This window comes from Esox lucius, chromosome 21 (assembly GCF_011004845.1).
Source record: "Esox lucius isolate fEsoLuc1 chromosome 21, fEsoLuc1.pri, whole genome shotgun sequence".
Classification (NCBI taxonomy): domain Eukaryota; kingdom Metazoa; phylum Chordata; class Actinopteri; order Esociformes; family Esocidae; genus Esox; species Esox lucius.
In genome coordinates this window covers 2,296,814-2,585,171 of record NC_047589.1, presented here as the reverse complement: position 1 = coordinate 2,585,171, position 288,358 = coordinate 2,296,814, and the positions used below count along the sequence as shown (strand labels likewise).

The following is a 288,358-nucleotide window of genomic DNA, read 5'->3' as shown; positions in this document are numbered from 1 at the left end:
GGGAGGGGTAATAGATTTGTCCAAAAGGAGAGATTGTCCAGTTGGCAGATGTGCAGGGAACAAAACTAATGATATCTGCCAAACAAGACCATCTGCCAAACATACACCATGCTAAAGAGATGAGTATTTAGTAGACACTTGAAAGTTTGCACTGAGTCTGCATTTCTAATTTTAATTGGCAAATCATTCAGTAGTGGAGCTCTGTGAGAGAAGGCCCTGCCTTGTTTAGAAATTCTAGGTACAATCAGAAAGCCTACATCTTGCAATCTAATGTTATGTGTAGGTATGTATGGCTGGATCATTTTAGCGAGATAAGTAGGAGCACGTCCATGTATTGATTTATAGGTTAACAATAAAACCTTAAAATCAGCCCTAACCCTAACAGGCAGCGAGTGTAAAGAGGCTAGTACTGAAGTCATGTGTTTTTTTGTTCTAGTTAGGATTCTAGCAGCCGTGTGCAACACTAATTGAAGTGTATTTATTGATTTACCAGGGTAACCGGAAAAAGAGCATTGCAGTAATCTAATCTAGAGGTAACAAAAGCATCCGTTCGTTTTTCTGCATCCGTTTTTGATAGAAAGTTTTTTGCAATGTTCCGAAGATGAAAATAAACAATCAATCAATCAATCCAATTTATTTACGAGGTAAACAGTTTGTACGCTAACTTCGACAGGGACAACAAAGAGCCAGTCATTAAAGCTGAACTCCCCCCAGATGTCCCCCCAATCAGCCTATCCACCACAGATCAATCAATACATTTTATTTATAAAGCCCTTTTTACAACAGCAGTTGCTTTTACAGAGACACCCGGCCTTAAACCCCAAGGAGCAAACAACAGTAGTGTTGAATTTCAGTGGCTAGGAAAAACTCCCTAAGAAGGCCGAATTTTAGGAAGAAACCTAAAGAGGACCCAGGCTCAGAGGGGTGACCAGTCCTCTTCTGGCTGTGCCGGGTGAGATATTAAGAGTCCAATTGGAATAATTAATACATTTATCTGGGCTAAATCCAGAGTCTATTTAAAATTAGACTAGATCAGAAGTATGACCAGATGGACAAGGACAGGGACAGCAACGGGCCACCCAAACCAGGTACTCCGCAGGTGTGGACCAGGACCATGTCCTCCTAAAGTTTAAAACGGGAGAAGACTGGGAAAATTCAGAAAATGCATTCAGCATATCAACAACGATTTAAAGTGGAGAAGGAGAACTTTGTGGGGAAGGAGAACTGACCCAATCCCCCAGCACAATAGTATAGCAGCGTAAGACCTAGAAACTGAGACGGGGGGGTCCGGCGACACTGTGGCCCTACCCGGGGAAGGCCCCGGACAGGGCCCAACAGGCAGGAAATCAATCCACATTGCCAGGCATCAACCAAATGGACACCCACCAACCGCAACCACCCTGAATGAGGGCAGAGTATTGCCAGCAGAGTACAGCCCAATTGCACAAGTGCGCAACAGAGAGTCAACAACAAGCCAGTGACTCTTCCCCCGAAAGGCATTGGAGGGAGGGCATCCCAGTGGCGACGAGAGCCCACCTGGCTGTCTTCAGCAAGGGTGGACAGTATCAAGCCTACTGGTCACCTTCACGCTCCAGGGCCGGGCTACACCTAATTATTAACCGTGCTGTAGAGATGAGTTTTTAGTAGACACTTGAAAGTTTGCACTGAGTTTGCCTTTCTTACCTTAATTGGCAGATCATTCCACAGTAGTGGAGCTCTATGAGAAAAGGCCCTGCCTCCGGCTGTTTGTTTAGAAATTCTGGCAGCCAGTGTAAGGACAATAGGACAGGAGTAATGTGTTCAAATTTTTTTTTTCTAGTTAGGATTCTAGCAGCCGTGTGCAGCACTAATAGAAGTTTATTTATTGATTTGTCAGGGTAGCCGGAAAGAAGAGCATTGCAGTAATCTAGTCTAGAAGTAACAAAAGCATGGATACATTTTTCTGCATCAGTTTTTGATAGAAAGTTTAGAAGATTAAAATAATCAACTCTTGAGACATATTTTATATGTTCTTCAAAGGAGAGGTCAGGGTCAAGGGTAACGCCAAGGTTTTCTACAGTTTTTTGGGATACGACCATGCAGCCGTCGAGGTTCACAGTGAGATCTGCTAACAACGCTCTTTGTTTCTTGGGTCCTAAAATGAGCATTTCTGTTTTTCTTGAGTTTAAGAGCAAGAAGTTCTCTGTCATCCACTTCCTAATATCTGAAACGCATGCTTCCAAAGTAGCTAATTTTGGGGTTTCTCCATGCTTCATTTAAATATATAACTGTGAAAATGTACATTATGATTTCGGATTACATCGCCCAGAGGGAGCATATATAGTGAGAACAATAATGGGCCCAGAACCGAGCCTTGAGGAACACCAAAGCATACTTTGACTTGTCAGAGGATATGCCATCGACACTAACAAACTGATATCTTTCAGATAAATAGGATTTAAACCAGGCTAGAACATGTCCACGTAGCCCCATATGGGTTTTCAGTCTCTCTAAGAGAAGGGAGTGATCAATAGTGTCAAAAGCAGCACTAAGATCAAGAAGCAACAGGACGGATGCGGAACCTTTGTGTGAGGCCATTAGAAGGTCATTTGTTACCTTCACGAGTGCAGTCTCAGTACTATGATGGGATCTGAAACCGTACTGGAGTATTTCATAAATGTTATTTGTCTTTAGGAAGGCATTCAGTTGTTGGGAAACACATTTGTATGAGATTTTTGAGAGGAACGGGAGGTTCGATATTGGCCTATAATTGTTTAATGTCAGGATCCAGATTAGATTTTTTTAGAAGAGGCTTAATTTCCACTATTTTTAGTGAGTTTGGTACACATCCGGAGGAAAGGGAGCAATTTATTATGTTCTGCATTTGCTGACCTAGCACAGGAAATAGCTCCTTAAGTAATTGTGTTGGAATCGGGTCTAGCTGGAATCAAGTTTAGAACTCATTACAAATTTAGTAAATGTGTCGAGCGATACAGTATCAAAAAATTCAAGTGTCCCCATTGACACCTGGTCAGGGAGGTTCAGAACATTTTTAGGACAACTGAGATTTTGAGGACCATAACTATTTAAGGAGGAGTCGGTTATTTGTTTTCTAATGGTGATGATCTTTTCATCAAAGTAGTTCATGTATTCTCTTGAGATATATTTTATGTGTTCATCAAAGGAGAGGTCAGGGTCAAGGGTAATGCCGAGGTTACTTACAGTTTTTTAGGATACGACCATACAGCCGTCGAGGTTTACTGTGAGATCTGCCAACAAATATCTTTGTTTCTTGGGTCCTAAAACGAGATTTTCTGTTTTTCTTGAGTTTAAAAGCAATAAGCATTCACTTCCTAATATCTGAAACGCATGCTTCCAAAGTAGCAAATTTTGTGACTTCTCCATGCTTCATCGAAATATATAACTGTGTCATCAGCATAACAGTGAAAATTGACATTTTGATTCCGGATGATATCACCCAGAGGCAGCATATACAGCTCAGGAAAAAATTAAGAAACCACTGCACCTTTTTCTTTCCTTTCCAAAAAAAATCGAAAAGGAAGGTTTTGAGTAACAGAAGGGTTAAAATTAAGAGACCACTGCAACTTCTTTGGTCCTGTATCGCAACTGAGATTTTGGATACTATTTTGTGGATTATAACTATAACTATTTCACTTATTAGGCCATATTGCCCGCAGCATCACCCCCCTGCTCTAGTCAGACTTACCTGATTGAGGGGGATGGGCGAGTTCAGTTATCTTAAGCAGTGAGTGTCACTGAACGTGAAACATGATAAATTGCCTTCAAACAATGTTAAAAGACCAAAGCCCTCTGGTGCCCTGGGAAGAAGAAGACGAGAACAGGAATAACAGGATAAGGACAGAGGTAATGTGATTAATTAATCTAATTGCATGGTAGTTATCGTTGGAGAAGTGTTATTACTACTGTAGCTAGCTTACTTTGGACGATACCAGTTACTTTTGCTCATTTGAATAGCTAGCTAGCAAGAGTAAATATCAGTTACTTTTACCTTAAATTCATTACAGAATGTTGGAAAGACTATTCAGGTGTTTGGGGAATAACTTAACCTATAACATAATTTTGAGAAATACACTTTCTTTCAAATGTTCTGCACCAACCAGTCACCAGACATAGACCTACATTTTTATTAACATCTTAGCTAGTCTTGTTAGTCAATGTTAGCCACACTTGTAAAAGTGAATTGAAATGCTTTTCCTTTCCCATCACCTTTTGTAATGGATAGTTGTAAGCCTTTGCATTTTCATTACTGATTAGTCTTATATGTATTATAACAGCATGCTAGAGAAGTGCTCATTGAATGCATGTTTTGTGTATGAATGCTAGGTGTAATTTCTTCTGCCCTCGGTTGAGTGTGTGGCTACTCAGCCTATGCAGCGAGCTAAACATACAATAAGAGAAGGTGGTTCCAGGAATGACAGAACAGTTTTCTTCTTAGTGCATTTACTGAAGACCTCTCTTTTTTGATTGATCTGTAAATCTGTGAACATATAAACAAATGTATTAAAAATACATTTAACAAACCAAGACACATTGCTGTGAATTTAAATGCTGGAAATGATCAAAATTCAAGATGTAAGGATCACAAGATTACATTTTAAATAATTTAGTTTGTGTCAGCTTGCTACCATGTGGTTGCAGAATATGTTACAGTTAATTGCAGTTTCAGCACACAGATTCACAGGAAGATCAAAATACTGTTCAACATATCTGTAATCCCAACATTTATTGCTGTTACTGTAAAAGTCCATCCATCCATCCATCTTCTTCCGCTTATCCGGGGCCGGGTCGCGGGGGCAGCAGTCTAAGCAGGGATGCCCAGACTTCCCTCTCCCCAGACACTTCCTCTAGCTCTTCCGGGGGGACACCGAGGCGTTCCCAGGCCAGCCGGGAGACATAGTCCCTCCAGCGTGTCCTAGGTCTTCCTAGGGTTCTCCTCCCGGTGGGACGGGACCGGAACACCTTCCCAGGAAGGCGTTCCGGAGGCATCCGAAACAGATGCCCAAGCCACCTCAGCTGACCCCTCTCGATGTGGAGGAGCAGCGGCTCTACTCTGAGCTCCTCCCGGGTGACCGAGCTTCTCACCCTATCTCTAAGGGATCGCCCAGCCACCCTGCGGAGAAAGCTCATTTCAGCCGCCTGTATCCGGGATCTTGTCCTTTCGGTCATGATCCAGAGCTCATGACCATAGGTGAGAGTAGGAACGTAGATTGACTGGTAAATCGAGAGCTTCGCCTTGCGGCTCAGCTCTTTCTTCACCACGACAGACCGATACATCGACTGCATTACTGCAGAAGCTGCACCGATCCGTCTGTCAATCTCCCGTTCCATCCTTCCCTCACTCGTGAACAAGACCCCTAGATACTTAAACTCCTCCACTTGAGGCAGGCACTCTCCACCAACCTGAAGTGGGCAAGCCACCCTTTTCCGACTGAGGACCATGGCCTCGGATTTGGAGGTGCTGATTCTCATCCCCACCGCTTCACACTCGGCTGTAAACCGTCCCAGTAAAAGTATAACAGGAATTTACTTTTTAGTTAGATTTAGTAGAACTTGAATTCGGCAACCCTTTGTGAAAGCTACATATAAAAACAAAGCTACTTGTTTTACTTTTGACAACCTGAATGTACAACAGAAAAGTAACAAAATATTTTGAAAAAAAGATTAGCCACTAATTACTTACAGATTATGGCATGTCAAGCTTCCCAAAGATATAAGAGGTATGAGAGGAGTGAAGCATGTCAGCACCTCCGGACATTTTCTCACACTGCGTGTAACAAACCTTTAGCCTGCTGCCTCAGCACATCACCACAGAGCTCCGTGTAGCACACGCAATATACAGGTGCTGGTCATTAAATTAGAATATCATTAAAAATGTATATTTATTTTAATTGTGATAATTATAACTGACAACTAAAGAAAATCCCAAATTCTGTATTTCCGAAAATTAGAATATTACTTAAGACCAATACAAAAGAAATGTTTTTAGAAATGTTAGCCAACTGAAAAGTATGAACATGAAAAGTATGAGCATGTACAGCACTCAATACTTAGTTGGGGCTCCTTTTGCCTGAATTACTGCAGCAATACGGCGTGGCATGGAATTGATCAGTCTGTGGCACTGCTCAGGTGTTATGAGAGCCCAGGTTGCTCTGATAGTGGCCTTCAGCTCTTCTGCATTGTTGGGTCTGGCGTATTGCATCTTCCTCTTCACAATACCCTATAGATTTTCTATAGGGTTAAGGTCAGGCGAGTTTGCTGGCCAATTAAGAACAGGGATACCAGGGTCCTTAAACCAGGTACTGGTAGCTTTGGCACTGTGTGCAGGTGCCAAGTCCTGTTGGAAAATGAAATCTGCATCGCCATAAAGTTGGTCAGCAGCAGGAAGCATGAAGTGCTAGACAGCTGCGTTGACCTTGGACCTCCGAAAACACAGTGGACCAACACCAGCAGATGACATGGCACCCCAAACCATCACTGACTGTGGAAACTTTACACTGGACTTCAAGCAACATGGATTCTGTGCCTCTCCTCTCTTCCTCCAGACTCTGGGACCTTGATTTCCAAAGGAAATGCAAAATGTACTTTCATCAGAGAACATAACTCAGCAGCAGTCCCGTCCTTTTTTTCTTTAGCCCAGGCAAGACGCTTCTGACGCTGTGTCTTGTTCAACAGTGGCTTGACACAAGGAATGCGACAGCTGAAACCCATGTCTTGCATACGTCTGTGCGTGGTGGTTCTTGAAGCACTGACTCCAGCTGCTGTCCACTCTTTGTGAATCTCCCCCACATTTTTTAATGGGTTTTGTTTCACAATGCTCTCCAGGGTGCGGTTATCCCTATTGCTTGTACACTTTTTTCTACCACATCTTTTCCTTCCCTTCGACTCTCTATTAATGTGCTTGGACACAGAGCTCTGTGAACAGCCAGCCTCTTTAGCTATGACCTTTTGTGTGTCTTGCCTTCCTTGTGCAAGGTGTCAATGGTCGTCTTTTAGACATGTCAAGTCAGCAGTCTTCCCCATGATTGTGTAGCCTTTAGAATTAGACAGAGACCATTTGCAGGTGTTTTGGGTTAATTAACTGATTAGAGTGTGGTACCAGGTGTCTTCAATATTGAACCTTTTCACAATATTCAAATTTTCTGAGATACATCAGGTGCTCATGTCCCCTCTAATTTGTCACAGCCCAGCGATGCAGCAATAGACCCTACTGACTGGACATTTGTTTTATAAGTTGCTGACATGCTTCACTGATAAGAAGAGAGTTTGTTCTCAGAGGACCGTTTCAAATATAAAACAGTTTAAGGTGGTAGAACCAATCAATCAATCAATCAAAATTTATTTATAAAGCGCTTTTTACAACAGCAGTTGTCACAAAGTGCTTTACAGAGACACCCGGCCTTAAACCCCAAGGAGCAAACAACAGTAGTGTTGAATTTCAGTGGCTAGGAAAAACTCCCTAAGAAGGTCGAATTTTAGGAAGAAACCTAGAGAGGACCCAGGCTCAGAGGGGTGACCAGTCCTCTTCTGGCTGTGCCGGGTGAGATATTAAGAGTCCAATTGGAGTAATAAATAAATTTCTCTTGGCTAAATCCAGAGTATATTTGATTTTAGACTAGGTCAGAAGTATGACCAGGTGGACAAGGACAGGAACAGCAACGGTCCCCCCAAACCAGGTAATCCGCAGGTGTGGACCAGGACCTCATCTCCTTCTAAAATTTAAAATTGGAGGAAACTGAGAAAAGTTAGTAGTACATCCCTCATGTCCCCCAGCACAATAATATAGCAGCGTAACACCTTGGAAACTGAGACGGGGGGGTCCGGTGACACTGTGGCCCTACCCGGGGGAGGCCCCGGACAGGGCCCAACAGGCAGGAAATCAATCCAACCACATTGCCAGGCATCAACCAAAGGGACACCCACCAACCGCAACCCCCCTGAATGAGGGCCGAGTATTGCTAGTAGCGTACAGCCCAACTGCACAAGTGCGCAATAGAGAGTCAACAACAAGCCAGTGACTCTTCCCCCGAAGGGCATTGGAGGGAGGGCATCCCCGTGGCGACGAGAGCCCACCTGGCAAGACAGCAAGGGTGGACAGTATCAAGCCTACTGGTCACCTTCACGCCCCCGGGCCAGGCTACACCTAATTATAAACCGTGCTGTAGAGATGAGTTTTTAGTAGACACTTGAAAGTTTGCACTGAGTTTGCATTTCTAACCTTAATTGGCAGATCATTCCACAGGAGTGGAGCTCTATGAGAAAAGGCCCTGCCGCCAATTGTTTGTTTAGAAATTCTAGGTACAATTAAAAGGCCTGCGTCTTGCGATCTAAGGTTACGTGTAGGTATATATGGCTGGATCATTTCAGCAAGGTAAGTAGGAGCAAGTCCATGTATTGATTTATAGGTTAAGAGTAAAACCTTAAAATCAGCCCTAACCCTAACAGGCAGCCAATGTAAGGATGCCAGGACAGGAGTAATGTGTTCAAATTTTTTTGTTCTAGTTAGGATTCTAGCAGCTGTGTGCAGCACTAATTGAAGTTTATTTATTAATTTGTCTGGATAACCAGAGATAAGAGCATTGCAGTAATCTAATCTAGAAGTAACGAAAGCATGGATTAATTTTTCTGCATCAGTTTTTGATAGGAAGTTTCTAATTTTTGCGATGTTTCGAAGATGAAAATAAGCAACTCTTGAGACATATTTTATATGTTCTTCAAAGGAGAGGTCAGGGTCAAGGGTAACGCCAAGGTTTTTTACAGTTTTTTGGGATACGACCATGCAGCCGTCGAGGTTCACAGTGAGATCTGCTAACAACGCTATTTGTTTTTTGGGTCCTAAAAGGAGCATTTCTGTTTTATTTGAGTTTAAGAGCAAGAAATTCTCTGTCATCCACTTCCTAATGTCTGAAACGCATGCTTCCAAAATAGCTAATTTAGGGGCTTCTCCATGCTTCATTGAAATATATAACTGTGTGTCATCAGCATAACAGTGAAAGTTAATATTGTGATTTCGGATTACATCGCCCAGAGGGAGCATGTATAGTGAGAAAAGTAATGGGCCCAGAACCGAGCCTTGAGGAACTCCAAAGCATACCTTTGACTTGTCAGAGGATATGCCATCCACACTAACGAACTGATATCTTTCAGATAAATAAGATTTAAACCAGGCTAGAACATGTCCACGTAGCCCAATATTGGTTTCCAGTCTCTCTAAGAGAAGGGAGTGATCAATAGTGTCAAAAGCAGCACTAAGATCAAGAAGCAACAGGACGGATGCGGAACCTTTGTCTGAGGCCATTAGAAGATCATTTGTTACCTTCACGAGTGCAGTCTCAGTACTATGATGGGATCTAAAACCAGACTGGAATATTTCATAAATGTTTTTTGTCTTTAGGAAGGCATTCAGTTGTTGGGAAACACATTTTTCTAAGATTTTTGAGAGGAACGGGAGGTTCGATATTGGCCTATAATTGTTTAATATGTCGGGATCTAGATTAGATTTTTTTAGAAGAGGCTTAATTTCCGCAATTTTTAGTGAGTTTGGTACGCATCCGGAGGAAAGGGAGCAATTTATTATGTTCAGCATTGGCTGACCTAGCACAGGAAATTACTCCTTAAGTAATTTTGTAGGAATCGGGTCTAGCTGAGAGTTTGTGGGTTTAGAACTCATTACAAATTTTGTAAATGTGTCGAGCGATACGGTATCAAAAAACTCAAGTGTCCCCATTGACACCTGATCAGGGAGGCTCCGGAAATTTTCCGGACAACCGAGATTTTTAGGACCATAACTATTTAGGGATTCAGTTATTTGTTTTCTAATGGTGACGATCTTTTCATCAAAGTAGTTCATGTATTCATTACAACTAAAGTGAAGACCCACTTCACATGCTAAGCTTTGCTTTTTTGTTAACTTTGCAACTGTATCAAAGAGAAATTTTGGATTGTTTTTGTTCGCCTCAATCAGGTTGGAGAAATAAGCTGATCGAGCAGACGTGAGTGATTTTCGGTATTGTACTGTACTGTCTATCCAGGCTAGTCTAAATACTTCCAACTTGGTGGAGCGCCACTTTCGCTCCAATTTTCTGGAGGCTTGCTTAAGTGCTCTAGTATTGTCGGTGTACCAAGGAGCAAGTTTCTTGTTGCGTATTTCTTTTGTTTTTAGTGGTGCAACTATGTCTAATGTATTTCGCAGTATTGAGTTTAGATCCTCGATTTGATCGTTTACAGATTTATTTACTCTGTCATTTAAGAGCGAACTAGTAAGAATATCAAGGAATTTATTTGTAATCCGAGAATTTATAGTACGGCTTTTGAAACTCATTGTTTGGGGGGCAAGTGAATTTCTTGTTTTAACGGTAAATGTAATAAGACAGTGATCCGATAATCCAGGATTTTGGGGGTAAATTATTAGATCTACAATATCTATTTCTCGTGACAGGACTAAATCTAAGGTATGATTGTGGCAATGTGTTGGACCTGAGACATGTTGGATGAAACCCATTGAGTCGATTATGGCTTGAAAGGCTTTTTGAAGAGGATCATGGGGGTTTTCCATATGGATATTGAAATCGCCAAAAATTAGAATACTATCTGCCATGACTACAAGGTTAGACAAGAATTCTGGAAACTCATTGAGGAACAATGTGTATGGCCCGGGGGGCCTATAAATAGTAGCTATGTAAAATGATTTATCGGCCTGGTTAACTTTCATGAGTAAAACTTCGAAAGAATGAAACTCTGTGATATGTTTGAGAGTAAGTTTATATTTACTGTCATAAATATTAGCGACACCCCCTCCTTTTCGGGATGCACGAGGGATATGATCACTAGTATAGCCAGGAGGAGAGGCCTCATTTAAGGCAGTGAATTCTTTAGGCTTTAGCCACGTTTCACATAAACCAATAGCATCTAGTTTATGATCAGAGATTAATTCATTTACCGCAACTGCCTTTGGAGCAAGAGATCTAATATTTAGGAGTCCCATTTTGAGATGCGAAGTGATACAATTATTTTTATTTTTGACCGAGGTGGAGGAAGGCTTTATCTTAATAAGGTTGTTTTTGTTAGCACTACCTTGTTTAACTTTTCTCAGCCTGGAACGAGTCACAGTGGCAATAGGTAAAGCTGTACTAACTACTCTGGCTATGCTATTGACAGACTCCACTATGCTAGCAGGCTGGCTAACAGCCTGCAGCCTGACCTGCACCCTATCTCATGTTAAAGCTATAGGAGTGAGACTCCTGTCAATGTTCCTAGACAAAAGAAGAGCACCACTCCAGCTAAGATGGAGTCCGTCGCTCCTCAGCAGATCAGGCCTGGCCCTATTTCTGGGAGAGTCCCAAAAAGAAGGCCAGTTATCTACAAACTCTACCTCCTGCAACGGGCAGAACTCCGTTTTCAGCCAGCAATTGAGTTGCGCAAGTCTGCTGTAGAGCTCGTCACCACCCCTAGCTGGGAGGGGGCCAGAGACAATTACTCGATGCCGACACATCTTTCTAGCTAATTTACACGCTGATGCTATGTTCTGCTTCGTAACCTCTGACTGTTTCATCCTAACATCGTTGGTGCCAACGTGGATAACAATATCTCTGTACTCTCTATACTTGCCAGTTTTAGACTTCGCTAGCACCAACCCCAGATTTGCGGCTACGTCGGTGGCTCTGCCCCCCGGTAAACAATGTACGATCGCCGGCTGATTCTTTAGTCTAATACTGCGTGTGATGGAATCTCCAATGACTAAAGTTTTCAGTTTTTCAAGTCCACCGGTAGAACATGCCTGCCGACCATTCCCCTCCGAAGACGGCTCGGGTCTTGACTCCGACTCCAGTGGGGAAAACCTGTTCAAAGTCTCAGTTGGTTTTAGCAACGATTCAGGTTTAACTGGTCGACGGCATTTCTTCCCAGTGACCAAGAGAAAGTTATTGCCCGGCTGCAGGAGCTGTGCCGGGGGGCTAACAAAACTATCGTTTCTACCTGGTGGCACTGACGCAGATTTTTCTATTTCTACACTAGCATAATCCTTGCCTGGCATTTGCGTCAGAAGCCGAGCCTCTAACTCTGCTATCTTTAACTTAAGACGAACATTCTCCTCCGTGTTGTTGCTACAACAATTACAGTGAAAAGGCATTGTAATGATACTTAGCCTCGGGTGTTCAGGGGTGAGTAGTTCTGTTAATTATGTCCAAAAAGAGTCCCGGTGTAGAAAAGTTGGGTAAGAGGTCAACAGATAAATATTGCGTTTGTAAAACTCTAAAATAGAATTTTGACCAATTAGTTTATATCGAGTAAATTCGAAAAAGTTTGGCAGGTAGCCAGGTAGGTAACAGCAGGCAGGGTACAGCACGTCAACAATCCCACAATGCAGTTCGTCTCAGGAAAAAGCCAGAATCGAAAAGCTCCGGAAAACGATGCTACATTATGCATATTGCACTGAGGTTTCTGTAATATAGTTATTTTTGTGTGTAAATCTCTTCACAGTCAAAACTAGGGTTAGGCTTTATTCCGGATAGACAAAACCTTTGCTGGCTACAACATTCAGAAGCTACGTTATAGTGAGCCTAAACTAAAATGTTTACAGTTATAATGTGACTGTTTCTGGTGGATTTTTGAAGTATGCAGCTATTGGGGGTAGTCAAAGAGTAGGGGTTTCCACGATTCTCTTGTGTTATCACTTGGAGAGAGAGTCAGTCACATATTGATCGTTATTGTATCAATGTAATTCACAAATGAAAGAAAAACAAATGTTTGTGCTATGAATTTAAAAAGCTTTGGTAGGGAAAAGTTAATCTTCAGTCTCACTAGCAATAGCTCAATTCTTTTAACTATTCCTGGTAAGTTAGTAGATATTAAGCATATTAGCGGCTCATAAGCTGTTAAAACGGCCAGTGGCAAAAGCCATACAGTTCATAGACACTATTTGTGGTGGAGGTTAACTTAAGAAACTTAGTTTAACAAAATACTTTATGGGGTCTAGTGACAGGACAAACATGTCGTGCAGTGGTGTAGTGGTTAAAGACAGTACCTTTCACGTGGGAGATAAGGGTTTTAATCCCATTGGGGCCAGCTGAACGAAGCTTGCCTGGTTCCTCTTCTGATTCAATACTGTTTTTATTTCTGTTTCTAAAATAAAGAAAATCTCAAAGACATAAAGCTATGCAGTTTCTGTATGGATGTATGAACACAATGATCGGTATTGGGATTGGCTGCATTGCAAGGGGCACCAGCTAAAGTCTTGCCTAGGGCACCAAATTGGTCCATTGCTCCTGGCCCATTGACCAAGATTGTTGTTTTTTATTCTGTAAATAAAGATACACTTGTTAAGTGTAAATCCTTACAAATTGAAGTAAACAAGGAAGTTGGCCTCACTGGATTTGAACCAGGGTCTCTGATATGACAGACAGTATCTTTAACCACTACACCACTAAACTATTCATGCACCATGTATCAACATAGCATCTCGAGATAAGATAGTTTTGTCACACATTAACATCACACCAAGTTTGAATATTTTGCTAGATACCATTAAACATTGTGTTAAACTGACTAACGTTTCTTATTAGGTTTACTTCCACCACAAGTAGCATGTATGAACTGTATCGCTTTTGCCACTGGCCATTTTAACAGCTTATTAGCCAGTAATAGGCTTACTAGTGTCTACTAACTTACTACTTGGAATTGTCATAAGTAGTGAGCAATTGCTAGCGGAACTGAAGATGAACTTTGCACGGCCAAAGCTATTTAATTTCATGGCACAACAACATTTGTTTTTTAGTGAATGATATTTATACAACAATTATCAATATAGGTGATGATAACTGACTTTTTCAGAGAATTGTGGAAACCCCTCCTATTTGACTGTACAGGGGGTTGTGAAGAGGTAACCTCTTTCTTGCTCTCTTTGGCTCAGAGTAGAAAGTTTGATTGGCTCTGAGTAGAAAGTTTGCTAATGCTTAGCAATTAAGCAAGATGAAACTCTATATGCTTGGTGCTAGCCTCTGGTGGTCACCAAAACACAGCATCAGGTAAGTTAGCGACTGAAAGTAAGTTGAATGTCACGTGATCTCAAGGTATACAATCACTGTAGTATGCAATGCCATTCTACAGACATCTGCTATGGTGTGGCTTTTGGTAGTGAAATTACAACCTACGAAGATGCAGTGAAACTTTATTGCTTTATTTATGGGTTGAGAATCATGGCAGCCTCCCGCAAATATATGTTATGTACTCCTACCATTAATTATATCCAGTACACTGGTGCCTTGATGATTAAATTTGATTACTCGGAGTGGCTGTTGATTTATTCTCTCAGGGGATGGCAACAGATGTCTAATAATTGTGGTTACATTGGTCCCCAAGTTATAGTAATGCATGCACGCTTGCAAGCACGCATGCAATAACACACACACACACTCTCTCTCTCTCTTGTCCGCCCGCTGTCCTGAGCCATTTCTGCAATTTACATCAGGTTTATTGCACATGGTAGATCAAAGGTTTTATTATCTTGGTGGAGGGATTTCTGTAGTGATTTTATGTATTTATTTAATATAAAAAGTATGCATGGATCAAAGTGGAGGTAAAGTCTAGGGTACATAGGTGTACAGTGGCACAGTGCTATTTAAGTGTGGGAGTGCAAAATATATATAAACAATGGAACCAACCTGCATCTGGATGGATTTACATATACTTAATATATTGTACATTTCTTTGTGAGCAACTTCTAGCAATTATTTTAAATTATTGTTGGTACCCTTTCCTTTACCAGATAAGTTGACTGAAAACACATTCTTATTTACAGCAACATCATGAAAGCAAATAGGTTTAATTGCCCTGCTCTCAGGGACAGTACAACATATTTTTAACATTGCCAGCTAAGGAATTCAATCCAACAACTTTTCAGTTACTGGTCAGATGCTTTAAAATATAAACAAGGTGTAATAGTTTGCCTCGTGGTGCAATGTGACGAGTAGGACAAAATAGGCAACAGATGAATGGGCCTATGCAACAGCTCCACACACACATAGCCTGCAGATACTAATACAATAATAATGAATATATATGTTTGATTTGTCACTGAAAATATATCTTAACATTTTACAGCAGAATACATTTTCTACATAATTTTTACCACCTCTGTGTATTCTGAAATTGCATAACATACGAAAGATCCACTCCCCTGTGCAGCACTACACAACTCAAGGTATATCCCAACAGTAACTCATTGTACACACAAAATGTTACCTAAAACAGGGTAGGTATGCTGGACATTTTGAACTCACAAGCAATCTAACATCATTGTGCAGCAGTAACTTTTCGAGTGATTCCCTTTTCTTTTAATCACTTTCTAAATTAGGCTGATTTATAATCAGGTGCTAAGAGGCACACAGTGCAGAATCTACGTTTCTGCACTCGCTATTCTTTGATGTTGTTGTTTTTGTGTGCTGCACCTCCCCATCATTTGAATATTCCACGAAGAGGGGGCTCCTGCCTGGCCACTCGCAGCGCCTTTGTTGCTGTGATTAAAGCAGGTGTCGCGCAGGGTTGTGTTTGTTAATGACAGTTTGCATTTAAGTAGCTGTCACTTGCCTGTCAAAGGGGAGGAGAGAGGGGAAGTGTTTGTTTCTGGGCTTCCAGAGCACTCATAATGCATCTCCTTTACATAAGCTTAACCTAGCTACACAAATGAGCCCAAGGAAAGTTTGTTTGTTTGTTTTGGGTTTCTCTTTGAGGCTGTTTTGGGGTAAAACCTTGACTTCCTGAGAGATTTGAGATCAAGTTACTGTAGAAAATAACGTTTGGTGGCCATCTTTTCAAACACAAGAAGTTCTTGACATTTAATAGGTCTCATTTGTACGTGGAGATGTACAAGTAGCCAGAAATAGTATTCTTGATCACACACCCTCATTACACTGATTTAGATCTCATTCAGAAATGCACAATTGCACACAACTGTCTGTCCAAAAACTCAGAAATTAGACCAAGGAGCCATTTCACAAAACTTCAAAATTGGACTGTGGTGCAGCTGTCTTTGCTATGCCAGCTTTTCTTCTTGGGAGGCTAATATAGCTCACAGCAGTTCATTGAGAGAGCAGTTTCTTGTCACAACCAAGTTTCCTGCAGGAAAATAAATAACAGTTACCAGAGAACTGCCTTTAGTAGGTAATTAGTGAAACTCACACTGTTCTGTGACCATTAATGGCATTTGAAAACCATTTACATTATGAAACCCCCATGGAACAAGTGCTAGAATTAGGAGTAACTGTTAGCACCATTAGTCTGAGTGAAGCGCTGAGGTTTCTTGTGACTTCACTGTAGGTATCGTCAAGGCCAAGCTTACTGACTGTAAGCTGGTGGTTGTGACTAGTTCTTATCTGACCTGAACATTCATGCCCAGTCACACCCAAGCCCAATTTACTGAAGCCAGTACCAATGCCCTGTCCAAAATCACAGAACTATAGAGCCGGAGCATAAAAAAGCCACATTTACAGTTTTGCTAACATGGCAGAGACTGGAGAAAGTGAACTGAGGAGAGAAAGGGAACACTGCCTTTTATATAAACTGAATGGAGTTAACAACTGTTGTGGAATATGGGATTATAAAGCATCCATAGAATGTACACCATTGTTCAAAGTTTGGGGTCACTTACAAATTTCCTATGAACTGGAATAGGAAATATAGCAAAATGAACAAGAAATATAGTCATTGACAAGGTTAGAAATAATATTTAATTAAAATAATAATTGTGCCCTTCAAACTCTCCTATTGTCAAATAAACCTCCATTTGCAACAATTACAGCCTTGCAGACCTTTGGCATTCTAGTTGTCAATTTGTTGGGGTAATCTGATAAGATTTCACCCCATGCTTCCTGAAGAGCTCTCACAAGTTGGACTGGCATATGTACATACGGTCAAGCAGCTCCATAGTGTTGAGATCCGGTGACTGTGCTGGCCACTCCATTACAGACAGAATACCAGTAGACTGCTTCTTCCCTAAATAGTTATTGCATAGTTTGGTCCACAGGGTATGGCATGGCATTGCAAAATAGAGTAATAGCCTTCCTTCTCCAAGATTCCTTTTATCCTGTACAAATCTCCCACTTTACCACCACCAAAGCACCCCCAGACCATCACATTCCCTCCACCATTGTTGTCAGATGGCATCAAGCACTCTTCCAGCATCTTTTCATTTGTTCTCATAAATGTCTCTCATAAATGTTCATCATTGGGATCCGGCCATAACATTTTATTCTCAATATTCCTCTGTTCAGTGTCTGTGTTCTTTGGCCCATTTTAATATTTTATTTTTATTGGATATTTTTATATGGATTTTTCTCTACCTAGAAGGCCAGCACTGTATAATGTATAATAGTAGCACATATCATATGAGTAGCTTAAAGGTGACTTCATTCATCTGTCACATATAAAGAGTGGGGAAGGCACATTTAGCTAAATATTTAATGCTTTTGCAGTCAAAAAAAAAAAAAGGTGAGTCAGATACAAAAAAGAAAGTAGTTAATTAATGTTATAATGTAACAATATTAACAGCCATTTCAGCACCAAACATGCTCCTGCATCAGAATGTGGTTTGGTTCCGGGTCTGCCTGATGCAAAGTTTGAGCGAATGGCACTGTACAGTCTACAAACAGGCACCTGCCCTCCACCTGCCCTCCCACATGACTCATGGAATGGAAACTGTAAGATCATTGTTTAATTCTACCACATGGTTACCCACTGTTCCAAATACAACCCCATTTTGGGACACTGTGTATAATTTAAAGAAAAACATTGCAATGATGTGCAAATAATTTAAACCCTACATTTAATGGAAAATAATTCAAAGAAAACATATCAAATGTTGAAACTAAGAAATGTTATTGTTTCTTGAAAAAGATATGCCCACTTTGAATTTGATACCAGCAACACGTCAAAAAAGCTTGTACAGGGGCAACAAATGACTGGAAAAGTTGTGTAATGCAAAAACAATGCTGGTGGAATATCTCACAACTAATTAGGTTAATTGGCAACAGGTCAGTAACATGATTGGGTATAAAAAGGGTTTAAGGCCGGGTGTCTCTGTAAAGCACTTTGTGACAACTGCTGTTGTAAAAAGGGCTTTATAAATACATTTGATTGATTGATTGATTGATTGAAAAAGGGCATCCCAGAGAAGATGAGTCTTTCAGAAGTAAAGATGGGCAGGGGTTCACCACTGTGAAAGACTTTGCAGGTAAATAGTTCAACAATTTAAGAATAACTTTTCTCTATGTAAAATTGCAAAGAGTTTTGGGGATCTCATCATATACGCAACATAATATCATTATAAGATTCAGAGAATCTGAAGAAATTTCTGTACACAAGGGACAAGACCAAACACCAATATTGGATGGCCATGATCGTCAGGCCCCCAGATCGTCAGGCCCCACGGCATTAAAAACAGACACGATTCTGTAGTGGCAATCACTGCATGGGCTCAGGAACACTTATGATAACCATTGTCTGTGAATACAATATGTTGCTGTATTTACAAATGCAACTTAAAACTCTACAATGCGAAGAAGAGACCATATATAAACAAGATCCAGAAATGCTAGTGCCTTCTCTGGGCCAGAGGTCATAAAAGATGGACTGAGGCAAAGTGGAAAATTGTCCTGGGGTCTGACAAATCAAAATTCAAAATTATTTTTGGGAATAATGGACGCCGCGTCCTCCAGGCAAAAGAGGAGAGGGACCATCCGGCTTCTTATCAGCGCATAGTTCAAACGCCAGCATCTGTGATGGTATGGGTGTGCATTAGTGCACATGGCATGGGTGACCTGGACATATGTAAAGGCACCATGAAAAATATATATAGGTTCTGAAGAAACATATGCTGCCATCTAGACAACATATTTTTCAAGGAAAGCCTTGCTTATTTCAGCAAGACAATGCCAAACCACATTCTGCACGTATTAAAACAGCATGACTCCATAGTAAAAGAGTCTGGGTGCCTGCAGTCCAGACCTGTCACCCATTGAAAACATTTGGCACATTATGAAATGAAAAATACAACAAAGGAAACCTCAAACTGTTGATCAGCTGAAATCCTATTTCAAGCAAGGATGGGAAAACATTTCACTTTCAAAACTACAGCAATTGGTCTCAGTTGCCATTATTGTTAAAAGAAGAGGTGTCCCTACTTTCTTGAAACATGTTGCTGGCATCAAATTCAAAATGTGCTTGTATTTTTTCCCCCAAAAAAATTATCTGGTTGAACATTTGATATGTTGTCTTTGTACTATTTTCAATAAAAAATAAGTATTACATGATTTACACTTCATTTGGGAAACAGGGTTGTATTATCTCTCCACAAACATTACTAGAGGACCAAATAGATATACTATAATAGCTTGGTTCAGAGATAAGAACAGCCTATTAACTCCATGGAACCCCCGAAGAAATAGATGCACACAGCACAGACTGGTGGTAACTTTTGCCAGGGGGCTCTCATCATACTATACCTCATTTCATTGAAACACAGGCACCAGTGCACATTACAAGCATTACTCCCATAACTCTGACCAGATGGTACTGCAAATCTGTAAATGTTTATGTCTCAAGGTGAAAAAGCAAAGTGCTTCTTTACAGATACAGGTTGGGTAGGCAAAGTGAAGAAGGGACCAATACACAACAACAACTAATTCTGTAATTAATTTAAATAAGAAATTGGTCTTCCATTTTTGTATTCCAGATTCAATTAACACATTTTTATTTCTTCAGAGATTACATCAGCTCCTAAACATCTTGTTAATAAATGTTTTGTCATCACGAAATAATCTTGCTATTTAAAATCCAGGACAATAAACACATACAAACCCAAAAGATTGGGTACAGGAAATAATGCAAGAGGCAAGCATTAAACATATTTGTCTTTCCATGTCCCGACTACCTCATGTGCTCTTACCAAACATTTATATAAACTGGAACAAGGATCTTTCCTCCAGACCCTTTGTGTGGGTGGCTACCTCAAACACAAAAACACAATTACTCACATCTGTGACATGTGCACCAACTGTAAATGAATGTACTGCCCATATCCCTTGATCGCATATGCGGACGATGTAATGACTTATTTAGAATGGCAAATGTCATGTTACTTATCTTTAAATTTAACAATGTATATTCTACATGCAATAGGGTGTAATAACTGTGTATTAACACAGATTTAAAACTCCTTTTTGTTCATAGACACCTGAAAAGAACTCAGTGAAGAAGTCCCATTTCTGTCTTTTTCTCTGTTTTTAGAGAGGTGTTTGTGTCCTTAAACATATTGTTGTATACACTTTATATCCCCCAACTATAATTCTATTGCATTATCTGTAAACAAGCTGGATTGCTCATTACAGTCACCTATTGATCGAGCCAATCCTGAGAGGGGGGAGATTAGCGGTCAACTTTCAACACTACAATCAATAATCATCTCCCTAATTGGGTATTAGCAACAGGGATGTTTACTCAGCCACCACACAAACAAACAAGTGAGATCCAAAAGTATTAACTTGACGAGGCTGCCAATGTTTGGTCCATTACCAGCCAAATAATTTTTTGGTACGGTGAGGAGAACAAGTATTTGATACACTGCCGATTTTGCAGGTTTTCCCACTTACAAAGCATGTAGAAGTCTGTAATTTTTATCATAGGTACTCTTCAACTGTGAGTGACGGAATCTAAAACAGCATGACATCCACCCGAAACACACAGCCAGGGCAACTAAGGAGTGGCTCCGTAAGAAGCATCTCAAGGTCCTGGAGTGGCCTAGCCAGTCTCCAGACCTGAACCCAATAGAAAATATTTGGAGGGAGCTGAAAGTCTGTATTGCCCAGCGACAGACCCGAAACCTGAAGGATCTGGAGAAGGTCTGTATGGAGGAGTGGGCCAAAATCCCTGCTGCAGTGTGTGCACACCTGGTCAAGAACTACAGGAAACGTATGATCTCGGTAATTGCAAACAAAGATTTCTGTACCAAATATTAAGTTCTGCTTTTCTGATGTATCAAATACTTATGTCATGCAATAAAATGTAAATTAATGTATTAAAAAATTATACAATGTGATTTTCTGGATTTATGTTTTAGATTCCATCACTCACAGTTGATGAGTACCTATGATAAAAATGATAGAATTCTACATGCTTTGTAAGTGGGAAAACCTGCAAAATCGGCAGTGTATCAAATACTTGTTCTCCCCACTGTAAGTTACCTTGTTTACTGAGCAAGGACACCAATAAGCCACAGTAAAGGAATGGAACTCTAACTTAAAGTAGCCAGACTTATCGAAATAAGCCTGGATTTTCCTTTATCAGCCTTGATGGAATATCCCTAAGGTCATTCTCTGGGCAAGCTAAAATCTCTTCAACAGATAAACAGAGAACCCTATGGTCTGTTAATTACTTATTTACTTATGTCACAGCATACTAAATGAAACCACTTTAGAAATGAATATAAACACATAACTATAATAATAATATAAAATTAGAATAACATCGAAACATCTATCACACTGTGTTTACAGTTTTGATCCCTGTGTTTCACAAAAAATGACATTCACATTTTGTTGGTTCAAAATGTATCTGTTATGGAACAGGAGTCACATTTGATTTCTCAAAGCCAAACTTCATTTGTTTGTCAAAGCTCCTGAATGAAACATACTAACATTTGAAATAATTCTTAAACATGATGTTTTCTTCCCTCCTTTTCAAAAAGTGTAGAGAGAAGAGGGGATAGGAAGAAGGGAGAGAAAGAAGGGAAGAAAGAGGAGCAATGAGATTGGTATTTACAGACGACTTTAAATTCGGTCAGTATTTATTTGATATGCAAATGTACTTTAAACATTTGTGGCATGTCTGGTGGTCTTGCAATCCTTCTTGGAGGGGCAGTTCTGGAACCTCATTCTTACTCCCTGTGATGGATTCTTCAAGCTCTACACTGATTTCCTGTTGAATCTCGAATCTGCTTATTATTATTGATGCATGTTTTTTTGTATGGTGTTATTATTGATAGTTTGTGTTATCTTGTAATTTATATATAATAATTACTGTTACTTTTTTTTACTTTTAACTGCACTGTTGGGAGTTGGAAAACCAAGTATTTAATTGCCATAACTTACTGCAAATGATAAATAAACCTTTTGAACTTGAACAAGGCTGTGGTTCTTGCCTACAGAGCAATAACAGGAGCCTTTCCTCCCTACATTGAGCAATGCTCAAACCTTACATCCCTCCTTGGACCTTTGTTTTGCAACCTTTGGGCTCTCGGCCGTCCCCTTCGGGTCAATCCCTGATCCACTGGGATTGATTCTGGGACACTGTTTAGAAAGCATGTGTTGGAATGGCAAAAGACAATTCTATGCAGAATTTTTTTTGGGTATGGTATGATAAAAAGAATTCAACCATAAAGAAGTTGTGTTTTAATGACTTATTTTGCCATATGCCTTCAGTGAAATATAACTGTGTTTTAGGGTCAAACCAATGAATAAAAATAATAAAACAATGTAAATGTAATGAATACAAAAGCAGGAGGTTGGACCCAAGGGCAGAATTACCGTTTAATCAACAAAGGTACCGAACACAGGGTCTGGAGTCAAGGTTAAGAAGGCAGGCAGTAGTAATCCAAAAACACAGGTAGACAGTCCACGGAGAGCAACGGTACAAAAGGAGCAGGCAGGAGACAAGGTCGTAAGACAGATAAACAACAATTCGTAACCAGGAGACTCAAATACAGAAAATCACTATCTGCGTTCTGAACGTTCATAAACTGACAATACCTCGCAAACAATGGGAAATGGACTGACATATATAGGACCGGAATGAGGGGCAAGAGCGCGTGCACATTCTGGTGATTGTGCTCTAAGGAGTGTGCAGCATTCAAGTGATGTAGAAAGTGGGTTGCCTTTGGGTGAGGTAGGGCAGGGCCGAGGGCGTAGGGCAGGGCCGAGGGCGCAGGACAGACCTCACAGTAAATGTCTTGGGTTCCCTGAAAAAACAATATTTCAAAAGGTTAATAGCTGCTATCTTCCATTTATTACGTTGTATTTACACCCAGCCACCAGATGGCAGCAGAGGTCTGCTAGTGAATTTCTAGTTACATCTCGTTATAAAAACAGTAAGATACCTTTTTCCAAAAACCCATGAACATCCCTGTAGTATGTTGAGAGAAGAACACTTTTACAGCATAATCATAATGCAAACAACATAATAACGGTGCTAAACATCATAACTAGCGATCTACTGTTATCCAGATGGGGCACTTCCCCAGTTGCCTGTCTGAGCCGAATTGTTATTCTCATGCCTGGTGAAAAGTGGTCCTGGAAAGAATTCACTTCCTCAGCCTCCTCATTACTTTCAAATATATGTTTCAAATAAATATAAAACTCAAATGAAAACAAAGCAAATGAATACATCATCATAATAATAAAAATACAATAAGAAAACATAAAGATTAAAAATGGGATAAAAACGTAGGAATCTATAAGGCTAAACAGTCTGGTTAAGCTTAGGTGCTCAGTCATAGGCATGTGAGAAGAGAATGTTTTTAACCTAAACCAGGACAGTCAACCAGGACAGTCTAAGGACTCTTCAAAACTTAGAGTGTGTCCTTCTGACCGGGGAGTTAAGTGACACAATAAATGAGTACCCTGAGTTGCATAGAGGTTCTCTCTCAGTACAGTTGCCCCTCTTTCTCCAGAAATACCCCTGCAGCAGTGAAGAGGCAGCAGAGGCCCTAAGGGGAATGCCAGTGGAAGTGCAGGGGTTGTTTGATCAAGTTGAGGTCCTCGTCAGAATTCTGATGGTGGTGCCAGCGTCCTCATGTGAGCTGAGAGGAGCTTCAGTGCATTGCGGAGACTGAAGACATGGCTAAGGGCGACAATGACCCAAGACAGACTTAACAGTCTGTTAGTCTGCCATGTGCACAAAGAAAGGCTCGACAGCCTTAACATAAACAACATATGCCAAGAGTTTGTGGGGCCCAGTGATACCAGGAAAAATACATTTGGTACTTTCGTTTAGTGAATATGTTGTCTTGTAAGTGTGCTTTAAGTTACAGCTATTTGTTGGGCTGGGCAATTTATCAATATTATATCGATATCGTGATATGAGGCTAGATATCGTCTTAGATTTTGGATATCGTAATATCGTGACATGACATAAGTGTTGTCTTTTCCTGGTTTTAAAGGCTGCATTACAGTAAAGTGATGTACTTTTCTGAACTTCCCTTTCTGACTGTTCTAGCTGTTCTATTATTTGCCTTTTCCCCACTTAGATATTATGTCCACATTACTGATTATTATTCATCTAAAATATAAGTGTGAATATATTTTGTTAAAGCACCAATTGTCCACCCTAGAATATTGCTGCAATATCGATATCGAGGTATTTGGTCAAGAATCTGATTTTCTCCATATCGCCCAACCCTAGTTAATTTGTACTTTTGTTTAGTGCATGTCCCATCATGTAAGTTTGCTTTAAATTAAAGTTTTGTATTTCTTATTTCTACTTCTAAAGCAGTGACTATAACCTAATAAATGTATTTGTTACAAAAGCATTGTATTTCTTTTATATGGGGACACTTTTTCAAAATAAGGCATTATGTTTTAAAGTTATATTTGTGGCTTTTTTGTGAACAACTTAAAAATAAATGGTTTTAAAGAAGAATATTTTGGTCAATTTAGTCAGCTTTTTCCATTGAATCAAGAGAAACACTGAAAAGAAGGATAATGGTACAGTATCCATGCTAGCCTACACTAAAGTATAATTGTGGCTGTATTATTTGTGTCCCCTTCAAAAATTGCTCTTCAGAAATATTATGTTTATTTTCCTGTTAGATCAGATTTACGCCCTTGGACGTGGCCAATGTGCTCCGTCAGGATCTTAGAATAGACGAGGATGTCATCTATGTACACTATCACAAACCGGTCAAGCATATCCCTAAAGATGTCATTCATAAAGGCCTGGAAGACGGCGGGGGCGTTGGTGAGGGCGAAAGGCATGACACGATACTCGTAGTGGCCGCGTTGTGTGATGAAGGCGGTTTTCCACTCATCCCCTTTTTGTATGCGCAATAGATAAGTGCTCCGCAGGTCCAGTTTGGTGAAGATGGTGGCCTGTCCGACTTGTTCCAGTGTAGCAGAGATCAGTGGCAGGGGGTAAAAGTTATTGACAGTTATCGCGTTTAGTCCCCGGTAATCTATACAGGGGCGTAAGCCGCCGTCCTTCTTACCAATAAAGAAAAAACTGGAAGCAGGAGGGGACGTTGACGGGCGGATGGCTCCTTGATGCAGGGACTCATCTATGTATGTGTACATAGCCTCGGTTTCAGTGACGGACAATGGATACACACAACCTCTGGGAAGCAGAGCTCCTTTAATCAGGTCTATGGCGCAGTCCCACGGGCGGTGTGGTGGCAACTCAGACGCTTTCTCTTCACTGAAGACCTGTTTATACTGGAGGTAAACGGACGGGAGCTCCTGAGTGGGTGCTGACGCAGAACTTTCCACCGAGGTGGCCCTGCAGGGCACACTCAGACATCGAGACAGACAGGTCGCGCTCCAGGCCATCAATTCCCCCTTACTCCAGGAAATGTCTGGGTCGTGTAGGCAGAGCCAGGGGTGTCCCAGCACCACCGGCTCATGGGGAGAGGATACCGCTAGTAGTTGAATACGCTCGGAGTGCAAAGCACCCACTTGCATGTTCAGCTGTTCGGGCTGATGGTGGACGTAGCTGGACCAGAGAGGTCCCCCGTCCAGGGACTTAACACGCAACGGTGGGTCAATGGGGTACAGTTTAATCCCCAATTGTTCTGCCACATCCAGGTCCATGAGTCGACCAGACCCTCCAGGCAGACCGGACTCCCCCTAATAGAGAAACTCACAGGTAGATGCAACTGCTAATGGGTTACATTTAGGAAGTGAGAACATCCTACCTGGTGGTACGCAGAGGTCCCGGTCTCTCTGGGGCGAGGAGGCCTGATAGGGTACTGGTAGGCCATGTGTCCCCTTATGCCGCAGTACAGACAAAGGCCTTCCATACGGTGACGATGCTCAGCGGCAGACAAACGGGAACGGCCTAACTGCATAGGTTCTGACTCCGCTGGTGCAGCTGGGGACATTGAAACCGAGGGCGTGGAAGGAACCGTTCGCTGTCGCGGGGTGGTTGTTCTCCTTCGGTCTAAAAGCAGGTTGTCAATGGCGATTGACACAATGTACTCATTGAGGGAGGTTAGATCGCCCCTACAGGCCTGCTCAGCCTGTAGCTCCCGATTCAGCCCCCTCCGGTATACCGTAAGAAGTGCAGCCTCGCTCCACCCACTTCCTGCAGCCAAGGTGCAAAATTCCCGGGAGTATGCCACAGCGGTGCGCGTTCCCTGCCTAATCTCGTCCCGAGACGGGGTGGTCGAACACCACCCTGAACAGTGCCAGGAACTGAGCCTCCGAGCCCAGTTCGGGGCTGTTGGCGGGCCTCAAGGCTGTGGCCCAGTCCAGGGCTTTGTCCATCAGCAGGGAGATGACGAAATTCACCTTGTTCTTGTCACAGGTGAACTGGCTTGGGTGATGAGCGACATACAGCGAAAACTTCATAAGGAACCCCTTGCACTTTCCTGGAGACCCGTCATACTTGTTCGGCAGGAACACAAAAGGAGCAGAGGCGGAGGCAGTAACCACACTGGACGGAGGAGGCGTTGGCACGGATTGCCGAAGCAACTGCATCATCTCCTCAATCCTCTCCTCTTGTTGTGACAGTCGCGCATGTAGTTCCACTGGATCCATCTGTGAAAAGGTGAGGTATTCTGTAATGAACACAGAGACCAGGGGTGTGTGGTTTCAATCGCAGAAACGCAACTGTCGATTTATTTTTGTGCAGGCAAGAGCAAAAACGATAGAGACGGGCAGGTAGGTCAGGAAACCGGGTGATCAGTCCGCGATGGCAACAGCACAGTAGGGGTAGACGGCAGGATAATCCAGGGGCAGGCAAACAGGTCAGGAGGCAGGTTTCTAGATAACAAGATAGGACGGGACGGGAAGGGAAGGGAGAGGAGAGAACAGGCTGGGAGTCAAAAGGCAAATGCAACAAGCTATTTAACGGCTTGGCAGGTCCACTACGAACAATACCTCACACTGGAGTGGAGGCAGATCACAGGCTAAATAGAGAGGCAAACAGGGCACAGGTGTTCAGTATTCTGGTGATTGGGATCTGGATTGCTGGGTGCGTTCATGCGTATCGGGAAGTGAAAGCGTATCGGTGGCAGGTCAGGAGCGTGACGAGGAGGAGCTGGATCCGGAACGACGCGAGAACCTCACAAAAGTGAGTCATTGCACGGCTGAAGTAGTTTGCTGACAGTGGAGAAGAGGGTCCGGGAGTTCATACAGGAGCTGTTGATTTTGTTTGAGATGTAGGAGGACCTAGCCGCACTGAGGGCATCTCTGTAAGCTGAAAGGTGGTGTTTGTATGCTTCAATGTGAATAGTGAGCTCTGATTTTCTCACCCGGTGTTCAAGGGGACAACCAACTTGCTTCATGGTTCGGAGCTCAGATGTAAACCAGGGCGATGAGGAGGTGAAAGAAACATCTAGTTTTTAGTGGTGCCAGAAAGTTGAGGGAGACAGACATAACAGTGTTGAGATGGTTAGCTTGTTCTTCAGGTGATTTGAGGGTGTACTAAAATCAGAAGAGCAGAGCAGATGGCGTCTGATAGTTGGAACAACTGGGATGGGATGATAGACGATTTTAGTACTAATCGGGATGGAAAATACTCAAGATTATGAAATCGTGGAGAAATTCCATAATTGGGATAATCGTAAATCGGGATTGTTAAGGTTTCATTTCTCTCCGCCATGTCCATGTGCAATATGTTGTTGTCATCCATCCACCAAAGATCACTCCAAATATAACTATTAATACTGTTTTATTTTCAGTTTACATCTCAATGCACTGGCATAACATCAGTGCACGAGGGAACAGCAGCAGGGATTGAGTATACGGCTACACATTTTTACTTGAGACAGGTTAAAATAAAAGTCCCGTCTCTTCACACATGCGCACAATTAACTCTTGCACAATTTTGGGTATACAACAGTCAGTATCATAATCAAACAGCATAATATAACATAAATTATGAGAACATATAACTCAACAGGGATAATCCTCAAATGAATTACTTGAAAAAGTTCTGCCAGTCGCTGAAGTTTCCCCTGACTGCTTGTTTTATTTTACAAGTGGAGCGCACATCTCATCTCACATTGTGCTACACCACTAAACATCCTCTGCAATGTATGGGCAATGAAGGCTCTGCTAGCATAAATAGAAGAATATTGTCAATTACAATAAAAATCTAAATTAAATGTCATTATGAGCTGGGATTGTATTGTAATGATAAAAAGAATAAATTATCAGCGGCAAAAGCCAATGATAATTATCCTAAAAGACAAGAGATGCATGCAAACATTTTTTTAACAAACTGCATGTTTTAGAAAATTTGAAAAGGATATACATTGTTATACATATCTCTAAATATATTTTTTATTGTTGTAGGCCAATTTTGTAATGCTTTCCTACTGAAAATGACAAGAGAAGACAATTAGAATATAATTTTCCTGGGCCAAAATAACATTGTCGATCTGCATGATCTGCACAATACATGATGCGCACAACATAACAGGGAGCTATTATAGTAAATCATAAAGTTATTATAACGAATTGACACATCAAATAGGCCTATCCTTAACTAATAAGGCACATAAAATGCGCACGAAAGTGCATGCACACACAAGTCAGTACCGGTAACAATTGAAATTTATTTTCACCCTGATCCTCAGATTAGTGACTTAAAAAATATCTTGCCAGTCACCAAAGTGTTTTTGACTACTTGTTTTATTTAACTGGTGGAGCGCATATCTCAATAAATATTTTTAGATTAGATTCAACGTTATTGTCATTGAACAAGTACAAGTACAGAACAACAGAATGCAGTTAGCATCTAACAAGAAGTGGGATTAGAAGAGGGCAGAAAATGTACTTGTATTAAGTGTATAGATGTACAGTGAAGGCAAATGCAGTACAAATGGCAATTCTAAATGCCACATAACATCCTCTGCAATGTATTATAATATTAGTTAATTATTAAAAACTCTAGATCGAAAAGAGCTGGTGATAACCTTAGGCACGACCTAAACAACCACGTGAGGGTAGAAACTAACCAATTAGTGACCTAATTAATCATTCAAGTACAAGATGAGATTGAAAAAAAAACCCAGCTATTTTGGTTTATGAATGTGTTTACTGTACATGTCTACATAAATGTCCTTTACACAAGCAATAGTGCATAAGTCAAAGCCTATTTTATTTCTACCAATGTAGACCAAAATTCTGACAACTACCAATGTTGTCCAAAATTCTGTACACTAATATTTAACAATATTAAAATAAAGTTAATACAAATAAAGTCAGTACAAGAATAAAAGGGGTAATAGCAACTCTGCTGGAAGAAAATGGCTAGGCACATCACAGTGCATGCCCTCACTTCGGAGGCTAGCCACCAGCGCAAGAAATGCAAATTAGCTGATGCAAATTGAGATCAGGATAAAAGCGTCAAAAGATGGTGGCCCGCTGGCTGTAGGACATTATAGCCTTGGGCGGCCTGCCAGCAGCAAAATGCAGGCACGCCGCCATCGATTGCTCACTGGTTTGATATTGACTTCAATTAGATTAGCATTTTGGAAAGATAGTAGAATCAACCCTCTCCAGGAGCCATCACCTTATCGTGGTGGAGAGGTTTGTGTGTTCCTATGAACCTGAGGGCTGTGTTGTCTGGGCCTTAGTGCTACTGGTAGGGTTTCCCATGGCATAGTGGTCTCAGGGGAGGAGCCAGACTAAGAATGGTTCAAAAACACTCCATGAATAAACGAGGAAGAGGAGGATTTACCCTGCCCAGAGGAAGCCCTGGGCCCCCTTCTGGAGCCAGGCACAGAGGGAGGGCTCGCCGGCGAGCGCCTGGTGGCCGGGTTTGCCATGGAGCCCGGTCGGGCATAGCCTGAAAAAGCAACGTGGCACCCCCCTCTCCATCCTATGGGCCCACCACTCAGGGGAGGAACCACTGGGGTTGGGTGCACTGCCATATGGGTGGCAGTGAAGGCCAGGTGGCAGGGGCTGGCTCTGGGGACGTGGAACGTCACCTCTCTGTGGGGGAAGGAGCCAGAACTTGTGAGGGAGGTGGAGCGCTATCAGTTAGATCTGGTAGGGCTTACATCCACTCACAGTCTCAGTTCTGGAACCGTACTCCTGGATAGGGGATGGACTTTATTCTTCTCTGGAGTTGCCCAGGGTGTGAGGCGCCGGGCGGGGGTTGGGATACCCACAAGCCCCCGGCTGAGTGCCGCTATGTTGGAGTTTACCCCAGTGGATGAGAGGGTTGCCTCCCTACGCCTACAGGTTGTGGGGGGGGGGGGGTCTCTGACTGTTGTTTGTGCATATGCCCCGAACAGCAGTTCTGAGTATTTGGCCTTCTTGGAGACCCTGAATGGAGTCCTGTATGGGGCTCCAGTAAGGGACTCCATAATTCTGCTGGGGGACTTCAACACACACGTGGGCAATGATGGAGACACCTGGAGAGGTGAGTGGTCGTTTGTTGTTAGAGTTCTGTGCTAGTCATGGATTATCTATAACGAACACCATGTTCGAACATAAGGATGCTCATAAGTGTACGTGGTACCAGAGCACCCTAGGTGTTGTGGTGGGAGAAGGACACAGGCGCAGAGTAGAGGTAACTTAAGAAATCCATGTTTTAATAAAGAAAGATTCAAACAAACAAAAAGCAGCAACCAGTGACCTGGGTCATCTAAAACAGGACAAAACCAAAATGAACCACGTTGGCTTGGCCAACACCATGAACTTAAATAGGGTCCCCAATTGGAGGCAATGATCAACACCTGCCTCCAATTGGGGAGACCAAAGAGGATTAGAGGTGGCTAGATGCCACCTCCTGTCCTGTCCTGGCTATGCCCCGAGTCCAGCGCAGAGATGGCTAGGGGCACAGCCAGGACGTGACACTAGGCCGAAGGTCGATGATTGATTTTGTGATCGTGTCATCGGATCTGAGACTGCATGTTTTGGACACTCGGGTAAAGAGAGGGGTGGAGCTGTCAACCGATCACCATCTGGTGGTGAGTTGGATCAGGGGGTGGGGGAAGACTCTGGACAGACCGGGAAAACCCAAACGGGTAGTGTGGGTGAACTGGGAACGTCTGGAGGAGGCCCCTGTCCGACAGATCTTCAACTCACACCTCTGGCTGAGCTTTTCTGGCATCCCTGTGGAGGTTGGGGGCATTGAACCTGAGTGGTCGATGTCCAAAACCTCCATTGCCGAAGCTGCGGCGGGGAGCTGTGGTCTAAAGGTCTTAGGTGCATCAAGGGGCGGTAACCCTCGAACACTCTGGTGGACACCGGTGGTCAGGGAAGCCGTCAGACTGAAGAAGGAGGCCTTCCGGGATATGTTATCACAGAGGACTCCGGAGACGGTTGCAGTGTACCGACAGACCCGAAAGGCTGCAACCTCTGCTGTGAAAGAGGCAAAACAGCGGGTGTGGGAGGAGTTTGGGGAAGCCATGGAGAAGGACTTTTGGTCAGCACCAAGGTGTTTCTGGAAAACCGTCCGCCACCTCAGGAGGGGAAAACGGGGAACTATCCATGCTGTGTACAGTAAGGATGGGACACTGTTGACCTCAACTGAGGAGGTAATTGGGCGATGGAAGGAAGACTTTGAGGAACTCCTAAATCCCACTAACACGCCCTCTATAGTGGAGGCTGAGCTGGAGGCTGATGGGGAAGCATCGTCATTCTCCATGGCAGAAGTCACTGAGGTAGTCAAACAACTTCACAGTGGCAAAGCTCCGGGGATTGACGAGATCCGTCCCGAAATGTTGAAAGCTTTGGGTGTGGAGGGGATGTTTTGGATGACACACCTCTTCAACATTGCGTGGAAGTCGGGGAAAGTGCCTAAGGAGTGGCGGACCGGGGTGGTGGTTCCCCTGTTCAAAAAGGGGGACCAGAGGGTGTGTGCCAATTACAGGGGTATCACACTTCTCAGCCTCCCTGGGAAAGTCTACTCAAAGGTACTGGAAAGGAGGGTTCGGCAGATAGTCAAACCTCAGATTGAAGAGGAACAATGCGGATTCCGTCCTGGTCGCCCATCCTGTCTACATGTGTTTTGTGGATCTGGAGAAGTCGTATGACCGGGTCCCCCGGGAGATACTGTGGGAGGTGCTGCGGGAGTATGGGGTGAGGAGGTCCCTTTTGAGGACTATCCAATCCCTGTACGTCCAAAGTGAAAGCTGTGTTCGGGTTCTTGGTAGTAAGTCGGACTCGTTCCAGGAGGGGGTTGGCCTCCGCCAGGGCTGCGCTTTGTCACCAATCCTGTTTGTAACTTTTATGGACAGGATATCGAGGCGTAGTCGGGGTGGGGAGGGGTTGCATTTCGGTGTCTTGGGGATCTCATTGCTGCTTTTTGCGGATGATGTGGTCCTGATGGTATCAACGCTCTGTGACCTTCAGCACTCACTGGACCGGTTCGCAGCCGAGTGCGAAGTGGTTGGGATGAGGATTAGCACCTCTAAATCTGAGGCCATGATTCTCAACAGGAAACCGATGGAGTGCCTTCTCCGGGTAGGGAATGAGGCTTTACCCCAAGTAAAGGAGTTCAAGTATCTCGGGGTCTTGTTCGCGAGTGAGGGGACAATGGAGCAGGAGATTGGCCGGAGAATCGGAGCAGCAGGGGCGGTATTGCATTCGCTTTACCGCACCGTTGTGACAAAAAGAGAGCTGAGCCGGAAGGCAAAGCTCTCGATATACCAGTCAATTTTCTTTCCTACCCTCACCTATGGTCACGAAGGCTGGGTCATGACTGAAAGAACAAGATCTGAAATGGGTACAAGCGGCTGAAATGGGTTTTCTCAGAAGGGTGGCTGAGCTTCTCCCTCAGGGATAGGGTGAGAAGCTCAGCCATCCGTGAGGAACTCTGAGTAGAGCCGCTGCTCTTTTGCGTCGAAAGGAGCCAGTTGAGGTGGTTCGGGCATCTGGTAAGGATGCCCCCAGGACGTCTCCCAAGGGAGGTGTTCCAGGCACGTCCAGCTGGGAGGAGACCTTGGGGTAGGCCCAGGACTAGGTGGAGAGATTATATTTCGACACTGGCCTGGGAACGCCTTGGGATCCCCCAGTCAGAGCTGGCAAATGTGGCTCGGGAAAGGGAGGTTTGGGGTCCCCTGCTGGAGCTGCTGCTTCCGCGACCCGATACGGATAAGCCGATGAAGATGAGAGAGGGTAGAATCAACCAAACACAAATTGACTTGTAGTAGGTGGGACAATTTTATAATGCCTCAAGGCCATCTAGAAGTCCTAAGATACATCACTAATTCAGAGCCAATAGCGAGCCTCATCTTGTTTTCTCACCCATGAGCTCGCTTGAGCCTAGCTAGTAAGGCTTTGATCTCAATCGAAGAATTACTTATTTCGGATTTAAAATCAAAAGACAAGCTACATGAACCTGCCATTATTCATTTCATAAAAAATGACAGGAGAATGTACTTCGTTTTTAAATGATAATCATAATGGTCATATCATAGGTTCTGTGTTCGAATCTCGTCACAGCAAATTATGGATAGACAAGAACTTTGCTGTCTGCAAACTTCAGTAGCTGGCCATCTGTCTTGTCACATAGGTTTTACCTAAAGTGCGGGATCTTCCCCCACCTTATCCTTCCTGTCATAATGTTTCCTGTTGTGTTTACCTAAAGGGACCAATTGACCTTACTTCCCCCCAAGGACCACATTCCTAAGAAACAAAGGTCTGGCACCCTTCTTGGTCTTAGCAGGAGAACAAGGTCAAAGTACCTAATAATCCTCTGATATTATACAGACATGTGTGTCACAATCAAAATAAAGATTTACATACCAGCCAATAGAAAGACAGACATTTCCCAAATGTAACTTAGTTCAAAATGTCCATAACACACCACCCATAAACTAAAAAAGATCTTCTCCTACCAAAAGCCTTGGATGAATAGTGAGGTCCGACAACTACTAAAGGCATGCGATGGTGCGTTTAGATCAGGCGACGTGAAAATGAGCGAAAAACGAACTTTATTATAACCACTGAAAACTATGTGACATTTATTGATTTTTGGGAACTAAAACTGAATGTTTGCTGTAAGTTATATTTCATGAATCTTTCCCAAAGGTTTCCTCAGTTATAGTGAATAACCTTCTCCTAATTTTCGAGACACCTACTCAGCAAGCATGTAAACTTTCTCAGAATGTTTGGGGACGGTTTTTCTTTGTTGGCCTCCATGTACGTTAGGAGAAGGTAACATTTTGGTTCTCTTCAATTAAAGTAGAATGTTTCCCTTACTTTCCAGGAACATTAAGTGGAGGTTGTAGTAAGGTTCACAGATAATGTTTTGGCAATGTTCTAACAATTACATTTGGAATGTTTTTTTGAAAGTTCCATGAATAAAGTTCTCCTGCAGGTTAAGTAGATTGTTTTCCCTACGTTCCTTGAACGTTAATTGGTTGCATTAAGGTTTGCGAACATTCTACTAATGTTTTTTGGTGATTACAAAAGGCACATAATATCATGTGGCATAACACAGGTTAAACAGTTTTTGGATTTAGTTAGAATAAAATGGAGCCCATTCAATAAAAAATCAGACACATTTCTTTGAATCATCTTACTAGTGCTACATTTAAAATAGAAAAATGTACAATAAATATATATTTCCATGTACTAAGAACAATGGCTCTGAGTATGACAGTGTGACAATTTACTGACTAATGTCAGTGAAATTCACAAAAGTCAACTACATCTTGATAGTTTTCAGACTGGTGTCTCCCTACAGGGCTTCAGTCTGCCTCATCTGTAATGCAATATAATTGCATTAGCGCTTGATCATGAAGCGCGCAAAATCTTCGTACCTGACGCCTACGCTTGGACAATGCTCTTGAATGTGAGGCACATTCAAAGTACGCACATGAAGCCAACAGGATATGCGTTCACTGTTTGAACTGTGAATTTAACCCTTCATCAATTGCTCTCAGACTATCTCCTATATGAGTTAAACATTTTTAATGTAGCAGCTAGGTGAACTCATAACACGGTAAACAATAGCAAATAACTGCACTTAAAACGTTTTTTAAGGGTGCACTTAAAAAGTATCAAATAGAAGGGCAAGCGAAACATAGCATAGTGACTATGGTATAGGTGTTGTTGTTTTGGATAACGTTCGTCATTAATGTGACATTAAAGTATTAAATTATTTGAACAAAAAATAAATCTGTTCGTAATTGTATCCTATGAAGTATTTTTTTTCCATTTTGGTATGACTGGTTGAAGAACATTGTATGATTTTTTTTTATAAATGGCCTCCATATACAGGTGCTGGTCATAAAATTAAAAAGTTGATTTATTTAAGTAATTCCATTCAAAAAGTGAAACTTGTATATTATATTCATTCATCACACACAGACTGATATATTTCAAATGTTTATTTCTTTTAATTGTTATAATTATAACTGACAACTAATGAAAATCCCCAATTCAGTATCTCTGAAAATGTGAATATTACTTAAGACCAATACAATGAAATGTTGGCCAACTGAAAAATATGAACATGAAAAGTATGAGCATGTACAGCACTCAATACTTAGTTGGGGCTCCTTTTTGCCTGAATTACTGCAGCAATGCGGTGTGGCTTGGAGTCGATCAGTCTCTGGCACTGCTCAGGTGTTATGAGAGCCCAGGTTGCTCTGATAGTGGCCTTCAGCTCTTCTGCATTGTTGGGTCTGGCGTATCGCATCTTCCTCTTCACAATATCCTATAGATTTTCTATAGGGTTAAGGTCAGGCGAGTTTGCTGGCCAAATAAGAACAAGGATACCAGGGTCCTTAAACCAGGTACTGGTAGTTTTGGCACTGTGTGCAGGTGCCAAGTCCTGTTGGAAAAGGAAATCTGTATCTCCATAATGTTGGTCAGAAGCAGGAAGCATGAAATGCTCTAAAACTTCCTGGTAGACGGCTGCGTTGACCTTGGATCTCAGAAAACACAGTGGACCAACACCAGCAGATGACATGGCACCCCAAACCATTACTGACTGTGGAAACTTTACACTGGACTTCAAGCAATGTGGATTATGTGCCTCTCCTCTCTTCCTCCAGACTCTGGAACCTTGATTTCTAAAGGAAATGCAAAATGTACTTTCATCAGAGAACATAACTCAGCAGCAGTCCAGTCCTTTTGTCTTTAGCCCAGGCGAGACGCTTCTGACGCTGTGTCTTGTTCAAGAGTGGCTTGACACTGCGACAGCTGAAACCCATGTCTTGCATACATCTGTGCCTGGTGGTTCTTGAAGCGCTGGTGTTATGTCAGTTCACTCTTAAAGCCACACCCATTATCTGTGCACTTTATTCTGGTCATCTAAAAAAAATCTCCATCCGACCAGGTGAGTTGACATACAGTTATTTAAATTATATACAAAAATGTATTAAAATAAATGTATCTGATCATAAATACGGAAAGTTGAGAATAGCCAGTTAGTAGTGTAAACTCGCCCTGGTAATGTTTTCCGATTACAGTACTACTAGCTGGGCTAGTAAACAAAGCAAACGGCAGCATAGCTCTTTATACACAGAAAGTTAGCTAGTTGGCCAATAGTTTTTGCCAGGTAATTAGTTATAGCCAATTACTGGCAAGCTGACATTATTCGAAGCTGGTAGTAGTAGCAAAAACAATGTCTGCTGGACACAGTCAGTAACTATAACCATGTCTGCTCTGTCTGTATAGCTAGCAACGTTAACACCAATAGGGCAATTACTAAAAACAGTGTGAGGTTAGCTAGGCAGGTATGGAGTTAGATATATTGTTAGGATTGTAAGAAAATACATTTGTAAATTGGAACGATCGTAAAAAAGGTCAGACGTAAAACATGAAATGTAAGCGTTAAATTAAATCTGTGAACGTGAACACCCTTTTACGACTTTCCACACGTTCAGTTCTTACTTTACGTCGCCATTTATTTGTTTACAAATAATATTTCTACGTACAAACTTTTGTCAGTAATCTTGCATCTGCAAAGATAAGACCGGAACGTGAGTTGGACCGCTAGTGTTCAACCATAGCATGGACATTCCGGACATCATAGCAGTCCATAGCAGTTTTTTTAAGGCTGCTTAACAACATTACACCAATACGCTATCAAACATTTAGGCGTTAGGTAAAAATACAAGGACACAGTATTCCATTGCATAGAATATCCTTCTGAGCTGCAAAATATAACGAAGTGATTTAGGGTCAAGATATTCTTAAATATTAATCTGGCATGTGCTATTTAATTGCTGTGTTCTGTCCATACTATTTATGATGGCTGTATGTGGCCTGGAACATCTTTAGTAATTGCTTAAAATTTCGTTTTAGTTATTCAGTATTTTAACAAATTCTCATTTTGCAGCAACAATCCAGGGGGAAAACATGAAGACCCATAAAGCAACGCTGTTTGAGTATTTTGGACCACAACAAGTGTGTTGGCCTACACAATGATAACATTTCTATAAGTTTAAGTGATTTTGAAACCTATGCACAGAGCAGTTACGCACATGAAAATCAGCATTCACTATGCATGCATTAAGAAAGCAGAGACTTTTAAATTGAAATCTTGCAGGATACCTATTTCCAGTTTCCCTGATTTCCTGTTGATCACACTGCCTCTGCTTGTTATTTTAGCACTCATCTCGGAAGGTTACGTTTTTTTGGGAGGATGAGATGAAACTGCCAAAACTCCTGATTGTGAAGTTTTAGAATTGTAAAACTTACAATTGTAAAACTTACAATTGTGAAGTTTTAGAATGTATTTTCTTACAATCCCAACAATACGTACGCTTAACCTTTTGGCAGATATCTAACTCCATAGATAGCTAGCGTTTTAGCTTACTTTACTTATTTAACAGAAGAATTGCCACATCAGTGTTGAATGCATTTTGCTCCATGAGTTCCATCCATCGTGGATAGGCAGCTGCAATGTTCACCTTGAACGGTGTCAATCTGCCTCTATTTTACCAGATTTGCTTTCTTTTGATCTAAACCATATTTTCTTAGGTACCATTATATTCTGAACTTCTTCTGTTTTTTGTTATAAAATTGGCTAGCGTCTCTCGCTGCTTGATCCACAAAATGAGAGTAGGTACTTCCTTATTTGTCCAGCCTCAGCTCTTTATTTGATATGTCAAACGCATCACTTTCTGTGCGCAGGATAACATTTCCCACCACTGCGAAAGTCGACCACTGTTTTCCTTAGGAGCAGTACACCATATTTCAGATGCGGACCTGGGACCATCTGATATGATAGGAATTCGTCCACCAACTAAATTAATAGAATGGCGATGTGTTAATGCAAAACATTTACGTACTTCATCTTTAACATACAACATACATAATACATTTTCTCTGGCTCTGACACTGCCTTGCAAAGTCTGTTAAGGACATTTTCATTTGCTACATGTACACATCTACCTTGGGAACCTCATTGCACATGCACCTTCATTTTGCTCTAATTGCACATTTACAATTTACATTGCCTTCATTGTACATATATGCATCCCACTTGTAACATACAAAATTCACACTTTTTCTCAGTCGCTTTGGATGGATTGTTTCAAGAAATGCACTTACTGGTTTGCAAACATTAAGGATGATTCCAGAAATGTACCAAACAACACTACACAATGGATTACCTGCAAAAACCTAGAACTTGCACAACATTTAAATATTTATGTTAGTGAACATATCTGTGCCATCAGAATGATAAGTCCTTGTGTCATTGTTCACAAACAAGATAGTCAAAATGCTTAGCCATGTTGTCAATATAACAGTGTACTCTGTATTCTCTGATGTAAACTATGCCTACGGTATTGATGACAATGATTGGAAATGCACAAGACTGCACAATGTCAACAGTACAAGGTTACACATTACTGTATGTGGGATATTGATTGCAACAGAATGGACTGGATTCACATGTATGCTTTTTCTGTTGGTCTGTCAACAAATTACAGTACAATGTCATTGCAATACAGAAAAGGACTATTTTACAGCAAAAAAATAAAAAATTTCCTCAACATAGTTCAACATAGGAAACAATCCTTAGGCTGAACTGTACATGCAGCGCTGTATGGGGAATTACAGTGCAGTCTTTCTACACATCCTGATGTCCTGGTCTGTCAGGCAACAGATACTCATCCACTTCACAATGGATATATTCCATTGCAATGCAGCACAGAAATAATCTCTTGCAGTGTTTTATCCAGCATCTACAGGCATCTGCTGTGATGTCCTAATGGCAACTAGGTGGGTCATCTGACTATGTGGCTGAGTATAGAAAATATGCTTCACAGATTATGACAACTGGTTCCCCCATTCTGTGTTTAATGATTTATACAATGAACTAATGCCTCAATATTTTGGGAGGGAAAACTATTCAACAGAGAACCAGTATAATGGACTTCTAGTCTAATCTAATATTTACATATAAATGTATGTACACTGGTCAAAATAATTAAGGGAACACTCAAATCACACATCGGTTTCCGACTATGTCATGCTCCTGATGATGGCGGATGGTGTCCTGGGGGATCGTCTCCCAGACCTGGACCTACTTGGCAGCTTTGGATACACTGACACACAACGTCCCAGAGGTTCTCAATTGGATCCATGTCTATGGAAAGTGAGGGCCAGTCAATGTCATCAATGCCACATGAGTCCGGGCATTGTCCTGCACCAGAAGGAACACAGGGCCCAATGCTCCAACGTAAGGTCTGACGATGGGTCTGAGGATTTCATCCCAGTACCTAACAGCAGTCATGGTAATGTTGGCTAGCACGTGGAAGTATATTCCTCTCCAGACCATCACTGACCCACCGCCAAACCGGTCATGCTGGATGATGTTGCAGGCAGCATAACATTCACCACGGCATCTCCAGTCTGTCACACATGCTCAGTGTGAACCTGCTCTCATCAAGAGAATGGGGCGTCAATGAAGGACCTGCCAATTCTGTTGTTCTCTGGCGAATGCCAATCAAGCTGCATGGTGCTGGCCTGTGAGCACAGGTCCCACTAGAGGACTTCTGGCCCTCATGCCACCCTCATGGAGTCTGTTTCTGACAGTTTGGTCAGAAACATGCTCACCAGTGGCCGGCTGGATGTCATTTTGTAGGGCTCTGGCAGTGCTCCTCCTGCCCTTCTATGGCCCTGTCCAGCTCTCCTCTCGTATAACGGTCCGTCTCTTGATATCTCCTCCATGCTCAAGAGACAGTACTGGGAGACACAGCAAAACCTCTTGTGATGGCACGTATGGATGTGCCATCCTGGAGGAGCTGGACTACCTGTGCAACCTGAATGGGCTGCATGTACCGCCTCATGCTACCAATAGTGAAAGGACACTAGCCAAATGCAAAACTAGGGAAGAATGAGTCAAAAAGGATAAGGAGAGAGCAATTATTTCTTGCCAGTACCGTTAAAACCATTCCCTTTTTGGGGGTTGTCTTGCTGTTGCCTCTCCAGTGCACCTGTTGTCACCTTAATTTGCACCAAAACAGGTGACAGTGATTCACAATCGCTTATGCTTCCTAACTGGACAGATTGATATCCCTGAAGATTAATCTATTTGGTGTTATACTGTGGTGAACTGGAATTTACATTTTGAAAGACACCCCTGCATCAACTCTTAGTCATGCTGAGCAATTTTAAATGAATGCTCTGCCAAGCAAAGTATGCCACATCATTGGTCACCTTTGATGCTGTCACTTGATCTGCAATGGAAGATGCCTGATATTTAATATTGAAGCTGTTGCCACATTCTTTGTTGGCTATTCAGTTGGCCCCTGTTAAAATGTAGCCGATATTGAATATAGACTAAGGATTACTAGGTCAGAAAGGCTTTAAGCCTCACCGAATTAGGCTAATTAACAGTAAATGCATTGTAGTTATGTCAGTCCACGTGTTACTCTACAACATAGTTCTGACTGATATTATCTAGCCTGATGATAATATAGCCAGACTTATATAGAGATCTGAATGCTAATTTCTTTAAAAATGAAACAATAAGTAGGCTAGTATGACTTACGCAGTTAATCTGTCAGCAATGTTTTGCCAAGCTATCTCCCTCGCCCTGTCAATTGTGGCAGTATTGCCCATTTTGGTGAATATGGGCAATACTGACAAAGATCCATGAGCAGGGTTTGTTCCGCTGTTGAGAACAACACCCCTCTAGTTTTCACTTCTTTTCGCAACATTTTATCTTCTTTTTTGACAATCACTTGTTCTGGGTTTAGGGTCACATAGATATTTCTTTGTTTTCGAAAGAAAACCTGTCATTTAAAATAATATCAAAATAATCTGAATTACAGTGTAGACATTGTCAGTGTTGTAAATTACTATTGTAGTTGGAAATGGCTGATTTTCAATAGACCACATAAGTGTGCCAAGGCCCATTATCAGCGACCTGCTGAGACCATCATTCACAGGAGTGAAATTTGCTGATAATGTTTTTGTTTTTGCCCTAGCACTCGCACACCAGATTCAAATTAACGAATGCATGAAAGGTTGAGTGAGGAAGTGTTATTTGAATCAGGTGTGTGAGTGGTAAAAAACAAAAACGTTCACCCCTTGGTGTGCCCAGGACCCGGATTGGTAAACACTGCTCTACATGTGTTTTTTTTTTTGCTTAAAAGGTGTTTGCATCCTTTAAATGTGCCGTGCACTGCATGCTGCTACTTACTTGCCACCAGTCAAACTTTTTACTTTCATAAACTATCAAATTATTGCAGGTTTTCCTATTTACAAAGCATGTAGAGGTCTGTCATTTTTATCATAGGTACACTTCAACTGTGAGAGACGGAATCTAAAACAAAAATCCAGAAAATCGCATTGTATGATTTCTTAAATAATAAATTAATTAGCATTCTTTTGCATGACATAAGTATTTGATCATCTACCAACCAGTAAGAATTCTGGCTCTCACAGACCTGTTAGTTTTTCTTTAAGAAGCCCTCCTGTTCTCCACTCATTACCTGTATTAACTGCACCTGTTTGAACTTGTTAACTGTATAAAAGACACCTGTCCACACAATCAATCAAACAGACTCCACTCTTTCCACAATGGCTAAGCTGTGTAAGGAGATCAGGGATAAAATTGTAGACCTGCACAAGGATGGGCTACAGGACAATAGGCAAGCAGCTTGGTGAGAAGGCAACAACTGTTGGCGCAATTATTAGAAAATGGAAGAAGTTCAAGATGACGGTCAGTCTCCCTCGGTCTGGGGCTCCATGCAAGATTTCACCTCGTGGGGGATCAATGTTCATGAGGAATGTCAGCCCAGAACTACAAGGCAGGACCTGGTCGATGACCTGAAGAGAGCTGGGACCACAGTCTCAAAGAAAACCATTAGTAACACACTACGCTGTCATGGATTAAAATCCTGCAGCGCACGCAAGGTCCCCCTGCTCAAGCCAGCGCATGTCCAGGCCCATCTGAAGTTTACCAATGACCATCTGGATGATCCAGAGGAGGAATGGGAGAAGGTCATGTGGTCTGATGAGACAAAAATAAAGCTCTTTGGTCTACACTCCACTCGTGTTTGGAAGAAGAAGAAGGATGAGTGCAACCCCAAGATCACCATCCCAACCTTGAAGCATGGAGGTGGAATATCATTCTTTGGGGATGCTTTTCTGCAAAGGGGATAGGACTGCACCGTATTGAGGGGAGGATGGATGGGGCCATGTATCGCAAGATCTTGGCCAACAACTTCCTTCCCTCAGTAAGAGCATGGCTGGGTCTTCCAGCATGACAACGACCCGAAACACACAGGGCAACTAAGGAGTGGTTCCGTAAGAAGCATCTCAAGGTCCTGGAGTGGCCTAGCCAGTCTCCAGACATGAACCCAATAGAAAAATCTTTGGAGGGAGCTGAAAGTCTGTATTGCCCAGCGACAGCCCTGAAACCTGAAGGATCTGGAGATGGTCTGTATGGAGGAGTGGGCCAAAATCCCTGCTGCAGTGTGTGCAAACCTGGTCAAGAACTACAGGAAACATATGATCTCGGTAATTGCAAACAAAGGTTTATGTACCAAATATGAAGTTCTGCTTTTTTGACGTATCAAATACTTATGTCATGCAATAAAATGCTAATTAATTAAAAATCATACAATGTGATTTTATGGATATTTGTTTTAGATTCCGTCACTCAGTTGAAGAGTAACTATGATAAAAATGACAGACCTCTACATGTTTTGTAAGTGGGAAAACCTGTAAAATCGGCAGTGTATCAAATACTTGTTCTCCCCACTGTATGTGTTTGAGTAAAATTAACATTTCGGTTTTATTCTATAAACTACTAACAACATTACCCCCAAATTCAAATATTGTCATTTAGAGTATTTATTTGTAGAAAAAAACAACTGGTCAAAATAACCAAAACAAGATGAATTGTTTGCAGACCTCAAATAATGTAAAGAAAACAAATTCATTTTCATTTTTCAACAACAAAATACTAATGATTTAACTTAGTAAGAGAAATCTATATTTTTTGGAATAACCGGTTAGCCAGTAAGCTCGCGACACTGATGAAACATACAACATGACAACATGCATGACAACATGCATGACAACAGCCCGTCAGCCCCTGATGACAAGTTAACGACGAAGAAGATTTATATTCTTCTTCGTTAGTTTTTATTGGCAGTTGGCAAACAAGCTGAGTGTTGCGCGATGCATTACCGTCTGCCACCACGCACGGTAATAGAGCTTTTGTTTCATTTTTTGCCGCTCCAGTCAGAAGACTGAGAGGAAATGAAACAAAGATATTTTAAAAAACCTAAAAGATTCGGGGCTTTTGACAAAACATTCGGGGCTTAAGCCCAATTAGCCACCCCCCTGCTCCGCCGCTGGTCAGAGCTCTACAAAATGACCTCCAGCGGTCTACTGGTGTGAATGTTTCTGACCAGACTCTCTGAAATAGACTACAACAGTGTAGAATGGCTCAAAAACAGTAAAGTGAGTGTTATTGAATGGTAAAGTGAAAGCCATGCATACACGCCCCCATACATGACACAGTTTAAGCAATTCCTGTAATTAAGAGCAGGCAGAGCGGGCAGAAATGAATGGAAGAAATCCATCGATTGAAGCTAAGTGTTTACTTTTTACACACCATGAATTTGCATTTCTGTTGTAAATAAAAATATGATTTGCTATATTGGTGACATTTATCAATGAATGCGTTTGAAATTTGTTTGGCAACTTGGGATCTAAAGAAACGTATACGTGATGAAACAGTTTTGAAGAATATTATGTCTTTTTGTTTGGTGGTTCTTGTGTAGTTACTATTTTAGTATATTTTCCTTTGAAATATCAATTAAATGACCAACTAATGCTGCAGAAAAAAATTAAGAGACCACTGCACCTTTTTCTTTCCTTTCCAAAAAAGTTGAAAAGGAAGGGTTAAAATTAAGAGACCACTGCAAAATGAATGCTTCTGTTCCTCACTCAAAACTTTGCTTTTCAACTTTTTGGAAAGGAAAGAAAAAGGTGCTGTGGTCTCTAAATTTCTTCCGAAGCTGTATATTCTTATCTTTTTTATTTGTCCCAGAAATCAATCTGTTGGACCAGAACACAGGTTTTCATAGGTACAAATGAAATTCAGTCGTAGGCTGCAGTAGCCTGGATAGAGATTAACCAGTTGGTAATGCCTTTGTTTTGTACAACCACCCTGATTTTGACTTTATCCAAACAACTGCAGTGGAAGGGAACTCTGAAAGATTTTAGTTGAGTCATCATGCATATTCATCCCCACTTCCATTATTGAAACTATTGCGCCATTTCCAAGCAACGCTGTCTGGTTAATGTACAGTAGAGGTGGACCCAATTCATTTGTCAAAAAAAGCAAATTTTCTCCACAACTGATGTCCATTTCATAACATCCCCTAATCACATTCACCCAACAAAGTTTCACAATAAATTATATCATGAATAAGATATCATACACAAATACCAACACACTTGCCTCAGGTAAGATTACCCCTTAATAAAACTGATGTGCTGTGGAGAGCATAAAAGTTTGATCTTCAAGTACCAGTTTGGATGGATACATTTCACTTCTACTCAAAGTTAAGTTGACGTTGGACTTCAGTGTCTTGATTAGGAGTTGGAATAAGAGTATAGGCAAGGTCTTTAAAGGGAAGTGAAAGAGTTAAATGGGAGTTTAGTCTGCAGGGGAGCTTCCACAACACCCTCCTCTTCCCCTCACTGGTTCATCTGACTCTCAGAGGAACACTGGTAAACACTGCTTACTCAACCCAGGGGCCAATTAGCCTCCAGATCAGCCCAGCAGGCTGTATTTAAGAAAGGGAGGGGGACTTTATTCATAGAGCACACTCCTTGAGGGTTCAGCTATCCTAATCACTGGAAGCACAGTCCCAGGGGTGCGATAAAAGCTTTCAAAAGAGCTAGCAAGTTGCATTTTCTTTGGAAAAGGTTGTCTAGTATACCAATGCTAAAGAATTATTTCTATAATTAAGTGCTTATATAAAATGAAACACTGCAAGCAATGACCTTTTAACACTGATCCACCATCAAACTGCATGAGCGCAGATTCACAAGTGACTCCAAACATATTTCCTGGTTAAGAGTGGGGTAAAATATAACTTCAGTTATTTTAGTAATTGGTATGGCAACTTTGAGGAATCTTTTAAACAGAAAAGCATGTAAATCACAAAATTGCTCAGGGCTTTGGTGAGGCTTCTGGCTGCTTTTGTTGACTTTGGTGTGGTCCTTTGGTCAGACCTACTCCTCAATCTTTACACCTGTTGGGTTATTTGCTAGTTCAACAAAAAGCTCCATCAGGAACATTTTTGTTTTAACCTTTCCGAACTTTCGAACTTGGACAGAGTTCCTGTTCCATTTCCCAAATAACTGCCTAACAAGACCTTCTTTCATGATCTGCTCTGAAACAGCATGCCGTTTGCTCCACTTCATCTGCCTCAGAGAATGAGCATACATTTTTAGAGATGTGACTCTGAAACCACCACCACCCAGTAAATTCTCCAAGGACCAGAAGCTAGCATGCTCTGCCAGTTTATCACACTGGAGCATGCTGCTTTTGTGACAGACTGGCAGACGAAACATCCTTCATGGCTGTTGCTCTTCTTCTGTGCCTGTTCTCTTGGAGCAGCCCTAACAATATAAATGGAAAAGGCAAGGGTTTACTTCCAATGTGTTTCCTCTTTGTGGTGATTTAAATTGTGCATTGTTGGACATCGTTATGCTCAAGCAAACCACATTCATTAAAACGTGTTACCCATTGATTGAACAGTGATAGTTGACTGACACCGTAACTGTTGACTCATTGTGACCCAGGAATGTTTGAAGCGGTTGAAATAGAGACCTAATTACCTTGAACACATTACATGTAAAAAATAAAAACACACTCAAAGAGGGACACATTAAAAAAAAACACTCCACTGACAGTAGTATGGCCATGCATTATCAAACACTGACTGGTAGAGGATGGATGAGATTGCCCTATTTAACAGATGAGAAAACCACCTATCCTTAAATCCTATCCATTACCACATCTATGGGGGCAAGCAAGAGGGTCATTCTTGAGTTGCAGTGACATTTTGGGAATGGTATTATGAAAAGCAATTGAAAAACATTCTACATGTATTTTAATGTATTTTTGCATCTTTCCATTCTAAATCTATTAATATTTATGTTTTAGTACTACGACAAGATTATGCCACTTGAAAGAGTAGGTAAACCAATTATGTTAACAAAGAAGAGAAGTGTATGGTTGTTGAGGATTTTCCTAAATAAAAGGCACTGATAAAATAACATGAAAATAACATATTTAGATAATATGATTAAACTTTTTGCTGGTAGTGTTATTTCTCCTCCTTTACTTTTAGTTATACATGTTGACACTTTTGAGACTGTCATTACAGACTAATGACAGTAATACAGTAGTCTCTCCCTAGGCCTGGAGACATTAAACACAAACGCAGACAGAGAACCGGGAGACAAGTTCCGAGGCTGACATCTCGAGCTGTCCAAAACAGCACAGACAGTTTTTACATTGTTTTATCTTTTTACCATAGGGCATCCTTACATTTTTTATTACATTTTATAATTTAAAATAATCTATTGTTTTATTTGTTGCTGAATTGTTTTTATATTTATTTATTGTCCTACTGATTTGTTGGACTCCATACCAGGACGCCATGACTTGAAAATCTGAGCCAGAGTGGCTGAGCTAGAGGGCAGGGTGTCTGTGCTGCACCAGATCAGCTCTCTTTCCCCGGTGGGGCCGAGGGGTGTGTCAGCTAGTCAACCAAATGGCTCTCCGGAGGCTGCTGGCACGATGTGGACGAGTGGCTCAAGCTCCAGGAAAGCCCACTGTTCTTTTTCTGGGCTCATCAATAGTCCACAGTGTCATTGGTATCCGGGTACTCAGATTTTGGACCTAGATGCCATGCTACTGCTGCAACTCGTTAGCAAGCACTCCAACCCTGAAATGCTAGAGCTGGTTATTTACTTTTCATGTTGAGGCTCCGACTGACAATTTATTCTATTTAGATGCTAACACAGAGGTTGACCATGTAGTGTTCATCAATTTGGATGAAGGGTCATTGCCTTAATTTTTCAATCCACAATTCAGATGACGCGGAGCAGTTAGAATGCTGACAATAAACTATATTGGGCTTAACCGGCTTTTGATAGCAATTTCAAATGTTTTTAAGTAATCTGTACTTCCCCAGTTTAGTAATGTTAGATTACATTTAGCTTGATGTTTTATACAGATGCCTAAATTATTTAGTTTGATGTCGAAATTTATAGCATAATTAGTGTAAAATCTCTGGCTTCCAATATTGTAATAGGCAATGTCATCTCAGCCTAAGACAAGCTAAGCGTAATGAAAAGGTATTATGTTTGCAAGAGCTCTTATCATGTATAGAAAAAGATGAAGGCATTCCTCTATAAACTGACATGGTCACATTCATGATTAAAAACTTGATGAAACCTAATTCTCAAGATAAATGCAGATTGCGTCTTAGTAGACAGATGCATAGATATTATATAGTATTTAGAATTCAATTATTAAATCAAAATAATCCCAGATAGTAATGAGTAATTGGTTTACTGGCAGACCTCCGTAGGCATTGCGGACTGAGCGCTATATGGTGATTGTAAATCGTTCTATTGACAGTGCGCCAGTGGAAGACACTTTTACAAAACGGCAGCGGAGCTCTTACCAATTACATGCCACTGTCTTCCCACAGTACAAATTAATGTAATGTTTTAGAAACGGCACTCATATTGATTTAATTCTCTGGACATTTACATTTAGTATAATTGTCCCCACACGTGGACAATTATGGAGTTTTTTATTTTCCTACGGGATGGATTGCACCCAAACAGGTAGGGTGCAAGCATTCTTTCTTATGACTTTTTCCCTAAACTCGTGTACAGCCTTTGATTCTTGATGCTAGTGACACATTTATATCTAAGAGACTAAGTCAGCCAGTGACAACATTTTATATGAGGGCTTGTGAGGTAGTTAAGAGTAACTTAAGAGTAAGTTAAGAATAACTTAACTACAGTAGAATTTCCTGTAGGCCAATCAGACAAGGTTTTTATTGAAAATAAATGTAAGGAGAAAACACTTAAATGTAAGGAGCTTATTCACTTTTATTAAGATTCTGGTATCCTAGTCGAACCCAGACATTCCAATTTTATCGGAAACATGGTTAACTAACAGGATTAATTATGTAGATGTACAGTAGCGCTGGATGGATACAACTTTTTCAGAGCAGATAGATTGAGTAAAGCTGGTGGTATAGCAATTTATATTAAAAATCACCTCTCAATTTCTATGTTAAAGTCTATCTCTGTTTCAAAACAATTTGAACTGTTTGCCCTGAGACGTACATTAGGAAACAATTGTAATGTTACCATTGTAGGTGTATACCGGCCACCCTCTGCAATGAAATATCTGATATCTCCCTTCATATCTTCTGAGATTATTATTCTTGGAGATTTTCATTTGGATTGGGAAACACAAGATTCAGATTGCATGAAAGAGTTCTGTACTGAGCTAAATCTTACACAGCTAATCACAAAGCCTACCAAGCCTAACGGTGAATTCAAAGTCTGTTGTGATTATATTTTAACAAATGTACCTGACAAATATTGTGCTAGTGGTGTTTTTCCTTTAGATGTTACTGACCATTGTTCAATAGCATTTATCAGAGATTATAGAATTCCGAGGGCCTTACCATGCATATTATCATTAAAAGAAATTACAAACATTTAATGAACAATTATTTTTTAAGATCTTGAAGATATTAACATGGATTACATTTGTGACTTTACTAACACAGACTGCCCTAGACCATTTTACTAGTTTTTAATTATATTGCTGATATGCATGCCCCATTCAAAAGAGCAAGAGTATGGAATTGAAGAACAGCTCACACACCTCCTTCACAAAGTAATTCGTCTTGGAGACTGACAAGAACACTATTGTTGATGCTTTTAATGGCCACTTTATTAGAGCAGGCAACTTCCTTAAAAAAATATTCTACTACTGCCTCCTATGATAATTGGATATTTATGCAGAAAACTTTTGATGACAGTCAAGCTGTTTCCCTAAGACCATTCTAGATAATAACTGTAAATGCAAGGAAATTGACAGGTCCTATTGAATTAAGTCAATTTCTGCTGGTCAGGGCAGCACCTTTTATCTCAGGGACACTAAAGTATATTTTTTATATTACTTGGTCAACTGGGATCATTCCATTCATTGATTTGGAAAACTGCATATATGGTTCCTCTAAATAAAGGTGGAGACACTATTGTAATTGATAATTATTGACCTATTTCTAAACTTGTCTTGCTAAGATATTGGAGTTACTAGTAAAGAGCTGCATTCTTTTTTTAACTAATTGAACACATTTCAGTCTGGTTTTAGACCAGGGCACAGTACTATTACTGAGACAATGTTGGTTGCAGATGATATTGCCAAGGCCTTGGATGCAAAACTAAGTTGTGTTGCTTAATATATTGATCTGTCCAAGGCATTCAGCACTGTTGACCACGGTCTTGTTGGAAAAACTGTTGTCATTGGGCATAAAAATGAATACTTGTTTATGGTTTCAAAACTACCTTAGTGACAGGACTCAAGCAGTTGTTACGGATGGGTATGAATCAAAATGTATTGATTCATACCCATGTTTACAATATATATAAATTACATTTGTAATCTTGTGAGAAAATTAAATTTTCACGTCTATACTGATGACACATTATTGTATATGGCAGCTTCTTCTCTTGCACAAGCATTTTTGCACTTGCAGTTTAACGTCCAAACTTTACAAAATTCCCTTATCGATCTTTGCTTAGATTTAAATGCAAATAAAACTAAGTATACTGTGTTTCCTAGGTCCAGGAACATTAAGTGTGTGTACTTTTAAAATTACCACACTGGGCAATTCAGTTTTAGAATGTGTTACTTCATACAAATGTCTTGGCATTTAGTTAGATAATAAACTCTTTTAAAACCCACATTACTGAGTTGGTAAAAAAAGTTTTGATGTTTGATGTTTGATCTGTGTTAGATTACAGTGATATACTATACAAACAAGCCTCAGCTTCTGTTTTACAAAGCCTGGACTCTGTTTATCATGCAGCTTTACGTTTTATTACTAGGGCAAGCTTTTATACACACTGCTGTCTTTTATATACTTCTGTTGGTTGGGATTACTTGTTTTCCGGAAGGGCAAGACACTTTATTGTTTGTTCATAAAGCCATCCTAAAGAATCTTCCAAAATATCTTACCTCCAAAATTATATTTAACAAGAAACCAAGCAAGCCTAGTTCAGCCAGCCCGCAATAAACTGTTAATCGTAGCTGCCCTCTCGGGAATCAAACTTGGGTCACCCATGTGAAAGGCATTGTTATTAACCACTACGCCACCAAAGCACACACATGCCAGGGATTAGTAAAGCCTCTTCACATTATATTATTTTCACTCATTAACATCACGCCAAGTTTAAATATTTTGTTAGACACCATTAACTAGCATTAAACTGAGTAACGTTTCTTATTAAGTTTACCGCAAATAGTATCTATGGCTTTTGCCACTGGTCATTTTAACAGCTTATTAGCCATTCGTGAATTACATTGATACAATAACTACATACATACATACATACATCTTCTTCCGCTTCATCCGGGGCTGGGTCACAGGGACAGCAGTCTAAGCAGAGATGCCCAGACTTCCCTCTCCCCAGACACTTCCTCCAGCTCTTCCGGGGGGACACTGAGGCGTTCCCAGGCCAGCTGGGAGACATAGTCCTTCCAGCATGTCCTAGGTCTTCCCCGGGGTCTCCTCCAACTGTATCAATATAAGTGACGGTAACTGACTTTTTCGTCAAGTGAAAAGATAATAGAATCATGTAGCCAGCGAAGTGTTTGTCTATCCTGAATGTACAGACCAGATTGTTAACTATATTAACGTATACAACAAATCCTAATATCCACCAGAACTGTTTTATTTTAGGCTTCCTATTACATAGCTATGTAAAGTTGCATTCAGCAAAGGCATAATGCATTTTGACTGTTACAGGAGGCGAACGCAGGACCTGTTGTTCTAGAGCCCACCTCTCTAACCACAACACTATTTAACAGGGGTTGGTCGGTTACTCACTCACTCAGTATGAGACATTCACTCTTCTTAGCAGGCTCCACTTACGCGGTCCTGCAAAAACAGCCCTTTTTTCCAATTGCAAAATTCAATAGTTCTCAAGGTTCCCCGGGCTCAGTCTAAGAGATGTATATTGTTCACTTTTTGTGCCCCTCAAACTTGGAATGATCTACAGGGTGAAGAATACTGCGTCCATAGCACTTTAAAAAGTGTCTGACTGAATATTTTATAGTGAATTGTACTTTTTAATTTTTTATTTTTTTTTTAAATGTTGTCTTATTCATGTTTTTATTGTTTGTTGTTGTAATACAGGGCACCACTGTAAATGAGACGTCGGTCTCAGCTGGTTTTCCCTCTATAAATAAGATATGAAGGGACATTAAACTGTCAATGGAATCTTCAAATGTATGACATTTAAAGAAGGGTGATTAGCTAATTATTGTATTTCATACAGTTTCTATTCCTAATAATAACAATTGTTTGGATATCATTTTCATTGAAATAACATTTAGATAATATTTACTAAATGTTATTTTCTATATACATGTAAATATCAGGGTATCTAAGCTTTGTGATAGTAGTATACTCCATCATTTGATGTTAGACTTTCTTTTATACAACAATACATATATGATTGAAAAAAAACAAAATGGTATTTAGCAAGTAGAGTTCATGAAAGCCAATGTTAATGAGTGTATTTGGAAAGTGGCTGTAAGACCACTGGGTAAAATGTTTTGCCTATAAACGTCTAGCATGCCTTTATCCAACATATATGCTTATATTTAGAATTCATTTTCTGTCTGAAAGGGACCCACCCTAATGCCAATATATTCCATATGTAAACCAGATCTTGGTCATTTTGCTGTTTGCTGGCGAGTTTATGGATTATTAGATGTTAGAAAAAGCTACATAATAGCACTATACAGAGTAGCCTTATTTAATGACTGTTGAGAATTGGCATTTAAACGTATAATAAAATGTGCTTGGACTATCACTGTCTATTTTGTTGACTTCTATGTCTGATATATCTAAAACAATAAGCTATTATCTGGTTATTGGATGTTTTTGGATCTACATTTAGAGAGCTGGAGACAGGCTGGTAATTAATAAAATACATTTTCACTAAAGGATTATCAACCCAAAATTATTTTTATGGTCAGGTCATCATAAGAATAATGTACCAATGGGGAAAAGCAAAAGAAACATGAATTTGGTTTCCACAGCAAAAACACGTCCTGGACATGGAAACCTAGCGTATTCAAATGAGGGGATGCTTTGCCTCTGGGGACGCCATGTTTGAGGTTTTGGTCACTCCCCAGATGTAGTGTCTCTTCTCCTGGATGGTGAGTCATGGCTGTTCTCACTGAGTTTTCTCTAAAACAAGGTGACATGGTAGCCAAAGGGCATAAAGGCCACCCACACAAGGGCTGAATTGATGGTGACTACTTTAACAGGAGCACTCTAACTGACCACTGGCAAATCTTAGGACAAATAATTGTAGGCAAGACTCAGAGATATATTTTATTTGCATTCACTCAACAGTACAGCAAACAGTTCATGCCAGCTTAGCTATTTCACAAGGTGCAGCTACTCTTCCTGGGGCCCACTAAAATTAAAACATCAAACATATGACAGTGATACTGAGCGTTAACAGACAAGACAACATACAATTGGTTATATTACATTCAAGTAAAGTGCAAAAGGTAAAGCAAATATGTGACTAAAAGAGCAGAAATAGGAGAAAACAAATCCAGCATGGTTTCATGGTTTCATTAAATGAGGAAATAGCTCGTTTACATACTGTAAACCAATGTAAAGTCTTTCTTCTGCTGGAGAACATTATCCCAATAACAACGTTTCAAAGGAATTTGGAGAACACTGGGACAGTGACAGGAGTTTTGCTTCACTCAGTTATTAGTGAAGCAGGTTTTTGACACAGGAAGCATTCAATTTCAGCAGGTTATTTGTTTGATCTGTCTCCCATCACCAGCCAAAGAGACACAACATCTCCAAAACCTCTAATTGCTACAGCTAGTGCCTGGTTGATCCTATTGATTCCTAATCCTCATGTTTCAAACAACATGAATGACCAATGAAAATCGATGAAGAAAAGGAGTGGACTAGATGGAAACAAATACTTATACATAGCTAACCATAGTCGTGTGCCTCTTTTAATCTCATGTTGTACATTTTCAGAGATGGGATGACTCTTCTGAAGTCATTGTTTGTTTAGTGAGGTGGTGATGGAGAGGGAAATGGATGGTTGATTATAAGGGGAGCAGAAGTTCAACCATGCCAAAAGTGAGTTTACTTAGAAGAAGAAAAAAGGTCCAATAAATGTAATTACATCTCAGGTTTAAAAGGCCGAGACATCATTTGTTTAAAAGAGTCAATAATGGTGGATTGACAAGACAAAGGAGACTGATTCATCAACATGGAGGCAAAATGGACCACTTAAGAAAACATACCATGCATTAACACGTCAAAGAAATTGTACAAAATTCACAAAAGGCATTTTTTAGAGTTGTGACGACTGCACCCTCTGCTGCCTCACCTCCCCCTGCAGCAGGCAGGCCCCGGCAGTCGACGTCACCGGTCTTCTAACACCACCGCCCATCTCATTCATTCATTTCACCTGTTGTCTTGTTTAGCGCACCTGGCCCTCATTCTCATCATTCCCCCCAGTATATATGTTTCCTCTGCTTCCCCTGTCTTTGTGTTTTATTGTCTCGCCTGCTAAAGAGCATTGTTAGGCTACGCCAGTTTTCTAACTATTAAATAACAGTGAACAAGTACAACTTTGTTTTCCTGCTCCTCATTTCCACTCGAGCCTGACAATATTTTATATATGCTGTGTCTTCTGAAAGTATTCAGACCTTACACATTTTGTTGTGTAATTGACTTTACACATAATACCCAATAATGATGAAGTGAAAGCATAGTTTTTGAAAGTTCTCCTGTATAGAAATATTCACACACTCAATACTTTATAGAACCGCCTTGGGGGTACCAGCTTAGCAAACCTAGATTCGGGCAGTGGAATTCTGCTGGGTGGAATAAGCGAGGTCTCATCGACCACTACCGGTGCAGCCTTCGCGAGGACGTCCGGATGGAGTTAGCATGTCGGGATGCGACCCTCTCCTTCGACCAGCTGGCGGACCTGTCTATCCGTCTCGACAATCTGCTGGCTACCTGAGGACGTCCCGGGAGTGGCCCGCCCGTTCCACCCCAACAACTGGATGCCATCATCTCCATGGACCTGGGGGCAGCTGCAATCCCGGGCAGAGGTCGGGGAGGACAGGTGTGGAGTGCCTCCAAAAGGAGACAAGGCTGTTCCGCCGCACCACACAACTCCTCCTTCCCCGAGTCAAGAGGCACGGCACTTCCGCATCACCCCAGGTAGCATATGCCCATTCATCTCTTGCCTCTGCCTGGCCTTCCCACTGCCCTACAGACCACAGAGGCCCTGTTTACACACGTCTTCTGGCACTATGGGGTGCCCGAGGACCTTGTGTCTGACCAGAGTCTCCAGTTCACGTCCAGGGTGTGGAATGCGTTCATGCAGCACCTGGGGGTCTCGGTCAGCCTGACCTCGGGCTACCATCCCCAATCGAACGGTGGAGCGTGTTAATCAAGAGGTGGGCAGGTTCCTTCGGTCCTACTGCCAGGACCGGCCGGGGGAGTGGGCGCAGTTCCTGCCCTGGGCGGAACATGCATTGAACTCCCTTCACCACTCCTCCAAGCGGATGTCACCATACCAGTGCGTGCTAGGATACCAGCCGGACCTGGCACCCTGGACGCCAAGCCAGACCGGTACCAGTGCGGTGGACGATTGGTTCCGGCGGGCGGCGGGCACGTAGGGAGGCTGTGCAGGCTCGCTGTCAGCTGCCAGAAAACCTTCACTGACCGCCGCCGCAGGGAGGCCCCGGTGTATCGTCCGGGCGACCGGGTCTGGCTCTCAACCAATGACCTGCCCAGTTTGTGGGGCCTTTTCAAGTCCTGAGGAGAGTCAAAAAGGTGACATATCGTTTACGCCTTCCCTTCCCGCCTTCCCTTCTCGCCTTCCCTTCTCGTATTAATCCCTTGTTTCATGTGTCTCTCCTCAGGCTGGTTGTGGCTGGTCCCCTTCAGGGGTGTGAGGTGCGGACATCGAGGGGGCTCCGGCGTACTCCATCCGCTCCATCATCGTCTCGAGGCGCCGGGCGGGGGCCTCCAGTACCTTGTGGTGTGGGAGGGGTACGGCCCGGAGGAGCGGAGCTGGGTTCCGGTGAAGGACGTCCTGGCTCCTGCCCTCTTGCGCAAATTCCATCACCCTGCTCCGAACCCCCTGGGTCAGCCCTGGGGCCGGTGTCGTCGCGGGGCCGGGGCCCCATGTCAGAGGGGGGGGGTACTGTGACGACTGCGCCCTCTGCTGCCTCTCCTCCCCCTGCAGCAGGCAGGCCCCTGCAGCAGGCAGGCCCCGGCAGTCGACGTCACCAGTCTTCTAACACCACCGCCCATCTCATTCATACATTTCACCTGTTGTCTTGTATAGCGCACCTGGCCCTCATTCTCATCATTCCCCCCAGTATATATGTTCCCTCTGCTTCCCCTGTCTTTGTGTGTTATAGTCTAGCCTGCTAAAGAGCATTGTTAGGCTACGCCAGTTTTCTAACTATTAAATAACAGTGATCAAGTACGACTTCATCTTCCTGCTCCTCATTTCCACTCGAGCCTGACAATATTTTATATATGCTGTGTCTTCTGAAAGTATTCAGACCTTACACATTTTGTTGTGTAATTGACTTTACACATAATACCCAATAATGATGAAGTGAAAGCATAGTTTTTGAAAGTTCTCCTGTATAGAAATATTCACACACTCAATACTTTATAGAACCGCCTTGGGGGTACCAGCTTAGCAAACCTAGATTCGGGCAGTGTCTCTAATTCCTCCATGCAGATCTTCTCAAGCTCTATCAGATTGGATGGGGAGTGTCGGTGAACTGCAACCTTTAGGTTAGGGTTAGACCCTCCCAAGACCCTTCTTGAGCGGTTATTTAGTTTTGCCTGATGGCCAGCTAGAAAGTGTCTTGGTGGTTCAAAACTTCCATTTCACAACAGTAGAGTCCACTGTGCTCCCGGAAACTTTCAATGATATAGAATCAGAAAGAGTTTTATTGCCAAGTAATTGGTTCTGATCCGTTGGTGCCGCAATTTATACAAAAGGAATAAGGGAAATAAAAACAAATAAGAACAATGGACTGAGCATAAAAATAGCAGACTGTGCATTTATAAATTATTAAAATATAACTAAGAAGTATATTAGGTGCAATATTTTGTTCAGTTGAGGGTTGTGTCTGTATGTGGGGGGTATAGTCAATTTGGTTCTGGGGGCATTCTCTTGAGGCCTACTGCTGTAGGAAAGGAACTGTAATTGTGGTGAGAGGTTTTGGTCCTGATAAACCCCAGCCTTCTGCCAGAGGGAAGAGCTCTGAATAGTCAATTTCCAGGGTGAAAGGGATCAGCCCCAATCATTGCAGCGTACCAGACTGTGATGGAGGAGGTCAAGATGGACGTTAGGATGGACTCTATGATGGCAGTGGACCTCATAGAGTTGACTGGGGAGCCACCCAGGGCGATGGGGGGGAGGGCAGCTGGGCTTCTCCTGAAGTTCACTATCATCTCTACTGGCTTTAGCGCGTTGAGCTCTAAGTTGTTCTGACTGCACCAGAACACCAGATGGTCAATCTTCCATCTGTAGGCGGACTCGTCAGAAATAAGTAAAGTTTGCGAATGACACCAACCTCATCAGACTTATTTCTGACGAGTCCGCCTACTGGTGGGAGATTGACAGAGTAGTGACTTTAGGGGAGCCAGTGTTGATGGTCAAGGGTTGAGACAGGTGCTTCCCCAGCCTCACTGTTGGACAGGAAGGCTATGATTTACCTGCATGTGGACTCGGGCACTCCCAGTTGGGAGAGCTTGTCTTGGAAAAAAGCAGGAATTATGATATAGAATGCGGAACTGAAGTCCACAAATAGGATTCTGACATAGGTTCCAAGAGAGTCCAGATGCTGGAGGAGGAAGTGAAGAGCCATGTTAACTGTGTCATCCACAGACCTGTTGACTTTGTAGGAAAACTGCAGTGGGTCTAGTAGAGGGTTTCCTAACCACAGAGGTCAGGGTGATGGGTCTACAGTCGTTTTGTCCTGTGATCCTTGGCTTCTTGGGGACTGGAATGATGATGGAGGACTTGAAACAGGATAAAAGGAACACAGCATGTCTCCAGTGAGGTGTTGAAGATGTCAGTAAACACAGCAGAAATATGATCTGCACAGTGCTTTAGGGTTGATGGGGAGACACCATCAGGCCCTGCTGCTCTGTCCCTTGAATAGTCTGTTAATGTCCCTGTCCAGGATAAAAGGTTTCATTGTAGTGGCAGAGGTGGGGATGATTGGTATGGGTGAATGTGAATGGGCCCTGATGGTGGGAGTTGATGTTGATGGCTGGACTCCCCTTCTGTCTTTCAAATCTGCAGTAGAACTAATTCAGGTTGTTGGTAAGTTGCCGGTCATTAATGGAGTGGGGGGATTTAGGCTTGTCACAGAAGCAGTCCTTGGTCGAGAACTGTTGTTTTATTTTCTCTCCATACAGGCGCTTGTCTTCCTTCACTGCCTTACCAAAGTTGTATTTAGCCTCCCTGTACCTGTCTCTGTCTCGCTCGTAAATGCCTCTTCCTTTTCCAAATGCAGCCGTTTGTGTTTGGCTGTGAACCAGGGTATGTCATTGTTGTAACTCACCCTGGTCCGTGTTGGTACGCAGCTGTCCTCACAGAAGCTGGTGTGTGATGTCTCAGCATCAGTGTAGTCATCCAGACTATTAGTGGCAGACCTAAAAATGTGGATTCAGTGCTTTCCAGACATGCACGCAGATCCTCTGTTGCTTCACTGCTCCACATCTTTGACTTTCACACAACAGGCTTAGAAAGTTATAGTTTCTGGCTGTATGCAAATATTAGATGGACCATGATGTGGTCTGAGAGTCCTTGAGTGATCCAAAGTTTGCCTCTGGTCGGGATTTTAATACACTATTTGTGGCTTAGGTTACCTTTGTTGAAGTCACCAAGATTTTTTTTTAATAACCTTTCCCAAATGTATGTCTCTTGTGGTTTCTTGGACTTCATTGTTTGGTTTTTGCTCTGACATGCACACAGGTGTATGCCTTTCTAAATCATGTCCACTCATTTTAATTTAGCACACATGGAATTCAATCTGGTTCTAGAAACATCCCAAAGATTTTGGAGTGTCATGGCAAACTTTCTGAGTATACAGTGGGGAGTACAAGTATTTGATAACCTGCAAAATCGGCAGTGCTTCCTACTTACAAAGCATGTAGAGGTCTGTAATTTTTATCATAGGTACACTTCAACTGTGAGAGAAAAATCCAAAAATCCAGAAAATCACATTGTATGATTTTTAAATAATTAATTTGCATTTTATTGCATTACATAAGTATTTGATCACCTACCAACCAGTAAGAATTCCGGCTCTCACAGACCTGTTAATTCTTCTTTAAGAAGCCCTCCTGTTCTCCACTCGTTACCTGTATGAAAGACACCTGTCCACACACTCAATCAAACAGACTCCAACCTCTCCACAATGGCCCAGACCAGAGAGCTGTGTAAGGACATCAGGGATAAAATTAGCATAGAGGTGGAAACATAATTCTTTGGGGATGCTTTTCTGCAAAGGGGACAGGACGACTGCACCGTATTGAAGGAAGGATGGATGGGGCCATGTATCGCGAGATCTTGGCCAACAACCTCCTTTCCTCAGTAAGAGCATTGAAGATGGGTTGTGGCTGGGTCTTCCAGCATGACAATGACCCAAAACACACAGCCAGGGCAACTAAGGAGTGGGTCCGTAAGAAGCATCTCAAGGTCCTGGAGTGGCCTAGCCAGTCTCCAGACCTGAACCCAATAGAAAATCTTTGGAGGGAGCTGAGAGTCTGTATTGCCCAGCGACAGCCCCGAAACCTGAAGAATCTGGAGAAAGTCTGTATGGAGGAGTTGGCCAAAATCCCTGCTGCAGTGTGTGCAAACCTGGTCAAGAACTACAGGAAATGTATGATCTCTGTAATTGCAAACAAAGGTTGCTGTACCAAATATTAAATTCTGCTTTTCTGATGTATCAAATACTTATGTCATGCAATAAAATGCAAATGAATTAAAAATCATACAATGAGATTTTCTGGATTTTTGTTTTAGATGCTGTCACTCACAGTTGAAGAGTACCTATGATATATATTAGAAACTTATACATGCTTTGTAAGTGGGAAAAACTGCAAAATCAGCAGTGTATCAAATACTTGTTTTCCCCACTATAAATAAGAGACCACAGCAAATTGAACTCCTCACTCAAAACATTCCTTTTCAATGTTTTTGGAAAAGAAAAAGGTGCAGTGGTCTCTTATTTTTTTTTGGAGCTGTATATATATATATATATATATATATATATATATATATATATATATATATATATATATATATATATATATATATATATATATATATATAATATGCATATGCATATTTTTTTGAAGGAGTTTTTATATCAATGACTAAAACTATTGCATCTTGAGGGTTAGTCTACAACAATGTTTTTTTTTTTTCTTATCTAAATCATAGATTATAGGCCTATTATCTTTATTCATGAAGAAATCTATTTCTAATGTGGGCCTAGGCCACATTGGTATAAACACAACCAGTCTGGAAGTTTTCATTGCTAAACAATCAGTCAGATGTTTTTTTAGTTGACCCCCCATGCACATTTGTACTTTTTCCAAAATAATTCCAGACATTCAGCAACTATCATAAGGACCCTTACACTTGTTGCCTGAATAAATGCATTCACTGCTGTTCACAATGATCTCAGGGCCACTCTTCTCCCGGGTTGGCAAAATGTTAGTGTTATAGGAGTATATAGGCCATCTAAAAGACCATGGTATTGTATAATCTCAAAGACACCTTGAAGAGATATTTCAGTTTTTAGCATGTCCAACCAAATTTTCTGCATATTTTTTTTGTAAATACACTATCCAGTTTTTCTGGTTCAATTTGGTTCAAAGTAAAAAAATAAAATAAAAGATGTATTTGTCTGTCTAGTTGTGTATGGGCCATGCACATCAGTTTCCAGACTCCCCCAAAAACATGTTTTAAACATTTCCACATAATATTTTTGGGGGGCCTTTTGAAAGATTTGATAGCATTTATTTTCTGCAAACAGTACTAGTTCTTCAAACATTACTAATTACTTCAGCCATGGTACGTTGCCAGTGTTTTGCTCACTGACAAAATGGAGTAAGCATGTCCTCTCTTGGTTGGCTACACAGGCAGCCTGTATACCCATACTGAAAATTTTTTTCAGTGGCGTAGTGATAGAACACTGTACTAGCCTTGACAACCAGACTTCTTAGAATTTTGGAGGTGTGTGTAGTGGGCAGATTTAGAAGTTCCAAGACAAGGACAAAGCAGGGAGAAAACACAGTTTGAGTGATACACATTTTATGATCATAATAGTAGAAAAAGCTAAGTGTTTTTACAGGGACCTGTAAACCAAATCAATTTGACCAAAACAACTGTCTGGATGACACATCAACACAAAAAAATTAGGTTTAACATGCTAAAAAACGAAATCCCCATAATAGACTCAATTGGGCTCATCACAGACAATTATAGGTAAATAACATCTTAATTCCCTTTCTCTTCTCCCTTGATTAGCTGTGAATCGGTGCTAACACAGTTTTTATACTGCATGCCCACTAGGAACAAATCAGCCTCAGCCAGCTTGCTTTGTTTCTGGGGTCCTCTGAAACAGAAAGTTGGGCTCTTTAAGCACATTTCCACCATGGGACATTGCTAGCAGTTTTCAACTTTTTCTTTGACTGACCCATAATTTTTTTCAGTAAGTGTTGATGCCTTCTTAAACATCCTTGATTGGGATCAAATAATAATAATAACCTCCTTAACTGCTTTGAACTTTTATTTACTCTCCTGTTGAATTTGTGTGCACAACCTGAATATAATGGGCACAGTGGTAATGTGTAGTTTTACCCTATCCACCAATACATAGGAGCTCAATAAGATATTTCACAGAACATGATTGCCTCAATCAAAAATATATTGTGCTTACTAAAACACAATTTCCATTTTCTTGTTGTAAACACAACAGAAAGCATGTGCTTCGCATCAAGAATTGATTACTTACAGTAGTCATTGGAGTCTCTTGATAAACCACTGCCCGGTTTTTGAATGGGGAGGTGGATTTCTCTGATCAAGAAAACAGAATTTATCTTTTAAAAGACATGCAACATCCTATACATTTCATCTGCACTGCAGGAAAACATCAACAAGTGGTAGTCAAGCTCTAACTATAGACAGTTGTTAATTTGAGTTTCATGACCAGTGGTGGTCTGTTTTGTATATTTTGGTTAATGTTTCTATAAGTTTGCTTTACTTTATGTTGGTGGTCATTTTAGATTTTCAACATAATGTCACTAGTTTGGTAGCACTCCTGTATTTCATTATGCCATACTGTTGTTTTATTTAAGAGCTCTCTATTTCATCCTAAAGGCATAAAACAAGTTGACTCAGCAGCTCTGAAGAGCTTCCAAAGATGCATTGTCATTTAGACCTAATGGTTATGACTGAAACTAATGATAACTCCATAATGAAAATGAATATTAATGACATTGGTTTCAAAAGTTAAATGACTAATGTAACATTGCCAGCTTATTGTTACTATTTAAATTGGCTAATATTCTACTGTCCTCTAGTGGTTGGAAGCTCATTGTGCAAGTTAAGAAAGAAAATACTAGAGAGTTGGAGGACTAAAGAATGAGTTGCTGTGCCGAAGATGAGAGCAATCAAAGAAAGAGCAGAGTTCCGAATGCAATGCTGACTTCAGATTTGTAAACAATTTTAATCTTAATGATCTCTGCAGACCAAAATTATTTACAAGGCACTACCAGCTCTACAGAGGGCATTCTGTATATAAACATTTAATTAAACTTTGTGGAAACAAATTGCCTTGTGTTTGTTGAGGTACTCACACTCGTGAGGATTTTACGGAAATCAAATAATACAATTAAAAATAAATTGAGCAAACAAATGAATTGATTGAAGTATTAATCATAATAACCACTGATGCTACTTCATCAAAATAAAAGGACACATAACATATGCTGTTAGTTTCATCCATGTCTCATAATGCACAGCATTATATCTTTCTGCTGTTCCAATGATGTATTGTTTTGCTAAAAATGCATCATTAAAATACATCACATATTTTTATGGTCAGTGTAAAAATACTAAATTGGTGAATGGTGTAAAAGGAAAAGTCATTTCCTGAGGATGGCAGCTTACTCATCAAAATGTAACATAAGTCTGAATAACTTTTTAAAACTTTTAATTACACAGTACATTGCCCTTAACTTGGACATGTTAAATAATTAGAAAAATAAAATATTTTGCTTCAATGAATTACAATACTTCTGAAATTTTAGTGATAATAAAATAGGCCTTACACATAGATATGAAAATTTTCAACCGAAAAAAAAGGAGCCCCAATGTAATTTGATGCCACGGAAGTATTGGCCAAGCACACAAATTAACTTGATAATATATTAAATATACTGAACCAGTAAAATGTTTAGAACACCGCAGAGTTTTTATTGAAATTGAAATCTGTGCAAGTACAATGAATAACCTGAAATTGTAACCAACTGCCAGGGTTTAAAGCAAATGTTTAGGTTAGCAGAAAATGAAAAGAAATTAACATTTCAGGATTATAAAAAATGCAACTACAAAACAGCTGTTTTGAAGCAATGGAAGTAAATTAACCCTTGAAATCCCTGCAGGTGTCCCATCTTTTGTTGACTATGTTTCAGATTCTGTCAATGTTTTATCCATGAACATAATAAATGCAACCGGTTGTCAGGGGGAACCTTCTTTATTTAGCATGAGTCCAAGATGTTGATCTTCCATAGTTCTCCAATAATTACAAAGTTAATTATGTGTATGCCAATACACATAGGAGGCAGTCAGTCATGGCAAACCATTAGCTCAGTCCAATATCCCCCTATAAGAAAGGTTTATCATACAAAAGACCCTTGTACGATATGTTCCAACCTATGGTCCATGGGCCTATTCATATAGCCTATGACAGTCACATGGACAACTCCTATCAGGAGGTATGGACAGGATGTGTGGGGCCCATCAGTAACGGGCATCACGTCCTATCAGAGTTACTTAGCACTTATGTGTTGGGTAAAGTTTCTCATGCCCGTATCCAATCAACTACTTACAAATTATCTTTCTGTGTTGGAACAGCAGTGTTGGAACAGGCTGTGTTACTACACCATGTTAAGCATTATATGCAGGAAGTAGTATATTGCTATCATAATGACAAGAAAAAGACAATTCATAAAAGACAGACAGTGGGACTTAAAACTAAGACTTAAAAGTGTAGTTCTTTTCTTTTAGAGACACAGTAAAGAAAGCCAGAAGTCAGAGAGTACATTTTAATACACCATCAAAAGGCACTTGGAAACTAGAGGAAACCCTGACAGGAAGAGGTCTGGCAGACTGTTACAGAAATGTGTTGAAATAATGTATTAGTGACTTCTACAGGTGGGTAAGGGAGTAGAGAATTACTGGTTTAGTATTGGGCTAATTAGAAAGATACCAAATCTGTGTTTAGCCAAGCAGGAAGAATGCAAGATATGTCAGTGTTGTCATTAGTTAGAGGGGGACAAGAAACGGGTGGACAATAGAAGTCAAGAGGTATTTGTAAAATGCAGGTGGGCAACCTGCATTTGGGTGAAACCTTGGGCGGGGAGAGAAATTGATAAGAGGAAGAAACCTAACTGGTTTAGACCAGATTGATATGTATTAATAAAATGTCTTTTTGTGAGATGTTGTAACACTTTGTTACCTATACAAAAAGGAGGTTTTCTGAACTGTTCTTCTGAAAGACACTCACTGATCTTGTGTTAGTGTCTTTCTGTATCTATTTGCAAATAAATAATAAACTGTAATTGTGTTTAAGAGCATTTTGATCTTTGTCTTACCTTCCATAAGAAGAGTTCTATTCGATGGAATTGCCATCACAAGACCCAAGCCACAACAGAATCAGAAGACAAGTCTCTCAGAGTCAACAGCTTGCATGATAGATGGCTCACAGGACAACATCTTCAAGCATAGCTTTACACTAGTCAGAGTAAGCAAGTCTCAATTTCAACTGTGAAGAGACTTCAAGCTGCAGGTTGGATAGGACGAGAGGCAGTAAGATAGCCATGACTACTATGGCAAAATAAGAAAGAGAGGTTTGCCTACTTGATTACTGAAGACTGGAAAAAGATGGAAAATGGAAATCTGTGGTTCATCACGCAGGGTTTTTATAAGTGGTTGAGTATGCTAATAAATGGTTCCTCAGTATGTGAGACGAACTATCAAAAATGGAAAAGGAAGGGAGATGTTCTCGGGCTCTTTTACAGGATCCAGAGCAGGTGACTTGTACAGAGTGGCACCCTGAACCAAAAAAGCTACCACAGCATTTTACAGCGCCATGCAATCCCTTCTGGTGTACACCTAGTTGTTCAGGGGTTCATCCTACCACAGGGTAATTACCCAAAACATACATGCCAACACAATATCACAAAAATGTGTTATTAGAAATCTTTGACATGCAAACGTAAAAGAGCTTTTTTTCGTGTGTAGGGCACGATTTTCTTCCTATGGCGAACCTTATACTGTAGACTCCACTTTTCGTGTACACGACACGTAGCCTATACGGAGACCATTGATACGCAGACTGGAATGTATCCCATCTATTCGCAAACTGGCGACCGTAAATGCATGATGAATAGCCAATATATTGTATTAAATGCATTATAAATATGATTGTGTAATGCATGTGATGCCAATTTCATCAATCAGAACTCTTAAAGGAGGAAGTACAGAGACAAAATTCTCTTGGCACAATTTAACCATTTATTTGCAAATAGAGAGACGCGTCAAACGCTTGCAAACATAATCATCCGAGGAGTCTCTAACTTAATACATGAACAGTTCGTATTTATAGTAGAAAAAGGGGTGTGGTAAGTTGCCAGCCATCTGTCTTGTGTCACATAGGTTTTACCCAAAGGGAGGGCTGTCCCCCCACCTTATCTTTCCTGCCATAATGTTTACTGTTGTGTTTACCTAAAGGGGCCAACTGACCTTACTTCCCCCCAAGGACCACATTCCTAAGGAACAAAAGGACTGTGTAGCAAACCCCCAGCCAGACATTGGTGAAGTGTACTGATGTTTCCCAAAGCCTTTATTTGTGTTCAGCCGTCAGCCTTATTATGAACACAAATCTACTTTCTCTTTCCTTATATTTCTTCTTCATGAAACACCGTAAGAGCTACAGGACAGATAAATAACATAAAATTAGCTCTTACAAAGATAAACATTACCTGAAGGCCATAGTAACCGTAACATTTATAAAAAATTTCTGTGACGTTACCTCTATAAGTATTCACACTGCTGAAAGGCTAACGTTAGCATGACTCCGTATAACAGAGATAACACATTTCACGGAAGAATAGATTAAACTTCATATTACTGCACACAAACATTTAACAAATAAAACACATAATACCTTGTTCCCGTTCTAGCTAGGTGCTTAATTATCCCCTTTTAGAACTTTATAATTTCAGAGCAACATGTGTTCTTCTTACTTCCGTGTGTGCGTCTAACCAACTAGTCCCCCCTTTTAGGTGCTAGATTAACGTTCCGCTAGGGGGCACTAAAATAAAGGACTCATAATACTAAAAGAGGAAACTAATAAAATAAAGTGTTTTCTTTTTATTGAAAAGTGGTTACCTTATTAATACACTTTCCTTAGAGTCAGTTACAGACTGACACCCTTCTTTTTCTAGGCAGGAGAACATGGTCAAAGTACCTAATAATCCTCTGATATTATACAGACGTGTCACAATCAAAGTAAATATTTACATACCAGCCAATAGAAATACAAGACATTTCTCAAATGTACCTTAGTTAAAAATTTCCATAACATACACACGAAAAACTGAAGCTGTTGTTGAAAGAAATTATGAAGAAAGTCATGTAATATACATAAAAAATAGATCTGTATATGGCATGAATCATTAAGAAAACTGTGCCCTGAACACGAAATAAACTGCCTTTCACGTTCACTAGAAAATCGTGTCATGTACATAAAAAAAATGCCTTTTGTGTGTGCATGTCACAATTTTGTAATACGGAATTTGTGTAGATGTCACGAAATCCTGTGGTGCTGTGTTGTACATCCAGGCTATGTGAGAACTTGCCTACCTTAGAAGAAAAGAAGACGGTAGGCCTTAAATCATGGAATGGCCTGCACAGTCTCCAGACTTAAACTCCATCAAGCTAGTTTGGGATGAACTGGGCAGAAGGGTAAAAGCAAAGAGATACATTTGTGGAAACTTCTGCAACTTTGTTGGGAAGACCTTTCCAAACAATATCTGATATCCATTGTAGAAAGAATGCCACAAGTGTGTTTGACAAAGATGTAGATGACATGTTGTTAAACAAAATGATTTATTTTTTGTCTCCAATTTTTCATTTGTTCAGTGCTTTAAGTTCAGAGTACATTTAGACATTAAAATGTGTATTTGAATAAAAACTGGAAAAATAGTTTTTACCAACATTGTATGTATTGTGGGACAATACCGCACTGGAGAACGTTAGAAGGTTCAAGGTTTAACATTCGGGGGAAACCAGCAAGGCAAGCCATGCCCCTGCACAGCTGCCACCTATAGGTACCTCATTAGGGGATGTATAAAGAGGCCCCAGTTGATCAGGCTGGAGGAGAACCTCAATGTAATGAAAAGAAGACATAGGAGGCCAAATGCAATGCCCAGCCATGCTACCCTCCATGCTGCTCTGCCACAAAGACAAAGGAGCTGGGAATGTAGGATAATGACTGCCAGAAGAAGTAGAGTGAAGAGCCTCCTTGATATAATATAAACACTAATGTTCAAAAGTTTGGCGTCACTTAGAAACGTCATTGTTTATTTTTTAATTTTTTAAATGTGTCCATTAAAATATCAAATTGATCAGGAATACAGTGTAGACATTGCTTATGTTGTAAATGACTACTGAAGCTGGCAACGGCTGGTTTTAGTGGAATATCTACATAGGCATACAGAGTTCTATTTTCACCAACCATCACTCCTGTGTTCCAAGGGCACGTAACATTTGCTAATCCAAGTTTATCATTTTAAAAGGTTAATTGATCATTAAAAAACCCTTTTGCGATTATGTTAGCACTGCTGAAAACTGTTGTGCTTATTAAATAAGCAATAAAACTGGCCTTCTTTAGACTAGTTCAGTGTCTTCAGCATTAGCATTTGTGGGTCTGATTACAGGCTCAAAATAATCAGAAACAAAGAACTTTCTCTTCTTCTGAAACTCATCATCCTATTCAAGTTCTGAAAAATTAAGGATTTTTTATGTAAGAAATTGCCAAGAAACTGAAGATTTCATACAATGATGCACAACACATTAGAATGTCTAGTTTGAAAAACAGACACCTCATATCCTCAACTAGCTGCTTCATTAAATAATACCCGCAAAACACCAAACTCAGCGTCAACTGTCAAAGGCCGACTCTGGGATGCTGAGTTGCAAAGAAAAAGACAAACCAGACAGACCAATAAAACAAAAATATTATGGTGGGCAAAAGAACACAGACACTGAACAGAGGAAGAACTCTGGATAAGGAGGGGAAGTTCCCCTTACTGCTATGTAGACAAGCACATGATTTTGTAGATGATGCAAGCTTCAACTGAGAATTTGGGTTAACACCAAGCAGGCTGCCACAATCTGGATAATTAGAAGGGGTTTGATGGTGTGAAAATGTATTTTTCTAATTAACATTTATTTCAGTACTTTGATTGGACCCTTAGAGTTCCCATTATTCTGTTTACCTAATGCGCTATGAATTACAAAAGCTGTCTTCCGTTGTCAATGTCTTTCCCTTCTCTGTATCCAGGCACATTATAATGAGGAAATGTTGATTTTACTTAATAAATTGCAAACACCTTTCCATTTTCTAGTATCGAAAGCAGGGAGCCATACCAACAGTGAGTTGCACAATTCAAGATGTGAGATAACAAGTAACTTTCTTAGCCCCTATGCTAGAAAGCATGAACCTGTAGGGGCACATCACTGCCTTGATGGTTGGGGAGAAGAACAGGGTTTTGTCTAGGGTGACTATAGTAAAAAATTGCATATTACCCGGAGTAGTGTCAGGTCTAAAATTATTGAAATAAGTGCATTTGAAATAAGTGCACCAAAACAAGTGCAAATGATTAGAAAATCATTAGAGATTAACTTGGAAGGTTCATAACCTCCATAAAGATTAGGAAAATGGTTTGTTTTTTCCTTAACTATATGGGCATGTGGTAACACAACGCCAAGATCAAAAGACCGATCCAAAGAAAGATTATTCATATGCATAACAAGTTTTTAGATTAGATTCAGCTTTGTCATTGAACAGTACATATACGGTACAAAGAAATGCATTTGGGTCATTCCTACAGTCCGGTGCCTTTATTGTCCCCATGATTTAGTGTTACATATCTTGTGCAGAATTTGGGGGAATAAAATATTTTTAAATTGCTTTTTATGCACTGTTAAACTCCATCTGCTATACAAAGTAAATCAAATAACCTGACTTTCATGAAGTGAACCTAACCCTATTTTGAAGGAAGTCAACCATGAAAAGCAAGTGGTTATCACTTCTTAATTTTACCTCTTTTTCAATGTTTTAGAACATTTAACATATGGTGTCAAGAATGACACATCCACTCTGTTATGCTCATTTAAAAAGGAGTACAATTTTAACATGTTAAGTTAATTTATTTCTCTAGTGAGCATCATGTGTTAGAATGTTCTGGGGCAAAGGACAATTTTTTGCTAAATATTTCCACCCTCTTATCATCCACCCTGTTACGCCTTGCATTGTAACAGGATGGACATTTAGACACAGGGTGGACATGAAGGGTTAGAGAACTGAGTTGAGTTAATTACTGCAATCAGTATTTGTTAGAATTCCTCATTATACATTTTACATAGTTGTTAAAACAGAATGCATACATTTTACAGAGAGTTGCAGCATTAAGTGCTGAAGAAAGGCAAAGGGGGTACGGGGCATGCCGAGATACTGACATTAACTGGTATGCTGTGATCAGGTTCTACGCCTTATCCCAGAGACACAAGAATTTAAAATAAATTGTCTGTCCAGGTCAGATCATCAGTCTGGAGGTTTACAGAGGAGCGCAGCTAAAGAGTAAAGCCAGAAAAAGGACCTCAGAAAACTATACTTACTATACGCACTATGCAACTATTGGAATAGAAAATATTAATTGAATTAAATATAATTAAAAAGATGATATAAAGAAGTCCTTATGATCACTACAGTTGAAGTCGGAAGTGTACATACATTTAAGTCATTATAACTAATTTTTCAACGACTCCACAGATGTCATGTTAGCAAACTAGTTGTTAGCAAGTCTTGGAAAGTCGGTTAGGATATCTACTTTGTGCATGACAAGTTATTTTTCCAACAGTTGTTTACAGACAGATTATTTCACTTATAATTCACTACATCACAATTCCAGTGGTTCAGACGTTTAAATACTGATTGCATACAGTGCCGTTAAACAGCTTGGAAAATTCTGATAGAAGCTTCTGAAAGGCTAATTGACGTCATTTGAGTCAATTGGAGATGTACCTGTGGATGTATTTCAAGGCCTACCTCAAAACTCAGTGACTCTTTGCTTGACATCATGGGAAAATCAAAAGAAATCAGCCAAGACCTTAGAAAAGAAAATGGTAGACCTCCACAAGTCTGGTTCATCATAGTGAGCAATTTCCAACCGCCTGAAGGTACCATGTTCATCTGTAAAAACAATAGTACAAGCAAATAGTACAAGCAACACCATGGGACCACGCAGCTGTCATAACACTCAGGAAGGAGGCACATTCTGTCTCCTAGAGATGAACATACTTTGGTGTGAAAAGTGCAAATCAATCTCAGAACAGCAAAGGACCTCGTGAAGATGCTGGAGGGAAATGTCCTATATCGACATAACCTGAATGGCCACTCAGAAAGCCAATACTCCAACACCGTCAAAAAAGCCAGGGGACAAAGAGCATACTTTTTGGAGAAATGTCCTCTGGTTTGCTGGAATAAAAATTTAACTGTTTGGCTGTAATGACTATCGTTGTTATGTTTGGAGAAGAAACGGGGAGGCTTGCAAGCCAAAGAACACCATCCTAACTGTGTAGCAAGGGGGTGGCATCATAATGTTGTGGGGGAGCTTTGCTGTAGGAGGGAGTAGTGCACTTCACAATATAGATGGCATCATGAGGAAGGAAATGTATGTGGATATATTGAAGCAACATCTCAAGAGATCAGTCAGAAAGTTAAAGCTTGGTCGCAGATAGTTCTTTCAAATGGACAATGATCCCAAGCATGCTTGGACCCAAAGCAATCTAAATTGTGGCAAAATGGCTTAGGGAAAACAAAGTCAGGATATTGGAGTGACCATCACAAAGGCCTGACCTCAGTCCTATAGAATGTTTCTGGGTAGAACTAAAAAAGTGTGTTAGAGCAAGGAAGCTTACAAACCTGACTCGTTACATCAGTTCTGTTAAGGAGGAATTGGCCAAAATTCCCCCAACGTATTGTGGGAAGCTTGTGGAAAGCTACCCAAAATGTTTGACCCAAGTTTAACAATTTAAAGGCAATGCTACCAAATACTAACTGAGTGAATGTAAACTTCTGACCCATGAATTTGATGAAAGAAATGAAAGCTAATAAAATCAATCAATAATTATCTATACAATTATTTACATTTTATATGTTATCGTTAATTGAATTAAGACAGGGAATTTTTAATGGGATTAAATGTCAGAAATTGTTAACAACTGAGTTAAAATGTATTTGGTTAAGGTGTATGTAAACTTCGGACTTCCAACTGTATGTTTTAAGGTTTATAGATGATTTAATTAGTTAAATGGAATGATACTATTAATATTAAATGTATTAAATCAAATTTATAGGGGGCCTCTATATTTTCATGTTTGATCCATGATCCGGTCCTATATTTTATATTATATATATATATATATATATATATATATATATATTATATATAAAATGCCTTTCTTTGATAAAATTCCACCCTGTTACCCTTCAGTGCACCCTGTTACACAATTGTATTTATTATAATTTAACAATATCACTGAATATACTTTCTCTGCACATTAACATAAACCTACAAAGAATCAGTCAACAATGCATTCTAAACATTTTAAATATTCTAAATATATATATATATGGTGATTATAGAAAAAGCGGATGCAAAAGACTTGAAATTATCATGCAGAACCTGTTTTCCTACCTATTTAATGTTTAAAATAATTTTGATGGGTTTAGTAGGGGGACACTTGATTTAATAGAAAATGTGAACATTGTCATAAGCATGCATAAAAACATCTCAAATAGTTATATGTCCCATAACAGGGCGGACATTTGCGATACTTCATTTGCAAAAGATTTGCCCATAACTATTAAAGTTTAATGGCCTGAGCTGGACCACTACGTAATTCTGATTGTTAAACATCAGGGAAAAAATCTGGGAAATTCTTACCTTTTTTTAGGACCAAGTTACAAGGTCAAAAGGTCAAAAGATTGTAGGAATGACTCATTTCAGCCCAAGAACTGACTGAAAGAGGTTCAAAGAAATATTTAACAACCCGAGGGTAACATCAAAGAATCTACAGGCATCTCTTGCCACAATCATTGTCAAAATGCATGAGTCAACGGTCAGAAAGAGACTGCACAAACCTGTCCTACCTGGAAGGTCAGGGAGCAAGACACTTCTGTTCTCAAAAAATAATATCAACACATGACTGACGTTCGCCAGAAAACACCTGCGTAAAGACCAGAAGTACAGGAACAATGTGCTCTGGACAAATGAGTCAAAGGTGGAGTTGGTGGAATACATTGCCCGACACCTTGTTTGGTGAAAAGGAAACACTGTCTTTGAACAGAAGAACCTTGTACTAACTGTAGAAAAATCTTATATTAACTATACAGCATGGAGGCGGTGGATTGGGGCTGCTTTGCTGCCTCTGGGCCTATCCAACTTGCCATCACTGAGTCAATCATGAATTCCATATTGTACCAGAGAATTCTTGTGGTATAGTTCACGCCCTCTTAGGCCTTAACCCCACCCAGCTATTTAAGTATTTAAATGGGGACACTCTGGCCTTGTGCTAAACTGGTCTGGTTGGTCTCTAACAAACACATACTACATCAATCCAAATCCAAATTCACTTGATCATCAGGTACATCAGGTATAAACAGTACAGTGAAAGGTAAGGTGGTTTAGCAGCAAGTTGTAAGTGCAGTTAGTTTGCCATGTAAGTGCAGTTAGTTTGATTGCAGGTGGACTTCCACCGTGCCGTTTAGCAGTCTTACTGTACCAAATGGACTAGGTTGTCCACATTGTTAGAAATCGGCCGTTTCGTATAGTGGTTGTAATAATTAGCATACCCGTTTGTCAAGGGAGAGAGAAAGTATATTATTTATTGCAGCATTAGAAAGTCTTGTTCATGAGGTTACGGACCTGGTCTTCCTTACACAACCTCAATCTCATCTCAGTCAATCTCTTCTCACTGTAATGTTGGTTACCAGCTAGCCTATACATTAAGGGCGTTTCTAACTTTTTAGAAGTCAACCCCCATGCCATATGGCCATCGTAAACATTCCTGTCATTAGAGCGCTACCTACTGAGAGATAATCTAAACAGAGAGGTTTCTGTTGTTCTCATTATCTAGGCACATTCACTTCCAATGAAACGTACATTCATATTGTAATTGTTAATGCTCAGATTCTACAGTCCCCCCTATCAAACATTTAAAGAAAAACATTACATGTTTGATAAAACATTACAATTCAATTCCTAATGAAAAGAAGAGGCCCATACGTATATGTTACAAATGACTAAAATGAGTATCTGACCAATCAGGTCTTATTGTTCCTCAAATGAAAATGAATGTAAACAAGACAATTGACACATCACACTCCGACACATAACACAATGTATGACAGTCATCAATCCAGTCCCCACCTCAGATTATAAAGGTCAAGAAACATTGACATCAACAGGTTATTATCAGTGTTAACGGTGTTCAGCAGAAAACCAGACTCAACATGACATCATGATTAAAACATTTCCCCCAAAGTCCATTGAACAATCAAAACCCCCCTTGTCCGTATCATGATCCATGCGACAAAATCATACAAAAGACTTATGCATATCCTGTTGTACCTGTGACAGATTTCTACCTATAAAATAGGGAAAACATCTACCTTTGACAGGGACTACCTATAATAGGGGACACTTCCCTGTCCAAACATACCATGATAGCCATCATAATGTAGATCATTAAGCATCATCAAAAATACGCTGAAGTCCAATACTGGGATTGTCATCGTACAGAGTTTCCCACCTGTCTTGCGAGAAACAAACCTTCATACATATGAAATCACCATATCAGTTTATTTAGGAAAATCTTAGATTGTAAGGAAAGAAGTTAGTTTCCAATCAAGTGTCCTTCAGTTCTTGTCTTCAGTTTTCTTTGTCTTGCATCAGTGATGAAAGTTCCAAAATCAGTTATTGCAGTCAGTGTGATGTGGACCCAGCAAATTGCCTGGTTGTCCTAACAAGTCAGTGTAGGTGTATAATGGAACAGTGAGTTTCCAACACTTCACTATTTCAAGATTAACACCACAACACTGTGTTGGGACCATGTGACCTTTCCAGTCAACTGGCCCGTGGTACTCTGACCTGTAGTATTTGGAGTCCTTCAGGACTCAGGTGGATTCTCCTCTATTTCTCGCTGTCAACGATTCATCTATAAATGGAGTGTGAAGCCAAGTGATCTGACCCTGGCATCGTTCTGCCATGTGAGTGGTCAGGAAAATATGAAACAGATTCAACCAATGTGGTTGTAGAAATCCTTCTTGAACATGTTGCTGGTGCTCACACACTCAGTTGTCTGTGTCCAGTCAGTGACGTGATGTATCATCAGAAAAGGGGTTGTGATGTCCTGATCTGTTGAAAGTATAACTGCAAAACAACGATTAGTGTGGTTCAACAGTCCATCGGACTTTCATCCATTGGGTATGGTTCCGTCAACTCCCAACAATGAAGACAATAGATCAGTCCTGAAAACTTGTGGATCTCAGAAGTTCCATCATAAGAGTGAAGTGTACACTCTATTCAGACAAGTTTCCATAAGTCTATGTCAAAGTTCCTTTTCCATCCAAAACTGGCTTGGTTGTTGTTTGACTCCTTGTGCTATATTATTGCCCAATAGCAACCAGCAGTGGAATAATATTGTCAGACTTGACTTTGCTTAGCCAAATCAGAAATGGTTAGATATATACTATTCAACCATTAAAATGTTAGACCTTACATCAAACAAAACAATTTCCAAATAAACCAATTAAAAACATCCTGTAAATGGAAAATGTAAAACATAACCGATGCCAATGCTCCGTTATAACTATGCAAACAGGAAAAACTAATTTTTTCACAAAACTCCTTATAAATACCAATTTGATTTGCCTTGAGCCCTAAGCTCAACTCTTTCCAATCATAATCAATTATCATATCATACATCCCCCCTGCCTTCACTTCATTAAGTCAATGGAAAATGACACCATGAGTGAATGCAGAACAATGACAAATAAGGCTACAGGAGGCGCCATCCTGAACCCACACTGGCCATCTTTTCAGGACAGACATGAAAAATAGAGAATTGGTAGTAGGGATGGATCTATAATCCAATCGATAAGGAGTTGCATCCTGTATATTCATCAAAACAAAGTGAACAAGTTAAAAAAACACGAACATTCACTAATACAAAGACATCAATGTGCAACACGGTCGCTTGTGCGAAGGAATTATAAACCATATAACCCATTAACAAATTTTACCACATAGCTAAACAGCTCTCAAACTTGTCTTTGCCACAGTACCGTCACACAGGTCTGTGAAATTGGCTATCATGCATTTATAATATCCTGTAGTTTCTTGGCACATGCTTAACTAAATTGTTTGGCCCCCAGGGGATAAACTGTGCAACTAAATTGTAGGAGTGAAAAACTCCAGCCCATGTGCAGTGGTTTACCTGTTGCAACCACCAGGGCAATTGTATTAGCATAGCGACAGCATACAACTTTAGAATTTTTACAGGCAATGGCCAAACTACCTCGTGAAAAACAGTGTCTTGAGTAACCTCCTACATTTTTGGGAATTCGCAAAGTTAGATTCATTTTTATTCCAAATATTGGCGGTCAGCTAAACCTTAAATCACAACTTCATGCTTTTTCTTTGTTCTATCATCAACAATGGGGGATGACTTTTGGTCTCTATCCTCACTTCAGTTGGTTTCAAAATCATACATTTCAACATTAAAGCTAATGAGAGGAAAATATATTTAGCTTTCACTTAATGTTTGTTTATCCCAAAACTGTATATGCTTTTGTTGATAAAATTACCATAGATGAGACCAGACTGAACACTCGAATTTAACCCTTAGTAATAGGCTACTCTGATGTAATGGGAAAGGTTGCTACTATGAGCTCCACCCATTTATGGTAATCCATTAAAAAGGCCAAATGTTAGTTTATGGTCCTCAGACTATCCTATCAATTTAGCCAACATCCTTTGTTAACTGGAGATTTTGATTTAGTGTCCAACCCATCTAATATTTTCGCAGTTTGTAAAAATGTTATCTATACAACAACTCAACATTAGGGTGGAAATTAAACTCTTAAGAATGGCAATCCAGACAGAAAACAGATGTATGATGTCACTAAAATCAAGGTACAATAAGTGATCCAGAGGAAACTCAATGTAGGCCTTAAACACGGTTACATCAATACTCTATTTGTTCATTAGTCAATTTACCATTTTAGAATTTGAACTCCATTAACGAGTATCCGGTGTTGGTTTTGAAAACAAGCATTATCCCAGTTATCGTTGGTAAATACAAATAAGAGAAACTATATTATTTAACCAAACTCAATTCAGCATTTAAAATACATCTAATTGTTATGTTGGGGAATAAACTCGCTTCAGCTGTATTACCCTTTTTTTTTTTAAGGCTGTGACTATATTGGATTCAAATTCAGTCCTCATGGGACACTGCATGTCTCCTTAACTTACAAGTCTATCACCATGTGGATTCTTCATCCCACAACTTTTACAATATATAAGGAGAGCGAAAACACAATACGTTAACCTTTTTGTAAGACAACCTTGAGACTATTTTACCAGATTAGAAAATCATTGTACCAAATTCTAATTCATCATAGGTTTCAGACGTACCCACTTGTGCTAGCGAACAGCTCAGCAAGCAACAGACAAGTACCACGTGGTGGGCCTTGATTAAGGCCTACCTACATTGTCGTGAGACCCCCCTTGAGGCCTTACGGTTTTAAACATTATCATCAACGCAGTAAATACGTTTGACTAAAAATTACATAAGTACACATGACAAAGCACAACAAAACAGGTTATTTCTTGAATACCTATTAAAACATGTTCAAGCATGACAGAACAAAACAGGCTATTTCGAATGCCTATTAAAACATGCTATACAACATTCAATTGCTTCTCAAACTACATGTAATATTTAATTAAATAAGCTTGGCTATTACCGAGGAAGGTGATCAGGTTTCCTTGATAAGTTCCAGCTTCATTTAATGATTAAGTACGATAAATTTTTAGGAAATAAACATAAGAACTCTGAATCAATGATTATGAAAGCTCACGTCAGTTCCTAGTATTGTCCATGATTCCAGGATCCCATAAGAGAGACTCCATCTTGAGACTACTCTCGGTCAGCCAGGTGGTCAAACAGAATGAATCTTCGTCCATTTCGATTGTTTCCTTTTGCGCCTTTCGACTTTTGTCCTTTCTCGGCCATCTTAACTTTCCTCTGTCTTCTCTCTTCGTCTGTACCACACTCTCCATCTGTCCATATACAACTTCCTCGGAATCCATCTTGTTTAGCCGTCCATTTCTGTCCATTTCGAGTCCAGGCATCGTTGTTAATGATCCTTTTCGTTCTTGATGGTATCCTATTCGCGCCTTGCTTTTTAAACATGAACGCATCATGCGCGTCAGAGGCTGCAGTCCTCTTGTTGTATTTGTACAACTGGACGGCATTATATTTTTACTTGTACAAGTCACTGTATAATTGCCGAAAAATACAATATCACACACTAATCCCGAAAAGGAAAATGGAGTGTCATCATACTATGGCGACATGGAATACAGTTCAGCACTGAAGCACACCGGTCAACGCCCCAACAAATTGAGACGGACTGTCCGCACCCGCAGACAGATTCCACGCAATAAAAATCACGGCCTAGTCGGGTCGTCATAGGGCTTCTTTGGGCAAACTAACGCTTTTTTTGCAATCTTGACAGTTCGTTCTATGGCGTAGTTTTACGACTCACTGTTCAGTGTTCTTCAGCAACCAGTAACCGGGAAAACAACTTCTTCCTCATGATTGCAGAATCGTTAAAACATATCCATTCGGGTCACGGCACCATCATGTTAGAAATTGGCCGTTTCGTATAGTGGTTGTAATAATTAGCATACCCGTTTGTCAAGGGAGAGAGAAAGTATATTATTTATTGCAGCATTAGAAAGTCTTGTTCATGAGGTTACGGACCTGGTCTTCCTTACACAACCTCAATCTCATCTCAGTCAATCTCTTCTCACTGTAATGTTGGTTACCAGCTAGCCTATACATTAAGGGCGTTTCTAACTTTTTAGAAGTCAACCCCCATGCCATATGGCCATCGTAAACATTCCTGTCATTAGAGCGCTACCTACTGAGAGATAATCTAAACAGAGAGGTTTCTGTTGTTCTCATTATCTAGGCACATTCACTTCCAATGAAACGTACATTCATATTGTAATTGTTAATGCTCAGATTCTACAACATCAAGGGTGCAGTGGTCTCCTAATATTTTCTGAAGCTGTAGATTATAACAATAAGCTAAAACAATGCAAAGACAATGATAATTACTTAAAGTGCTGGTACTGCTTGATCTGTGGCAGTGGTCTGAAGTATGGAGTCAGGTGTTGTTGCCAGTCATAACTTTCCACCAGCACAGTACCATCCTCCAGTCCAACCAGCTGTGGAATGCTCAACCCTGTCATGATGCAGTCCTTCACCACACTGGCAATCACTGACAAAGAGTTTACTCTGGTCTTTTGGAAACGCTGCTTGATGAGTCCAAAATACCCGTCAGGGACAAACTTGGTGTGGCCTGCAATCAAAAGGTGAAGATCCAGACTGAGGAGCTTGTGCATTGTCCACCAGGCACACTGGCCACTGCAGTTGTCACAATGCATGTCCACATGTGTTTCCCCAACTCCATAGTTGGGGAAGAAATAATGTACCATTCTCCCTGTAGGACTGGTGGAGAAAAGTCAGATGTTTCCTGCTGATGCTGAAAGACATTCAAGAGAAAAATACAGTTTAGGAAAAGAGGTTAGACTTACCCAGGTAACTGTTAACATAAGTGAGTGGTTCACTTTAAGTATACCCATAATAGCTGGCCATAATCACACACACACACACACACACACACACGACCGCTCAAGTCAGGTAACTTATACAGCAACTTAGCGACTCGCTCACTTTTTTTGAAGACAATGTAAACATTATAGCTGGGCAAGTTCACACACACCAGGATGAAAGACCAGTCAGCCATTTAGTAAAAACTAAAAACTTTCCAGTTGGTGTATTTATTCAAATGACTGTATGGTGTCCTAAGAGTTGCACTTGGTTGGTCATTTTACTAAACATAATTCCCCAAAACAATAGATATGGTGCCCTAAAAGTTGTGCAAGATAGTAAATTATTTTAATTAAGATTCTATCTGACTTAAAGGAAGCACATAATACAGTGTCACGTTCACAGGCAGGACACAAAGCGCAGAGATTTTGTGAAACATTCCTTTATGCATTCTGCACACAGAAACAAAAGCATGAGAACCCACCCAAGAATTGTAGCGCAGCATCACACAACAAACACAAAACAATCATCTACAGCGGGTGAGGAAACTGCTGAAGTTAAATAGGGTCCCCAATTTGCACAGTACAGCTGCCTCTAATTGTGGATAACCAAAACTCAGGCGTATTTGCCTGCATCCTGCCTCCGAACCCCTGGTTATTGCACATTGCCCCCCTTAGCACTTCCCTTTGTAATCTCCATGTGGAAGAGGTAGGCATTTTTTATATTTTCCCATTAAAAATCCATATCAATCAATTTACATTTTTATTAAGTTTATATGGCTACTAACTAGGGCTGTCACAACAAGAACAAAACATACAAGCATGTGTATATTTATTAGTATTGTAAATTGAATTTAGTAATTTCCATCCATATTTTCTAATTAGATTATGCGCATTAAAATACATCGGCCTATACATAAATATCTGTTGTCCCTTTATATTGCTTATGTTTGAAAATAAAATAAATCATTAATGTACATGTTTAACTGAATTAAACAACAGAGCATTGAAACGTTTTGCTACTTAGGAGCTTTTTAAAATAACTAACCCATAATAATATGGTGATATTTTATGATGGGCAGGAAAATTTTATTGTCATTGCTTTACGGTTGCATTTTGTGGATATAGTGGTAGTTCCAAAGTTGAACATAACTGCACCACTCTGTGCGCATTTAGTTTTCAAGCCAAATTAAGCAATTATTTGAAGGAGCCAAATTGTCGGATTTGCTCCAAAAAGGTGGGGGTCAAAAGCGCAAACAGCACATATCCAAAGAATCCACCAGATCCACCATGTGTACTCTTACAATATTATTAGACTTACAATATAATAGTGGCATAAAATTAACAATATAGACAATGAAATCATTATTAACTACTAAAATGTCATAATTGTGACAGCCGTACTACTAACAATGCAAAAGCATTGTTTCAGATTTATAGTCACAAATTTATGAACTGAATATTTCTTGATTTGTTAATACTGTAAATTCTAGCAATTGACTACACAACCTACTGTACATGTCATCATTAGGTTAGCATGATTATTCACATTAATTTAGTTTTTTGTTGTAAATTTATATTTTACAGAAGAGTTGGCATTATTTGGAAAGGACGCCATTTCATGTTGTGGTTTCTTTTATCAGGTATGTGATGCATTTTTGTTAAAGTGATGTTGAAGTTCATTATGACCAGTGTACATCACATTAAGTGATGCCTGGCTGTGTGTCGGAGCGTTGGCTAGCCTAGGCCTATAGGCTATATTTTGTGTTGGCGTTGATTATTTCGATTTCACAAGATTATATTTGTTCATTGCCCTTTTCTAATCTCCACGTAGAAGAAAAGTGTTTGCATAATTTGGAAAGGACAGCATTTCATTTATGGAGGTTGTTTCTTTTATCCGAGAGAATAAAACCCAATTTGGCCAACCTTGATCCTTGGGTCATCTGTACGCTGTAAAAACAAGGCAGAGGCAATCTATACATTTGCAAGGCAAGAATCTAATGTAAACCCAGTCATCTTTAAGGTATCACAATTCAGCCTAACCCTTAGGGGTGTATAGGCATTTACAAGCAACTGTACCTGACCTTTTAAAGGAGATTTCTGTGCAGAGTATGTACTTTGTTGTATCCTGAAAATCTATAAAAAACATAGGATGTGCACTGCAAAAGAATAGGTCCTTTCCACACCAAGTAGAAGAGTGTTTCTCTATTTGTCTCAAAACTGTTGGATCAGTGCATGAGTCGACACAGCCAGACATGTAAGTTGTATTTCCAGAAGTTCTCTTATATGGTACTGCTGCTGCTGTCAGACTACAAGTATGTTAAGTTGTCCAAAAATGTCCTCACAAACACCTATTCGTTAAAGAGGAAAATATTGGTAACATTCGTGCATGTTATTTTACACACACTTTCAATTTTCTCTTTTTCCACACAACTGATTTGAAGTAAAACAGTTATTGAAATAGAACTCTCCCTCCAAATGTGCGCACATTAAATCGCTGGTGACTAACAAACGTATTAATCATTATTGACTGCCTGTCCGTATTGTTTGTTTTCTATATTTTGTACTAAAGATGTCTCTGAATGCAAGTGAACTCCACTTTTGAGGAAAAAAAGGATATAAAATCAGTAGACTGCCTGTTGTGTCTGGCTTATTTTTGCACTTGAATACTGTTTTCACAAACAAAGAACAGCAGCAGCAGTCACAGAGTGAATTAACACTGAGTAACAGCTAGCAGTTCAGAGACAGGGAAAGCTGCCGCTAGTGTATCCTGCACGGCACATATTTAAAAAACACTGTATAAATAGAGGAAACATAGAGCAAGAATATCTGGAACATTAACAATCTGCACAGACTAATAAAAATAAAAGTTGGGACTGGAACTGACTATATGGACACAAGACATTATCATTTGAGTTAATAATTTCACTCCTTAAAAGCCTCATTACTGTGGGCAAGAATGACTGCCTAAACCACTTTGCAATGCTTCTTGATAGAAAAAAAACAATCTGCATTTGTGCTGTGGAGTCTGTCTGTTTGTCATGGCCCATGATCATATGTTGGTCTTAGCTTGAAGCCTTTTGTGAACATCTCCTACATTGGTTCCAGACTGCAGTAGATTGTAACACTGGCTTTTTAAATAATTTTGTCAAGCTTGTTCTTCTTGGCTGAGCTCCTTTTCTAGCAAAGGTTGGGATTCTAGCAAATGTAGTAAGTACAGTTATATTCAGATTCTCTTAAAATGGTTTTCAATGACTGGAAATTAAATTGTCTTTAACTTTAAATTGTCTTTAACTTTCTAGCACAGAGTAAAATGTATTTTCACACTAGAAACAATATTTTAGAAAACATTAATAGATCGTAGCTTTTTTTAAATCTTTGCCTGGATCGGGTGTTTCTGAGAAACATGTAAGTCCACTATAACTCCCACATACCAGTAAGGGTTAGGGTTATGTACAGACAGACCTTTACTATTATAAAGAATGGGATTAATGTCATGCCAATCCTAAGATATAAGGGTAACCTATCCTTACCAAGTATTTCTGTGGTACCACCCAGGGGTGGAGCCAGACGATCTAAACATTCAGGGCTTAGCCCAAACCTAGAGGGTCCGGGGGCATGCTCCCCCTTTGGAGAATTTTTTTCCCCAATTACGTCAGTTAAATGCACTATTTTTCAGGCTGTTTGAGATAATATAATGCCTAAAATTCTATACACTATCTGGGGAAAATTATGATAGTTACTCAGTAATATTTATTATTTTTAAATCACCCAGTAGAGCTATTCTGTATTTAATTGTTCTTCAGCTGTAATGAATCCAAAACAACAAAAATGTTAAGGATGACTCATTTTCACCCCTGGTAACTAAAAAGAGGCAACCATTATCTGACTACTTTTAAGTTAGCCTACATATGTAAAATTGGAATTTGGTGTGTCTTATTATTAAATATGTATACTTTTTGTTCAGCATATCTGCATTAAATATAGATGATTGAGTAATATTTTACAGTAAAATAATGATGCGTTGTCCAAAAAGCTTACATATAGAATTGCGGACAGTGATATTCATTTAATTAGCAATAATCTGCTGCTACTATTTATTAATTATTACTGTTCACCATAACAATTCCTTTAATTATGTAAATACTAATACGTTTATTACAGGCGTATCTCAAATATTGTGGAAAAGGTCATTGTGCTGCACCACCAGAACAAGAATGACAGATTAAATAATTTTTTTAGTTTTGAATTGATTAGCTGATTAGAGATCTTGTCAGGTCATATAAAAAATTATTTGTTCTAAAATTCTAATACATTTGTACTGGAGTTTTGATTTACATGAGCTGTAAGCCCTTATCATCAAGATTAAAACAATAAAAGGCTTGAACTATTTTACTTTTTATGTAATGAATGTAGAATATATTAAAGATTTACTTTTTTAATTAAAGTGTGTGGTGGGGGGGAACACTTTTCCAGTGATTTTGTACTTGGAATTGTCATCAGGAGGAGGAATTAAACTCTCATGTCTTTCTGATCTTCAATCACTATATTTCTCAATTAGTCTCTCTTCTTAACCCACTAATGTGCCGAGATTAGCCCTGATATAATTTAGCATTCGGTTTTACGAGTGCCCTACCCCCCTGTGTACATGACAAATCATCCGCCCATCTCTATTAGCAACTAATTTCTCTTAATAACAACTAATATTGTTAATTCGCTAGCTAGCCAGCAATACAGTCACTTAACTCACGTGTTACAACAGCGGATTCACAAACCTGCAACACTTGTCCTCGGTTCGTCTGACGCTGCTTCTGAATCACTCTCTGGTCGGTGAGGTCTGTTACTAGTGTTCCTGATCCGTATAAAAAACGTTGTTATATCCATAACTTCAGCCGGTTAGCCAGTAAGCTCGCGACACCGATGAAACATACAACATGCATGACAACAGCCCGTCAGCCCCCTGATGACAAGTTAATGACGAAGAAGATTTATATTCTTCTTCCTTAGTTTTTATTGGCAGTTGGCAAACAAGCTGAGTGATGCGAGATCCATTACCGTCCGCCACCACGCACGGTAATAGAGCTTTTGTTTAATTTTTTGCCGCTCCAGTCAGAAAGACTGAGAGGAAATGAAACAAAGTTGAAGTTATTTTAAAAAACCTAAAAGATTCGGGGCTTTTGACAAAACATTCGGGGCTTAAGCCCAATTAGCCACCCCCCTGCTCCGCTGCTGGTACCACCTGCACCTAAACAATTCCAGAGAACTAGTCCCATTTAAGTGAAAGATAGTCAGTTTCAGGAAGCAGTCTGGTTGAACCTTTTACACTGGTGGGAACTGGGATATATCGATGAGGCTAAATTGAAAATGTATCAAACAAAAAGCAGATATTTTATGCTTTTGTGGATTTTGTATGCAGCCTTTGACTTGCAACCATTGCATCCTTAATAATAGACTCAGCAACCTACAGTTCTCAAATAACTTGGTTTGAAACTGATTTCTCAGGACATGCACCATGAGTCAAATTAAAGACCTGATGATCTACGGGTGTTCCTCAAAGTCTGATTATTTGGCCTACCCTATTCACTTTGTATGTTTCACTTTGCTGCCTGTAACTCCCTCAACACCTTCATGCAGAAAATATCTTGTATACAACTTCTCACTGAATACTGTGCGGTCCACCCTACAATATAGTTTTAATATCATCCAACATGACAAATCCTAACCCGAAAAACTGAATGTATTCTCTCATTTAACCTACCTCATGTGTCTTGCTGTATTTATTTTAATATTTTTTAGTCTTGTATATATTAGTTATTTGTATTTACTTTGTATGTTATCTGTGGTTCTGTTCTTAGTCTTGTAATTGAATGGCCAATACTTCATTGAAAATGGTGGTCAATTCACACCATCATACAATCCAGAAATGGCCCATTATGTTGCACAGTCTGGTTTAGATGTGCACATTTTGAAAGCGTCTTCTAATGCCAACATCGCTATAAAATTATAATCTTGCATGTTAGATATTTCCAATGCCAATTCCAATTTTTTTTCTTAAATTTGTTCTTGAGAAAGGTCCTAAGAAATGTTTACCTCATTTTCATGACGTGTTCTTAAACCGCAAAATTGTTCACAACTATCCTCTTATAATGATGAATCTCATTGTCCTCGGTAATTGAAAGGGTGTGCAAGTTGTTACCTATGATAATTAGCAACAACTGGCCCACCCCTTCAATTAACGAGGACAATGAGATTCATCATTATAAGAACATATCCCAATAAAAGGGCATGAGACTGTAGTGCCATGTGCACCCACAGAAATTCCATAGAAAAGTTGACAGAGAGGTCAAGAATGCCCATGCGCCGGACTCCAAACCTTAAAAAAAACGACAGTAGTTCTTAATGGACGTACAAATGCAGGAAGTGAACAGAAAACGAGCTGTCACATTCAGTAGTGGATATAAAATGACAACAAAAAAAGATGCATGGGATGCTATTACTTGTTCAGTGAAGGACGCACAACTGAGGATGTAAAAATAAATATTACAAAAAAATAACATTCTCAAATCTGAGGCCCAAAAAATAACATTCTCAAATCTGAGGCCCAAAAAATAACAGAAGAAATGTAAATTATTAGAAAATAATATTAAAATATTATAAACATATTATAATTTTAAACCTTTATATTATAAACTGCAGAATTGAAGAAAATGTAATAACTAATTATTTGGCACAAATGTCAGCACTCAAATGTGCATAAGTGTGCTCTTGAGTGGGTGTAGATTCTGTTCTTACCTAAGAACAAATCCCAAATAAGAGAACATTGGTGGATGTCAGAATCTTAATAGAAACTGTGTAAGTGGGTTTTAAGAAGGAATTTCTTCACATTGTTATTCATAGGCGCATTCTGTTCAGAACAAGCTACATTGGGGCAAAAAAGTGTTTAGTATGCCACCAATTGTGCAAGTTCTCCCACTTAAAAAGATGAGAGAGGCCTGTAATTTTCATCATAGGTACACTTCAACTACGAAAGACAAAATAAGAAACAGAATATCCAGAAAATCACATTTTAGGATTTTATATGAATTTATTGGTGGAAAATAAGTATTTGGTCAACAACAAAAGTTAATCTCAATACTTTGTTATATACCCTTTGTTGGCAATGACAGAGGTCAAATGTTTTCTGTAAGTCTTCACAAGGTTTTCACACACTGTTGCTTGTATTTTGGCCCATTCCTCCATGCAGATCTCCTCTAGAGCAGTGATGTTTTGGGGCTGTCGCTGGGCAACACAGACTTTCAACTCCCTCCAAAGATTTTCTATGGGGTTGAGATCTGCTGACTGGCTAGGCCACTCCAGGACCTTGAAATGCTTCTTACGAAGCCACTCCTTCGTTGCCCGGGCGGTGTGTTTGGGATCATTGTCATGCTGAAAGACCCAGCCACGTTTCATCTTCAATGCCCTTGCTGATGGAAGGAGGTTTTCACTCAAAATCTCACGATACATGGCCCCATTCATTCTTTCCTTTACACGGATCAGTCGTCCTGGTCCCTTTGCAGAAAAACAGCCCCAAAGCATGATGTTTCCACCCCCATGCTTCACAGTAGGTATGGTGTTCTTTGAATGCAACTACGCATTCTTTCTCCTCCAAACACGACAAGTTTTTACCAAAAAGTTCTATTTTGGTTTCATCTGACCATATGACATTCTCCCAATCCTCTTCTGGACCATCCAAATGCTCTCTAGCAAACCTCCGACGGGCCTGGACATGTACTGGCACTTCAGGATTTGAGTCCCTGGCGGTGTAGTGTGTTACCGATGGTAGCGTTTGTTACTTTGGTCCCAGCTCTCTGCAGGTCATTCACTAGGTCCCCCCGTGTGGGTGTGGTTCTGGAAATTTTGCTCACCATTCTTGTGATAATTTTGACCACACAGGGTGAGATCTTGCATGGAGCCCCAGATCGAGGAAGATTATCAGTGGTCTTGTATGTCTTCCATTTTCTTATAATTGCTCCCACAGTTGATTTCTTCACACCAAGCTGCTTACCTATAGCAGATTCAGTCTTCCCAGCCTGGTGCAGGTCTACAATTTAGTTTCTGGTGTCCATTGACAGCTCTTTGGTCTTGGCCATAGTGGAGTTTGGAGTGTGACTGTTTGAGGTTGTGAACAGGTGCCATTAATACAGGTAACGAGTGGAGGACAGAGGAGCCTCTTAAAGAAGTTGTTACAGGTCTGAGAGACGGAAATCTTTTTTTTTCTAATTTTCTCTCTCATAGTTGAAGTGTACCTATGATGACAATTACAGGCCTCTCTCATCTTTTTAAGTGGGAAAACTTGCACAATTGGTGGCTTACTAAATATTTTTTTGCCCCACTGTTTATATGAAACCATGTAATCTAACTCTACATCAAACAGAAATAAAAAATGTTGACATTGTGTATGACATTAGTTTTATGATATGAAAACATGACATTCACATTTTGGAATCACAGGTGTTTGCCTTGCTTGTATGTTAATGTAATATTATAATCCTCAACATATCTTAAAAAATACATCATCTTCAAGATGCAGTCCTTTTTAAAAAAAAAAACTATTTGCAATCAATAAGATAATACCTCACTTAGCTATGAAATTTCAAGATAGAATGCAAGCGGTTTTGATAAATCAGGGATTATAAATGACATTGTAGACCATTTTTGGGGAATGGTTTTGGCTTGACAGAACTGTTAGTGGTTAGAAAACCTAAAATGCATGTTCAGACCACCAAATGTTGGCCATTTAACAGCAGGTAACAGGGCAACGTCCTGGCATAGGGCTTAAGTTCAGAATGACTTTCAGACAAAACCCATACAGTACTGTGAAGAGCAAATCCTGTACAGCAACTATTGTCCAATATAAGATCTTAAGTGCCCCAATCAGAAATTCCTCCCAAGACTGTTTAAAGGACTACAGTAATATTAAAGCCAAATACAGTGTTTGTTACTGTTAAGGTTCAAAACATTATGCACAGAAACATTCTAGACTTACTGATTCTGGCCTAAATAAAATCTAACAAGACAGTACATGTTTTCATGGAAAAACCCTTTAAAATGTACCATGAAGAACCACCACTCCCTGGAAGCACCCCAGTTTTTCTCCAGTGGATAGGTGCAGATTATTTTCTTTAAAACTTGAAGTCGACTGCAAACATTTTAACAGCCAAGTCAAGCAATCATGGATGGTGACCAAAAAGCCTCACAACATCTTAATGGCTGTGAATAATGATTGAAAGACTACAGCCACACACTATGACTGTTTGGCAGGGTGAGGACCGACAATGACTACAGTACATGTACAGTGGATATAAAAATTCTACACACCCCTGTTAAAATGACAGGTTTTTGTGACGTAAAAGAATGAGACAAAGATAAATCATGTCAGAACTTTTTCCACTTTTAATGTGACCTATAATGTGAACAATTCAATTGAAAAACAAACTGAAATCTTCGAGGTGGAAAAATGAAAAATAAAACCTTACAATAACCTGGTTGCATAAGTGTGCAAACCCTCTTTTAACTGGGGATGTGGCTGTGTTCAGAATCCAATCACATTCAAATTCATGTTAAATAGAAGTCATTACACACACCTGCCATTATTTAAAGTGACTGATTAATCACAAATAAAGTTCAGCTATTCTAGTAAAATTTTCCTGACATTTTCTTAGTTGCATCTCAGAGCCAAAGCCATGGTCCGCAACAATCTTCCGTATTCTTCATATGAATGGGCTATGGGGTAGTATGGCAAGACGGAAGCCTTTTCTTACAAAGAAAAATGTCCAAGCCCAGCTGAAGTTTGCAAAAACAAACATAATTGCCATACTTCCAAAAGGTATTTTTGGTACAAAAACAACACTGCACATTACCCAAAGAACACCATACCCACAGTGAAGCATGGTGGTGGCAGCATCATGCTTTGGGGCTGTTTTTCTTCAGCTGGAACCGGGGCCTTAATCAGGGTGGAGGGAATTATGAACAGTTCCAAATACCAGGTAAATTTGGCACAAAATCTTCAGGCGTCCGTTAGAAAGCTGAAGAGGAAATTCACATTTCAGCACGACAACGATCCAAAGCACACATCCAAATTCCACAAAAGCATGGCTTCACCAGAAGAAAATTTATGTTTTGGAATAGCCCAGCCAGAACCCAGACCTGAATCCAATTGAACATCTGTGGGGTGATCTGAAGAGGGCTGTGCACAGGAGATGTCCTCGCAATCTGACCAATTTTGAGCACTTTTGCAAAGAAGACTGGGCAAATATTGCCACGTCAAGATGTGCCATGCTAATAGACTCCTACCCAAAAAGACAGAGCTGTAATAAAATCAAAAGATGCTTCAACAAAGTATTAGTTTAAGGGTGTGCACACTTACGCAGGTTTTCTTCCAGGAGATGAGAGGACTACTTGAGACTAGTAACTTCTAGTAACTTACACTGCCCTGTTTGTTTTGACAGGTGTAACATTTCTGTCATGCAGGCTTGAAAGCAGGAGTTGAATTGGGATTTGGGAAGTGGGGGAGCCCTACTTTCCAGTTGTATCTAAAATGTTAAACTGCCTTCACGGGAACAGGATGTCAGAGTATCATCTATATAACTTTCACCCACATGGTGTTTGCTGTGTAAACAGGAGATGAGAGGACTACTTGAGACTAGTAACTTCTAGTAACTTACACTGCCCTGTTTGTTTTGACAGATGTAACATTTCTGTCATGCAGGCTATGTTGAAAGCAGGAGTTGAATTGGGATTTGGGAAGTGGGGGAGCCCTACTTTCCAGTTGTATCTAAAATGTTAAACTGCCTTCACGGGAACAGGATGTCAGAGTATCATCTATATAACTTTCACCCACATGGTGTTTGCTGTGTAAACTCAATACATTTGTAAACCACTGTCGGACCCCAGAAAGCAACTTAGCGTCCAGCATCCAGACACTATACATTCAATACACGACCGCAACACACTGCCAAAGCATATGAACACAAACTAGCATATACAATAAAACATAAACAATATTCTACAACCAGATACCTGCCACCTGACAAGCGGCTCACCGCAACGCCATCAGCTGGCTTGATTAAATAGGTCTTGTTATGAACTTTAAGTCTTAGAAAAAATGTAAATCATTCATCTTTAATAAGTCTATGAATAAAATAAAATGTGAAAACATGGAACATAATTTTTTTAAATGTTGTCTAGAATGGCACAAAATGTCAATCCATTCAAAAATCATAATGTCAAATAAGTTACACTGCCTTATGTGGCCCGATGACAGTCTCCACATTTTACATCGACCACATGAAGATGGTTAAGGCTGACCTGGATATCCGCTTCAGGGACCTCCTGGACTTCGAAGTTCCCATCTGGGTGGTTCAGCCCTTTCAGGCAGACAAGGTTGACTGCGAGCTTGCCATCCAACAGCATCTTGTAGAAATCCAGTGCGACATTGAGGCCCAAGCTACTTTTTGCACCTCGAAGCAGCATGTGGACAAAATATCCCATGCTTTACCCGGCTTTCTGGGAGAAGACCAGGCTGCTTCTTCTTACTTTCCCAACCACTTATTTAGTTAAGCAGGGATTCAGCCAGGTCCTCCACATGCAGTCCAAGTATCGCAATCGCTTGGACTTGATGGCTTCAGGCGCGCTACGGCTGAAACGTACCTATGCAGCCCGCAGTGAAGAAACAGGCAGAGAAACACAGGCGCAGGGCTCTCATTAGGTTTCAAAAGGTTTTAACGTATTTCCTTTGAAAGTTAATCCTTCTGCTTTTACCAGCTAGTTTTCCATTGGAACAATTCATAAAAATTATTGTTTGGCATTTCTGATTGGCTGTTGTTTATTTAAGATCTGAATGTAAAATGTCTAGCTGTTTCTGATTTGCTGCTGTTTGTTCCCCTAGGAAACTAATACATATTTAGTTTGTCATTCAGTTATGAGCTTTTTTTATGATAACAATAGTAAGAACAATAATATGAATCATAACAATCATAATGATCATTCATATTCAGGCAAATTTGCTTACATTTTATTTGATGGGGGTGGTAACGGACCTGGATAATGGATAGGGGGGCGCTGGCCCAAAATAGGTTGAGATCCACTGACTATATTGATCACAGCTAGGTGTCATCTTCCGTGTCCAACGAGATGAGGATTTCAATCCACAACACACAGGATATCATAACTATATACCATTGGCTGGTGGGAACTTCAGCACAGAGATTCATGAAAGACATATTGAGGTTAAAACAGTATTCAAAATATATAGAATGTATGTTTGAGTAAATTCTGTTTATTATTTAAAATTAATTTAAGCTTTCATTGAAATTCATTATATTTATCCAAAGCATTTAATTAAGAATAACTGACAAATGATATCTTGCAATCTCAGGAGCTTGAAGTAGACACTACAGAGAGAAACTTCTGGTACATGCAAGTCAATGATAAATACAAATTAACCTTTAATGAGCAAACAGTAATAACACATCATTTAGCCTAATTGACAACAAGTCAATCAAACGTCAAATTTCCAGTTGTTCTTTGTTCGTGTTTAAAGAAGTCAGTTCACCAAAGTGGCACACACGTAAACTTGTATACATTTTTGCCACTTCATTGTTTTCCATTTCATTCTGCAGAGACTACAGAAGGTGAAGAGAAAATGACCCATCTAGTATATGAAATTGATCATCTGCTTTATAACAAATAAATATTAATATTTCTTTCTATATGCTAATGGAGAATGAGCTTGTAGGGCTTAACAGCATTAAGGATGTCATAAAAGTTAATAAATCTACATTTTGTTGATATTGTGTCTTTCATTGTTATTGGTACTGGAGACACACTGTTTAGCACTGTCTTAGACATTTACTGGGTAAACCACTGGCATTCATCAATACTTCAGTATGTAAGAAAATAAATGTGCAAACATGAACCCAAAGACTGGATTTATCTGTGGATTCTTCAAAGCTCCCTAATGTTTCCTGGCACAGGGAGAGAATTATGGCACCAACCAGGACAGGTGATTGTGAAACGCAGATCAGCCAAGATCTGAAACTGATAAAAATTTATTTTAAATAGAACTTAACACTTAAATTACATTCAATCCGCATAACATTAAACATTTCAGATGGCGTAGTAGAATCAGATTTTTTTCTGTGGAGTTCGTGAGACAAAGTTGACTGGTGAAAAGACGATTAATTGAGGGTACGTAGGCAATATACAGTGTAAAAGTATACCTTAAGAGAGTCATAGTTTCCCTCGAAAGCGAGCAGCCTCGGCGAGGCCACGGAAAACGACCCAGTTCTGCCTTACAACCTGTGCGTTCAGGTGCCCGTCTGTCTGTGCGCCAGAGGGTCTTCCTTCTTCGATTCGGTGCATGCAGAACGCATGACTTGAGACGATCCGCAAACCCCTGCCTGGCCTACTATACTATACCACGCTATGGGGATTCCCCGACAGGAGTGGGGGAACCGGCCTACTAGATCCTTCGATGTCAGTGAGCTTATGTATCGAGACAGTGTTTCACCTAGAGATGGGAGGCAAATTGGAAGCGCAACCTTGTTTAATGCTGGCACGTGGCCTTTATTGGAACTTATGTGAACACATATACATATAAACAGACTTGCCATAGGTCAACCGCCCTCACAGCTCCCTCCCCAACCCAAACTGTCAGAGTATTTTCATTGAGTATGAGAGTGTTCTCAGAGTCGCCGTTCTTCCGAATGCCCATTGTTCCCTTGTGTTAAGTCCAAACTCTTTCAGAACTCTGTTGATGGACTCCAACCACTTGCCCCTGGCTCCCAGGATCAACCCATGTACCTTCAGCGTCTTCAGCTTGTAGCCGTGGGCCAAGATCCAAGCGATAGGAAGATACTTATCCTCCTTTTCCTTCCTCCCTGATTCCAGTGAGTTCGAGTTTGTCTCAAACCTTACCGACATGTCGACCAACAAACCTTCTTGACCTTTCACCAGAAGCAGATCAGGTACCCTGAGCCCCCCGGTGGCTGTTCTCACCCTCGGCTTTATCACTCCGGCCCAGCCTCGTTCTCCTGCTGCCCGGCATAACATTTCGCATAGCGTGTTGTGCCTCCGAAGCCGTACATCCTTTACTGCGGGGCAGCTCCCCAGGATGTGAGATAAGGACTCTAGTCAGGAGTCGCACCGCCTGCAGACTGCACCCGATTTGCCCCGCCCGCGCAACACCTACTTTCCAGTTGGGTACACATTTGCGTTCATCTGCAGCCCGGCTATGAACTGCCTCTCGTTCAATCCATGCGTCCTGAAGCCAGCCATCCAACAGTTGCTGACCGGGTCATCTCTGAAGTAGCCTATGCCCATTCCTTGTACCCTTTGGGCTGCCCACCGCTCTAACTCGATTTCCCTCCAACAGCATGGGGTTGTGTAGGTGTGAAAACCGGGACTGGCCAGGCGGGGTGCTTCCCCCTGCTGCCCTCCACAGCTTTTCATATATGGGCTGGGGCATACACGTCTCCACCGCTACGTGTATAAGAGGGTCCCCGGACCAAGACACCATAAACCATTTCTTAGCCTGTAAGGCTGGGACAAGCCGAGCAAGTTTTATTATTCCCAAGCCCCCGCTCTTCCAGTGGGCATAGAGAACTCCGTTGCCCGTGGAGTTGTGCAGGTGGGAGCACTTCTTCACGGCACCACTGATATGACTGTCCAGCAATTCGAGCACCACTTTTCCAGCCGCCCCATGAACCAGCCCGTAAAGGAGACGCTGTCCAGGTTTGAGATAGGCATCGAGCATCGCCCCCAACGCTGGGTGGGGGTCCTCACTGCGGATACCCAAGTATTGGCCGACCTCCAGACCCAGGTATCTGCCAGTCCCATTCGGTAGGACCATCAAGACTTTCTTGCCATTGATGGCCCAGGGTCTACAGTTATTGATCATTCCCTCTACGCCCTTCTGATGCCATAAGAAACCCTGGCACTTTTTGGGCTGTACCCGCAGGTTGGTGAGCTCCCTGAACACCTCCAATATTCGGATGTTCCTGGACATCCCTTCCCAGGAGTCGCTTAGCAGTAGCAGGTCGTCCACAAATGCCAGGGCCGTGAGGGTGACACCACTCCACTCGCACCTGACCCCGTCTGACTCCAGGGTCACCAGCAAGGGGTCTAACGCCAAGTTGAAGAGTAACGGCGAAAGGCTGTCCCCTTGCTTGACGCTGACCCCCATTCGGATTTCGCTCGTTTGTACCTCGGCCGTCTCTACCACCATAGTGGCATCCTGGAATGTGCTCATCAGCAGCCCAACAACTTGTTTGTCGAGGCCCTTGCTCCGAAGGAACAACTCCAAATGATGGTGGGAAACCAATTCTCGTAGAGAATTTGATCAGCTGTCTCTTCCAAGCTTTCGTGAGACCAATTTGTGTCCACCTGGAAGGGGACCTCTCCAGCGGCCCCTTGATGTTCCTGTCTCTCATAAAAGAATTGTGGTGTCCCATTGCCAGCGCCATCCGTCTGGAGGGACTAGAGCAGTATTTAAACCTGCAGCCTCCACAACGCTCATAACTCTCCGGCCGACCATCTCACCTTTCTGATTCGGCCCCTGGGGCTTACCATTCTCTTGGTAGCGCCAGGAGTGACACTAAGTGCTGGGTGCCCTACCCGCACGTGCTGCCTGAGGCCCCTGTCGGTAACAAAAGCAGCGCGGCAGGCTCTACATCTGACGCCCTTCGGTGACTTCCGCCGTCCCGGGTTGTGCCCCGACATTTTCGGCACATGGCCAGCAATCACCCGTCGCCTGGGGCTGAGCTTGCCGCACATCCCGCACATGAACAACACTTCGAGGCCCTTGTGTTTTACAGAAAAGTGGGCCAAAATCTCCTGAATTGGAATGCTCCCTAGACAACATCTTGGGCAGGCAAGCCGCTTGGCAGGCAGGACAGACAGGGCCCTTTTAACCGCAGTGCTGGTCTGGGTCGCGATATCACGGGGCACAGTCGGCGACCGTCCCTTTCCTCTCACCATCGTTGGAGCCTGCAAGGACAATTTGCCAGCCATCAGCGTCTGTGCTCGCAACGGACAAAAACAAAGACTTAACAACTCTATATCAGACAACCCTGTGGAAGAGAGAGGCCCCCACTTTGCCACAAGTGGGGTTACCCACGCCTATAGGCGAAGGGTAGGCACACACTGATCCGCTCACGCAGCACCCAAGGTCCCCCTGCTCAAGCCAGCACATGTCCAGGCCCGTCTGAAGTTTGCCAATGACCATCTGGTTGATCCAGAGGAGGAATGGGAGAAGGTCATGTGGTCTGATGAGACAAAAATAGAGCTTTTTGGTCTAAACTCCACTCACCGTGTTTGGAGGAAAAAGAAGGATGAGTACAACCCCAAGAACACCATCCCAATCGTGAAGCATGGAGGTGGAAACCTAATTATTTGGGGATGCTTTTCTGCGACGACTGCACCGTATTTAGACATCTTGGCCAACAACCTCCTTCCTTCAGTAAGAGCATTGAAGATGGGTCGTGGCTGGGTCTTCCACCATGACGACCTGAAACACACAGCCAGTGTAATTAAGGAGTGGCTCCGTAAGAAGCATCTCAAGGTCCTGGAGTGGCCTAGCCAGTCTCCATACCAGAACCCAATAGAAAATCTTTGGAGGGTGCTGAAAGTCTGTATTGCCCAGCGACAGCCCCGAAACCTGAAGAATCTGGAGAAAGTCTGTATGGAGGAGTGGGCCAAAATCCCTGCTGCAGTGTGTGCAAACCTGGTCAAGAACTACAGGAAACGTATGATCTGTAATTGCAAACAGAGGATTCTGTACCAAATATTGAGTTCTGCTTTTTTGATGTATCAAATACTTATGTCATGCAATAAAATGCAAATTAACTACTTAAAAATCATAAAATGTGATTTTCTGGATTTTTGTTAGATTCCGTCACTCACAGTTGAGGTGTACCTATGATAAAAATTACAGACTTCTACATGCTTTAAAGTGGGAAAACCTGCAACATCGGCAGTGTATCAAATACTTGTTCCCCCCACAGCAACTTTTTGTCATGATATCCCACATGCATCAAAACTAAAAACAGCCTCTATGTTCGCAACATTGTAATGAATTGCTTGATGATGTATTGCCCAAGTGGTGTATTTCTAGAATGGAGATCACACCTTTTTGTGACATTATGAAGAGGTATACCAGAAAAATGGCTAATTCCATAAAATTATCTTGCCTTCCAGATGAAGAGGTCACAGTTTTTGATTTCAGAATGGCAGGTTTTCATCAAAATCATTAGTGAAGTGCAGATTGATTGATATGACTCAAACATGCCCACAGCATTTAAGGTCCTCAAGGTGATGACTCAGAAATTACAACTGTCCAATAAATCACTATTTAATTAACAAGAAACATATTTGTAATGACTATCAGTAAAAAAAAAAAGTTGTTCCATTTCCCCCCGAGGGCAAAAAAGATGGTTTGTTTTTCTGTAGTGAAGTCCAGCCCTTTAAGGTTCAACTGCCATTTGTGATGTTGAGGAACTTTGCCAAAGGTATTACATTCAAGAGAGGTTCACATTTTTCTCAAGCCTATGCAAGCCATTTCATTCACCCATATTTAACAAAACATTTCATGACCCATCACTATGGTGAAGCTATCAGCGAGCAGTGGCAGGGTTTTTGGAGAAAGCAGTACAAGGGTGTTTTTGCAACCATGGAAAATGCATCCTTTTCTTGTTCAGTATCTAAAATAAAATGAATGCATTTTCTATTTTACAATAATAAAAGAAAACTTGGCAACTTAACACTAACTCTTCGGTACCTTTCATAGTAAGGAGTAACATTTTTTTTTATTATTATCTGTGATTGTGAAGATATTTTTTTATTTCAGTTGCAAGGACACATCTCTCTGTCAATAAAAGTCTGAACAAATTTTTGCTCTGAACAACTCTATTGGTAAGTTCTGTTCCCAGTCTGTAACAGCAGAGGAGGCCAAGCTGCTAGAGCTTAGAGAGATGAGGGAGAGGCCGTAGTGATGAGCGTACACACAAGCAGCATCCCAAAGGTAAATACCCCAAAGACTTGCAAAGACTACAACCAAATACTACCGCGGTAACTGTTTAAACTTTAATTATCAATAAAATGATCCAAAATTTTAAGCATAAGAAGCCCAAAAAGTTTGTTTTATTTGTGTGGCAATATCATTGTGTAGCAATTTGTATTCAGACCTTCACTTTATCAATGGGTTCTCAAAAAACCAACCATTATCATTCCAAAATGATTATAAGACAAAATGTTGATACCCTAAATATCTCAACAAAATGTTATTGCACAATGCTGTTCAAGGTCAAATATTTACACCCATACTTTAAATAGAGACTAATAAACATATATAATAAATATGGATAACTATCAATATAAAGGAATCAGGTATACAAAGAATATAATGAGGTATACAAAAAATGTAAACCGATGTTTCCACACAGATGCGGAATTAACATCCCAACAGCTTAGAGTTATGTATACAATGACAGGGACATGTCCAGTTGCCCAATATTTTGAAAAAACATTAGGGACTATGAAAGAAGTTTAATTACTGGGGCAATTGTTTAGGAGGAACTTATGAAATTCATCAAATTACTCCACTTGTTTATGTTTCAAAATATGCCATGGACCTGGCAGTCACCAGATTTCAAACTATATGAGCAATAGTTTCTACCATTGTTTTCCATCACCATTAACAAAAAACATCATAATATAGAATTATTTTGAAAATCAATGGTGGAACACTCCAGTTGAATTCCAGATTTTTCTATAAATGAGAATGTCTACGCTAATCCACAAAGCTGTTCTGAACACTTAATTCAGTGTTGGGGTTTCTTTTATTTTGACAGTTACCTCAACAGACATAACATCTACAGCATTTTTACTGTAAGTGGACAAACAATTAACTTCATTACAAAATTATCTATGGAAAGTGAGGGGTTATCTCTGGGTTCTTTCTGAAACTCACGATTAGGAACTTGAATACAGCAGAGTTTAACAGCGTTTAAGTCTTTTATAGTAAGCAAATAATTAGTAGCCCACAATGTGTCGCTTCAGTACCCCTACTAACTGACAGTACAGTAAACTAGAGTCTGTACACCTAAAACAGCCCATCTCACTGCGGTGTGTGGTTGCAGGCACGTAATGGTACTTTAGCCCTCGGAGTCGTCCCTTCCTACAGGGAATTCTTTGATCACCTGGGTGAGGTGATCTGCAATGGTTCTACTGCTGGCAATAATCAGCCTCCTGGACATCAGGTCAAAGGGGCCTCCTGGGTACCACAAAATAAAAACATGTTATTCCATGTGGTCTGCAAGTTAAACAAGTGTGGCTCTTTTTAAGAATTAAACTACCATATAAACACTACAAATTGTAGTGCTCTCATTAACTGGAAGCCATCCGTGGACTCCAATCTTCAAATAGACAGCCCCTAAACGCTACACTCTGTCCTTGAATGACATTTGACATCCTCACATCCTAGTGTACTGTCCAAGTATGGGAGAGTAATGACTGAACAGAGTTCACCAACTAGGGGACAGCTTTTGTAAATCGGACCAGCATTTGAGATGATCAAAACTGCAACTAGTTGTGATGGGGATTCCCCCAAGGGAAAGTGGCTGCAGCTGGGGCATAGAGACGGTCTACTTTTTGAATGGAGTACAGTCGATCAAATATCCACAATTCATACAACGGTCTCATTTAGGTCTTCTGTCGTCCTGGATCAATCTATACACATTCAGTACATACAACGTTTACACCAAGTTTTAGCATGACTGGAACAGTCAGAGACTTACCAGAAATGTCCATGATGACACCGCCTGCCTCTTTAACAATTACAGCTCCTCCAGCCATGTCCCAGCAGTGGATGCCCATGTGGTAGTAAGCGTCAGCTGCCCCACAAGCCACAAGGCACATATTGACTGCTGCACTGCCAGGCGAACGGATCCTATGGTAGCAACTTGAGCCTGTTAGACTTATAACCACTATATGTAATCAGACATCATGTAGCTCAGGTGATAGAGCATGGTACTTGCATAGAGAAACTACAGTGGCACGCAGGTCACTGAACCCACATCTAGCTATAAAGATAATGTCCTGCAATGGTACACGTTCTGGCATTGAGCATAAAGAAACAATGCAGCAGCTCTCCTAAATGTGCCATGCAATGAGAGAAGATTTAGCTAGATATAGCTAGATTTTGCCAGCAAAATTAAAAAGGGAATACTTTTTCTACAAATTGAAATAGCTGTTGGTTAAAGCAAGACTAATTTACCAATCTAGAAATATTTAGCTAACTTCAGCTAATACTGCCAGTGGACTAGTCTACTACTCTAACTTCTAACTGAAAGGCTTACTGAGTTTATATTAATAAAAATATGAAGGAGGGCCCCATACTCTAATACATATTGGGAAGATAAAAGCATATGCTAAATAGTATAAATTACATACAGTGAGAAAACAACTCTATTTGATGCCCTGCTGATTTTGTACATTTGCCCACTGACAATGAAATCAATGTATACAATATTTGACATGTGTTTTTCTGGATTTTTTTGTTGTTATTCTGTCTTTCACTATTTAAATAAACCTACCATTAAAATTATAGACTGATCATTTCTTTGTCAGTGGGCAAACTTACAAAATCAGCAGGGGATCAAAAAAAAATTTTTCTCCTCAATGTACTTCGATTTGATAAATAATCAGCTCACTTTGTGATAATGTTAATTCTGAAACTGTGAAGTTTACCCATGTACAGGGATGGTCAGGATTGTCTCGATGTTGCTCATCATGGTTTTGAAGTGCTCTGGATCCTTCTTTAAGCCCATCTCTGTCAGCACCAAGGACTTGGTGATGTCTACATACAGAATGACACTCATGAGTCAAGACCATTCTCTCATTAAATCCACTATGCACAACAAACTAGCATAATGTCAGACAAGAGTATTATCATATCAAAATTACATAATTCATCACTATATCGTCTTCATGTTATTACAATCAATTGATAAAAAAAGAAAAAAACCTATCAAATTCATAAATCTGGACCAGCACTCCAACTCTGGTAGTTGGTATTCAGACTAATCTTATGCAGATGCATAACACACTCTACAGGCATGGCTTCCTTGTGCGTCTTGAGTACATTTAATTCAAACTGCTGAATACCCTCCCACACACTGGCCAACCGATGTTCTTGAGAAGTTCATTCCATATGGTTTCCAGTAAATGTATTCTCTTAAAATGTGTACATTTAATATACATTTTATAGACATACTACCTCAAATCAAATTAATTTATAAAGCCCTTTTTACAACAGCAGTTGTCACAAAGTGCTTTTACAGAAGCACCTGGCCTTAAACCCAAAGGAGCAAAACAACAACATTGTCTAACAGCAGCGCATTGTCTAACAACAACACTGTCCAACAGTAGTGCATTGTTTCCTCCAGACCATATGCTTGGTAATTGTTGTATCAGACCAGAAAATACTGTTTCTCATGGTATGAAAGTCCTGTAGGTGCCTTTTGGCAAACTCCAAGTGCACTGCCTTTTGCTGAGAAGTGGCTTCCATCTGGCCCCATAATGGCTGATTAGTGGAGCGCTGCAGAGATGGTCGTCCTTCTGGAAGGTTCTCCCATCGCCACACAGGAACTATGGAGCTCTGTCAGTGACCATCAGGTTCTTGATCACCTCACTGACCAAGGCCTTGCCCAAAATCTGTGCCTCGACACAATCCTGTCTCGGAGCTCTATGCACAATTCCTTCAACCTTGGCTTGGTTTTAATTCTGACATGCACAATCAATTGAATTTACTACCGATATTTACTAATTTACTAAAATACTAATATTTCTCAAGTTGTAGAAATAGTGTAAAATCAATAAACAGGATGCACCGGAGCTCAATCTTGTGTTGTAGCAAAGGGTCTGAATGATGAATGTGAAAGTTACAAACTAAAAAGGTAATGGAGAATCTGTTTGAATACTGAATATACAGAATACTGAATACTTTGAAGCACTGAATGTGTAAAAGAGGAAAAACACTATCAGCAACAAGTTAATTACTTTTCTATAAATCTTAGTATATTATCTACATTGATAGAGCATAGCGGCTAGAAATACATCCACTTTTGCTTAATTGGACGGAAAACGCTGAAAACCCCTTTTATATATTATATGCTAATATATGTTAATAGTTAGGCCTATTACTATTAGCATATTCACTCAAATTGCTTTCCCTTTGTTATTCTCTTGTGATTATATTATGCATTTTTGTGAATCGACAGCTGGAGGGCTGATATTTAGAGATTTTCAAATACATTTTAGGGGTATGACATGTTGATCCTCAAGGTGGCCAATCCACAATACACCAAATAACATGAATCAAAATAGCCAATTAAATTGATTTAGAAAGTACACTCTACTAAAGTATTTCAATCAAGGCATTCGGAAAAGGCAAGTACAGTGGGGAGAACAAGTATTTGATACACTGTCGATTTTCCTACTTACAAAGCATGTAGAATTGTTATCATAGGTACACTTCAACTGTGAAAGACGGAATCTAAAACAAAAATCCAGAAAATCACATTGCATGATTTTTTTTATAATTAATTAGCATTTTATTGCATGACATAAGTATTTGATCACCTACCAACCGGTAAGAATTCCATCTCTCACAGATCTGTTCATTTTTCTTTAAGAAGCCCTCCTGTTCTCCATTCATTACCTGTATAAAAGACACCTGTCCACACAATCAAACAGACTCCAACCTCTTCACAATGGCCAAGACCAGAGAGCTGTGTAAGGACGTCAGGGATAAAATTGTAGACCTGCACAAGGCTGGGATGGGCTACAGGATAATAGCAAGCAGCTTGGTGAGAAGGCAACAACTGTTGGCGCAATTATTAGAAAATGGAAGAAGTTCAAGGGGACTGTCAATATCCCTCAGTCTGGGGCTCCATGCAAGATCTCACCTCGTGGGGCATCAATGATCATGAGGAAGGTGAGGGATCAGCCCAGAACTACACGGCAGGACCTGGTCAATGACCTGAAGAGAGCAGGGACCACAGTCTCAAAGAAAACCATTAGTTACACACTATGCCGTCATGGATTAAAATCCTGCAGCGCACGCAAGATCCCCTTGCTCAAGCCAGCGCATGTCCAGGCCCGTCTGAAGTTTGCCAATGACCATCTGGATGATCCAGTGGAGGAATGGGATACGGTCATGTGGTCTGATGAGACAAAAATAGAGCTTTTTGTTCTAAACTCCACTCGTGTTTGGAGGAAGAAGGATGAGTACAACCCCAAGAACACCATCCCAACCGTGAAGCATGGTGGTGGAAACATTCTTTGGGGATGCTTTTCTGCAAAGGGGACAGGACAACTGGGGAGGATAGATGGGACCATGTATCACAAGATCTTGGCCAACAACCTTGGCCAACAACAAAGAGCATTGAAGATGGGTCGTGGCTGGGTCTTCCATCATGACAACAACCCGAAACACACAGCCAGGGCAACTAAGGAATGGCTCCGTAAGAAGCATCTCAAGGTCCTGGAGTGGCCTAGCCAGTCTCCAGACCTGAACCCAATAGAAATTTTTGTTGGGAGCTGAAAGTCTGTATTGCCCAGCGACAGCCCTGAAACCTGAAGGATCTGGAGAAGGTCTGTATGGAGGAGTGGGCCAAAATCCCTGCTGCAGTGTGTGCAAACCTGGTCAAGAACTACAGGAAACATGGTCTCTGTAATTACAAACAAAGGTTTCTGTATCAAATATTAAGTTATGCTTCCTCCCAAGTCATGCAATAAAATGCAAATTAATTATTAAAAAAATCATACAGTGATTCTGGATTTTTGTTTTAGATTCCATCACTCACAGTTGAAGAGTACTTATGATAAAAATTACTTTTACATGCTTTGTATGTGGTAAAACCTGCAAAATCAGCAGTGTATCAAATACTTGTTCTTCCCACTGTATGTCAATACAGGCTACATAAATAATTGGCGTACTTATCAAAATCTAGATGACAGCCTACGTAAATACAGGATGTACAGCCACTCATTGCTACAGCAAAGATGACCTAAGGTGTTAGACATTTTTTCCAAACTTAAAGAAAATTAAAAAACTGCTAGTCATGTTTGACACATACACCGATCAGCCATAACATTATGACCACTGACTGGGGAAGTGAATAACACTGATAATCTCATTTTCATGGCACCTGTCTGTGGGATATATTAGGCAGAAGTGAACATTCTGTCCTCAAAGTTGATGTGTTAGAAGCAGGAAAAATGGGGAAGCGTAAGGATCTGAGTGACTTTGACAAGGGTCAAACTGTAATGGCTAGACGACTGGGTCAGAGAATCTCCAAAACTGCAGCCCTTGTGGGGTGTTCCCGGTCTGCAGTGGTCAGTACCTATCAAAAGAGGTCCAAGGAAGGAAAAGCAGTGAGCCAGCAACAGGGCCACAAGAGGCCAAGACTCAATGATGCACGTGGGGAGCGAAGGCTGGCCCGTGCGGTCCGATACAACGGACTAGCTCAAATTGCTGAAAAAGTTAATGCTGGTACTGATAGAAAGGTGTCAGAACACCTTTCTTGCGTACGGGGCTGCGTAGCCGCAGACCAGTCAGGGTGCCCATGCTGACCCCTGTCCACTGCAGAAAGCGCCTACAATGGGCATGTGAGCATCAGAGCTGGACCGCGGAGCAATGGAAGAAGGTGGCCTGGTTTTGATGAATCATGTTTCCTTTTACATCACATGGATGGCTGGGTGCCTGTGTGTTGCTTACCAGGAGAACACATGGCACCAGGATGCTCTATGGGAAGAAGGCAAGCCAGTGACGGCAGTGTGATGCTTTGGGCAATGCTCTGCTGGGAAACCTTGGGTCCTGCCATTCATGTGGTTGTTACTTTGACACGTACCACCTACCTGAGCATTGTTGCAGACCATGTGCACCCTTTCATGATAATGATATTTCCTGATGGCTTTGAGGAACACAACAAGTTCAAGGTTTTGACTTGGCCTCCAAATTCCCAAGATCTCAATACATGGATTGGACAAACTGGTCCAATCCATGGAGGCCCCACCTCACAATTTACAGGACTTAAAGGATCTACTGCTAACATCTTGGTGCCAGATACCACAGCACACTTTCAGGTCTAGTGGAGTCCATGCCTCGACGTGTCAGGGCTGTTTTGGCGGCAAAAGTGGGACCTAAACAATATTAGGCAGGTGGTCATAATATTATGGCTGATCGGTGTATAATGAATTTTAATTTACATTTACTTATTAAGGATTGATTCTGTTTACATATCCATAAAGCATGTTTGTTCCAAAAAGACAGCTGTCTGCTTTGAGCAACATAACATCCACCACATTACAATCTGAACAGGCAGCCAGCACTTTGAAACTAAACTAGAAACCATAAATGTCAGGTGTTTGATGTTATTATCTTTGTTTCTTTATGACACCTTATTTCAAATAATCTAAGAAAATATCCATCCATTGTAATGTTCTTTGAGTCATATAGCCTAAACTCCCAAATGCAACTGAAACCTTGCCACATTTCTTTTAAGCAAAATTTAGTTTGCTGCTTCACATCATGTGAGCAGCAGCCATAGCAGTAGAATCATTTCAAAGAAAAGAAAACTCATTAACAGACATTTTTGCCAATGTGCACATTAGGCAATACATTTCTCAGGAGTAGAAGTTTTTTTTTGTGTGTTTTTGTGAATAAAAATGATGGTCTAATCCCACAGATTACGCTGGTAATCTCGGGAAGATACATCTTTTCAGTATACAGGTGTGTCTGAACCGACAACATGTTGTAGTCCGGTGGCGGTTTTGGGCGGTTTCAGACACTGCGGCATGTGGTTAGTGCACCTTTTTTATTGTAACACATGATAAAGCTGCTGTGTGCTATGGGCTGCTTGAGAAGTACTATTGCAACATAGAGCTCTGGACCTGGATCAGGTCTGGAGATTGGGCTGACCATGACAGGGTCTTGATCTGGTGGTCCTCCATCCACACTTTCATTGACCGGACTGTGTTGCATGGAGCATTGTCCTGCTGGAAAAACCAAATCTCAGAGTTGGGGAACATTGTCAGAGCAGAAGGAAGCAGGTGTTCTTCCAGGATAACCTTGTACTTGGCTTGATTCATGAGTCCGTCACAAAGACAAATCTGCCCGATTCCAGCGATGCTGAAGCATCCCCAGATCATCAGTGATCCTCCACCAAATTTCACAGTGGGTGTGAGACACTGTGGCTTGTCGGCCTCTCCAGGTCTCCGTCCAACCATTAGACGACCAGGTGTTGTGCAAAGCTGAAAATGTGTCCAATCATTATGATATTTTGCAAACTTGAGCCTGGCTCTTCTTTGATTCTCATTGATGAAGGGATTTTTTTCTAGATTTGCACGACTTCAGCCCTGCCCATAGGAGTCTGGAATGGCTGCCATACATGTAGAGATGCTGATTTCATGAAAGATTAGGAGTGGTCTTGACATTTTTTCCCCAGAGCTGTATATTACATCCTCCAATCCTCCTCGATATGTGACCTGAAGTGTGGCCAGTGAAGAGGGCTGGTTAGCCAATGATGGGTAAGATCCCAAGTGTGATATCGAGACAACCTAAGACAGGCACAGATTTGCATCTGGCCACAATCCACAATATGCATACCCGAGGTACATGTGTATGTAACCCAAAAACTGGATCTGTGCTGAACAAATAACACAGTCACTAGAACAAGAACATGTGGTACTTGCCAGGTCCAGGGAGGTGGTCGAGTATCAGACAAATGCGCTGGTTTTCCAACTGCACACATTGTTACAGTCTCACTGGAGACAGGTGCACCAACCCACATGTCGATTGTTTTTGTGGTTTTCCTGGAGCTTGGGCCCTCACATCTCCCGGATATAAAAGCAAGGGACGACAAACCACTTACATTGTACTGTGTTTGTCTGTCTGTATTCTGACTTTTTTTGTGTGAATGAGTGTGAAATTATGCATTAAGAAAAAAAGGGGGGGGGAAGAGGCAGTGCAGCAATTATGCTATTAATGACAGTATTCACCATTGACTTGGTTGACATTAATTACTGACCTGAGTAGTCAAGTTTATGGGCAAACAAAACTAGGGGTGTACAAATTCTATTTGTGGATCCAGACTTGGATAGAGGAACGTACACACGTTTGTACCACTCAGCGCTCATAGCGCTCTCTGGTCTCAACCCTGGCTCGCCCAACCTGAATTGCCTATCCTGGAAAATAAAGGATTAACCCAGGCATGGCCACAGGAAGAGATTTTGACCAGGGGATGCTAACTATGTCAGAGTGCAAGGTGGTATGCAACAGATCTAGAATGGGTGAATGACGTGCAACCTTTAGCAGTTAATGGTAAAAGGGATTTTTTTAATCTCGACAGGGATATCAATGAGATAAACAACAATTTCTAAAAAAGTAAGACACTTCGGAATTACATTTTTGCCGGACCGCGGAAGCAGAGCTGGCCAAGAAGAGAATGTGACAGAGTTACTTAGTGACTGACTGACTACCCCTTGTAAAATAGCATAGTGGTTAAAGACACGGACAGCCATGCAGGGGACCGGTGTTCGAACCTTGCCACAGTTAAAACAAATCAAGCATTAGGATATTTTAGGATAGACAAAAACCTCACTGGCTACTACGTTCTGTGGATACGTTATAGTAAGCCTAAAATGACATTTTTTACGGTTATATTGTGACTATTTGTGGTGGATTTTAGAAGTATGCATCCATGCATGCCTTTTGGAGTAATACAGACCACAACCCCTTGGCCAGTAAAAGAGGAGTTTCCACGATTCTCTTCAGTTATCGACACCTATATTGATAGTTATTGCATCAATGTCATTGATTAATTAAAGAAAAACAAACATTGGTCAGGCCATGAAATTAAATGGCTTTGGCAGCGTAAAGTTAATCTTCAGTCTAGCTAGCAATTGCTCAAATGTTATGACTATTTCAAGTAGTAAGTTAGTAGATACTAGTAAGCCTACGGTATCACTGGCTAATAAGCTATCAAAACAGCCAGTGGCAAAAGCTACAGAGTTGATAGATGCCAATTGTGGTGTAAGTAAACTTAATAAGACATTTTGTCAGTTTAACACAATGCTTAACAGTGTCTATCAAAATATTCAAACTTATCTAATGTCGAGACGCTATACCGACACTCAGCACACATATAGCTTAGTGACGTATTGGTAAAAGAGACAGCCTGTCACATGGGTGACCCTGGTTTGAATCCAGCGAGGGCAACAACATTCATCCATTGTGGGCTGGCCAAACTAGGCTTGCATGGTTCTTTTTCTTGTTATTATTTTTATTTAATTTTTTATTTATATGATCCTCCCCTGGCTTACATACAGTATCTCACAAAAGTACATCCCTCACATTTTTGCAAATATTTGATTATATCTTTTCATGTAACACTGAAGAAATGACACTTTGCTACAATGTAGTGTCCAGTTTGTATAACAGTGTATATTTGCTGTCCCCTCAAAATAACACAACCCCCAGCCATTAATGTCTAAACCACTGGCAACAAAAGTGAGTACACCCCTAAGTGAAAATGTCCAAATTGGGCCCAAAGTGTCAATATTTTGTATGGCCTCTATCATTTTCCAGTACTGCCTTAACCCTCTTGGGCATGGAGTTCACCAGAGCTTCACGGGTTTCCACTGGAGTCCTCTTCCACTCCTCCATGACAACATGAGCTAGTGGATGTTAGAGACCTTGTGCTCCTCCACCTTCCATTTGAGGATGCCCCACAGATCCTCAATAGTGTTTAGGTCTCTAGACATGCTTGGCCAGTCCGTCACCTTCACCCTCAGCTTCTTTATCAAGGCAGTGGTTGTCTTGGAGGTGTCTTTGGGGTCGTTATGTTGGAATACGGCCCAGTCTCCAAAGAGAGGAGATCATGCTCTGCTTCAGTATGTTACAGTACATTGGCATTCAAGGTTTCCTCAATGATTTGTAGCTCCCCAGTGCCGGCAGCACTCATGCAGCCCCAGACCATGACACTCCCACCACCATGCTTGACTGTAAGGCAAGACACACTTGTCTTTGTACGCCTCATCTGGTTGCCACCAGACACGCTTGACACCATCTGAACCAAATAAGTTCAACTTGGACTCATCAGACCACAGGACATGGTTCCATGTCCTTAGTCTGCTTGTCTTCTGTAAACAGTTTGCTGGCTTTCTTGTGCATCATCTTTATAAGAGGCTTCCTTCTGGGACGACAGCCATGCAGACCAATTTTATGCAACGTATGGTCTGAGCACTGACAGGCTGACCCCCCCACTCCTTCAACCTCTGCAGCAATGCTGGCAGCACTCATACGTCTATTTCCCAAAGTCAACCTCTGGATATGACGCTGAGCACGTGCACTCAACTTTGTTGGTATACCATGGTGAGGCCTGTTCTGAGTGGAACCCGTCCTGTTAAACTGCTGTATGGTCTTGGCCACTGTGCTGCAGCTCGGGTTCAGGGTCTTGGTAATCTTCTTATAGCCTAGGCCATCTTAATTTAGAGCAACAATTCTTTTTTTCAGATCCTCAGAGAGTTCTTTGCCATGAGGTGCCATGTTGAACTTCCAGTGACCAGTATGAGGGAGTGTGAGTGCGATGACACCAAATTTAACACACCTGCTCCCCAGTCACACCTGAGACCTTGTGACACTAACAAGTCACATGACACCATGGAGGGAAATGGCTAATTGGGCCCAATTTGGACATTTTCACTTAGGGGTGTACTCACTTTTGTTGCCAGCGGTTTCGACATTAATGGCTGTGTGTTGAGTTATTTTGAGGGGACAGCAAATTTACACTTTTATACAAGCTGTACACTCACTACTTTACATTGTAGCAAAGTGTCATTCCTTCAGCGTTGTCACATGAAAAGAAATACACAAATATTTACAAAAATGTGAGGGGTGTCTTCACTTTTGTGAGATACTGTATATAAAATAATGGAACCCTCCCTATAGAGGATAGCAGAAGGTAGTAGTTTCAAACCAGCATCAAAACACGACTTGGAATCAGTAAGGATGCATGCATTTTTATTAAAACATGGATATCCATGCAAACCTAGTATTAATGAAGGAGGAATGTTAATATTATGTTAATATATAATATTAGTGATCGAAGGAAATCCCTGAATATCTCAGTTGGTAGAGCATGGCCTTGATCTATGGGGGGGGGGGGGGGGGGGGGACAAAATTTATGCTTTGGATTGGAGTATATGGTAAATTAAGTAAAAGGGAAAAAAAAGGGTTAATATTAATAGTTTTAATATTTAAGAAGAGAGAAGTAGGAAACTAAGAAAACCACAAATATGTAATTAAAACACTTGATTGTGACAAGTTTAAATTTGTTTACTAATGACACCACGTTTTGGGTCATCCCACAAACATTTTGTACACACTTGGCATCTCCAAATGTAATCTCTTCAAGAAAAAATTCAATTTGCATTCACATTTTCAGGGATTTGTAAGTCACATGGATCTACAACGAAAGGTTTATACACTTACATTCCTTTCGTCCAAACTGATTACTAACGTAATATGCACTTTAATGTAAGTTGCATGAAGAATGGTATAATCTGAAAAAAATAAAATACACAGAACGGGCAGGTTTGCGCACATTATACATTTTTTAATTGAACATGAGTAGTGTAATAGTCAAAATAAGTCAAAATATGAACTATGCGACACTTCCATTAGTGCGATCTCCACCCCCAACCGGCTGAAAAATGCATTACCTCATCAATTAGCTCAAGGTCAGAATATAGAAAGAGAAAAAGGCATACCGTTTGAATAATGTTACATTTAGAACCAAACAGCTCAGTGTCAGAAACATTCCCTGATGTTTTTGATGTTGTCGAGTAACCCCACCTTGTGGATATCATCATAACTGCATCATAACTGCCAGACAGACAAGGTTGTGCAAACATACCTTCCTGGCCAGATACTTTGATGGGTTCGCCGTTGCAAAATGCCCCATTCCCCTTCCGTGCTGTATATAGCTTGTCCTCTTGGCAACTGTAGACAATGCCAAACTCAATCTGATTCAAGGAGCATAAAAAAGAGGTTGATGTAAAACGTGCATTTATGTTCTACAAATGAAAAGCTTCTAATGCAAAATGAGGTCAACAAAATCTGGGATCAGTTCGGAAAAGTCAGTCCACTTAACACTAGTCAAACTGGTATTTTGTGCAGCAGTAATTTGGTCCAGAAAAAGGATGACCGATACAAAGGGGGTGGGAAACAGTTTTCACGCATCAGTAAAAGTGTAGAAATGTAAGATAATAACGTTACATACTTGTTCATTGATTAAAAACATGGTAAGCTAATCCAGCCTAACTGTAGCTGTTGAGCTATGTAACATATATACACATATATATACACACACATATATACACACATATAAGTATATCAGAATTCTTTAAAAAAAATATTAACAGTCTCAGCTAGCTTGCTACAGTATGAATAAATGTTGCACACAACGTATGTGAAATAATGCCTTTGTCAAAAAAAACTATTACTGTATATAATCATCAGATAGCATACCTAATTCAATGAGCTAGCTTGCTTTGTTTAGCATACTGTTACTAAAATAGTGTTTTCTACAACTAAATTATAAAACATCTATATACAAATACATGTATTATAAATTAAAATCACAGTTAATTGTTATAGTTGGAAATGGAGAAATATATTTTTGCACTGTATTTAAAGTTCTGCCCTGTATGTATAAATTATTGAAAACCATTTCAAATGGATTTGTTTGTTAATATTCTGAAAAGTACAGTCATGTATTATGCTATGTATGATATTGGCTGTTATTAAGGAAATGTAACTGTTATAAGAACTGAAATGCCACTTCTACCATGTGTTTGTATTGTAGGTTGTTTTGAACAGGTCCCAGGTAAGATGGCTGTCAAATTGCTCCAATCTAATTCATAGAGGCTCTATGACATCAGCCCATCTACTGTTCTATTATCCATGTTTAAAAAGCTCTACCGCATGTTGTGGCCACATGGTAACATACTCTGTGTGATCATTTCCTTGTGAATGACTTTTTAACAAAACATTCAATTTTGGGGGGAAAGACAAGGCTTAGTTTATCCAATGAGGTGCTTTGGTTAAGTCAGGTGACAGTTTTTTCCTGTAGTTCGATTTCTGACAACCTGTCGTCTCTTGTTGAAGTGGCTGAAAGCTAACAAAAATTTCAGTACCAAACAGGTACCACCACATTTCACTAATTTGAAATATCACGTTAGGTAAGTTATGATGTCATTCACCACTCAAAAATGTCATACAGAAAATACTGGCAGACAATTTGCATTCTTCTGCACGAAAGCTGCACATGGGACCCTCTTGGACTTTCCAGCACAACCATGACCCTAAGCACAAGGCCAAGTTGACCATCAAGTGGTTACAGCAGAAAAAGGTGAAGGTTCTGGAGTGGCCATCACAGTCTCCTGACCTTAATATCATTGAGCCACTCTGGAGAGATCTCAAACGTGCGGTTCACGCAAGACGACCAAAGACTAGCTGTACCACCTGGAAGAATTTGGGGCCTCGTAGACAACTATTACAAAAGACCGTAAGCTGTCACTGATGCAAAAGGGAGCAATACACAGTATTTAGAACTAAGGGTATGCAGACTTTGAACAGGAATCAGTTCATTTTTTTCTGTCGTCATGTTTCATGATTCTGTTATGACCTACAGTTGTATGTAAATCCTATAAGAAACAAAAGATATGTTTTGCCTGCTCACTCATGGTTTCTTTACAAATAGTACATACAGTGTGGGGAAACAAGTATTTGATCCCCTGCTGATTTTGTATGTTTGCCCACTGACAAATAAATGCAGTCTATAATTTTAATGGTAGGTTTATTTGAACAGTGAGAGACAGAATAACAACAACAAAAATCCAGAAAAACATGTCAAAAATGTTATAAATTGATTTGCATTTCATTGAGTGAAATAAGTATTCGACCCCTCTGCAAAACATGACTTAGTACTTGGTGGGAAAACCCTTGTTGGTAATCACAGAGGTCAGACATTGGCCACCAGGTTTGCATAAATCTCAGGAGGGATTTTGTCCCAGTCCTCTTTGCAGATCTTCCCCAAGTCATTAAGGTTTCAAGGCTGATGTTTGGCAACTTGAACCTTCAGCACACTCCACAGATTTTCTATGGGATTAAGGTCTGGAGACTGGCTAGGCCACTCCAGGACCTTAATGTGCTTCTTATTGAGCCCCTCCTTTGTTGCTTTGGCCGTGTGTTTTGGGTCATTGTCATGCTGGAATTCACATCCACAACCCATTTTCAATGCCCTAGCTGATGGAAGGTTTGATGGTACATGGCCCCGTCCATTGTCCCTTGATGCGGTCAAGTTGTCCTGTCCCCTTAGCAGAAAAACACCCTCAAAGCATAATGTTTCCACCTCCATGTTTGACGGTGGGGATGGTGTTCTTAGGGCCATAGGGAGCATCCCTCCTCCTCCAAACACGGCGAGTTGAGTTTATGCCAAAAAGCTTGATTTTGGTCTCATCTGACCATAACACTCTCACCCAGTTCTCCTCTGAATCATTCAGATGTTCATTGGCAAACTTCAGATGTGCCTGTACATGTGCTTTCTTGAACAGGGGGACATTGCGAGCGCTGCAGGATTTCAGTGCTTCATGGCGAAGTGTGTTACCAATTGCTTTCTTGCTGCCTTGAGATCATTGACAAGATCCTCCCATGTAGTTCTGGGCTGATTGCTCACAGTTCTCATGATCACTGCAACTCCACGAGGTGAGATTGTGCATGGAGCCCCAGACCGAGGGAGATTGACAGTTATTTTGTGTTTCTTCCATTTGCAAATAATGGCACCAACTGCTGTCATCTTCTCACCAAGCTGCTTGGCGATGGTCTTGTAGCCCATTCCAGTCTTGTGAAGGTCTACAGTCTTGTTCCTGACATCCTTGGACAGCTCTTTGGCCATGGTGGAGAGTTTGAAATCTGATTGATTGCTTCTGTGGACAGGTGTCTTTTATACAGGTAACAAACTGAGATTAGGAGCACTCCCTTTAAGAGTGTGCTACTAATCTCAGCTCGTTACATGTATAAAAGACACCTGGGAGCCAGAAATGTTTCTGATGGAGAGAGGTTTAAATACTTATTTCCCTCATTAAAATGCAAATCAATTTATAACATTTTTGACATGCGTTTTTCTGGATTTTTGTTGTTGTTATTCTGTCTCTCACTGTTCAAATAAACCTACCATTAAAATTATAGACTGATAACTTCTTTGACAGTGGGCAAACGTACAAAATCAGCAGGGGATCAAATACTTTTTTCCCCCTCACTGTATATTACCAATTCTCCAAGGGTATGCAAACTTTTGAGCACAACAACTGTAAGTAGTGTTAAAGCTCATAACAGCACCAATTGAATCAACACAAACATTTCTGAGGAAAAAAGTAACCGTACACAGATAAATCTATCATAATGTGTGTGGCAGAGGGATTTAAAAGCTCAAATATTTCACTGTGCACCTACACTTCCTTCCGTTTAACCTAGACACACACTTTCTTGTTGTAACAATCAGTGTAGAGCCATGCCTTTACCTCTTTCTTCACAGCAAAGCCAATCGACACAGACACAAATGGGAATCTGAAGTGACGGAGAAGTAATTGTTAAGAACCCTATGCACATGGGAATCAGTTTCTATTAAAAAAGTTAATTTTGCTCGAACACGTCAGGACACAAGAAGAATCTTGTTAAAAATAGCAAGAGTAACACCAAAAAAAGAATTCCATTACTGCAGTAGGGTACAGCTGCTCTGGGTTAATAAACATTACATAAGTTAATAAATAATTCCATTATGTGAACATGCAATTGTACATTAATAGTCCCCTAGATGAGTGTAATAAATGTGTAATAAATAAAAAGTTTCACAATGGGCAGCACCTGTGGACAAAATTGGTGGTTCCATCGATGGGGTCAATAATCCAAGTGGGATTATCAGTTAGGATGCTAGGGGCTCCTGCTGCTACTGACTCCTCACCAATGAAACTGGAAGAAAACAGGAGAGATGCTGGATAATGAATATCAGAGACAGAATTACAGGACACATTCTCTGGCACTAGACACCCGTCCTTGTTTCACTTTGGAACAGAAATACTTGACAATGTGTGCATTTTTGTTTCAAAGTGTAATCAACTGTGTAATTGATTTAGCTTGACATTCAGTGTGGGCAATTTGCACTATTGAAACTAGTGTACATATGACTAAGCTCCAGTATCCAACACACTAAACCGAGTGTTATTAACCCAGGACTCCTAGGAACAATATAATGAAACCGACTGTAAAGCAGTAAATAACAAATGTGAGTTGTGGTCCAATTTCTTTTCTGAACGACTGTACCTGTGTGTGGTGTACTTCTTCCTAATGGAGGAAATAATTAGTTGCTCCACCTTTAGGTCTGTCTCAGTAACAAGGTCCACTGGAGAACTCTTCTGCATGATGGCAATGTCCTTCTGCAGTGCATCTCGTATCATCTAACCGAGAAGAGAAAATGTCATCCAGCCAGGAGTAACTTAATGAGGTAGACCAATCAAAGTTAAATTACTATAATGCTTAGCATAATGGTTGGGTACATTTACTCATCCACTTGTCCCATGTAGCATTAAGTATTCAATGCCAGAACCTGAGTTAAATTCCCAAAGGGGACCAGTAGCTAGTAGGGTATTGCTTTCTTACCTTCCCAGCCTGTTTGGTCACTTCAAGGCAGTGGTCCATGCACTCTTTCCAAGGGTCTGCCATAACAGCAACGTAGCTAGCTAATAAAAAGTCTTATTCACCTAACATACCTAAAGCGTAACAACAAAGAACATTGACTATCTTCATTTATTAAGTCTAACACTGTCAAACATTAACCCCAGTTTAAACGTTAGCAACAGGCTTATGGATGTCTTGGACTGGCAACTCAATTGAAAAATGCAAATAGAAAACGCAATTTCTCTTTCTAAATCAGCACAGTATGCATATTTTTTTTAATATATTTTAATGCAGGGTCCAAAATGTGTGCCAATTTGGAAAATAAATGGCAACGTGTGTTAATATTTAATTTCCATGGTCTGTCCAATAGAACACTGACAAAGAAAATGCTTATGTTAATGACTCAAATCCAATCGCAATGCTTCATTTTGCTATTGTAACAACTAGTCTTATCTTACATATTAATCAATTACAGCGGGCAGGGTTTCAGTAACAGGGAGTGATAAAGCAAGCAGGTTTCAAAAAGTTAGTACACTGGCAAGTTGGCAACAACAGAGAAACTTGCTGAAAAGGACCCTATAGCTGAATGGATGGAAACAACTGAGCTCCTAGTGGCTAATATAGCTGCTATTATTTAGAAAGCTATATAATTTGCTACAAGCTGTTGTATTATATACCAGGTAAATACATTACCTTACATTTATACCTGTAAATTGTATATATTATCAGTAAATTACATTTCTGGATGTAAAAACCATTAACACATGTACCTATTAAATTGATTGTTTGAACACTTAAATCACACATCGGGTCTCAATGAGGGATATACATGAGAGAAAAGATCACACTCTTTACAGTACATTGTGTAATTTGTTGAGAACAAAATGACGGCCAATGAAAACCAAAATCACCAACCAATTGAGGGCTGGATTCAAACACACACCAAAAATCTAACTAAACAGTTGAAATTACAGGCTGTCCCAAACTTGCGTGAATTTCATCACAGCAACTCATAATGTGACTCAGTAGTGTGTATGGCCCCCACGTGCTTGTATGCACTCACAACAACGTCTGAGCATGCTCCTGGACGCAAAACCATTCCCTTTTTGGGGGTTGTCTTGCTGTTGCCTCTCCAGTGCACCGGTTGTCATTTTCGTATATGCACCAAAACAGATTCACAATTGCTTATGCTTCCTAACTGGACAAATTGACATCCCTGAAGGTTAACTGGTGTTATACTGTGCTGATTACATGTTCCCTACATTTTACTGTGCAGTGCATGGCTTCCATTATCAGGCATATGCTCTGATAAAGTTGGGTTGACCGAAAGCTCAAATAAATTGAAAACCACATTGATTCTGAATGTGCCAAGATCCTCTTTCGTCGGTTTATACATTAAGTATTTTCCCATTTAAAAGTTACATTAAAACATTGAACAGGATAACGATCGTGCATGGTCTTTTTCTTTACACCTACTGTACCGCTAGCAAGCTATGCGTAGTGACGCATAGGTGTGAAGCTATTAGGGGATTTAATTCAAAGTGTGAGTCAGAAAAACACACTGGGCATAAACTGTGTGGAGAATCCTTTCTTCTTAACGGGAGTACTCAAATTAGTTGGTCTTACATCACTGACTATCTCGATTCACCTTCCTTGTCCACAACTTCCTTGTGCACTTGAATAAGTTAAAGGTGTAGGATTGTCACATAGCCCTCTGTCCAGCTTCTATTTAGTTATTACTGTCGCTGAGGACTACAGTGAAACAACAAAGAGGTGATTAGACTGAGCATTCACTTGTGGGTGGATATTGCACCTTTGGAAAAAGTGAATGCCTTATTGTTAGAACTGAGCAGCCTCCCAGTGAGTAATCCAGGTGACCCCTTTAAAATAAAATGTTTATATATCACAGCTTTCACTCGTTTACATCATAGGCAATAGCCTGGTGCTCCTCTGTCCAGCTAAATTAAACTCCCTCTATAAAAGGAATATTATAGGACAGGATTGTGTCCACAATAGAATTAACCTAATTCCATTAATACGGTCTATGATTCTCCACCAGCGCTTGGGACATTTTGATTATTTCAAGTCAAGTGTTATTGCATTTCAGTTAATATTGTCAATGTTACAGGTATTAACTATTGCCATTGTTACAGTATGTCCATGATATCCTGCAGGGGACAGTATTATAGACTTGTAAAGGCAGATCAATTATGATTTGGACTGGAACCCTAATGATTCTTTTGAATTCCTGTTGTTTAACATCAAGGTTATTTTTTTGTGTGTTTAGATTTCTAACAAGTGCAATTGTTCAAGTTCAAAATGTTTATTTGTAATTTGCAATAACAAGTTATGGCAATGAAATGCAAGGTTTTCCTACTCCCGAAAGTGCATTTAAAAGTTTAAAAAAGTAACAGTAATTGTAATATAAAAACACAAACTATCAATAATAACACTATACTAAAAACACGCATCAATAATAACTATAAACTGTACAACCATAGTGCAATGTAAAAGTGACAGGTGTGCATGATATGATTGGCAGATGAGCATGATATAAAGTGACAGGTGTGCATGGGACTATGGATGGAAGGGAGGAGTGGTTCCTGAATTGAGCAGCCTTATGGCCTGAGGAAAGAAACAATGCCGTAGCCTGTTAGTTTTGGACAGAATACTCCGGTACCTTCTGCCTGACGACAGTTTGGTCAACAGTCTGTGGCATGGGTGGCTGGGATCTGTAATGATCCGTTTGCTCCTCCTCCTACACCTCTCTGTGTAGAGATCTTGCAGGGATGGCAGGTCAGACCTTGTGACGCTCTCTGCTGTTTTAATCACCCTCTTAAGTGCTTTATGGTCGAGGGCGGTGCAGCTGCCATACCAGGCTGTGACACAGCCAGACAGGATACTCTCTATAGTGCATCTGTAGAAGTTGGAGAGTATCCTGGATTGTTGACACCAAGGAACCGAATTGTCATGCATTGTACAATAATAGTTTGTGTTGGTTACATCCATGCAAAACATTATTCATGATTGATGTTGCTTTTTCCACAGTTGTTTCTGACTGATGACCTGTCTTAGCTGATAGACAGTCTAAAATTAACATTGTCTCCAATGAATACTAGTAATATTCTAAAGTATACTGATAATAGGGCAGACATATCCACTGTCAGAAGTGTTCATTGAATTGGTTTGATACTACGAACATACTACACAGAGTATGATTGTCTGCAAATATAACAATACATACTTTACACATAGACATTTCTATACTGTCAATCTTATGTTCGAAACAATTGCAACATGAAAAACGCTCAATAGTCAATAGTTACATCTATTGCTTGCTAGACCCTTAAAGTCATGTTGCCTTTTGCTTCCCAGCCAACTATATACAGTACCGGCCCAACGATAAATGGACAAGTACCCAGGATAGTTATTGACTGAAATAGTTAATACGTCATAATCCCCTTAGCGGCAAAATGTGATATTGGCTATTGTTATAATATCATGGTTTGCATTTTGTTTAGGCTTACCCCAGCTCCAAATTTTAATACCCTTGTAAATCTCTTTAGGACAAGTTGACATTTGTCAACATATCAACTGACTCTACAAAAAAATGATTGTCTATTAATAGGAGAAGATATTGAGTCACCTTGTCCTACTAAACACCAAAGTGGTGTAAGCCTACACAAAATAGACCTTACTTTAAGTTGATCTAAAAATCCCCCATGGAAGAAATGTAATTAAGAAATGGTTTAATAATGGAAAGACCCGCTTTTCATGTTTTGACACTAGGTTTTATGGGGATTACGACTCATACCACTTCAGTCATTTGTGTTTCTGGGGCTAGCCCTGAAATGTGAGTGATAACCCTACTCCGGAGCAGTCCCAGCTATCCCCAGGCTTAGGGTGGTGAACACTTGTTTAGCCCGACTTTAGCAAGTCTAAAACCCTAGGTTAAGGTGCAGTGTGAACACACCTTATGTTGGGTTGGAAAGGTGAACTTGTGCTAGGATCTGGTTTAGTGCTGCTTTCCCCAGAACACAATGGCCATGAGGGCAGCAGTTCACACCCCAGAGATCATATTAGTTAGAACCACTTCTGAAGAACCAGAGGCAGCGCCACAGACAAAAGGCTTCATTCCTCAAAGCTTTCCAACACTGTGCACAGCAGGGACATCTGCTGGACAAAATGTAATATGACATTTGATTTAGATGTATTGTATTTAACCCGGAGTGGTACATACAGCTCTGGAAAAAATTAAGAGACCACTCCCAATTTTTCTTAAAGCAGCATCTCTGCATGTATGGCAGCCATTCCATTCCAGTGTCTGTTAAACACAGGCACACCTCATTGTACTTAATGAGGTACTGATTAGGTGATTACCTGAACCAAATTAAATTTTACACAGAAAAGTATAAAAACCACTGCTGTGATCATCACTATCCTCTTACAATAGGACCAGCTGAATTGCAAAAACAGTGCAAATAGTACCTCAAAGTTAATTTGAATAAAAAATATATATAATCTTCAGCATGACTAAAGAGTTGAAAAGAAAAGCTTTGAGTGAGGAAAAGGTTTCAATTCTGGCTTTACTGGCAGAGGGATACAGTGAGCGTCAGGTTGCTACAGACTGGCAGAGGGCAAAAATGACTGTCCACTGACCGAGATGACCATCAACTCATTCGAATGTCACTCAACAACCGTAGGATGACATCAAGTGATCTACAAAAAGAATGGCAAACAGCAGCTGGGGTGAAGTGCACAGCGAGGACGGTTCGAAACAGGCTCCTAGGAGCAGGGCTGAAGTTGTGCAAAGCTAGAAAAAAAAACTCAATCAATGAGAAGCAAAGAAGAGCCAGGCTGAAGTTTGCAAAAGACCATAAGGATTAGACCGTAGAGTAAGGTCATCTTCTCTGACGAGTCAAATGTTTTGCTTTGCCCACCTGAGTCCTGGAGAGGCCTACAAGCCAGTGTCTCACACCCACAGTGACATTTGGTGGAGGATCGGTGATGTGGGGATGCTTCAGCAAGGCTGGAATTGGGCAGATTTGTCTTTGTGAAGGATGCATGAATCAAGCCAAGTACAAGGTTATCCTGGAAGAACACCTGCTTCCTTCTGCTCTGACAATGTTCCCCAACTCAGAGAATTGTTTTTTCCAGCAGGACAATGCTCCATGCCACACAGTCAGGTCAATCAAGGTGTGGATGGAGGACCACCAGATCAAGACCCTGTCATGGCCAGCCAAATCTCCAGACCTGAACCCCATTGAAAATCTCTGGAATTTGATAGAGAGGAAGATGGATGGTCACAAGCCATCAAACAAAACTGAGCTACTTGAATTTTTGGGCCAGGAGTGGCATAAAGTCACTCAACAGCAATGTGACAGACTGGTGGAGAGCAGGCCAAGATGCATGAAAGCTGTGATAAAAGATCTGGGTTATTCCACCAAATACTGATTTCTGAACTCTTCCTAAGTTAAAACATTAGTATTTTGTGGTTGAAAAATTTATATGAATTTGTTTTCTTTGCATTATTTGAGGTCTGAAAATAATGCAATTTTTTTTGGTTGTTATTTTCTACAAATTTGGGAGTAATGTTGTCAGCAGTTTTGTGCCTATAAAAGAGTAGTCTTTTATAGGCACGCCCGATTGCAGAGTGCCTGGACACAGACCTTAGCCACTGTAGTTTGGCAATGTGTATAATGACTACATAAATAACAAGAAAATACAATTGTACAATACAATTTCAGCCAATGAGTCCACAAATCCTGTTCTCGCATAAACTGTTCAAACAGTGTGGCCTTCAGTTACAAATATACACACATTCTCCATAGCTCTCTAATACAGTAATAATTGTCTTGTCTACTTCTAAAATGACCTAATCTTTTGTATAACTAGGTAACCAAACACTAGTCTCTTGTATAACTCAAATGTCTGTTCTATTACTACTATCAAATAACAAGATCTATTTTATGACTCTTGACTAACCTGCTTTCATATACTTCTCTCTAATTTCCATTTGTGTGCATGTCTCAAACTCCTACTGACAGCCATCGAAGTGACCAGATTTTATTTACCTTTTATGCATGCAGTTTCCAAACAACCATTCTGAAAATGGCACATATTGGAACTCGAGGGAGAGTTTGTGATGCCTGAATATTCGAACAACATTGGCCATGTGGTGTTGTGGGCCAGTAATGTCAGACTAATAAAACTAGCAAGTCACTGTCTTGATGGGGCCATTGCAAAAAAAACTAACAGATGAAAAATAATAATCCCATTATACACTCGACATCCACCAGTTGATCATAATCTGGCAAATGCACAAATAACTACCTTGCTGCTCTTTACGCCTGCTGTTGGCCAGTCAAGAGTTGAGCAGTGATGAGACGCGTGACTGTCTGGTATTGTTTATCAATAAAACATTTAAAAACTAACACGAATGAGCGAACGAAAGCAAATGTTTTTAGATCAGCGCAAAGTAATTTACCTGTTTCAACTTCCATGTAACTCAGATGCACTGTGTCATCTGTCGTAAGTTTCCGGCAAGAGCAGACACATGTGGGTCTTTTTACAAAGGCACTAACAACTTTTGCTAACAGTCCCTGACCAGCCATGCCAATATCAAACAGCAACTGGTCTGCATGACAGCCAAGCTGGTGGCTGGCAATCCATCTTCAGAGCCGTTGACCGTGCTGGAATATAAATGCAGTTGGAGCCTACTTTCCAGACAATCCCGTTCCAGACAATCGCCTTCTGCGAGGCAGCCTTTCCTCCTTGGTTTATTTTGTGACTGTGCATTTTACCTGGATGTATATAGCACAGGAATGCCATAGGGAGTGAAGTTCGCTTACTGTAAGAAACTGTAAAGGCAGCTAGAGACCAGGATGACTACTGCCAAGTCCACCGTTGTCTACTACAGCAAACACTACAAAAACTGCAAAGAAGCAAAATAAGACTTTAGACCAGCTATCTATGTCCCAATCCCAATGTCCACACTCATTGACTCGCAGACTTTGGAGCACGTTCTTGCTAAGTCTGTGAGGGATTAGGGCTGTCCCACTGTCAAATCGTCAAGTGCGTGAGGGCTCTCTCGTAAATATTTTGGGCCCTTTGTTAACCCTTTTTGTAAATCCGCATTTCTGTAGACTTTGCCCGAATTGCCCACAGTGCATAGTGTTGTGACATGAAACAAGGGTTACCGGGGAAACCCGGAAGCGAGAAAAAAATCCCAGCAAACCCGCCTTATAAAAGAAGAAGCATGGTGAACTATACTAGGCGTACATTAACAAGGATATGAGATGGCACATAGCACACATTAAATCAGAGGAATGCAATCACCTTATAGACTCTGTGCACCATCGTAGTGAGGAACTTCCGCTTTTGTCTAGAAGTCTGCATTGCAGTTTCCGGTTTACTTACTAATACTCATCCGCATTAGTAAACACCTAAACTCACAAGATGAGTGATGCTGTTGTACGGAAAAAATAGACATATAATGTACGTGACTCATTTAAGTTTCAAGGTACAAGTGGGGCAACATTTTAATCAGGAGAATGTCCTCTTTTTAATAAAATATGGCTTGCGCGATTCGATTTTTTATATACTTCCACGTAATGCAGGTTTAAGCGCAATTAATACCATATAGGACCAGATGTTTACCTCCTATGCCAGTTGTTATTTTTCAGTTTCGTTGTGAAATTAGGTTACAGTACTAAAATAAAAGAGGAGACCTGTTTTGGTGCTTTTTTGAGGCTATGGAATTTTAAGCTTCATTCAGGCTGAAGAGGCTGAACGAAAGTTTGTTTCAATTCACTTGCTATTGGGACGCGCTAGCGTTACTTAAGGCGATCACCCGCGTCGCCCAAAATTTCTGTTTTTAGTAGATGTCTCCAAGACCTGCCTAAAATATGCATTAGTGATGTCCATCAAATTGTTGATGCCTGGTCCCCTGCTCCAACAAGCAAGCGGAACAAGGGATTCAAACTCTACTTATCGAGTTATCTGCACAACTACAAGGGTAAGTAGTTTACTGTGGTGTGCCGGCCGGCTATCGGTTAAGCTAGTCGGTTGAGCTAGTTAGCGACGTGTTCCTTTTTAGTGTAGTATTAGGCAGTACAATAGAACGCATGAAAATTCACCCTAGCCTCAAAAACGGCAAAAGAATGCTGGCTGAGCTGAAACGTTGGCTGAGCTAGAATGCTAGCGCTTCCCCATAGCAAGTAAATTGTACCTTGAAACTTAAGAGTCACGTACAGTATATTTCTTATTTTTTTCGTACAACAGCATCACTCATCTTATTGTGAGTTTAGGTGTTTTCTAATGCGGATGAGTATTAGTAAGTAAACCGGAAACTGCAATGCAGACTTCTAGACAAAAGCGGAGGTTCCTCACTACGCTGGTGCACACTATTACACACCTAGTTTATTCAACTATTTATTTTAGTTTTGCTTAACGATACAATTTTGACCAAAAATAGTACATTGATTATTGGCAAATATAGGTTATTATTGACAACCTTCTGTCAACTCTGTAGAGCAAGAGCCTGCAAGATATATATCAGGCAGTTGGTCTATAAGTGCCTTGGCCGCAAGTAAAGTAAAACATTTAAAATAAAAAGTCCCAAACCCACAATAATGTGCAACATCTTTCAGTGTCCTCAATGTAACATGATAGTAGCAAGTGCTGTCCCATTACTATTTATAGCATTTTGAGCCCTTGCAGCCTTTTGCACTCAATCAATTACCACGTTATGTCAATTAAGTCTGGGAGGGTTCAGGGCTTGGGGGGGGACATTGGGATCGGCATTTATGTATAGCAAGCAACCAGGAACCCTAAGCTAACGTTAGCAAGAAGAACGTTGAACTCCGAGTTAGCGCTTTTTTGGAACAGGTAATTATATTTTTCATATTATCATTCCCTATCGGGCATTGGTACGGAACCGATTTCTGACCGGTGAGTAATGGCTTTAACGATCTGTGTAGTCAGTAACACGTCATTAGGTCGATGGGAGAAATTAGGAAATACACTAACAAAATTAAGTATTGTTATTGGATTTGAGGTTTCGACCCAATTCATGCTATCATAAGATTAAACATTACAGTTGCAAATACAAAACGACAAAATGTTTCATATAATCAGAAACAATAGTTTTTTTTAAGTGTCACTATGTTGACCACTGCAATGAAACAAAACACACTTTGAAATTGATGTTTCAAACTGTCATGAACTATGCATACACGATCAAGAAAAAGAATGTAATATCACTTTGAATTTGCCACCATGCATACCTATTTAAAAAAAGATTTCCTAAGTCTAATTCCATTTTCCGTTGTGTCAGTCACAGACATCCTATACAGTCTTCTATACCGTCTTCCATTACATACAGACGGTAGCTACAACACATAAATCCTAAAATGTTCGAGAACCAGGTCTTGATTGGCATTGATTCGTCAATAGCAAAACCTTCAAGGATTCACAACAACTGGTTCGTAACCCCTACCATCCTACATCGATTTGATATCGAAAGCTAATTCCCACTTACAATTCAGTTCGTTTCCCACTTGGTTATTGTCCTTGTGGCTACCAGAAGTGACCGGAATTCTGCTAGCACTTTATTAACTAGTATTCTGTCAGCAGCACTAACGATGACGTCATAATTGTATTATAATGACAAAACCTTCAAAATAAAAGCGTCAATGTCAATATATATATATATACTGCATTGTGTATACTGTAATTCGTTATAAAGATAGTACATTGTAACCATAGTCCATGTTCATGTTGTCTTCTAATGAATGGAAAGAGAAATTATTTGGAAATGGTATATAGTTTTATTTATTTTTTCTTATATATATATTTTTAAGAATAATATTGAGCCATAAAATGTACAGCTTGATTTGGTAAATATATTGCCTTATAACAAAAACTAGACTATGTGAAGTGGAACATGGATTTCAAGAAAGGGATGGGATAAAATACTGCAGCATGACATTTCATGGTTCAGAAATTCCACAAAATTCACCATGTGGCAAAATAACGAACTGTGAAATAAAAAAAATAAAAACTGTCAGTGACACCATACGTGAGTGTTGCCATCTCTTAGGTCATGGGAAAACTCTTATCCTACGAGTTCTAGAGCCTGCTGTTTTTTTGTTCTACCTCATCATTAATTGCACCCACCTGGTGTCCCTTTCCTACATAAGTCCCTGATTAGATGGCTGCAATTTAAAAAATGTAGTGGGACTGGCTTTGACATCTAGAGTTTGAGGGTCCTAGGCATACTCTGTGTGTGACACTAAACATCATGCATAATCTCAACTTAAACAAAGTACTTCTGGTAAAAACAAAAACAGCACACGCTAGTTGGTTTGATGGCATGACGGCATACAACATTGGAATAGAAATTGAGTCCACATTCAAATTGCATGTGTGGCTTCAGTTTAGACCAGAGGTGTCAAACCGGTTCCACGGAGGGCCGAGTGTCTGCAGGTTTTCGCTCTCACCTTGTACTTAACTGACTAATTAGGTCACTAATTGGTTAGTTTCTACCCCCACCTGGTTGTTTAGGTCTGAACTGGGAACCAATTTAAAGGAAAACCCAAAAACCTGCAGACACATGGCCCTCCGTGGAACCGGTTTGAGACCTCTGGTTTAGACAATGGTGAATGGGTTATAATCAAGGCAGACCATTTCTCAGTATAGCATATTGCATTGAAGCCAATGGACTGGGTGTGTTAGATTTTACATAGACTTTAAATGGTTTCTACACACCCTAGTGACTAATTCCTGAAAGTTATGTTCCACTTCACATAGCTTAGTTTTTTTTTTTACAAGGCGATCTGCATACATTTGTTTACATAGTGTATTGGGAATATGTAGGGGAAAATATTTAACAATATTGTCTGTAGATTGTATGTTTAACATCTTTTTTTAATATTGTTCTTATTTTTTGTATACACATGTATATTTGTTTCGAATCATTATTCTTTGCTTTTGCTTAAAGAAAAACATGACACTTGCTTTTAAACTACAATTGTGTCTTTATAATGAATTAAACACATTGACGTGTTTTTATTTTGAAAAAATAATATCTGAGTTAGTGCTGCCCGCATACTGTAATATCCCTCTGCTAGCAGAACGGTAATAGCCACGACCACGTCAGACGTTTATGGGATTGAGAACGCCTTCATAATAAAGGTCTGGATTTGTAAACAATGCATGATACCTCGTATAGCTTTCAAACCGCGAAGGCAGTTCCACAAAAAAAAAAAAAAAAATTGCAACCCTCTAATCAAGGAACTGCTTAGATCTGGGACATCAGGTGCAGGCAATTAATGATGAAGTAGAACAGAAAACCTGCAGGCACCAGATCTCATAGGGTAGGAGTTGAGTACCCCTGGTCTATATTATTACTGGGGCTTGTGAAGCAAGAGTACCCAGCTCTAATGTTTCACATACATCTTATTAATGGGTGGCTTGAAAAGCTGCCACAGTGTAGTTATTCAACTTCCTTATTATTATTGTTAAGCATGCTACTCGGATCCTCCCACAAAGGGGCATTTTAGCATAGCACAGCTATTTAATGTACTAAATTACTGATGTAATTAAAACATTTGTGTCATAAATGCATAAGATCTCCTCATCACAATCTAGAACAAGTTAATTTCACAAAAGAATATACTTCCTAATTTGATAAAATACCATGTTCCAGAATTTATAACAAACTTAAATACCACCTCCCTAACAAAATGTCAATCTGTGAATACAACAATGTTTGTAAGATGAAAAAAACACAACAATAGTTAATGGTAAACAATAACATTAATAAACATTTACCAATAGAAGTGACTATATTCATTGATCATTTCCTTTTGACAGGTAAAATAATGCTCTTTCATCGTTTGCGTAGTTGATTATCTGGTAATTATCGTTCTATTTTATGGAGCTATGCACTGCCGAGATGTACTCCCTGACAGACAAAACACCCAAAAAGAAGTCAGGCAGGGCTAACACCAAATAACAGTTTCCACAAAAAGTATCACAGAAAAGTAATACTAATTTGTCCACTCCAGAATCAAGAGGAGAGTGCAACAATGAAAAGTTCACAGTATGCAAAACATACACAACACAATTTACATTTGCCGTTTCTAAAACCCTCGTCACTGGTTATAGGTAATAGTAAGGTATCGACTATGACGCCGTCTTGCCAGTATCCTCAACCTCAGAAAAGAAAATCAGACGCACCCACTCCATGAGGGAAATGTGCTCTGACTCCAAAGGGCAAAGGACATCCCACTGCCTCATACCCCAACTCGATAGCCTCCTAAAGCCAGTGAGCCAGCAACTGTTTCACCAGTGGTTTCGCCAATGCAGAAGCCCTGTAACACGCAAACAGCTGAGGCCTAGATACTTTCTATGGATTCTACACACACAAGTGAGTAATTCTCTAATGCCATGTTCCACTTCACATAGTCTAGTCTCTTTTTATAAGACCCAATAGTTAACAGGAGTGTAGATCTCAACATTGCTGTGCACTACATACTGTGCCAAAGCGCACACAGGGTACAACTGTTGCAGATGCTCCTCTGACTCTCTTCCAAAAGGAGAGGGAGAGAAGGCCTAAAGCCCTAACACCCTTAATAATCTTTTCTTCAAAAAATATGGATTAGGATGCAGCAAAGCTCAGCATAAATCACAATTGATTGTGTGACAGTTTACGTTCATTGACAAAACAGATCTGTCACTTGTCATAGTTGACGTCAGTGTGAGCAGCAGCAAAGAATGCTTCAGTGAAAGATTTTTCAAGGAAATGTAATCTAAAGGCTCAAACGGCACTTCACTAAGCGCCTTGAGCACTACAGACAAATCCCATTGAGGAATTCTGGCCAGACACAGGTTGCAGCCTACAAGTCCCAAACTGACAAAGCTTCACCAAGAGATGTCCAAAAACAGATATGTTACCAAAGCCCTCATGCCAAGCGAAAATCAGAGACACATACAACTTTAGGAGAATCATGTAATCGCAGTGTGTCTAATGGCCATCTTGGTCAAGCTTGCCAACACCAAAATGTCGTGCAAGTAAGCCAGCACACTGACTATGAAAACGCAGTTGGTTCAAAGATGCCTCCAGGAGCGTATTTGAACAGAATTCTGTTGTACTCATACACTACCCGTTGAAAAGAGAAATGGCAAAACATTGTGTGCATTCTTGCAGGCACATGAAAGTATGCAATGTTTCATTAGTCACAAAGCCAATCCAACCACCTTACAATCAGCTTCCCTATCCTAATAAATTGTTGTATACAATTTTCTATTCTAAAAGGAAAACCTGTTAACGGTAACATGATGAGCAAATAAACCTCCTCCATGCTCTTATTAGCATTGGTTTCCATATGTTGCTGCTATTTGCAGCTGTAGGCTACTACTTGTCTGAATATAGTAGCATCATTTGTTATGTGCTGCTAACATTTTACTAGATCCAGTTGGTTTCCATGTTTACACCTCGGCAGAAGGTCTGTTGTAGAATTCCCAGTGAAGTGCTCGCCAAAGAATTGCAAGGAACCTCACAGCGCATTTCAGAATACACAAACACAAGTCTGCGTAAATCAATGCAAAAGATTACAAAAAACAAGATGCAGCTGCACTCCGTAGGCTCCAATCTGGATCCATCTATGTTATACTTGCAGCCCCCTGATCATTTTAAGTCCTTTAAAAAACAATAACAATTCCAAAACATTTAATACTTCCAAAAATAATTATTTTAAAACCAGTCCCACTATTTTTCTTTTCTATTTGAGATGCTTGAGATGTCGTTCAAACAATAAAACAAGGGGTTTATTTATTAATTTACCTTAATTTATACAGATAGTGGTTCCCCAAGAGCAGAGAGTGGAGGGGTTATATACCCGATATTTTCTTGTTCCAAAAAAGAACGAGAAAATATGGGGGTTGACAGCGATTGTGGATCTACAGGTCCTCAACTGCAGCATAGTCAAACAGCCCTTCCGAATGCTCACCACAAAACAACAATTTTTGCACAAGCATGGATCTGAAGCATGCATACTTTCATGGCCTGGTGGTTCTGATCCACAGAAGTTTTCTTCGCCTCTCCTTTTAGATGGTGGCGTATCAGTTTAAATGAATCCCGTTCAGGTACACTCTACACAGGTTCTCCAAGTGCGTCAGAGTGGTGCTAGAACCTCGATGCCGGAAAGGTGTCAGAGTGTTGGCTTAGATGGACAACTTACTTGTTATGGCACCCTCAGCCGAACTGGCTATGGCACACACTAACTCTGGTTACGCACATGTCATGCCTAGGGTTTGCTCTTAATTAGAAAAAGAGCACACAGTAGCCCTGTCAACAGGTAGTTTATATGGGTGTCCAAATGGACACACTAGCGCGCCACAGTCTGTCGATTGCTGTCATTAGAATAATTCAGGGCTCTCGGCTGTGTCTAAAGTGTATGCTTGGAAATCAAAGATTTCTACGCAGGGGTGTATGGCCATTCCATGAAGCCAGTGCGCTGTGAGGCTTGTTGCGAGGGCTTTGGCAAGGTGACACCCTCTGGTTTAGCATTGTTTCTAGGGGACCCGTCGACTGACACCTGTGGTCCATACCAGAGTCCCTCAGTGGGACTTGTCATTCGTGCCAGATGCGCTGTCTGTCGTTCAGATGAAGTTTCATTGAAAATGCTGTCCCTAATACTGTCTGTTCTATTCATGCTGACGTCAGCTAAGCGAGTGAGTAGTCAGTGTGCTTTGTCAATGCATGAGGATTGTCTCTCGATCACAGATGAGCTGAGAAAGGCCTTGCTGCGCCCCAACCCGGATTTTCTGCCAATGGTTATTAATAGGTCATTTTGATCAGGGGCTTTTCTCCCCCACTCCTTTTGGAGGAGATGGAGCATCTCCATCAACTGTGCCCGGTTCATGCTTTGGCATGTTATGTGGAGTGCAAAACTGATATGAGCTACTCGCCACAACTAAGTGTTATGGCGCTTTTGTGGTTGGTAATGAACAGTCTAAACAGCATCTGGATGATTGCCTTAAGGAAGCCATTGAGCTGGCTTATAGGAGAAAGCGGGGTGTCCTTTTTGGAGTCAAAGTACCTTCTTCTCTTGGTGTGGCTGTCTTTTCTGCTCTGTTTCAAGTTGTTGGGGTTGAGGATATTGCTGCGGTAACATCTTGGTCGACGCCTTCCCCTTTTCTCCAATATAACCTTCTAAACATGTCCTTGTATTTTCTCGCCCAATCGGATCTTGGTGTTGCCAAAGGGACAGTCTGAGAGAGATGGAGGAAAGATGTGCGGTCATCTTGTGTGATGCTCCATCTTTTCTTGACGAGTCTCTTTGGGAGTTTGATTGTATGAATTGGCTGTATGCTTTTGTGTGGTGGTGGCATGGATGTAATTGATGTCACTGTAGTATCTCTCTTGTTGGGAAATGGCCTTGCTTGGTGTTAGTCGGACCTGACCTAATTTGCTAAGTAGCTATGCCCTAAACCACTAGGAGCAGAAATCCCCCTATGGGATGGAGCTCCATGAAATACAACACTGTTTCCAAAGAAGTTGGTATGCTGCATAAAATGCAGACAAAAACAGATTGCAATGATGTGCAAATCATTTATCCCTATATTTAATTGAAGATGTAGCACTTCAAGTCTCAATTGAAGATGTGAAGCGCAGAATTTCTCAGTTTCAAATGCTGAAACTGAGAAATGTTATTGTTTTGGGAAAAAGACATGCACATTTTGATTTTGATGCCAGCAATATGTTTCAAAAAGGTTGGGACGGTCTTGTTTACCACTGTGTTGCAACACCTCCTCTTTTAACAATACTCTGTGTTTTGGAACCAATCAATCAATCAAATTTCTTTATAAAGCCCTTTTTACATCAGCATCACAAAGTGCTTTTACAAAACACCCAGCCTTAAACCCCAAGGAGCAAACAACAGAAGTGTTGAATTTCAGTGGCTAAGAAAAACTCCCTAAGAAGGCCGAAATTTAGGAAGAAACCTAGAGAGGACCCAGGCTTAGAGGGGTGACCAGTCCTCTTCTGGCTGTGCCGAGTGAACATATTAAGACTATAAATTGTAATAATTAATAAATGCACATGGGCTGAGTACAGAGTCTATTTAAATGTAGTCTGGGTCAGCAAAGCCTTTCAAGCCTGGTACTCCTTAGGTGTGGGCCAAGACCTCATGTCCTCCTAAGTTTAAAACAGGGCAGGAGACAGGGAACATTTAGAAAATGCATTCCTTAGATCTACAAGGATTTACATTGGAGAAGGAGAACTGACCCTACTCCCCCAGCACAATAATATAGCAGCGTAAGACCTTGGGGCTGAGAGAGGGGGTTCCAGTGACACTGTGGCCCTATCTGGAGGAGGCCCCGGACAGTGCCCAACAGGAAGGAAATCAATCCACCCACATTCCCAAGCATCAACCAAAGGGACACCAACCAACCGCAACCACCCTGAATGAGGGCCAAGTATTGTCTGCAGAGTACAGACCAATTGCACAAGTGCGCAACAGAGAGACATCAACAAGCCAGTGACTCCGCCCCCGAATGGCATTGGAGGGAGGGCATCCCAGTGGTGATGAGAGCCCACCTGGCAAGACAGCAAAGGTGGACAGTATCAAGCCTTTCTGGTCACTTTGATGCCCCTGAGCCAGACTACACAATCATAGACAATGCTGTAGAGATGAGTCTTTAGTAGACACTTGGCACTGAGTTTGCATTTCTAACCTTAATTGGCAAATCATTCCACAGTATTGGAGCTCTATGAGAGAAGGCCCTGCCTCCGACTGTTTGTCGTATCTAATTCTAGGTACAATTAAAAGGCCTGCATCTTGCGATCCAAGGTTACGTCTAGGTATGTATGGCTGGATCATTTCAGTGAGGTAAATAGGAGCAAGTCCATGTATTGATTTATAGGTTAACAATAAAACTGTAAAATCAGCCCTAACCCTAACAGGCAGCGAGTGTAAAGAGGCTAGTACTGGAGTAATGTGTTAGCATTCTAGCAGCCGTGTGCAACACTAATTGAAATGTATTTATTGATTCATCAGGGTAACCGGAAAGTAGAGCATTGCGATCTAATCTAGAAGTAACAAAAGCATAGATTCGTTTTTCTGCATCGGTTTTTGATAGAAATGTTCAGATTTTTGCAATATTTCGAAGATGAAAATAAGCAACTCTTGAGACATATTTTATATGTTCATCAAAGGAGAGGTCAGGGTCAAGGGTAACGCCAAGGTTTCTTACAGTTTTTTGGGGTACCACCATGCAGCCGTCGAGGTTTACAGTGAGATCTGCCAACAAAGCTCTTTGTTTGTCGGGTCCTAAAATGAGCATTAAGTTTACCTCTACCACAAATAGCATCTATGAACTTTATGGCTTTTGCCACTGGCCGTTTTAACAACTAATTAGCCATATGTGAATAATAATTGATACAATAACTACAGCATGGCTGTTTTTCTTCATATTGATAGATACTGTATCAATTTAATTCACAAAAGACTAATTAGCTGTTAAAATAGCCAGTGGCAAAAGAGGATTTTTTTCAGGATAGACAAAAACTTTGCTGGTTACAACCTTCACTGGTTATGTTATGGGAAACCTAAAATGAAACTGTTTGCTGTTATATTACCACTATTTCTGGTGGATTTTCGAATTATGTCTTAGGATTTCTTCAGGATAGACAAACACTTCGCTGGCTACATGATTCTATTGTCTTTTCATTTGACTAAAAAGTCAGTTATGACTGTAGTTATTGTATCAATGTCATTCACAAATGGCAAATAAGCTGGTAAAACGGCCAGTGGCAAAAGCTATACAGTCTATAGTATATAGATGCTATTTGTGGTGGAGGTAAACTTAATAAGAAACGTTACTCAGTAGAACACAATGGTTAATGGTGTCTAACAAAATATTCAAACACAAAATGATATAATGTCAAGAGGCTATCCTGACACCCAGTAAACATACAGCTCTGTGGCGTAGTGGTTAACGACACAGCCTTTCAGGTGGGCCACCTGGGTTTGATTCTTGAGAGGGCAGCTAGTATTAGTACACTTCATTGCGGGCCGGCTGAACTAGGCTTGCCTGGTTTCTATTTCTAAATGCAAACTAACACATTGTGTAAGGCGATGGGGCATAGATGGCAACAATAATTTACTATTCAATAGGTTAAAATGGCCTATCGAAACCACAGAGAGAATTGTACAATTTAATTGAATAACTGAATGGGCGGAGCTGTTAGGAAAATTGTATTCACAGTACAATTTCTTTAGCGTTTGGTGCTATAAAGTAGTGTGTGTGGCTGGAGCTCTCTGTGTAGATGGCTACACACTAAAAGTGGTGGCACGGTTTGGTCGGTGCCATATTTCCTTACAATGTCCCAAAGGATACCCGCAGTGATATCTGAAATCTTCGATACATTTGTGAAAATCACGTTGTTGGTTCTTACAAACCCAGTGTGAACTGTTGATGAACAGCTATTCCCTACCAAAGCCAAAGCACGCTGTCGATTCAAACCGTATACATGGCTAATAAACGAGACAAAAATAAACTAGACAAATTTAGCATTTAGCATCTGGATTGCCACTGAAACAAAATAATATATATACAGCTCTGGAACAAATTAAGAGACCACTGCAAAAATATCTGTTTCTCTGGTTTTATTATTCATAGACATGTGTTTGAATAAAATTAACAGTTTTTTTGTTTTATTCTATAAACTACTGACAATATTACACCCAAATTCCAAATAAAAATCTAGAGTATTTATTTGTAGAAAATAACAACTGGTCAAAATAACCAAAAAATATGTATTTCAGACCTCAAATAATGCAGAAAATATATATCATATTCATTTTTCAAACACTAAATCCTAATGTTCCAACTTAGGAAGAGTTCAGAAATCAATACTTGGTGGAATAACCCTGTTTAATCACAGCTTTCATGCGTCTTGGCATGCTCTCCACCAGTCTGTCACATTTCTGTTGGGTGACTTTATGCCACGTCTGGCACAAAAATGTAAATAGCTATTTGATGGCTTGTGACCATCCATCTTCCTCTTGATCAAATTCCAGAGGTTTTCAATGGGGTTCAGATCTGGAGATTGTGTAGGCCATGACAGGGTTTGATCTGATGGTCCTCCATCCACACCTTGATGGAGCATGGAGTATTGTCCTGCTGGAAAAACCAATTCTCAGATTTGGGTAACATTGTCAGAGCTTCAGCCCTGCCCCTAGGAGCCTGTTTCGAACCATCCTCACCGTGCACTTCACCCCAGCTGCTGTTTGCCATTCTTTTTGTAGGTCACTTGATGTCATCCTAAGGTTGTTGAGTGACATTCGAATGAGTTGACAGTCATCTCGGTCAGTCGTTTTCGCCCTCTGCCAGTCTGTAGCTTTGTTTTCCCCAATGTCTGTTGCTTGACCTTGTTCTTATGAACCGGCGTCTTTGAAATTTTCAGGATGGAAGCAACCTGACGCTCACTGTATCCCTCTGCCAGTAAAGCCAGAATTGAAACTTTCATTTTCCTCACTCAAAGCTTTTCTTTTCAACTATTTAGTCATGCTGAATAGTTATTTCTAAATTAAAATTACCTTTGAGGTAATACTTGCAGTGTTGTTGCCATCCAGCTGGTCCTACTGCAAGAGAATAGTGATGACCACAGCTGTGGTTTTTATACTTTTCCTCGTTAAATTAGATTTGGTTCAGGTAATCATCTAATAAGTACCTCATTAAGTAAAATGATGTGTGCCTTTGTTGGTATTTAACAGACACTGGAGTGGAATGGCTGCCATACATGTAGAGATGCTGATTTAAGAAAGGGGTGGTCTCTTAATTTTTTCCAGAGCTGTATATATACTTTGTGCAATAATGAATACATTTTCCCCTGTCTCTCTCTCTGCCAGTTCTGTTGAAGTTGGAAAATATAATTAAATAAAATCTGTTTGTGTTTTCTTTTTTTAAATAATGCAATCAAACGATTATGCAATTACTCAACATTAATTATTTTAATCTTCTGTAGTTAATCACGATTAATCACAATTTTGAACTGTGTTCAAACTTTGCCCTTAATAAATACTTTTCTGTATTATGTTAAAGACGTGTAAGCTATGGACAGTGCTTTACTTGGAATTAAATAAATGCAAATTGTCACATCATTTAAATTTCAGCCCCAAAGATGCCCCAATGACTGGCGGGACCTATAAATGATCCCATAGATCTACCTTCTCCTACCATTATTTCCTTGAGTATGCACAGTAACTGCTACCTTAACCTACTGTATAAATATCAGACTACCTTATCTAGAGATCTAATGGGATGTGGGGAGTAAAATGCCAGCAATAATTGCAAATACACAGTTTCCCTAATTTGTTTTGCATATCATCACTCTATAGAGTCTGCTTGACATTTCCTACAATACATTCACTGCGGCGTATAGAAAAGTTTTTTTCTGTATGAGTCAATATGTATTTCATATCCACTGAGTTACATTGTGGCCAATGGGATGTGTGGAGTAAAATGCCAGCAACAATTGCAAATACACAGTGCCCCTTGTTTTTTTTTCTTCATATAATCACTCTATAGAGTCTCCTGAATAATTTCCTACTATACATTCACTGTGGCGTATAGAACAGTTTTTTTCTGTATGAGTCAATATGTATTTCATATCCACTGAGTTACATTGTGGATACAGGGTGTAGAACATATTGTGTTGCTAGATGTAGCACACCATTCCCCTTGATTAGACTGGTTTGTCTTACTTTACACACTTTCCACAATTTCCTACATTGCTTTCTCTGTGGAATATTCAATAGTGTATGAGCTATGACGCAATACATTCACTTAATTGATTATTAGGAACGAAAATGTCTTGTTGATGCTAGAGGTCAGAGGAGAATGGGCCAACTGATTCAAGCTGATAGAAGAGCAACTTTGACTGAAATAACCACTCGTTACAACCGAGGTATGCAGCAAAGCATTTGTGAAGCCACAACACACACAACCTTGAGGCGGATGGGCTACAACAGCAGAAGACCCCACCCGGTACCACTCATCTCCACTACAAAAGGAAAAAGAGGCTACATTTTGCAAGAGCTCACCAAAATTGGACAGTTGAAGACTGGAAGAATGTTGCCTGGTCTGATGAGTCTCAATTTCTGTTGAGTCAGAATTTGGCATAAACAGAATGAGAACATGGATCCATCATGCCTTGTTACCACTGTGCAGGCTGGTGGTGGTGGTGTAATGGTGTGGGGGATGTTTTCTTGGCACACTTTAGGCCCCTTAGTGCCAATTGGGCATCGTTTAAATGCCACAGCCTACCTGAGCATTGTTTCTGACCATGTCCATCCCTTTATGACCACCATGTAGCCATCCTCTGATGGCTACTTCCAGCAGGATAATGCACCATGTCACAAAGCTCGAATCATTTCAAATTGGTTTCTTGAACATAACAATGAGTTCACTGTACTGAAATGGCCCCCACAGTCACCAGATCTCAACCCAATAGAGCATCTTTGGGATGTGGTGGAACGGGAGCTTCGTGCACTGGATGTGCATCCCACAAATCTCCATCAACTGCAAGATGCCATCCTATCAATATGGGCCAACATTTCTAAAGAATGCTTTCAGCACCTTGTTGAATCAATGCCATGTATAATTAAGGCAGTTCTGAAGGCAAAAGGGGGTCAAACACAGTATTAGAATGGTGTTCCTAATAATCCTTTTGGTGAGTGTATGTATTCCATATTCAGTCATTTGCATTGTCAGAATTCTGCCCTTGGAACGTGTTTTAATACCCACTTTTTATTTAAATTACTCTTCAATATGATAATATATTAATTGTTGTCTATGTTTTGAGAGGAACATTTTCTTAAAATGTTTATTTTTTAAATTAATAAACTCAATTTCTGTCCGTTTTGAAGTAATAAGATGTTTTCTTTTATTTTGAAAATGTCTTAATTGTCACGAACCGGAAGTGTTTCTTTAATGTTGCTCACAAGACGCAGGTCACAAGACGCTGGTGTTTTTAGGAAGACCTCACCTTTCTTGCTCTGTGTTGAGTGACCCGCAGTGAGCAGTGGCATAACTACATAATGGGCTAAACTAATGGAGCACCAAGAAAGTGGGTGTGAGTTACATGAAGTAATACTAAACCAATACTAAGAACAAATTATAAGTTCTATCTTCTACTCTCTACATTAATTGTCAGCACTTGCGTTCAGAATGTTGGGGTACAGACTGTACGTTTTTGCGTAAGATACCGTCCGGCTATTCATTCCGAAAACTGTATTTGCGGGATCACGTTGTTGAATAAAAGCAGCCCGCAAGATTCGTTTTTGTTTCAAGAGAAATTATCCTCCTCCGCTTTCAGCTGATGACGTAACGGGAACTCCACAAATGAATTCTTCAACTTGAAAAACGAAAGTTGTCTTATTTGGGTGGATTTGCTGGATCCGGTAAGTTCTTTCTGTGTCCGAGTTCATGTTTGTATGTTTGGGATTCGTGATACGTACCCCATCATAAGACATTTCCTGATTATTGTGAACATTTTCAAATTGTATTATTGAAACGTATATTGTATTAACACTAGTAATCTTCGTATATACAATTATGTATACTTACGGTAACAGAAACAAATCTAACACAATATTTAGCAATATTGTGGTAATATTTATATTGTAGCAAGTAGGCCTAACTCGTCTACACTCCCTTGTCCACGTCATAGAAAAATGTGTGGCAACACACGATTGTATCTTTAGATCCTTTCTAAATTTCGAACAGAAATGTAGGTCACATTAACACACAACAAAGGTGTTTTCACAGCAGATACATTTTCAAAGCCATGCAATGCCTTGCTGTGTGTATAACGTGAATGGATAGTTTATCAATATTTTCCATTCAGGAAAACTAAGTATGCTGCTTATTGTTCGTTTTCTAGACAGTTATTTGGCCAGCTCAAACACCTCTTTCATGCTTATCACATCATTGAGCCAGCCTGCAACCTGTCCCTATTTCTTGGGGGAAAACACTTGAACAACCCAGACAGAGAAAGTTTCCTGTTATAACTGTAGGGATGTGCTGATATATTGGCCAGCAATTGGTATCAGACATGTATTAGTCAAAACATTTAATAATTGGTATTTGCTGACTGTTTGTCAGAAATGGCTGATTATTTCTGACCAATTGTGCTTTTTTGCTTGACGTGTCGCTGTTTGGTGATAAAGTCAAATACCTATTTACTAGAAGTACAGTACCCTCCACTAATATTGGCAACCATGGTAAATATGAGCAAAACGGGCTGTGAATTTTTTTGTTTATCCTCTTGATCTTTCATTCAAAATATTAACAATCTAACTTTTAATTAAAGAAAAATCCTTTAAGAAAAAATTTATTCTTATCAAATGTTTTCCCCCAGAATAATTGGCACCCCAAAATGTAATACTTTGTGCGACCTCCCTTTGTCAAGTTAAAAGGTCTGAGTCTCCTATAATGCATAATGATGTTGGAGAACACATGGCAATGAATCTGAGAACATTCCTCCATACAGAATCTGTCAAGATCTTACAGATTCTGAGGTCCATGCTTGCGGACACTCCTATTCAGCTAATGTCACAGGTTTCTATGGGGTTTAGGTAACGGGACTCAGATGGCCATGGCAAAAGCTTGATTCTGTGGTCATTGAACCATTTTAGTGTTTATTTTGAGGTGTGCATGGGTCACTGTCCTCCTGGAAGATCCAACCAGAGTCCAGTTCTTACTTCCTGGCATAGCCAGACAGGTTTTGATTGAAAATCTGCTGGTACTTGTTGGAGTTCATGATACCATGTGCCGTTGTGCTCATAAGTTTGCATAACCTGGCAGAAATTGTGAAGAAGACGGTGTGGTTTTTTCAAGGAGCACAATACGACGATACTTAAACAAAAATTAGCTGCATGATCGAGTTGCCAGAAAGAAGCCTGTACTGTGCCAATGCCACAAAAAAGCATTTGGCATGGGGGATACTGTCTTGGAAACCTGATCTTTGCTAGGTAGACACACCCTTCAATGTATATATCAGCTTGTAACCAACATTACAGTGAAAAGAGATTGAGCCTGTAACAGCATGAGCTAATAGACTATCAAATGCTGCAATAAATATTTGAATTACTCACTGTTATGGACATTTTTAATTTAAGGTGCATTTGAGAAATGTCTGTCTTTCCATTGGCTGGTATGTAAATCTTTACTTTGATTGTGACACACGTCTGTATAATATCAGAGGATTATTAGGTATTTGGGCCATGTCCTCCTGCCTAGACAAAAAAGGGTGTCAGTCCTTTCTGTTCCTTAGGAATGTAGGAGAGGGGGATCTGGTGTTTGTCTTAGTGGGCATTCTTGATTGGTCGCAGCAGAGTATAGGGTTAATCATCTACCTCTCTGTAGGTTGTCTTTATGTTACCCTCAAGGGTTGAGAAAGTTAACCAGATGGGGGAGGACAACATGTGACTTGTTTGAAACCTAGGACATATGATAGAACAGAGGGAACGTGTTTCATTGACAAGGCAGATGGGCAACAACTTACCACACCCTTTTTTCTATGTAATATATACGGATTGTGCATGTATTGAGTTAGAGACTCCTCGGACGATTTTGTTGGTAAGCGTTTGATGCGTCTCTCTTATTTGCAAATAATAATAAATAAATAATCAATAAACAGTTAATTGTGCCGAGAGTATTTAGTCTCTGTACTTCCTTCTTAAAGAGTTCTGATCAATAAAATTACCATCACACAAATCCCTTGACAACCGGGTATTCGATAATTATATCAACCACTATACGAAATGGCCGATTTCTAACAGTTTGGTGCCGTGACCCGGATGGACAAGTTTTAACAATTCTACTGAACTTCGGCATGAGAGCTTAGGGGCAATTGTAAGGATAAGTCGTTTTTCCCGGTTATTGGTTGCAGTGAGTCGTAAACAGTGAGTCGTCAAACTACGCCATATGAAGAACTGTCAAGATTGCAAAAGCGTTTGGTAGTCGAAAAGAAGACCTGGTTACTCCCTGACTGGGCTGCAAATAAAATCGTGTAAAATATCTCTAGGGGTGGATAAATTGGAGAGAAGGCCTAATTACTCCCTGACTGGTCCACGAATTACATTGTGTATCGTGTAAAATATCTCTTGGGGTGGATTCATTAGAGAGAAGACCTGGTTAGTCCCTGACTAGGCCACGAATAAAATCATGCAAATATCTCCAGGGGTTGATAAATTGGAGAAGCGCTCAACTGTATTTCGTTGACAATGCTAATTGTTTTAGGCGATTATACAGCGACTTGTACAAGTAAAATATAATGCCGTCCAGTTATATAAATACGACAGGAAGAGGACTGCAGCCTCTGGCATGACGCGTTTATATTTAAAAATCATGGCGCCAATAGGACACCATCAAGAACGAAAAGGATCATTAACAACGATACATGGAGTCAAAATGGACAGAAAGAAAAATAATGTTTTCCTAAACAAAATGTATTCCGAGGATGTTGTATATGGACAGATACAACATATTTTATTTAAAAAGACGTGGTTTGCCTGCTACCTCAAGTTTTATTTAGAAATGGTACATACACTCACCTAAAGGATTATTAGGAACACCTGTTCAATTTCTCATGAATGCAATTATCTATTTAACCAATCACATGGCAGTTGCTTCAATGCATTTAGGGGTGTGGTCCTGGTCAAGACAATCTCCTGAACTCCAAACTGAATGTCAGAATGGGAAAGAAAGGTGATTTAAGCAATTTTGAGCATGGCATGGTTGTTGGTGCCAGTCAGGGCGGTCTGAGTATTTCACAATCTGCTCAGATACTGGGATTTTCACACACAACCATTTCTAGGGTTTACAAAGAATGGTGTGAAAAGGGAAAAACATCCAGTATGCGGCAGTCCTGTGGGCGAAAAAGCCTTGTTGATGCTAGAGGTCAGAGGAGAATGGGCCGACGGATTCAAGCTGATAGAAGAGCAACTTTGACTGAAATAACCACTCGTTACAACCGTGGTTTGCAGCAAAGCATTTGTGAAGCCACAACACACACAACCTTGAGGCGGATGGGCTACAACAGCAGAAGACCCCACCGGGTACCACTCATCTCCACTACAAATAGGAAAAAGAGGCTACATTATGCACGAGCTCACCAAAATTGGACAGTTAAAGACTGGAAGAATGTTGCCTGGTCTGATGAGTCTCGATTTCTGTTGAGTCAGAATTTGGCATAAACAGAATGAGAACATGGATCCATCATGCCTTGTTACCACTGTGCAGGCTGGTGGTGGTGGTGTAATGGTGTGGGGAATGTTTTCTTGGCACACTTTAGGCCCCTTAGTGCCAATTGGGCATCGTTTAAATGCCACAGCCTACCTGAGCATTGTTTCTGACCATGTCCATCCCTTTATGACCACCATGTAGCCATCCTCTGATGGCTACTTCCAGGATAATGCACCATGTCACAAAGCTCGAATCATTTCAAATTGGTTTCTTGAACATAACAATGAGTTCACTGTACTGAAATGGTCCCCACATTCACCAGATCTCAACCCAATAGAGCATCTTTGGGATGTGGTGGAACGGGAGCTTCGTGCACTGGATGTGCATCCCACAAATCTCCATCAACTGCAAGATGCTATTCTATCAATATGGGCCAACATTTCTAAAGAATGCTTTCAGCACCTTGTTGAATCAATGCCATGTAGAAATAAGGCAGTTCTGAAGGCGAAAGGGGGTCAAACACAGTATTAGTATGGTGTTCCTAATATTCCTTTAGGTGAGTGTATATTACCAATTCTTCAAGGGTATGCAAACATTTGAGCACATCTGTATCCTAACAAGTTGTCCAGGACCTTTGGAACAAAAACAGCCCTACAACATCAAAGAAACACCTCCATACCTCACCGTGGGGATGAGGAACCTGCATGGTTACATATGGTTTTTGCCTCTAAAAAGCTGTATTTTGGTCGCATCTGAACATAGAACCTGGTCTCATTGAAATTATATAGTATAGTTTGAAGACGGAAAACGCTTTTTCATGACAAAACCTGCCAAACAACTTGTAGATGGCGTTTGATTGTAGTTTTGGAGACTTTTTGAACCCTTGACTCAATCGTCTGCAATTCTCCATCCAATTCTTCTCAGATCCTTTGGCCACACAAACCATCCTCTTCAATGTGCATGGGGTCAGTATAGACACTCATCCTCTTCCAGGCCAGTTGTTAACATGACCAGATGTTTTAAACATCTTAGTTAATTCCCTGGTAGTGAAAATTGGCATTTTCAAATGCTATTAATTTTCTTATAGCTATGTCCTGGTATGTGCATGTCAATAACCTTATGTCACACATCATTTTTTTATTCTAGGTGTCTTTCTCATAGTGATGGGTGACCGTGGGAATTTTTCCTGTGTGTCATGCATACAGCTCCGGTAAAAATTTAGACCACTGCAGCTTTTTCTTTCCTTTCCAAAAATTTGAAAAGGAAGCTTTTGAGTGAGGAACAGAAGGGTTGAAATTAAGAGACCACTGCAAATTGAACGCTTCTGTTTCTCACTCAAAAACTTTCTTTTCGACTTTTTTGGAAAGGAAAGAAAAAGGTGCAGTGGTCTCCTAATTAAATTTAAATTAAATGTTAGATTTTAGTGTACATTTTGAATAAAAGCCCAAGAGGTGAACAGCAAATATATATTTTTACAGCCATTTTGCTCATACAGTGAGGAGTACATGTATTTGTTACACAGCCGATTTTGCAGGTTTTCCTACTTACAAAGCATGTAGAGGTCTGTCATTTTTATCATAGGTACACTTCAAATGTGAGAGACGGAATCTAAAACCAAAATCCAGAGAATCACATTGTATGATTTTTAAATAATTAATTTGCATTTTATTGCATGACATAAGTATTTGATCACCCACCAACCAGTAAGAATTCCATCTCTCACAGACCTTTTAGTTTTTCTACAAGAAGTCCTCCTGTTCTCCACTCTTTACCTGTATTAACTGCACCTGTTTGAACTCGTTACCTGTATAAAAGACACCTGTCCACACACTCAATCAAACAGACTCCAACTTCTCCACAATGGCCAAGACCAGAGAGCTGTGTAAGGACATCAGGGATAAAATTGTAGACCTGCACAAGGCTGGGATGGGCTACAGGACAATAGGCAAGCAGTTTTGTGAGAAGGCAACAAGTGTTGGCGCAATTATTTGAGAATGGAAGAAGTTCAAGATGACAGTCAATCTCCCTCGGCCTGGGGCTCCATGCAATATCTCACCTTGTGGGGCATCAACGATCATGAGGAAAGTGAGGGATCAGCCCAGAACTACACGGCAGGACCTGGTCAATGACCTGAAGAGAGCTGGGACCACAGTCTCAAAGAAAACCATTATTAACAAACTACGCCGTGATGGATTAAAATCCTGCAGTGCATGCAAGGTCCCCCTGCTCAAGCCAGCGCATGTCCAGGTCAGTGACCATCTGGATGATCCAGAGGAGGAATGGGATAAGGTCATGTGGTCTGATGAGACAAAAATAGAGCTTTTTGGTCTAAACTCCACTTACCGTGTTTGGAGGAAGAAGAAAGATGAGTACAACCCCAAGAACACCATCCAGCTTTAAAACGGCGGTAGTCATCCCCACTCTTAAAAAGCCAGGCTCAGACCCAGACGACCCTAACAACTATTGTCCAATCTCCAACCTCCCATTTCTCAGTAAAATCCATCATATGTCCCACCATGGGCTTTTTTGAACCCTTCCAATCCAGTTTCAGAACCCACCATAGCACTGAAACCGCCCTTATCAAAATAACTAATGACCTCCTGCTTGCTGCTGACAATGGCCTCATCACAATCCCCATCCTCCTTGACCTATCTGCAGCTTTTGATGCAGTTTCCCATACCATCCTTCTCCACCGCCTCTCTGAGCTCATTGGCCTCAGTGGCACAGCACTGTCCTGGTTTCGGTCCTATCTCACTAACCGAAAACAATTCATCACCCTAAATGGCTCCAACTCTGATTCAGCACCCACCAACCTTGGCGTGCTCCAGGGCTCTGTGCTTGGTCCTCTGCTCTTCAACATTTACATGTTGCCCCTTGGTCATATTATCCGTAAACATGGACTTAATTTCCACTACTACGCTGATGACACCCAGCTTTATATCTGCACAAACCTCTCCTCCCAGCTTCCACCCCTACAACTTGTCAACTGCCTGCAGGAACTCAAATCATGGATGACCACAAACCTACTCAAACTCACCAGTAACAAGACAGAACTCGTGGTGGTGGCTCCTGCACCACTTCTCAGGAAAGTTGGAGACCTGGCCCTGGTTGTGGATGGTTGCTCCATTTCCCTGTCACCGGAGGTGCGTAACTTGGGTGTCATCCTGTACTTCACTCTCTCCTTCCGGTCCCACATCAACAAAATCACCAAGTCTGCCTTCTACCACCTCAGAAATATTTCACGACTCCGGCCTTCACTCACACATTCAGTAACCGAGACACTCATCCATGCATTTATCACCTCCCGTCTGGATTACTGCAATGGTGTCCTGTCCGGACTGCCCAACAAGACCCTCAGCAGACTCCAGTATGTCCAGATGTCCAGATATTACTCCCATTTTTAAACTGCTCCACTGGCTGCCAGTGAAGTCTCACATCACCTATAAAATCCTCCTGCTCACCTACAAATCTCTCCATGGACTCTCACCAAAATACCTTACAGAACTACTCCACCCCTACACACAGTCACGCTCCTTGCGGTCCTCTGACAAAGACCGACTGGACACCCCCCGTACCAGGTTGCAAACTTTTGGAGACAGGGCTTTCTCTGCCACTCCACATCCGTCTACCACTCCACATCCGCTCTGCCCCATCCTTGCCCATATTCAAAAATCACCTTAAAACCCTTCTTTTTAATACATGGGGCCATGTATCGCGAGATCTTGGCCAACAACCTCCTTCCCTCAGTAAGAGCATTGAAGATGGGTCGTGGCTGGGTCTTCCAGCATGACAACAACCCGAAACACACAGCCAGGGTAACTAAGGAGTGGCTCCATAAGAAGCATCTCAAGGTCCTGGAGTGGCCTAGCCAGTCTCCAGACCTTAACCCAATAGAAAATATTTGGAGGGAGCTGAAAGTCCGTATTTCCCCGTGACAGCCCGAAACTTGAAGGATCTAGAGAAGGTCTGTATGGAGGAGTGGGCCAAAATCCCTGCTGCAGAGTCTGCAAACGTGGTCAAGAACTACAGGAAACGTATGATCTCTGTAATTGCAAACTCCCCACTGTATATATACCACGGGTGCCATATTAGTGCAGGACACTGTATATCCAGGCATTGTATTATGTTCAATTGAGAGTATGTATTTTATATTTTATTATCATATGATTTAAAAATGTTCAATTCATTGTATGTTTTTTAGACTATACAGGGATAGGCCTTTGAATGATTGAATTTGCATTTTATTAAAATTAGAATTATCATCAGGGGCTACATTTTTGTGGATTTTAATGCCAGGATACACAGGTAATAAAATGACAACACTGGTATCAATACTGAAATCATCCAATCGATTTGTCCCTAATCTGTAGTATACTTAGTATATATTATTTTGTTATATAAAATCTGTTTTTCCACACAAAATAATCAATCTTATCAATAATACAAAGCTGTTTCTCATAGTTTTGGAAGTATTCCCAATAGCCAGCAGAGTAACACATTAAAGTGGTGCTGTTTTTGACCAAACAGTATAAAATGTAGCCTGCGTTATGATACCATGTTGTCCTCATTTGCAGGGCCAGCTAGTTACCAAGGGTTGTGTATATTCACAGTAAGGTTAATGTTACAGATAGTGGGTATGGTAATAAGTGATTTATCATTGGTTGTTTAGAAAGGTATAAAAGGAACATTCAAGTGTGGTTCAATGTTCAGAATATGGCTGCAAGTAAGGAGAAGCTGCCACACTCTGTTCCTGGTAAAATGATTATTTTTACTAATTTGCTAATGAAATACAATTGCATTCAAACTAGAATTACTGTGTCTTATGTGGATTTTTAAGAGTACACGACACAATCAAATTAGTTGTATCAGGCAGGGAACTGTGGGCACTATTCTCTACTGGCCTGTAAAGCTCCTTAAACATAACGTGCTTTAATAGTTGCTGCATCCGTTACTAGTAATAATGCTTATAGCAAAAAAATACAGTAGCCTGAGCTACTTGTGTTTTATTTTCATTGATTCTAGACCGAACAGTTGGGAAGAGGATCCAAATAAGCATCATTATTTACATTATTTAAAGCAACAATTTAGTAATACAGACATTATTGGCATTTCCACTGAGCTCGAATATACAAAAGATATATATATTTTTTCAGATCAGCCAATTTCATCTCACATTCTAACTGGATTTTGTATTCTTCAGGTCATGTGATTTTAGGGAAATTTACACAGGCCCCAGTCCACAGGAAAATGCACGAATGTTATATCTCAATATCACAGTCAGAAAGTGAGTCAGAAAGTGAGTGTCACATGAAGTATATGATAATGTACAAATTATTATTACCTCAATATCGCTGCATGTTTGTCCACAGAAGATGAGTGGGGCCAAGAAAAAATGCAGACAAGAAGCCCAGACACCAAGTTCCTCTTTCAGCGGACCGCCTGTGGAAATACAGGACATGGTAAGTCCAGTGTGTATACGCATACATGTTTATTGGGTAATACCTTCCTGATTGGATATGTCGCTAATATACTATACTAGTTGTGTGCAAGTTCAACCTACCTACCTTACAATGTATGCACTAACTGTAAGTCACTATGGATAAGAGCATCTGCTAAATTACTAAAATGTTAAAATAAAAATGATATGCCATATTTTTTTCTCACTTATTCTGACCGCCCTAACAATAATGTTTATTTCACATTTCACCTGAATTGAAGGATCCAGAGCAATTGAAGACAGAGGAACTGTATGACCAACTTAATAACATCTTAGACAGGCTGACTCAAAACAACTTCCGACAGTTGATGAAGGATGTGACTGACCTCAGTATTGACACAGAGGCCAGACTAAAGGGCACTGTTCATGTTATATATGAGAAGGCAATAGGACACCCTTCCAACATGGTTGTTTATGCCAATATGTGCCACTGCCTTATGGGGGTAAGTCTGCATCTGTACAAGTCTCTCTTTGTGTATTCATTTCTATCTTACAGTCCAAAGGTGAATACCATTCCTTTGTTAAATGCCAATGACCAGATATGCAGAACACTAGGATATTCAACCCACCAATGACCCTTGTTATATCTTCCCTCCTCAGCTCAAGGTACCCAGAACTGACAAACAAGGAGTGACAGTGAATTTCCGCAAGCTGCTTTTGAATCGGGTACAGACAGGCTTTGAAAACACAGGGAAACGTCATGTGATCTTGAGGCAAAAGGAGAAGGAGATAAACGCCATCACCAAGGTAATGCATCCATTTCTTAAGATGCACTGTATTACAAAATATCTCTAAAATTTGTATCTGATCTAAAGGATATTATTTCCTCTGATTTTCCTTTGCTTTATTATTATGTTGATTATGGTGACCTAACCTTGTATGTATTCTCCCTCTGAATTAGTCAGTGGAACCTGTTTACTTGTATAACCTGTCTACATTTTAATGTCTTACATTTGTGCTCATAAGTTTGCATACCCTGGCAGAAATTGTGACGTTTTGGCATTGATTTTGAAAATATGACTGATCATGCAATTATTTAAGGATAGTGATCATATGAAGACATTTATTATCACATAGTTGTTCGGTTCCTTTTCAAATCATAATGATAACAGAAACACCCAAATGGCCCTGATCAAAGGTTTACATCCCCTTGAATGTTTGGATTTGCTACAGACACACAAGGTGACACACAAGTGAAAATGGCAATTAAAGGTGAATTCCCCACACCTGTGGCTTTTTAAATTGCAATTAGTGTCTGTGTATAGATAGTCTATGAGATTGTTAGCGCTCACATGGATGTACTGAGCAGGCTAGATACTGAGCCCTGGAGCAGAAAAGAACTGTCAAAAGACCTGCGTAACAAGGTAGTAGAACTTTATACAGATGGAAAAGAATATCAAAAGATACCAAAAGCCTTGCAAATCCCAGTCAGTACTGTTCAATCACTTATTAAGAAGTAGAAAATTCTGGAATCTCGATATCAAGCCAAGGTCAGGTTGACCAAGGAAGATTTCAGCCAAAACTGACGGAAGAGTTGTTCGGGATACAATGAAAAACCCACAGTTACCAAAGATTACTTGAACAAAAATGAGCTGCATGGTCGAGTTGCCAGAAAGAAGCCTATACTGCATCAATGCCACAAAAAAGCTCAGTTACAATATGCTTGACAGCACCTTGACACGCCTTAGAGCTTCTGGCACACTAATTTGGAGTGACCAAAATAGTGCTTACGGTTGTGACCATAAAGCTCTATGTTTGGAAAGAGGTCAACAAAAGGCCTATAGTGAACAGAATACCATCCCCACTGTGAAGCATGGTGGTGGCTCACTGATGTTTTAGGGGTGTGTGAGCTCTAAAGCCACAGGGAATCTTTTGAAAATGTATGGCAAGATGAATGCAGCATGTTAACAGAAAATACTGCCAGACTTTTTGCGTTCTTGTGCACATGGGACGCTCTTGGACTTTCCAGTATGACAATGAGCCTAAGGCAAAGTTGACCCTCCAGTGGTTACAGCTGAAAAAGGTGAAGGTTCTGGAGTGGCCATCACGGTCTCCTGACCTTAATATCATCTAGCCACTCTGTGGAGATCTCAAACATGTGGTTCTTGCAAGACGACCAAAGACTTTGCATGACCTAGAGGCATTTTGCCAAGATGAATGGGCAGCTATACCATCTGGAAGAATTCATAGACAACTATTAAAAAAGACTGCACGCTGTCATTGATTAACTGATTGATTAAGGACTAAGGGTATGCAGACTTTTGTACAGGGGTCAGTTCATTCTTTCTTTGTTGCTTTGTTTTGTTTTATGATTGTGCCATTCTGTTATGACCTACAGTTGAATGTGTATCTCATAAGAAATAAAATATGTGTTTTGCCTGCTCATTCATGTTTTCTTTATGAATGGTACATATATTAACAATTATCCAAGGGTATGCAAACTTTTGAGCACAACTGTAATTTGTTTACTTCTTTGATTCCGTCCAGAAGGAAGACTGCCAGAAACTGAGGGAGGAGCTGGAGGAGGCTAAGATAGAGGGGCGTAGGCAATCTCTGGGCAACATTAAGCTAATGTGTGAATTGTTCAAGTTGAAGATTCTTTCACCGCCCATTATGCATGACAGCATCGTAACGCTGTTAATAAAGAATAAAGATGAGGATTCGCTGGAGTGTCTGTGCACCTTACTTTACTGCACGGGCAAGGACTTGGATTTCGAGAAGGCCAAGGTACAGCATTTTCTATCTGTCCCTGTCATTTTTCCATCCATGATAGCCAAAGGCATTTTACAATTACAGTGCATCACGTTTTACTCCCTAAGTATCCAATGGATCAACCTAATTGATGCTGGTCAATGAATCAGGAAAAAACATTGACTTGGCCTGTGTATACTTTCACAGCCCAGAATGGATCAGTACTACAATAAGATTACGAAGATTGTTAAAGATGGGACAACCTCCCCTAGAATCATAGGAATGCTACAGGATTTGCTGGACCATCGAAGGGTATAACCACTTCTTACTCTTTCTCTTAGAACATTTATATCCTTGTCTCTTTTTCATACTCTAAGCTCTAAAGCCTTGATTTGTTGTTTATATGAATCCATTTTAGTTACAACAGTTGTCTAAATTATATGATATTACAGATTTTTTATATGATATTACAGTCTTGTGACAAAATTATTTGTTTGTGATAAGTGGTGATGTAATGCAGACACAGAAGTTTTGTGTCCTCACCATAAGTTTTTAGACAAGAAGAAACCAGAGCTGAAAAGCACAACACTACAGGAGTACACATTTCCTCACCACAATGATAAGTTGACAGCTGATGCCCATGACATGAACTCTGGTTACCATCCCTGCCGTAGCAGAAAGGTATGCCTTTATGGATTACCATTATAAGAGTTACATGAAAATGCATCAGACTTGAGTTTTACCATGTTGCCCCATGTAAATTTACATAATGAGTGTTGCTACATGATGGTGCTTTTAACACTATGGTTGTGATATACTGTCATGTATAGCCATTAAGTAGGACCACTATGTTTCTCCACAGAAAAAGGTGCCTGTGCCCTTTAAGACTTGCCAGCAGAGAATCCAGGAGAAAGATGAGGAGCTACAGAAGCAGAGACAAGAAGTTGAATCTCTAAAGGTGAGACAAACCCTGAATCCCAAACCAACCCCTCTGCCATATGCATGGTCATGTGTTGCTGACGGAACTCAGAGGGTGACTTTCACAGAGTTACTAGGGCTATTATGACTTTATAATCTGTTCCTCACTCAACTTTTTTGGAAAGGAAAGAAAAAGGTGCCGGTGTCTCTTCATTATTTCCGGAGCTGTAATTACTCATTTCAATTAATTTTCTCAATCTTTTTCCCACTAATTAACTTGTACATTTGAATCACAGACAACAGTGAATTCAATTTTGAGCTATTGACTGATCGTAAATAGCAGACTGTTATTGTATTACATTGTAAAATATATCAATATGATTGTTCTATGAAACTCAAAAAGAATGAATTGATCCGGTTTCCCATAATTTTTTTAATCCATAATCACTGGTTCTGTTGGGTTGAAACAATTATACCATGTGGAAACACACTGAAATACAAATATATTTATGTTTTACAATAAATCAATGCTATATACTTTTTTGTCATTTCACTTTACTATTGTAGGTGGAAAATAGTTATCCATGGAGGCATTGATGTCTGCAGTAGGCTATAGGGGTGTAACAATTCTAATTAGAAAATGATTTGGTTAGATTTCGAACTGCAAAATTTTTAAGGAGTTTGCGCTTCTGTAATTAAGTGACCACACGTCATTGATTGTGGCCAGCTGTTACCACCTCCACCATATCCATGAAACTGTTTGTGTACGTTTCATGTAAAGGAGTTGATGTAAAAGAGTTAAACAAACTGCACTCACAAAACAGTTAAACAACTATACCGCTCTATAATTGCAGGCCTATTATTTATTTTACTTCAGCAGCAACAGTAAGACTCTGCATTAGAGATTTGTCAGCAACAATATGAACTCCGGTTTTCGTATTTTGCCTTCAATATTAAAGTCTGCGCAAAACGTTATACATTGGGCAGCAACAGTAAGACTTCCAATTATCGTACATTTTCAAAGGAAAAACTATGTGGGTGAAAATATAAACAAAATAAAAATTATATTTCAATAATACTTACATAAGTTAATTAAAGAATATTATGTTGGAGCAAACTGAGAAATACTAGAGTTTAAGGACTTGCTTAGAGCTTAAGTAAGTTAATGTATCGAACCACACTATATTTTCCATTCCCCCACTATAATGTACAAGGGATACCTTTTGTGGAAAAACTATTCAGTGCTGCAGAGAATGTATTGTAGTATGTATAAGTACTCAGGAGAGTTTGTAAAAGTACATAATGTGAAATAATGGGGTGCTCTGTGTGCTACATCAAGCAAATTATATTTTACATTTCCTCTTTAACCCAATGCAACAAACTATACTGTACACGTTATTCATATTGCCTAGTTAATAGCTAGTGGCTTTTATTAGGAGTCTAGTAGGCGATTCATGAACAGTTTTACATAATGCTGCATTAAGAGTGAGAATCACAAAGAAATTGATGTAAGTGGAATGAAAACACTCAATCAATCTACTATCCCAGCTACATTTAGAGAGTAACTACCAATAAACAAATTCAATAGCAAAGTTTATGGCATTGGATCTGCAGCCTTGCCTACTGAATGCCAAGGTGTAAATAGTTATATTAAAAGTGCTGGACATCGTTGCCACTAATTAAAAAAAAATATTACATTGTAATTGTTGTAATCGTTCTATTTTTTCGAATTGTTCAAGTTTGAGTGTTAATTTAATTGTTTATTTTTGTTATTTTTTACGTTGTATTAAAAGTTTTTTTAATAAAAAGCCATTGTTTTTATTTAAAAAATAGAGCCAATAGTCTTAACAGCGGTGTAGTCAGCACTGAAAAAAAAGTAGGTAATCTTGTTGAATCGTGACCTAAAAATCGAATAGAGGATTTTGAGACTTGTTACATCCCTATTAGGCAAATAGTTTTACATTGTGCCTCAGACAACAACCACAGCAAAACTGTTCTGGAGCACTTTTTGAATGCCATTGGCGGGTACAGCATCCCTTCTAAAGTGTGGTGTGACTTTGGTGGGAAGAACAATGATGTCTGCCTCTTTATGGAAGTGTTTCATGGATTTGGAAGGGGCAGTGCTCTAAGACGCACAAGTACACACAATTAGAGGACTGAAAGGTTGTGGGGAAATGTTTGGCATTGCCTCACTAATGTCTACTATGACATCTTCTCCTGACTGGAATCAGAGGACATTATAGACATTGACAGTGAGATGAACCTTTGGGCTCTGCATTATGTCTACTGAGAGCTGGTTCTGATGCAGGGGCTACGGAGGCACAGAGAGCTGTAATTGGGCTGTACGCTGCTAGCAATACTCGGCCCTCATTCAGGGGGGTTGCGGTTGGTGGGTGTCCCTTTGGTTGATGCCTGGCAATGTGGGTGGATTGATTTCCTGCCTCTTGGGCCCTGTCCGGGGCCTCCCCCAGGTAGGGCCACAGTGTCACCAGACCCCCCCCATCTCAGTTCCAAGGTGTTACGCTGCTATATTGTGCTGGGGGATATGAGGAATGCACTACTAACTTTTCTCAGTCTCCTCCAGTTTTAAATTTTAGGAGGAGATGAGGTCCTGGTCCACACCTGCGGATTACCTGGTTTGGGGGGCCCGTTGCTGTCCCTGTCCTTGTCCACCTGGTCACATTTCTGACCTAGTCTAAAATCAAATAGACTCTGGATTTAGCCCAGATAAATTTAATATCTCACCCGGCACAGCCAGAAGAGGACTGGTCACCCCTCTGAGCCTGGGTCCTCTCTAGGTTTCTTCCTAAAATTCGACCTTCTTAGGGAGTTTTTCCTAGCTACTGAAATTCAACACTATTGTTGTTTGCTCCTTGGGGTTTAAGGCCGGGTGTCTCTGTAAAGCACTTTGTGACAACTGCTGTTGTAAAAAGGGCTTTATAAATACATTTGATTGATTGATTGATTGATTGATTGATTGAGAGAGCTGTTTCTGATCAGGATGCAGAAATTCAAATCCCCTGGACACAAGATGTGCATGTCCCGGATAGTCGGTTCTGTTTGGACCCTGCTCACATGAAGCAACTTTCATAGCTTGTTGACCCAGTTGTTTACAGAAATGGACATCTAGAAATGGATGTTCTTCAACGTGTGCTAAGATAGCTGTCTGTTAATTCGCTTTAAAATTCAAATTAAAGCTGAGTTGCCAGCACCTTTTAAACTTGATGCTGTGACAAATAAGTTGAAGTCCTTTAATATCAGAGTTGTTCATATTGCCAAAAAGCTGTAATCAAACAGAATCTGAATAGCTACCGGATAATTTCCTTATTTTTGAGTTTCTTGAAGAATCATATATGATATAATTTACAATGTAATACAATAACAATCTGCTATATACAGTGGGGAGAACAAGTATTTGATACACTGCGGATTTTGCAGGTTTTCCTACTTACAAAGCATGTAGAGGTCAAAAATCCAGAAAATCACATTGTATGATTTTTAAATAATTAATTTGCATTTTATTGCATGACATAAGTATTTGATCACCCACCAACCAGTAAGAATTCCATCTCTCACAGACCTTTTAGTTTTTCTTTAAGAAGCCCTCCTGTTCTCCACTCATTACCTGTATCAACTGCACCTGTTTGAACTCGTTACCTGTATAAAAGACACCTGTCCACACACTCAATCAAACAGACTCCAACCTCTCCCCAATGGCCAAGACCAGAGAGCTGGGTAAGGACATCAGGGATAAAATTGTAGACCTGCACAAGGCTGAGATGGGCTACAGGACAATAGGCAAGCAGTTTGGTGAGAAGGCAACAACTAGGGATGTCCAGATCCGATCACCTGATCGGAAATCAGGCCCGATCACGTGGTTTCAGACTCGATCGGATTCGGACGTTACCTCCCGATCAGGACTCGGATATATATATATATTGTCATTATTTAACACATCTGTAGTTATGCGGCACATAACTATGTGGCACAGAGTTAGACTCTTTTGACTCCACACAGAAACAGCAACGCGAGCGGGATTGTATCACTTTGTTGTAGAGACGCTATTGGTTAAATGCCGGCAAAGTAGAACACGGAAGCAGCTTGAAGCGGAAAGCGCGAGTATTTCTGCGGTCTGGAGGTGTTATATAAAGCAAGTTTACCCAGGCAACCCCGCCGAAGACAAGTCAGCTCACGCTGTAGGAGAGTTTGAAGAGGAGAGAAAAAAATGCCCCGTGACCGCGCGAAGGCACAGGACATCACAGTCAAGATGGCTCAAATGTTCGCAATGAGTGACCTGCCATTCGCCTTTGTAGAGAACCCTGTATTTCTTATGCTTATGGAGCACGTAGAACCTCGATTTTAAATGCCGTCTCACCACTATTTCACAGAGAAAGCTCTGCCAGCCCTTTATAAGAAGATTTCTGACAAACTACTTGTCCTGTTATCAGATGTACCCCATGTTTCGTTCACCACAGACATCTGGAGTTTGTACGTAGGTCCTGTATTTGAATGTTTAAAATAAGGTGAATAAAATAAAAATAACATCCTGGATCTGTTTTTTTCGCTCTTTTTTATTCTTTTTTTATATATTTTAGAAGTATCGGATCGGGACTCGGTATCGGTAGATACTCAAAATCAAATGACTCGGACCCGAGGGCAAAAAAACCTGATCGGGACATCCCTAGCAACAACTGTTGGCGCAATTATTTGAGAATGGAAGAAGTTCAAGATGACAGTCAATCTCACTCGGCCTGGGGCTCCATGCAATATCTCACCTCGTGGGGCATCAATGATCATGAGGAAGGTGAGGGATCAGCCCAGAACTACACGGCAGGACCTGGTCAAATACCCGAAACACACTCCTTAGTTGCCAGGGCAACTAAGGAGTGGCTCTGTAAGAAACATCTCAAGGTCCTGGAGTGGCCTAGCCAGTCTCCAGACCTGAACCCAATAGAAAATCTTTGGAAGGTCTGTATGGAGGAGTGGGCCAAAATCCCTGCTGCAGTGTGTGCAAACCTGGTCAAGAACTACAGGAAACTACAGTATGATCTCTGTAATTGCAAACAAAGCTTTCTGTACCAAATATTAAGTTCTGCTTTTCAAATACTAATGTCATGCAATAGAATGCAAATTAATTACTTAAAAATCATACAATGGGATTTTCTGAATTTTTGTTTTAGATTCCTTCAATCACAGTTGAAGAGTATCTATGATAAAAATTACAGACTTCTACATGCTTTGTAAGTGGGAAAATCGATGGCCCATTAAAACTGTGCTTCCATAACGTCACCAGACGTGATGCGTGTTTCCATAACGTCACGTGACCTGTCATCTGCCAAAATGTAGTCTTGTTCATTACGGCACCTTTCGCTAATGAATATGACTCACTTGGCCTGCCATAGTACCCTGACTGCTGGTAGATACCGGGATGAAATCCTCAGATCCATTATCAGACGCTGGTGCAGTGGGACCTGGGTTCCTCCTGGTGCAGGACAATGCCCGGCCTCATGTGGCCAGTTTCTGGATGACAAAGGCATTGATGCCATTGACTGGCCCTCATGTTCCCCCGACCTGAATCCAATTGAGAACCTCTGGGACGTTAAGTATCTGTGCATTTTACGTGGCCAAGTAGAGCCACAGACTGTCCAGGAGCTCACTGATACCCTGATCCAGGTCTGGGAGGAGATCCCCCAGGACACCATCTCATCAGGAGTATGGCATGCTCAGATGTTGTTGTAACCAAGTGTAATGCTTTGTTTTTAGATGCATTTAAGAACATTATGTTGCTTATCACTAAAATCGAATGTCTTTACAGACTTGTTGAGCTCGCTGGCTTTGGGTGTTGACCTGTAGTGTTCAATAATCAACATACATCATTATTCTTGCTTATTTTAAGACATTGCAAGTTTTTTTTTTTTTACTGTCGTGTGGGAAACTGCACTTTATATTTCTGAGGTCCAATATGCTTCCATTGAAAACACTCTTAGTTCATTTGGTTAAGGGACTCTCCAACCATTGGAAGGCATGCAGTGTTAAAGCCATAACAAGTGAGTTTTTCCTCATAAAATGTCTGTTCAATAAAATAAAAGGCTGTACTGATATCTTTCCATTTGCTATCATCCTATTATCAATGTATTCTAGCCATCCATCAGTCATCTGAATTAAAAGTTCCCTTCTCTACATCCTCTTTTTGTATGTTGCTGGACAAAGCACTATGTACTTGACAACATAACCATTAGGGCGCCTCTCCATCTCTGCTTCCGGGCCAAGAAAGTGACGGGTCATAGACTGGTGCACCGCATCCAAATGAATCAAAACTGCCCAATGTGCACATGGCAACTAAATAGCCAAATTGGCATATTGATTGCCACTGAACTCTGGTTTCTTTACTTCCTTGCAAAATCCACTTGCTCTTTTTTTTTTTCTTTTGAAAGAGCTTATCTCAGGCTATAGTGGAGGACAGTGAGAGGTTCTTCACCAAGCTGATTGAGACCAGGTGCTCAGAGGTGAGAGAGCTGATCCAAGCTAAAGAGCAGGAGATGGTGAGTGAAGGTGAGGGATTAATAAAAACCCTGGAGCAGGAGCTTGATGAGCTGAAGAGGACTGAAACGGAGGGTAGGCAGCTTCTGCATATAGATGACGAACCCCATTTCCTTCAGGTGAGACTAATTCAATTGACAAGACCATTTAAGACTATAGAGTAATATTTGTACTATGTATGTTCTCTTTATTGGTAAACAAATCCTTTTACGGTTATGCACTGTATTTCTCATGAATAAAATAAAGCTACACAGTGAACAAATCTTTTTACTGTGTTACAGTTCACATAAAATCAGTCATTTGAAATAAATGACTGTTTCTGACATCTGATGTCCCACATGTTCACTTCTCTGCTTTAGATATTGCCCAGCATCACTGAGGCTTTTGAAGAAGTAAGGACATATGCCTCTGAAATGCAACAACAATTTGTGGATTCCTCCAAGATGCAATTTATGGAGTTTTCTAAAGCAGGTGCCTATTTTAAATGTAGGCCTAAATTCCAGAATCCTAAATCCCAGAAATCCAGGTTAGAGCATTCTGGGTTCCCTGTGTATTCCCTCTAAATTCTTCCACATTGGATTTCTGGAGGAAATTCACAGGGAAGATTACTAACATTTATTTTATCACCTGGCCTATTTGCAGAGGTGTAAAAAGTACAAAGTAAAAGTACTTGGCTACATTCGCCAGTTTTGAGCAGTTCCTAATTAACAGTTTAATTGATTAGGTAGAGGGAGTTCATAATTAACCAGTAATTAAATTGCAACATTTTCACTTTTCCTTTTTATTCCATTGATGACTCGTTAGTTTTGAACTCTCCTTACCTGATTATTTAGGTCTTAATTAGATGGTGAACACAGCCAAACCCAAATGAGTACTTTGATGTTGTATGTTTTACACCTCTACCTATTTTTGTTCATAAGTCACATTCATATTTTTTTCACTACTTCTTTCAACAGTTGAAGAAAGTCTGGAACCATACAGTAAGCACAATTTTAGGCACTAATTGAAAGACACATGACTTGAGACTTTCAGGAACAATATAAGTCCCTGATCTTTACTTGTTTTCAATCTCTCAGCTATCAGTAGTCTTATCACTAGCAGACAGGCAGTGGAAGAAAATGACTTGGTAAGATCTGATCAGACTAATAAATACATTTTGTATATATAATACGCCCCTGGTTTTATATCAGTTTTCTTCCTAACTCTTTTGCCTTTCCCCACTATTTTATGAATTCAAGGAGGACTTTGTGGACCTAGAGACCGTGAAGACAGAGGAAATGTTTGAACAAATGGATGACATCCTCTACAGGCTGACTCCCAAGAACTTTCATCAGTTGATGAAGGTAGTGAGTGCATTCCATATTGACACAGAGGATAAAGTGAAGGGCATCATTGATCTCATATACCAGAGGGCCATTCTACATCCTACATTTGCTGAGGTTTATGCCTCGGTTTGCCACCACCAACAACTAATGGGAGTAAGTGTTGTATTTTTAAGTCACTCTGTGTTAGTGTTTTTTCCTAATGTTTGAGGTATGACCCCGCCTTACCTTAGTCAAGTCGGTTCCAACAATGAAGTCATCACGCAGCTCTCCTGAATGTCTCCTAAGTTCTATCCCAGAAAGTTGAGATCTATCAAGAGGAAGGTTGATATGCCTCACTAACAGAAAATAGCTGCAGATGAGTGATGTTGTCTGGGTTTTTGTCAAACAAGGATTTAAATTCTGGTTGACATCACACGCCTACACTCCCTCACTTTTATAAGGATCACTTAGAACCATCAGCCTGGCTGTAGGTTTGTTTATTTCCAGAAACCCATTCAGCCAACTAATAATTATGGGATACACATTCAACTGTTGGTCATAATAGAATAGCACAATCATAAAACAAAAAATGGCAACAAAGAAAAAAATGAACTGTTCAAATGTCTGCATGCCCTTAGTTTTTAATACTGTGTATTGCCCCCTTTAGCATCAATGACAGCGTGCAGTCTTTTGTAATAGTTGTCTATGAGGCCCCAAATTCTTGCAGGTGGTATAGCTTCCCATTTGTCTTGGCAAAATGCGGGTCAACTTGGCCTTGTGCTTAAGGTCACTGTCATGCTGGAAAGTCCAAGAGTGTTCCATGCATAGCTTTCATGCAGAAGAATGCAAATTGTCTGCCTGTATTTTCTGATAACATGCTGCATTCATCTTGCCATCGATTTTCACAAGATTACCCATGCCTTTAGAGCTCACACACCCCCAAAACATTATATGCTTGTGACCATATAGCTTTATTTTGGTCTTCTCACTCCAAATTACAGTGTGCCAGAGGCTGTGATGCATGTTAAGGTGTTGTTGGGCATTATGTAACTGGGCTTTTTTGTGGCATTTGCGCAGATTCTGGCAACTCGACCATGCAGCTTATTTTTGTTCAAGTATCTTCATGTTGTGCTCCTTGAAACAACCACACAGTCTTTTTCCAGAGCAACCTGCATTTCTCCAATGGTTACCTGTGGGTTTTTCGTTGTATCCCGAACAATTCTTCTGGCAGTTTTGTCTGAAATCTTTCTTGGTCTACCTGACCTTGGCATGGTATCAAGAGATCCCCGAATTTTCCATATCTTAATAAGTGGTTGAACAGTACTGACTGGCATTTGCAAGGCTTTGGATATCATTTTTTATCCTTTTCCATCTTTATAAAGTTCCATAACCTTGTTACGCAGGTCTTTTGACAGTTATTTTCTGCTCCCCATGGCTCAGTGTCTAGCCTGCTCAGTGCATCCACGTGAGACCTCAAAAACTCATTCGTTTTTTTGCATGATCAGAATATTATTTTCTAAATCAATTATATAATTTCACAATTTCTGCCAGGGCATGCTAACTTATGAGCACAACTATATAGTACACAGTTGATTAAATGAATCAAAATAAATGCAAACCATAAGTCTACTAAACTCAAACATAAGTGGGAGCCATATACTTTCATTTCAAATCAATATTTTTCTAAAAACACAAACCCATTTTATTGAGTAGTATGATGTGTAATGCTGAACAGAGTTTTCAGAAGTATTGGCACCCCTATAGAGTATTTAATTTAAAACCAAAAGTGGGGATTGTTATGATATTCTATGCTTTTTAGATGGTCTCAGTATCCAATAACTTCATTGATGCCTTTCACCTGTTCTGTTCCTTGGGGTAAGAATGTGAGGTTGCACACTCCCTTTGTTTTAACCATCAACATGGGGAAAACCAAAGAGCTGTCAGCTGAAAGGAGACAGACTGTTATTAATCACACATCAGGGAAAGAATATATAATTACATAAACAGTTAAAAAGCACAGTCAGGGCACAGTTTCAAATGTCCTAAGAAATAGACTAATTCATATTCCCCCCATGCATGCTGTGGAATATGGTGGGGAAGGCAAACTATAATCCAGGGGTCACAGTTTCAGAACTGCACAGTCTGAACAGCCTGATGAGACCTTGGGGTTATCAAGTCTCAAAATCAGCTGTTAGATGCCACTTCCATGTCAAAGAAGCCCAACCCACAAATTGCAGTGCCTGCAATTTGCCAAGTGTTTTTGGAACTACAAATGGTTTCGCTTTTCGGCCATGGACACCATTGGCATGTTGGTAACAACAACAATCAATGCACAGTGGCAAAAAAACTCCCCAGTAGCCAAAATGACAAAAAACTGTCACTGTTTAAATACTTAAGAATGGCACTTTAAATTGGGTGCTGTGATGACAGCATAAAAAATATTCTAGGAAAAGATGAACTATCCTCCTTTTTAATTTTTATGTCTCTCCCCCTTCTTTCATACTCAAACATTACAATGTAACAAATTAGTGTGTTACCAGGGATATTGCCTTCAATCCAAGTTACTAAGTACAGTGTCTGCAACATTCTGGAACACTTGTTGCAGGTCTCCGGTCTCTGACACAGGGTCTCCTAAGCCTTTCATCTCTATCTAACACTACATGTCCTGACTTTCAGCTCAAAGTACCGGGAATGACGGTAAACTTCCGCAAGCTGTTACTGAATCGATGTCAGAAAGGTTTTGAGAAAGATAATAGCAAAATCTTAAGGGAAAAGCAGAAGAAAATGGAAGCTAGCATTGAGGTACCATTCACAAATTCTATCTAAAATCTGCAATTTACTTGAATTTCATTATCTACATTACATTACATTGATATGTCTGATATGTCAAAATACATGGTATGATATATTCAAACAATTAAAATATATATTCCCTTAATGTTTAGTTTTTTTAAGTGAAATTGTTCTCTTCAACTGTTTATTGTAAGACTTGTAACAACTCCCTAATGTGTGCCTCGTTTAGTCCAATTTTGATTATTACAAAAACAAAATGTATTACAAATTTCCCTGATTCCTTTCAGGAAGAAGAGCGTAAACTATTAAGGGAGGAGCTTGATGAGGCCAAAGCAAAAGCCCAGCGGGAGCTGATGGGCAACATCATTTTCATTTGTGAATTGTTTAAGTTGAAGATGATCCCAGAGAGTGTCATACACAGCTGCATTGTAAAGCTACTGAAGGATGCAGATGATGACTCGCTAGAGGCTCTGTGCACAATATTCTTCACCATTGGCAAGGACTTGGATTATGACAACAACCAGGTCTGTCTGTCTTCATTTGTTGTGCCTTTGTTGTTTTTCATGCAGCAGCATTCACTGAGCCTGTTTATATTTCCATAGGACAGAATGGAGGAACACTACAAACAGATTGAGCTGATTTGTGACAGTGGGAGGACCTCCCCCAGAATTGGTTACATGCTGAAAGATGTGCTTGACAGTAGAGGGGTATGAACAGTTAACTAACCAACTCAACCATTACTTTCAAAAGTCTGTCGCTCATCTGTGTCTGTCTATCCAGCCTTAAAATATGTATTTTTATGTTATAATACAATATTTCCCCCCATATTCTTTCCACAGCTATACTAAAAAAGGAGGAAATAAAAGGAAGACCATTGAAGACTGATATATGTTTTACTTATGGTTTTTCAAACAACAAGCAAATATCCTCATATCATTGTCAATCATAAAGTGCATGTCATACAATAAATTACTCCCTTTTAAATGATACGTATAGTCCTATCATAAATGTTTATATGGCCTGTGTCATACTGGTATCTTTTTGTATGCACATTTCTAGTGTGTTGTATTAGGACATTCATTTGTAGTTCAATTAAACAATAATCCACTTTAATGGTTGCTGTAACTAGTTACATGGATGATATGAAAATATGTTAAAAAGTCTCAAGTAACAACATACTTATACTGTTTTTTTATACAGTTTTAACTGTTTTCACAATCCTAAGGTCATTTAGCTTTTTGAATGTCCCTGAGTGGCCAAGCCAGAGCCCAGACTGGAGTCTGATCGAACATATTTGGAGGAACATGTAAATGGCTGTGTGGCCATAAAATACCCAAAATAAAGATCTGCCCAACTTGTAGCACCATACAGGCTGTAATCGCTGCCAAAGATGCTTGAATATGTGGAATATGTAAATAATGATATTTCTGGTGTTTTATACATTTACACACATGCAACATTTCTAAAAACTTGTTTATGCTTGGTCATTATAGGGTATTGTGTGTAGACTAACAAGAACGTTTTACGATAAAACTGTAACGTAAGTGCTGGGGACTGAATTCCTTCTGAATGCACTGTAGATAACATCGTTCCTGCTTGGGAGTCTACAAAATCTGAATGACCGGATGTGTGAACTTGCTTTACTTGCAAGCTGTCATTGACTATTGCTGAGAGAAGAATGGAGTATATACCTTATTACACTTTTACATAAACATTGTCGGATTTATTGCTTTTTCCTTTGACCTTAGAGCCCTAGAGCATGGTTAAATATAGATATAGATTTTTACGACCGTTCAGGTCATTTCCGGACAAGTTATATTTAGAACAGGTCATTCAGGGTTTTAAGACCTCACAGATGCCTAAGGGGAATTGTGTATTAAAATTGTCTTACTGTACATATGTTTAGAAAGGTTTACATTGACTAAGGGATCATTAGTTGCCATATGAAAGGGGGGTTGATCATGGGTGTATTCATAAGGTCAAGCTTCCTCTCTCACATTAGGAAGAGACACACCAGCTGATTTTAGGTTTTATGTCTTTATGACCTCAGGGTAACTAAGGGAATTATGTATTAAAAAGGGCTTATTGTGCATATTTTTAACCCTCATCCTACCGACTGGGGTACCCGCTGACCCCAGAGGGTGTACTTCTTTCATCTCATACGTGCTTTATTCTATCATTCCAATTTATCTTGATTTTGTCAATCAATTTGTTTCTAAATAATTCCTAAATAATTTTCAGTTTCAAGTGCTTTTAAAAATAGAAATACAAAAGCACCCAATTCCGCCTATGCAGTTTTAATAAATGGAACTATTTATTGTGTTTATGTTTCCCATTGGTCATAATTTAAATTATTACAAACTATCAGGGTGGGAAGGGGCACTCTGTCAGTCATTTTCAAAGAGACCGACACAGATGCAGCAGACAGATTTCCTATCATCAGGCAAGGCAGTACAGGTCTCTTTGTTCTCGCACCAGTAGGCTCAGGAACAGTTTCTTTCCAGCTAATGTAACTCTGCAGAACTGTGACCCATCACTAATCATACCCACCCACCCACCGCATGGTACTGCCTCTCAGGGACCTTGTTGCACTACTCTCTCTGTATAACTGGACTCTGTCATTGCTTTGCAAAGTCTGATAAGGATGTTTTCAATTGGTACATGTACATGTCTACTTTGGGAACCCCATTGCTGCTATCCCTGTATTTCAGTTGCACATGCTAGCATACACCTTCAGTTTGCCTTCATTGCACATTTAGAATTATCATTTGTACTTATCATTTGCATTTGCCTTCACTGCCTTTTTTGCACTCTTCTATTTGCACTTCTGGTTAGATGCTAACTGCATTTCGTTGTACTGTATTTGTACATGTTCACTGACAATAAAGTTGAATTGAATCTAATTTCTATTATTTTATACTGGGGTCAAAATGACCCCGGTTGGTTTCACCATATAAATATTATACAAATAATGTTTACTTGAAATTACTGAAAAATAAATGATACCAGCATCAAAGGATGGTAAATATGCTTTTAAGTACTAATGTGAATTGTACTTGGTACAGAAGCTGCAATTTGTATTAAAGAAGATTATATATTGTCGTTTTACACTATATGCAAATTAACTGCAACTTTCCAAAAATAATAATCAGTTATCTTTTTTTAATTAATTACATAACTAATAATTTTTTCAGAAGAAATAAATTAACATTTTGCTATGATGGTTGTTTATTACAGTTTTTAGATCTCCCAGTCATTTTATGTTAAATATGTTGATAGGATGAGGGTTAAAAAGGTGTCTGTGGATTGACTAATGGTAGTAGTCATGAGTTTAGCCATAGGAGCTCAATATACAAATGCAACAGTAGGGTTTGAATGCCATCACTATGAAACAAAATCTCTTAAATCTCACCTTAAAATGTACTTAATTCACCTATTAATATTTATATGATAAAGGTGGTGTTTGATGGATTTTCAAGAGATTAATTAAGGGGTATTAATTGTAAATGAGGAGTAAATTTATGTTTTTTTATGGATGGATTTTGTGCAGGGTTTTTTGGGGTCTTGTGTCTCCCCTGACTTATACCTGTCCAGGTTTTCCATGTCTGCTCTATCTGTTCATGTTGCCCTCAGTACACTGTGTTCATGTGCTCTGTTTAGAATTTAATCTTGTCTTCAGTCCCTATGTTCCATGTTTTGTTAGTCCTGTCTGTTTTCTATATGTCTGTGTTGGTTTTTGATTCTACTGGTTTCATTTCTAGGTTTGGTTCCATTGTAATTGGTCTTCATTGTTTTCACCTGCTCCTTGTTAGCCCCACCCTATATATGTCAGCTCTTGTGGCCAGTCTTGTGGGAAGTATTGTGTGTACACTTGTCATTATTGCGATCAGTCTAACCAATGGTAGATGTGTGGTCTTTGGCTGTGTCTAACCTTGTAAATTTGATCTTTTCTTCTTAATCTGGGTTCCTGCCCTCCCGCAATTTTTCCAGTCTACTCGTTCTTTGTTGTCCTGCCAACCTGTGTTTCGGCCTCACTCTGCCTGTCGTCGCTTCTGCCTGTTATAGTTTAGGTTCTGTCTTGTGTAGGTTCCTTAGTTTAGGTCTTAGTATTTGCACCTCTGTGTGTTTTGGTCATTTATTTGCCAAACTTTTATTTGTATTTTTTTGGGCTACCTGTTTGCAAAATAAAAGAGGGAAAATGAAGCAAAAGAATGAACAAAAACTGGAGCTCTGTGCCGTACCGGTAAAACCCCTTAAAGTGAGCTAAAATCCATTAAAATTACCCCTTAATTGTTCCTTAAAGTATACTTCATTTACCCCTTAACAGTCATAATTAAGGTGGTGTTTAATGGATTTTCAAGTGGGTAATTAATGGATATTAATTGCAGTTAAGGTGTAAATTAATAGTTTTAATGGATTATGTGCATAAAATGAAGGGGTAAAATCCATTAGTTATCCCTTAATCTTACTGTGAAGTATACATGATTTGTAAATTAGGTGTAATATTTATACATTTTTTACAGTACTGACACCCCTTAATATATACCTTAATGCAACACAGGTTGCATGGATGTATGGATTAATAATTCCTGAAGAAATATAGTATTATAGTAATATTGTATATATTTCTTTTATACAAAAGGATTATGAAGTACAACAACATTAATTTCAGTTACTCCTGAACTGAACAACCGTATAGGATGACATCAAGTAACCTACAAAAAGAATGGCAAACAGCAGCTGGGGTGAAGTGCACAGCGAGGAGAGTGCCACTGGAGTGCTACTAATTGTTTTGTATATTATTGCTAAATTTTTGCTTTATTTAATTCTTATTACTTAAATGTCACAGTTCAGAATGACGCTTATTTGGTGCATTTGATTAATGAACTCTGAACTTGATATTACACCCACACACACACACATTACATAAATGTTTAATGAGTGGTACACTCGAGATTTGAATTTTCTTATTTTTGCATTGTCTTGGTGAGCAATTTTGTGCCACACAAGCTCACGTTCTTTTGCTGCTGCCACTATTGCTTTTTTCTTGAATATATATATATATATATATATATATATATACTCATAGTTTGCATGTGCATTAATATATTTAACTCCACTGGGGAGAAACACAGGTTCTGAGACCTTTTTCTCCTGTTGACATAATGAATCACGCATTCCATTGATGAGGGCTTTTTATCTCCTCATGCATGTGCTTTACTCAGGGTTAACTTAACTTAGAGAGTTGACTGGACTTATTGTTACTACCTGTTCTGAAACCATCAACTCTGAGTTTGACATCTCAGAGTCAACCCTTAGGTTTCCTAATTCCTACCTTCCAAGGAAGCATTGATCTCAAGAATTCCCTTAGTCAACACTGACACAGACACACACATTTCAGCTTTATGCATAGTGACCATTGATGCAAAATAAATAAATTATTAAGCCTGCATTCAGGTCACTTTCTAGTGTGAGAGAGGAAGCTTGATCCGTGTTTATGACATAATTTTTAAGTCCAACCATCCCGGGCTTCCTAACTCCAACCTTCCAAGGAAGCATTGATCTCAAGAATTCCCTTAGTTGACAGTCACGTGCACATGCACACACATTCAAGTTTATACATAGTCACTATTGATTCCACATGACTCTGTGGAACCATTCATGGTCAACCCCCCTTCCAGGGAAAGTGGGGGCAACTCATGACAAACAAGAAATCAAGGGGGTAAGGGGGCAAACAAGAAATCCACTTGCTCCGCAAACAATGAGTTTCAAAAGCGGTACTATAAATTCTCAGAATACAAACTCGTTGATATTCTTACATGCTCGTTCATCAACAACAGAGTAAATAAATCCGCAAATGATCAAATCGAGGATCTAAACTCAACACTGCGAAATACTTTAGATACGGTTGCACCACTAAAAACAAAAGAAATACGCAACAAGAAACTTGCTCGCTGGAACACAGACAATACTAGAGCACTCAAGCAAGCCTCCAGAAAATTGGAGCGAAAGTGGCGCTACACCAAGTTGGAAGTATTCAGACTAGCCTGGATAGACTACACTACAATACCGAAAAGGTTTGATACAGTTGCAAAGTTAACAGAAAAGCAACGCTCAACAAGTGGGTCTTCACTTTAGCTGTAATGAATACATTAACTACTTTGTGTCAGATCTGAAAGGAACCCAAACGCAGACCGGATGAGTGCGGTGAAAATCAATTTAATATGAGAGGGTAGTCATGGGCAAGCAGAGGTTCGGTACACGGGCTGGCGGCAGAGGTACAGACAGGGAGTAAGCAGAGTAGTCGTGGGCAAGCAGAGGTTCGGTACACGGGCTGGCGGCAGAGGTACAGACAGGGAGTAGGCAGAGTAGTCTTGGACAGGCAGGAGGTTGGCACACGGGCTGGCGGCGGAGGTACAGACAGGGAGTAGGCCGAGTAGTCTTGGACAGGCAGGAGGTCGATACACGGGCTGGTGAAGGTTGTCAGGAGATTCCTACAAACACAGGGAAACAGAATTAGCGGGATCGACAAGCAAGTTATCTCAGGGATTTGGTTGTCAGCCGTGACACATACGGATGTGGATCAACGATCCGGCAGGGACGGGTCGTCAGGGCTCCTCAGATATACAGCCGGTGATGAGTCAAGCGGGAACAGGTGTGTGATTGGGGATAGGGAACAGCTGGTACCGGCTCTATTCAAAAGAGTGACGCCACGCCCCTTAATGCGTTGCCCTGACAACCTGGAGCAACCAAGACAGAGCACCTCAGGGAAGGGAGGACATGACACTTTGAAAAGATCATCACCATTAGAAAACAAATAACTGATTCCTACTTAAATAGTCATAGTCCCCAAAATCTCAGTTCGCCTGAGAATGTTCTGATCCTCCATGACCAGGTGTCAGTGGGGATACTTCAATTTTTTGATCCTGTATCGCTTGACACATTCACAAAAGTTCTAAACCCACAAATTGTCAGCTTGAACCGATTCCAAAAAAATTACTTAAGGAGCTATTTCCTGTGCTAGGTTAGCCAATGTTGAACATAATAAAGCTTTCCTCCGGATGTGTACCAAACTCACTAAAAATAGCGGAAATGAAGCATCTTCTAAAAAAAAAGTTTAACAATTAGAGGCCAATATCGAAACTCCTGTTCCTCTCAAAAATCATAGAAAGATGTATTTCCCAAAAACTGAATGCCTTCCTGAAGACAAAAAACATGAAATGCTCCAGTCCGGTTTCAGACCCCATCATAGTACTGAGACTGCACCCGTGAAGGTAACAAATGACCTTCTAATGGCCTCAGACAAAGGTTCTGCATCTGTCCTTTTGCTTCTTGATCTTATTGCTGCTTTTGACACTATTGATCACTCCCTTATTTTAGCAAGCAAGTTTATTTATATAGCACAATTCATACATCAAAGCAATTCAATTTGCTTTACAAAGAAAAATATATGAAAGTACAATAACATAAAAAGAAATACTCAAATGAAAACATCAAAGCAAATGAATACATCATAATATTAAAAAATACAGTAAGAACACATATAAAAAATCATACAATAAGAAAACAGTGGAAACCAATATTGGGCTATGTGGACATGTTCTAGCCTGGTTTAAATCGTATTTATCTGAAAGATATAAATTTGTATGTGTGGATGGCAAATCCTCTGACAAATCAAAGGTATGTTTTGGTGTTCCTCAAGGCTCAGTTCTGGGCCCATTATTGTTCTCATTATACAGGTGCTGGTCATAAAATTTAAATATCATCAAAAAGTTGATTTATTTCAGTAATTACATTCAAAAAGTGAAACTTGTATATTATATTCATTCATTACACACAGACTGATATATTTCAAATGTTTATTTCATTTAATTGTGATGATTATAACTGACAACTAATGAAAATCCCAAATTCAGTATCTCTGAAAATTTGAATATTACTTAAGACCAATACAAAAAAATTTTTTTAGAAATGTTGGGCAACTAAAAAGTATGAAGATGAAAAGTATGACCATGTACAGCACTCAATACTTAGTTGGGGCTCCTTTTGACTGAATTACTGCAGCAATGCAGTGTGGCATGGAGTGGATCAGTCTGTGGCACTGCTCAGGTGTTATGAGAGCCCAAGTTGCTCTGATAGTGGCCTTCAGCTCTTCTGTATTGTTGGGTCTGGCGTATCGCATCTTCCTCTTCACAATACCCCATAGATTTTCTATAAAGTTTAGGTCAGGCGAGTTTGCTGGCCAATTAAGAACATGGATACTATGGTCCTTAAACCAGGTACTAGCTTTGGCACTGTGTGCAGGTGCCAAGTCCTGTTGGAAGATGAAATCTGCATTTCCATAAAGTTGGTCAGCAGCAGGAAGCAAAAAGTGCTCTAAAACTTCCTGGTAGACGGCTGCGTTGACCTTGGACCTTAAAAAACACAGTGGATGACATGGCACCCCAAACAATCACTGACTGTGGAAACTTTACACTGGACTTCAAGCAACGTGGATTCTGTGCCTCTCCTCTCTTCCTCCAGACTCTGGGACCTTGATTTCCAAAGGAAATGCAAAATGTACTTTCATCAGAGAACAAAACTCAGCAGCAGTCCAGTCCTTTTTGTCTTTAGCCCAGGCAAGACACTTCTGACGCTGTGTCTTGTTCAAGAGAGGCTTGACACAAGGAATACGACAGCTGAAACCCGTGTCTTGCATATGTCTGAGCGTGGTGGTTTTTGAATCACTGACTCCAGCTGCAGTCCACTCTTTGTGAATCTCCCCTACATTTTTGAATGGGTTTTGTTTCACAATCCTCTCCAGGGTGCGGTTATCCCTATTGCTTGTACACTTTTTTCTACCACATCTTTTACTTCCCTTTGCCTCTCTATTAATGTGCTTGGACAGAGAGCTCTGTGAACAGCCAGCCTCTTTAGCTATGACCTTTTGTGTCTTGCCCTCCTTGTGCAAGGTGTCAATGGTCGTCTTTTGGACAGCTGTCAAGTCAGCAGTCTTCCCCATGATTGTGTAGCCTACAGAACTAGACTGAGAGACCATTTAAAGGCGTTTGCAGGTGTTTTGGATTAATTAGCTTATTAGAGTGTGGCACCAGGTGTCTTCAATAGTGAACCTTTTCACAATATTCGAATTTTCTGAGATACTGAATTTGGGGTTTTCATTAGTTGTCAGTTATAATCATCAAAATTTAAAGAAATAAACACTTGAAATATATCAGTCTGTGTGGAATGAATGTATAAACTATACAAGTTTCCCTTTTTGAATGGAATTACTGAAATAAATCAACTTTTTGATGATATTCAAATTTTATGACAAGCACCTGTATATGCTGCCTCTGGGTAAATGTTCACTGTTATGCTGTTATACACTCACCTAAAGGATTATTAGGAACACCATACTAATACTGTGTTCGAACCCCTTTCGCCTTCAGAACTGCCTTAATTCTACGTGGCATTGATTTAACAAGGTGCTGAAAGCATTCTTTAGAAATGTTGGCCCATATTGATAGGATAGAATCTTGTAGTTGATGGAGATTTGTGGGATGCACATCCAGGGCACGAAGCTCCCGTTCCACCATATCCCAAAGATGCTCTATTGGGTTGAGTTCTGGTGACTGTGGGGGCCATTTCAGTACAGAGAACTCATTGTCATGTTCAAGAAACCAATTTGATGGTGCATTATCCTGCTGGAAGTAGCCATCAGAGGATGGGTACATGGTGGTCATAAAGGGATGGACATGGTCAAAAAGAATGCTCAGGTAGGTCGTGGCATTTAAACGATGCCCAATTGGCACTAAGGGGCCTAAAGTGTGCCAAAAAAACATCCCCCACACCATTACACCACCACCACCAGCCTGCACAGTGGTAACAAGGCATGATGGATCCATGTTCTCATTCTGTTTACGCCAAATTCTGACTCTACCATCTGAATGTCTCAACAGAAATCGAGACTCATCAGACCAGGCAACATTCTTCCAGTCTTTAACTGTCCAATTTTGGTGAGCTTGTGCAAATTGTAGCCTCTTTTTCTTATTTGTAGTGGTACCCGGTGGGGTCTTCTGCTGTTGTAGCCCATCTGCCTCAAGGTTGTGCGTTTTGTGGCTTCACAAATGCTTTGCTGCATACCTCGGTTGGTACGAGTGGTTATTTCAGTAAAAGTTGCTCTTCTATCAGCTTGAATCAGTTGGCCCATTCTCCTCTGACCTCTAGCATCAACAAGGCATTTTCGCCCAAGGACTGCGGCATACTGGATGTTTTTCCCTTTTCATACAATTCTTTGTAAACCGTAGAAATGGTTGTGCGTGAAAATCCCAGTAACTGAGCAGATTGTGAAATACTCAGACTGGCCCGCCTGGCAACCAACAACCATGCCACGCTCAAAATTGCATAAATCACCTTTCTTTCCCATTCTGACATTCAGTTTGGAGTTCAGGAGATTGTCTTGACCAGGACCACACCCCTAAATGCATTGAAGCAACTGCCATATGATTGGTTGATTAGATAATTGCATTAATGAGAAAATGAACAGGTGTTCCTAATAACCCTTTAGGTGAGTGTATATTACACATATATACACAGTTATATATTTCAATGAAGCATGGAGAAGCCCAAAAATGTGTTACTTTGGAAGCATGCGTTTCAGATAATAGGAAGTGGAGAACTTCTTGTTTTTAAACTAAAGGAAAACAGAAATGCTCATTTTAGGACCCATGAAACAATTAGCGTTGTTAGCAGATCTCACTGTGAACCTCGACGGCTGCATGGTCGTATCTCCAGAAACTGTAAGGAACATCGGCGTTACCCTTGACCCTAACCTTTCCTTTGATGAACATATAAAATATGTCTCAAGAGTTGCTTATTTTCTGCTTCGAAACAAAATCAGAAACTTTCTATCAAAAACTGATGCAGAAAAACGAATCCATGCTTTTGTTACCTCTTGATTAGATTACTGCAATGTTATTCTTTCTGGTTACCCTGACAAATCATTAAATAAACTTCAATTAGTGCTGCACATGGCTGCTAGAATCCCAATTATAACAAAAAAAATGTGAACACATTACTCCAGTACCAGCCTCTTTACACTGGCTGCCTGTTAGGGTTAGGGCTGATTTTAATGTTTTATTGTTAACCTATAAATCAATACATGGACCTGCTCCTACTTACCTCGCTGAAATGATCCAGCCATACATACCTACACGTAACGTTAGATCGCAAGATGCAGGCCTTTTAATTGTAGCTAGAATTTCTAAACAAACAGATTTGGCCACAGTGTCACTGGGCCCCCGTCTTAGCCTCAAGGTCTTACGCTGCTATAATATTTTGCTGGGGGAGTAGGGTCAGTTCTCCTTCTCCACTATAAATCCTTGTAGCTCTAAGGAATGCATTTTCAAAATGTTCCCTGTCTCCTGCCGTTTTAAATTTAGAAGGACATGAGGTCCTGGCCCACACCTGAGGAGTACCAGGCTTGAAAGACTCATTGCTGTCCCTGTCCAAAGTCCTCCTGGTTCTGTTGCAGATCAAGATGATACCTGACGATTTCAGCTGCCACTGTGCTGACACCTCCCCCGTGTTGCTCCTGTCCTTGTCCATCTGGTCATGCTTCCAACCTGGACTAAGTTTAAATAGACTCTGGACTCAGCCCACATGCATTTATTAATTATTACAATTTGTAATCTTAATATGTTCACCTGGCACAGCCAGAAGAGGACTGGTGACCCCTCTGAGCCTGAGTCCTCTCAAGGTTTCCTCCTAAATTTTGGCCTTCTTAGGGAGTTTTTCCTAGCTACTGAAATTCAACACAACTGTTGTTTGCTCCTTGGGGTGTAAGGCCGGGTGTTTTGTAAAAGCACTTTGTGACAACTGCTGATGTAAAAAGGGCTTTATAAATACATTTTATTGATGACTACTACCCTTAGTCAATGCACAGACAACTTAAAAAAAATATGCACAATAAGCCCCTTTTAATACATAACTCCCTTAGACATCCTGAGGTCATAAAGACATAAAACCTAAAATCAGCTGGTGTGTCTCTTCCTAATGTGAGAGAGGAAGCTTGACCTTATGAGTACATCCATGATCAACCCCCCTTTCATATGGCAACTAATGATCCCTTAGTCAATGTAAACCTTTCTAAACATATGTACAGTAAGACAATTTTAATACACAATTCCCCTTAGGCATCTGTGAGGTCTTAAAACCCTGAATGACCTGTTCTAAATATAACTTGTCCGGAAATGACCATGTTTATGTAAAAGTGTAATAAAGGAATTATTCTATTCTTCTGCTGAGTAGCCCATAGTAACTTCAATATTCCCTCAGAAAATTGTTTTGGTTAGTTCTAATTTACTATCGATTTGCATGCGCAACACTGCAAGCTTCATCAATTCTCTACAACAAATTTTAAAAGGAAAAACTAATTTGGTTTTGAGGGGCGGTGCTTTAGTAAAACTGACCATGATTTGTTCAATTTGAAATGGGGATATCCAACCAGTGGTGCACAACGTCTTCATTATCAAAGCCTTTTTCAAAATAAACTTTGTAGAAACGTAAGTCCAAAAGACCTTGCGTCAGGTGAGAACCAGTCTAGTTATAAACATCCCCCAAGTGTGAAAACTCTACAGCACAGGTGTCAAACCGGTTCCACGGAGGGCCGAGTGTCTGCAGGTTTTCGCTCTCACCTTGTACCCGATTGATTAATTAGTTCACTAATTGGTTAATTTCTACCCCCACCTGGTTGTTCAGGTCTGACCTGGGAACCAATTTAAAGGAAAACCCAAAGACCTGCAGACACTCGGCCCTCCGTGGAACCGGTTTGACACCCCTGCTCTACAGTATGGGTTCATTCCAGTCACATGACTTCAGCCTGAGTCACTCTGATCAACTGTTTCCCTAGAATGATGGTCAACTTAGCTACTCAATAGTAATGCTTTAAATGAAAGGCTTTTTATATTTCATCTTTGGCCTTCATTTGAATGTGCCATGCATTGCACATCAGTTGAGACCAAACTGTCTGACTTAACAACCAGTCAGATAGACACACAGCTGCAATTAGTTTAATGTGAAACCAAATCCGCCATTGTTTGCTTTGATGCATCTTTGCCTTTAACCGGAAACCACATCCTCTGGCACATATAGCAAGGCAACATTTCCACCCAGCAGAAATGTATCACACCCCTAATTGAAGGTGGTATTGCACCACCAACTTTGGTAGAAATCAGGTATGGCTTTAGTATGACTGGGGGGGATTTTTTTTTTTATAAATGAGGGGGCTTATCTAATTCAAAAACAATTTGCAGTGTTTATGGGGAAACAAAACTGGGAGGGGGGGGGGGGCGGCACAGATTCTATCTGGAGGGGCAATGCCCCCTTTTGCACCGGGCCTGGTACAAATACAAATAGAATACAATATAAACACATTTCAACAAGCTTCAATGTCTCTACCCATACTGTCTATTTGGCAGCATGTTCAGTTCAGTTTGATCCCTTAAAAAGTGATAGATTATTTATGTCCAAATCTTCCGTTACAACAAACATGTTACAAACCGTGTGTTTCACCGAAACTTTTGAGTTTGAAATCTTCAATGTATCTGTCATGTTCCTGTGAGTTTTTGGACACACTATTATTTGGTTGGAGAGTTCTGGCTGTTTTCCTTGTGTGTGTGTGTGTGTGTGTGTGTGCGTGCTTGGTAGGTGCAGGTGGGCGTGGCTGTGCAGAGTTTTTTCCCTCGTTTGGCGCAGCTGCTGTTGATCAGCTCATCAACCACCTGTATAAGAACTTCCTGATTCAGCCTGCGCCAGATTGTTCTTCGTCCTCCCGTGGTATACCTTGTGTGCGACAGCGGTGGTTTGTATTGCTCTGTGATCCATGTTTGCTACTTACCTTGTTATTTCTCTCGTGTTCCCAGTTGGATACATCGGACTTTGCACTGCCAACTCACTCACCCGCCAGCCCCACCACAGCCGAAGACAACTACTTCCTCGTGAATCATCATCCCAGGACTGGGATCGCTTTTTGCTGAGACTCTTTATCTTTATTTTTATTTTCTTATTTTTACTTCCGTTGTCTGAGTCTGTTTTTGAGTCCGCCATTACAAAAACATAACAGTATCCTGTTCAGATGAAGGGACATCACGTTATTAAATGTAAAATATTTTGTTAAGTATAATCCATTATTGCTTCATGCCTTTATTCAGAGGTAAATAATGATTAAATCTGTTTTTAAATTATTTTAAATTGTATTTAGAAACCGCACATGTATTTCGATAATATTATACATATCATCTAAATACATAATATCATACATATTATCAAAACTATATTTGACAAAATGAAAAGTTTTCCTTGCTTATATATTGGAATGATCACTGTTAAACCATTATTAACACCTTCCCAATTGTGTAATGGTTAGTGCATTTGCCATTAGATCTGAACATGGCGGGTTCATGACTCTCTGTTGTATTTATTTTGTGTAATGCACGCTCATGTATATAAAAGGGTCACATCATAACATGATTCTGTTAAATATATTTTGGCATTCATGGTATGACAGAGTGGATGTTTACATAGTTGTGCAACAGCTATTAAAGGACAGAGTGGAAAAACAAAGTTCAAAGAATATTTGGGAAGTCTGTAGGGGGAAGTGAACCAGAGGTCAAGATTGTAGCCAAGATTGAGCTATGACTGGCTAGTCAGTTGGTAGCCTACTCCTGTCTGACATTACTGCTGTTCCTCAAACCATTGACACACGTTAGCCTACTGTAACCACACACAGAGAGTATGTGTGTGTGATAAGGTTGGGCGATTGTGTATAATAACATTGTCCGTTTGCGCCCCATAGCAATCCTCAATAGTCCTCCTCAAATTCTAGGCACACATGAATTCAGTAGCAGTTGTTTTGATGTATATTTTAATAAATTATTGTAACTTGTGTAATTCGTTGAGAACAAAATGACGTAAAAACGTTCAGTGGAAACCAAAATCACCAACTGATTGAGGACTGGATTCAAACTCACAACAAAAAATAAAGTAAACAATTAAAATCACAGACTGTTCCGACTTGCGTGTATTTCATCACCACAACCCATAATGTGACTCAGTAGTGTGTATGGCCCCCACATGCCTGTATGTACTCCCAACAACGTCGGGGCATGTTCCTGAGGTCACTGCGGATGGTGTCCTGGGGGATCTCCTCCCAGACCTGGATCAGGGCATCAGTGAGCTCCTGGACAGTTGTGGTGCACCTGGCACCTTCACATTCATCAGCATCTTTATGTACTGTTTTTGAAAATTATAAATGGCAAATAACCAAATAAACTTGTTCAGTGACAGTGTATGGAAAGTGTATGAAACTATTTGTTTTGTAGGTATTTGTCGGCATTCTCAGGGTGAGGTTCTATTGAAAAGAACCCAATGCGCTAAACCAAACGGGGAGATATGTGCGTATGCACACGTGACAAATTAGCCCATCTGGCCTGTCCATGATATCTTGCCACTCCCCATTTCAAGGAAGTGAAACTGAATATGACTAAGGGTTTTTCTCTGTGTTTAGAAGAACAGTGCAAATGGCAGAGGCAAATATTTCAGAGTACCTGGATGAGTTAAGCTGCTCAATCTGTCTCGATTTACTGAAAGATCCAGTTACTATTCCATGTGGACACAGCTACTGTATATTTTGTATTAAGAGTCACTGGGATCTGGATGATGGACAAAGGGTTTTCAGCTGCCCTCAATGCAGACAGTCATTTACACCAAGGCCTGTCTTGAACCGGAACACCATGCTAGCCAAAGTGGTGGGAAAACTAGAGAATTCTGCTCAAGAAGTTTCGTATGCTGGACCTGGAGAGGTGCCATGTGACATCTGCACTGGGAGAAAACTCAGAGCAGTTAAGTCCTGTTTGGTGTGTCTGGTCTCATACTGTGAGACTCACATTCAGCCTCACTATGAAGCAACAGCTTTGAAGAAACACAATCTCTGTCAAGCCTCTAAACAGCTAAAGGATAGAATCTGCCCCCATCACGACAAATTGTTGGAGATCTACTGCTGCACTGATCAACATGGCATTTGTTATCAGTGTGCTATAAATCAACATAGAAGTCATGACACTGTTGAAGCTCCTACTGAAAGGGCAAAGAAACAGGTAGCTATTAACACCATGGCTTGGTTCAAGCAATATGTTATATAACTGTAACCCTTATTACTTTAAGTGGTTTGACATTGTGTGTGCAGCCATTTTGTTTCTTACAAACCTTGATCAAGACAGGTGGGTGTCCATTCCCAAGTGATGAGAATGGCTGAAAGGAACAAAATGTCGGCATGCACTATTAAATGACCTCATGGAGAAAAAAACTATTCTCTTTTTATAATAAAATATTTAACATGCTTCATACGGAGTGCTTGAAGTATTTTAAAAGCAGTGCATTATGTTATGTGACATTGTGTGTTTTGTAATGTAAATTATGGACAGTACTTGACTTGAAATTGAATAGTATAGCCCTATTATCAACATATCCAACAGCAATTTTTAAATATATGTTATTTTCCCTAGTAATCATGTTTTTATGATTATTAGTGACATATTTTTTTTTGCTAGAATGCCATTATTTAGCATTTCTGAAATTTCAGTGGAAATATTAATGTTTCCAGCTTGTTAGTTAGCTATGTAGCAAAATAAATAATTTACATTAGATCTCTTTTGTATTTTTGTTAAAAATTTAAGATCGTAGTCTTCTCTGAACTAGAAAGTTGTAACTACCTTGTTTGCCCTCAGGTAAAGAAAAAAAGACTGATCAGTTTGATATAACATGATGTCTGGTCAGATTTCCCGATTTGCAACTTGTCTAAAACAATTTATATACATTAAATTTGTTCCATGCATAGAAAGTAGGTAAAAATGTTAAATGTTAAGTTTTTTGTTCTGCTATTTTAATATGTTTTGGTGGAAATGTGACTGGCGATGTGTGTAAATGAACTATGAGTGTAAGTAAACTGTACATATTGACAGGAACAGTTGGAGAATGTGCAAAGTGAATGTCAGCAAAAAATGAAGGAGAGGGAAATTGTAATGCTGGAGCTTACAAAGATGATGGAGTCTGTCAAAGTGAGTATATTTTAAATACACACACTCACTCGCACATCACAAAGTTCATTACAATGGTGGCTTCAAATTAATTCCCTATCAGGTCTCTGCAAAGGCAGCTGTGGTGGAGAGTGAGAGGATGTTCACTGAGCTGATCACCTACATTGAGAGAACAGGCTGTACTTTAAGAGAGATGATCAAAGCTAAGGAGAAAGCCATGGTGAAAGAGACTGAAGGACTTCTACAGATGCTGCGAAAGGACAACACTGAGCTGCAGATAATTTACAATAATATTGCACTGCTGACACAAACAGAGGATCACATCCATTTCCTTCAGGTCCTGCAGAACCATACATTTAGAAATGGCTTGTTAGACCTGTGTATTATTAATGTACATAGTAGGGGTCGACCGATAATCAGCCTGGCCGATAATTGGATCCGATATTCATAATTTTTACAGTAAGTGAAGTCAGTAATTTGTCTGCCGATAAAATACTTAGTTTTAAATACGCTTCTCTGGCAGCCGCATCTCTCTGAAAGGCTTCTGCTTGTATTGCTCAATGTCCCACCTGCAGAATTATCAGATTGTTTATACAGCACAAATAAATAACCAATCAAAACTGTATGTTATATTTGTGAGAGAAACATGGCGAAAAAAGAAGCAGAGAGATACATGGCTGAGATGAGAGGTACGAATGCTGACGTCGCAATAAACATCACAATAATCTAAACTGTAGTTGCAAAAAACATTACCCTCATGATCTTTTTCTGTGATGACAATAACCAGAATTTGTTTTGTGGCCTTACATTACTCCAGAAGTTATGTTTTGGTGTAGCCAACTAGCAGAAACAGAGACGTTGGAAAGTGATTTTTCCAGACCCCAGTTTTATAGGGCAAACATGATAAATCAGTCCAACCTGATACGCAGAAGCCCCTGCCTGATGCTCTTTGTTGCAGTAAAAGATGGCTAACGCTAATGTTTGAGTATATTTATGCAGTGATAATTTTGTGAAACAACGAGTGCAACCTGAGTGTTGAATTAATTAGCTAACGTTACTTGAATGCGATAGCTAGTGTAACTTTAACAACTTTACTTGTTTACTGTTAATTTGGTCAGCTGACTAGCAAAAAACTTGACATAACAATTTTCGTTCCTACCCTCACCTATGGTCATCTACCCACACCAATGGTCATAAAGGCTGGGTCTTGTGAGTAGTTGCGGCTGAAATAGGTTTTCTCAGAAGGGTGGCTGGCTTCTCCCTTAGAGATAGGGTGAGAAGCTCAGTCATCCGTTAGGAACTCGGAGTAGAGCTGCTGCTCCTTTGCATCAAAAGGGGCCAGTTGAGGTGGTTCGGGCATCTGGTAAGGATGCCCCCAGGACGTCTCCTTAGGGAGGTGTTCCAGGCACGTCCAGCTGGGAGGAGACCTCGGGGTGGGCCCAGGACTAGGGGGAGAGATTATATTTCGACACTGGCCTGGGAACGCCTCGGGTCCCCCAGTCAGAGCTGGCAAATGTGGCTCGAGAAAGGGAAGTTTGGGGTCCCCTGCTGGAGCTGCTGCCCCCGCGACCCGATACCGGATAAGCAGATGAAGATGAGATAATGAGATGAAGATGAACATACATTTTTGCACGGCACTTACTGCATATCAAGGCTGGTCATATTCCTAGCATGACACAATAGCAGAAATACTCTGCCAATAATGTTATTTTGTTCCCTGTTTTCATGTTTAACACGTTCATAGAATTGGAACGAACTTACACACACAAAGGCTTTCCAATGCTTTTGTGCTGTAAAAAGTGAAACATTTTTGAGCTCTAATAATTTCAGCATATAGTTTAGTTTTTAGACTCCCTTTACTTTCTCTTTTGAAACCCCCTTTCATTGCTGATGGCAAAGATATCTGCAGAAAAGTTGTATTTTATTCATACATTTTTACAGGAAAGAAACTTGACAATGATTGTAAAATATTTATTTAATTATTTGTATCTATAGTTCACAAGAAATGCTGCGAGGAGCTCCCGGCACTTTATTCTTCAAAATTTAATATTTCAACTGTTCTGTTTTCTAGTTTTTAAATTTGTAACAGTAAAAAAGAAATATATTTACCGGATATATATATCAGCCCCAAATATCGGTCATTGGTCTCCTTGATCACTAATTATCATATCGGTCGACCCCTAGTACATAGTCATATTGATATGTTTTTTCTCATCAACTTATTGAATCTCTCTCTCCTTGTTTTTGTTTCATCCTAGAACTGCCACTCTTTTATTACTCCCCTTGGATTTGTAGATATACCTAGCGTTCCTGTTGGTCATCAGGTGTATTTTGAGAAATGTAAAATGTCCACCTCTACACTGAAAAGGCAGCTACAGGATATTTGCTCAGAGGAACTGGTAAACATCTCTGAAACGGGTACCTATGAACAATTAATCAAGGTCTCTCACATCTGTTCAACTCAATGTTCTGTATAGCCCATAACTGCCATCTCAAGGATGTCTAATCAATAGGTACCAATACTTTGCCAGTACAAATGTATTAATTTTGCTGTCATTATCCTTATCTCTGGTCTAGATACATCTGAATATTTTGGACTACAGGAGTCAAAAGAACCATACCTGGTCTTTGTAAGTATGCATGATTCTTACTATAATTACTTGGTAGTAACTTGAATATATAACCTTTCATTGAATATAACTAATGTATTAGGTATAATTAAGGAACTCTTCAAATTGTTTGTCACCTATATCTGCCTAAAAGGGCTTGAAGGAAAGCATGGAGGCTGAGGATCCAGAGACGAATGAGCTGTTTGTTCGTATAGGTGACATCTTGGAACAGTTGTCTCCTAAGACCTTTCAGCAGTTGATGGGGATGGTGACTACGTTTTCAATTGACACAGAAGACAAACTGAAAGGGATCGCTGACCTCATATTTGAGAGAGCCATAGCACACCCTGCCCTCTCTGAGGTCTATGCCAATATGTGCCGGTGCATCATGGGGGTAAGTCTGCATCTGTACAACTTCCTCTTCATATTTTTGTCTCTTACAGTCTCAGTCCTCAATGGGAATTTCAGTTTTTTCTCAAATGCCAATGACATGGAAAACAGTAGGACAGTGTCTTCCATCCTCAGCTCCAGTATCCACCACTGACAGACAGTGACAGTAAATTCCTGACATAACTTAAAAACATTCTGTACATATGTTTTACTACATCTGTTTCCTCACATATCTCTTCATATCTCCTTTTGTTAGCAATACACCAGGACCACAAAAAAATAAGTAACTTAACATAATTTTTATATTCTTTGTACTCTTCAGCTCAAAGTACCAAAGTCATGTAATTCTAAAGAAACTTTGAATTTTCGTAAATTGCTGCTGAATCGATGTCAAAAGGAGTTTGAGAATTTTAAGCGCTTTGAAGGACAGGAGAATGAGCTGGACCACACCATCAAGGTACAACAAAATAAAAAATGTGCAAGCAGCTTTACATTTTTTTAGACCATGTGCATTGACTTCTTTACAGCATCAGGAAAAGCAGATAATGTGTTACTCAGACAACATTAAGTCTTTTCAACATTCCAGGAAAAATCCCAACGGAGACTGAGTAAGCAGCAAGAGGAGGCCATGTTCTGCAGACGGTACATAGGCATTATCAAGTTCATCTGTGAGTTGTTCAGGGTTAAGATGCTGACAGAGGCTATCATCTACAATTGCATTCAGAAGTTGTTTAACAATGGTGATGAGACATCCCTCGAGGGTCTGTGCACATTATTCTCCAAAATTGGCAAGGACTTGGACGATGATAAGAGGAAGGTACTACTACAAATATGTATGTCTGTCTGTCTTGATTCAAAGATGTATGTTGTAAATAGATCTATAACATAATGTAATAAGCCTTTCAATCATGTTTCAGTCTAAAATGGATGTGTACTACAGGAAGATGAAAGTGATTATTGAGAGAAGCAGTGCTTCCTCCAGAATCCTCTACATGCTGCAAGATGTGGTGGACCTCCGAAAGGTACAACTAGTATTCTTATAGCTTCTTAACATTTAAAGTTAATCAGAATTCCCAGTTAGCTTTTCTTGTGTTTTTATTTTGTTCTACACTATACATATGACTCCATGTTCCTGTCAGTTCTATATTATTTCTAGTCAATTCAAATACTTTTACAACTTCAAATTAACTTATGTAATTTAAATGGATTTGACCCCCAACCCTGATAGAAATGGAAACTATGTGAAATTGCTGCAATGGACATTCTCAGATTCCCACTTGCATTAGTGTTATACTCACTAGTGTTTTACTTTTGTGCCCAATGATGTACATTTCTTATTATTAAAATATATTTATCAGCAAGTTCCGCAATGATTCCGTACACTATCTACTGCTTGTTTTTTCTCCCATGATTAGAATTTCAGTTATGCCGCTTGGCTAAACAAAGGCTAAGTGTTTATGCTGGCCCGGCTTCTGTTTTCAGCATTCTAGATAGTGTTTTTGTATGTACCAAAATAATTTCTGGCTGAAAAACTACTGTGAAACACTGTAATTCCACTAATACTGTAGATATGTTATGGAATATTTCACAATGTAGAATATCTATAAATTACTACTTTAATGCATAAATTGTACTCATCAATTATACCAATTATTTATTTTAAGTAATATAAAGAGTAACTTTTTCTCTGTATGTTTTTCTTTCCTTAGCTTCATGAAGATGTGCATTAATACTTTTTTTATATTTGATATTTTATAGACTTATTGACAGTTGGAATCAAAGGTATTGTGACAACTGCGCCCTCTGCTGCTTCACCTCCCCCTGCAGCGGACGGGCTCCAGCGTTCGACGTCACCGGCCTTCTGACACCACCGTCCATCTCATCATGCATTTCACCTGTGTCCCGTTTAGCGCACCTGTTCCTCATCCTCATCAGTCCCCCCAGTATATATGTTCCCTCTGCTCCCCCTGTCTTTGTGTGTAATTGTCTCTGTACGCCCAAAGAGCTGGGTCACGCTTCGCGCACTTATATTCTTTTATCAAACATATTAAAAGACTGTGACCATTACGCTGTTCTCCTGCTCCTCCTTGTTCCGCCTGCGTGGTAAAGTATGGAGAACATATTTTCACATAAATATAACTCTGTGTAGTTCAAGTATAAGCCCTTAATCTCAGATAAGGAGATACACTAGAAATCAAAAGGATTGTGACAAGGTTTGTTCATTTCTAGTATCAGTGGAGGACAAGCTCATTATGGTTGCAGCGTGCTGGAGTCTTGATACATTTTCCACCGGGGACTGAGAAGACAAAAACAGACATACTATTTTTACTCACTCTATTTATTGACCATACAATTACAAATTATTTTGTGTCCGTGTTTTAAAATTTTAAACAGGACAACATTCCAATGTACCATTTTTATTTCAGTTTTTTCATTGTCTGTCTCTGTATGCTTTAGGCTGAAGACCTGGTGGGGTTTTTCATAATAAAGTTGATGCTTTGGCTTTCACTCAGTTGTTGTTGTTGTGCTTTACTGGATACGTTATTGGTGTTCTCCAAACATAGAGTTGTGCCCTACTGCCAAAACATTTATCTCATCTGTCCATAGAACATTGTTCCTGTAGTGTTGTGAAATCTTTCAGGTGGTTTTTAGCAAAGCTTAGACAGGCAGCAATGTATTTTTTGAGAGCAGTAGTTTTCTTTTATGGTATTGTTTACTATCTGACTGTAAACTGATGGAGGCCCAAGTCTTTGGAAATAATTCTTCTCCAGAGTACTGAAAATGTTGTAGCAATCTAGGTCTAAGCAAGGCTTTGGTACACATCAGATCATAGAAATGCCCCATATATGGCAATTGTTGCTTCACTTCAGTACAGAAATAACTTTTCACCATGTTTTCGGTTTTGATTCCAGGTTGAACAATCAAGTTATAAAATCACTGTCAAGTTACAAAAGCACAATTGCCAGTTCACTGTTTATTTACAACACCCAAACTTTTTTTTTTTACTCATTCAGTCAACATGCACTCTACCTCAAACACGAATAAGCAGAATATTTACAGAATATTTTATAATGAAAAATATATACATTTACAGAAAAAAGGAAACCAATACACCAATGTGAACAGGATTACTTCTAAGTTAACCAGGAAAAATTATTTGGCTACTCTGAATTATTTCAACCAGCAGGTGCCATCACTGTACACTGTGAATGAAGCCTCCAGAAATACAGTGGGGAGAACAAGTATCTGATACACTGCCGATTTTGCAGATTTTCCTACTTACAAAATATGTAGAGGTCTGTAATTTTTATCATAGGTACAATTCAACTGTGAGAGACAGAATCTAAAACCAAAATCCAGAAAATCACATTGTATGATATTTAAATAATTAATTTGTATTTTATTGCATGACATAAGTATTTGATCACCTACCAACCAGTAAGAATTCCGGCTCTCACAGACCTGTTAGTTTTTCTTTAAGAAACCCTCCTGTTCTTCACCTGTTTGAACTCATTACCTGTATAAAAGACACATGTCCACACACTCAATCAAACAGACTCCAATCTCTCCACAATGGCCAAGACCAGAGAGCTGTGTAAGGACATCAGGGATAAAATTGTAGACCTGCACAAGGATGGGATGGGCTACAGGACAATAGGCAAGCAGCTTGGTGAGAAGGCAACAACTGTTGGCGCAATTATTAGAAAATGGAAGAAGTTCGTGGGGCATCAATGATCATGAAGAAGGTGAGGGATCAGCCCAGAACTACACGGCATGACCAGGTCAATGACCTGAAGAGAGCTGGGACCACAGTAAGAAAACCATTTGTCATGGATTAAAATCCTGCAGCGCACACAAGGTTCCTCTGCTCAAGCCAGCGCATATCCAGGCTCGTCTGAAGTTTGCCAGTGACCATCTGGATGATCCAGAGGAGGAATGGGAGAAGGTCATGTGGTCTGATGAGACCAAAATAGAGCTTTTTGGGTCTTCCAGCATGACAACGACCCGAAACACACAGCCAGGGCAACTAAGGAGTGGCCCCGTAAGAAGCATCTCAAGGTCCTGAAACCCAATAGAAAGTCTTTGGAGGGAGCTGAAAGTCCATATTGCCCAGCGACAGCCCTGAAACCTGAAGGATCTGGAGAATGTCTGTATGGAGGAGTGGGCTAAAGTCCCTGTTGCAGTGTGTGCAAACCTGGTCAAGAACTACAGGAAACGTATGATCTCTAATTGCAAACAGGTTTCTGTACCAAATATTAAGTTCTGCTTTTCTGATGTATCAAATACTTCTGTCATGCAATAAAATGCAAATTAATTACTTAAAAATCATACAATGTGATTTTCTGGATTTTTGTTTTAGATTCCGTCACTCACAGTTGAAGTGGACCTATGATAAAAATTACTTCTACATGCTTTGTAAGTGGGAACCTGCAAAATCGGCAGGTTATCAAATACTTGTTCTCCCCACTGTAAGTTTGCGACACAAGTGACTGCAAAGCTTAATCAACTTAACAAGGTTTCATTCCCCACTCCAGAGGCGTTACAAAATTTATTTTCTACTTTAACAGATCTCTCTTTCATGGGGTAAATTATTTTTGATAGAGTACCTCTGACCTACACCTCTAAGTCATCTCATTGATTGGAGACCCTGGCTTCAGTTGCTCACTTTGTAGAAGTAATTTTCCTACAGGTTCACATATTTTCCCAGCCTATGCTCTTTTAAATTAGAAAGGCTATCTATATAGGCTAGGAGTTGAATGTGTAACATAGTGACATGCCCAACAAACACAGATAAACAGAGATCATCCCTCAGTCTGGTTCCTCTATAGGTTTCTTCCTAGTTTCCAACCATCTATGAAGCTTTTCCTAGCCACTGTGCATCAAACCAGTTCTTACTTGCTCTTTGGGGTTTCATGATGGGTATCTGTAAAAGCACTTTGTGACAACTACAGATGGGAAAAAAGACTTGTGATTGATTGATCACAGTTGTCTGAATGTAAAATGTAATTACTGAGTTTTAAAATGTTTGTTTCAGCATGATCAATTCAGAATTTCATGAGGAACACGTTGCTCAGTAGATCACCTAAAATCTTCAATGTCATTTTGTAGCAAAACTATTTTCAAGCTATTCTATTTGAAAGGCACCAGATAAATAAGAACCGAATATGTCTGTCAAAAGTGAAATGGAAATTGCTCTTCCTATTACTACTTTGCTACCCTAGAGGGTGCTCTTGAGACTACTGTAGACCTTCACTGTAAAACCTTGGGAATTGTAGCGGGTATAATGTGAGGTAAATATATGAAGTAATGTTCTATTTAAATGTTGTGTTTTAAATGAATTTCACTATAGGATGGTCTTCCTCTTTCTTCCCCAAGGGTCCTCAACTTTAAGAACTATTAGATATTGATATAAACAAATAAACTAATTTATAACATATTTTATACAATAAAAACATCACTAACATCACTATATCTCTATAAAAGCATTTTGTATAACCTGGTTAACCAAGATGTCAGCTGCAATAAGGATTTGAATGTAACATATAAATTAATTAACATTTGTGTTAATTTGATAAGGGCAATTGTCTAAAAGAAACAAAATATTATATTTTACACCAACATCAGGTGGATGTGGACAAATTATAGCTATATTAAATGTTACTGTATATATAAGAGATGGAAGGCACAACTTTCTGGTTAGGAAATATTGAATCAGGGAACTGCTGGTATGGGGAATCCCACCACAACTCACATACTGTCAGACAGCTAATAACATTAACAACACTAAGGAACACTACACACACAGGCAGGCCCGCGCACACACAAACAGGTCCTTCCTGGAGTAGATGGCTTTCATGACGGCATAATGAGAGTCATGCGGGCTGCAATCTCTCTTTAGCAGGAAAAGGGCCAGTTTATTCACTCTATGACCTGCGAAAGTGTTGTGCTTCCTTGGAAGACCATCGCCTTAGTCTTGTCACTGTATCTGGAGGAGGGTAGATGTTCACTGCACGACGCAAGTATACTTCTTCTGTCCAGGGAGTGAAATGGGCATCACTCATATGGGTATTATGGAGTTGTGGAGCTAAGTTTTTCATCAACTTGTAAATCTCTGTGTCCCTTCTTATGCATTGGTAAGCACTTCACGATCTTTGTCTGAAATGTGACTGTTGTCATTTCTCACTATACTGATAGTAACTGTCACATTTTCTTTTTAGGGAAAGGGTAAGCATTTGAAGTTGGCAAGAAAAAGTACTAACAGGCTTTGCATTGCCAGGCAAATGTGGCTTTATAGTGCCAGGCAAACATTTGTGGTAGAATCAAGGGATGTGACTACAGTTAGAAACAGGGTTTATGGGTAAAGCTGGTGAACAACAGTTGATAGAGCCTCCTGTATCAGAGGCACACAAGTTGAATATAACACACACTGGGTTTGTCCCTAACAGAAATGTTTAGGTCTATGTGTAAGTCATCATTGGCGTGTTTACCTTACTATCTGGGTGTGTGCTTTACAGACCATTGACTCTTACATGTTCTGTAGACAACTGAAAACTGCCACCTTCATGACAAACAGAAAAAGATTGGGAGAGAATCACCACATTCCCTAGGCTGATTGGATTAACAGGCAACAAACCCAGGGTGTGTTTTCTTCGACTTGTGTATCTCTGACACAGGAAGCTCTATCAACTGTTGTTAACCTGCTTTACCCATAAACCCTATAGTTAAATCCCCTGACACTACCACGAATGGTTGCCTGGCAATACATAACCACAATGTTTGCCTGGCAATGTAAAGCCTGTTATCTTTTCCTGCAAACTTCAAGTGCTTACCTCTTTCCCCATCACACAAATGTGACAGTTATTATCAGTATATCAAGAAAGTACAAGTCAAATCTGGATACAACACATGGGTTGGGGTCCTCATTTATTTCACACTTTGCGTTTAATGATGTCATCAAGCATGAAAGCACTGATGTCACTCTCTCTAGCTAGTGATTGGCCCTGGAGAGCTGACTTTGAGTGTGGGTTGTGTACATCCATGACCTGTGATCATCATGAACTTACCAAAGACTTCCTCAACCTTTAGGATATTTCACATGCGCATATGTGAGTTCATTCTTCTATTGCACTTCTGTAACCTTAGTGAACCCTTTTATGGACGTATGAAGAATATTCAAAGTGGTATTTTGCTTGTGTTATTTCATCAGGCTTTCTCATTGTCCTGTTTTCCCCTGATGGTTTAAGAGCTGAGATGGGGACAACACCCAACCTGAAACACATTGTAAAAGGGCGATGTTACAGCTACATAACACTAGTTAACCCTAACTCCAGGTAAAGTGTGGGAAAGGCCTTTGTCTATGTCTATGTATGTGTTATATTAATGTAAAAATGCTTTTAAATATACTGTAAACAGTGTGTGTGTGTGTGTGTGTGTGTTGCTGTAGCTATGACTGTGAAAAGATTTGGAGGGAGTTTGAGGAGGCTGTTGTGAGGGAGTCTCCCTGCAATGTGAAGGTGAAGGACTATCGACGGATGTTCCGTGCCATGCAACAGACTTTGCCGTGTGGTAAGGTGGGTATCACCATCATAACACTGGGTTCTCACCAGAGCCACCCACCTTGAACCCATATTCATTCAGCATTTCTGTTTTTTGTTTCTGGAGTTCTAATCTAGGATCAGTTTCTTCCTTTGGATCATTATCAAAAAGATTACATGGACCTGACTGTAAATCAGCATTCTTGCTCTCAGATGCTTTAGGGTCCTTACAGTGTATCCAGGGTTTTCAGACTGTTTGTAATTCCTCTAATGTCCTGTATCTGGTGGATATTGGTTGACTGCTTGATTTTTAGTTGCTCTTCTGGAGTAAGACCAGGGAGTTGATGCACAACTATGCAGCTGTAACACGTCGTTTCTGGACCCTGGAGGACACACTTGTGGGATACATGTTCAATGATCTCATCTGGTGCGGACAGGAAAGGGAAGACAGAGGTAGGATTCATTACAATCTCTGTGAGGAAGGGAGGGACAGTAAAAGAGTTATGATCTCTCCATTCATTGTTCCCACAAGATGTTAAGAAACAGTTGTGTGTGCCAAGCCATCAGTCTAAAACACCTGAAAGAGGTCACAAGATGACAGGCAGGGTCTCTGTGGTTGTACGCAGGGGTTGTTTTGGGGTCATGGTGAACAGGAGGTTTAAATACGTACAAGGTGGATATTGCATATAGTCTATTGAAGTGCAGCTGTTAAATAGTACCATCTGTTACATATTTATCTTTGTGGAGAACTCTCCTAAGTATATCAAAGATAGTCATGGTTTGTTGTGTTGCACACTGAACAAAAAATAAAACAACTCCTTATAGAAAGATTTATACAATCTTCACATCTTTTTCATTGACTTTGTCTTTGTAAGTGTTGATCTTTGTGAAAATGTGTTTCTTTCTTATAAAGCTCCTTTATTTGTCATTTTTTGTTAGGCTTTGATTTCAACTCTTGCCCTGAGTGGTCGACATGTGTGAACCATCCTGTTTATTCCCTGTGGAGGCAAGCTTCACAAAATGTAAGCGTAGTCATATCAGAGTTTTACAGAGTGTTTCCCGGTACAGGAGGGTTGGGTCAACATTTCAATATACAACTACATAAGACAATCACACAAAACAGATTCAAAATACTTAAGACCAAAATGAATTACAACATACAGTACATTGTGATGGAGTATATATTTTTATCATCATCATCATCATCATCTTCTTCCGCTTATCCGGGGCCGGGTCGCGGGGGCAGCAGTCTAAGCAGGGATGCCCAGACTTCCCTCTCCCCAGACACTTCCTCCAGCTCTTCCGGGGGGACACCGAGGCGTTCCCAGGCCAGCCGGGAGACATAGTCCCTCCAGCGAGTCCTAGGTCTTCCCCGGGGTCTCCTCCCGGTGGGACGGGACCGGAACACCTTCCCAGGAAGGCGTTCCGGAGGCATCCGAAAAAGATGCCCAAGCCACCTCAGCTGACCCCTCTCGATGTGGAGGAGCAGCGGCTCTACTCTGAGCTCCTCCCGGGTGACCGAGCTTCTCACCCTCATCTCTAAGGGATCGCCCAGCCACCCTGCGGAGAAAGCTCATTTCGGCCGCCTGTATCCGGGATCTTGTCCTTTCGGTCATGACCCAAAGCTCATGACCATAGGTGAGAGTAGGAACGTAGATTGACCGGTAAATCGAGAGCTTCGCCTTGCGGCTCAGCTCTTTCTTCACCACGACAGACCGATACATCGACCGCATTACTGCAGAAGCTGCACCGATCCGTCTGTCAATCTCCCGTTCCATCCTTCCCTCACTCGTGAACAAGACCCCTAGATACTTAAACTCCTCCACTTGAGGCAGGCACTCTCCACCAACCTGAAGTGGGCAAGCCACCCTTTTCCGACTGAGGACCATGGCCTCGGATTTGGAGGTACTGATTTTCATCCCCACCGCTTCACACTCGGCTGCAAACCATCCAAGTGCATGCTGAAGGTCCTGGCTTGAAGGGGCCAACACGACAACATCATCCGCAAAGAGCAGAGACGAAATCGTGTGGTCCCCAAACCTGACACCCTCCTGCCCCTGGCTGCGCCTAGAAATTCTGTCCATAAAAATTATGAACAGAACCGGTGACAAAGGGCAGCCCTGCCGGAGTCCAACATGCACAGGGAACAAGTCTGACTTACTGCCGGCAATGCGGACCAAGCTCCTGCTTCCGTCGTACAGGGACCTGACAGCCCTTAGCAAAGGACCCAGGACCCCATATTCCCGAAGCACCCTCCACAGGATGCCGCGAGGGACAGTCGAATGCCTTCTCCAAATCCATATATTTTTATGTAGCTTAGTTAAATGCCTGTAAATCTGCAAAATTATGAACATGACAGTGTATTATGTAAAAATAGTTTCTGAGGACTGATTCCCTGAAGGACAAACATTGTCCAGATTTTCAAGAATCCTTGCCCTAAAGAATACAAAATGTGCCTGTAACAAATGCAAATAGTCAGACACTGTATTTAGCCCAAACTTTAAACAGGCATAGCAAACCTGAATGGGCAAGTAGTAATTCATTTTCATAATTCCAGCGTCTTTTAGTTTGGCGAAATTAGTTGTGTAACAATTGCCCCCAGTCAACATTACTACCACTGGGGGCTTTGCTAGAGCTACTTCATTCTCTGCTCTGTATGTTTACTAGTTTGCTGCAGCTGCGTGTGGCAACATCACAGTACTGCTTAATGGATCCATAGATAATGCCTTCAACAAGAAAAGGTAAGGTGAAGACATGACTTTTGATCATGTTTCAGCAAGTTTGGAAGCATAGATATCAGTCACTGGCAGTACATGTTTGTTGTAGTCCAACACTGTTTGTCATTCTATTTTTAATCTTGCTACAGCATGTTTGGAAGCGTGGAGCTGGATAGCCTGAACCCCAGGATGGTGGATCATGTCAACATCAAGGTGGTTGCCAACCTGGAAGGTCCCTTCATGTAAGAATCACTAGGCTGAATCCCAAATAACACCCAATGCCCTTTGTATAGCCGTATGGGCCCTAGTCAAAACGAGGGCACAACATTTGGTTCCAGTTGTCATGACTCCTAGATAAACACCCACTAGACAAACTTTATTTAGCTATTAACATTTTTGAAAATGTCCTTCTAGTTGTCTGACTGTGAAGTTGCTTCAGAAACTCTGTACAATGCATGAAAAACATATAGAGTGTGACTGTATGTTATTTACTGAATATGCAGTATCCTGCATCTGTCCTTCATTAGAGAGTCGTGCAGCCAGGGCTCCATTGTGGATCTGATCAATGTCTTACAGAAGAGAGGGTTTCACTGGACCTGCACAGACAGTGACCTGTAAGCCACATCTACTCTACACCAATTGCTTATTCAATTAACCACTTACTACCAACAGTCTAGTAACTTACCAGTTATACTGAAATTTGTTTGGGTTATTCCAGAATGCCTATTGATTCTAGAAATACTCTGTCCAGGGTTTGCAGAAAACCTGGGAATGTTTGATAATTGTAAACATTTTGCAAACCTAAGCAGGGTACTGAGTACACATTGTTATTTTGAATAATAATATCTCCTTTCAGAACGTTGATGAACATCCAGTGTGTGCAGAACCCTCAACAGTTCTCCTGTCTGACCTGTGCTAAAAGCCTACAACACAGAGATCTATAGAGTCCATAAAAATTGTACTCCTATTTAGTTTAACCTTTCAATATACTGTCAAACCTATTTTTAGATTTGATACTCTTTGTTTACTTTTAACTGAAATAAAGACAGAATAATTATTATATAATGATCATCACAATGGCATAGGCTTGATTACTGATTAGTATTGTAACGGGGAGAGACACAGGGAACAACACAGTGGGAATGTTTAGGGCCCTGGGGTGTATTTTATTAACAAAATAACAGCAGTAATGGGAGAAAAAAAGTCATGCCTGAGATGCAAACTGCTATGAAAGTGAAGGTGGCGTCATCTGGAGTGGCCTAATGGTGGAATGGGTGGAGGTGGCCGTATCTTTGGCTCCTTCAACACCTTGGCTGTCTTCCTCATTCTGGTGCTCGCGCCACAGAGCCAGCACATCAAGGGCAGCAACTTTCAGCGTTTCACCCTTCCTCTTTTCCTCTTCTACCCAGAGCTGTTTTCCCTCAGATGAAATCTCATTGTCTCGTTAAGGGGCAGCAGCTGAGATGGCCAGGTCAGATGGCTGAGATTTTACAGCTTCTGGCCAGGTCGTTCTGACTAGGGCATTATTCAGGCACTGATGCACTAGAGGGTGTGTTTGCACCACTGTACCCTCAAAACTCACAACCTAATTTAGCTTGTTAAATGTGCCAGCTTGAGTTGGGCAGTGGGGCGGGGCAGGACATCAGTGGCACTCTCCTCTTCCAAACATGTGCTGGGGCCAATTGTCTTCTACTCCCAGATCCACCTCCATGGAGGTCCCGCGTCAGAGCCGGAACACTCATCGTCTGGAGCAATGCAAGGACACCCCAAATGCTTGCCTGTGATTTGTCGGAAATAAAATGATAATGCTGTATATGTCACTGCATGTTGACAATTTAACTAAGGCAGGTGTAATTAGTTTCACCAAAGTATGAAACATATGTCTCTAGACTCTTAATCCAATCACGTGACTTGGGTCATATTCGCTGGGTTTTGATTTTCCATGTTTCTTGTAATCTCATTTTAATACATCCAATTATATGTTTTTATATTTTCACTTCCCATCGTAGTTTTAATGCGTACAGCCCAGCACCTGTCATTCCCTGATTCTGAATGCAACTGATCAGATAGCGAGCTTCAGTGCTTAAGATTGGACTCACTTTATTCAGACACCTACGCTACTGTTCAAAAGTTTGGGGTCACTTAGAAATGTCCTTCTTTTCAAAAGCAAAATTTTTGTCAATTAAAATAACATCAGTGATCAGTATAGACATTGTTAATTTTGTAAATGACTGTTGTAGCTGGAAACAACAGATTTTCTGTGGAATATCTACAACCCCATTTACAAGTTTAGATGCTGTGAAAAAAAGAAACACAGTATGCAATGAATGCAATAATTTAAACCTTATATTCAGTAGAAATAATACAAAGGCAACATATCAAATGCTGAAACTGAGAAATGTTGTTTCTTGAAATGGATGCCCACATTGAATTTGATGTCAGCAACACATTTCAAAAAAGCTGGGTCAATTGGCAACAGGACAGTAATATGACAGGGTATAAAAAAGACTGCGCTGGCAAATAGTGCAACAATTTACGAAAAGAAAATATTGATGCAAAATTGCAAAGAGTTTAGGGATCTACAGTAAATAAGATCATTAAAAGATTCTGAAAAATGTCTGTACGCGAGGGACAAGGCCAAAAACCAACATTAGATGGCTGTGGTCTTCCGGCCCTCAGGCGGCACAGCATTGAAAACAGACATGATTCCGTAGTGGACATCATTGCATGAGCCCAGGAACACTTCCAAAAACCATTGTCTCTGAACAAAGTACGTTGTTGCATCCACAAATGCAAGTTAAAACCGTATAAAGCAATGTTTGAAGAAGAAATCATCCAGATTCAGAAATCACCTTCTCTTGGCCTGATCTAATTTAAGATGGACTGAGGCAAAGTGGAAAACTCCTCTGGTCTGACAAATCAACATTTTAAATAATTATTAGGAATCACAGACGCCACGTCCTCTGGACTAAAAAGGACAGGGACCATCCCATTGTTATCAGCGCACAGAACAAAAGCCAGCATCTGTAATGGTATGGGGGGAGTAGGAAAACCAGGCATTTCATTGCCATAACTTTGCATAATGTTGCTGGCATCAAATTCAAAATGGGCATGTATTTTTCCAAAAGCAATAACATTTCTCAGTTTCAGCATTTGATATGTTGTCTTTAAACTACATTCAATTAAATATAGGGATACATTATTTGCACACCCTTGCATTCTGTTTTTCTTAGCATTTTTTTTTAGAAACAAAGTTGTACATAGGCATACAGAGGCACATTATCAGCAATCAACACTCCTGTGTTTTAATGGCACATTGTGTTTGCTAATCCAAGTTTATCAATTTCAAAGGCTAATTCATCATTAGAAAATCCTTTTGTTATTATGTTAGCACCACTGAAAACTGTAAAGAAGCAATTAAACTGGCCTTTTTTAGACTAGTTCAGTATCTTCAGCAACCGCATTTCTGGGTTCGATTTCAGACTCAAAATGACCAGAAACAAAGAACTTTCTTCTGACAATTATCAATCTGTTCTTGTTCTGAGAAATGAAGGCTATTCTTTTTCAGATATTGCCAAGAAACTGAATAACTTTTATAAGTTGTTGAACTACTCCCTTCACAGAACAGGGCAAACTGGCTCTAACCAGAAAAGAAAGAGGTGTGGGAGGGCTCGGTTCACAATTGAGCAAGAGGACAAATACATTAGTGTCTAGTTTGAGGAACAGAAGCTTGGCACTGTAAAAATTATCCTAAAAGCATTCAGAGTTCATAAAGTTGCATATTCCTGAAGCCCCTTGTTGTTGCCTCTGCACACCTGACGAGATTGTGAAAGTTTTAGCATTGTATTGTCTGCTTTTCATGTAAACAATTTGCTCTCTTTGCTGAGTCAAGCTCAAGATCAGATTCATAACCAAGAAACATTAATATTTATAACAGTATCCCCACGCCAATTCCCTTTAGCTAGTCTGTTTCGAGAAGAGACTATGGCTTCAGCAAAAGCTTTTTTTAACATACTTGTTGATGAGTATGATTGAAAAAACAACACCTGACAGCTTAACGATTCTTCATAATGTTGTTTATTGAGCTCAAGTGAAACTAAAACAGCTGTGCATATGGTTTATGGTACCAAACAGAATGTCAACCCACCAGGAACATGAGGAAACATTTTTTAAATCTAATTATAGCTTAGAATAACTTTGATTAAACAACACTGGGAATCTTTCAAAATCTCCTGTGTGAGTGCCTTAGCCTATTTCTTGAACATTCTGGCTGTGCTCTTTAACATGTGGCCTTTTATACTGTATTTCACTGAACAGTCTGGTTAGCTAGCTAGTGAGGTAGCATGACTATGTTTGTTATTACAAAATTGTCTCATTAGTTATTCAAAACTGCTTGTGATGTTGAAGATGGGTTTTCTTAAAATATAGGTACCTATGTTTTAATTGCATTATGAACACCAATAAGATACTGTATACATTGTATTATGTTTACTGATTAGAAACCTGTCTAACTACTATGCAAAATTCAGTGTAATAAATGTGTTAGATTAGACACGAATTTGCTTTAGGCTGTTCACGGACATCAAGTATAAGCAAATACCTAGGTCAGCCTGCTCTGCTGTTAGAAGGGATTGTGGCCATAACCGATGACCCCAGGTCTCAACCTTATCTATAGTATGGCGTACCTACAGATAGCTCCAATATGAAGTTGCTTGTCTGTCCTCTGTCCTTCCATTTGGGGCAGAACAGAAACAAATCGTAGTTCAGATCAAGAAGTCTGCTTTCATGGATCTAGAACTGTGGTGGCCATGACAGTGTAGCATGTTATCTTATTTTCATGTTGATGTGTCGACTTGTTTTCTTGTATTTATCTTAAATATACGACATCATATTTTGGGAATTGACAAGGAGGGGTGCAAAAATGTAAAAGAAACAATGTGACTTCAGAGCAAATCTTGTGATATTACTCTGTACTGGTCTCTGTACTTATATTCTATATCATGACATTTGTTCCCATATACACGATTAAACCTGAAATAATGAACTGTTATACCAATGAATGTTACTTGATGAATTACTTGATGAATTGAGACCTCTTCCATCTTCCACAAGGACATAATTTATCAAAGATAGTTTTGCACAGAAGAAAAAATGTCCTTGGTTTGAAAAACATGCCTGGTTTATTATGCTTTATTAGTACGGGAACTTACTAAGATATTTAGTAAAAATAAAACCAGCTTGTTATATCGGAAATGTAAAGTAGAAGTGATGAAGAACATTAAAAGGCTGATTCCCTTAAACCCTGTACCTGTCCTGCCTCTCCCTTAAACCCTTTACCTGTCCTGCCTCTCCCTTAAACCCTGTACCTGTCCTGCCTCTCCCTTAAACCCTGTACCTGTCCTGCCTCTCCCTTAAACCCTGTACCTGTCCTGCCTCCCTCCCTAAAACCCTGTACCTGTCCTGCCTCTCCCTTAAACCCTGTACCTGTCCTGCCTCTCCCTTAAACCCTGTACCTGTCCTGCCTCTCCCTTAAACCCTGTACCTGTCCTGCCTCTCCCTTAAACCCTGTACCTGTCCTGCTCCCTCCCTTAAACCCTGTACCTGTCCTGCCTCTCCCTTAAACCCTGTACCTGTCCTGCTCCCTCCCTTAAACCCTGTACCTGTCCTGCCTCTCCCTTAAACCCTGTACCTGTCCTGCCTCTCCCTTAAACCCTGTACCTGTCCTGCCTCTCCCTTAAACCCTGTACCTGTCCTGCCTCCCTCCCTTAAACCCTGTACCTGTCCTGCCTCCCTCCCTTAAACCCTGTACCTGTCCTGCCTCCCTCCCTTAAACCCTGTACCTGTCCTGCCTCCCTCCCTTAAACCCTGTACATCTTGACGTGGCAATATTTGCCCACTCTTCTTTGCAAAAGCGTTACAAATCTGTCAGACTGCGAGGACATCTCCTGTGCACAGCCCTCTTCAGATCACCCCACAGATCTGTGGGATTATGACTGAAAGCCTCTAAGTCAGAATCCCCCCTAGACGGAATGATACCGCAGCGCCGTGGGACTTCGATTGGCCTGGGATAGCCTGTCCCCCAGGGGGCAGGTGAGTAGAGCCGTTCGGTACTTGGTTGGTGTGCGGCCGGATAAGTGCAGCCACCTCTCCAGAATCGCACCAAAAGTTTGTGGATAACCTGGTGCTAAATCACTTGTAAACGATTTAGCACCAGGTCATTTACAAGTGACCACCACCATGCTTCACTGTGGGTATGGTGTTCTTTAGGTGATGTGCAGTGTTGTATTTGCACCAAACATACCTTTTGGAATTATGGCCAAAGTTCCAGACCATAACACATTTTCCCACATGCATTTGGGGGACTTGATGTTTGTTTTTGCAAACTTCAGCCAGGCTTGGATTTTTTTCTTTGTAAGAAAAGGCTTCCGTCTTGCCACCCTACCCCATAGCCCATTCATGTGAAGAATACGGGAGATTGTTTTCACATGTAGCACACAGCCACTACTTGCCAGAAATTCCTGCAGTTCCTTTAATGTTGCTGTAGGCCTCTTGGAAACCTCCCTGACCCTGACCCTGACCAGTTTTGGAGGGATATCCAGTTCTTCGTAATGTCTCTGTTGTGCCATATTTTCTCCACTTGATGATGTCTGTTTTCACTGTGTTCCATGGTAAATCTAATGCTTTGGAAATTATTTTTTACTATTCTCCTGACTGATATCTTTCAACAATGAGATCTCTCTGATGCTTTGGAAGCTCTCTACAGACAATGGCTTTTGCTCTGAGAAAATGTCAGGAAAATCCTATTAGAACAGCTGAACTTTTTTTGCGATTAATCAGTCACTTCAAATGATGGCAGGAGTGTAATGACTTCTATTTAACATGAGTTTGAATGTGATTGGTTAATTCTGAACACAGTCACATCCCCAGTTATAAGAGGGTGTGCACACTTATGCCACCAGGTTATTGTTTTTACCTCTCGAAGATTTCAGTTTGCTTTTCAATTGAATTGTTCACATTATAGGTCACATTAAGAGTGTGTGATGTCACGAGAGGCTGTGTCCTGGAAGGGTGCTACATCCCCCTGAGATGGCTGCAACCATGAGCAGCTATGGCTCTATCTGCTGGTGGAGTCGGGAACTCCACCCGTCAAAACATGGCATTCCCGCACACCTGAGACTGATCAGGGTTTGTTGACCTGAAGGGTTTTAAGGACTAGAGACACTGTTAGTGGGAGAGGGGTTTTGTTGGGAGACAAGCTGCGGGTTGTGCGGTCTGGGAAGGACCAGATCGCTCCAGTATCGTATCCAGTGAGGAAAACGGAAGGCTGGAAACACCACCAGACATTAGAAGGACTTACAACTGGAATAGCCTTGGGCTAGGACACCCAGTAAAGTAAGGTTGAAAAGACTGTTTACTTACCTGAGGAAATCAGGATTACCGCCAAGAAGAGGCGTCATTTAAGTTTTCTGTTGAAGGTAGACCTTTTTGAATTTGACATGCTGTTTCTGTTAATCCCTTAGAACTATAATAAAATCCTTGTTCATACTTGAGCTTTGTGTCCTCGCACTAATTGAACAGTCCCGCTAAGAGCTGTGTAGCCTCTCATGACGTCACAAGTGGAAAAAGTTCTGACATTTATTTTTGTCTCATTCTTTTGCATCTGGCATTTTAACAGGGGTGTGTAGACTTTTTATATCCACTGTATGACCTAACTTTTCACTTGTTTAAACTTTTCAGTTATAATACAATCTTTGCCTATCTGGACACAACTTACAAGCTCCGTTTCTGTAGGGACCAGTTGAAGCTCCAGGTCTTCCACGGATTACAATGCCAAGGTCCTTGTGGTCATCACCATGTGGGCTGAGATCTTGGATTCCAGCAGCCCACTATAAAAAATACGTCTGCCAACAAGAGCTGCATGAATGGCTTCCTGTCTGAAGTGTAGAAAGAAAGGCAGTGCACCAGTGTTCAGTGTTGGGCCATGGGTGTCAAAATACATATTGAATGGAAATGTCTATGCCAATAACACTGTCACTGTAAGTCAAATGTTTAAGTACATAGATAATATGCACACATTAACTAAATTAACCATACAGTGCTGCTTGAAAGTATGTGAAACACAGGGATAGCCATTCTTTTTGTATAAAATATAAAAAGACAATACATAATAAAGATATTCCAAATAAAGGACACATCCCTTTAGGGTTCACAACAAAAAAAAACATGATATATTGTTTATATATTCACAAACATGGTTTATTTAACAAAAACTCAGATTTCATCTGTGCAAAAATGAAACTATATAGTGAAAGTATGTGGACACCCTTACTAAATATTGAGTTCAGGTGTTTCAGTCACACCCATTTCTCACAGGTGCACAGCACATAACCATGAATTCATCATAGACAAACATTGGCATTACAATGAGTCGTACTGAAGAGCTCAGTGACATTAAACATGGCACTGTCACCTTTGCCACAAGTCAGTTTGTGAAATTTCTGCCATACTAGATCTGCCCCAGTCAACTATAAGTGCTATAATTGTGAAGTGGAAGCATCTAGGACCAACAACGGCCCAGCCTCAAAGTGCTAGACCATGCAAACTAACAGAGCGGGGCCACCAAGGGCTGAAGCGCGTAGTACACAGGTGTCAAACCGGTTCCACGGAGGGCCGAGTGTCTGCAGGTTTTCGCTCTCACCTTGTACCTGATTGATTAATTAGTTCACTAATTGGTTAATTTCTACCCCCACCTGGTTGTTCAGGTCTGACCTGGGAACCAATTTAAAGGAAAACCCAAAGACCTGCAGACACTCGGCCCTCCGTGGAACCGGTTTGACACCCCTGGCGTAGTATGTTAAAATCGCCTATCATCTGTGGCATCACTCATGACAGAGCTCCAAACTGCATCTGGAAGCAAGACCAGCACAAGAACTGTGTGTCATGGAGCTTCATGAAATGGGTTTCCATGGCCAAGCAGCTGTATGCAAGCTTCACATCAACATGCGCAATGCCAAGCATCGACTGGAGTGGTGTAAAGCACTGGCAATCTGAGGGACGATTACGGGTGTGGCAGATGCCAGGACAACACTATACTACCGGAATGCATAGTGCTTACTGTAAATATATAAAAAAAAATATCAACTTTTTTGGAAACTAAAGAAAAAGGTGCAGTGGTCTCTTAATTTTTTCCAGAGATGTATATTATGTATAGCTATTGGAGGAACTGATCATTTGATGTCCCATGATTGATTTCTGGCGATTTGATTTTGATTGACTGAAGTCCACCCCATTAGTTGGATATTATGTCAATTATAAATGTATAAAATTCTTCTTCGAGTTCAACATTTTCCTAACGATGCCTAAGTAGTAGTAGAATACATTGCCAGTGATATTACAGTATATGCTTCTGATAAGTAATCAAGGTCTACTGAAATGCAATATGGCTATATTTAAAACATATTCATGGCCTAATTCCATTCCAAACGGCCGTAACATAGCCTTACGATGCACTTTATAAAGGGCAATGTACGTGATGGTTTGGGAAACAAGTCAGTCATAAGTCTATATTAAGGCTATGTGCATCATTAAACCATAGTAAGTGCCACGTTAGCAGGAAACCAGGCCCAGGTTTCTTGGCTCCATTTATCAAAGTCCCACCCAAACTCTTTCCGAAAGATCCCTCCTTTGATTGGTTAATTTGGTACCCAATTATTTACACACCTGATTTTACTTGAACACAATGTACACGATTTAACCAATGGAACTTGGGGTTTACTTAATTTTGCACCTGAATTAACTCCTTTTTAATTTAGTTTTTCTACTACACTAACAATTTACTTCAAACCAGCATATGAAATTGGTAACTCTAAACCTGTTACGGCAAATAAAAAATAAAGGACAGTTCTATTTAAATAAAGACAGTTCTATTTAAATTTTAAGGCTCATTTGTCAGAGTATTCATAGGTATTAAACTTGATCAAGAGGGCCGTATTGTGCATGTACTGCAGAGGTGAAAATCAACATTTTGATTTGATTTAATAAAAAAAAAGTCATGTTGTTGATTGTATTGCACACAGCTGCTGATTGTATGGCACTCAGCTTTAGGGATATGTGTGTGCAAGCAAAAAAGTTACCATGTTCCGTATGCACTTCACTTTTCATTAATAATTCTTTACTGTAATACATTTAATGAATTGCTGTATTAACAATCGATAGTGTTACTTTTAAATCTTTCCTGAAAGCTGTTTAGACAAAAGGCTTGCTTGTCGAATTTCGTGTTCAAACTTTAAATTGCTGTGTAAATGGCTTTGTAGGTAATAGACTGGGGTGGTTGAGTCTGCCAGGTTTCACCTTCTCGCAGCCTTTTCGATTTGGGGGGTTTTGAGGGGGTTTTCTGGAGACCTGTTCCACACATCGATTTCTCTGGCCCCATCTTTGATTTGCCTAGGAAACTGTCAAAATTCTCCATTCTGCTGAGAGTATCATCGTTGAAGAAGCAAACAACCTCTTCATTTTGTCTAGCTTCCATAATAGCGGGGGAAAGCATGGCTAGCAAGCCTTGGTTGATTTTCTATAAAAATGTAATATGAAGTAAATTAAATATGAAAGTTACATAAGGACTAAATAAAAGTAAAAAGTATTAGGAGTAATTATAGTTTGGTTTGCCTTCAAATTCGGAAAAGGGCTCGCTAAAAACTTAACATTCATCAGGAGCTCTGTTTAACATGACCACTCACTTTATTATCTTGTCCCCGCCCCATGTTTTATATTTCTATCTAGGGGTATCACACATTCATCCACTGATGTCATTCAGTGAGGAGAGATTAGCACCTGGATAGTGGTTACCAATGCTTCGTGGCATTTTGGTACCCATTTGGTACCCATTTTGGCAGATTAGATAGGAATACGATGTAAAAAAAACAACAACAGGTAGATAGTCTCTAAATAGTTTTCAGCTTGTGAGTTTAGAATTCTGACAAGGGATGTATTTAATATACACCTATTTAGGAAATGTCAAGGAAGGAGGAGGGTGAAGCTTTCAAAATGGCAGTTTTATTTTAATTACATATGGTAATTTGCAGATCTAATGTTAAAACTTCTTCAAAGGCCTGATGTAATCTTTGGAGAGACTCTCCCTAACTGAGGCTGAGGAATGCCAATTAGTTGTGTTTTGGCCTCACTTTTCTTGTTAGTGTTTTGCTCCAGCAGAACAGCATGTCCTTCCAGCAAGTTCTGGATGTGCATGTCTCCCTCCTTCACAATGTCTAAAGACTGCTTACCATTTTACAGCTTTCCTAGTTTGGGAAACAAAGGGATGGTGGTTTAATTCAAATGTATGGAAAGCACTTTAAGTAAAACTTTATCGTTATACATACTGCATGGAAGTGGGTAGATTTTTTTAAATTTCCCATCTCAATAGGTTCCAGACAAGAAAACGAAGATCTCTTCATCACTTGGCCTTGGCTGCAGCCTCAAAGATTCTGTAGGTCAACTATGCTGCAAATACCCAACGTCTCACTAGCAGTTAAATGCAACACAGGCAGGCATCATTAGATTTTATTGCTTCTTGTTTTGTTTTCTGGCAAATGGTAACCGGTATTAAAAACCTTCGGCAATAGCCTAGGCAAGGGGAAATTAGACAAAATTAATGCTAACAGTACATCTACAGTGGGGAGAACAAGTATTTTATACACTGCCAATTTTGCAGGTGTTCCTACTTACAAAGCATGTAGAGGTACACTTCAATTGTGAGAGACGGAATCTAAACAAAAATCCAGAAAATCACATTATACCATACCATCTTCTTCCGCTTATCCGGGGTCGGGTTGCCGGGGCAGCAGTCTAAGCAGGGATGCCCAGACTTCCCTCTCCCCAGACACTTCCTCTAGCTCTTCCGGGGGGACACCGAGGCGTTCCCAGGCCAGCCGGGAGACATAGTCCCTCCAGCGTGTCCTAGGTCTTCCCCGGGGTCTCCTCCCGGTGGGACGGGACCGGAACACCTTCCCAGGAAGGCGTTCCGGAGGCATCCGAAAAAGATGCCCAAGCCACCTCAGCTGACCCCTCTCGATGTGGAGGAGCAGCGGCTCTACTCTGAGCTCCTCCCGGGTGACCGAGCTTCTCACCCTATCTCTAAGGGATCGCCCGGCCACCCTGCGGAGAAAGCTCATTTCGGCCGCCTGTATCCAGGATCTTGTCCTTTTGGTCATGACCCAAAGCTCATGACCATAGGTGAGAGTAGGAACGTAGATTTACTGGTAAATCGAGAGCTTCGCCTTGCGGCTCAGCTCTTTCTTCACCACGACAGACCGATACATCGACCGCATTACTGCAGAAGCTGCACCGATCCGTCTGTCAATCTCCCGTTCCATCCTTCCCTCACTCGTGAACAGGACCCCTAGATACTTAAACTCCTCCACTTGAGGCAGGCACTCTCCACCAACCTGAAGTGGGCAAGCCACCCTTTTCCGACTGAGGACCATGGCCTCGGATTTGGAGGTACTGATTTTCATCCCCACCGCTTCACACTCGGCTGCAAACCGTCCCAGCGCACGCTGAAGGTCCTGGTTAGAAGGGGCCAACACGACAACATAATCTGCAAAGAGCAGAGACGAAATTGTGTGGTCCCCAAACCTGACACCCTCCGGCCCCTGGCTGCGCCTAGAAATTCTGTCCATAAAAATTACGAACAGAACCGGTGACAAAGGGCAGCCCTGCCGGAGTCCAACATGCACTGGGAACAAGTCTGACTTACTGCCGGCAATGCGGACCAAGCTCCTGCTTCGGTTGTACAGGGACCTGACAGCCCTTAGCAAAGGACCCAGGACCCCATATTCCCCAAGCACCCTCCACAAGATGCCGCGAGGGACACAGTCGAATGCCTTCTCCAAATCCACAAAACACATGTGGATTGGTTGGGCAAACTCCCATGAACCCTCCAACACCCCGTAGAGGGTATAGAGCAGTGTTCCACGGCCCGGACGAAAACCACACTGTTCCTCCTGAATCCGAGGTTCTACTATCGGCCTTATTCTCCTCTCCAGAACCCTGGCATAGACTTTCCCGGGGAGGCTGAGAAGTGTGATCGCCCTATAGTTGGAACACACCCTCCGGTCCCCCTTCTTAAAAAGAGGGACCACCACCACGGTCTGCCATCCCAGAGGCACTGTCCCCGACCGCCACGCGATGTTGCACAGGCGTATCAACCAAGACAGCCCCACAACATCCAGAGACTTGAGGTACTCAGGGCAGATCTCATCCACCCCCGGTGCCTTGCCACCGAGGAGTTTCTTGACCACCTCAGTGACTTCAGCCCGGGTGATGGACGAGTCCACCTCTGAGCCCTCATCCTCTGCTTCCTCAATGGAAGAAGTGACAGCGGGATTGAGGAGATCCTCGAAGTACTCCTTCCACCGCCCGACGACATCCTCAGTTGAGGTCAACAGCTGCCCACCTCTACTGTAAACAGCGTTGGTAGGGCACTGTTTCCCTCTCCTGAGGCGCCGGATGGTTTGCCAGAATCTCTTCGAGGCCAGCCGATAGTCCTTCTCCATGGCCTCACCGAACTCCTCCCAGGCCCTAGTTTTTGCCTCCACAACCACCCGGGCTGCAGTCCGCTTGGCCGGCCGGTACCCGTCAGCTGCCTCAGGAGTCCCACAAGCCAACCAGGCCTGATAGGACTCCTTCTTCAGCTTGACGGCATCCCTTACTTCCGGTGTCCACCACCGGGTTCGGGGATTGCCGCCTTGACAGAAACCGGAGATCTTACGGACACAGCTCAGAGCGGCCGCTTCGACAATGGCGGTGGAGAACATGGTCCACTCGGACTCAATATCTCCAGCCTCCCTCGGGATCCAGTCGAAGCTCTGCCGGAGGTGGGAGTTAAAGATCTCTCTGACAGGAGACTCGGACAGACGTTCCCAGCAGACCCTTACAGTACGCTTAGGCCTGCCGAGTCTGTCCAGCTTCCTCCCCCACCATCGGATCCAACTCACCACCAGGTGGTGATCAGTTGACAGCTCCGCCCCTCTCTTCACCCGAGTGTCCAAGACATACGACCGCAGGTCAGATGAAATGACAACAAAGTCGATCATCGACCTGCGGCCTAGGGTGTCCTGGTGCCACGTGCACTGATGGACACCCTTATGCTTGAACATGGTGTTCGTTATGGACAAACTGTGACTAGCATAGTCCAATAACAGAACACCGCTTGGGTTCAGATCAGGGGGGCCGTTCCTCCCAATCATGGCCCTCCAGGTGTCTCTGTCATTGCCCACGTGGGCGTTGAAGTCCCCCAGTAGAACGATAGAGTCCCCAGTCGGAGCACTTTCCAGCAACCCTCCCAGAGACTCCAAGAAGGTTGGGTACTCTGCACTGCCATTCGGCCCGTAGGCACAAACAACAGTGAGAGACCTATCCCCGACCCGTTGGCGCAGGGAAACGACCCTCTCGTTCACCGGGGTGAACTCCAACACATGGCGGCAGAGCTGGGGAGCTATAAGCAAACCCACACCAGCCCGCCGCCTCTCACCATGGGCAACTCCAGAGTGGTGAAGAGTCCATCCTCTCTCAAGGAGTGTGGTTCCAGAGCCCAAGCCGTGCGTAGAGGTGATCCCGACTACCTCTAGTTCGAACCTATCAACCTCACGCACGATCTCAGGCTCCTTCCCCGCCAGCGAGGTGACGTTCCATGTCCTTAGAGCTAGTTTCCGTGTCCAGGGATCTGGTTGTCAAGGCCCCCGCCTTCGTCTGCCGCCCGATCCTCTCCGCACCGGCCCCTTATGGTCCCTCCTGTGGGTGGTGAGCCCAAGCGAAGGCAGCCCCGCGTCACAAAAATGTTTTCCTAAAAAAAATAACTACCTTCAACAATCCTACTTTGGTAACACTTTCCGATAAGGTTAATGAACAACCATTAAGAAATTCAGTAGTTACCTTGAACGAACATTGATGAACAATGATGAATAAGCCATGAACAAACGGTTAACAATGATAACCCTTACTTTATTAATGGTTTACAAATGAATTAACAAATAGAGTGTAGTGTCATTTGTTCATGTTGACACAGGCCACAAACTCATGTCATTTTTTGCAAGAACACAGTACTTTAATTTGTTAAGGTTGATACAGGACATCCATTCATGTACAGTATCTAGTTCTTTGCATGAACAATAGCCTAAGTAATATAAACTATTCATAATATAATCACAGTGAAAACATTATTTATAAAGTAGGCTTGATAGTGATAGTTTAACAAATTACCTTCCTGTTAACACAAATAGAAAATAGCTGAGCAAGTTAGCAAAGTCCTACCCGGAACTGACAAACATTTGACTGGAGCTAGCATACAGCTAACTGGAAGCGAAGCCAGCTAATAATGAAGCGAAGCCAGCTAACAAGGAACTAGCTAATCGCTAACCCTTAACGTTCCTAAACAATACCATTACAAAATTTTGATAAAATTGGGATATTGTCAGGAGTGTTGTTTTCCAAAAAAACTATTCAGTACAGTACGGTAACAATTTAGTTTTTTCCAAAGGAATGCACCACCGTATTGGCATTTTACATAGACATGGGTCTCTGTCATAGTTATACAATTACCACGCTTTTCCAACCCTCTACATACACTTTAACAGGCAAGTTATCAAACTGTATCGAAAGGTCCAGTGTACTTTTTTACTTTACCGACCAAGAAAACAGGATAAATGATGAGAAAGGCTTTTCCTTGAAGATTTATTAAAACGTGCAGATGTTTTGATCGTTAACAGTCCCAATGCAACAAGACCACATCAAACTGCCCCCTATAGGCCAACCATAGTAAGTGTCCTTCAATATAAAAGTGTCCTTCAAAATTCATTAACAACCCCAAATGCGACCATACATTTTGTATGTGTCACACCTATTTGAAGACGCAAGTAGCCAGTCTACATTTTAATAATGGTTATCGCACTGTAATCATAGTAACAAATTGGATTATGTATATTATCTCTTGAATAATGTATATAACTTATCCTATTGTTCATGCAAACCACTAGTTACATGAATGGATGGCCTGCATCAACTTTAACAAAATTACAGTACTAACTATGTTCCTGGAAAAAACTTTGATATTAACTTGACTTGTTTTTTCATATCATGGAAAAGTCCAAGAAACCATTACAATGGCGTTTGGCTAATCAGTGGTGCCATTATCATTTTGAGGTGAATCTTCTGTGACTCAGGAGTGCGATTAACTTTATGACTCCATATTTCCAATTTGTATTTTTGCCATGCATGTTCAATATGCTAAGTAGTCTCAGGATCAGCAAAGTTCTTTTTATGGCAGACAGAATACTGGCTAAATAGTTTCTTCAAGTTTGATAATTAGGCCCATGTTTTTGACAGGTTATGTTGTCTTGGTTACTATCAAGTTGTGATAACAAACAATAACTAAATATTGAAACCAGAACATTATGGAAAAACAGTTGAAAAGTGAATATCTTAATTTGACACAGAAACTACACAGCTGATCAGTCTAATCTGGAAAACAGGGAGTGAACAGTTTTCAAGCCTTTCCTTAAATATTAACTTTGTGTAATGATTGCACACTGACTAGTAGGATGGAGGGATGGATCCAAGCGCAGAGCACAGGACCCCCTTTATTAAGGAGAAAAGACAGCAGAGTAATAGAAACAGGCTGTAGCGAAATCAAAGGGAAGGCAAACGGTCGGTAACAGGCGGAGCACGTAGGTAGGAGGCTGACGCCCACGTGGAGAAATCCAAAGGGGCGGTCGGTCAGTACACAGACAAAGGTCAGGATACCAGACTTATATCAGTACTGGGCTAGGACAATGGCACGCTGAGGAATAGAAGGCTCAGTAAAGTTACAAACACAAACAATACCTCACAAGGACTGACAGCAAACACAGAACTCATATAGGGGATAAACGAGACACAGATGCAAATGATAATGGGAAACGGACAGGCTACATTCACAACAATGAAAGAAAACAGGGCACATTCAAGACCTCATGCAGTGTGTGATTTTGAAGGGACTAATGAACCGAGGACTCCGTATTCTATAGGGGAGGCGGAGCCGGATGTCCCGTGTGGGGTGTTTAATGAAGGCAAATGGGAAAAACAAGAACTGAGTGCCATGCATTACAAAATATCATCAGGAGTCAGGCACACAAACCGTGACACGTAAAAACACAATGACTGGCAAGGACAGGGAGAAAATGGCTGAACTAAATACATAGACTAACAAGGAGAACAGAAACAGGTGAGGGCTAAAAACAGGTGAACACGATTAACTGAAACAAGAACAGGAAAGACCACACAAGGTCATGACAAGCCAAAGACACACAAAAACACGAAGCGGAATAGTCCCATCAGGCTGGGACTGTTACACTTTGTAGCTCTTACTGCAGGATTTGGCTTTAACATATCAGAATAAAGTATACTGCCCATTTCAACTCAACTCATTGTCATGCAGCTGATAGGTTGAAAAACTCAATTTATTAATAATCAATAAATCAATAGCCACATCTATATTTCAGCATTTCTTCAATATCTTTCTCAATATTGGTCATAGGAACTTCAAACCTAAGGTATATTATTCTAGAAATAACTGGCTTACTTGTTTAAGCTTTGCTATGGTGAAAAACCAATTTCACCCTTGAATACAGCACAGACATATTACAGGCTGCAAATCAGTGTTAAGGCATTTTTGGGGGAGTTCACTTTATCTGAAATAAGTCCAACAAAGCAGGTACATCATCATGCTTAAACCACTTATAAACAATGTCTGTGCAATGGCATTGGAAATATATGATTGGATTCAGTAAGTCATAAGGAAATAAATCCTAATATGGCATGTTGTATGGTAGGAGTCCCAATTATTTTGGCCATAACTATATATCACTGCAACATGCATTCAGATATGACTTACTGCTTTTCAGCTCGCTCTCTCCTATATCTTTGGTTAAATAAAGCATTTGGTTATATCTTGGTTAAATAAAGCATACATACACCAACAGAACTCGAAATTGTTTGGACCTTGTCACATTCTTTGTTTTTTGCCTCTGTATTCCAGCAATTTGGATTTTAAATGATATTAAGAGTAAATGTTATTTGAAGTGCTGAACAACAATACACATGATAATGGAAGACCCATGTTGACTGCATATGATAAAACAGCCTGAACAGGACTGGCGACCCAGTCCTCTTGATTCTTGGATGTAAACCATTCTCAGTAGAGCTGTACATTGCAATACTTAAAGGTCCCCAAATATTAGAAGCAATTAAGTTCGTCCCCTTCAATAATAAGAACACTTTCAAACTCTCTCACATTTCTTAGGTGACAACATTTACAAATTGCGGACCTTTATTTCGAAAGCACAACTAATGCGGCTAATCCTTATTCTTGCTAAGTTCATGTGTTTGTATTCGAATGCGAACTCTCCAAATAGAACTGCTTTTCTTTGACCGGGTTTGCCCATGCAGCAAGAGGTGGATTGTCGCACTGTACGGCCCACTAGCACAACAAACCTTTTGACCACCTATTTCACTGTTATTAAGTAGGCCTAGCTATGGAGAATGAACGTTTTACGATAAAAAGGCGAAAGACGCGCTGCTGCCTAATAATGGGTCTCTGTGCATTAATTTTACTCGTTATCCTCGCTATTTCCCTGTGGGTAGCGTTCAGTCATAAACAGTACAACTCAGGTGACAGCCTGAAGGAAACAATTATTAGTAGATGTCAAACATTTATACAGAACAACCGAACTTCAAGGTAAGAAAAGCTTATTTTGTATTTTGTTTTTGTTATTTTAAAGCATTAATCAATGTTACAAGTGTCACAAGGTGGAATGTGACAGGTTCTTGTTCTGGGTAACGAGGAAGCGTTAGGCAGAGTCAAACAATCCAAAGTACAAGTTCAAAGTTTATTATTATTATTTTAACATTTTGCCTACTAGACCACCAGGCGGTTTAAGTGCTTTGACATTTCCGTTATATGCGTTCCCGAGGAGATCAATGTAGATGAACTAAAATCTAAAAAGAGGTGGACGCTATAGAAGGGGGCGCGATCCAAATGTTCACATTACTTTTTCTCTGCCAACAAGAAGTCTACAGTACAGCGCAACCCTATGCCCCCCTATGTTATGGAAGCTTATACAACGAATATCAAGATATTTGCAGTGTAACTTCACAATGCGCTGTAAACGCGCTAATACACACAGGTTAGCGGGAAACCCTTTTCGCAGAACCGAGATGAAATCAGTTTTATATTCCAGATTCAACAGTCATTCACATTCGTTCCTCCGTTCAGGCTCCCTTCCACATTTAGGGACCGAGGTAAAAGAGTAAACCAGGTGGCCTACTTGTTCAAGCTTTGCTTTGGTTGAAAAACTCTTTATTGATTTATTATTAATCAATAAATCAATAGCCCCATCTATAATTCATAATTTCGTCAGTATCTTTCTCAATATTGGTCATAGGAACTTCAAACATAGGGTATATTATTCTAGAAATAGCTGGCCTATACTTGTTTAAGCTTTGCTATGGTGAAAAACCCTTTTTTTGATTTATTAATAATCAATAAATCAATAGAAACACCTTTATTCTGGTATTTCTTCAATATCTTTTTCAATGATTGTCATAGGAACTTCAAACCTGGTATATATTATTCTGGAAATAGCTGTCCTGCTTGTTCAAGCTTTGTTTAGGTTGAAAAACTCTATTTATTTATTAATAATCAATGAATCAATAGCCACATCTATAATTCAGCATTTCTTCAATATATTTCTCAATATTGGTCATAGGAACTTCAAACCTAGGGTATATTATTCTAGAAATAGCTGGCCTACTTTGCTATGGTGAAAAACCCTTTTTTGATTGATTAATAATCAATAAATCAATAGAAACACCTTTAATTCAGGATTTCTTCAATATCTTTTTCAATATTGGTCATAGGAAATTCAAACATCATGTATATCATTCTAAACATAGCTGGCCTACTTATTCAAGCCTTGTTTTCTTTTAAAAAACTTAATTCATTAAGAATCAATCAATCACTGTAAACACCTCTAATTCAGCATTTCTTCAATATCTTTTTCAATGTTTGTCATGGTAACTTCAAACCTGGTGTATATTTTTCTAAACATAGCTGGCCTACTTGATCAAGCTTTGCTTTGATCAAGAAACCTGAAGAAACAACCAAAATAAATGTTTTTCCATTGATTTATTGATTAGTAATAAATCCTTAGAGTTTTTCAATCAGAACAAAGCTTGAACAATTTTAGAATGATAAACACCCAGTTTGAAGTTCCTATGTCTATTATTGAAAAAGATATTGAAGAAATGCTGAATTATAGATGGGGCCATTCATTTATTGTTTATTAATAAATCAATTAAGAGATTTCCCACAAAAACAAAGCTTGAATAAGTAGGCCAGCTATTTCTAGAATAATATACACAAAGATTGAAGTTCCCATGTCTATTATTGAAAAATATATTGATGAAATACTGAAATGTTTTTCCATGGATATATTGAGTACTGATGAATCAATACAGATACTATTGACTATTATTATACCACATTTGATTTCCAATTTGGTATAGTATTTAGCATGTGGAATGATGTTAATGGGAGTCCATAATGACAGTATATTTGTCTTCTGAAATTTCGGCTATTACCTGGTTTACCTTTTTCCCTCTGTCCCTAAATGTGGAAGGGGGCCTGAAGGGATGTGAATGCCTGTTGAATCTCGAATATAAAACTGATTTCACCTCGGTTTGCACAGAAGCAAAACAGATATGCAAGCGGTTAGGATAATATCAGACATTCATAGATATCGGAAGATGGTTTTATAAAATTGCTTAGGTATAGATAGGGTAACTTGGGGGGAAAAAGAAATGTTTGATCACATTTTGACATGAACGTTGATTAGAGTCATACAAATACACTTGGAAAAAAATATTGAGCAGAAAGTTCTATTTTATTCCATCTTTATCAAATGCCAAACTATGTAAATGGGGCGTTTTACCCCACTATCTGGGCAAAATGCCCCTCCCAATGGGGTAAAATGCCCCCTGTGTTTTTTTTACCCACAATTAAGATGTATTCAATATCTAGATCATAAATCATTCTTTCAAAGTAATCTATACCACTGAAATTAATTCAATTTTAAGAGCAGTACTTAAGTGAGCCAACAAAACCAATTTTACCCATATATTGCACATTCAAAGATCCAAAAGCAAAAAACTATGTATAACCTTTATTACAATTTCAAATAACTTTTGATGAATATTTTTAAATATGTTTTGTTAACCATGCAAGTATTAAGTTAAAAATATTAAATCAATAATTGAGCATCAATTGGAATTCTATATCAGCCCCAATTGATATGCCTATTACATGAGATGTTAATATATGCTCAGTTAACTAGCTATTGAACTAAAATGACTTATATTAGGCTATATCTTGAACGTATGTTATATTTCAGCACATTTGTTGTTATAATTTTTATGTATTTTACCTATGCATTCTCAGGGGTAAAATCACCTGAGTGGCTGAGTGGCTTAGAATAAGTTATACAGTGGATATAAAAAGTCTACACACCCCTGTGAAAATGCCAGATTTATGTGATGTTGATGAATAAGACAAAGATAAATCATGTCAAAACTTTTTTCCACTTTTAATGTGACCTATAATGTGAACAATTCAATTGAAAAACAAACTGAAATCTTCGAGGTGGAAAAATGAAAAATAGAATTCTTACAATAACCTGGTTGCAAAAGTGTGCACACCCTCTTCTAACTGGGGATGTGGCTGTGTTCAGAATTAACCAATCACATTCAAACTCATGTTAAATAGAAGTCATTACACATCTGCCATCATTTAAAGTGACTCTGATTAATCACAAATAAAGTTCAGCTGTTTTCCTGACATTTTCTTAGTTGCATCTCAGAGCAAAATGGTCCGCAGAGAGCTTCCAAAGCATCAGAGGGATCTCTTTGTTGAAAGATATCAGTCAGGAGAAGGGTACAAAATAATTTCCAAAGCATTAGATATACCATGGAACATTGTGAAGACAGTCATCATCAAGTGGGGAAAATATGGCACAACAGAGACATTACAAAGAACTGCAGGTCCCTCCAAAATGTATGAAAAGACAAGAAGAAAACTGGTCAGGGAGGCTTTCAAGAGGCCTACAGCAACATTAAAGGAACTGCAGGAATTTCTGGAAAGTACTGGCTTTGTGCTACATGTGACAACAATCTCCCGTATTCTTCATATGAAAGGGCTATGGGGTAGGGTGGCAAGACGGAAGGTTTTTCTTACAAAGAAAAACATCCAAGCCTAGCAGAAGTTTGCAAAAACATCAAATCTCCCAAAAGCACGTGGGAAAATGTGTTTTCCCAAGGTTGAACTATTCCAAAAGGTAAAAACACTGCACATCACCCAAAGAACACCATACCCACAGTGAAGCATGGTGGTGGCAGCATCATGCTTTGGGGCTGTTTATCTTCAGCTGGAACCGGGGCCTTAGTCAGGGTGGAGGGAATTGTGAACAGTTCCAAATACCAGGCAAAAAACCTTCAGGCGTCCCTTAGAAAGCTGAAGATGAGGTTCCCCTTTCAGCACGACAACGACCCAAAACACACGTCCAAACCACAAAAGCATGGCTTCACCAGAAAAATATTAACATTTTGGATTGGCCCAGCCAGAGCCTAGACCTGAATCCAATTGAACATCTGTGGGGTGATCTGAAGAGGGCTGTGCCCAGGAGATGTCCTTGCAATCTGACAGATTTGGAGCGCTTTTGCAAAGAAAAGTGGGCAGATATTGCCACGTCAAGATGTGCCATGCTAATAGACTCCTACCTAAAAAGACTGAGTGCTGTAATAAAATCAAAAGGTGCTTCAACAAAGTGTTAGTTTAATGGTGTGCACACTTATGCAACTGGGCTATTGTGAGTTTTTAATTTTCCCCCTCAAAGATTTCAGTTTGTTTTTTAATTGAATTGTTCACATTATAGGTCACATTAAAGGTGGAAATAGTTCTGACATGATTTGTCTTTGTCTCATTCTTTTACATCACAAGAACCTGGCATTTTAACAGGGGTGTGTAAACTTTTTATATCCACTGTACAACCCCATTTGAAAAAAGTTGGGACATTGCGTAAAATGTAAAGTAAAACAGAATGCGATGATGTCCAAATCATTTAAACCCATTGACAACATAACAAATGTTAAAACTGAGTCATTGTATTGTTTCTTGAAAAATATATGCCCACATTGAATGTGATGCCAGCATTCTGTTTCAAAAAAGTTGTGTCGACAACAAAAGACTTGAAAAGTTGTGTATTGCTAAAAACATAACCTTGTGGTCCTGGTCCACACCTGCGGATTACCTGGTTTGGGGGGACCTTTGCTGTTCCTGTCCTTGTACACCTGGTCATACTTCTGACCTAGTCTAAAATCGAATATACTCTGGATTTAGCCAAGAGAAATTTATTTATTATTCCAATTGGACTCTTAATATCTCACCCGGCACAGCCAGAAGAGGACTGGTCACCCCTCTGAGCCTGGGTCCTCTCTAGGTTTCTTCCTAAAATTCGACCTTCTTAGGGAGTTTTTCCTAGCCACTGAAATTCAACACTGCTGTTGTTTGCTCCTTGGGGTTTAAGGCCGGGTGTCTCTGTAAAGCACTTTGTGACAACTGCTGTTGTAAAAAGCGCTTTATAAATAAATTTTGATTGATTGATTGATTGGAATATCACACAACTAATTAGGTCAATTGGCAAGAGGTCAGTAACATGATAGGGTATTAAAAGATCCTTCCAGAAGCGGTGGGGATGAGAATCAGTACCTCCAAATCCGAGGCCATGGTCCTCATTTGGAAAAGGGTGGCTTGCCCACTTCAGGTTGGTGGAGAGTGCCTGCCTCAAGTTGAGGAGTTTAAGTATCTAGGGATCTTGTTCACGAGTGAGGGAAGGATGAAACGGGAGATTGACAGACGGATCGGTGCAGCTTCTGCAGTAATGCGGTCAATGTATCGGTCTGTCGTGGTGAAGAAAGAGCTGAGCCGCAAGGCAAAGCTCTCGATTTACCAGTCAATCTACGTTCCTACTCTCACCTATGGTCATGAGCTTTGGGTCATGACCGAAAGGACAAGATCCCGGATACAGGCGGCCAAAATGAGCTTTCTCCGCAGGGTGGCTGGGCGATCCCTTAGAGATAGGGTGAGAAGCTCGGTCACCTGGGAGGAGCTCAGAGTTGAGCCGCTGCTCCTCCACTTTGAGAGGGGTCAGCTGAGGTGGCTTGGGCATCTGTTTCGGATGCCTCCGGAACGGCCCCGGATGAAGCGGAAGAAGATGTCTGTCCAGAGAGGATGGGTCAGTCAGAAGTGAGGACGGGGAGGCGTTCACCACTCTGTGAAAGACTGCACTGGGAAATATTGCAACATTTTAAGAATAACGTTCCTCAACGTAAAATTGCAAAGAGTAGTATAGGGATCTCATCACCCATGGTCCATAATATCATAATAATAGAATTTGGAGAAATCTCTGTATGCAAGGGACAAGGCCGAAAACCAATATTGGATGGCCGTGATCTTCGGGCCTTCTGGCGGCACTGCATTAAAAACAATCATAATTCTGTTGTGGAAATCACTGCATGGGCTCAAGAACAATTACGAAAACCACTGTCTGTGAACACAGTATGTTGCAGCGTCCACAAATCCAAGTTAAAACTCTACCATGCAAAGAAAAAACCATACATAAACAAGATCCAGAACCGCCGCCACCTTCTCTGGGCCTGGGCTCTTATAAGATGCACTGAGTCTAATTGAAAAACTGTCCTGTGGTCTGACAAATCAAAATGAAATTATTTTTGGGAATCACGGATGCTGCGTCCTCTGGACTAAAGAAGAGAGGGACCATCCGGCTTCTTATGACCGCATAGTTCAAAAGCCAGCATACATGATGGTATGGGTGTGCATTAGTGCACATGGCATGGATGACTTGCACATCTGTGAAGGCACCATTAATGCTGAACAATATATCCAATATATTTTGGAGCAACATATGCTTCAGGGAAGGCCTTGCTTATTTCCGCAAAACAATGCCAAACCACATTCTTCACGTATTACAACAGCATGCCTCTGGGTGCTAAGCTTGCTTGCAGTCCAGACCTGTCACCCACTGAAAACATTTGGCTCCTTATGAAAATGCCAAATAGAGCAAAGCAGACCGCAAACTATTGAGCAGCTGCAATCATATATCAAGCAAGAATGGGAATACATTTCACTTTCAAAACTGCAGCAATTGGTCTACCCAGTTCCCACCCGATTACAGAGTTGTTTCTTAAGAAGAGGTGATGCAACACAGTGGTGAAATGTCCCAACTTATTTTTAACATATTGCTGGCATCAAATTCAAAATGGGCATGTCTTTTTCCAAAGACAATAACATTTCTCAGTTTCAACATTTGATATGTTGTCTATGTACTATTTTCAGTTAAATATAGGGGTAAATTATTTGCACATCACTGCATTCTTTTTTTATTTGAATTTTACGCAGCATCTCAACTTTTTTGGAAAAGGGTTCTAAATACATTTCCAATAGTAGATTCTTCAAAGTTGCTACCTTCTACCTTAATGACGGCTTTGCACAGTGTTTGCATTCTCTTAACCAGCTTTATGACGTAGTCTTCTGGAATGCATTTCAATTAACAGCCCTGCCTTGTACAAAGTTAATTTGTGGACTTTCTTTCCTTCCTATTGTGTATGAGCCAATTGGTTGGGTTGTGAGAAGATAGGGTTGGTATTAGGGGTGAGAACAAATAGTCGAATTTTCGACATTTCGACAAGGGTGACATTAATCAACAAGTTCACCTCATTTTCGAAAGTTACAAAACAAAATCTTTACTACCGATTGACTCACTTGGCGGCAGTAATAAGGGGTTATTTCTTATAGACTAAACAAACATGGTGGCCAAGTACAGGAAATTATCACGGCTAGCGAAAGCATACCTGTGCATCCTATGGAGTTTCAATAAGAACAAACAAAAGTATTAGTATTGCAAAAAAATTATGAATATTGAAAGCAAAACATCAACTAAAAAGTATTTGGATCAAAAATATATATATATTGCAAATTAAATCTGAAAACAAATTCATTGAAAATAAATGCAAATAATTATTTGAGGAAATATTTTTTCTTGATAACGCGATTGCATTAAAACGATTATCTTTGGCTGCAGTTTTTTTCTAGCTTTGGTTACGTGACCCTGGATTTTGCTCCCGATTTCTTTTTTTGTAGTTGCATATTTTTGACACAAATTTCACAGTGGGTGGGTTTAAGAACAGCTCCAGTTCGTTTACACTGTAGGCTTGTGTTAGAAATCAGCGACTACGTATAGGGGTCAAATAATGTGGAACCCGTATCAAATCGAGGGAGAAGTTCGCTCAAGTTTATTAGGAAAATTGCAGCACAGATGTCATTCGGTGAACGTTCCATTATCTTCTCACTGTAATGTTAGTTACAAGCTGATATATACATTGAAGGGTGTGTCTACCTAGCAAAGACCATATTTCTAGAAGTCAACCCCCATGCCAGATGGCCTATGGTCATTAGAGCACAACCTACAGAGAGATAATCTAAACAGAGATGTTTCTGTTGTTCTCATTATTTAGGCACATTCACTTCCAATGAAAACTACATTCATATTGTAATTGTTAATGCTCAGATTCCACACTTGTTACGTTAATAAGTAGACATGTTATTGTGTATTGAACTTAATTTGGTTTTCTGCAAGTAAAAAATATACAATCATGCTTTCTGATAAAAACTGCTAGTCGTTTATTTGTTACTCTGTGCATACTATGTTGCTTTATAAATTCCACATATAAGACCTGTATTCACTGAACAATCATTTTGTGCACCTATGTTAGATATCTAACAGGCTACGATGAAGCTGGCTGTAAAGCAGATACATACAAAATGTAGTTAGTTAGCTGTGGAACAGAACTAACCCAAAAACATAATATAGCAATAGCTATGCAGTATGGCCAGTATGCGTTAATTTAAGTTATACAATTTTAAGAGGCACAAAAGACAACATTCGCTAAGTAAATCATTGATAAAACAGCTTAAAAAACATGGGCATATATTGAGTCTTGAAATAACAGTGCTTTATTAGTTGATTGATTTGTCATATCATGGCAACCAATCTTCAAATGTTACACTCAAACTCATTATTAATGTTACATTTACACACACAAGGTTATTCCTACAGTATACCTGGAGATCTATGATTGAGACTTTCCTACAGGTAACAGTTCTTGTATTCAAGAAAAAGGCTACAGTGTTCAAACTGGCTTCCTCAATTTGAACACACTTATGTATTTAACCAGGAAAGGCTCATTGGGATAAAAAAATTGTTTTTAAGGAGCATCCTTGCCAAGATAGGCAGCAGCAAGTTTAAGCATTAAGAATAACAAATAGACAACATAAAACAAAGCAGTCATATAATAAAAAAAAATTACATTGGAAGAACCTTAAGAGCAGAAAAAATCTGTATAGTACTTACAGTGGGGCAAAAAAGTATTTAGTCAGCCACCAATTGTGCAAGTTCTCCCACTTAAAAAGGCAAGGCAAGGCAAGGCAATTTTATTTATATAGCACATTTCATACACAATGGTCATTCAAAGTGCTTTACATAAAAACAATTTAAATATCCATTTGACAGAGGTACTGTCAAATGGTGAGAGGGTCCTGTAATTTTCATCATAGGTACACTTCAACTATGAGAGACAAAAAAAAATCATGAAAATCACATTGTATTGGTAAATTGTGGTGGAAAATAAGTATTTGGTCAATAACAAAAGTTCCTCTCAATACTTTGTTATATACCCTTTGTTGGCAATGACAGAGGTCAAATGTTTTCTGTAAGTCTTCACATGGTATTTTGGCCCATTCCTCCATGCAGATCTCCTCTAGAGCAGTGATGTTTTGGGACTGTCGCTGGGCAACACAGACTTTCAACTCCTTCCAAAGATGTTCTATGGGGTTGAGATCTGGTGACTGCCTAGGCCACTCCAGGACCTTGAAATGCTTCTTACGAAGCCACTCCTTCGTTGCCCGGGCGGTGTGTTTGGGATCATTGTCATGCAGAAAGACCCAGCCACATTTCATCTTCAATGCCCTTGATGATGGAAGGAGGTTTTCACTCAAAATCTCACGATACATGGCCCCATTCATTCTTTCCTTTACACAGATCAGTCGTCCCGGTCCCTTTGCAGAAAAACAGCCCCAAAGCATGATGTTTCCACCCCCATGCTTCACAGTAGGTATGGTGTTCTTTGGATGCAACTCAGCATTCCTTCTCCTCCAAACACGACGAGTTGAGTTTTTACCAAAAAGTTCTATTTTGGTTTCATCTGACCATATGACATTCTCCCAATCCTCTTCTGGACCATCCAAATGCTCTCTAGCAAACCTCAGATGGGCCTGGACATGTACTGGCTTAAGCAGGGGGAAACGTCTGACACTGCAGGATTTGAGTCCCTGGCGGCGTAGTGTGTTACTCATGGTAGCCTTCTTGTGATCATTTTGACCCCACAGGGTGAGATCTTGTGTGGATCCCTGGATCGAGGGAGATTATCAGTGGTCTTGTATGTCTTCCATTTTCTTAGAATTGCTCCCACAGTTGATTTCTTCACACCAAGCTGCTTACCTATTCCAGATTCAGTCTTCCCAGCCTGGTGCAGGTCTACAATTTTGTTTCTGGTGTCCTTTGGTCTTGGCCATAGCAGAGTTTGGGGTGTGACTGTTTGAGGTTGTGGACAGGTATCTTTTATACAGGTAACGAGTGAAGGACAGAGGAGTGTGATGGTAATTCCATCGATCGACACTTTTAAATAAGGAAGTACAGAGACGAAATTCTCTAAGCACAAGTTAACCATTTTAATATTATTTGCAAATAAGAGAGACGCGTCAAACGCTTACCAACATAATCGTCCGAGGAGTCTCTGACTCCATACATGCACAATCCTTATTTATTACAGTGAAAAGGGGTGTGGTAAGTTGTTGCCCATCTGTCTTGTGTCACAAAGGCTTTACCCAAAGGGCGGGCTGTCCCCCCACCTTATCCTTCCTGCCATAATGTTTACTGTTGTGTTTACCTAAAGGGGCCAACTGATCTTACTTCCCCCCAAGGACCACATTCCTAAGGAACAGAGAACTGACACCCTTCTTTGTCTAGGCAGAAGGACATGGCCCAAATAGCTATTAATCCTCTGATATTATACAGCCATATGTGTCACAATCAAAGTAAAGATTTACATACCAGCCAATGGAAAGACATTTCTCAAATGCACCTTAGTTAAAAATGTTACATCTCTTAAATAAGAAGTTAGAGGTCTGTATGAGCCAGAAATAGTTCTTGTTTGTAGGTGACCAAATACTTATTTTACTGAGGAATTTCCTAATTAATTCATAAAAAATCCTACAATGTGATTTTCTGGATTTTTTCCCCTCATTTTGTCTCTTGAAGTGTACCTATGATGAAAATTACAGGCCTCTCTCATCTTTTTAAGTGGGAGAACTTGCACAATTGGTGGCTGACTAAATACTTTTTTGCACCCACTGTACATTTGCGGCAAACCTTATTAAACTTGTCACTAGGGGATTGTAACAAAAGGACTGTCCATTCGACATAGTTCAGTGATAGTAGATCATTCTGCCCACCCCTTCCACATCAATACAGTTAGAAATATACTGTACATAATAATATTGGAAACAAGCCACAGCCATGGAGCCAAAGCCGCATGTAATAAAAGAACACAAATTATTATAAAAGGGTAAAATGGAAGTGGAAACCTAAAACAGAGGGTCAAGGTAAAACTAACACTGTTTCTCTGTTCACATGAACAGTATACTGCAATTTGTCCTAATTTTGGGTAGTTGAATGACTTCACAGGAACAGATGTCCATTTGCTGTCCATCAAAACTAGTCCACACTTTGACAAGGTGATGAATCAGGACACAACTTATTATCCTAAACCAAAGTGTCCATTCATACAATCACTCTCTGAAGTTAGTAAAACAGACCATTTGAAAAAGGGGGCTCTGGGCAACACATATTTGTGTTTGCCATTTTGTTGCAAATCTAGTCCTCGCTTCTTCACATTCAAAAGCATCTTCACCTGACTGATGGAGGGTAGCTTGTCCAGCAGCATCTCAAATACAGGAATGTATCTGATGGAGAATTTGCTGGGGTTGCCTGCACATAGCAATGGTGTTATTTACCTGTCCCAGAGTTTTCTGAGAGTTTGAATACCAAATAGATACACAATGTCTGGTATGGAGCAAATAAATATAAATGTAATAGAAGTTCACTCTACCATGCTGCTTGTATATCACTTTTGACAAACTACTGGGCTAGACATAGAGGTGATTGAGAGAGCACACATCCAATTTGGCCATTTCTTCTCCAAGGTGTGTTCTTGCATCCTCCTAATGTATAAAAAGATAGGTGTTTAAGCAGTGACAGGAGGGACTTCCTATTATATTGCAAAATGAATGCAAGGAAGTATACAAGTGGTAGGTGAACATTACTTCCACTGCTGTCTGTCACCACTCTCCTCCACTCCAGCCACCTGATTAGGTCATCTCGACCTCTTAAACAGACCCTAAATAGCTAGTTATTTATCTGTTCCAATTGCTACAAGGCACACAACTATTTACCATAGATTTTTCCTGGTGTCCTCCTTGTTATAAAGCTAGCTAGCTCAGCTAGGCAGTGCCATTGGGCTGGTTGGCTAGCTACTAACTATTGAACCTTTTCTTACCCGAAATGAAAAAATGCTCACATATAAACAATTATTAGGCAAATATATCCGGGCTAGGTTTTTTAGTCAACATACTGTTGTGCTTATTTCACGTGCGTCCACTCAAACATACAAACCCAATTCCAAAAATGTTCGGACACTGTACAAATTGTGAGTAAAAAAGGAATGGAATAATTTACAAATCTCATAAACTTATATTTAATTCACAATAGAATATAGATAACCTAGCGAATGTTGAAAGTGAGACATTTTGTAATGTCATGCCAAATATTGGCTCATTTTGGATTTCATGAGAGCTACACATTCCAAAAAAGTTGGGATAGGTAGCAATAAGAGGCCAGAAAAGTTAAATGTACAGATAAGGAACAGCTGGAGGACAAATTTGCAACTTATTATGTCAATTGGCAACATGATTGTGTATAAAAACAGCCTCTCAGAGTGGCAGTGTCTCTCAGAAGTCAAGATGGGCAGAGGATCACCAATTCCCCCAATGCTGCGGCGAAAAATAGTGGAGCAATATCAGAAAGGAGTTTCTCAGAGAAAAATTGCAAAGAGTTTAAAGTTATCATCATCTACAGAACTGCCACCTTAACGTGGTGGAGGGGTTTGAGTACCCGAGTGACCCTAGGAGCTATGTTGTCTGGGGCTATATGCCCCTGGTAGGGTCTCCCAAGGCAAACAGGTCTTAGGCGACGGGTCAGACTAAGAGCGGTTCAAACCCCCCTTAATGAAGAACAACATTATGAGTACCGTGACGTCGCCCGGTATGGCGCAGCCGGGGCCCCACCCTGGAGCCAGGCCCGGGGTTGGGGCTCGTATGCGAGCGCCTGGTGGCCGGGCCTTCCCCCATGGGGCCCGGCCGGGCTCAGCCCGAACGGGTGACGTGGGGCCGCCCTCCCGTGGGCTCACCACCCACAGGAGGGACCATAAGGGGCCGGTGCGAAGAGGATCGGGCGGCAGTCGAAGGCAGGGGCCTAGACAACCCGATCTCTGGACACAGAAACTAGCTCTAGGGACGTGGAATGTCACCTCGCTGGCGGGGAAGGAGCCTGAGCTAGTGCGTGAGGTTGAGAGGTTCCGATTAGAGGTAGTCGGGATCACCTCTACGCTCGGCTTGGGCTCTGGAACCACACTCCTTGAGAGAGGATGGACTCTTCATCACTCTGGAGTTGCCCATGGTGAGAGGCGGCGGGCTGGTGTGGGTTTGCTTATAGCTCCCCAGCTCTGCCGCCATGTGTTGGAGTTTACCCCGGTGAACGAGAGGGTCGTTTCCCTGCGCCTACGGGTCGGGGATAGGTCTCTCACTGTTGTTTGTGCCTACGGGCCAAATGGCAGTGCAGAGTACCGGACCTTCTTGGAGTCTCTGGGAGGGGTGCTGGAAAGTGCTCCGACTGGGGACTCTATCGTTCTACTGGGGGACTTCAACGCCCACGTGGGCAACGACAGTGACACCTGGAGGGGCGTGATTGGGAGGAACGGCCCCCCTGATCTGAACCCGAGCGGTGTTCAGTTATTGGACTTCTGTGCTAGTCACAGTTTGTCCATAACGAACACCATGTTCAAGCATAAGGGTGTCCATCAATGCACGTGGCACCAGGACACCCTAGACCGCAGGTCGATGATCGACCTTGTTGTCGTTTCATCTGACCTGCGGCCGTATGTTTTGGACACTCGGGTGAAGAGAGGGGCAGAGCTGTCAACTGATCACCACCTGGTGGTGAGTTGGATCCGATGGCGGGGGAGAAGGCTGGACAGACTCGGCAGGCCCAAGCGAACTGTAAGGGTCTGCTGGGAACGTCTGGCCGAGTCTCCGGTCAGAGAGATCTTTAACTCCCACCTCCGGCAGAGCTTCGACTGGATCCCGAGGGAGGTTGGAGATATTGAGTCCGAGTGGACCATGTTCTCCACCGCCATTGTCGAAGCGGCCGCTCGGAGCTGTGGCCGTAAGGTCTCCGGTGCCTGTCGAGGCGGCAATCCCCGAACCCGGTGGTGGACACCGGAAGTAAGGGATGTCGTCAAGCTGAAGAAGGAGTCCTATCAGGCCTGGTTGGCTTGTGGGACTCCTGACGCAGCTGACGGGTACCGACAGGCCAAGCGGGCTGCAGCCCGGGTGGTTGTGGAGGCAAAAACTCGGGCCTGGGAGGAGTTCGGTGAGGCCATGGAGAAGGACTATCGGCTGGCCTCGAAGAGATTCTGGCAAACCATCCGGCGCCTCAGGAGAGGGAAACAGTGCCCTACCAACGCTGTTTACAGTAGAGGTGGGCAGCTGTTGACCTCAACTGAGGATGTCGTCGGGCGGTGGAAGGAATACTTCGAGGATCTCCTCAATCCCGCTGTCACTTCTTCCATTGAGGAAGCAGAGGATGAGGGCTCAGAGGTGGACTCGTCCATCACACGGGCTGAAGTCACTGAGGTGGTCAAGAAACTCCTCGGTGGCAAGGCACCGGGGGTGGATGAGATCCGCCCTGAGTACCTCAAGTCTCTGGATGTTGTGGGGCTGTCTTGGTTGACACGCCTGTGCAACATTGCGTGGCGGTCGGGGACAGTGCCTCTGGGATGGCAGACCGGTGTGGTGGTCCCTCTTTTTAAGAAGGGGGACCGGAGGGTGTGTTCCAACTATAGGGGGATCACACTTCTCAGCCTCCCCGGGAAAGTCTATGCCAGGGTACTGGAGAGGAGAATACGGCCGATAGTAGAACCTCGGATTCAGGAGGAACAGTGTGGTTTTCGTCCGGGCCGTGGAACACTGGACCAGCTCTATACCCTCTACGGGGTGTTGGAGGGTTCATGGGAGTTTGCCCAACCAATCCACATGTGTTTTGTGGATTTGGAGAAGGCATTCGACTGTGTCCCTCGCGGCATCTTGTGGAGGGTGCTTGGGGAATATGGGGTCCTGGGTCCTTTGCTAAGGGCTGTCAGGTCCCTGTACAACCGAAGCAGGAGCTTGGTCCGCATTGCCGGCAGTAAGTCAGACTTGTTCCCAGTGCATGTTGGACTCCGGCAGGGCTGCCCTTTGTCACCGGTTCTGTTCGTAATTTTTATGGACAGAATTTCTAGGCGCAGCCAGGGGCCGGAGGGTGTCAGGTTTGGGGACCACACAATTTCGTCTCTGCTTTTTGCAGATGATGTTGTCGTGTTGGCCCCTTCTAACCAGGACCTTCAGCATGCGCTGGGACGGTTTGCAGCCGAGTGTGAAGCGGTGGGGATGAAAATCAGTACCTCCAAATCCGAGGCCATGGTCCTCAGTCGGAAAAGGGTGGCTTGCCCGCTTCAGGTTGGTGGAGAGTGCCTGCCTCAAGTGGAGGAGTTTAAGTATCTAGGGGTCTTGTTCACGAGTGAGGGAAGGATGGAACGGGAGATTGACAGACGGATCGGTGCAGCTTCTGCAGTAATGCAGTCGATGTATCGGTCTGTCGTGGTGAAGAAAGAGCTGAGCCGCAAGGCGAAGCTCTCGATTTACCAGTCAATCTACGTTCCTACTCTCACCTATGGTCATGAGCTTTGGGTCATGACCGAAAGGACAAGATCCCGGATACAGGCGGCCGAAATGAGCTTTCTCCGCAGGGTGGCCGGGCGATCCCTTAGAGATAGGGTGAGAAGCTCGGTCACCCGGGAGGAGCTCAGAGTAGAGCCGCTGCTCCTCCACATCGAGAGGGGTCAGCTGAGGTGGCTTGGGCATCTTTTTCGGATGCCTCCGGAACGCCTTCCTGGGAAGGTGTTCCGGTCCCGTCCCACCGGGAGGAGACCCCGGGGAAGACCTAGGACTCGCTGGAGGGACTATGTCTCCCGGCTGGCCTGGGAACGCCTCGGCATCCCCCCGGAAGAGCTAGAGGAAGTGTCTGGGGAGAGGGAAGTCTGGGCATCCCTGCTTAGACTGCTGCCCCCGCGACCCGGCCCCGGATAAGCGGAAGAAGATGACATGACATGACATCATCTACAGTGCATAATATCATCCAAAGATTCAGAGAATCTGGAACAATCTCTGTGTGTAAGGTTCAAGGCCAGAAAACCATACTGGATGTCCGTGATCTTCGGGCCCTCAGATGGCACTGCATCACATACAGGAATGATACTGTAATGGAAATCACAACATGGGCTCAGGAATACTTCCAGAAAACATTGTCGGTGAACACAATCCCCTATGCCATTCGCCGTTGCCGGCTAAAACTCCATAGGTCAAAAAAGAAGCCGTATCTAAACAGGATCCAGAAACGCAAGCATTTTCTCTGGACCAAGGATCATTTAACTCTTTGGCGCGTACGATCACACTGGTGTGATCAATCTAGAGTGGTCCCTGGAGCGTACGATCACACCGGTGTGATTAGAACGTCATGTTTAGAACGCACCATTAGCATACCTAGCTACAAGTAACATAACAATGGCTGGTAAAACCGCGCTATTATTTACTCACATTTAGCTCAAACAGTGTTTATAACTTTATTTCCTGATTGTAATTGTTTCAAGACCATACTATGATATTAACCAGGTAGAAAGCATTCAAATCGGGACAAGAAGTGTTAGTTACGTACCAACAGACAGCCAATACTAATGCACAAAAACAAATTATATTAGCGACTACTACCGATCAAAACCATTGCAAAAACTTTCTAGAAGTTACGTTCCCCGTTGTATGCATTTTATATAGTTTATTTATTTTCACTGCACTGAATAACTGGTCACGATTTGTTAGCTAGCAGGCAGCTGACGTTTGCTAGCGGTTAGCTGACGTTTTCTAGCTAGCTACAGTAATAAATCAACCAACTTTTGCAGCTCTTAGAATTCGAGTCAACGAGAGAAGCTTGCAATGCAATGCATGTAGTGTTCCTTACCTAGCAGGGTGACTGTTCAAATGCTGGCGTGAGTTCAAATGCTGCAGAGTGCTGAAGTCACGTGCAAAAAAACTCACGCTGGGGGGTCGGTAAGGAATATTTGAAACTCATGCGTGAAAAGGTTAAAATGGACAAACCAAGTTATCAGTGCTCAGTTCAGAAGCCTGCATGATGGTATGGGGTTGCATGAGTGCATGTGGCATGGGCAGCCTACACATCTGGAAAGGCACCATCAATGCTGACAGTTATATCCAAGTTCTAGAACAACATATGCTCCCATCCAGATGTCGTCTCTTTCAGGGAAGACCTTGCATTTTCCAACATGACAATGCCAGACCACATACTGCATCAATTACAATGTCATGGCTGCATAGAAGAAGGATCTGAAATGGCCAGCCTGCGGTCCATATCTTTCACCCATAGAAAACATTTGGCACATCATAAAGAGGAAGGTGCGACAAAGAAGACCTAAGACATTTGAGCAACTAGAAGCCTGTATTAGACAAGATTGGGACAACATTCCTATTCATAAACTTAAGCAACTTGTCTCCTCAGTCCCCAGACGTTTGCAGTCTGTTATAAAAAGAAGAGGAGATGCCACACAGTGGTAAACATGGCCTTGTCCCAACTTTTTTGAGATGTGTTGATGCCATGAAATTTTAAATCAACTTGTTTTTCCCTTAAAGTGATACATTTTCTCAGTTTAAACATTTGATATGTCATCTATGTTGTATTCTGAATAAAATATTTACATTTGAAACTTCCACATCATTGCATTCTGTTTTTATTCACAATTGTACAGTGTCCCAACTTTATGGGAATCGGGTTTGTAGTTCCATGCACGATAGCCTGTCTATATATTACTGTAGCAAGCCTACAATGTAAACGGACTGGAGCTGTTGATGTTGCCCACTCTGTTTGACCAATGGAGATGCATTTCCTCTCTTAAACCTGCCTACTGTGAAATTTGTGTCAAAAACCCGAGAGCAAAATCCGGGGTAACGTAACCAAAGGCAGAGAAAACCTTCAGCCAAAAACATACACTCACCTAAAGGAATATTAGGAACACCTGTTCAATTTCTCATTAATGCAATTATCTAATCAACCAATCACATGTCAGTTGCTTCAATGCATTTAGGGGTGTGGTCCTGGTCAAGACAATCTCCTGAACTCCAAACTGAATATCAGAATGGGAAAGAAAGGTGATTTAAGCAATTTTGAGCGTGGCATGGTTGTTGGTGCCAGACGGGCCGGTCTGAGTATTTTACAATCTGCTCAGTTACTGGGATTTTCATGCACAACCATTTCTAGGGTTTACAAAGAATGGTGTGAAAAAGGAAAAACATCCTGTATGCGGCAGTCCTGTGGGCAGTCCTGTGGGCGAAAATGCCTTGTTGATGCTGGAGGTCAGAGGAGAATGGGCTGACTGATTCAAGCTGATAGAAGAGCAACTTTGACTGAAAAAACCACTGGTTACAACCGAGTTATGCAGCAAAGCATTTGTGAAGCCACAACACGCACAACCTTGAGGCGGATGGGCTACAACAGCAGAAGACCCCACCAGGTACCACTCATCTCCACTACAAATAGGAAAAAGAGGCTACAAAATTGGACAGTTGAAGACTGGAAGAATGTTGCCTGGTCTGATGAGTCTCGATTTCTGTTGAGACATTCAGATGGTAGAGTCAGAATTTGGCGTAAACAGAATGAGAACATGGATCCATCATGCCTTGTTACCACTGTGCAGGCTGGTGGTGGTGGTGTAATGGTGTGGGGGATGTTTTCTTGGCACACTTTAGGCCCCAATTGGGCATCGTTTAAATGCCTTGGCCTACCTCAGCATTGTTTCTGACCATGTCCATCCCTTTATGACCATCCTCTGATGGGTACATGCAGGATAATGCACCTGTCACAAAGCTTGAATCATTTCAAATTGGATTCTTGAACATGACAATGAGTTCACTGTACTGAAATGGCCCCCACTGTCACCAGATCTCAACCCAATAGAGCATCTTTGGGATGTGGTGGAACGGGAGCTTCGTGCCCTTGATGTGCATCCCACAAATCTCCATCAACTGCAAGATGCTATCCTATCAATATGGGCCAACATTTCAAAAAAATGCTTTCAGCACCTTGTTGAATCAATGCCACGTAGAATTAAGGCAGTTCTGAAGGCGAAAGGGGGTCAAACACAGTAATAGTATGGTGTTCCTAATAATCCTTTTATTATTTTTTACGAAGGAAAATGTTTAATTAATGTTTATTTACATTAAATTAATGTACTTAAACTGTAAAATAACAGAAACATTTTCTAGGACAACACTGGTTAACTGTATTTTTATTGGGCTCCAAACAAAAAACTAAGGAGCCATTGGCTCCTTTAGGGGAAAAAAATAGGCGCCAAATAATTCTTTTAAGAGCCACATAACAATGCACTTACTTTTATTCACCTTGTTGTGTGCATGTCTCTCCTCTTCCGACTTATGAATTATATACAGTCAAATTAAAAAATGTTACGCAGAATCTGAGCCAGTGTCACTGCCACTGACCATGATTATGTCCATATCACTTGGCTACTGAATGTAGTTTGGCCGTCATAAATAATACATAAAAGATTAATATAGCAGACGAATAAATAATTACAACATAAGGCTACGGCGCATTAACTGGAGATTATATCATCAGGAACCGAACCGTAGCCTACTCGCCTCACAGGCCTGAAAAATATGAAATATATCTATTATCTACAGAAAGCTGTTTCTAAACAGAACTATCCAAAAAATAGTAATATATATATAGCCTATTCCGTAGGAAATGTGCATTTCTCTCTTGCGTGTTCACTAGCCTACTGCAAAGATCGCAAGTCAGTAGGCTATCGTCAACCTAATCTTTGCAGCCGACAGAAAACACTTGTTTATTAATAAACAATTAAAATGTCTCATTGCAAACCATAGACAATAGCATATAAGAGGCAAAAACCGAGCGGAAATTGCAGGTGCGGCTAGAAATGGCTGTTATTTCAAATAGAGCATATTTTAAACTAATCGGTTAACCGGTTTCAACCGGCTAATGAGGCTTGGCGGTCGGTCAAGAAAATGTTCAGTTTTCGCCATAGTGGAAGGGGGCCAGACTATGTACAAATGAATGACGTTAACAAAACAAATGAAGCAATAGGCTACTGGTTATAAAACATGCACGTAGGATGCAAATTTTACAATCAAAGGGAGTGCATTTGTATTGTCGCCAATGGCGACCTTGGCAGAAATTTCACTCGCATCATCATCATCTTCTTCCACTTCATCCGGGGCCGGGTCGCGGGGGCAGCAGTCTAAGCAGAGATGCCCAGACTTCCCTCTCCCCAGACACTTCCTCCAGCTCTTCCGGGGGGACACTGAGGCGTTCCCAGGCCAGTCGGGAGACATAGTCCCTCTAGCGTGTCCTAGGTCTTCCCCGGGGTCTCCTCCCGGTGGGACGGGACCGGAACACCTTCCCAGGAAGGCGTTCCGGAGGCATCTGAAACAGATGCCCAAGCCACCTCAGCTGACCCCTCTCGATGTGGAGGAGCAGCGGCTCTACTCTGAGCTCCTCCCGGTTGACTGAGCTTCTCACCCTATCTCTAAGGGATCGCCCAGCCACCCTGCGGAGAAAGCTCATTTCAGCTGCCTGTATCCGGGATCTTGTCCTTTCGGTCATGACCCAAAGCTCATGACCATAGGTGAGAGTAGGAACGTAGATTGATCGGTAAATCGAGAGCTTCGCCTTGTGGCTCAGCTCTTTCTTCACCACGACAGACCGACACATCGACCGCATTACTGCAGAAGCTGCACCGATCCGTCTGTCAATCTCCCGTTCCATCCTTCCCTCACTCGTGAACAAGACCCCTAGATACTTAAACTTCTCTACTTGAGGCAGGCACTCTCCACCAACCTGAAGTGGGCAAGCCACCCTTTTCCGACTTAGGACCATGGCCTCGGATTTGGAGGTACTGATTCTCATCCCCACCGCTTCACACTCGGCTGCAAACCATCCCAGTGCATGCTGAAGGTACTGGTTTGAAGGGGCCAACACGACAACATCATCCGCAAAGAGCAGAGACGAAATCGTGTGGTCCCCAAACCTGACACCCTCTGGCCCCTGGCTGCGCCTAGAAATTCTGTCCATAAAAATTATGAACAGAACCGGCGACAAAGGGCAGCCCTGCCGGAGTCCAACATGCACTGGGAACAAGTCTGACTTACTGCTGGCAATGCGGACCAAGCTCCTGCTTCAGTCGTACAGGGACCTGACAGCCCTAGCAAAGGACCCAGGACCCCATATTCCCGAAGCACTCTCCACAGGATGCCGCGAGGGACACAGTCGAATGCCTTCCTCAAATCCACAAAACACATGTGGATTGGTTGGGCAAACTCCCATGAACCCTCCAACACCCTGTAGACGAAAACCACACCAAGGTTCTACTATCGGCCGTATTCTCCTCTCCAGAACCCTGGCATAGACTTTCCCGGGGAGGCTGAGAATTGTGAGAACACACCCTCCGGTCCCACTTCTTAAAATGAGGGACCACCACCCCGCTCTGCCATCCCAAAGGCACTGTCCCCGACCGCCACGCAATGTTGCACAGGCGTGTCAACCAAGACAGCCCCACAACATCCAGAGACTTGAGGTACTCAGGGCGGATCTCATCCACCCCCGGTGCCTTGCCACCGAGGAGTTTCTTGACCACCTCAGTGACTTCAGCCCGGGTGATGGACGAGTCCACCTCTGAGCCCTCATCCTCTGCTTCCTCAATGGAAGACGTGACGGCGGGATTGAGGAGATCCTCGAAGTACTCCTTCCACCGCCCGACGACATCCCCAGTTGAGGTCAACAGCTGCCCACCTCTACTGTAAACAGCGTTGGTAGGGCACTGTTTCCCTCTCCTGAGGCGCCGGACGGTTTGCCAGAATCTCGCAAATAAATATATTTGGTCGCAAATGCAACCATTTTAGTCGCAGTTTGGAGCCCTGTATACTATCAAAAAATCCTATCTGTTGAAGTGTAATTTACAAAGGATAAAGATTAATTCATGTTTATTTACTGTACAATTATGTACTTAAAATCCGGTAAAAATATGGTAAAAAGTCTGGCAGCACAGTCACCAGTTCAAAGCTGTAAAAGTACGGGAAAATACTGTAAGAACAAACACATTGTCATTCTTCTAAAATATATCATTTCTGGTGATGAATGTCGTTGTGAATTGTGCAGCAATGAAAGAAATATTGAGCAAACTTCAAATTGCTTTTACAAGTTTATTTGACATATTCAAGTCATGGTACAGGACAAACAAATCAAATGTCAATTTAATAAATAGTTTTCACAACATTAAAACACAAGCAGATTATTATTCACTAAGGATCTAAAACATTGTTCTCAACAACAATGCCCAGAATTAGGAGCTGACAGAAAATGTGTCACATGTAAATACTTTGCACCCATGCAATAATCATTCTGTAGCAAACTTTCCATCCACTTTAAAGATTCCAAATTAAAGAGCCTCAGTGTCACCAACTGTAGGCCCATATTCCATGCGTCCCTTGAAATTTCTAACAGCTATAACAGCTTCAGAGAAAGTCAGGTTGCAGTCTCATTATTCACAATCATAGCCATTTGGGATTGAATTTTTAAATAAAAGGCATTCAATTAAATGTTCCCCTACAGTGAAAGTTACAGAACATTTTTCAAATTAATAAATAAGCATGTATCCACACCCCATGTAAATACTTAGTGGAGGAACTTTAGTAAATTCTTAGTGGAACATCAATCGATCGTTTTTATAATAATTGCTTGTGCTTTGTAAATTTGGTCAGGAATCATTGTAGGACAGCAATATTTAATGTCTCAGATAATTTGAGCCTGAGTCATTCTGGTGAATCTTTTAATGTGTGTAATTGTCCAATGGAGAAAAAATAAAGCTATGTAGGGCTAGAGTTTTAAATGGGCTTTGCTCACTGCATATTTATTTTGATCCTAAAATACTCCCCATCCCCTGCCAATGAAGTGTAACAGAATAAGAATAAATATCCTGTTTTCCTATATTTTAATATAATCATATCCAAAGTATGTAATAATTGCTACCATATAATGAAATTTAGCTTATTGACATGTTAAAGCTGCACTATGTAGCTAGTTGGCAATCTATTCCCTTGTTGAAAGCAGAGTACTTTTGCAGAGCTACACTGGTCTGAAAAGATTTGGTTTTTAACCATTGCACCTGCTTTCTGGAACAAATTACATATGTAAAAAATAATAAATGTGCTTTTGTTGTGAATGGTTAGATGACAAAGCAGAAGAGCTGTGCATTTTGGTTCTGATGCAGATGAGGTACAGCTTTTTTATTTAATCCAAACTGCTTTAATCAACCACTTCCTTCACCTAGATTCTCTTCATTTTTATTTTCGTCAGTACACTGATGAGCCAAAACATTGACCACTCAGAGGTGAAATAAATAACAAATAAGGGCACATGTCAAGGTCTGAAGAGATTAAATGTCAAGCAGAGTCAGTTCTTTTAGTCAACGTGTTTGATGCAGAGAAATGGCCAGGAGTCAAGACCTGAGCGAATTGTTATGGCTAGACGACCAAGTCAGAGAATCTCTGAAACGACAAGGCTCGTGGAGTGCTTCCAGTCAGCAGTGGTGAGTTCCGACATTTGTCCAAGGAGGGACAAACCACAAACCAGCGAAAGTGGGTTGGTCACGAGGGCAATTAAGGCTATCCCGTCTGATCCAAATCAACAGAAGGTATTTTGTAGCACAAGTCACAGAAAATTGCAATGATTGATATTGGAGGAATGTGTCAACACACAGTGCATCGCACACTGCTGCGTAGACGGAGTGCCCATGCTGACCCATGTCCATCGTTGAAAGCGCCTACAATGGGCATGCAAGCTTTAGAGCTGGACCTTGAAGCAGTGGAAGGTCATCTGGTCCGATGAGTCCCGTTTTCTTTTACGTCACCTGGATGGCCGTGTATGTGTGCGCCGTTTACCCGGGGAAGTGATGGCACCAGGATGTACTGTGAGAAGAAGACAAGCTGGTAGAGGGGGTGCGATGCTCAGGGCAACGTTCTGTTGGGAAACCCTGGGTCCGGGCACACATGCCATTTACCTAAACATCATTCTAGACCAGGTACACCACTTCATGGCAATGGTGTTCCCTGATGGCAGTGGTATCTTTCAGTTGGATAATGCGCCAATGCTACACTGCACACATTATTTGTGAATGGATTGAGGAACATGATTGTTCAAGGTGTTGCCCTGGCCTCCAAATTTCCCAGATCTCAATCCGATAGAGCATCTGTGGGATGTGTTGGACCAACAAGTCCAATCCACAGTGGCTCCACCTGGCAACTTACAGGACTGGAAGGATTTGCTTCTAATATATTGGTGCCAGATACCACAGAACACCTTTAGGGGTCTTGTATAGTCCATGCCTTGCTGGGTCAGAACTACCAACAGCATATTAGGCAGGAGGTCATGTTTTGGCTCAGCAGTGTATACTATAATTGAAATTATAGCTGCAAATGTGTACATTTTCAAATAAACCTTAGTATACGACTAAAAAAGAGATTGTTTTTCAGTGGGATAATTACACAATTTGTTTTTATGGCAAAGACACCAGGAGTGGCTATGGCTGACAAGTGCTTTGAACAAGTATTAGTTCAGTGGTGTGACATCCCATCACTACATCTTTATCACAAGTTTGCGCATCTAGAATACACTTCTCAGTCCAACAACTCACATTCAAATTCTAAATTCAGTCAACAAGTTGAAACAAAGAACAAACAAGTCTTCATTTACACCTGGATGTCTGATATAAACCACATTGTTTATGATAGGTCAAGGGTCCCCAACTGTGATCTTGGTAGAGCAACTTACTGTGCAGGTTCATTCCTGCTAGCAGTAACTCATTCAGCTAATAATTTTCCTGAATTCAGATTTGTTGATTGTGTGTTATTGATGGACAGGAGCAAAATCCTCCAGAGTTACTGTTTAGGACTAGATTTTGAGAACACTGGCTTATGCAATAACTCACAAAATTTTAATTAAGTGTACAAGTGTTGGAAAATTTAGAGCTGGACCGCCTTCCCGTGGGCTCACCACCCACAGGAGGGACCATAAGGGGTCGGTGCGTAGAGGATCGGGCGGCAGTCGAAGGCAGGGGCCTAGGCAACCCGATCCCTGGACACGGAAACTAGCTCTAGGGACGTGGAACGTCACCTCGCTGGCGGGGAAGGAGCCTGAGATAGTGCGTGAGGTTGAGAGGTTCCGACTGGAGGTAGTCGGAATCACCTCTACGCACGGCTTGGGCTCTGGAACCACACTCCTTGAGAGAGGATGGACTCTTCACCACTCTGGAGTTGCCCATGGTGAGAGGCGGCGGGCTGGTGTGGGTTTGCTTATAGCTCCCCAGCTCTGCCGCCATGTGTTGGAGTTTACCCCGGTGAACGAGAGGGTCGTTTCCCTGCGCCTTCGGGTCGGGGATAGGTCTCTCACTGTTGTTTGTGCCTATGGGCCGAACGGCAGTGCAGAGTACCCGACCTTCTTGGAGTCTCTGGGAGGGGTGCTGGAAAGTGCTCCAACTGGGGACTCTATCGTTCTACTGGGGGACTTCAACGCCCACGTGGGCAACGACAGTGACACCTGGAGGGGTGTGATTGGGAGGAATGGCCCCCCTGATCTGAACCCGAGTGGTGTTCAGTTATTGGACTTCTGTGCTAGTCACAGTTTGTCCATAACGAACACCATGTTCAAGCATAAGGGTGTCCATCAGTGCACATGGCACCAGGACACCCTAGGCCGCAGGTCGATGATCGACTTTGTTGTCGTTTCATCTGACCTGCGGCCGTATGTCTTGGACACTCGGGTGAAGAGAGGGGCGGAGCTGTCAACTGATCACCACCTGGTGGTGAGCTGGATCCGATGGCGGGGGAGGAAGCTGGACAGACTCGGCAGGCCCAAGCGCACTGTAAGGGTCTGCTGGGAACGTCTGGCCGAGTCTCCTGTCAGAGAGATCTTTAACTCCCACCTCCGACAGAGCTTCGACTGGATCCCGAGGGAGGCTGGAGATATTGAGTCCGAGTGGACCATGTTCTCCACCGCCATTGTCGAAGCGGCTGTTCGGAGCTGTGGACGTAAGGTCTCCGGTGCCTGTCGAGGCGGCAATCCCCGAACCCGGTGGTGGACACCGGAAGTAAGGGATGCCGTCAAGCTGAAGAAGGAGTCCTATCAGGCCTGGTTGGCTTGTGGGACTCCTGAGGCAGCTGACGGGTACCGACAGGCCAAGCGGACTGCAGCCCGGGTGGTTGTGGAGGCAAAAACTCGGGCCTGGGAGGAGTTCGGTGAGGCCATGGAGAAGGACTATCGGCTGGCCTCGAAGAGATTCTGGCAAACCGTCCGGCGCCTCAGGAGAGGGAAACAGTGCCCTACCAACGCTGTTTACAGTAGAGGTGGGCAGCTGTTGACCTCAACTGGGGATGTCGTCGGGCGGTGGAAGGAGTACTTCGAGGATCTCCTCAATCCCGCCGTCACATCTTCCATTGAGAAAGCAGAGGATGAGGGCTCAGAGATGGACTCGTCCATCACCCGGGCTGAAGTCACTGAGGTGGTCAAGAAACTCCTCGGTGGCAAGGCACCGGGGGTGGATGAGATCCGCCCTGAGTACCTCAAGTCTCTGGATGTTGCGGGGCTGTCTTGGTTGACACGCCTGTGCAACATCGCGTGGCGGTCGGGGACAGTGCCTTTGGGATTGCAGACCGGGGTGGTGGTCCCTCTTTTTAAGAAGGGGGACCGGAGGGTGTGTTCCAACTACAGGGGGATCACACTTCTCAGCCTCCCCGGGAAAGTCTATGCCAGGGTTCTGGAGAGGAGAATACGGCCGATAGTAGAACCTCGGATTCAGGAGGAACAGTGTGGTTTTCGTCCGGGCCGTGGAACACTGGACCAGCTCTATACCCTCTACGGGGTGTTGGAGGGTTCATGGGAGTTTGCCCAACCAATCCACATGTGTTTTGTGGATTTGGAGAAGGCATTCGACTGTGTCCCTCGCGGCATCCTGTGGAGAGTGCTTCGGGAATATGGGGTCCTGGGTCCTTTGCTAAGGGCTGTCAGGTCCCTGTACGACCGAAGCAGGAGCTTGGTCCGCATTGCCGGCAGTAAGTCAGACTTGTTCCCAGTGCATGTTGGACTCCGGCAGGGCTGCCCTTTGTCACCGGTTCTGTTCATAATTTTTATGGACAGAATTTCTAGGCGCAGCCAGGGGCCGGAGGGTGCCAGGTTTGGGGACCACACGATTTCGTCTCTGCTCTTTGCGGATGATGTTGTCGTGTTGGCCTCTTCAAACCAGGACCTTCAGCATGCGCTGGGACGGTTTGCAGCCGAGTGTGAAGCGGTGGGGATGAGAATCAGTACCTCCAAATCTGAGGCCATGGTCCTCAGTCGGAAAAGGGTGGCTTGCTCACTTCAGGTTGGTGGAGAGTGCCTGCCTCAAGTGGAGGAGTTTAAGTATCTAGGGGTCTTGTTCACGAGTGAGGGAAGGATGGAACGGGAGATTGACAGACGGATCGGTGCAGCTTCTGCAGTAATGCGGTCGATGTATCGGTCTGTCGTGGTGAAGAAAGAGCTGAGCCGCAAGGCGAAGCTCTCGATTTACCGGTCAATCTACGTTCCTACTCTCACCTATGGTCATGAGCTTTGGGTCATGACCGAAAGGACAAGATCCCGGATACAGGCGGCCGAAATGAGCTTTCTCCGCAGGGTGGCTGGGCGTTCCCTTAGAGATAGGGTGAGAAGCTCGGTCACCCGGGAGGAGCTCGGAGTAGAGCCGCTGCTCCTCCACATCGAGAGGGGTCAGCTGAGGTGGCTTGGGCATCTGTTTCGGATGCCTCCGGAACGCCTTCCAGGGAAGGTGTTCCGGTCCCGTCCCACCGGGAGGAGACCCCGGGGAAGACCTAGGACACGCTGGAGGGACTATGTCTCCCGGCTGGCCTGGGAACGCCTCGGTGTCCCCCCGGAAGAGCTGGAGGAAGTGTCTGGGGAGAGGGAAGTCTGGGCATCCCTGCTTAGACTGCTGCCCCCGCGACCCGGCCCCGGATGAAGCGGAAGAAGATGATGAAGTGTTGGAAAATCCATAGATAGACCTTAAACTTTTATATGAGCATGATGTGAAGAGTAAAAACTCACTAAACTCATGCATGTATCTTTGCTCCACAAGCAAAATGAGGTCCCATCATGACGAACATCTCTGGACAACCTGAGAAAGAACATTTATAATACTGTTTGCAATTTATCTCAATCTGACTAAAAGTACACATTACAAGTAAAAATGTAAACATACATAGGTTTTTGAAGATATAATCAGCTGAACATTGGATGACATCCACTCTAATCTACACTTTTTTTAAACTAGTGGTCCTGTGTTCAGTAGCTGAACTAATAGACTTGCCACACTAGAGTTGTGCCATTCCCATGAGGTAACAATTGCCGGCAGGTACAATGTTCCTTTATATATACTCACTACTGTAAATCAGTCATGATCAGAATATCTGCTCAGTGACTAAACTGTTAAAAACAGGTAATCAGATTATTTTAAATGTGAAAAGAATGTGGACAAGTATAGGATTAAGCTTTTTTTATTTGGCCACAACGTCCACTTACCCAAATGTTTAGTCAATCAAACCCTGGGAACGCAGTTATACTAGCATCCTCTAGAAAGCCTCCAAAGCACCAGAGAGCAGCATACACACTGTCAACAATGAATATTATTGACAATGGAGGATGCTATGGCCCATAAGAGCATTACTTAGATGTGTTATAGCCTCTGTAGGTATTTCTGTCTGGAAATCACACACAAGATGTGAATCCAAATATGCCATGTCATCTTTAGCAATCAATTATTTCAATTTTGGCTTAAAGCCTCAGTGTCACAATTTTCTGTTGCAGATGACATTACAATCTAAACAAGCGATTTTGTTGATCACTCCACCGTAACGTTAGCTAACATGAAGCAATGTCATAAATCGTGTTATGTTTCAATAAATAATTTGTTAATTCAAACATTTGGTCATATTAACAGCGTCAATACATATAAAACGATATCTGCATATTTGGAAAAAATATTACCAAACTAACTACCTTTAGCTAGCTAACAAAGCTTGCGCTACTAGCTTACACTACTAGTTACTTAGCTAGCTAGTGCAGTTAACATGATGCTCACTCATCAGATTTAAATTAAAGTGTACCCTTACCTTGATGGGATTTTTAAAAGATTCAAGATGGACTCTTGTAAAAGAGTTGAACTTCATACAGTTTAATGTGCTAATGTACAGCTGCAGCTGAAAGAATTAGAATATCGTAGATTTTTTTTCTGTAATTCAAATCAAAAAGTGACACCTTCATATATTCTAGATTCATTACACATAAAAATACTTTTTGGTTTCAATCTTGATGATTAAGGCTTACACCTCATGGAAATCAAAAGTCCAGTATCTCATAATATTAGAACAGAAAATGTATAATACAGAAAGTCAACAACAGCTCCCTGTGTGTTCACACATATTAAAACTGAAAAACATATAATCATGAGATTATCCTGATACACATTTAAAATGACTATTTCATTCAAACTTATCACTCATGTTAGTCCTACTCAGTCCTGTTACCCTTAATTTGAGTAACAGGACTGGAACTAATTGGCAGAGATGGGGACAAGTCACACATGGTCAAGTCCAAGCAAGTCTCAAGTCTTAACCATCAAGTCTCGAGTCAAGTCTCAAGTCACAATTCAGATAAATCAGTCAAGACAAGGGTTCACCCTAAGCAAGTCGAGTCCTTGTAAGTTTCAAGTCAAGTCACAGTACTAAAGAGATGAACACACACACACACACACACTGTCCTCTGTTTCTGACGTGCGCTCGGGGCGAAGCTCGATTTCAAAAACAAATATTTTTCTCCTCCGTGGTACAGTTTTTTGGGTGGACGAACCGGAGGGATCTTGAATCAGCCTGAAGGGGTTGTATTCGCTTTAACAACCGCCTCGCTATACCTTATCCCGCTTATTACATGGCTACCTACCAAATAAATCTATAAGTTGACACAAAATATTGATTTCAAAAGGAATTTATTGATTTAAAAACGATTGTATTGCTTCCTCTAAAGAAAATAGTCCGTTCCGTCTCTGGTTAGAATCCTGCTGCGACCATAGCAACGCGCTGTTTTTCATGGCAACGGTCTGTTATCAAGAAATAACACGCATTCTGCACTGGAATTCAGCCAATCCATGTAATAAGGGCTAATAATGACAACCTTATAAACAAATTATTGTGACTGAAAAACTGACTAATATGTAATTACGCTGTAAAAAAAATAACTTTTCGAAATGTTTAGGTGCTAGTAATCACATCGGCGCCTCCATTAGCCTTTCATGCAGTAAAGTTAACTGTTATGGTGTAAGCACAATGCTTTTTAGTTTCCACACGCAGTCCACAAACACTTGAAAATGCCCACATTTAATACATACATTATAGCCTACGTGTAATAATATACATGCCCGCTCATTTTAAGATGCCCATCAACATTAAAATTCAGGCTATGCCACTGTTATAGTCAAATTCCCTTACATCTATTTACCAGACGTATTCAGTAATGATAATGGTCACATTTCTAACAAGAAAAAAAAAAACATAATAATAAGGCCAAATTATGACAAACAAAAGATTAATTCATTACATTAGTAAATTAATCGTTATAGATCTTAGTGAAACTGAATATAAAGAGATTACTTTACCTTTCCTTGTGGTTCTTAAAATAACGAATGAAATTGACGTTGTTGCATATTTTGCATCTGGCAAATATTTTTTTATTCACACGGTCCAGTTCAAAGTCCTTGTATCCAAACGATACTAATTGTGGAGCTCGACTAACGTTACTGTCTGCCATGTTTGGCGCTGTTTGAATTGTGCAGCGTTAAAGGCACATACGCTGATTAGTGGTGCTGATGTCACAACATATAAAATAATTGTATTGCTGTTTGTTTATTATAAGTTCAATTCATTGTCGAGTCTTCAACGTCAAGTCAAGTCTCAAGTAAATTGTTCTCAAGTCAAAGTCGAGTCAAGTAATTTTGATACTTTAATCAAGCAAGTCACAAGTCCTGAAAATTGTGACTAGAGTCTGACTCGAGTCAAGTCATGAGACTCGAGTCCCCCACCTCTGCTAATTGGACTGACTTTTTAGCATAGCATAAGAAAATACATGAAACATCAATGCTAATAGCATGAGAACATGAGAAAAAAATATAATTAATTAAGATAACAGGATTGTATATTGAGATTTAAATTCTGTTTTTGAACTTCATTTTAGCTATAATGATCTGTATTTAGAATGTAATTTGTATATACAAGTAATGCAAATATCCAGAAAATAATGCTAAATGTAATTGGTTTTTAGTATGTAAAATACTGTATTTCTACTGCTTATTGTTGTAAAAAAAAAAAAGGATGCATGTCTGAAAAAAACAGAAATATTAATGTTTTTGAATTTACTGACATTTCCCGTTATTCTACATGATGAATGTTAAAAATACGTTTATCTCTGTAATTTCATAATATTCTAACATTATTCAGAAATAAAGAAAAAATGTAAGTACTGTAAAAAAACATTTTTTGCAGTGTGGCCATAGTGTTTGTGCTCCTAATTGCTAAAAAGCAATATAGTTTTTTTATTTTGTAAGATTTATTGGCAAAGACGTCGGTTTTGTATTCACCGCCAGTCAAATTAAATGGGCTGTTTTCCCCCAAAAAGGGGCAGGACCATGACACGAAAGCTAAGTACCCTGATGGGTTGCTCTCATCTATTGACGTGCTATCCTATTAATATCTCTTCCAGTGTTATGTTTTATTCACTGGAACCTGAACACATTGGACAGTTTGTTTGATTTAATGCAACTGTAACATAACTATAGTATATATATTATGTAGTTTTGTTTGGAAAGTATAGTTTTAATTGACTGTATAAAAGATTAGCTGGCTAGATGGTGTAATACATTTTGCATTTTGTTATGGCTGGATAACATTGACACAAAGACATTAGCTAATGTAAGGCAATTCATACATATCTCTGTGCTAATTCATGGGAGAAAATGTGCATTTTTGATGACGTTCATAGTTTATTTGCAATTGTAATTAATGGAACATTTTGTAACAATAATTTAGAAATCAATCGAATATGCATTAGGATATTTGCTGCTGTTATGGCATTTCATAACCTCTATGTCTCGAGTAAAAGTATATCTAACCTAATTGTTTATGCTAAAACATTATTGAGGTTAACAACATTTTTAAATAAAACGTTGAATTTATTGCAGAACATATTACAATTTACATGTAATTATTTTTCATTTAATACCTCTTTTTGGCACGTGTGTGGGGTTGATAATTTCACAACAAAAGCTGAGGAATTATCGATAGTGAAAATATTTGTCATGCACATCCCTATTTGGTATACAGAACACCATCATTATGTCTGTACTGTTGGAGTCCATATTATGGCAAGAACAGCTCAAATAAGCCAAGAGAAATGACTACCCATCATTACTTTAAAATATGAAGGTCAGTCAATCCAGAACATATAAAGTGCAGTCAGAATAACCATCAAGCGCTATGATGAACCTGGCTCTCATGAGGACCGCCACAGGAAAAGATGACCCATATTTACATTTGCTGCAGAGGATAAATTCATTAGTCAGCCTCAGTTAATCAGCAATTAACTGCACCTCAGTTTGCAGCCCAAATATTTGCTTAACGGAGTTCAATTAGCATACACATCTGAACGTCAGCTGTTCAATGGAGACCGTGTAAATCAGGGCTTTATGGTCTAATTGCTGTAAAGAAACCACTACTGACACTAAGGACATCAAGAATAATAAGAGACTTGCTTGGGCCAAGAAACACGATGAATGGACATCAGCGGCACTGGAAATATGTCCGCTGCCACTGACCCTATCCTTTGTGTCTTTCTGCATTCTGCAGTGATACGCCATTCCGTCTTGTATGTGCTTAGTGGGACTCATTTGTTTTTCAACAGAACAATAACTCAAAACACATCTCCAGGCTTTGTAAGTGCTATTTGACTAAGAATGAGATTGATGGTGCTGCATGACCTGGCATTGAAACAGCATTCCAGTTGACTAACTCATGAAGCAGGTTAAGAGAATGGCAAGAATGTGCAAAGCTGTCATCAAGCTAAAGGGTTTTTACTTTGAAGAATCTAAAATATAAATGTGCATTGATTAACACTTTTGGTTAATACATGATTCAATATAGCCTTGCACAGCCACCTGATCCCACAAGAATACATTTAAACACTACACGGATATCAGTCTGGTCGTGATGAATAGTCTTACGTTTGTAGCTTTCATGAATTATGGGTGTGGTCTAGGTTACGGCGAGTACTGACCCAAATAGATTTTTTTTGTTCAGTAGTGCACTGACCAAGTCGTACTACATCTAATTAAATGGTATTTCTGTCTGACCTGGACTCTCTTTATGATGGGGTCCCTCATGAATTTGTTATTACAAAGGGATTTTGACAACCAGAACAATTTTATGCTTAAGGCATAGACATGTTTCCTGTTCTAACTACTGTCACGGTTCCCTCACTATTTTCACTGATTGGATATTGTTGTATTTCTATGATAACACTGTATATTCTTTTGAATGCCTTGTTTCAGTGCTTATGATTGTCAAAAAATATGGACTGTGTTTGAGCAAGCATTCGTGGGGAAGGACCCGTGTAATGTGCCAACAGACGCTTATGACTCACTCATTAATACCATAATCCAGGATCCTATCTGTAACAAGGTGAGATACATACATACACAAAAACACACAGACAAACAAACACATTCAATAAAAAAAATATGATTGTGTTATTCTAATGCTAAAAGTGAATTGCTGCATTGTTGATTTACATATTAGATGTTGTTCTGGAGCAAAACCAAGCACATAGTCCATGAATTCACAGAGAAGAGAAATTGCTTCCAGACTCTTGAGGACACACTGCTCGGTTATATCATGGATGGACTGACTTGGTGTGGCAAAGAAGGGAGCAATGGTAAGGCGAAAATAGAACAAAAATCATCAGTTTGTACAGTTTTGTGGAAAAAATATTTGCCACATCTACAGAAATGCACAAAAGTTATTGGACCTCATTTACCGTCACATCAGATGGCGCCAATTAGAATCAGGTGCACCAAAGGAGAAAATCATTAGAGTGTAACTTAGAGAACACACACTTGGTCTGGTATGGGAGTGTTGTAAAACATCACGCTAATAGCAAAAGGTCTAACCAAAGCCTCAGAAGAAAGATTATTGGACTCTGGGAGAGGTTACAAAGCCATTTCCAATAAATTAATTTAACAACATTCCACAGTCTGATGGATTATCTACAAATGGGGTAAGTCCTAGACCTTTGACTATCAGTGTAGGATAGGTTGTCACGTGATGGTAATTCTATCGATCGACACTCTTAAAGGAATAAGAAACAGAGACAAAATTCTCTTGGCACAATTAAGTTTATTAATTATTTGCAAATAAGAGAGACGCGTCAAACGCTAACCAACATAATCGTCCGAGGAGTCTCTGCCGTAAGACATGAACAATCCGTATTTCAAATGTTAGAAGGGGTGGGGTAAGTTGTTGCCCATCTGTCTTGTGTAACATTTACCCAAAGGGTGGGCTGTCCCCCCACCTTATCCTTCTCAACTCCTGAGGAGACACAATGTCTGGATAATCAATAGAGACACCAAAGGGTTATGATGTAGACTGCAACAAAACAGTACTCTTTAACAACATGACCCAGTCAATATCATTACCCTAATGATTTCAGAACGAAATCAATCTGAAATGTCTGGATCTTCCTTTACATGCTTCTAGACCTTTACCTTCGTATTAACTTCAAGATCACACATTGTTATTATACAGCATCATAACATAGTACAGCAAAATCTTTTATGTTAAAATCATTGTTCATAGGAAATTAATTCAGGTGACACATATTTTGACAGAATGGGGTATGTGGCAACGACACGTGGATGTGTAAACACCTATCACTGAATACATTCTCCAATTAGTCACTGTTACAAAGTCCTCTCAATTACTCGATTCACTGAAAGGTCCTCTCCATGATTCCAATAAGATGTACTTCCAAAGTCATCACAAATGTCCTGCTCCTCCAAACGTAAGACAGTCAGTTATGAACCATTTCTTGGCAGGCCGGTGTAACAGAACGTAAAAGTCAGATGTATATTCCAAGGTGTTGTCCTTCATAGCTCAAATGCAGACACAGCTGTAGTAGCTGCTCTATGAACCAGGTCAGGGAAATCTGTGTGTTCTCCCTTGTGAATGCCAAGATGACCAGTTTTAGCTAAAGGCTCTATAGCTGCAGGCCGGGTAAAAAGTGACTGGTTACTAGCACCCGAAAGTTCACTTTTCCCTCAGTGACTTCAATTCACTGTGCCTAACCTTTAAACACCAAAGCCCTCCTGTAGCGTGTCGTCGACCCCAGGCTCGTCTCTCAGCTACCTGGACAGCAGATGAGATGTACCTGGTATGGACCAAATCAGCGTGGCATGATGTCGTGCTGTTGGTCTTTCCGTGCCCCCGTAAACGTTGTCCCGAACCGGAGCTTTCCTTCGCCTCCATCCTCTCGGTTGGAGGTTGCTTTCTCCATCTCATGGCAGAATCATTGCTGTAGACGTCACCCCAGGGTAGACTCCGCTCGTAGCTGTAGGACATTCTGTGTGTGTGTGATCCATCTTATGTCAGCCCACCTCATAGTTGTCCTTTAAGCCAAGTCTCTCTGGGCTCCAACTAGTCCTCTATCGCTGAATCGCTTTCAAGTGTCCTGTACCTGAAATGTGAATTATCCTTAAGAAGATTAGTTGCAACTGCACAGTACACCATCACAAATATGTCCATTACATTAGCTTGTTGCATCTCGCTGATGCATTAGAGCCAAACACTCAAAACCGTATTTCCAATGTCTTTCTACTTCCTTTGTCTAAATAGATTAGACCAGTTGTAAACAGTAACATTAACATTTCTGGTGCTTCTGTTCTGCTAAAGTAGCAAAATAACAATTCCACTCTTTTCTAAGAACAGAAGAACACAATTTCTCCTTTCTCATCACTGTTTCAATTACTCATCAGCTAAGGTAGTTTGTTTACATTGAAGAATCACTCTCAAAGAGTAGTTCATGGACAATTCTCAGTTCACCATCTAACCACATCACAGTTGCTATATAATTTACATCTGATTGTGTTGTATCGGAACTACAATCAAATTCACCATTGTTTCACATACACACCTTATTGCATATCAACCATCTTGAATCTTGTCCCACCATCTTGAAGGACAGCTAACATAACTGTTATTTAGCCTAATTTCTCTACAAGATGAAAACTCAGTGGCCCTCATTTATCAAAAGTGCGTACACCAAATTTCCAGCGTGCAACTGGCGTACACCCAAAACCACGGTGACTTTGAGATTTATCAATATGGACGTTGGCGTACAGCACTCTCAAATCCTACGCCAGCTCAGGAGGTGGTGTACGCACGTTTTGAGTTAGTGCGGAAATGCGCAGAAAAAAAAATCCTAACGCACTGACAAACTAAAAGAAATGATATATTATGACCCACTGTAAAAAAACAACAACATAATTACAAACTTCAGTGTTTATTTTTGTGCAACGTGGACTTCAAGGTTTCATTTGTGTGACTTTACCAAAGCATTTGACTTATATGTATTCCTTCAGATGCGAGCCTGTGCGCTTTACATGACGTTTCAGGGTTAGGCCCGGCAGTTGCGCATGGACTGGGTTCAGTAATAAAAGGCTTTAAATTACCAAAATATAATTCAGACTGACAAAATAATAAAACTGACATTCTTCTTCTTTTAAATAATAATAGAAATAATAATAATAACGACATTCTTCTTCTAAATAACAATAAACGTCATTAATAATAAATATCATGAAATAATAAGACGAATATTACAAATTGTCATGCAATTATTAATGTGAATGAATGGTACTCCACATCACATCATCATCTTTTATTCCGCTTTTTAAACTGCCAAATGAAACAATTTTATTTCTTTCTACCTCCCTGGTGATCGTCTCAATCTCCACGTCAGAGAAGTTTCTCTTTTTTGCCGTATTCCGTGTGTCCATGGCGTAAAATGAGGGCATGGGGGAAGCGGAGACTTGAATATATAGGGGTGTGTTATTCGAATGACGATCGTTTTCAGCCGCGGCATTTATCAAGGGCAGGTATTGCGTATACCTGGATTTTAAAGGTACGCACAGCTTCATAAATCATGCGGTGAGAGTAGGGTAAGCAAAATCTTAAGCCAACATATACGCCCGTTTCTACGCAAGAATGATAAATGAGGGCCAGTGTGAATTCTCCAAGTCTCTTTTTATAGTCCTAGCACATCAAAGACACTCTGTAATCCTGTCATAAATCATGACCCCCCCTTTTTGTCTTATCACCTCAGGGCTCAGGGGTGGTCTATTAACCTAAGAACAGATCCAGTCTCATAGGACAGAGTGGTGTTATCTTGAGGCCAGACAATAGAAAGCTGACCTTACACCTCAAAGAAGCATCTGTTAACCATTAACATTCCAATGATTGCCTACTAGGACAGAAATTAAATTAGAATACCCAATTTTGACCCAGTAAGTTTGTTTCTCTTCTAAAAGAGTTCAAACAAGTTAAAACCCATCTCAAACAGATTTTGTATAAAACTAACTTCTCAAAAAAAAAAAAGATTAGACAAACACTGTGAAGGGATGCTGATTTTAACAGATGCCAATTTTCTGCTATAACTTTGGAAACAGAAAAACAAAATTCTTCATGTAACTCTTTAAATATCTATTTAATTCGCTTTGAACTCTAAGTTCAACTCTTTTACCCCAGATAGCAATGAGTCGGCAGACCGGAGGCGGTCCTCCAAAGACAGTAGAAGCGTCAGAATGTCTAAATCGCAAACACGTTTGCCAGCTTTCCGCCGGCGGCAGACGCTTTTTAAAAGCGGCAGTCGCACTCCTACCGCCTGTGTTCTGCGGCCGGCCCGTGGTCCAACCGCCTTTCCACCGCCGTTATACAAAAGGCGGACCTTCCGCGGTTTTCGAGCGATCTGCCGCTTTTATATATATATTTAATATTCATAGCATGCAGTTTATCGAGAATAATGAATTATCAAACCAGACAAATTTCCATTTGGTGTTTTAATTCCACATTTCAAAGTACAGTAACTGTCATTCAAACAAGATGTGTCAGATCACTGAAATAAATAATAGGCAGAAAAAAATAAACATAAATACACACAGAACATGCAGGTTTCCAATAAAATGTTGGTTAAAAAAAAAAGAACAGCCATACAAGCAAATTATAACACAAACACAATCATTGTTAATAATATAGAGGTCAGCTCTGGGATGAAAATAATTACCAGTAAACATAACAAGTAATGAGGATATTTGGTACCAAAGAATGTGCAGGATACCAAATAAAACGAGGTAGAACATCACATTTTCAAGCCATTGAGTAAAGCTCTAGAGTAGAATATTCCATTATAATGGCATTGCTGACCTGGAGCACAATATTTACACCATGCTGCATTAAGATGTGTCTCTTGTATCTGTGATAAACAAAACTTGATATACATATATAAAAATACAGAGGTAAAAACAGTAGTAGAACAGACCATTATAACTGCAATGCTGACCTGTGGCACAAGGATTTACAAGCTATATTTAACAATAGAATAACAGTTAAGCACTGTGATGGAATGAAAAATGCTGATGTTAAAAACAGAGTAAGTAGAATATTTGGTACCAGGTACTGTGCAATATCAAGTATCAGAGGTACGAAATAGTATTTCCAAGCTATTATTAATTGAATAACAGTTAAGCATAGTGATGAAATGAAAGTAGAATGTTGGTACTAGTTAATGCGCAATATCAAGTAACAGGTATGAAATAGGATTTACAAACTATAATAGAATCGTTAAGATGGAATGAAATAAGCCAATACTAAAGTTAATACAAAAAAAAAAACAGGGTGGGTTTGGTGAGTGTAGTCTGGCACTTCTGGCTTCTTGAAGTTACTGACTGCAGGATAGTGTTCCAGTTCAGGGATGCTGGGGTGTCAGTAGTCAGCCTAGGTTTAAGGGGTTAGCTGTGGGTCCTTCTCAGCTGGGCGGATTTTTCCTCCTTCACGGTCTGATGCTCCTTTCAGGTAACGTGTAACGTTAACCTGGACCGCCTCATCAGTGGCATCCTGGGTTGCCGGGTTCTTCCGGAGGGCCCCTGTAGAAAATACAGATCTGTCATTACATTTGAATGGCATAAGGCATAAGGGCATCTACTTAAAAAAATTACTTTGAACAATGGTCTTCAGGAACAGGTCTCTAAAACAGGTTTTATCCCCTATACCAGTCCAGGTTGTATTAACGGCAAGGTTATTAGACAAAATACTCTGAAGCATTTTCCACACTGTTGTCTTCAGGTCCCTCCCACATTTGATAGCCAAAAACCGAAGCTGAAAATCCAAAAATGTGTTAAATTACATTTCTCGCAAGCTTCTCATACATAAATATAAAATGTGACAGGCTGTGGATTTAGACTGTAGAATATACAGTGTACAAACTTAATTTGACTTTTTAGATTATCCTACGGCCTTATAAACGAAAGCAACACACTTACAAATCGTTCCTGGAGCTCTTTATCCTCCCTCAAAATGCTGTCAAGAAACACCAAATCTTCCTGGGTGTCTAGGGGGAGTAACATCCCCTGGCAGGGATAGCTCTCCAACAGACACATTGGCACTGAAATGTTGCAGCATAGTGTCCATTTTGTTTTCCATGCTACGCACAACATCGCCAAACTCTCCAAGACGTCGCAGCACTAGGGTCTGATCTGCACCTACAGGGGTTCCCAGAATAAAAGAATAAAGTAGTCAGTCCTGGTCCCTCAATTACTAAACAATGACATTTATACCTAGGTCTAATACACGTACAGGTGGACCCAGTGGGAATTAAATCAACAACCACAGGTGTTGTTTGCAAGTTGTACCTGATTGCCCAGTGCGAGCAAACATCTTCAGCATTGTCCCAAATTGCTTCACCTGCTCTTGAAGCGAGCCGCTGTCACCCGAAGCTACAAAATGAAATGCATATGGTCATTCTGAACCTACATTACACACAAAAAAGTAAAATTAAAGAAAGAGAGTGCATGTTCTCCCCTCCCTCAGGGCATGGCTCCCCTCCCTCAGGGCATGGCTCCCCTCCCTCAGGGCATGGCTCCCCTCCCTCAGGGCATGGCTCCCCTCCCTCAGGGCATGGCTCCCCTCCCTCAGGGCATGGCTCTCCTCCCTCAGGGCTTGGTTCTCCTCCCTCAGGGCTTGGTTCTCGTTCTGGAAAACTAAAGGCACTATTTTCAAAACTGTTAAAAAACTGGACATTAGGACATAGGCCTAGAATATACCTTCATTGCTGAAAACTTCATGCTGTACATGCGATGCCAGGGGAGTCCAAGGGCCAATAACGGAGCGATGACTTTCTCCTATTGATAATCATTGACGTAAAAATATGTTTGAAGTTATTGCATACATGTAATGAATTGGACTTAAATGTAACAGTTTAGCACAACATATTACATACCTCCAGCCTTTTCACCCATTTGCTGCCAGGGTACATTTTCTGCTGGGGGTGTAAAGTTTAGTACTTGACGAACTGGGGGAACAAACATAACAGCTTTAATTTCACTGCAGAGATTGCATATTCAGTAATGAAACAATAATTGAACTGTGCAAAGCTAATGATATGTACAACACACCTCCACACCTTTTATCCAGAAAGTCAAGTGCCCTAAAGAAAAACAGATTATGGATAAAAGGATTCCTAATCTTAAATAGAAGCAATAGTTTCCTAGACAAAAAACATCACAAATAACATCACTTACTTGTACTCAAACTCTTGGCTCTGAAGTGGAGTCTGGATTACTGGGGAGAAACCTGGTTCTGAGAAAGAGGGAACAGAAATTTGAAAATCTAACAAAGTGTACAGTTTAGTTACAGGATCACAAATTAAGCATCACAGCAATACATTTTACATACCAACTCTGAAGTCTACAGATGGCTCAACATTTTCCTGGTTTTCTGGAATCAATGCAACTTCTGTAGAATGTAGTGATTCAAGTGAATGTCCTGTTTGTCCCTCTCAACTCTTTTCATTATTATTTTCCTTTTGGCCCAGTAACTAAACATTGTGACTAACAATGTATTTACCTTTAAAACCAAAACGATTGACCAACAGTAGGTCTCTTGGGTGAAGATAACCGGTTATGCTCTGGCCAAGGTATCTGCAACAAAACCGGATTGTTAACGTTAGGAATATACAGTAGCTATGCTGTGGGGGGGAAACATTATCAGCCAAATGTGGAACAGTGAAATTGTTAAAAATAAAATGTATTCATTGGGTGTTGTGATTCAAGTGAACACAGAATGTTTCTCAAACATAAAACGTACAGCAGTTCAGAGAATTAGAAATCACAATCGCCTTAAATCCAGTACAGTAGCAACACAGCACAAAACATGCTAGCCACAGTGTGTACTGTAACAAAGGCAAAACAGCATGTGCTAGCTAACACTTACTCTAGCTACTGGACTAGCAGCATACTTGTTCAGGCAAACAAAATAATTTAAACAACATATATACATCGTTATTTTTGTAAGAAAGACTAAGTTTAAATTTTAGTGTTTTCTAGATGTAAAGCTTTTGCTACCTATTATAGCTCGTTAAAATTCAACATGTACTAACAACATTGCGTTAACAAGGCTACTTTAGCTAGTTAGGCCAGAACAAAGATGACTACACATTTTAAATATATAAACTAAAAACAATGTCAACATAATATTGCGTTACACAAAAAGGAAACATGTACTTACTTAAACGATGGTAGTCGATGACTTTGCTAGCTAGCAGACTGTAACTCGCGATTGAGCGACGAACTGATGCGAATGTGTGTCCAAACCAACATGGCCGGTCGATTTTGAGAGTAGCCTTGTATTTAAAAGTGTCTTGCCGCCGGAGGACCACGGTCCTTTAGACCGAGGCAACCGCCAGAGAAAATGAAGCAGTCAAAAAATCTCGCAAGAAATGTGAGTGACGTATTCGGCGGCAAACGTTTCATCCCCGCCAGCAGGACGCACCTACAGTCCCCCCCTGCTTTCACGACAGAGTCAACGGAAAATGACTCCAAGCTTGAAAGCAGAACCATTACAGGACTGACATGAAAAGAAAATCGATAGTTGGGAGGAATCTAACATTCATCCAATAAAAAGTCGCGAACTGAAAATCTAAGAAAAACTAATGCGAAAATGAGAAAAACATTGTACCACACGGTCGCTTGTGTGAAACAACTTCCAAATTAGCATATCAAAATTAGCATTTCCACAGGTAACGGCCAAACCAAGGTGAAACAAAATCATCATGACTCAAGTTACCTCCTAAAGTCTAGGGAATTTTCTTAACTTAGATGTATGTCTATGTTATACTAAATAGTGGCAGACAGCCAAAATCGCTAGGTCCATGTATATGTCATGCAAACACATCAACATTGTACAAGCAATTAACAATGTTGGATGACTTAAGGTCTCCACCCTCACAACAAATTGTCGCAAAATCATAAATGTCAACATTAAGGCTATGGGGAGGAAAATGTACGTAGCTTTCACTTAATGTTTCATTATCCCAAAACTAAACATACTCATGTAGGGGAAATTACCACAGGTGAGGACAGGCAGAAAACTGGAACGGAACCATTAGTGCAAAGGCCACCCCAGGGGGTGTGCCCCCCTTCCTGGAGCCAATGAAAGGTCCAACACAAAAACGTGACATGGTCTACAGACTGCCCGGAGAAAGACGTCATGCCTACATCTTAGCCGATATCCAATGTCAACTAAAAGTTCAGAGTTATTGTTGTACCCATCTAATATTGTTGCTCTTTGCAAAAAATTTGCATATCTAATCAACACAGCAACAGTTGGGGGGGAAAAACTCTCAAAATAAAGGCAAGCTAACAGAAAACAGATGCATGAAGTCCCTCAAATCAAGGAACAATCAGGGAGTGATCCCCATTAGTCAGTTTATCAGACTAGAATTTAAAACGCCAGTAACGAGCATCAGGCGTAGGTTTCTGAAAACACAAGTATTATCCCAGGTATCATTGTAAATACAAACCAAGTAAAACTACATTAACCAAATCCAATAGAACATTTTAAATAGGACGTCAAATATTAGGGGTTTATTCATTCGGGGAATAAACAGGCTGTAGCTATTTTACCTTCCTTTGCAGGCTATAACTATATTGGCTGCGAATCCAGTCTTTATTGAAAACAGCGTGTTATCTTAAAGACATTGGCCAAACTACCCCATACAAGGAGAGACAAAACAATTTTAACCCCTCATTAGAAAATCACGAGACCATATATAACCAAATTAGAGAAGCACCATTATACCAATTTCCAATCTATCCCTCTAATGAAATTTAGGACCTTATGGTCGTATACAATCCTAAGTTAGCAGGCTAACACTTCCACGTGTGCCAGCCATCAGCACAACACCGGAAGAGTAGGCCTCCCCAAAGAACCACAACAACGACGCAATGAATGCGTTCATCCAAATGTACACCAAACAAGACAAAACATTGCGAATACAAAACGTCCAAGTTAACACCAACCTCGGTAAACGAGATAAACATTCTATCAAGGAATATACAATGCAGCCAATCGGATCCCTCGTGCACAGGGAACACCAAAATGGACAAATGCATTTACGAGGTTAACCATAAAGATAAGGACAAAGGTCCCTGACTTGGGCCACAACCACATACAGAACAAACACAATAGGCGCGCGTATATACAACTTCATCAGTACAACAACTAATTTAACCAAATATAGGCAATTTACAGGAGCAATCCCTACTCCCTCCTACAGTCTCTGATATTTAAAGGATGAGGTCCAACCTCAACTGCATATTGAAGTCCAACCTAAATTGAAGATTTCCCAGCAGTCCAACTGCTTAATTAATATCCTGCACGAAATCGCCCCGCAACAGGTTAGCTGCATGGGAATGGTCGTCAGGACATGGAACAAAACGATATTCTTCTAACTACAGGCGCTATAACTAAAATACCCTATAACTAAAGCATATGAAAGCCGTATTAAGGAACAATTTCACCGGTCGATGCTCCTCTGGTCCGTCTCCTGTCTGACCGTCTGCACCCCTCCCTCAGGCGGTTCAGCGTTTTTTGTTCATGTCGCTTAGATCCTTACGCTTGCCCATTTTTCCCTGCTTCTTAAGCTTGGTTTATGGTTCTGCGGGTCTGCGTTGTTAATGTCATATGCGGGTTTACGGACACGTGCTCAGCATTTATAGTTGTGCCGCCTTGTTGTGTAGCTAGCCATTACATTTCTTTGCACTAGGTGGTGCTGTCGTGCAAAATGTTGGTTTGTTCGCTTTTAGGACAAGAAAACGTCACTGAAGAAGTATCTGTATAGTGGGTAAGCTCAAACAACAATCTATTTCTGGAATGCTGAGTTTGAGAGAATGTGTAAAATTAATATTGAGGATGAGGAGAATGATGATTGAGTTGGAAGAACTGATGTGTATTCAGTTAATTATAAGGAGAGATAAGACGCAAAAAGGAGGTTGTCAACGAGGGCTTTGAATATGTCTCGAGCAGATGAAGGAGAATACAGTGTGCTTGTTCAGGGGAAGAGGTTTATTTAAAATACAAGAGGTATATTTAAAATATTTTAGGCGGCTAATCTTTTCAACAATCTTCTGCATCGCGTCAAACCCTTCATCACACATCAAGCCCCCCACTTCACGTAAACCGGCCAATTGCTATCCCTCCACCTGCAAATCTTCCTTGGATAGGAGTCACCAACCCCCATGTCATTGTTGGAGATGTTGCTTTTCCATAGCATGTAATCTGATGAAGCCCTTTCAAAGTAAGCAATTATTTATTGATATTCTGAAAATATTTGGAAGGTTAAATCATAAGCAGACAAAATATTAGATTAATTATAGATTTATACTTAATACTTGTAAATATTCTGCGCTCATCTATGTGCCTCCATTGCACATTTAGAATTGCCATATGTAGTGCATTTGCATTAATTGCACATACTGTATATATATACCACTTGTACATACATATACTTAATACATGTGAATACAGTACAACAAAATGCAGTTAGAAGTCAGTGGGGTTTTTGTGTTATTTTAAATTTCAGTGTATATTCTGCTTTACCAGGTGCCAATCTGGATGACAGCAAGAGGATGTACAACTAATGACATTCACGGGCCAGGCGTGTGATTGAGAACACATTTGGTTTGATGGTAACAAGTTGGAGAATTCTTGGCAGACATTTGGAATTCCTACCAGACATATGTACACATGTTGCGCCTGTGTTGCATGGCACAATTATATGGCCTATACAGATGCTGCCAAAACACCGGCAACAAAGTATATACCACCTAATTTCACAGACTCTGTTTTGAGCAATGGCGAGGCACAACCAGGGGAGTGGAGAAGACAGGTCACAGAAGGAAGCACCTTTGTTGAAGCAGGGTGAGCATCTCGGGCTGCTGTTCGAGTCCACAATGACCTGATGAGGTTTTTCATGTGCCATGGCAGGATATAGGTGCTGAGGTCTAGCCTACTGAACTCTCAGTGAATTATTGACATACACATTTGAAGACAACCTCTTTTTATTTAGTCAAATATTTGTATGTACAATTGTAAGTGTAACAATAAAATATTGTGAACAGTTAAAAGAGCGGTCAACTTTGAACTTATTATTTAAAATGTAGAGAAAGTGCACTCAATTATTTTGTTCAAACATGCACTTTCTCTGCATTTTAAATGAAAGAATATAAATAAAATTAAACAATATTGAATCAAATAACTCAAGAGGTCAACATCCACGAAGTGTACAAATTATTTTCACTAAAATCACAAACAAAAGTTATTTAGCCACTTTGGAAAAAAATATTACTTTAGCCACATCTTTGTGTGTATTCAAATAGTGTCTTCAGCCGGCTGTGTCTCCAGCACGTTCTTTCCCCATCTCAAATAAAAGCTGATGGATTTTGAACATGGCTAGACCTTATTTTTTATGTTGTGGCAGTTTTGTGGATCAGGTCACTTACGGTTTGATAAAATCTTGCAATATCATCGACAAACTCTGCAGTGAGCATGGCATGTCTCTCTTCCCTCTCTTTTCTGCGCTGATCCAGAAGGTTAAGCTGAGCTGTCAGGTCATCGTTCTTCTTCATTCTTTGGTGCTCTCTAGCAGGATGAAGGAGACGAGGGAGGATGTACCTGGAGAGACACTTCTAGGTTGTTATTGGTCTTTGGTAATTTGACATGGCAGGTTCTAATAGTTGTCTGTTCTCCGCCTCAGTGTCAACTGATGCAGCTGGTGAAGTTACATTTGAGTCCAGGTCAGTTTCAGGTGACTCTGTAGGATTAATGAGCTGCTGCTGTATTCCATCTGCAATGACAACATATTTTACTATTGAACAGGGCTACTCAACCGGAAGGGGGGAGAGGGGCATAACATAAGCCTGCATTACATGACTACTGAAAATAAACAGGTGTCACGTCCTGGCTGTGCCCCTAGCCATCTCTGCGCTGGGCTCAGGGCATAGCCAGGACAGGACAGGAGGTGGCCTTTAGCCACCTCTAATCCTTTTTTTTGGTTTCCCCAATTGGAGGCAGGTGTTGGTTATTGCCTCCAATTGGGGACCCTATTTAAGTTCAGTTTGTAGGCCCAGAGGTGTGGTTCATTTTGGTTAAACCCACGTCACTGGTTGCTGCCTTTTGTTTTGTTGGAGTCCTTTTTTTATCTCATTAAACATGGATTATCTTCAATACCTCTACTCTGCGCCTGTGTCCTTCTCATCCCACGACCGTGACAGAATGAACCACCACAAAGAGACACGGCAGAAATGGACGGTAGGGGAACTCCTCGGTTGGCCTGACAGCAACACTGAGCAGGAAGAGAATCCCTACCGTCACCTGCGGCACACCGGGCCAACACAGCGTCCACCCAGGAGGAGACGTCAAAAGGAGGAATGGAAAGCCTGCACAGCCTCCCACGTGCCCGCTGCCCGCCGGAACCGGTCATCCATCGCAGGGGTACCGGTCTGGCTCGGCGTCCAGGGTGCCAGGACCGGCTGGTAACCCAGCATGCACTGAAAAGGTGATACGCCCGTGGAGGAGTAAAATTGTCCAAGGCAGAAACTCTGCCCACTCCCCCGGCCGGTCCTGGCAGTAGGACCGGAGGAACCTGCCCACTTCCTGGTTCACCCGTTCCACCTGCCCGTTGGACTGGGGATGGTAGCCCGAGGTCAGGCTGATCGAGATCCCCAGGTGCTGCATGAAGGTTTTCCACATTCTGGACGTGAACTGGGGACCCCTGTCAGACACAAAGTCCTCGGGCACCCCATAGTGCCGGTTGACGTGTGTAAATAGGGCCTCCGCGGTCTGTAGGGCAGTAGGAAGGCCGGGCAGAGGCAAGAGGCGGCAGGACTTGGAGAACCGATCCACAACGACCAGGATGGTGGTATGGCCCTGTGAAGGGGGAAGATCAGTCAAGAAATCAACCGATAGGTGGGACCATGGTCGTTGTGGAATGGGCAAGGGGTGCAACTTGCCCACAGGTAGGTGCCGGGGTGCCTTACTCTGGGTGGACACCCTCAAGTCCTTGGCTAAAGTGGGCCATCTGTACTTACCAGCCAGGGCGCGCACCGTTGGGCCGATACCAGGATGACCGGAGGAGGGAGATGTATGCGCCCAGTAGATGAGGCGGTCGCGGACAGCCGCCGGCACATACGTACGACCCTCAGGGCATGTGGGCGGAGAGGGCTCGTCACGCTGCGCTCTAGCAATGTCCGCGTCCAGTTCCCATACCACCGGTGCCACGATGCATGACTCCGGGAGCACGGGAGCATCATCCACTGGCCTCTCCTCCGTGTCATGATGGCGGGACAGCGCATCAGCCCCGACGTTCTTACTCCCCGGCCTGTAAGTAAGAGTAAAAACAAACCGGGTGAAGAACATAGCCCACCTTGCCTGGCGAGGGGTCAGCCTCCTCGCTGCCCGCATGTACTCCAGGTTTCGGTGGTCCGTCCAGACGAGGACAGGGTGTTTAGCCCCCTCTAACCAGTGCCGCCACGCCGACTGGGCTCGAACCACGGCCAGCAGCTCACGATCACCTATGTCATAATTCCGCTCCGCCGCACTGAGCTTCTGGGAGAAGAAGGCACAGGGACGGAGCATGTTACGGCTCCCCGTCCGTTGGGAGAGGATGGCACCGAGCCCATAGTCGGATGCGTCCACCTCCACGATGAACTGGAGCGACAGGTCGGGATGGGCCAGGACCGCAAACGCCCGCTCCGCCTCCACAGTCCACCGCAACCGGGTCGCCCCCCCCCTTCAGAAGGGAGGTGATCGGAGCCGCGACCTGGCTAAAGCCCCGGAAAAAACCTCCTGTAGTAATTCGAGAAGCCTAAAAATCGTTGCACGTCCTTCACCGTGGTTGGGGTCGGCCAATTACGCACGGCGTCAATGTGAGGCTCCTCCATAGCCACACCTGTGCTGGAAAAGCGATATCCCAGGAAGGACACAGACGACTGGAAAAACAGACACTTCTCCGCTTTCACGTACAGGTCATGCTCCAGCAGTCTAACAAGCACCCTGCGCACCAACGAGACATGTTCGGCGCAGGTGGCAGTGTATATCAAGATGTCATCGATATGCACCACCACGCCCTCGCACAACATGTCCCGGAATACATCGTTGATGAAGGACTGAAAGACTGACGGAGCATTCATCAACCCGTACGGCATCACTAAATACTCATAGTGGCTGGTCGTGGTACTAAAAGCTGTTTTCCACTCATCCCCTTCCCGGATACGTACCAGGCTATAGACACTCCTGAGGTCTAATTTGGTGAAAAAGCGGGCCCTGTGCATCCTCTCCACCTCCGCAGAGATCAAAGGGAGAGGGTAGCGGAATAGAATGGTGATCTTGTTCAGCGCCCGGTAATCGATGCACGGGCGCAAACCACCATCCTTCTTTTTCACGAAAAAGAAACTCGAGGAGACCTGTGACTTGGAGGGCCTAATGTAACCCTGTTCCAGCGCTTCCTTAACGTATGCGGCCATAGCCTCCGTTTCGGTACGGGACAGCAGATACACATGACCCTTAGGGAGTGCGGCACCGTCAATGAGGTCTATCGTACAATCCCCCGGCCTGTGTGGTGGCAAAACAGTGGCCTTAGCCTTGGAAAGAAAAGTCCCTGTATTCAGGGGGAATTGGCAAGGCGGGAGCACTGTCTGGACTTTCCACCGAGGTTGAGCCAACAGAAACACCCAAACACCTACCTTCACACTTCCGCGACCACCCCGAAAGACTCTGACTAGACCAGGAGATGACGGGGTCATGTAGGGACAACCAGGGGAAACCCAAAATGACTGGGAACGTGGGTGAGTCGATAACATGTAATGAAAGGGTTTCGCTGTGTCGGTCGCCGGTAACCATAAGGAGGGGGACATCGTGTGACCAAACCCGACCCTAGTGGCCGGCTGTCCAAAGCTCTCACGGCTAGGGGGGTAGTGAGGACCTGAAGGGGTATGCGTGAACGCAGAGCATAGGACATATCCATGAAATTCCCAGCTGCGCCTGAATCTACCAGCGCCTAACACTGGGAAAGCAACGGAAAGCCGGGGAACTTAACCGGGACAGTGCACATAGAGAGGGAAGAGGTAAGTGGTGAATGGGCATGTGCTACCTGGGGTGACATGGAAGTGCCATGCCTGTCGCCTCTCGACTCGGGGAGGGAGGTGCAATGTGGTGCGGTTGTATGGCCTCGTCTCCTCTTGGAGGCACTCCGCACCTGTCCTCCCCGACCTCTGCCCGAAAGCGCAGCCGCCCCCAGGTCCATGGAGACGGCGCCATCTGGTTGGCAGGGTGGAACGGGCGGGCCTCTTCCGGTACGTCCTCGGGCAGCCAGCAGGTTGTCGAGATGGATGGACATGTCTACCAGTTGGTCGAAGGAGAGGGACACGTCTCGACAAGCTAGCTCCCTCCGGACGTCCTCGCAAAGGCTACACCGATAGTGGTCGATAAGAGCCCGCTCGTTCCACCCCGATCCTGCTGCCAGGGTCCGGAACTCCAGTGCGAACTCCTGCGCCGATTTCGTCCCCTGCCGTAGGTGGAACAGCCGTTCACCCGCCTCTCTCCCTTCGTGAGGATGGTCAAACACGGCTCGGAAGCGGCGGGTGAAGTCGGCGTAGCTGCCCTGGGTGGGCTGCTCGATGTTCCAAACGGCGGTGGCCCACTCCAGGGCTTTCCCGGACAGGCAGGAGACGAGTGAGGAGATCTTCTGGGCTTCGGTCGGCGCAGGATGCATCGCCTGGAGCGCGATGTCCGGAGTTATAGTCAGGAGTTTTAGAGGTGCACTTTTTTTTTCAGCTTAAGAAAATGCTTGAAACAGGCATTGCCAACCACTGGTGCTGAAATACACTCACCTAAAGGATTATTAGGAACCCCAAACTAATACTGTGTTTGACCCCCTTCAGAACTGCCTTAATTCTACGTGGCATTGATTCAACAAGGTGCTGAAAGCATTCTTTAGAAATGTTGGCCCATATTCATAGGATAACATCTTGCAGCTCCCGTTCCACCACATCCCAAAGATGCTCTATTGGTTTGAGATCTGGTGACTGTGGGGGCCATTTCAGTACAGTGAACTCATTGTCATGTTCAAGAAACCAATTTGAAATTATTCGAGCTTTGTAACATGGTGCATTATCCTGCTGGAAGTAGCCATCAGAGGATGGGTACATGGTGGCCATAAAGGGATGGACATGGTCAGAAACAATGTTCAGGTAGGCCGTGGCATTTAAACGATGCCCAATTGGCACTAAGGGGCCTAAAGTGTGCCAAGAAAACATCCCCCACACCATTACACCACCATCACCAGCCTGCACAAGGCATGATGGATCCATGTTCTCATTCTGTTTACGCCAAATTCTGACTCTACCGAAATCGAGACTCATCAGACCAGGCAACATTCTTCCAGTCTTCAACTGTCCAATTTTTGTGAGCTCATGCAAATTGTAGCCTCTTTTTCCTATTGGTAGTGGAGATGAGTGGTACCTGGTGGGGTCTTCTGCTTTTGTAGCCCATCCGCCTCAAGGTTGTGCGTGTTGTGGCTTCACAAATGCTTTGCTGCATACCTCGGTTGTAACCAGTGGTTATTTCAGTCAAAGTTGCTCTTCTATCAGCTTGAATCATTCGGCCCATTCTCCTCTGACCTCTAGCATCAACAAGGCATTTTCGCCCACAGCACTGCTGCATATTGGATGTTTTTCCCTTTTCACACCATTCTTTGTAAACCCTAGAAATGGTTGTGCGTGAAAATCCCAGTAACTGAGCAGATTGTGAAATACTCAGACCGGCCCGTCTGGCACCAACAACCATGCCACGCTCAAAATTGCTTAAATCACCTTTCTTTCCCATTCTGACATTCAGTTTGGAGTTCAGGAGATTGTCTTGACTAGGACCACACCGCTAAATGCATTGAAGCAACTGCCATGTGATTGGTTGATTAGATAATTGCATTAATGAAAAATTGAACAGGTGTTCCTAATAATCCTTTAGGTGAGTGTAGACTGTTGCTGTATCCGGTTTGCAGTTAATAGTTCTGGTTGAAGGTGAGTAGGCACTAGGTTAGTACATGTTGGAGGCACATTTCAGCATAGCTGTTGTTCACATTTTGACATATGCCTGAGCAGGGCCGGGCATAGATCTTCAGAGGGGCATGTGCTGAATGTGAAAAAGCGGACGGACAATGTGTTGGAGTGATTGAAGCGCATTAAGTGGACGGACACAACGCATACCCGTCTGTGTGTGTGAGGCATGTCACCAAGGAAGACGGGCACATGACACATGGAAAGGGCACTAGATAGCAAAGGGGCATGCGCTCTGCACAGGTTGAGCCTTACCTGTGAACATGCCTAAGCCTGAGGGTAATTCACTGCTATTAAACTGTATGCATTTTTAGCCTGAAGGCTGAAGGAAAATGCCAGTTTCCTGCAATTGTAAACATTCTGCTATTATATGCTGTTTGAGGAACTCCACCATATTTAGTTATTCTTTTAATAATTTGTAATTTTTATACATTTTATTTTCACTTTGGCTTTATACTATTTTGTATGGATCAATTACATTTGAAATGTAATAAAATGTCAATTACATTTTGTATCATAACAAAAAGTTGAGAAGAGAGGGTTAATACTGAAGCAATCTACTGTACAATGGTCCAGTGACATACATGAATGATTGAAAGGAAACAACTCTTAAACATGCTAGATTATGGACATTGTATTTGCAGTGTATATGATGTGCCATTCTCTAAGCCTCAAAACAGCTCTTTTGAAACATGCATCTTTCTGATAGAAATAATCTATTTGTTTGATCCAAGCACTGGCTGAGTTGAGGTGACATCAACAATTTAAACACTGGTTGTTCCTTATGACATGCTTAGAAAGTTTTTCCTGTTTGTTCTCTATTTATTCACATACCAAACTTTTCCGGCTTTCAGTTTTTATGTGACAGATATCCTATCCTCTCTGCCAGTAAGGAATATTTAATTACTTTTAACACTAGAACCGCCAAAGCCTTTCAGATAAACAGTATCAGCCAGAGCCAAACGCTGTTTCATGTCATTAGCATACGAATCCGCCCCTATTAGTATATAACATTCTCCTCCGCAGCATCATCTTCCAGCCAGAGCATCAGTTCATTTCCTGGGTCGTCATAACTATATAGAACAGTATAAAAAAAATATGAATTACATAATTTTTTGTTTTAAATGGTTAATCAGTTTTAAAAATTACAACAATTTCTTTGTATTGAAGGTCTCATCATATGAAAATAATTACTTAAAAATAATACATAGAACAATTATTTCTAAGAACACAGGCTGTAGAATTTTCATTCATTTATTAGTCTGTACAAATGTACAAAATGAAAATTACATTATATTATTCAAAATAAATCCATTATAATTTAGTTTTCATTTTGATCCAATTTCTATGATGTACAAGGTAAAATAACAGACATTATCGACCAATTTGCTAACGTCCAAAGTATACCTGTATGAATAGCCATACATAGGCCTAAAGCACGGTTGCTTAATAAAAATGAATAACATAATAAAGAAATATTAATTCAATTATCAGAGTAAAAGGATGATCAAAAGATAACTTTGATAACAGTTCCTCTTGGTTTGTTTCTTTTTTTTGCGAGGAGTCTCAGGCATTGGAAGTGGCTGCTCATTATCAGGATCAGATGAAGACCCGACATCCAAGACGTCGATTTCGGGATATATTTCTATCTGACTCGATCTCATCCAAATTTTGTAGCATCAGACAATGCTATCAGGGCGACGACTCGTCGGGTTCTGTTTGCCATTGTGAACTAAACACTGTAAATTGTGCCTGAGTTGTATCTGACTTGCTCAGGACTTCAGGTTATATACTGTTTTCTACCCTCATCATCATTCTTCATCATTACACTTCAGTCACATGTTTCTGGGTTGATCAGGGCGTAATCGCCAATTCATCCACTGATGTCATTTCACTGCTATTCATTAGATTAGATAAAATTCTATATTGTCATTGAACAAGTACAATAACGAAATGCAGTTAGCATCTAACCAGAAGTGCAAATAGAATAGTGCAAAACATTTACAAATTAAACAATTAAGAAGAATGTATGTTAAAAGTGGGATGTATAAATGTGCAAATTAAAGCTGCAAGGGATTACAGCAGTGAGGTTCCCGAGGTAGACATGTACATGTAACAACTGAAAAATAATGTAGACAACATGTACACAATTTCAAAGAATGATTAACAGTAGCCTGCATGAAAATATAGAAAGTAATTTGTCAGTTGTAGTGATGAAAAACAGTAACGTGTAATATGTTTGCTGAATTGAAAATTGGTGATCGTTGGTACTTCATTGTGTGAATAGTTATGTATCTTAATGCTTTTGTAGAATTTTAATCTTCAGCAAAATAAGCAGAGAAAATTAAAAGAGAGATGATAGGATGTGTATGCGATTTTGTTTATCTTTCTCTCCTAAGATAAACAGTTACATGTAATACCTTTCTTGAATTTGTAGTTGGCTATTGGTAAAGAATGACTGGTATTTCATTTCTGAAAATATTAAGATTTACATTTTAGATTTACATTTGATGAATTAGCCTACACAAGAAGCTGCAATCTCCTGTTGAAAAACATTTACGTTTGATACATATGTTGAATTGTCAAGTAGCCTGTATTTTTCTATTATTTTTCTATTATTTCTATTTTCTATTATTGCAATAATAGCCTAAATAAATTGCTGAATGGTCATGGAAATCTTGTATTTCATTTGTAAGTTCATTAAAATTCAACCAAGACTCATCATTCATTTGGAAGTATTGCCCATTCATCCGTTGACGTCATGCATTCAGTGACAGGTGATTAGCGCCATTTGGGTACAATTAGCAGGCTCCCTGGGTACCGACTTAAAAGTGCCATGGGCTGTTGGCTGATGAAGTCAGGAAAATATGGAAAATAAAACAGGTCAATAGTCTCTAAAGAGTTTTCCGTTTGTGAGTTTAGATTTCTGACAAGGGAACAATGTAATATACACCCATTTAGGAAAGGTTTTAATTACAATGTGAAACGCTAATTTCCATAGGCATTTGGGGGGCCTACTTTTAAAAATCAAAAATCAAAAAAAAAATTGTTTAAATAGGCTATTGTCAGATTTTGTGATCTATTTCATATCTTGTCATATGAAACCAGTTATTTCATTGCAAGATTGGACTTTTCAAATTGATGATTGTGACCAGAGTAGAGGTCTTCACTCGGCCACCATACCAAAAACTCAATTCAGCCCAGGGTCTGAGTGGGTCTGGGTCATTTCAGAACAGAATAGCTAGTGAAGTTTTTTCTTCCTAACTGGCTCCTGATTATAAACCCTGTAAAAATTGTCTATATGCTACAACATATCTAGCTAGATGTACAGTAGCAATCGAAAAACATTATGGTTTGGTGTTAAGTAGCCCATCCAAATGGCATCCTTCCTATTGCTATCCATTGCAAATTTTGTGTTTTGCTAAGCATCCAGCCATTCATGCTGGACAGAAACTGACAAAATAACCTCTGTGTATGAACATGTTCTACACAGAGGTTACCCAGCATTATTTAGACAGCTAATTATGCTATTACTGAAGTATAACAGTAAACTGTTATGTACTTGTGGTTTCACCATGTCTAGTTGGCTTCACCATGTCTAGTTTGTACTGTATTTACTTTTGGTACTCTTGGATCCAAACGGGCACAGGTTTTTTTGTATGTATATCGGGTCGGATGGGAAATACATGGGTTAATTTTGGAATGGATCCAATTTTTTGAAGACCTCTATTCTGAAGTGGACCTTCAATGCAGAATATTTCTAATTAAAAAACAGGTGTCTAATTGAAATAAAATCATATAGAAATTATAATACTTCAGAGAGCCTTTGGGTGGCATTTTCAAACTTGTCAAAACCTTTGTTCAAAAAGTGTGGTATCAACTAAAACCACTCTCTTTGAACAACCAAGAATTATCAAGCATAGGCACAAGAAGGCATATCCACTTCTTATTTCAATACAGTATTGATGAACAAACCAGTAATTATGAAGTTCCTTGAACTTTGATAAGTCCAAAATTGTTTCTGTGAAGGGCTGCAACGTGCCTTCCATAAAGTCCTTCCTCTTAGAAAATGGTTTGTTCTTGTTTCAGTTTAACTCTAAAGCATTAATAGTTAATCATTGCCTTTGTCTGTTTCCTCAGAAACCTTTACCACAGGGTGCCCATCCTGGAATGACTGTGTCAACCACACAGTTAAATCATTCTGGAATAGGGCCTCTGCAGCGGTAAGTTCATTTCAGAGTGTAAGTGCTTCAAAATCAGAAATGTATTGTGTTGCTACATGTATCGCACAGAATATAGACAAATTAATAATGTAGCTACAAACCAATGGGAATGTGATGGGGATGAGAGATTTTTTTTTGTGCAGTCTCAATGTTCATCAATGGGCCTTTGTGTTAGTTTCCATGGAGAAACATTTCTGAGCTCTGTCTGGACTCTTTGCTCAGTGGTTACCAGGCTACACGTTTTCACGCAGATACCATTAAGTATTCACGACAGCACAACACGTTTGTTTTCCATTTGCCTTTTAAAGATAGTCCAGCTCACAAGACAGACTACTTTATGACTTTTAGGTATATAGTTGGTGTTTTTAAAATCTTTCAGTTTTAAGTTAGGATGAGTGCAGAATATGAAATATTGGTGGGAGGAAATTAGTAGGCATAACCAAAATTGTGTCTGGAAATCTAAGTTTAATTTGCAAGTGTATTATTGTTATTTTTTGTATATGACATTATGTGTTTCCCTGGTAGTTTGCAGAAGCTGCATGTGGTGATGTCTCAGCTATGCTGAATGGATCTATTGCCACTCCTTTCACACCCACTAGGTAAGGTACAATGACTGGATCCGAACAGGCAATTATTTAATAGAGCCCTATTTTATGGTCTTTCTTCAAAACATATACTTTTTATATTCATTAAAATGTTGTGCATCTGTTCTATACATTGCCGTGTTTGACCCTTTGTCTGTTCTGTATTAGGCCTCCATATGGTTTTACTCTAGGTCTATTTCTGTTTTGTTGTAATGTGTGTCCATTGTTAGGGTCTGTGTTGTTGTTGTTGACTTATTTTCTTATCTTTGTGTTTGTCTTTGTGTTTGTGGCCTTTTCAAAAGTAATACACTATTAAGGAAATAGCTCTCACGAATCTGTAACAACTTGTACAATCCCTTTTTTGAAAAGCCTAGAATTGATAGTGGGCACACAATTTGTCAAGGAGGTAGGGCTCCCGCCAGGCTTTAGTCATTGCAAAGACTAAGAAAATGGGTCAACCTGGCTATTGTGCAAAATTGTTGCCATCAGGAATATTGTTGAGAGTCCAAAGCTCTTTTCAAGAGGACAACCATATCTACCTGCCACTCGCATGATCGAGCAATCAACAAAATACCAAGGCCACAATAATTGCTACAAAACATGACGCTATTCATTTTAAGATCTTCTTCTCCTGTGCTAAGTTTCTAAAATACTGCTGCAGTGGGTAATTATGACTGTAACACAAAGTTAGTTATAGGTATGTATAGGGAGACTGAGAAAAAAACTGTTTCTAGCAGTGGATTTTCTGTTTAAGCAATAGGTGTCCCTACATTGTTCATTTATGTAATGTAAATCCATATTTTTAAACATTTCCATCTTATCTTTTACATGAAGTATTTTTGCCAGCATTGAGGTGAAGAGATTCAATGCTGACAAAATGAGGAGTCTAACTGTTTTTCTGGTGACTCAGGAGAATGATGGGTAAGCATTATGTCCAGGACCTTATTTTGGACCCATATACCTACACATTCATTTTTTATGTGCTATAATTGCCTACAATATGCTTGACCCTTTTGTCTGCCTTTCCTTGCTGTAGGAAGTCTTGTGATGATCCCTCGTTAAAGAACCTACAAAAAGAGCTTGATCCAAAACTGAAGTATAGCTGCGTGTCGGTCGCAAAGTAAGTGATTAGTTAGGTAGTGTTTGTGTGTGTCTATTGCAGGGTTAAAGGGAGGTAAATGATGAAGTAAAGTTAGGTTGGCTTCCAGGGTATGAGATGCTTTATTGACAATGAGCAGATATTACAGACGCCCAAGCAAGCAGAAAAGACTGACCAGTCTGCAAGAAAAATTTAGTATGGTCCCATCTTTGTACCTTTATACTTACAGGTAGTTTTACATCATAATGTGCATTGCAATTATTGGTTACAGGCATCCCATTTAACATATTGAAAATCTGCATAAGCCATTTTAACAGACCAACAAAATTTGGCTTAGCTTCCAGATGAAGATCTTAGCCATTTGTTGATGACACAGAATAGGTCATTTATTCTCAACCTTGAGAAAAACATACCACCTTTATGTGACTAAATGGTTTCGCACAAATCTCAGAACGACCTGCAGAATGGCTTCATACTATTATCTTGTAGGTATTAATTTCGGTAACACTTTACTTGAAGTGTAGTATCATTGCATTGTCATAACTATGTCATAAAGTGTCATGTCAGCTGACATAACATGTCATATCCTGTCATAAACACTGTAATGACACATTTTGAAATATTCTGACATATTGCATTTTTTTATGACTTGTTATGACACCTACACAAGTCTATCAAAACATAACAAACCATTCTGTAACACCAGTCTTCTTATAAACAGTATTGTTATATTACATTTCATCATAAATGCTATAAATCAATATAGTTATGCATGAAGTGATGTCAGATACTTACCTTCCCCTGTGCATAATTTCTCTTGACTAGGATGCCAGCAGTAGATTTCAGGAGCAGGACATGATTAATAATGATAATTTTTTTTTTTATCCCCTGCTGATTTTGTACGTTTGCCCACAGTCTATAATTTTAATGGTAGGTTTATTTGAACAGTGAGAGACAGAAAAACAAAAAATACAGAAAAACACATGTCAAAAATGTTATTAATTGATTTACATTTTAATGAGTGAAATAAGTATTCAAACCCTCTGCAAAACATGATTCAGTACTAATGATTCAGGCAAAACCCTTGTTGGCAATCACAGAAGTCAGATGTTTCTTGTAGTTGGCCACCAGGTTTGCACACATCTCAGGAGGGATTTTGTCCCACTCCTCTTTGCAGATCTTCTCCAAGTCATTAAGGTTTCAAGGCTGACGTTTGGCAACTGGAACCTTCAGCTCCCTCCGCAGATTTTCGATAGGATTAAGGTCTGGTGACTGGCCCCTCCAGGACCTTAATGTGCTTCTTCTTGAGCCACTCCTTTGTTGCCTTGGCCGTGTGTTTTGGGTCATTGTCATGCTGGAATACCCATTCACAACCAATTTTCAATGCCCTAGCTGAGGGAAGGAGGTTCTCACCCAATATTTGATGGTACATGCCTCTGTCCATTGTCCCTTTGATGCAGTGAAGTTGTCCTTTCCCCTTAGCAGATAAACACCACCAAAGCATAATGTTTCCACCTCCATGTTTGACGGTGGGGATGGTGTTCTTGGGGTCATAGGCAGCATTCCTCCTCCTCCAAACACAGCGAGTTGAGTTGATGCCAAAGTGCTCGATTTCAGACAGGCCTGTACATGTGCTTTCTTGAGCAGGGGGACCTTGCGGGCACTGCAGGATTACAGTCCTTCACGGCGTAGTGTGTTACCAATTGTTTTCTTGGTGACTATGGTCCCAGCTGCTATTATGACATTTTCATAAAATGTAGTTTGTCACCTTCCCCAATGCTTTGTTTCTCATTAATAGGATGCCAGCACTAGTACATTTTAGGAGCAGGGCATGACATCCCCTTTGTGAACAATGAACAACATTAGACATCCTCTATGTAACTAGGGACCAACATAAGGCCAGGAGGTGCCTATTCCAATATGTCAGTGCAGTGAAGGCATGAGATCGGACACAATTGCGGGAGGTTAAGGCTAGACAGGTGGGGGAAAAAGCACGGTCACTTACCAATATACAATCAAATCAATTATACAAATCAGCACCACAAAAATAGAGCTTATTTATTATTACCTTTTCCTCGGATGAGAGCCCCAATTGCCCAAGTGCTGCTGTGTTTGATATCGCAAAGACTGCCGTGATCCTCCAGTTTGGTCTTGTATAGCGTGAGCTGCTCGGCCTGTAGCACTGACTTGTCCCATACAGAAAATAAATGTTTTTTAAATATATTTTTGAATACATTTGGAAAATATATTTCCGAACACATTTGGAAAATATATTTCTGAATACATTTGGTAAATATATGTCAAAAATGTTTGAAATTGGCCACTTAAATATATTTGTAAAAAATGTATTTGATGCATTTTAAAAAAGCGTGTCTAAATATGTCAAATAATTGGCAAGGTGGCATTTTGAACCTGCAACCTTATGTTCCACAGTCAGGCAGGTTAACCAAACTCCAAACAGGAGTGATTAACAGAAGAGGCAAGTAGTGGTATTACCAAGTTTACCTCAGTATGTTAGACTATATTTGTGACTAAGATGAAATGTATTTTGGTAATGTATACATTTATAAAATGTGTTTCAACACCTAAATGTGATATAATCAATACGTCGGTAATTACTTTTCATCTTTTTACTTTCACAGGACCTTAAAAATGCTTTTTAATATAGGCTTCAAAATACATTTTGTAATGTATTTTCTATAATACATTACAATTGTAATGAGAGCATTGTTGACAGTGAAATACTTTTGGACAAAACTGAAATGTATTTATACATTTTCAAATAAATTTCGGAATAAAAGCGGAAATGTATTTTGAATAAAGATAAATGTATGTATACATTTTTAAATACATTTCAGAATAAAAGGTGAAATACATTTTGATGCCTGAAATGTATTTTGAATTAAGTTGAATTAACATACATTTTGCATTGCAAAAATATATTTATGTTCCATATGGGGTGAGTTGCCCCCTGGTCTGAAAAGTTCACTTTCTGCCGTGCTGTGAACAACGTTAGGTGCAGAAATAGTATCAGGGCATGTTAAAATAGTTCTTAAAACTCCAATGGCTTGCTGCAAAGCGTTCATCTCATCTCCGTCCATGCTGATCGCGACCTGAACATGACCCTGCTGAGTTTCTCAGCCAATCACAGGGTGAGGTTGACAGCCAATCACAGCACAAGAAATGTTCTGCCATCCGCTTCTACTATACTCCTTCCGTTTCCACTAAACTTTCTCTCACACACACACACACACACATTATTCTCTCACATACATATATTTTCTTTACACATGCATACATTTTCTGCTTATATACATATATTATTTAAAATTGCATGAGATCATGTGCATGATATAGAATATAAGTGTGTATGTAAATATATGAATGTGAAAGGAGAATGTATGTATGTGAGAGGGAAAATATATGTATGTGAAAGGAGAATGTATGTATGTGAGAGTGAAAATATATGTAGATGAAAGGAGAATGTATGTATGTGAAAGGAGAATATATGTATGTATGTGAGAGTACCAGAATGAATAATGTCTTATACGGCCCCTCATAAACAATGATCTAATGTTGAAATGCTATACCAACTCTCAGCAGATATATAGCTCTGTGGCGTAGTGGTTAAAAACACAGCTTTTTATGTGGGTAGACCCACATAGAATCCAGGGGAGGGCAACAGCGGGCTGGCTGAACTAGGCTCGCCTGGTTTCTTGTTTTTTTCAGTTGGTTGGTTTTGCTCCTGGCTGGCAGTAAGTAATTGAAGGTAAGCATTTAAGCTTATGGTACTTTTCCACAAGATGATTATTGAGCTTACCTGTAGCTAGCAGTATTATCCTTTAAGGATATTCTGGATATTCATACAAGTTATCATATAGCCTGCTAAAAACATATCATAACAAATGTACAGTGCTGGCTAAATTAGCTATTTGCAAGCTAACATTACTACAGTTCTGTAGGTAGTTAGCCAGCCAGCTAGCAGATTTGAAAAATAAGAAGTTATCTTTAATTTTACATTCTTGTTAGGTAGCAATCCAGGCCGAGTTTGTTAGTTTGATGTCCATATGTAAATGTATCGATGAAGTTGTAATGATGGTTTGCGCAATGTCTGTCATCATAATGGAAGGAGCATGCTTTCAAAGTGTGTTAGTTTGTTTTCATTGATGGCCTACGAGTACATAGGTAGCTGAATGTGTTTTCCAATAAACACAGAAAAAATTTAATTGCATGGAAATAGCTCACAAAAGCTAACAAAAGCTCTAGGCTGTATGTTAGCAGCAAACAGTAGCCTGTTTATTACCATGTGTAGCTAATGTTAACTAGGGTGTATGCATTGCAACAAACCTTTATATTGTTAGCTCGTCCCAGGAAGGTTGTGCGTGTTATGGCTTCACAAATGCTTTGCTGCATACCTCGGTTGTAACCAGTGGTTATTTCAGTCAAAGTTGCTCTTCTATCAGCTTGAATCAGTCAGCCCATTCTCCTCTGACCTCTAGCATCAATAAGGCATTTTTGCCCACAGGACTGCCACATACTGGATGTTTTTCCCTTTTCACACCATTCTTTGTAAACTCTAGAAATGGTTGTGCATGAAAATCCCAGTAACTGAGCAGATTGTGAAATACTCAGACCGGCCCGTCTGGCACCAACCACCATGCCACACTCAAAATTGCTTAAATCACCTTTTTTTCCCATTCTGTCATTCAGTTTGGAGTTCAGGAGATTGTCTTGACCAGGACCACACTCCAAAATGCATTGAAGCAACTGCCATGTGATTGGTTGATTAGATAATTGCATTAATGAGAAATTGGACAGGTGTTCCTAATAATGCTTTAGGTGAGTGTATAACATTTTGGAGTGACTTATAAATGTCTTTGTTTTCCATGAAAACATACATTAAATACATTTTATTAGAAAATACAGCAAAATTAATTTGAAATAGTCATAGACAAGGTTAGAAAAATTAATTTAATTTTAAATAATAATTGTCCTTTAAACTTTGCTTTCGTCAAAGAATCTTCCATTTGCAGCTTTTTCAGTTTTGCTGACATTTGGCATTCAAGTTGTCAAATTGTTGAGGTAATCTGAAGAGATTTCACCCCATGCTTCCTGAAGCACTTCCTTCAGGTTGGCTTGGCTTGATGGGCATTTCTTATGTACCGTCAGGTCATTCTGCTCCCACTTCATTGTTCCCACAACATGGCCTCTCCATTATAGACAGAAAACCAGCTGACTGCTTTTTGCATAGTTTGGCACTGTGATTTTGGTCATTGTCCTGTTCTAGGAAGAAATGTTCTCTAATCAAGTGCCATCCACAGGGTTGCAAAATGGAGTGATAGCATCACATTGCCTCCACCATGTTTGACAGATATCACTCCTCCAGCAACCTTTCATTTGGTCTGTCACATGAATTTTCATTGTGATCCGAACATCTCAAATGTAGATTTTTCTGTCCATAACACTTTTTATCTAGTGTCTGTGTACCTTTGCCCATCTTAGGAGGAGACACTTTTTATTGTCCAGTTTGAGATAGGGCTTTTATTTTGCAACACTGCCTAGGCCAGCATCCCAGAGTCACCTCTTCACTATGGATGTTGAGACCTGTGTTTTGCCGGTACTAGGCTATGAAATTAAACTGCCAGTTGAGGACCTGTGAGGCGTTAAATGTATCTGAGGACCTGTGAGGCATCTGATGTATTTTCAAATACATTGACACAAATGAAAGGAGTGGGCTCAGTTGTGTCCCACTCCTCTTTCTATTCTGGTTAGAGACAGTTTGCCCTGTTCTGTGTAGGGAGTAGTACACTGCATTGAACAAGATCATCAGTTTCTTTCTATTTCCCACATGGAATTGCTATAATTTCTCAGAACAAGAATAGACTGACAAGTTTCAGAAGAACGTTCTTTGTTTCTGGCCACTTATTTAGAAAACAAGGACATTTCTAAGTGACCCCTAACTTTTGAATGGGGGTGTGTTTGTGTGTGTGTGTGTGTGTGTGTATACATACTTTACCTTATCTTTAGACAAAAGGAGACCATGCTAGTCATGCAATTGATGTTAGTGTAGATTTTATATACTATAGAAAGTCATGTGCCATGACCCTCTTGTCATTTTATTTTAAATAAATAACTAAACGTTGTTGGATTACTTGAACTGAGAAAATGCAGTTTATGTAAATGTCATGATAGCATTATTACCATCCTGTGTCACTTTGCTAACACTGACAAAATACAGTTTATGACAATACAACAGAAGAATTATGACCATAATCATTGGGACCAGATAGGCCTATCACCTAGCTGTACATGCCCTTATGTTGGTTATTAGTCATGAAGAGGATGCCATGTCCTGCTCCTGAAATCTACTGCTGGCATCCTAGTCATGTGAAATGTCAAACGGGCCTCAGATTATGAATACACTAGATGAGTAGGTGAAGAGTAGTATAGGTGGGTCCAGTAAGAAAATCACCAGGAGGCAGTTAAACAAGGTTGGCATTCACACACAACGATGCAACTGAAAATTTTCCACGAACCCAGTTAAACAAGCCACTCTCGCTGACCAAAACGAAACGTAACTCTTCAGGCGCCATTTGACGCCACTGCCTAATGTCTACCAGGACATTTGAAACAGGGAGAAAGTCTGTTCTAAGTTGTAGGGTTCTCTGCAGTCTCATCGTCGCGGAGTCTCGAGAGCTGCACCAACCAGGCCACAGGCCAAAGGTAGGTCCGATCTTTGACTTGGATTGCAGCAGTCCTCACACATCCGTCTGAGCCGGGGTAAATACAGGTCACCTTCCCAACAGGCCAAAGTGATTGCGGGAGTTGTGAGGACCACCTGACCCACAGTTAGCTCTTTCCCATCTTTCTTCCATTTATGTCTCTCCTGTAAGCTTGGTAAGTAGTGACAAATGAACTTGGACCACTAGTGATCCGAGAGCACTTGACGGTGTCTCCAGCAGCACTTGCCACTGATCACTGGAATCATACACATCCTAAGGAAGGGATGAGTCGTGGCTTCCCATCAGTAGGATGTTTGGTGTGCCACGTCTGATGATAGGTAACTGAGAGGTTTAGCATTCAGGACGCCCTCCACTTCCGTAAGCACTGTGCGGAACACAGTTTCTGCAACAGTCTAATCCTTCAGGACAACTCTCAATGCAGTCTTTTCGGATTTGTCCTCTCTTTCCCATTTGCCACCAAAGTGTGGAGCACCTGGTGGGTTGAAACGGAATAATATCCTTCTTTTCGGCCAGCTGAGTTTTCAGCTGAGGAGACGTTTGCGAAGGCCTCCCGTATATCCACACCATGCAATGAAGCGCCTGAGGGACATTAGAAAGGCATCCGCATCCAGACTCTCCAGTAGGTCTAGATGCACACATCGGGTTGTCATGCACTTACTAATTATCCCCCATCACTTCTCCAGTGGAGTTAAAGGGGGGTTTGTAGAGACGCAGACAAGCTGGTGGCAGGTCAGCCATCTTCGGGATGTCAGGCTTGGCTCTCCATATCTTACACTCTCGGAAGACCACAAGGTTGAGTCCACAAGGTTGGGTGCTTCCAAATGGCCTCTCTTCCCCGCAGGATCGAGACGTGGTGACGGAGCTCTGCTAATACCATCTCTTGACCAGTCTTTAATTAGTAGCTTTGTGACAAAGTGATGAGGATCCAGGACAAAAGGATGGATGGCATCCATCTCCAGCTTCTCAGCCTGACGCAGCCTGCCACGAACTCTGATGAGTCCTGTTACATATTCCGGAGACAAGGAGTTGCTTTGTTTCCTGTGTCCACATATCTCCAATTGTCTATGTTGGTCAGGTCCTGAATCTCGGCAACCCGAGTGCCTACAAAGACCTTGTAGCGGCACAATTCGAACTTGAGCCAATGCAGAACGGTGGTAGAATCTGACCACAGCATGACATATTGGATTGGCACTGTGAGCTCTAATTGGAGGACACTAGCAAGCTGAGCCCTTGTGAGTGCTGTGCACAACTCCAGGCGAGGCATCGACAGCTGCTTCCTTGGTGCAACCCGGGGCCAAGCCAGCACAAAGGGACAGGATTTGTTGGTTGCAGACAGAAATGGGCCTTACAGGTGGTCCTGCTCGCACAGGCTTGACAGGTGCAAGTAAGTGGGGCATGTCTGAACCGATGAGGAGCAGAGGTTGGGCTCTATCAATTGGTAGCAAAGGCAGACATCGGAGATGTTCGTATCACTTCTGAAGTGCAACCACTGGGTAAGAGTGTTCGGAAAGGCCTAAGCTATTAGCCGTAAAGGCTTGGTGTATTGTGTACTTCTGTAAGGGCTTGTGCAGCGGGGACACCTCAAATGTGACTGAAGCACCCTGGAGCTGTATGATGTCTTGGTGGACCATCCTGAGGATCAGTGTCTTGGGTTGTCTGGGCAGGTTCAGATGAGGGATAACTTGTGGCAGAACAATGCTGCGTTCTGAGCCGTCGTCAAGCACTGCATATGTTTCCATTACCTGATCACCATTGTGCAGATGGACCTTGAAAACCTTGAGCATCACTCTCTGTGATCTATTAGGTCTGTCCAGGTAGATCTCTGCTTTGGGGACACTTACCCTGAGGACACTTCTGTGTCTCCTGTGCTGCATCATTGAATATGGTCAGATTTTGCTCTTTGCATGTCTTGCATGGGTGTTTAAGTGTGCACGCATCTGGTGAGTGCAGGAAGTGCTCTATTTTCACAGTAAGGGCAGTAGGATTGAAGTTTGGGAGCAGCCTTAGGTGAACCTTTCCTGTAGGCGAGTGGAGGCCTGGTGCTCTCTCTTGATGGACTTGGGCATGTCAACCTGGTAGAGCGCTGCAGCTCTACTGGAGATCCACTTGGCCTGGGATTTCATTTGTAACCAGGTAGCCAGATCAGGTAAGGTATATGTTTGGTCTGTTCCGGTCTATAGAATACCATGATGCAGGCAGTGCTCAACAAACCCATCTCAGTAACTTGCCGGCATCTTGCACAGAAGTCTGTCGACATGTGAATCGCATTGGAGCTCAAATCCATTCTAGCCTTAAAATGTCCTAAACATGCCGACCAGGGAATGATAGATAGTGCAAAGTTGTCGAAGGCTTTGACATTGGCAAACTTGATGATTGGTGCATTAATTATGAGTACTTAATCGCCCGATTATATATATATATATATATATATATATATATATATAAGCACCTAGCTCGCACTGTTCAAGTTTACGGGGTTGTCCATACATGTCTTGAAGGGCATGTAGTATGGCAGTGTACGGCCTTGGGTCATGCAAGAAGGCTTTAGCCAACTGAAGAGCACTGGGGAGCTTGACATGACCAAGTAGTATCTGGTATTTATATTGTTCGCTGAGGTGAACATAGTAATTCTTAAGGTTATCTAGCGCCATTTTCAACAGGGCTTCATTCTCTCTTCCAATAGTGCTGTTTGGTAGTTTGATAGAGCAGGCTATCTTCCCACACATGAGCGTGCACTTGAACAAGCACTGGACCTGATGCCAAGTCCACTCCACTTTGATGGGGTCTTCTCACGACTTCTTGGTCCCTTGGGTGGAGTGGTGTGGCGGTGCTCATGATGTGGGAGGGTAATTTCGTACTCAGCTAGATGTGCAGGTGACTTCCTAATTCAGTGGGGTCACACATAGATGGTTCATCTGCCTCCATGGGGGCTGGATTCATGTCTTCGGGAGTTTACTCAATCCGGCTCGAAGGACCGATGTCAAAGGGGCAGGGCCTCAGATTATGAATACACTGGATGAGTAGGCGAAGAGTAGGATAGGTGGGTCCAGTTAGCATTCACGCACAACAATGCAACTGAAAATTAGCTACGAACCCAGCTAAACAAGACACTCTCGCTGATCAAAACAAAACTTAACTCTTTAGGCGCCATTTGACGTCACTGCCTAATGGGGCTTTCTCACAAGAAATGTTGCATTGGGGAAGGTAAATATCTGAAATCACTTCATGCATAATTATATTGATATGTAGCATTTATAATTAAATGTAATTTTAAAATACTGTTTATAACGAGCCTGGTGTTACAGAATGGTTTGGTATGTTTTGACAGACTGTGTCATAACCAGTCATAAAAAAAACTAATATATGTCATAATATTTAAAAATATGTCTTATTACAGTGTCGTGACCATGTTATGACAGGATTTAACATGTTATGTCAGCTGACGAGACATTATGACAGTTATGACAGAGTTATGACAATTTTATGACACTACACTTCAAGTATAGTATTACCTTAATTTCAATGGTTTGAACTATAGTCCAATGTATTTTTATTTAGAGGGCTGTATTTTCAAAATTGTTTATTGAATTTGCAGTGGAAATGAACAAATTGGAACAAAAGATACCAAAATTAACCCTTCCTGAATGTGTTCAGGAAGCAACCATCACAATCAAATGCTACAAGTTACTTGCTGTCTAGAAGTCATACCCATGGTTAACACTAGAACCGCCAGGCCTTTTTGAATCCCAGTAACCGCCAGAGTCAAACGCCGTTTGGCGTTATTAGCATACAAATCGTCCCTATTAGCATGGACATTCTCCTCCGCAGCATCACCATCCAGCCGGAGCATCAGTTCATCTGCTGGGTTGTTATCAAACTATATACACTCACCTAAAGGATTATTAGCCTTGTCTATGACTATTTCAAATTCATTTTGCTATATTTTCTAATAAAATGTATTTAATGTATGTTTTCATGGAAAACAAGGACATTTATAAGTCACTCCAAAATGTTATACACTCACCTAAAGGATTATTAGGAACACCTGTCCAATTTCTCATTAATGCAATTATCTAATCAACCAATCACATGGTGGTTGCTTCAATGCATTTTGGAGTGTGGTCCTGGTCAAGACAATCTCCTGAACTCCAAACTGAATGTCAGAATGGGAAAGAAAGGTGATTTAAGTAATTTTGAGCGTGGCATGGTTGTTGGTGCCAGACGGGCCGGTCTGAGTATTTCACAATCTGCTCAGTTACTGGGATTTTCACGCACAACCATTTCTAGGTTTTACAAAGAATTGTGTGAAAAGGGAAAAACATCCAGTATGTGGCAGTCCTGTGGGCGAAAATGCCTTATTGATGCTAGAGGTCAGAGGAGAATGGGCCGACTGATTCAAGCTGATAGAAGAGCAACTTTGACTGAAATAACCACTCGTTACAACCAAGGTATGCAGCAAAGCATTTGTGAAGCCACAACACGCACAACCTTGAGGCGGATGGGTTTCAACAGCAGAAGACCCCACCGGGTACCACTCATCTCCACTACAAATAGGAAAAAGAGGCTACAATTTGCACAAGCTCACCAAAATTGGACAGTTGAAGACTGGAAGAATGTTGCCTGGTCTGATGAGTCTCGATTTCTGTTGAGACATTCAGATGGTAGAGTCAGAATTTGGCGTAAACAGAATGAGAACATGGATCCATCATGCCTTGTTACCACTGTGCAGGCTGGTGGTGGTGGTGTAATGGTGTGGGGGATGTTTTCTTGGCACACTTTAGGCCCCTTAGTGCCAATTGGGCCTCGTTTAAATGCCACGGCCTACCTGAGCATTGTTTCTGACCATGTCCATCCCTTTATGGCCACCATGTACCCATCCTCTGATGGCTACTTCCACCAGGATAATGCACCATGTCACAAAGCTTGAATCATTTCAAATTGGTTTCTTGAACATGACAATGAGTTCACTGTACTGAAATGGCCCCCACAGTCACCAGATCTCAACCCAATAGAGCATCTTTGGGATGTGGTGGAACGGGAGCTTCGTGCCCTGAAATCTCCATCAACTGCAAGGTGCTATCCTATCAATATGGGCCAACATTTCTAAAGAATGCTTTCAGCACCATGTTGAATCAATGCTACGTAGAATTAAGGCAGTTCTGAAGGGGAAAGGGGGTCAAACACAGTATTAGTATGGTGTTCCTAATAATCCTTTAGGTGAGTGTAGAATAGTATAACAAATTATGAATTACAGAATTTGTTTGTTTTAAATTGTTAATTAATTTGAAAAAATCAAGAATGTTTGTAATGAACATCTCATCATACTAAAAAAATATACTAAAAAAGAATACATAGAAAAGTACGAGGTCTGACATGAATAGGCTGTGAACTGCGCGTCTTTGCAAGTCTCCTAGGGTTTGTAATGGGGCTATCGGGTTGATTTCAATGCCAAGGCATAATCCTAGTCTCCTAGATTATTGGCATATAAGATCTTTCTATAGGTGACATGAATAGGTTATCAAAAAACCACAAAATATTAAAAATACTAAATATTTTAGAAATTTTGTTTTGTGAATAATTATATAGCCTAATACGTTTGTAGAATATTAATCTTCAGTAAAACAAGTAGAGAAAATTCTAAGAGATAGGATGTGCAATTTTGTTTCTCTTTCCCTCCTTAAATTATATAGCTATATTTACATTTTCGATTTATTTAGGAATAATATAGCTATATTTACATTTTCGATTCTATTTAGGAATGGAAGGAGGAGGGTTTAACTTTCAGTTTTATTTTAATTACGAACTCAAACGCCAATTGGCGGTTCTAGTGTTAAATAGTTCCTGCTGAGAAAGAGGGCCACCCCCCTCCTCAGGCCAATCAATGTCCATTATCCTTTAAAGACAGCTGGGCTTTTAAAACAGCTGGTTTAAAATCCAACAGACTTTAATCTTCATCCTTCAATGCATAGGGGAAAGCCCTAAAACCAGGTTAACCAAAGTTCTCTTGCAAGCCCAATTAAACACAATTGTACAAACAGAGCAATAAACCTAGTCACACACAAAATGCTCAAAATTGCTCTACCAGAAAATGTTATCTGGTTTGGTGGCTGGAGTGCCTAAGAATAATAACAGCTCACATTCTTTGTTCTTTAAGCACTTTGGTCTTTTTGGATAAAGATTGACTAACAATTATTGAAATCCACTGATAGATAAGCAATCACATAGCACATCCATATAACGAGTAAAATATCATTAGTCAGAAGGTTATTGCGGTTTTATAAGTATTGTGGGATACTTATAAGATAGCTCTATTTTATAGAAACTTTAATTTGGTGGTTGTAGTTTAAACTTGTCTGTCTTTAGTCTGTCCGGCTGACCAAGAGATTTGAGGTTTCCCAAAGTTTCTGCACATTTGTTTATTTTTAATTCAGGCTACTTTGGTGAAGAGAGCTTGTTTAAGAAAGTGAATCAAAATCAATGTCTACAAGATCAAATCCTGACCAGAACCAAAAACCACTGCATGTGAAATAAACAGTGTTGAACTGTGCTACAGTTCAACACCATCTCCTCTAAACTTTGGTCATCTGTACATCATTCAGCAACACTGAACCCATCTTCTAAAAAAGAATATTGCTTCAAATGTACATCCCCTTGTTTTCTAATAAATATGAAATGAAACGAAGCACCATTCTACATATGTAGATGTTTCCTATCAAAAAACTTAATTAACATGGACAATTTAATGCATTTGTTATTTCCTTACTATACTGCTATATTCAGTTATGTTATGTCAGATATTGTGATCTTTCAGACACTGATTCAGCTTTGATTAACTTTTATGTTCTCTATCGGTAGATCTGAGACTTTGCCTAAAAAGAAAATACACACATGCATAGAATGTAATAAACATATACAAAATGTGATATGCACATTTGCAGAAGCTCAGTAAGTTCCAGACCTCTTAGTCCTGTGGATTACACATCCCAATTAAAGTCAGATCCGCAACCTGGACCAAAAAACCAAAAACTCTTCTCTCCACAGGTCTACTATCCAGGAGTGCATTTCCCACCCAGACACAGCTTGTGGTGCCTGCTGGTGATACTCCAGTCAAGGTGTGATTGCCAAGAGTTTAAGTGGATATGATTTGAGATTCAATAAAATGGAATGGATAAGTCCACATTGGCATGAGTAGATAGGTTGATTGCTTGGGACAAGCAAGCTGCATAGTTGCCTTGTTTAAATTAGTTGTGTATTATGTTATTTTCATTAACTGAAACTGAATTCCCATTGCGCAACTGACCAAGTCAAATACAAACACTACTACAATCAATGTTAAAAAAAGGTAAAGTAGTAGTTGTTTTCAGCCTGGTTGTTCAAAGTAACAAATGCATTGATGTGTAATGCATGTATTAGAGAAGAGCAGTTATGGTAAAGATTCCTGGGTGTGTGTGTGTGCATAACATGTGCCTGAGACCATTGCATCCACACAATATACTTCATATTCTGTGTTCCTGTAAGAGAAACACTAACAATTGTAACTTGTGAAACAAGGTAAAGCACCCCAGCACATGGTCCATTTGTACATTCACAGATTTCAATGACGTGACAGAAAGAGGTGGTGACAAACACTATGGTCTAGTAATGGTTAATAATTTCTCAAGTTGGGTAGAGGCTTTCCTAACACATAATTGAAAGACTTTTGTCAAATGTTTGAGAGAAGTTATACCAAGGTATGATGTACCAGAAAAGTATTTCATCCGATCATGGGACACATTGAATGTGTATTGTTTATGTGTGTGTTTGTTTAAATGTTACGTGTTGGATAATATCGAAATGCCCAACACTGCCTGCTTAACAAAACTAACAACTAACCGCATGCTTGCTTATTTGCGCTACGTGTTCTGTATGTCGGAATGTTCCATTGTTTAAAGTTCTTAATAAAAGGCTTGGAGTCACCCCTTTACTTTTGACATTGAGACTGGTGTTTTTTGGGTACTATTTAATCAAGCTGCCACGTGAGGAACTGTGAGTGAACAATTTCTCAAACTAGACACTCTAATGTATTTGTCCTCTTGCTCAGTTGCGCACTGGGGCCTCCCACCCCTCTTTCTATTCTGGTTAGAGACATTTTGCACAGTTCTGTGAAGGGAGTACTACACATCATTGTAAGATCTTCATTTTCTTGCATGGAATAGCCTTCATTTCTCAGAACAAGAATAGACTTACGAGTTTCAGGAGGAAGTTCTTTGTTTCTGGCCATTTTGAGCCTGTAATCGAACCCACAAATGTTGATGCTGAAGATGCTGAACTAGTCTAAAGCAGGCCAGTTTTATTTCTTTATTCAGCACAGTATTCAGTATATATAACAGTATTCAGCGGCGATAATATAATCGCAAAAGGGTAAGGCAGTTAAAATTATAAACTTGGATTAGCAAACACAACATGCCATTGGAAGAGAGGAGTGATGGTTTCTGATAATGGGCCTCCATATGCAGATGTAGATGTTCCATTGAAAACTTGGCGGTGCCAGCTACAATAGTAATTTACAACATTACCAGTGTTTGCACTGTATTTCTGATCAATTATATGTTATTTTAATGCACAAAGAATTCGATTTTCTTTCAAAAACAAGGACATTTCTATGTGACCCGAAACTTTTGAATGGTTGAAAGTAAGGATGCACCGATACCAGTATCGGGCCGATACTGGGCTCATGTACTTGTACTCATAGAATTATGCTGATACCACGTCATAGGAACATTAACATCAACAGAGGGGTGAGACAAGGTTGCCCCATCTCCCCTTTTTTTATTAGCCACAGAGCTACTTAACTTATACACGGTACATGTTACTGATGTGGAGGGTATTCAATTTGGGGTTAACTCCAGTAAGTTGATGCCACATGTTTATTTGTAAAAAAATGAAGAGCAGGTGAAAACTTTATTGAGATTTACTCTTTTACGTTTTTCAAAGTTTGCGGAATGGCTACCTTTATATCAGTGACAGCCACTGCTTTGCTCTGATACTCGTGTGATAGTAAACTGTGCAAGATTCATTTAATCTTTTTATGCTCTGATCTTTCTTTTTTTTCGCGGGCTGTCTCTGGATTTTTGTTTCGCTTCTCCAGTGTTTGAGTTAGCTGTTGTATGGTTCTGCAATGCTAGCATTAGCATACTCCTTGAACTCTGCGCTGTGTTTTGTCTAATGATATTTTATCAAATTGCTTGTGTTAAATTTGTGTTTTTCCTTTCCTCCTCTTGACAGTTTAGCAGAGCAGAGCTTGAACTCTACAAGTGTCATTGCTGAGATCTCTGTCTTCCCGCTCTGAGTTCTATCTCGGGGGGCAATGCCCCCCTTTTCCCACCCGTGGCGCCTAGCAATGCAGTCTCATTGTTGACTGTATTGTTGTATCAAGCTAACAATGCAGTCCATCAAAGTATAATTTTACGGTGACACGTTGATGGTAAAATGAGTGTATTCATAACTAAACTTGTGCAATTGAAACAGGTTAATGCCATTTTTACCATCTAATTTATAATCATTGTTTTCATATTGAATGTATTACAGTACAGAGCCAAATCAACAAAACATGTCACTGCCAAACACTTACACTGCACTGTAATATTTGATCTTTGGGTGTAAGGTATGTATTCACCCACACCTCTACCACTGTTCCTGACCACATCATTGCTTTATCAGATCCTTAGATGCTCCTATAACCTATATGTTCTTCTCCTTTAATTGAAACAAATAATACATACATTTTCATTTGTTAAATTGCAGTTAAATTGCAGTTAAATTGCAAGTTGTTTTACACTTCGCAAATGAAATTAACATTCAGTGCACCCTTGTAAACATACTGGAGATTAAAGCATGTATTTTGGATTAAAAGCAAAATAACACTGTATTGTGTTACGGTCATATTTGAAGAAGCGAAGGATACTAAACTGATACTCAAGGACAATCACAACCACACATTGAGTCCATCAGTGCTGATCTGTTATATTGGATTAATGGCCTTACTCCACCTGGAGTAAGGCCATTAATCTATGTAATAATTTCAGCTACAGAGCATGACATTATCACATTGAGTACAAAAAAGCATGAGATGGCATGCATTTACTACTGTAAAGTCACTATGGGTAAAAACATCTGCTAAGGCTTAAATGTAAAATTGTAATTTGTAAAAGGTTTCATGACAAAATATTAAACTAGATGTAATCTAGTCAGATGTGAAGAAATGCGAGTGTGAGAAATGAGCATTTATGACCCATAAACTCCAGCAGAGGGCTCAAAGGAAGTTTAGATATCCATATAAAGGTAGTCGTCTGTCAAGTATGGTACTGTATGGCATGCTGCATGGGACATTTCTAAGATGTCTAGAGAGCTTCCCAAGGACCTAATGCCAATAGTTATTCCAGTGATGGTTACTTCCTATGTCTTATGGGTTGGGATGTGTGTGTTTTATTTAAGGATAATGATCATATGAAGCCATTTACAGTAGGGAGAACAAGTATTTGATACACTGTCGATTTTGCAGGTTTTCCCACTTACAAAGCATGTAGAAGTCTGTAATATTTATCATAGGTACTCTTCAACTGTGAGTGACGGAATCTAAAACGAAAATCCAGAAAATCATATTGTATGATATTTAGGTAATTAATTAGCATTTTATGGCATGACATAAGTATTTGATACATCAGAAAAGCAGAACTTAATATTTGGTACAGAAACCTTTGTTTGCAATTACAGAGATCATACGTTTCCTGTAGTTCTTGACCAGGTTTGCACACACTGCAGCAGGCCCACTCCTCCATACAGACCTTCTCCAGATCCTTCAGGTTTCGGGGCTGTCGCTGGGCAATACGGACTTTCAGCTCCCTCCAAAGATTTTCTATTGGGTTCAGGTCTGGAGACTGGCTAGGCCACTCCAGGACCTTGGGATGCTTCTTACAGAGCCACTCCTTAGTTGCCCTGGCTGTGTGTTTCGGGTCGTTGTCATGCTGGAAGACCCAGCCACGACCTGTCTTCAATGCTCTTACTGAGGGAAGGAGGTTGTTTGCCAAGATCTCGCGATACATGGCCCCATCCATCCTCCCCTCAATACGGTGCAGTTGTCCTGTCCCCTTTGCAGAAAAGCATCCCCAAAGAATGATGTTTCCACCTCCATGCTTCAGGTTTGGGATGGTGTTCTTGGGGTTGTACTCATCCTTCTTCTTCCTCCAAACACGGCCAGTGGAGTTTAAACCAAATAGCTCTATTTTTGTCTCACCAGACCACATGTCCTTCCCCGATTCCCCCTCGGGATCATCCAGATGGTCATTGGCAAACTTCAGACAGGCCTGGAAATGCTCTGGCTTGAGCAGGGGGACCTTGCGTGTGCTGCAGGATTTTAGTCCATGATGGCCTAGTGTGTTACTAATGGTTTTCTTTGAGACTGTTGTCCCAGCTCTCTTCAGGTCATTGACCAGGTCCTGCCGTGTAGTTCTGAACTGATCCCTCACCTTCCTCATGATCATTGATGCCCCACAAGGGGAGATCTTGCATGGAGCCCCAGACCGAGGGAGATTGACCGTCACCTTGAACTTCTTCCATTTTCTAATAATTGCGCCAACAGTTGTTGCCTTCTCACCAAGCTGCTTGCCTATTGTCCTGTAGCCCATCCCAGCCTTGTGCAGGTCTACAATTTTATCCCTGATCTCCTTACACAGCTCTCTGGTCTTGGCCATTGTGGAGAGGTTGGAGTCTGTTTGATTGAGTGTGTGGACAGGTGTCTTTTATACAGGTAATGAGTTCAAACAGGTGCAGTTAATACAGGTAATGAATGGAGAACAGGAGGGCTTCTTAAAGAAAAACTAACAGGTCTGTGAGAGCCGGAATTCTGACTGGTTGGTAGGTGATCAAATACTTATGTCATGCAATAAAATGCTAATTAATTATTTAAAAATCATACCATGTGATTTTCGGGATTTTTGAAGTGTACCTATGATAAAAATGACAGACCTCTACATGCTTTGTAAGTAGGAAAACCTGCAAAATCGGCAGTGTATCAAATACTTGTTCTCCCCACTGTATTATCAGAAAGATGTTTGGGTCAGTTTTTAATCATAATGATAACAAAAATCATCCAAATGGCCCTGATCAAAAGTTTACATACCTTTAAATGTTTGGCCTTGTTACAGACACACAAGGAGACACACACAGGTGAAAATGGCAATTAAAGGTGAATTTCCCACACCTGTGGCTTTTTAAATTGCAATTAGTGTGTATGTATAAATAGTCAATGAGTTTGTTAACTCTCACATGGATGCACTGAGCAGGCTAGATACTGAGCCCTGGGAGCAGAAAATGAACATCAAAAGACCTGCGTAACAAGGTAATGGAACTTTATAAAGATGGAAAAGGATATAAAATGATATCCAAAGCCTTGCAAATGCCAGTCAGTACTGTTCAATCACTTATTAAGATGTGGAAAATTTGTGAATCTCTTGATACCAAGCTAACTTCAGGAGAAATACAGGCTGCTCTGGAAAAAGACAGTGTGGTTGTTTCAAGTAGCACAATACAACAATACATGAACAAAAATGTGCTGCATCGTTGAGTTGCCAGAAAGCTTTACTGTGCAAATGCCACAAATAAATACTGGCAGACAATTTGCATTCTTCCGCATGAGAGCTGTGCATGGGAGGTTCTTGGACTTTCCAGCACGACAAGGCCAAGTTGACCCTCGGGTGGTTAAAGCAGAAAAAGGAGAAGGTTCTGCAAGACGACCTAAGACTTTGCATGACATGGAGGGCTTTTGCCAAGACGAATGGGCAGCTATACCACCTGCAAGAATTTGGGGCCCTCATAGACAACTATTACAAAAAAATGCACGCTGTCATTGATGCCAAATGCAGCAATACATAGTATTAAGAACTAAGGGCATTCAGACTTTTGAACAGGGGTCAGTTCATTTTTTTCTTTGTTGCCATGTTTTGTTTTATGATTGTGCCATTCTGTTATAACCTACAATTGAATATGAATCCCATAAGAAATAAGACATGTTTTGCTTGCTCACTCAGTCACTGTTTTCTTTACAAATGATAAATATATTACAAATTATCCAGGGGTATGCAAACTTTTGAGCGCAATTGTACTTACTTCATATGACTTAAAGCACTTATTGCAGCAAAATATTTCCCAACATAAAACCCATCTGAATACCTTGTGTCAGTAAAAAATATCAGTATAATGTACAATTTGTAATTCAGTTAATGACAGAATTGGTAAAGGTTCTGTATAATAGATAGATGATACATACACACTTCCATATGAGTGACACTATCAATGAAATTCAAGCATACGAATACTTTCACAAGCATCACATGTCTCATGGATTTTGTCATTCAATTTCTCATTGAAAAGAAGGAACTAAT

General features: G+C 40.8%; 5 protein-coding genes and 1 long non-coding RNA gene across 9 annotated transcripts; 4 read left to right on the top strand and 2 right to left on the bottom strand.

The window, feature by feature from the left end:
• Nucleotides 1–97,331: 97,331 nt before the first annotated feature.
• impa2 (inositol monophosphatase 2) lies at nt 97,332–124,980 on the bottom strand. Of its 3 annotated transcripts, none has more exons than XM_010906075.4 (9): nt 124,918–124,980; nt 115,359–115,468; nt 115,023–115,156; nt 114,567–114,671; nt 114,224–114,269; nt 110,557–110,665; nt 100,325–100,433; nt 99,373–99,524; nt 97,332–98,849 (listed from the first exon to the last, which is right to left on the bottom strand). In XM_010906075.4, exons 2-9 carry the CDS (start codon nt 115,419–115,421, stop codon nt 98,731–98,733), a joined length of 837 nt encoding a protein of 278 aa, XP_010904377.1. In that variant the 5' UTR covers nt 115,422–115,468; nt 124,918–124,980; the 3' UTR covers nt 97,332–98,730. The 3 variants fall into 3 exon arrangements, with proteins under 3 accessions (XP_010904377.1, XP_019899906.1, XP_019899907.1); XM_020044347.2 differs by lacking the exon at nt 124,918–124,980 and adding an exon at nt 124,664–124,868; XM_020044348.2 differs by lacking the exon at nt 115,359–115,468 and having other exon boundaries at nt 124,918–124,968.
• LOC105031583 lies at nt 124,216–163,701 on the top strand. Its single transcript, XM_010906079.4, has 17 exons — nt 124,216–124,265; nt 147,008–147,097; nt 147,357–147,578; nt 147,736–147,882; nt 149,623–149,862; nt 150,034–150,138; nt 150,376–150,507; nt 150,689–150,784; nt 157,179–157,403; nt 157,644–157,755; nt 158,241–158,264; nt 158,361–158,410; nt 158,523–158,762; nt 161,265–161,390; nt 161,669–161,905; nt 161,984–162,088; nt 162,221–163,701. Exons 2-17 carry the CDS (start codon nt 147,011–147,013, stop codon nt 162,227–162,229), a joined length of 2,157 nt encoding a protein of 718 aa, XP_010904381.2. The 5' UTR covers nt 124,216–124,265; nt 147,008–147,010; the 3' UTR covers nt 162,230–163,701.
• Nucleotides 163,702–178,106: 14,405 nt separating this feature from the next.
• LOC105031581 (eukaryotic translation initiation factor 4 gamma 1) lies at nt 178,107–183,182 on the top strand. The gene is made up of 9 exons (XM_034289237.1): nt 178,107–178,474; nt 178,557–178,790; nt 180,712–180,871; nt 181,031–181,083; nt 181,217–181,456; nt 181,775–181,909; nt 182,039–182,269; nt 182,370–182,474; nt 183,162–183,182. Exons 1-9 carry the CDS (start codon nt 178,418–178,420, stop codon nt 183,180–183,182), a joined length of 1,236 nt encoding a protein of 411 aa, XP_034145128.1. The 5' UTR covers nt 178,107–178,417.
• Nucleotides 183,183–188,506: 5,324 nt separating this feature from the next.
• Nucleotides 188,507–192,654, top strand: LOC117593648 (ADP-ribosyl cyclase/cyclic ADP-ribose hydrolase 1). Its single transcript, XM_034289473.1, has 9 exons — nt 188,507–188,558; nt 188,660–188,783; nt 188,897–189,023; nt 189,302–189,440; nt 189,927–190,009; nt 191,655–191,728; nt 191,854–191,946; nt 192,232–192,318; nt 192,561–192,654. Exons 1-9 carry the CDS (start codon nt 188,507–188,509, stop codon nt 192,646–192,648), a joined length of 867 nt encoding a protein of 288 aa, XP_034145364.1. The 3' UTR covers nt 192,649–192,654.
• A 17,489-nt stretch (nt 192,655–210,143) lies between these two features.
• On the top strand, nt 210,144–284,904 carry LOC105031580 (ADP-ribosyl cyclase/cyclic ADP-ribose hydrolase 1). 2 transcript variants are annotated; one of them, XM_020044345.2, is made up of 9 exons: nt 210,144–210,470; nt 244,127–244,256; nt 244,374–244,509; nt 266,432–266,514; nt 267,040–267,113; nt 267,933–268,019; nt 268,135–268,218; nt 281,982–282,052; nt 284,205–284,904. In XM_020044345.2, the coding sequence occupies exons 1-8, from the start codon at nt 210,268–210,270 to the stop codon at nt 282,037–282,039; spliced, it is 855 nt and encodes a 284-aa protein (XP_019899904.2). In that variant the 5' UTR covers nt 210,144–210,267; the 3' UTR covers nt 282,040–282,052; nt 284,205–284,904. The 2 variants fall into 2 exon arrangements, with proteins under 2 accessions (XP_019899904.2, XP_012995000.2); XM_013139546.3 differs by lacking the exon at nt 284,205–284,904 and having other exon boundaries at nt 281,982–282,903.
• On the bottom strand, nt 249,588–250,638 carry LOC117593600. The gene is made up of 3 exons (XR_004575034.1): nt 250,535–250,638; nt 250,166–250,384; nt 249,588–249,769 (listed from the first exon to the last, which is right to left on the bottom strand). It is a non-coding gene; the product is annotated as an uncharacterized LOC117593600 (long non-coding RNA).
• Nucleotides 284,905–288,358: the final 3,454 nt, after the last annotated feature.

Bases quoted from the DNA above. Each gene is read 5' to 3' on its own strand.
- LOC105031581 (XM_034289237.1), top strand. From the start codon at position 178,418: ATGAAGGAGAGGGAAATTGTAATGCTGGAGCTTACAAAGATGATGGAG. The intron at 178,475-178,556 runs GTGAGTATATTT...ATTCCCTATCAG, and splicing joins AGATGATGGAGTCTGTCAAA to GTCTCTGCAAAGGCAGCTGT. The intron at 181,084-181,216 runs GTAAGTATGCAT...TCTGCCTAAAAG, and splicing joins AAGAACCATACCTGGTCTTT to GGCTTGAAGGAAAGCATGGA.
- LOC117593648 (XM_034289473.1), top strand. From the start codon at position 188,507: ATGAACTTACCAAAGACTTCCTCAACCTTTAGGATATTTCACATGCGC. The intron at 190,010-191,654 runs GTAAGCGTAGTC...TATGTTTACTAG, and splicing joins GGAGGCAAGCTTCACAAAAT to TTTGCTGCAGCTGCGTGTGG. The intron at 191,947-192,231 runs GTAAGAATCACT...GTCCTTCATTAG, and splicing joins AACCTGGAAGGTCCCTTCAT to AGAGTCGTGCAGCCAGGGCT.
- LOC105031580 (XM_020044345.2), top strand. From the start codon at position 210,268: ATGGAGAATGAACGTTTTACGATAAAAAGGCGAAAGACGCGCTGCTGC. The intron at 267,114-267,932 runs GTAAGGTACAAT...TTTTACATGAAG, and splicing joins ACTCCTTTCACACCCACTAG to TATTTTTGCCAGCATTGAGG. The intron at 268,219-281,981 runs GTAAGTGATTAG...TTCTCTCCACAG, and splicing joins AGCTGCGTGTCGGTCGCAAA to GTCTACTATCCAGGAGTGCA.
- impa2 (XM_010906075.4), bottom strand. From the start codon at position 115,421: ATGGCAGACCCTTGGAAAGAGTGCATGGACCACTGCCTTGAAGTGACC. The intron at 110,666-114,223 runs GTAAAGGCATGG...TCCTTGAATCAG, and splicing joins GCTTTGCTGTGAAGAAAGAG to ATTGAGTTTGGCATTGTCTA. The intron at 100,434-110,556 runs GTATGTTTGCAC...TTCTGTATGTAG, and splicing joins CAAAGTATCTGGCCAGGAAG to ACATCACCAAGTCCTTGGTG.
- LOC105031583 (XM_010906079.4), top strand. From the start codon at position 147,011: ATGAGTGGGGCCAAGAAAAAATGCAGACAAGAAGCCCAGACACCAAGT. The intron at 147,883-149,622 runs GTAATGCATCCA...GATTCCGTCCAG, and splicing joins AGATAAACGCCATCACCAAG to AAGGAAGACTGCCAGAAACT. The intron at 150,508-150,688 runs GTATGCCTTTAT...GTTTCTCCACAG, and splicing joins ATCCCTGCCGTAGCAGAAAG to AAAAAGGTGCCTGTGCCCTT.